The sequence below is a fragment of the Mustelus asterias genome, chromosome 13, assembly GCF_964213995.1.
Source record: "Mustelus asterias chromosome 13, sMusAst1.hap1.1, whole genome shotgun sequence".
In the NCBI taxonomy this organism is placed as follows: Eukaryota; Metazoa; Chordata; class Chondrichthyes; order Carcharhiniformes; family Triakidae; genus Mustelus; species Mustelus asterias.
This window is the reverse complement of record NC_135813.1, coordinates 93,042,470-93,330,827: the sequence shown is the minus strand read 5'-3', so window position 1 is coordinate 93,330,827 and position 288,358 is coordinate 93,042,470. Positions and strand designations below refer to the sequence as shown.

At 47.3% G+C, this 288,358-nt stretch overlaps 4 protein-coding genes across 4 annotated transcripts; 1 reads left to right on the top strand and 3 right to left on the bottom strand.

Moving 5' to 3' along the window:
- Nucleotides 1-841: 841 nt before the first annotated feature.
- unga (uracil DNA glycosylase a) lies at nt 842-13,262 on the bottom strand. The gene is made up of 7 exons (XM_078227673.1): nt 13,013-13,262; nt 11,730-11,963; nt 9,560-9,655; nt 6,438-6,535; nt 3,395-3,483; nt 2,502-2,680; nt 842-1,424 (listed from the first exon to the last, which is right to left on the bottom strand). The coding sequence occupies exons 1-7, from the start codon at nt 13,124-13,126 to the stop codon at nt 1,284-1,286; spliced, it is 951 nt and encodes a 316-aa protein (XP_078083799.1). The 5' UTR covers nt 13,127-13,262; the 3' UTR covers nt 842-1,283.
- A 794-nt stretch (nt 13,263-14,056) lies between these two features.
- On the top strand, nt 14,057-26,969 carry alkbh2 (alkB homolog 2, alpha-ketoglutarate dependent dioxygenase). The gene is made up of 4 exons (XM_078227672.1): nt 14,057-14,150; nt 16,304-16,697; nt 19,646-19,844; nt 25,968-26,969. The coding sequence occupies exons 2-4, from the start codon at nt 16,376-16,378 to the stop codon at nt 26,275-26,277; spliced, it is 831 nt and encodes a 276-aa protein (XP_078083798.1). The 5' UTR covers nt 14,057-14,150; nt 16,304-16,375; the 3' UTR covers nt 26,278-26,969.
- Nucleotides 26,970-28,027: 1,058 nt separating this feature from the next.
- On the bottom strand, nt 28,028-66,263 carry usp30 (ubiquitin specific peptidase 30). The gene is made up of 13 exons (XM_078227274.1): nt 66,056-66,263; nt 63,622-63,731; nt 59,592-59,774; nt 56,966-57,069; nt 55,733-55,831; nt 50,054-50,099; nt 48,153-48,247; nt 45,864-45,923; nt 43,499-43,585; nt 39,230-39,304; nt 35,548-35,758; nt 34,168-34,279; nt 28,028-32,822 (listed from the first exon to the last, which is right to left on the bottom strand). The coding sequence occupies exons 1-13, from the start codon at nt 66,133-66,135 to the stop codon at nt 32,558-32,560; spliced, it is 1,527 nt and encodes a 508-aa protein (XP_078083400.1). The 5' UTR covers nt 66,136-66,263; the 3' UTR covers nt 28,028-32,557.
- A 19,744-nt stretch (nt 66,264-86,007) lies between these two features.
- Nucleotides 86,008-216,291, bottom strand: sgsm1a (small G protein signaling modulator 1a). Its single transcript, XM_078226108.1, has 24 exons — nt 216,250-216,291; nt 213,207-213,282; nt 172,479-172,641; nt 169,818-169,970; nt 166,213-166,280; nt 164,116-164,261; nt 159,684-159,815; nt 155,346-155,470; nt 149,924-149,991; nt 147,165-147,328; nt 145,182-145,311; nt 131,565-131,703; nt 128,591-128,655; nt 126,957-127,102; nt 123,615-123,743; nt 120,840-121,022; nt 115,122-115,193; nt 103,280-104,446; nt 101,627-101,751; nt 100,928-101,010; nt 96,623-96,732; nt 90,223-90,319; nt 89,303-89,470; nt 86,008-86,096 (listed from the first exon to the last, which is right to left on the bottom strand). The coding sequence occupies exons 1-24, from the start codon at nt 216,289-216,291 to the stop codon at nt 86,008-86,010; spliced, it is 3,840 nt and encodes a 1,279-aa protein (XP_078082234.1).
- Nucleotides 216,292-288,358: the final 72,067 nt, after the last annotated feature.

Below are 288,358 nucleotides of genomic sequence, written 5' to 3'. Positions count from 1 at the left end.
ATGCCTCTGACAAGAGACCAGGCTTCACTCCTGCTCTTAAAATTCAAAGAAGTCTCAACACCAGGTTAAAGTCCAACAGGTTTATTTGGTAGCACAAGCCACAAGCTTTTGGAGCGCTGTCGTGTGTCTTCCTACAGTGAGCGTGGATATCTGTTTAACCCTTTCCATTCTTCCCTCTCCTGCTGCAGCCCACACTCCCCAAGTTGCCCTCCTACACCAGCCATGTAGTTTTTGTTTTGCTATGGCTTGACTGAAATGATACGAAGATAATGGAAGGACATGTGAAGCAAGTGCTGATTGACAAGGAAGTGCATTTCTGTGTCCAAGGTGAAAACAAAAGAAATATTTACACTATTTTAAATGGACCGTTCCATTAATACATGATTAAGCATTTTCAGTCATTATGAAATATGCAGTGTGCATTAAATATATCGAATCTTATTCATGGGGGACATGGCTAGTGAACAAGCCCGATTTCAATCTTGTAGCCCAGCCAGATGAAGGAGGGCCACTCATACAGCCCACTCACTAGCCTAAGTTGCCCATCACCACTCTTGACTACGTCAGGTTAATTTTAGATGACCTCAGTGCATTCTGTATAGGGATGATAGGGGCAGTGGTAATTCAGTGACACTAAACCCAATCCAGGTACATACAGATCCAGTGTGTTGTCAGTTATACAGCAATCAAGAGCTGTCTTAAATTGACAACCATGTTTGCCTAGACAGGAGTGACTGCCTCTTCAGAAGTAGACTGGAACACAGCCAAGCAGGTGGTGAAGGGAGCTTTTCCAAGTTCTCTTTCTTATTCAAGTCATTTTCCAAAAGATTGATGAACAAACTCAAAAAGAAATAAAAACCTTTATTTAACATATTCACAAGCCAACACTAAAGCATTTTACAGCAAACAGCATTAACAAATGAACGCAACACAGACATATTTACAATGAAGTTGCACTTTAAAAGCTTTTTAGTCATGGACTAAATTCAGCCATTCCCGTGTAAATTCTGTAGTTAAAGGATATTTTACCTTCACTGACACACTCTTGGGCCATTGGACAAAGCATCTTTACCAGCACGATCGAGTGAGTGCCATTTTCCCAGAAGTGTAAAAAAAATTGACCAAATTTCAAAATATATAACTATCTGGTAACAAGGGCCCACCAACTTCAGTTAATCTGAAATCAGTAATCCCACCCAAGTCTGGCTAACGGTAAATTCTTGGTTATCACATCATTGAATCCCAGTGTGATCCCACCAATGCACACTTTCTCCTGACTGGGCTCACAGCAGCTTCCAATTGATGGGAGTCTTCCCCGATTTCTTCAACAACTCGTTGGTTCTGGAGAAGTGCTTGCAGCCAAAGAAGCCTCGGTGTGCGGAGAGGGGGGACGGGTGAACTGTCTGCAGGACATGGTGGCGTTTCTGCAACAAAGTGGCAATCCAGTTAGATACAGGAGGCATTACTACATGCACACAGTCTTGAGAGAGGAACTCCCACACAGCATCAATACATCCCTCGCACAGACCCAGGTTGTGCACACAGTACAGAATCATACAGGACAGATAAGCAAACATCCAGCAGCTCAAATTGCCTAGGCTGATCCAGTGTGATAATAAAAAGGTCCCAGTTTCAATTCCCAGTTGTCACATTAACTGATGCCAATGACCGCCACCATACTCAGACTGGTTGGAGAGTGACAGCACACTAAGAACAGAAAGCAGATTACTGCACGACCAAAGGCATCTCACAATTACTCCCACTTCTCTGCCAAAGCAATCACTTTAGCCCAGCACCTCAGGTGACAGCCTTGGTGAATTTTGCTGTTGTTACTTGTGGAGCAACTATGATATAGTAGAATCTGAGTATTTTTTTGCAAGGGGGGGGGGCATTGCTGAAGTGAAACTGGGGACTATGATTGGCGAAACCTCCCCACACAATGTGCTAAGTTATAACTTTGCCTCCCACATGACATTTATCACTTGCAATGCCCCATTCAAAGTATCATTATCGCTGCACATGTAAACAGAAGCTCTAGAGGGGGAAAGAGTAAGATAGCAACAACCAACCATCCTAAACCATTACAAAAGGCGACCAGAACCAACACTACCACCAGCTCCTGGCACTCTGTTCCTCACGCAATGTAGATAATGTAGTGCCAGGAACCATAGAGAGAAACTGCGTCACTCCACAAACATGTCGTGCACCCCCAACAGGTTCAACCCACCCATTGGGTGAGATATTCAATCAAGGCACCCATTCACAAGTAACAGATTTTGTGGCACATTTCCTCCTCAGCTAATAGATTAAACCAGTCTTTTTGCCGTCACCTTTATCAACAATCACAACAATGGGTGTGAAGCACTTTGGGACATCCTCTGGATGGGGAAGGCACTACACAAATGCGAACACTTAGCTCCCCTTTCAAATGAGATTGTTTCGTATTATGTGTGAATTCCCTAGATTATAGCTGCTTGCAGAGAAAAAAGTTAACAACGTACCCTGTCGATCGCGCTGCCTTTCCGCTGTGCGTACGCCCCCCACAGCATGAAGACCAAGCCGTCCAGCTGGCTATTCAGACAAGACACCACTGCGTCCGTGAAATCTTCCCAACCCCGCTCTTTGTGCGAGTTGGCGTGGTGAGCTCGCACAGTGAGGACTGCATTCAGCAACAACACTCCTGTTTCAAATACAAATATAACCCATTAGGAAAGAGGTTTGCTTTAGTCTGGCACACAGCAGCTCCAGGAGTCTAAAGGGCCAAGACATGAAACACTCATTTGATGGATCTGCCCTTACAGTTTTCCCCATCGACAATCTTGGTCTCTCTTTTGTCCCCTCAAAAACGTCCTTCACTCATAAAAGTATTTTATTCTGTCAAATTCTGTTAAAGAACAATTCAAATTCTCTGTACTGAGGCACCTCAATTATAGGTTATATTTACAATATACATCTCATGCCAAACTATGGAATCCCTACAGTGCAGAAGGCAGGCATTCATCCCATCGACGACAATCCCACTCAGACCCTATCCCCATTAACCCCACATATTTACCCTACTGGTCCCCCTGACATTAAGGGGCAATTTAGCAAGGCCAATCCACCTATCCAGCACACCTTTGGAGTGTGGGAGGAAACCGTAGCACCTGGAGGAAACCCACGCAGGCACGGGGAGAATGTGCAAACTCCAGAAAGCTCGAGAGCTTGGAGTTGGGTACTGGCCCCTCAGTATACTATGATGGGTGAACCTTAGACATTGTTTCTACCTCCAATATTAAACAGGACACAACTTGCAATTTTAACCTTGGGGGGTTGGATTTAAGTCTATGACTACCACCTCATCCCAGTAAACCTCAACACGAACAGAACACCGTTTCCCCCAAACGTGCGTTACCTTGCTTCGCCCAGCCAGTTAGATCACCGTGTCCTGGGGGTTCAAAGCCTTCAATGTCTGATTGGAGCTCCTTGTACATGTTTTCCAGACTGTTGGGAAACAAAGACAATCATTGGTGAGCTGGAGTAGACTGTTCAACCCCCATCACAGGACTGGTCAAAGGATCCAACTCTTCACAAACCATCAGATCCACTCACTCCCTCTGAGAAACGTTGGCCGATTTTAGTAGCCAAGCTGGGATCGACTGCATGCAAACAGATCAAAGCTCAGGCCTTCTCACCTGCTATTGCTTCTTTTTTGAAGTTTATTTATTAGTGTCACAAGTAGGCTTACATTAACACTGCAATGAAGTTACTAAGAAAATCCCGCAGTCGCCACACTCCGGTGCCAGTTCGGGTACAGAGGATGAATTTAGCATGGTCAATGCATCTGACCAGTACATCTTTCAGACTGTGTGAACAAACAGGGACATCTGGAGAAAACCCACGCAGACACGGGGAGAATGTGCAGACTCCGCACAGAGTGACCGAAGCTGGGAACTGAACCCGGGCCCCTGATGCTGTGAGGCAGCAGTGCTAACCACTGTGCTGCCCCATTTCTGATAGGATTGAACCGGAGGGAGATTGGGTTTTTAAAATGCACGTTGTCCAGCTTCATGGGAATTGCCTGGTTTTCATAGAATCCCTACAGTGCAGGAGGCCATTCAGCCCATCGAGTCTGCACTGACCACAATCCTATTCAACCCTTATCCCTGTAACGCCATGTATTTACCCTGTTAGTTCCCCTGACACTAAGTAGTAATTTAGCATGGCCAATCAACCTAACCCGCACATCTTTAGACTGTGGGAGGAAACCAGAGCACCCAGAGGAAACCCACACAGACACAGAGAATGTGCAGACTCCGCACAGACAGTGACCCAAGCTGGGAATTGAAGCCGGGTCCCTGATGCTGTGAGGCAGCAGTGCTAACCACTGTGCTACCGTGTTTTAAATCACAATTGTTCTACCTCCGGTCTGATCTAGTACCTGCTTCAAGTAGACTTCCCCCTCCTACAAGACATTTCTTTTAATAAGCAGGAATAGGACATCACTTCTGTGACCTCGCACACTCAAAATGGTGGGCATAGATCAGGATGGAGCTGTAATAATTAAGTAATAAAATTGAGACCATTTCAGTGAAGCTGGCCCACACGCATTTAAAAGAAGCTCCTCTCACAGGCCCAATCGGATAATGGAACAAAGCTACAGCAAACATGAAAGCCCAAGCTTCAATTCCAGTTTACACTCAGCCTGGCTGCGAAAAATCAGACAAACTCTTCTCATCTGGATGGCTATTTGCTAAAAAAAAACCCAGGTGTGCAAATCTCCAGACAGAAAGAGGACAGGATCGGGCTCAATAACCGCTGCTGCTAACCAAATGACCCAAAGAAACATTTACCAAGACGATTTGGGAAAACTGGGGGCCCTCGGGATAATAATGAATATCTCCAAGCTATTTACTGCAACAGGACATGCTGCTCTTAAGCACTACCCACCCCCATGGATCCCCCCCCACCCTTTAACAATCACACCCAAAGAATAAAGCTTGTTGTAATCAAACACAAAGCATCATCTTTGCAGAGGGAATTTGCACCAATGCTGGGTGTCCTTGCAGGATAATGGTGTGCGGGAGACGTTACCAGATCTTAATCTCTTTGGGACTTAGAGATTAAAAACAGACAAATTACATTATTACCAATTTCCCTCTCGCTATCTTTGGGTGGGTAAAATGTTAAAACCCAATTTCAAAAACAAAGAAAATTTGGCAGGCTCATAGCCAGCTCACGGATTCACACTGCAGTATAGTGGCAAATGCCCTCCAACACCTCACCCTGCGCGTGAAGTAAACCAGGCAGGGTACTGAACATGAGCAGGGCAAGAAAGGGCAGATCATAGAATCTCTACAATGCAGAAAAAGGCCATTTGGCCCATCGAGTCTGCACCAACTCTGCGAAAGAGTATCCCCACCCAGGGCTTGCCTCCATCCTATCCCCGTAACCCCAAGCATTTCCCATGGCTAATCCGCCTAACCTATACACCTTGGGACAATTTCCCATGGCCAATCCACCTAACCTGCACATCTTTGGACTGTGGGAGGAAACCGGAGCGCCCAGAGGTAACACACGCAGACACAGGGAGAATGTGCAAACTCCACACAGACAGTGACCCAAGCCAGGAATCAAACCCAGGGCCCTGGCACAGGTGAGGCAGCAGTGTTAACCACTGTGCTACCCTATGAGCACATTGTAAACCAACATCCACCATGACATTGGCAGCAAGCTGGCATGTCTGCAGCAAATGGTGATGAGGGACTTCCCAAGCTTGCTCCACCCAGGGGCACAAAGGCAAGTTACCTTCCCTAAAATAACCTGGCTTTCTAGAGTATGTTGCTGGCTGGCAGTGGACAGCAACACTCTGACTTCAAATAGGAGCTGGACCAGATCGTGACTGAGACTGCATAATACAAAAAGTAAATGACTTTATTGAACACCCCGTCCATAGGATCTTCTGAACTAGTTAGAGCACGTTTTTGGGAATTGGTCTGCATTAGAGATGATGTATCGGGGAGGGAGAGCTTAGACTCGATGCTCCAGCTGTCGCGAGTGTGGGGCAGGTAGGATGGAGCTCCTGGTCTATCACCAGAAACTGAACTAGTGTTACACCTACTTGGTTCTATGTCCTGAAGGTTGGTGATCGGAGAACATAACGCTCTAGTTAGTTTGCCAAGAGGATTCACTGGGCAAACCATTACCCCCTTTAAAATTTAGAGAACAATTGTGCAAGTTCATAGAATCCCTACAGTGCAGAAGGAGGCCATTCGGCCCACTGAGTCTGCACCCAGGCCTTATCCCTATCACCCCACATATTTACTTCGCTAATCCCTCTAACCTACAGACACCGGAACACCAAGGGACAATTTAGCATGACCAATCAACCTAACCCACATAGATAAAAACTTATCAAGTGTTTGACCTAGAACACAGTAGATGAGATGGCAACATACCTGGGTGGAGGTAGCACTGGGCGCCTTACACTGAAGCAAAGCCCGTGAGCCTGCTTTGGTCCATGGTACGGATCCTGGCCAAGAATAACCACCTTGACCTGAACACAAAAAAAAAACAAAGCTGCCTTTTACTCCATTATCCTTCTTACTGAATAGTCCCCCTCTGAGCTTTACCAGCGTTTTAACATTTCACACCAGACTGGCGGCTGAATTGAGGATTTTAAAATCTAAAAACAATCCCACACTATTACATTTCAAAATGTTGGCCCACACTAAACCATATTACAGGATCGAATTACAGAGCACACCCCCTCAAAAGGCAAGGTGCACGGCCAGAGAGAGAGAGGTTCAGCCATTAACCCTGATGCCTCATCTTTGTTAGAGGCAACTTAAATGGTGAGAAATGCGGAATAATATATTTTAGGAAGAACAAGGAACGGGAATATAAGGTGAATTGGAAAGATGCTATGAGCGCATTCCTGGAAATGCAATTAGAACTGGTTCTGACAGTACAAACACAGGGATGTTTGATCAGTAAAAAGGCCAGCAGTCACCATAGGGAATGACAAATATACTAATGCCACAAAGTGCCTGATTACAGGAAGGTATTAAAAGCAGAGGGGAATACAGTGTGGATTCACTAGTGACAGGAAGCAATAGTTACGAAGAGAGGCTCAAGATCATGGTATTTGCACAGGGGGAAAAGAGAGAAAAGGAGGGGGAATAAACTGGATATGGTGAAGGGATACAGATTACAGCCTCTGGCTGGGTCAAAAAAGGGTCAGTTTTGAGGGATCATCCATTGTAATTTAATCAAGCGTGGAATTGTTTTTGCCACAGGAAAAGCTGAAGCAGGAAACACTATCTTTCTTAAAAAAATGTTCAAATAGGGGAATCTACAGAACTACTGCGAAGTCGAGCAGTGCCATTAGAATTTGGACTTTCAAAGAATCCATCAGCCAGCTGTTTGTTCAGTAAACTTCCACAATAATGGGTACTGCAACATGGACGGCACAGTGGTTAGCACAGCACCAGGCACCCAGGTTCAATTCCAGCCTCAGGTCACTGTCCGCATGGAGTTTGCACCGTTTCATCCCACATTCCAAAGGTGTGCGGGCTAGGTGGATCGCTAAATTGACCCTAGTGTCAGGGGATTAGCAGTGTAAACATGTGGGGGTGCAGGAGTAGAGCCTGGGTGGGATTGTGGTCGGTGCAGACTCAATGGGCCGAATGGCCTCCTTCTGCACTGCAGGGATTCTATGAAATAGATGTAGAAATCAGCAAGTCTCCAGGTTCAAAGCGTCGTGTTTTATCCAAATTACTTGATCTTAACTGGGGTTCACCCAAGTGCGTGCTGTAACTGTTTCCTTCAAAAAGACATGGAGAGAAAAAATTATTTGGTGAGTCCTGCTCATGTGCGTATGTTTTCATGTTAAAACTCATGATAGACCAGCTCCTGGTGGAGGGGCTAAATGCCCATGTTAAAGGGAAGATTTAAGTCTGCAAAAACTCTCCATGGGAAACATAATACCTCGACACATCATGATGCCTCGTCAAAAGTTACGGAAAACAATGTAATTTTAATTTGGAAATTGAAATCCAGCAAACTGATGAGAAAGCAAAGAAAAAAATTAAACATCGAGAAACTAAAATAGGAACAGAGAAACGCTGCAGCTCAATTCAAAACAAACATGATTTTGGGGGTTAGCAGACGATACCAGAGCTCAGAATCATAGAATCCCTACAGTACAGGAGGCCATTCGACTCATCGAGCCTGTACCGAACACAATCCCACCCGGGCCCTATTCCAGTAACCCCACACATTTACCCTGACACTAAGGGGCAATTTAGCATGGCCAATCAACCTAACCCGCACATCTTGTGGGAGGAAACCCACGCAGACACAGGGAGAACGTGCAGACTCCACACAGACAGTGACCCAAGCCAGGAATTGAACCCTACAGTACGAAACTGCCTCAGCTCCGTGTCACAGATGAGAGAAAGCAACTGGAAATATCTCACTTGCACCACAGGGGGGGGGCAGGGCGGAATAACTCCAGTCAAAACTTTTCAATTGGCTGTAACACACCTGAATCAAAAGTGCCCAAGACTGGGTGTCTCAACAAGTTTACAAGCAAGAGCTCATCAGCCACTTCACTGCTCACTCTCCAACACAAAGGCTGTTCCCATAAGCAGAGAGTCCCCAATAAACCAGAACATGAGTCTTTCGAAAAGCTACAAGATAGCACGCTACCAGGTAAACAATTACCCTTTCATTATCAGTAGGACTGCATGTCCTGTGCTTATCTGTATATGGCAGTAAATGCCACAGAGAAACAGGATTAATTCATAAATTACACTAGTAGAGAAATGCAGGGTGCTGATTATTTGCACCAAGATTAAATGAGTATCTTTGGAACAGATTCTTTACACAAACCGCTACATTTGTGACAGTAAAATGTCTTTCAAAAGGCACAGATTAGATGGACCGAATGGGCTCCTCCTTGACATTATGACTGACCACAAGATTTCATGTAATGTTGGCATTTGCTTGAGCCGTTACTTCTGCCTTTTGCTCAAAACCCAAGCGTTGATTCTAGAAACAGGCACAAGGTTAATTGAGCATACAGTATTGATGGCCGAACAGGTAGGAAGGACCCTTCAGTGATTGCATGCTTCAGCTGGTTACGCTCTCGCTAGAGCCTGCAAACAGACTTGGATAAGACCTCAGTCAACACTTCAGCACAACAGGAATTCTGCACTGTTGGAGGTGTGGTGAATCTGTGAAATTCATCACCACAAAGTCATTGAGGCCAAAACCGTGCGATTTCAAGAAGAAATTAGTTATTGCTCTTGGGGCTAAAGGGATTAAGGGACATGGGGGGGGGGGGGGGGGGGTGTCTCCATATGGCACTGGTTTGAACTCCATGGAGTGAAGTTGAAGCCTCAAGCTTTAGCTCGGAGGGGAGCACACATCTAAATTATGCATCCTCCCTACTTCAGACTTAAACTAAATATTTGCTTCAAAAAGTGCAGATTGACAGTTGACATGGATACATCTTGCTGCTGAAGACATCAAATGCAGAGAGTGCGATTCAGATGGACAACAGCACAGTACTCACATTGTGGATATTACACATCTCCGTCCATGTGAAGACTTCATGAGGTGGTGGGTAAACTGTGTAACGTTTCCTCTCCAACGCTACAAACGCCATCAGCTGCAAACAAAGCAGATTGAAACATTTCAGACAGACACCAAGCAGTGCACTCGGACCCCCCCCCCCCACCCCCCGTCACTCGCCAGCCCACACAGACCCTGTGTTCAAATCCCAGCATGGCAGCTAGTGGAATTTAAATTAATAAATCTGGAATATAAAGTTAGCCTCAATAATGGTGACTCAAACTATCGATTATCTAATGTCCTTTGGGGTAGGAAATCTGCTGGCCTTACCCAGTCTGACCTACATGTGACCCCAGATTCACAGCAATGTAGTTGATCCTTAACTATCCTCTGAAATGGCCAAGTCAGACACTGAGTGCTGGTCCGCCCGAAACTTGCCAATCTTCCAGCGCAAAGAAAGTGCCCACAACTGAACATTGCAGACTGGCACATTCCATGGTCCTGAGGGATGCTCTCAAGCTTGGGGCAGCTACCGCAGAGGCACAAGGGGGAAAAGGCCACCGTTTAAAGACAATCAAGGCAGGCCGAGGGGCCAGTAACTGCAAAAACCCTCGGACTGAGTAACTGTGTGCAACTCTGTAAAAGCAGCACACAGCAACATGTGATGAATGTATATAGTTTAACAAAGGACTCAAAACTGTACTGCAACGTATGTAATGTCTTTGAACTGAGCTCTGTAAAATATTGAAGTTAAGGAAACTGCAAATATGGACACACGTCACTGTTTATAATGATTTGAAATTTATTTTCTGTACTATTTCAGATTTATTCATAAAATATATTTGAAATAAAAATAGCGATGGGCAACAAATGCTGGTCCTTCCAGTAATGCCCCCACCCCAAGAAATAAAATCAACCCAAATTTCTAACTGATCTCTAACAAGCTATTAAAACATTACTTAGCAAGGGGCAGCACAGTGGCAAGCACTGCTGCCTCAGAGCACCAGGGACCCAGATTCAATTCCTGGCTTGGGTCACTGTCTGTGTGGAGATGCCGGCATTGGACTGGGGTAAACACAGTAAGAAGTTTAACAACACCAGGTTAAAGTCCAACAGGTTTATTTGGTAACAAAAGCCACAAGCTTTCGGAACCTTAAGCTACTTCTTCAGGCGAGTGGGAATTCTGTTCACAAACAGGGCATATAAAGACACAAACTCAATTTACAGAATAATGGTTGGAATGCAAATACTTACAGCTAATCAAGTCTTAAAGGTACAAACAATGTGTGTGGAGAGAGCATTAAGACAGGTTAAAGAGATGTGTATTGTCTCCAGACAGGACAGCCAATGCTCTCTCCACACACATTGTTTGTACCTTTAAGACTTGATTAGCTGTAAGTATTCACATTCCAACCATTATTCTGTAAATTGAGTTTGTCTTTTTATATGTCCTGTTTGTGAACAGAATTCCCACTCACCTGAAGGAGCTTAAGGCTCCAAAAGCTTGTGGCTTTTGCTACCAAATAAACCTGTTGGACTTTAACCTGGCGTTGTTAAACTTCTTACTGTGCGGAGTCTGTACAGGTTTCCTCTGTGCGCTCCGGTTTCCTCCCACAGTCCAAAAGATGTGCAGGTTAGGTGAATTGGCCATGGTAAATTGCCCCTCAGTGTACCTGAACAGGCACCGGAGTGTGGCAACTCGGGGATTTTCACAGTAACTTCATTGCAGTGTGAATGTAAGCCTACTAGTGACTAATAAATAAACTTTACTTTAACCCCACTCTAGAAAATACACAAGGCCACAGTTCAGATCAGGAACAATATGGGCCAAATGCAGGCAACTATGACTAGCTTAGGGGTTTAAAAAAAAAGGGTGGCCTGGACAAGTTAGGCGGAAGGGCCTTTTTCATGCTGTAAACCTCTGATTCTATGAAATTGCAACGATTCCAGAAGAAATCTAAAGCTCAAAAACTTAAAATATATAGTGAAAATATCAAATTAAAGCAGAAAACGTTGAAAGGGAGAGACAAAGAGCTACTGCTGGGAGTTGGTGAACTGCCATCGTAAGTGGCAAACGTTAGGAATGCAACAGGTTTTAAACGAGTACAGATTCTGGGAAGAGGAGGCAGGGATGAAATATAAATCTCTGTAGATGTAGCAGTCTACCTTACCTTGATGAAATAAGGCTTGCTGAACTCCATCAGCAGCTCCTTCTTCCAGCTCTCCCCGAAACCCGGGGGCACATTGCGGGCCGCAAGTCTCTGCAGGGCGGCTTGCTTGTTCCTCTCGATGCGGGACAGCTGCTCGGGGCTGAGCGGGGAGCTGGGCTTGAGCGGCGGCGCCTCCTCCTCGCCCTCCAGGCCGGCCCTCAGCTTCTTCACGGGGGTCCTCAAGCCATTGTGCTCCTGCCGGCGGAGGGAGAGGCAGCGGGTTGAGAGGCGGCAGAGACAGGGGCGAAGGAGCAGGTACTGAGTGTACAGGTACATCCCGGACATACACTCACCTGGGAGGGCCAAAACCGCGGGAGATATTGACTAACCCCGCCCCCTCTTGTCGCAATGTTCCATCACAGCCCCGCCCCCTCACTCCCATTGGTTGTTCCCCTCCCAAAAAGTAACTTTCCCGCCAACTCTGAATGTAAGAGGGAAAATATTGTCAATTTTGTCATAGATTTTAACAAAAAATTTCCAGCATTGTTAAGCTTAAGAAAAATGGTACAAATTTAACATCTTCAACTTGAAAAACTACATGTTAACTGAGAGAAACAATACTATAACTGATATCACAACATGAATTTAGTCTGTTCCGGGCAAATTGTAATGTAAAATAAGATTTTACTGTAAAATAATCCATGTCATCTGCAAATCGATTGAATTCACGTTGTAATTACAAGTGTTCTTTAAATAACTTGATAAATTTATTTTCCACTATTAAGAGAAATGGCACAAACCCCAACATTATTCAAAAATCGCAAAAGGAGTGACTGCATGTGTTAAATAATTAAAACAATACACTTGTCCATAACGGAGATCAAGTCTCATGTGTTACAAGTGAGTTTGTGGATAAAATGCAGAAATCTTTTATTGATTTGTAAACTGGCGCACAGTGAGCACCACCGCTTCATTTTAAAACAAGTTGCTATTTTATTCCCCCCCCCCTCCCCTCCCCTCCCCCCCTCACTAGGATTAATTGTAACAGTCGGCTGAAATAAAACACCAAAAGGTGACTGGAAAAAAAATCCGGATGGGGAATTTTTTAAAAAACATGATCAAAGTTACTTAAACCACAAACCACTCCCTCAAAGAAAGTTCAACTTCTTCAAGGGGCAAGAATAGTTAAACAGAAACTCACACTATACAGCCACAAAATATTCCATTTGAAATACACTGAACTCATTCAAAAATTGGCCAGATCCACATTAATCCCGCACTTATTATAAGAACGCTTTTTTCACCTCTTCTTGATTACTTTCCTTCCCATTCTCAATTACTTCGTCTGAGAGTTCAGATGAAGTTCTTTTCTTAGTGGTTGCAGTGAAGTAAGATGCGATGGTTTTCTGCCCGATCATTTTGAGGAACGGTTTCCCACGAAATGAATTAATATTTTCAGAGTTTGGAAAGATGTCTAGTGGATTCAGCAAACACAGACTGGTGTAACACTGGCAGCTTTCTTCCCCTCTGACCAGCGTGTTCCCTTTCGCGCCAGATCCCGACTGAGAGGGCGGGACCACAAGTTGTTAAAAGCAAAAAAAAAACTTTCAGCAAACTTTAAAACTTGCCCGCCCCCAGAAACACTGCTAAAATAGAGCAACCGGGGAAACTCCTGTGAAACAACCCCGATAGAAATAGAAAAGCCACTCAGTTGTATTAAAAAAAACCACACAATTACCGATAATTAAACTATCTCACCAGAAGCAAATATTAACTTCCCTCCTGGGAACATTACATGAAGTAAGAAGTTTAACAACACCAGGTTAAAGTCCAACAGGTTTATTTGTTTACCAAATAAACCTGTTGGACTTTAACCTGGTGTTGTTAAACTTCTTACTGTGTTTACCCCAGTCCAACGCCGGCATCTCCACATCAACATTCCATGAACCCAGAATAAAATAGACCCTCAAGTGAAATGTTTCCAACATTGTTCATTTTTAAGCATTTCTTTTCGTAACAGCCTCAGAGAAATAAACATCTATTTCTTACCAATCGATACTTTAATAATGAAAAAAAACAGTCTGGAGGAATAAAAATACTGCATCTTAATTAATGTCTTTTGGCTAATCATTTATATGTGAGTACAAATAGCATTAATCCGCTTTGCTTAATTAGGTACTGAAGGTGTATGTGTGCCACTCTGGGAGTTTATTAGACAAAGTGCTTCCAGATCTCTCCCCGCCAAAACACATTTTCATTCATTGAGCTCCAGCTTTTTGGCGTGGCTCGGCATTTATTAGGTTAATTTGCAGCAAACCTGCACGTTCATTGGTTGATCCTGGGCACATGTTGCGGTCCCGGAAGTAGGAAGTGATCAGTTTCTGTTTGGAGGTTGTTGTGTTTAGTATTCGCTGGAAGGTGCAACTGATGAATTCTGCTGAGGTGGGGGGATTTGTCTTAACGTGCACATTGACAAATTTGCAATGACTGTAGACTAGTTTTTTTTTCAATACTTTAACAATCAATATTAAGAGCAGGGGTTATTTTCATGGAATCCTACAGTGCAGAAAGAGGCCTTACGACCCCTCGAGTCTGCACCTACCACAATCCCACCCAGGTCCGACCCCCATACATTTACCCTAGCTAGCCCCCCAGACACTAAGGAGTAATTTAGCATAGCCAATCCACCTAACCAGCATATCTTTCAGACTTATCGAATCCTACAGTGCAGAAGGAGGCCATTCGGCCATCGAAGTCTACACCGACCAGAATCCCACCCCTATTTCTGTAACCCCATGTGTTTACCCTAGCTCGTCCCCCTGACAGGGGCAATTTAGCATAGCTAATCCGCAAGTCGTTCAGACTGTGGGAGGAAACCCACGCAGACACAGGGAGAACGTGCAGACTCCACACAGATAGTGACCCAAGCTGGGTATCGAACCCAGGTCCCTGGCACTGTAAGGCAGCAGTGCTAACCTCTGTGCCACTGTGCAGTGGTAGTATAAGGCAGTCTCACATCCACCCCTTTTCAGTTGGGGAGTAACTGTGATTGATGTCCACTAATCCCCACTGGATTAATAGTAAAATAAACAACATACTGTGGATGCTGGAATCTTAAACAAGAACAGAGAATGCTGGAAAAGCTCAGTACATCTGACAGTACCTGTATGCCAGACCTGTTGAGTTTTCCAGCAGCCTTTGTTCTTGTATAAAAATTGGTTTGGGCTGAGCTGATGCCTCCCATAGTTGACCAACTTGGTGAGTGTAGATGATGGGCACTATGCCACTTAAGGTATCATGATGGGTGTAGTGGGCAGTAAAACAGCAAATGGATTTTAACATGGAGCAGTGTGAGGTACTGCATTTAGTGAGGTCAAACAGTTGTAGAGAATACACATTAAATGGGAATATACTAAGGGGGGGTAGATGAAGTGAGAGATCTTGGTGTACAAATACAGATCCCTAAAGGCAGCAGCTCTGGTAGACTAGGTTGTAAAGAAGACACATTGGTAGAGGAATAGAATATAAAAGTAGGGATACAATGTTGGAACTGCAAAAAACAAACTGGTGAGGCCACAACTGGAATATTGTATGCAGTTCTGGTCACCACATTACAGGAAGGAGGTAATTGCTTTGGAGAGAGTGCAGAGGAGGTTTACAAGAACGTTGCCAGAGCTGAAGAATTGTAGCTCTGAGGAGAGATTGGATAGGTTGGGGTCATTTTCCTTGGAGCAAAGAAAGCTGAGGGCTGACTTGAGAGAGGTGTCCAAAACTACAAGGGGAAGAGATAGAGTGGACAGGATTAAATTGTTTCCCTTGGTGGAGAATTCTGGAACCAGGGGACATAGATTCAAGGTAAGTGGCGGAATGTAGAGGGGACATGAGGAAGAACCTTTTTATGCAGAGGGTCGCGGGTGTCTGGGATTCGCTGCCTGAGTTGGTGGTGGAGGCAGAGACCCTAAACTCTGTTTAAAAAGTACCTGGATCTGCACCTTAAGTGTTGTAAGCCAATCAGGGCTATGGGCCGGGTGCAGGGAGGTGGGATTTTTTTTATTCATTCGTGGGACATGGGCGTTGCTGGCTGGCCAGCATTTCTTGCCCATCCCTAGTTGCCCGAGGGCAGTTGAGAATCAACCACATTGCTGTGGCTCTGGAGTCACATGTAGGCCAGGCTGGGTAAGGAAGGCAGATTTCCTTCCCTAAAAGACATTAGTGAACCAGATGGATTTTTCCGACAATCGACAGTGGTTCATGGTCATCAACAGATTCTTAATTCCAGATATTTTTTATTGAATTCAAATTCCACCAACTGCCATGGTGAGCTTCGAACCCGGGTCTCCAGAACATTAGTTGAGTTTCTGGATTAATAGTCTGGCAATAATACCACTAGGCCATCGCCTCCCCCTAAAGAAAGAGGACCTGGGTGTCCTTGGGCTGGCATGGACAAGATGGGCTAAATGGCTTCCTTCTGTGCTGTAGCCTTTCTATAGTTCAGGAGGTAGCATTGGATAACAAACAAAGCCAGGCACAGTGTTGACGTGGGATAGACTATAGTCAGGCATGTTTATAATGTGCATATGCTGTCTTCCAAACAGATTGCTGCCGAAGGTAACTTAATCTCCACACCACAATGCAACCCAGTGTATTGTGTGTGACCAGAAGCTGCGATGGACAAGTTTGTGATTAAGCAATCAAAGAACTCTGACAATCGCACATTAGAACAGTGTGAGATAAAACGCCGCGTGGACAACAACGCGGTGGATTTGAACGATGAGAGTCCGAGGAAGAAACTGAAGAGCAGAGCTGGAGGAGGTGAAGAAACAGACCTGCCGCCTCTCTCATCTGAGCCGGAATCAGCGAGAGATGTTAAATATTTCTGGGAGCGGCTGAGAGCTGAGGGACTGAACTGTGATTATACCAAAATATTCAGCAAACCTGAGGCGGATGATATATTCCTGCAGTTGGAGAATGTGCTGGAGTATTTTTCAGGTACAATGTAGTGGGAAAACATCTTTTCCCCAAAAACATACTTGATTTGTAAAAGTACATTTTAAATTGAATATTACAGAAAGTGCACTAAAATTCAACTTGCCACCATACAGCTTGTTCCACTCTTGAGGTGGCTCAATATAATTTAAGCTCTTGATATTTGCAACCTATATTCCAGGTCAGGAATACCACCCATGGGTTATATACAGAGTCCAACCCCTGAGTGTACTACGTCTTAGACAGCGATCTAATGGGAAAAGACAAGGTAGATAAAGACAAACTATTTCCCCGGTTGGAAATTCTAGAACTAGGGGGGCTAGTCTAAAAATTAGGGCAAGACCATTCAGGAGAGATGTTAGGGAATGCTTCTACACAAAGGGTGGTGGAGGTTTGGAACTCTCTTCCGCAAACGGCAGTTGATGCGAAATCAGTAGCTGATTTTAAATCTGAGATAGATAAAGTTTGTTAAGCTAAGGGATATGGGCCAAGGGCAGGCATATGGAGTTAGGCCACAGACCAGCTAGCACAGAGGCTAGCATTGCTGCCTCACAGTGCCAGGGGCCCGGTTCGATTCTCGGCTTGGGTCACTGTCTGTGCGGAGTCTGCACATTCTCTGCGTGGGTTTCCTCCGGGTGCTCCGGTTTCCTCCGACAGTCCAAAGATGTGCAGGTTAGGTGGATTAGCCATGCTAAATTGCCCCTTAGTGTCCAAAGATGTGCAGGTTAGGTGGACTGGCCATGACAAATTGCCTCTTAGTGTCCAAAGATGTGCAGGTTAAGTGGATTGACCATGGTAAAATGCCCCTTAGTGTCCAAAGATGTGTAAGTTAGGGGGTTAGTGGGGTTACAGTGATAGGGTGGGGGGTGGTCCTGGATAAGATGCTCTGTTGGAGGGTCGGTGCAGACGTAATGGGCCGAATGGCCGCCTTCTGCACTGTAGGGATTCTATGATTCTGTGAGCTCTCACTGAATGGCCTACTCTGGTCCCTATGACCTTTCCCCATTGCATCCCTGTGTTCTGCAAGCTTTAACACATCCCTCAGCACGTAGTCCTAGACTTTGAAATGTGCCAGTCTGCAACGCTGAGTCTTGGCCAATTCTTTGCATTGGAAGAGCAGCAGGTTTCGCGCAGATCGAAGAGCGTTGCTCACCGAGTTGGTGATCCTCCAGCAGCAGGTGATGTTTGTGTCAGTGTGCGTCCCTGGGAACAGCCCGTAGAGCGCGGAGTTCAGCACACAACTCCTCGGGATGAACCCCGACAAAAGCCAGTGCGTCTCTCACCAGACATTCTTTGCAAAAGCAGGTTGCAGACGAAGGTGGAAACTGGTCATTCCTCCCCTTCCCCCACCACTTACAGCCACCTCGACAGCAATGTTTGGAGGGATGAGATTCCGAATGTGTAGGACCCGATGGGGAGGGCCTTTCTCACCAGCTACAGCCTGTTTGAAAATTCTGCTGATGAGGCGTTCTGCCAAATGAATGTGACAACCTGCCCAGGGAACCGTCCCAACACGCTGACCATTCTTTTTCCCCCACCGAACCCCTAGGACGTGCGGACCACTGCCTGATATAGAGGGAAGAAGTTGCAAAATAAAACCATTCAAACAAAAATGTAAACTCTGCCGTTGCCTCACTGGCTGGCTCCCTCACTGCTGTCGTTTCAAAGAACAAAGAAAATTACAGCACAGGAACAGCCTCTCCAAGCCTGCACCGACCTTGCTGCCCAACTGAACTAAAACCCACTGGGCAGGGCAGTCAACCACATTGCTGTGGCTCTGCAGTCACATGTAGGTCAGACCAAGTTAGGATGGCAGATTTCCTACCCTAAAGGATATTAGTGAACCAGATGGGTTTTTCCTGACAATCGACAATGGTTTTGTGGTCAGCAGTAGATTCTTAATTCCAGATATTTTTTATTGAATTCAAATTCCACCATCTGCTGTGGTGGGATTCGAACCCGGGTCTCCAGAACATTAGCTGAGTTTCTGGATTAATAGTCTCGCGATAATACCACTAGGCCATCGCCTCCCAATTGTTTCTGACATCACTCCAGGCTTTCCTCCTCCAGTGCTCTTTCTTGTTCTGTCGGACAGCTTCCTGCTTTGAATGCATCGTGTTAAACACCAGAGTGTGCGCACACTCAGTGGTAACAATACAGGATCAGGCCTTTGTTGAGACAACACATTTCACCATTGAAGTCTGAGTAAATGTTATATACATTGGTTCATTCACAGCTCCTTTAGCAATTCTGCTTTTGATTGCAACATTCCATGCATACCACCAATAAATCGTCATTTAACAAAGATACAAACAGGTGACGGCAAAATAACACAAATTCTGTAAATGCACTTACCCCCCTCTCAATCCCCTTTAATCATTCTGTTACCATAGTTGTGTTGCATTCTCAAACTCTTCCCTCATTTAGAAACAACTGATCACATAAATGGATGAGTGAATGTCACACATTTTGGCCTCTTTGAAATAACCTTATCTTATAGGCTTGCTTAAAAGATGCATCCACGGTCAGTAGAAAGCTGGTTTTAACCTCATGGTGTGCCCAGGATGTCTGTAAGAGGCTCTCGTTCACTACGTCCATACAGTGTGAAGAGGAATTTCCAGCTATCAGTCCTTTGATTCCCTTGTCTCACTCTCTCAATTGGGAGTAATATTTCAGATTTGCCATTTCCATTTTTATTAACCTGATGAGGTCATCTTCAAAGCCCTTTGAGGTTTGAAAAGCTTGATCAACTTCTAAGGTGACTGTTTTGTGTATCAGTGACTTGATCTCTTGAGGAAAGGTCAAGGCAGTTGAGTCCCTTTCCTTTGGAAAGGGAAGTTGGAGCTGATTAAATTGCAATTCTCCGCATTAGGAAGCTGGCCAGGTCGGGTAAATACTGTGATCTCTGTCTTTACTCAAACTCCTTTTCTGAATTTTTTTGTTTCTCCAAGGCGAACAGACCAGAGTACAGGTGTTTGGGAAATGGCACGATATTCCACGCAAACAGGTGACCTATGGCGACCTTGGTCTGACCTACACGTATTCGGGGGTGACCCTGGCCCCTAAGCCTTGGCTTCCCGTACTGGAGATGATAAGAGACAGAGTCACACAGGCCACAGGACACACGTTCAACTTTGTGCTGATCAACAGGTGAACAAGCAAAGATGGAGGGGAGGGAGTGGGGGGTGGGCAGGGTGATGAAGGTAATGTTCTGAAATGCTTTGAAAAGACATAGAAAATGGGTGCAGGAGTAGGCCTTTCGGCCCTTCGAGCCTACACCACCATTCAATATTATCATGGCTGATCATGCAGTTTCAGTAACCCCCTCCCGCTTTCTCTCCATACCCCTTGATCTCTTCAGGGCCACGTCCAGATCCTCCTTGAACATATCTAACAAATTGGCCCCAACAGCTTTCAGTGGTAGAGAATTCTACAGGTTCACAACTCTCTGAGTGAAGAAGTTCTTCCTCATCTTAGTCCTGAATGGCTTACCTCTTATTCTTAGACTGTGACCCCTGGTTTTGGACTTCCCCCAACATTGAACATTCTTCCCGCATCGAGCCTGTCCAGTCCCATCAGGATTTTATATGTTTCTGTGCGATCACCTCTCATTCTTCTAAATTCCAGTGGGTACAAGCCCAGTCGATCTAGTTCCTCTTTATAGGTGATTCCTGCCATTCCAGGAATCAGTCTGCTGAACCTTCGCTGGACTCCCTCAGTAACAAGAATGTCCTTCCTTAAGATTGATTGCTTGCAGCAAGTTGAGGCAGAAGGGCGGGTGGCCTTCCCTGCTCAGGTACTGACCATCTCAAGGCTGGGCACTTTTCTATGAGGTGGGGCAGTATTTGATCAGTAGAGTTGTATTTATATAATGCTTCTCGTGACCTCAGGGTGTCTCGAGATGCTTCACAGCCAATGAAATACATTTGAAAATGTTGTCTTTATTGTAATGTAGAAAATGCAGCAGCCAGTTTGTGCACAGCAAGCTCCCACACACAGCAAGGTGACAATGACCAGATAATCTGCTTTCCTGATGTTGATTGAGGATAAATATTGGTCAGAATTTCCCTGGCGTTCTTCTAAATAGTGTTGTGCAATTTATTATGCATCGGAGGCGCTTCAGGGGAGGTTTACTAGATTGATACCTGGAGTGAGGGGGTTGTCTTATGAGAATAGGTTGGAAAGGCTGGGCTTGTTTCCACTAGATTTTAGACGAGTGAAGGGATGATTTGATTGAAGTCTATAAGATCCTGAACGGTATAGACAAGGTGACATTAAGGTACTGAGAGAACCACCAGCATTAAGTTAAATGTCCATTAAAACATACTTATGAGCTAATAAGAAAGCCGCTTACACGCATGAGATGCAGTAAGAGATTTAAACAAATGATTATGATTTTAAACCACATATGCTGATATTTTGAATGTATTAATGTATTTTTTAAGAACCATTGTTCACTTTAAACAAAGGCAGTTTGCTGCAAAGCATCATGGTAAAGGGCGTTGGGGCAAAGCCATATTCTAAGAGAATGTACAAGTTTTATCAATAGAGTTTCAGATGGAAAGAACATTTAGAACACTTAATCATATTTCATGGATAGGGTTTATTCACTGTCCAGATAATATAGATGAATGCCCAGACGTAGAATCATGTGTTAATCTGGTTTGGCAGTGACCTATAAGGGAACTCATGGGAACGTTCATTTGAACTTTGGGCTAGCGTATGAGGTTACTAGGCAACACGGGAAGTGGGGTCAGCCAAGAAAGGAGTTAGCCTCTGGATTCTACAGACTAGGGGCGGCATGGTAGCACAGTGGTTAGCACTGCTGCTTCACAGCTCCAGGGACCTGGGTTCGATTCCCGGCTTGGGTCACTGTCTGTGTGGAGTTTGCACATTCTCCTCGTGTCTGCGTGGGTTTCCTCCGGGTGCTCCGGTTTCCTCCCACAGTCCAAAGATGTGCGGGTTAGGTTGATTGGCCATGTTAAAAAATTGCCCCTTAGTGTCCTGGGATGCATAGATTAGAGGGATTAGTGGGTAAAATATGTAGGGATATGGGGGTAGAGCCTGGGTGGGATTGTGGTCGGTGCAGACTCGATGGGCCGAATGGCCTCTTTCTGTACTGTAGGGTTCCTATGATTCTATGACTAGTAAAATGCTGTTATGCCAGAAGGTAAGGTGCGATTGGCTAAGGTATATGACAGGTATTATTGTTGATGTGTGTGTATTGAAGATGATCGATTTAAAGCTAATGAAGGGCGGGAGTAATTGGTAACCTATAATTGATCTGATTTGAATTGTACACATCAGATTTCATTGGAGAGGTCGAGCTGCCCTGAGCCTTTGGTGATTTCTCCTAGTGGCTGCTGGTTAAATAGAAGTTACGTCTTTAGCTGAGACAGTGGCTTTGTGAGCCTTGTATTGTCTGGAACCCCACCAACAGATGAGTTTTTTTCTGTCTCAGGGTTGTGCAACTTTGGAACTCTCTGCCCCAGAAGGTCAGAGTCTTTTCATTTAGCTACAGTACTGGTGCCTTGCGCTCTAGTTGTCTATGTAACCCAACCCACCATCCTGACTTGGAAATATATCGCTGTTTCTTCACTGTCACTGGGTCAAAATCCTGGAACTCCCTTCCTAACAGCACTATGGGTGTGTCTACATCACACAGATTGCAGCGGTTCAAGAAGGCAACTCACCACCACCTTCCCAAGGTCAGTAATAAATGCTGGACTAGCCAACGATACCCACATCCCATTATTGATTTTTTTAAAAAGTACACAGCACCAGTGGGAAACAAATGCAGAAAATCTCAGTGGGTCTGACAGCATCTGTGGAGAGAGAACGTATGTTTTGAGTCTGGATGACCCTTCGTCAGAGTCTTTGTCACTTCCAGTGGGAAGTGTTGCGCTAAGAGGTAACAGCACCGACAGAGCAGAAAATGGAAGAGCATTCACAAGTTTGACGTCTCTCTCACCCTCAGATATTCAGAGTATGATTCTGTCAGGCTGTTGCTTGACTAATCTGAGACAGTGCCCCCAAATTTGGCACAAGCCCCCAGATATTAGCAGGGTTTCTGTTTGGAGAATTCATAGAATCCTACAGTGCAGAAGGAGGCCATTTGGCCCATCGAGTCTGTACCGACCACAATCCCACCCAGGCTCTATTCCCCATACATTTACCCTAGCTAGTCCCCCTGACATTAAGGGGAAATTTAGCATGGCCAATCCACCTAACCTGCACATCTTTGGAGTGTGGGAGGAAACCGGAGCACCCGGAGGAAACCCATGCAGACACGGGAAGAACCCGCAAACTCCAAACAGACAGTGACCCATGCCGGGAATCGAACCCGGGTCCCTGGCACTGTGAGGCAGCAGTGCAAACCACTGTGCCACTGTGCCGTCACATGGACTTAGTTGGATTTTCCAGGGTTGACAGGGCTGAGTTTGTTTAAGTCAGCGGGTGGTCTGACCAGTTTATAGACTTTCTGGCAGTTTGATAAAACTGAGTGACCCATTTAAGAGCCAGCCACATTGCTGTAGGCCTGGACCAGGTGAAGATGCAGATTTCCTTCCCTTAAAGGGCATTAGTAAACCAGATAAATCTTTGAAATTCAACAATGGTTTCCTGGTCAGTGATCGACTTTCCATTCCAGATTTTTAATTAATTGAATTCAAATTCCACCATCTGCCACACTGGGATTCGAACCAAATTCCCAGAGTATTACCGTGTCTCTGGATTTCTAGCCCAATGACAATACCCACATGACTTCAATTCTGAAATTGTCATGTTGGACTCGAAACTTTACTTCTGTTTCTCCCTCCACAGATGCCACCAAATCTGGATGGAATGGTGGCACAGTGGTTAGCACTGCTGCCTCACAGCGCCAAGGACCCGGGTTCGATTCCCGCCATGGGTCACTGCCTGTGTGGAGTCTGCACGTTCTCCCCGTGTCTGCGTGGGTTTCCTCTGGGTGCTCTGGTTTCCTCCCACAGTCCGAAAGACGTGCTGGTTAGGTGCACTGGCTATGTTAAATTCTCCCTCAGTGTACCCGAACAGGAGCCAGAGTGTGGCAGCTAGGAGATTTTCACATTAACTTCATTGCATTTTTAATGTAAGCCTACTGTGACACCAATAAACAAACTTAAACAGATCTGTTGAGTTTTTCCCGCCCTATTTGTAGAACAGGAGAAACTTGGGTTCCATCTTTTGACTTATATAGTCAGCTGATTTCAGCCATGGGACAGTAGAAAGGCTTACCCAGCTCCTTGAGCTTAGCGGAGGCTTAAACAATCCAGGGTGTTCACTCCTGTGTGATCCCTGAAGGAAGTGCATGTGTGCACCCACTCCCCTCCCCCAAGGATCTTTTCCCCAACTCTCCTATTTTTCATTTCTCGTGCATTCGCAGCAATCATTACTGGATGAGCATAAATTTCCTCCAACTTAATATTGGGATGACTTGAGGCCCTATCCTTCTGTTCCTGAGCCACTGACTCCAATGCCCTCAGCAACTCGAGACTGGGCCAGACTATGGGCAGGATTGTACGGGCCTCGCTTGTCCCAAAACCGTAAAATCAAGCCTGAGGTAAATGGACCTTTCCGTTGTCTGCCCTTCGCCCGCTTCGATTCCCGTGGCGAGTGGGGCAGTAAAATTCCAGCCAATACGTGAGTTTGGTGTTGCATTCGATCTGGAGATGAGCTTCCAACCACAATTCTGCGCACTTCCCTTGTAACATTGCCCAACTCCAGTCCTGCCTCAGCTCATCTGCTGCTGAAACCCTCATCCATGTCTTTGTTCCCTCTAGAGCTGACTACTTAAACACCTCCCTGTCTCCGATATCCCACCCTACCTAAGCATCAGCTCATCTAGAGCTCTGCTGCCCACGTCTTGACTCACATCAAGCCTGCTTACCTGTTGTCCTTGTGCTCACCGATCTAGGTTAGCTACTGATCCGGCAATGCTTCTGTTTTAATATTCCAATCCTGTCCTATAACCGCACTCCTACAATTCTGTCCAATTTCTTTGAATTGTTTCTGGGATTTGAACATTGCCAGCAAGGCGAACATTTATTGCTCGTCCCTAATTGCCCTCATGAGGTGGTGAGCCGCCACCTTGAATCGCTGCAGCCCACGTGTAGATACAACCACAGTGCTATTGGGGAGGGAGTCCTAGATGTTTGGCCTAGCGACAGCGAAGAAATGGCGATATTTCCACATCAGGATGGTGAGTGGCCTGGAGGGGAACATGCAGCTGGTGCTGTTCCTATTCATCTGTTGCTATTGTTCTTCTAGGTGGTAGAGTTTTGGAAGGTACTGTTAAAGGAACCATGATGTTTTCTGTAGATGATACACACTGCTGTCAGTGGTGGAGCGGGTGCCAACCGCAGGCTGCTTTGTTCTGGATATAATCAAGCTTCCTATGTCGATCATTATTCCATCCAGGCAAGTGGAGTGTATTCCCTCACACTACTGACCTGTGCCTTGTCAATGGTGGCCCGGCTTTGGGGAGTCTCTGCACAGATAGTGACCCAAGCCGGGAATCGAACCCGGGTCCCTGGCAGTGAGGCAGCAGCGCTAACTACTGTGCTGCCAAGCTGCCCTGCACTGTATAATATCAAGTTGGTCTGGATTGGGCTCAGCTCCCATGGTTCCATTACCATTTGACCACCATTGTGAAGGATTGCCCTCTGAAAACTTACCAATTGGATGAGATATCAAAGGTATATAATGAGTATCAACAGAAGGTGCTGGATAAACTCAGCAGGTCCGGCAGCATCTGTGGAGAGCGAAACACCGTTAGCTTTGAATCCATTGAAGCTTCCACATAAGAAGCATTTCCAATGGCAGCATGGTAGCACAGTGGTTAGCGCGGCTGCCTCACAGCACCAGGGTTCATTTGCGGCTTGGGTGACTGTGCAGAGTTTGCACATTCTCCCTGTGTCTGTGTGTGTTTCCTTTGAGTGCTCCGCTTTCCTCCCACACTCCAAAGATGTGCGGGTTAGTTGGGTTGGCCAAGTTAAATTGCCCCTTAGCATCGGGGGATTAGCAGAATAAATACATGGGGTTATGGGGGATAGGGCCTGCGTGCGATTGTTGTCATGTCAGTGCAGACTCGATGGGCTGAGTGGTCTCCTTCTGCACTGTAGGAATTCTATGGACTAAAAGGAATATGAAACAGGCGTTGCAATTTTAACCCTGGTTAGTGGTTGTATCGTAATCCAGCCACTGGCAGATGCAAGTACGTAACCCTCAGACTAATCCTCAATCCTTCACCCGCAGGTACAAAGATGGAAGTGATCATATCGGGGAGCACCGTGACGATGAGAAGGAACTGGAGCCTCTCAGCCCTATTGCGTCCGTTTCCTTTGGTGCCTGCAGGGACTTCATTTTCCGCCATCGCGACTCACGGGGGAGAGGTGCGACACGTCACCTGGAACCGGTGAAGCTGCTTCTTGGGCATGGCAGCCTGCTGATGATGAACTACCCGACAAACATCTACTGGTACCACAGCCTGCCGGTCCGCAAGAAAGTGCTCGTCCCCAGGGTCAACCTGACTTTCCGCAAGATTTTGCTTTCACCCAAGAATTGATATCTCCCCCTGCCCCAGTCGTCTTGTGTTCCATTTCCGAATGTTCTCCATTTCTGTTGAAGCTGCTGGATTTGGGTTTACTGCCACCAGTAGCCCTTGGCCCATCACTCTGGTTGATGTCTGCCCCCTCGGGTGGATGTACAAGATCTCATGGTACTATTTTGAAGAGCAACTGTAGGGTGATTTCCCCACCCCTTCCCGTGTTTCCATCCCTATTTAATCCTTCAATCAACATAACCAAACTAGCTTGGTTGGTTTGCCGTCACATTGCTGTCAGTGGGATCTTGCCGTGTGCAAATTGGCTGCAACCTTTCCTGCAGTGGGTAGGCACCTAGTCGCAGTAGTCCCGAAAGGAGCTACATATTTCTGCAAAGCTTTTCAGCCTTGGTAATTAACCACCAGTAATGTCATGATGGAGAGTTTCACAACTCCGTCAGGCCTGTCATCCCCAACATTTCATGTACCTTACGGCAGGAGAGACTGTAAGTGGTATTGAGTGAGGACATTTGCCTGATTTTTATGCCTAGCTCCTTAATCCTAGCCCAGATACACAGAAACTGATGGTCGTATCCCACGTGCTGGCACAGCTGATCCAGTAAAGATCAAGCTGAGGACAGTTTGGATTCAGAAGATCGAATCTACTGGGTGGGGGATCAGTTTTTAAAATCAATAAAAGTTGCATTATGGAATTCAAATATGAATCTGGTCTCTTTACTGATAGATCGTTCTTGAACTGAAATTATGATGGTAATGCAGCCTTGACCTTAGATTTCATAGGATTTCCTCCTGGTTGTAACTGGCCTTTTGCTTGGGTAAGTTTCTTTTTCTAAATTCATTTACAGGATGTAAGCGTTTATTGTGCATCGCTAATTGCCCTGGACAAGGTGGTGGTGAGTTGCCTTCTTAAACCACTGCAGTCCATGTGGTGTGGGCACACCCATAGTGCTGTTAGGGAGGGAGTTCCAGGATCTTGACCCAGTGACAGTGAAGGAATGGTGATATATCACCATTGCACAACTCAGCATTGAGATTGCAGATTCCAGACTGTATGCCTCAGCCGCTCAAACATTAAATCTAAGCCCCTAACGGAACATTCTTGTATTGAGGAAATGAAACTAAAATGGTCTCTGGGTCAGAGGTTGGCTAGCTCAGACAAAGATGAGGAGAAATTTCTTCCCTGTACATTTTTTGGAATTCTCTACCCTGAGAGTCTTTATATGGGAGTAGTGTGACTTTAGTGGTAGTTGTCAGTGCAGACTCAATGGGCCAAAGGGCCTTTTCTGAACTTGTACGTCTTGGAGATGGTTGGTCAGTGAATATATTCAAGGGTCAGATCAGTAAGATTTTCAGGACTATATAGGGAGTAGGTACAGGGCTGAAAGTGGAGTTAAGATAAAAGGTTAGCTATGATTCCATTGAATGACAGAGCAAGCATAATTGGTTTAATCCTGCTCCTAGTTCTTATGTTCTTGAGTATGAGACTACAGCCCACAGTACAGGAGACCATCATGGTTAAACAGTAAAAGGTGAGGTGATTCAAGAGGAGTGACTAAGTAACATTCAGTCTGGAAAATGTAATCCCAGGAAGAGAAAGCTCCATAACTCTGCAGTCCTGGAGAATGAGTTGGAGCAGGACACGGTGTTATAAGTCTTGAGTTTGAACACAGTGAGGAGTTTAGGAGGCACATGAAGGCAAAGTTCAGAAGCATTGGTAATATCAAAACCACAGTGCAGATTTCTTGTTAGCCCAAAGAAAATTTTATTACTTTTCTGTCTGACAAATTAATTAAAACATTTGGAAAATACTTTCTGCTGCAACCATTTCATTCATATATACATATACACACATGTACAATTAGTGAGTTAGTGCAAAAATTGCTTTCGTTTCTTACAGTTTCTTGTTTATACAATCAGGACTTCACATTATTTTCTCACAAAAATATTAAAAATCAAACATTTGAAGTTTCCCACTTTCTCCACCTCGCACATTGGCACAACAGACACACGGCCTTTCAGGGTGATTAACTGGTACAACAACAGTTAAAGCAGGGCTTGACACTGAAGAATGCCTAGTCAGGTTAACTGCTGATTGGACGCACATAGCATTTGAGACACTTGCCTTAAAATGCGGCCATTCTCACCTCTGTGTGTATACCTGCTGCGCCCCGGACTCCTCCGTCACTGCCCTTCGATACCCTCTGTGGGACAGCACTGATCTTACAATGAGTGCTTCAGGGGCAGGGCTGTTGCCCCCAATGAGGAGCCCATACTCAACAAACCCCGGCTCCCCAGGAATCACAACCACAGTTTCTGCTGGCTTCAGCAGGTCAGTCTTACTCCTCCCCCCATCCAGTGGACATGCAATAACAGTACAAAATAAAGCAGATTTTGTCAACATACAAAAAAACTAAGGGCACTTTGAGGAGTCCCCACCCTCCATTCAACACAGAAACAGCTACAGCACATGATCTAGAATCCAAGTCTTTGGGATAAACACAAACTCTGCTCAGGGATAGCAGAACAGGGCTGGGATTTCTGGATACTGTCATGTATTCAACAAATGTGGAAACGGTAACACCTTAGATAAGCCATTAACAAATGAAATCAGGAAGCACCTTTTCCTACCAAAAGAGAAAATGCTGGAAAATCTCAGCAGGTCTGGCAGCATCTGTAAGGAGAGAAAAGAGCTGACGTTTCGAGTCCAAATGACCCTTTGTCAAAGCTTTGGATGAACTGTGTGGAGCTTTGACAAAGGGTCGTCTGGACTCGAAACGTCGGCTCTTTTCTCTCCTTCCAGATGCTGCCAGACCTGCTGAGATTTTCCAGCGTTTTCTCTTTTGGGTTCAGGTTCCAGCATCCGCAGTAATTTGCTTTTACCTAGCACTATCTCCTACTCAGGGTAGCGGAAATCTGGAACTCTCCCTCCCAGGAAGGCTGGTGGGATCATTTGGAGCTTTCAAGACTGACAGTGATAAGATTTTTGTTCATTGAGGTTCGCAAAGATTATCAAAAGAACCAACGTAGATACAGATCAGCCATGTTCTAACCGAATGGCGCGGAACATGCTCAAGGGGCTGAATGGCCTGTTGCTGTTCTTTTGTGACAGGATTAAGGCAGTCAGAAAGCCGTAGCATTGAATTAAAGTACAAATGGACTGGAACCAGCCAGCTGGACTTTAGTCTTTTCCAGCCTAGATCACACCACATTCAGACAATAGGCACCGGTCACCCTCACTACTTACATATCTAATTAAAAGTTTCAATAAATTATAGCAGGAATGAAAATGGTCAAAATATTGACAAGATTGGTACACAGATTGTACATCAACACCATTCAACCATGTGAAGATTTACTCCTCCCCCACCCCAAAATTTCCTCCCCTCTTGTTTCCACTGTGTTTAATTCTGGGACAAGGTTTCAACAGAGGTGCAACCACCAATAAGGAACAAGAGGACATGGGGGACAATCCTAGGATTTTGACAGGATAACAAGAAGGGAACACAGTTATTGCAAAATCACATCGAGTGGCTGCAGGTCTCATGATCAGACTGAATGTCACTGCCAAGCCTGATCCAGTCATCACCCTAATGTCCGCACGCAGGAATCTATTGGCAGAGGGTATGGGGGAGAAGTCACTGGGTAACAATCAGCAGCAGGAATCTTGCCTCATGGACACAGAGGCTAACTTGGTCCAGTCATTGCAGGGCTTTCCTGGTGTTTGTGGTGCAGACACACTGGATCTGTCAACTGAGCCGTGCAGAGAGCACCTTTTGAACTTACTCCAATCCTGTGTGGAGTAAGTGCCCATAGCTTTATCCATTCGCACATCACAAAACACCCCAGGAGTTACTGAGACTGAAATGGAGTGATGGTTTAGGTGAGGGAACCTCATGCGAATACTGAACTTATACTTGCATCATACAGTGATTAAATAATCAAGCTTAAGGTAGTGTAAATATTGTGCGTGGCAAAACAGAGAAAAACTCACCTGAACAAACACCCATTCAACCTGAAGCCTTCCACTGCTACTGCCTGTGACACTGTTGTATTGTACACCATGTCCCAGCACAGCTGCCAGTTTCAGGCCCAGCGTGATTGAACTTCAGCTCACACACCATGAAATGAGAGTGTTTAGGGAGTACAGTACAGGTTCCCTGACACCCTCTTCCCCTGAATGGTAACGGCAGTACTGTTTAACAACACCCCCCCCACCCCACCAATTTTCCAGACTATTCTAAAAAGTGTCAACTCCCACTAATATTGAGTATTTCAGGCAGTGGGGAGCTGTTCAACCAGGAATGGCATCAAGATCAATTTCTGGTTCTTAACAAATGTACACGCAGCCCACTATGTCCACAACCCACTGAACGCGCATACATGTAGTTGTAGGAGTGAACAGGGGCTGAAACTCTGGATAATTTTCTCCCTTCTCGATGGAAACTCAGTCAAACTGTGCTCTTGTGCTGTCAGAAGGCAGCTAATTTAGCACAGAGCAGCAAGGGCATGCGACCTGCTTGGCTCAGCACACCACCATGCAGTCAGTGCCTTTGCCCACCAGCGCTCTGGAAGGAGAAATCACAAAATAAAACAACAGAGCAGTGCATAGCTTCACTCGAGGTTATGAACGGACAATGTGCATGTTGAACAGTCTCCCAGGAGAAAGGATTCAGAGGTGACAATGAAGCGGGTACATGGGAGCACACAGCAAATTCGTACAAAAAAATAAAAATAACAAAATCTGAAACGAAACAAGACGTTCAGCAAAAAGAGCACATTCTCCACAGCTCCTGAACATTACCACAGTGTTGAATAAGACTGGGTACCAATACAAAGCAACCCATGGATGAAGGAAAGTTTAAAAAGGACACTGGCTGGCTGTCGCTCTAACCTACGCAAGCATTCTCACTGCCACCAGGCAGTGAATGATTCATGTGTCTTCTGAGTGAAGAATGGGGTTCAATGCTGGAAGGTTAAAAGAACTGGGTGGATTACTGGTTTAACTCTTCCCCATTCTAACTCAGGGGTAGTGAGGCCAATTGTCGGCTAGTCAAAATCAGACGTCAAACTTGGGTGTCCGGACTCAAGACGCTTAGCAATTTCGGTCTCTCTGAGTCTGACAGGGCTGAGACCCTAATTTAAAAAACCACCAAGGTTAATTTAGTTCTATATTTGATTGTTTCAGGTTGGCAGATCACAGCAACTACAATAAAGGACTTGCTTCTTGTCATTTTGTTCAGGCACTCCACACAATCAGAAAATCAAGTCTGACTCTAAACACTCATCCCCACTAGTGAGGATTCACAGTTACTAGCACGATTCCACTCTCTGGAAATCACTTTCACTGTTATGTTCAGGGATTGTGTCAGCGTTCCTCCAGTTACATTTCATGGCAGTGAAAGTAACACATCGGTTCACACGATCTGTCATGTTCTTCAACCTATTTCCTCTCTCTCTGAAGGTGTCAGCTCTTGCTGAGACAAGGTCCCCTAGGCACTGGTGATCCTATCATACCACACCTGAGCCCAACTCTAAATAGCAAGTCTGATTCGGTCATCTGACTGGGTTAGGGGCACCCACGGTCTAAGTCCTAACCCAACAGCTTCTCAACCCGGCGGCAGTTAATTAGAACTCCAAATGTTGCCCTCCCTGCACAGGGTAAATGTAGCATCCCTACTGCTGTCGTGTGTTGGAATCAGCAGCGACTGGAGAGGGACCCTGGGACCAGCTGTACATGCACTGCATGCACCTGTCGAGTACTTGAGGGAGCTTCTTCCAATCTTCCGGCAAAACCTTCACACTAAGCAGTTATGGCCCTTTTGAGATCTGAGCCATGACTGCAGCAACATTTAACTGGTTCATTGTTCCAACCTGGATTTATATATGTGGTTGATTTGATATCTCACTTTAGGATTTCAACTCAATAATCCAACATGATATTGCTGAGCTGACCCTGATTTTTCTCCGCAATAACATTGCACATATGAAGAAATACATTTCTCAATTGCTTCAAGCACACAGCCAAAGCTCATAAACAGATAGCCATTACTCCCTTTTGTGGAACTGCTTTCTTTTGCTATAGAATTAAGTGGCAAATTAATATATTTTTAAAAATGTACGACAGATCTCAATCTTTTGGTTCACTGCACAAGTATTCAATTGGATATCTGGGTGGATAATAATTGGGCTCCACTTCCTTTCAGCAACTGGTTTCCTCTAAAAACTATGGAAGATTAATTGTCCCTTTACAGCGTCAGTCCAATGCGCAGCCATGCCCACTCGCTCACTCCTCTGGCCCAAACTCTCGGCTCAGTCGCCTCACCAGGGGTCGAACCCGCTCGTAGAAGAGCAAGTAGGCGTTGGAGGCGAGGACTTCCTGCGGATTGGCTCTGCGCACCGTGTCATCTGATATCCACAACCACTGGTTGCTCACTGCCAACGGGTTCTTTGAGGTGGATGGCGAGCGGCGGTAGGTCACAAAGTGGCCCGAGTGTATGTCACCGTGATGGACGACGACAGACATCAGTCGGAACAGATACATCGACGTGCTGCGGGAATAAAGCAGAACAGTGCTCTCACACTGGAGGGAACCATCATAGAAACCCTACTGTGCAGAAAGAGGCCATTTGGCCCATCAAGTCTGCACCGACCACAATCCCACCCAGACCCTACATATTTACCCGTTAATCCCTCTAACCTACGCATCTCAGGACACTAAGGGGCAATTTTAGCATGGCCAATCAACCTAACCTGCACATCTTTGAACTGTGAAAGGAAGCCAGAGCACCCGGAGGAAACCCACCCATGATGTGGAGATGCCAGCATTGGACTGGGGTGGGCACAGTCAAGAAGTCTCACAACACCGGATTAAAGTCCAACAGGTTTATTTGGTATCACGAGCTTTCGGAGCGCTGCTCCTTCATCAGGTGAGTGGATCACTCACCTGATGAAGGAGCAGCGCTCCGAAAGCTCGTGATACCAAATAAACCTGTTGGACTTTAACCTGGTGTTGTGAGACTTCTTACTGGAGGGAAAGGTATTCTTTTCCCTTCCCCCACACCCCCTCAACTCCCCTGCTCTGATACACACTTATTCAATGGGTGTCCTGCAATATCCTGCTGATGAAATGCACAGTGCGTGAACCTAAATATTCAACAGTGGGGAGTGCTGGACGAATAAAATATCTCACTGTCAATACTCGGTTTAATAAAATATCTCACTGTCAATACTCCGTTTAATAAAATATCTCACTGTCAATACTCAGTTTGGTCTCCATTGTCCATCTATAATGAAAACCCAACCTCAGCAGAGGCAAAATATTTTGCTCTGCAAATAGAAATGTTGGGCCGGATTCTGCTGCCACCAGCGAGAATGGAGAATCTGGCACTCAGCTAGATCTCAGTTCGCTGCACCGGGACTGGAGAATCCCAGCCGCGGGCGAGGCCGGCCTGTTGTTCCTTACAGTAAAAGTGACCCAATTTCTGTGGCATTTTACTCCTTGCACAAGAATGGTGTGCACTGACAGGAAATGGAAAGTGATGTACAATGGAATCATAGTATGATACGGCACAGGAGGCTATTCAGCCCATCTTGCTTCAGACAACTCTTTGAAAGAACAAACCAATTAATCCCACTCCCTTGTTCATTCTGCCATGGGCCTGCTAACTATTCCTTTTCAAATATAAACTGAGTGCAATTATCTTTTGTTATTAAAGAGCGGCCTCAGGGCCTTCAGTGGCAGAAACCCAGCACTGCAATCCCAGATTCATCCTGGAAATCCACTTGAGAGATCTTTTGATTCTGAAGTACATTTTGATGTACCATTCAGCCCATATAAAACAAAAACAAAATGAAGCTTTTGGGGGAAACAAAATTAAAATTGGAAAGACTCACGCATAATTTCGAGTTACAGGAGATGGCGAGGTTGCAAAAGAAGTGGATAGCAGAGAGGATGCACATGCTCCGTTTGCAACTTGCATTTTACTCAGGCTGGGCTGCATGAATCCTGAAAGGAGACAAACAGGGAAACAAGATTTAAAACGGCCATTTCTGGAGTAACTCACTAACAACTGCCGGGAGAAAATGACATCAAAGTTTGCTCAAGTATCTAATGTGTGCAATGTATAAAAATTGGCTGATGACACCAAGTTAGGTGGGAAGGTAAGCTGTAGGGAGGACACAAAAAGGCTGAAAAGATACAGGCTGGGATTCTGTGCTCCAATTTGCATTGGGTGTGAATGGAGACACAAGCGCCAAATCTCACAAGAGGCCCAAATCGTGTCATACGTTGGTGGTAAGTCCCGTCACATTGTCCCCTACCCACCCCCGCCAGTGAAGTGACAGGATTCACAATGTTTCCCATTAAAATCTAATTATCAAGCCTCCACGTCTGATAATTCCCACACCACCATTACATTATATATTCACATCGGTGTGAGCGCATGCCAATGTGAATTTCAACTGTTCTCCCACAGTGTGTACCTGCCGGGCAGTCCCGTTGGAGGAGCGCAGATGAGTGTATCGCTCGGGAGGGGGGTGCTGGGTTATGCCTGGGGAGCACCTTGGCACTGCCCTCTGGCACTCTCCACTGCTGGGGGTAGGGGAGGGGGTTCTACTTTTCTTTCACGCCCTTTTCTTTTCTATGCTGTTAACAATATGTGGGCCGGCAGCTTCAACGCTGCTTTTCCCGCCTGCTGCACTCATGTGCTGGGCTCCTCCATCATTGAGGATGGGGATGTTTGTGGAGCCTCCTCCTCCAGTGTGCTGTTTAATTGTCCGCCATTCACAGCTGGATTTGGCAGGACGGCAGAGCTTAGCTCTGATCCGTTGATTGTGGGATTGCTTAAGCTCTGCTATTTGCTGTTTATGCTGCTTGGCACACAAGTAGTCCTGTGTTGTAGCTTCACAGGGTTGACACCTCATTTTTAGATATGATAAATTTAGATGAGGAAAAATAGGTAAAGCCTTGAGTGGGATAGAAACACCAGTTGGGTCTAATGGCCTGTTTGCATGCCCTGTATCGTCTGTAATGAAACCAAAGCACTGAGCAAGGAAGTTTTATTCAAAGTTGTGAAGTATTATTGCTGGGTTTGCTGCTGAGCTGCACAGCATTGATCTTTACTCTGGAACGGATCCATCAACAGAATTATAAATGTTCCAAAAGATTGAACTTCTATCCTGGATTTTTTTTAAAAATAGCTTGAGGTGGAAATAAGCATCGCATCATTGATTTCAGACGCTGTGCGGTGAGCTTCCTGTTAACACAGTGAGTACCTGGCTTGGTCTCCTCCAGCATCCGTGGTAAACTCCCCGTACTGGCGGGCCTGCTCATTCTGCGGTGGCCCTGCCTCTGCGATGGGCTGCGGTACTTGTAGGTATCGAGCGAGAGCAGCTCACTGAACTGCACGTGCTCATTGCGTTTCAGGGGGGTTCCATGGTTGGACCACGAGAGCCTTTGCAGGTGGATACACAGGCACTGGGGGAGCTTAAAAACATCAGGATGCACGGATTAGGAATTACCACACACATGATCTTCATTGTCCCTGCTTTTTCCTGTTAGTCATAGAGGTTTACAGCATGGAACCAAGCCCTTCGGCCCAACTTGTCCATGCCGCTCTTTTTTTTAAACGACTAAGCTACTCCCAATTGCCCGCGCTTGGCCCATATCCCCTGATAACCATCTTACTCATGTAACTTTTTAAAAGACAAAATTGTATCCGCCTCTACTACTACCTCTGGTAACTTGTTCCAGACACACACCACCCTGTGTGTGAAAAAATTGCCCCTTTGGACCCTTTTATATCTCTCCCCTCTCACCTTAAACCTATGCCTTCTAGTTTTAGACTCCCCTACCTTTGGGAAAAGATATTGACTATCTAGCTGATCTATGCCCCTCATTATTTTATAGACCTCTATAAGGTCACCCCTCAGCCTCCTACGTATCAGAGAAAAAGTCCCAGTCTATCCTGCCTCTCCTTAAAACTCAAACCATCAAGTCCCGGTAGCATCCTAGTAAATCTTTTCTGCACTCTTTCTAGTTTAATAATATCCTTTCTATAATAGGGTGACCAGAACTGTGCACAGCATTCCAAGTGTGGCTGTACCAATATCTTGTATAACTTCAACAAGACGTCCCAACTTCTGTATTCAATGTTCCGACTAATGAAACCAAGCATACCAAATGCCTTCTTCACCACTCTGTCCACCTGTGACTCCACTTTCAAGGAGTTATGACCATGTACCCCCAGATCTCTTTGTTCTATAAGTCTCCCCAATGCCCTATCATTAACTGAGTAAGTCCTGGCCTGGTTCGATCTACCAAAATGCATCACCTCGCATTTATCTAAATTAAACTCCATCTGCCATTTGTCAGCCCACTGACCCAATTGATCATCTAAATGCAATGACCCCTAGCTGGGATCTACTTTCTCAAACATTAGGTTCTCAGAGACTAAGAACGTGTGAGTTTATGACAGTTTGCATTTATATCACAACCTTAATGTAGTAAGATGTCCCAAGGTGATTATCAAAATAAAATCTGACACCAAGCCACGTCAGGAGTTACTGGAACAGGTGACCATAAGCTTGGTCAAACATTTCTGGAATATTTTAAAGGAGGCAAGAAATATAGAGAGTGAGACAGAGAGGTTTGGGGAGGGAATTGCAGAGCTTGGGGTCCAGATAGCTGAAGGTACGGCCGCCTGTGATGAAGTGATAAAAATCAGGGATACACAAGAGGCCAGCACTGGGTTAATAATTACACAAGTTTAAAAATCACATAAGCTGCTCTGAGAAAAAAAATCATGTCTTTATAAAAGTCTTCACAGATAAGCACCAAGGCCTTTAGTCTGAGAAAATTCACTAAACCAGATGTCTGGAACTGGGAGGAGGCAGTGATAGTCACAGACACCGACACAAACTGGGACATCAATGATAACTTGTAACAATGATGAATTAGGTCAGCTAACATGATTAAGTCTTCACGCTGATTGGATATTATAATTAAGAAAGCATGAGGTGATTGTGATTGGTTTTGATATCTGTACCTAATGAATGATGACACTAATCGATAACTGTGAGTGGATAGAGATGACTCCTTTACCTTGATTGGTAAGTGCTAATTACTTGTAATCGAATTAAAAAATATAACTGCTTGTGTATTCCTGAATTCTGGACTCTGACTAGTTACTGGCTCTGACCTGTGACTTTCCAGCGTCCTTATATAGCTTATATTAAAACAGCTGTTTAAGAGAACTCGGTGACTTGGTCTGGTTACGTGAAGGATAAAGTGATCAATTAAAAAGGCTAAACATCAAAGCCCACAACAGAAGCACAGTGCCTTGGAGGAGGATTACAAACGGCCCAATCCCTGTGCATTGGTACACTTTACAGCAATCAGTTGTTGCATAGCAATCAATGAGAAATAGCGCCTCATGTTGTCTTTCTCTAACTCAAGTGGGCAGAGGTTTATTTGTTCTTCCTGTGATCACCCTGGATGAAATCAGACAATTCAGTTTCTTTTAAAGAAAGCTATTAACTCAGGAAAAAGGTGTCAACATAGAACTCAACTTGACAGGAAAGCTCTTACTGTGGGGCACAGTGGCACAGTAATTAGCACTGCAGCTTCACAGTGACAAGGACCCGGGTTCAGTTCCAAACTCGGGTGACTGTCTGTGTGGAGTTTGTATGTTCTCCCCATGTCTGCATGGGTTTCCTCTGAGTGCTCTGGTTTCCACCCACTCTGCAAAGATGTGCGGGTTAGGCTGATTGACCATGCTAAATTGTCCCTTACTGTCAGGGAGATTAGCAGGGTTACCAGGATAGGGTCTGGATGGGATTGTTTTCGGTGCAGGCTCGATGGGCCGAATGGCCTCCTTCTGCACTGTAGAGATTCTATGATTCTATTCTATGTGTTAGCAGATCACAATCATAGAATCCCTACAGTGCAGGAGGCCATTCGGCCCATCGAGTCTGCACCGACCACAATCCCACCCAGGCCCTATTCCCGTAAACCCGCACATTTACCCTGCTAATCCCCCTGACACTAGGGTCAATTTAGCATGGCCAATCAACCTAACCCACACATCTTTGAACTGTGGGAGGAAACCGGAGCGCCCGGAGGAAACACACGCAGACACGGGGAGAATGTGCAAACTCCACACAGACAGTGACCCGAGATGGGAATTGAACCTGGGTCCCTGGTGCTGTGAAGCAGCAGTGCTAACCACTGTACCACCGTGCCGCCCTGCACAACTGCAGTGGTAATAGGCACCTACAGTGTGGAATTGGGAGGGGTTGGGGGTGAAATTTCTCTTTTAGCTCCCAAACAGCAGTGACTCCCAATCAATGAGAGTGGTGAGTTGCGAGAGGGATGCGGTTCAGCTGTGACCTTCACTCCACCATGTTGCAGGAAGCTGCTGACACTCACTAACAAGCTCACACATAAAGAATGGCTCCGCACATGACACTGGAGGATGGAAGATAATTGTGAATCATTGGATTGCAAAACCAAACTGAAGGGCAGGAGGGGATGGGCGGTGATTGAGAACTCACCTATCAAATGGAAGGGCCTTTACGCCACATTTCTGATGCCTGGCGGTGGAGAGATTTCACTTGAGTTCTCAGCTGTGCCATTTAGAAACAGACACTACTGCAAACATTCAGCACTGTCTGCTGTAAAGGCATGGCATGGTTAACACCGCAGGTTAGATAACCCTTCATCACATCTGTTCTGACAAAGGATCATAGACCTGAAATGTTGACCCCCATCTTCCTCCCTGCACAGACCCTGCCTGACCTGCTGAGTGCTTCCAGAGTCACAAAGTCTTCTCTCTTCCGAGGGAGATCCGCTTTTTATTTTCAAAATACTCCTTTAAAATAAACCTTTGAAGCCTTTCCCAGGAGTATAACTATCAAGCTCGGTGGAAGCGGATCCTGCCATTGACACAAACCTCACCTTTCCAATTTTCAGCTGTTTGATGAAGGTTGTCCTTTGGTTTTCTGCAGTTTGCCCATTCAGCGTTTCTCCTGCCTGGATTTGCAGAAGAACAGAAAGTGTTGTCAGTGTAATGTCCTAACTACGTTAGAGGTCGTGGGTTTTACACAAAAAGAAAAGGCCTGGTTTGCACACGTAGATTCAAACTAACAACACATTTATTCAAGGATGTCCGGCCTGTACACTGTACAAACTGAAAGTAATACAGCCTAATGACATCACCATCAAATCATGTGATCTTAAAGCAACCATTTAAATATATAACATTCAGAAAGGAGAAAAAACATTTTAACACAATCTCTTCCTAACTTCCACATTGCACACTGAGGTCAGTCATTGTGGACCATCTTCCCATACTCCCATTTCTCCCCTCTCCAGCTAGTGTTTCGTTCTCCTGACACGTCCAGGGTCATCCAAGATTCACAATTAACTTCATCTATTGGAAATTTTGGAGTTGCTGCCAACACAACACTGGACGCCCTCAGACACCAGTATTCTCAGAAACTGCACCCGAAGCAGTGTATTCAATAAACCAGAACGATGCCCGTGTCTCCGTCAGATGAGCTGTCTAATGCTCTAACCTAACTTCTTTTCTTTATACTCCTCATCCTATCTCCCCTGAAAGGTCACATTCATGCTGGATTACCTTTCAGAAGCTCAAATAAGGCACATGATTCATTAAATTTACAAGTTTTTAAAAAAAGTTAAGTTTGGACTTGACTGTTCATCAGCTCAACAGGTGGAGCATTCAGTACTGGCAATAAGGTAACTCAAAGAGTATAGACCATAAGATATAGGAGCAGAATTAGGCCATTTGGCCCATCGAGTCTGCTCCGCCATTCAATCATGGCTGATACGTTTCTCAACCCCATTATCCCCATAACCTTTGATCCCCTTAGCAATCGAGAATCTATTTCTGTGTTAAATACACTCAATGATCTGGCCTCCACAGCAATGAATTCCACAGATTCACCACCTTCTGGCTGAAGAAATTCCTCATCTCGGTTCTAAAGGGACATCCCTTTACTGAGGCTGTGCCCTTGGATCCTAGTCTCGCCTCCTAATGGAAACATCCTCCCCATGTCCACTCTATTCAGGCCTTTCAGTATTCTCTAAGTTTCAATGAGATCTCCCCCTCATCCTTCTGAACCCCATCGAGTACCGACCCCAGAATCCTCAAACACTCCTGATACATCAAGCCTTTCATTCCCAGTGTTAGTGAAATGATTCTCATTATAAACAAGTGCTATAGGTTTCTTTTTGATTCATTCACAGGATGTGGGTGTTGTTTGGAAGTCCAGCTCTTATGAAGCATTCCTAATGACCCTTGAGATGGTGGTGGTGAGCTGCCCTCTTGAATGTTTTTAAGGCAAGGATAGATAAATTTTCGAACAGTAAAGGAATTAAGGGTTATGGAGAGCGGGCAGGTAAGTGGAGCTGAGTTCACAAAAAGATCAGCCAAGATCTTATTGAATGGCAGAGCAGGCTCGAGGGGCCAGATGGCCTACTCCTGCTCCTAGTTCTTATGTAACTTGAGTGGCTTGTTAGGCCTTTTCAGAAGGTAGTGAAGGGATGACCACATTGCTGTGGGTCTGGGGTCCTGTATAGGTCAGACCAGGGTAAGGACATCAGATTTGCTTCTGTAAATGATGTAAGTGAGTAATTAGTGACAAGCCATTAGTTTTGCATGTTCAGAATTACTGATACTGGCTTTTTATTGCAGATTTATTTATTTGAGTTTAAATTTCACAGCTGCCGTGGTGGGATTTGCACTTACATACTCTTGATTAACAAAGGAGTCAAAGGATATCACAGGGCAGGCGGAATGTGGAACTGAAGCCAGTCAGATCAGAATCTTATTGAATGGTGGAACAGGCTAGAGGGACAGAATGGCCTATTCCTGCTCCAAATTTGCATTTTTAAAAACTCATTTACAGGATGTGGGCATTGCTGTCTAGACCAGCATTTATTGTCCATCTCCAGTTGCCCTTCAGAAGGGAATGATGAGCTGCGTTCTTGAACCGTTGCAGTCCAATTGCTGTGGGTACACCCACAATGCTGTTAGGGAGGGAGTTCCAGGATTTTGACCCAGTGACAGTGAAGGAACAACAATATATTTCCAATTCAGGATGGTGAGTGACTTGGAGGGGAACTTCCAGGTGGGTATGTTCCCAGGTATCTAGAATCATAGAATCCCTACAGTGCAGAAAGAGGCCATTCGGCCCATCGAGTCTGCACCGATCACAATCCCACCCAGGCCCTACCCCCATATCGCTACATATTTTACCCACTAATCCCTCTAACCTACACATCTCAGGACACTAAGGGGCAATTTAAGCATGGCCAATCAACCTAACCCGCACATCTTTGGAATGTGGGAGGAAACCCACGTAGACACGAGGAGAATGTGCAAACTCCACACGGCCAGTGACCTAAGCCGGGAATCGAACCCAGGTCCCTGGAGCTGTGAAGCAGCAGTGCTAACCACTGTGCTACCATTCCCAGGTATCTAGAATCGTAGAATCTCTACAGTGCAGAAAGAGGCCATTCGACCCATCGAGTCTGCACCGACCACAATCCCACCCAGGCCCTATCCCCATAACCCCATGCATTTACCCTTTGAGTAGTCCCCCTGACACTAAGGGGCAATTTAGCATGGCCAATCCACCTAATCTCTTGCCCTTCTAGATGGTAGTGATCATGGGTTTGGAAGGTGCAGCCTAAGGAACCTTGATGAGTTCCTGCAGTGCATCTTGTAGATGGTACATATGGCTTCCTCTGCTCATTGGTGGTGGATTGAAATTTTGTGGAACAATCAAGTGGGCTGATTTGCCCTGGATGGTATCGAGCTTCTTGAGTGTTGTTGGAGCTGCAGTTATCTGGGCAAGTGGAGAGTATTCCATTGCACTCCTGATTTGTGCCTTGTAGATGATGGACAGGCTTTGGGGAGTCAGTTACTTGCAGGATTCCTAGTCTTTGACCTGCTCTGGTAGTCACAGTTTTTATATAGCTAATCCAGTTATGTTTCTGGTCAATGGTAACCCCCAGAATGTTGATAGTGGAGGATTCAGCGATGGTAATGCCATTGACTGGCAAAGTGCAATAGTTAGATCCTCTCTTGTTGGAGATTTCTTTTTATTCATTCGTGGGACATGGGCATTGCTGACTGACCAGCATTTATTGCCCATTTCTAGTTGCCCTTGAGAAGGTGGTGGTGAGCTGCCTTCTTAAATCGCTGCAGTCCATGTTCTGTGGGTTGACCCATAATGCTGTTAGGGAGGGAATTCCAGGATTTTGCCTGGTCATTGCCTGCGACTTGTGCGTGCACATGTTTACCTGCCACTTGTCAGCCCAAGCCTGGATATGGTCCAGATCTCACTGCATTTGGACAATGACTGCTTCAGTATCTGAGGAGCTTATACTAGTTCATGCCCCTAGATTATGTATCCAGTAACATAAGTACTATAAGTTCATAAGATATAGGAGCAGAATTAGGCCATTCGGCCCATCGAGTCTGCTCTGCCATTCGATCATGGCTGATGGGCTCCTCATCCCCATTTTCTTGCCTTCTCTCCATAACCCATAAGTTCATAAGATATAGTAGCAGAATTAGGCCATTCGGACCATCACCACATTACTGTTAGATAACAACTTTGCGGCTAATTGTTTGCAGCAATGCATGCACATCATCTTTCAGCTTTACTAATTTTTGCACTTTTCCTTCTAAATCTTTGCATCTGCTGTCATAGTTATTCTTTCAATGACACAGTCTAGACAGTGAGCTGTTCAACCACTGGCAGCATCACAGCCCATGTTCTCACCTGATCTCCACAAACATGTTTCCCCAATAGAGATCAACATCTCAGGAGTGGGAACCCCAAGTAATATCTTTTCCCTCGCCCCTTAGAGGCAGCTACAGTGCAATTCCCACTGTTCTGACTCGAGATTAGCTAACTCAACACAGACCAAGGATTGAACCTCAAACCATCCTACTTTGTGTGGTCCAGCATTCACCAACCCAGCCATCAGGGGAAGGGCCTTATTTCTATTTTTAAATCCATGAAAACATTTCTGACCTTCTTTCACTCATAAACCTCACCGCACAACCAGCTTGGGTGGTCAAAAGTTTACACGTCCAATAAGAATCATGTGCCCATCATGCGCAGAATTCTTCTACTCTGTGCAAAAGGCATCGTCAGGGTTAACGGGAATAAATGGAGTGCTGCTCACCTTGGTACAGTTCTCACACACCACATCTTTGATAGTCTCTGAGGAGATGAAGTGTTGCAGGCAGAGGTCCAATGTCACAGGTCTGCCCTGGAGAGGCATAAAATTACAGGTTATTTAAAACCAACACGCACAGAGCAGATGCACTAGCTCACTGTAACACCCACAATCTTTGCATTTATATAATTTCCTTATCAACGAATCCCTACAATGCAGGAGGATGATATTCGGCCCATTGAGCCTGCATCGAACACAATCCCACCCAGGCTCTGTCCCCGTAGCCCCACGTATTTACGCTGCTAGTCCCTCTGACACCAAGGGGCAATTTATCATGGTCAATCAACCTAACCCACACCATCCCTGGACTGTGGGAGAAAACCCATGCAGACAGAACGTGCAAACTCCGCACAGACAGTGACCCAAGTCAGGATCATCCATGATAGAAAAGTATAGCTATCAATTAGAAAAGTCACTTTCCAGCTTTAGTGAACTGTAAAACGAGTCATTGGGCAGCACGGTAGCACAGTGGTTAGCACTGCTGCTTCACAGCGCCAGGGACCCGGGTTTGATTCCAGACTTGGGTCACTGTCTGTGTGGAGTTTGAAAATTCTCCGTGTCTGCGTGGATTTCCTCCGGATGCCCCCGTTTCCTCCCACATTCTGAAAGACGTGCCGGCTAGGTGCGTTGACCCGAACAGGCGCCGGAGTGTGGCGACTAGGGGAATTTCACAGTAACTTCATTGCAGTGTTAATGTAAGCTTTACTTGTGACTAATAAATAAACTTTAAAATACTTTAATTTAATTTGTTTCCTCTACCTCCACTTCAATCCTTTTTAATCCATGACAATACATCTGATGATGTGTGCTGATGGAGTCATGGAGTCTTTTACATCTGCATGTGCTGCTACAGGTGCAGATATAAACTTGTAACTCTTTTCAAATGATCACTGGCAATATCCATAATTGAAACTGCTGACAAAAGGCTACCATAAACAGTGAAACACCATCGAAGGAAGGCAACACTTTTATCATGGGAAAACTGTATGTAATCCGAAACCTGTAACAATACAATTGCCTACCTACAGCCACTGGACTGCAGTGTCGCACCAACAAAGGGAGACTTGCACACTATCTGTAACCCCCGCTACTTGCCTGGGCTTACAAAATCTCACTAACTGTCCTGTCTGGAGACAATTCACACCTCTTTAACCTGTGCTTAACCCTCTCTCCACTCGCATTGTCTGCACCTGTAAAGACTTGATTACCTGTTAAGACTCGCATTCCAACCATTATCTTGTAATTGAGTTTGTGTCTATATGTGCCCTGTTTGTGAGCCAAATCCTGCACTCACCTGATGAAGGGGCAGCGCTCCGAAAGCTCGTGCTACCAAACAAGCCTGTTGGACTTTAACCTGGTGTTGTGAGACTACTTACTGTGCCTACCCCAGTCCAATGCCGGCAACTCCACATCATGCATTTATGTAGCATCTATCAGGATCTCTGGAATATCCCAAAGGGCTTTACAGATAACTAAATGCTTTTTGAAGTGTAGTCACTTTTGTAATGTAGGAAGAATTGTAATCAGAGTATCCAAAAACTTTCACTTTCTTTCCTACTTTGCTTTCAATTTCCTCTATTTTTTCCAAAAATAAGTTATTTTGATTTAATTCCATTGTTTTGCTCTCACCGTGTCTCCTCTTTCCCCCTTCCTGGAGCCTGTATCACCACCTTCGTTCGTCCCCATTTCCACACCAGTCCTGTCTCTTCTGCCCTGCTGCTCCTGCAGCCTCACTCAACTGAGCTTCTCTGACTTGTCTCAAACTACACGCTGGTCCCATTTCTTCCTCACCCCCCACACCTCAAAATACATTCTTCAGCCAGATTCCAGCTGAATCATCCACAGCCTCAGTTCCCACTCAATTCCCTTCCTCTTCCCCACTTTCTCCCAATATAATTTGCCTAGAAGAGGAGAAATGTGCGTTTATATATGACTTAGAACATCCCGAAGTGCCTTAGCAGCCAATGAAGTACTTTTGAAATGTAGTCACTGCACACAGCAAACTCCCACAGACAGTAATGTAACTATAACCAGATTGCCTGTTTCACTGATGTAGGCTGAGACACAGGGGAAAACTCCCCTGCCCTTCTTTGAACAAATGGCAAGATACCTTTTGTGTCCATTTGAGAGAGTAGACGCTATCTCACCCGAAAAACACCCCTCAGACACCAGTGCACTGCTGCATGAGAGAGTCGGTGCTCAAGTCTCTGAAGTTGCTACACCACACACAAACACAATGAATCTGCCTGTTCTTAATCAGTAGAAATAATACAATGTAGTCAGCACAAAATGAATTGTAGACAGTACATACCCACGTGACTGTTGGAATGCTGAGGGAGAGACTGTCAAATGTGTCGTACCTCACAGGACTCTGACAAGAAAAATGCAAAGCCAGCGATTATGTGGTGAAGTTCTCACTGCAGTCTTTCCTTACACCAGTGCTTTGCATAATGCATGGAGGCCAGAGAGAGGGAGGGCAGTAGCAGCCTATCTCCCTCCTCCACCAACACCAGCCCCCCCCCCGCCGCAACCTCGGTACTTGCAACCATAACAGGGCTGTTCGGCCCCAATTCTGTGTGGGCTTAAGTTCACAGCTCAACATCTACAGAGCCAGGATTAGAAAAAAGAGAAACAGCATGTGAGCAAATAAAACTATGCAAAGCTCAGCATGTAAACCTGAATCACAGGTTCTAGAGTGAGTCACGGCTCAGGACTGTAGCTCTCAACAAACAATTATCCTTGTCTTCCACACAAAATAGGAGATTTGTATGGCACAGGTTTGCAACGCTTCGTACAAATTATGGTGGTGTTTGATAAGGCGGACATAGAGATGTTTCTACTTGTGGGGAAGTCCAAAATTAGGGACCTTGACCCACTGTAGGGACTGCAAAAATGTCACTAACGAGCCAATGAAGGGTTCAGGAGATAGGTCTTCAATCAGTGTGCTCAGAATGTGGAACACCCTACCACAAAAAGTCGTTGAGGGAATATCACAGATCCATTTAAGGGGAAGTTGCATAAACACATGAGGGTAAAAGGAATAGAAGGTTACGTTGATGGGGTTATATGTAGAAGGGGTGGGAGGGAGCATGAACATCATAGCCGAACGGCCTGTTTCTGGGCTAATTCTACATAATTCAATGCTAACACACTTGCAGGGGTGATAGCAAGCAAACTCAATCGTCCACGATTCTCTTATTTCCACTTGTTCTCTTCCATGGGGATTTCTAATGGGAATCAGTCTGGCAAAGTTAATAAACAATGTAGGGATTGGCATGGATTGTTCTCCGGCTCAGGCTCTGCCAGCCAGCATTGTGGAGCTTTCAACACGCCTGTTGGAACTTACAGCGCAGGCACACGGGCACAGCTGCAAGTTAGAATATTAGCATTTACATTCAGAATGTCTGATTTCCAAAGTGAGAACAGAAACATAACTCAGGCTAGGACTTCAGTAGATAACTAAAATATGCCATTTAAAGCTTAAAAGCTTGTGTGTGTTTACACAAAAGCAGAAATAGACCATCTACCCTGACCCGCTGCCTTTCTTTGGGATCATGGCTGATCAGCAACCTAACCCTGACCTCGCTTCACATCCCTCGATTGAATAACAAAATTTAAGATATTAAATCGAGTCCAGATGACCCTTTGTCAAAGCTTTGACTCGAAACGTCAGCTCTTTTCTCTCCTTACAGATGCTGCCAGACCGGCTGTGGTTTTCCAGCAATTTCTCTTTTGGTTTCAGATTCCAGCATCCGCATTAATTTGCTTTTATTTTTAAGATATTAATCTCAGCTTTAACATTTAAAATGGATCTTGGCCTCGTGGTATTATCGATAGACTATTAATCCAGAAGCTCAGCTAATATCCCAGGGACCCGGGTTCAAATCCCGCCACGGCAGATGGTGGAATTTGAATCCAATGAAAAAAATCTGGAATTAAGAATCTACTGATGACCATGAAACCGTTGTCGGAAAAACCCATCTGGTTCACTAATGTTCTTTAGGGAAGGAAATCTGTTGTCCTTACCCAGTCTCATGACCCCAGAGCCACAGCAATGTGGTTGATTCTCAACTGCCTGCCAAGGGCATCGAGGGATGGGCAACAGTTTGCTACCAAATAAACCTGTTGGGCTTTAACCTGGTGTTGTGAGACTTCTTACTGAGTTTACCCCAGTCCAACGCCGGCATCTCCACATCATGACTGCCAGCAGTACCCGTGTCACACAAATGGATTTTTAAAAATTGCAGTTTTGCAGAAGAGAGTTCTAAACTTCTATCACACTTTGACTGTCGATGTATTTCCTAATTTCACTCCTGAAAAGTCTGGCACTAATTTTTAACCGTGCCCTGTAGCTGTAGACCACCTAACCAGCAGAAATAGTTTCTCTGTATCTAACTCTACCTGTTCCCCTTGTGTACCTTTCAATCAAATCACCCTTTAATCTTCTGAATTCCACGCAATACAACCTAGTTTGTGTAATCTCTCCTAGTAATTTAATCCTTGGAGTTCAGGTATTGTTCTGGTAAACCGAGACTGCACTCCCCCCCAAGTGTAAAGCACTATTAGGTGAATTCATCTCTTCCTTTCCACACGAACCCACCTGTTGCTCGCACCGCTTGCACACCATGTTGCTGGTTAGTCGGCCATGGAACGGATGCTGAGACCTCCAAGGGCTTGGTGGTGGCAGCAAAGGCCCTTAAATAGTGAACAGATACAAGGTGAATTGACAACAATAGATTTGGGATAAATCCTGCAAAACATATCAGGCAACTTGGTGTGGAGTTCAATTGTAGTGGCTGCAGTAAAAAGACAGAAAATGACTTGGAGGAGGGGGCTGAAGGGTGGATCAGTAAATTTGCTGATGACACCAAGATTGGTGGAGTAGTGGATGAGGTGGAGGGCTGTTGTAGGCTGCAAAGAGACATAGATAGGATGCAAAGCTGGGCTGAAAAATGGCAAATGGAGTTTAACCCTGATAAATGTGAGGTGATTCATTTTGGTAGGACTAATTTAAATGTGGATTACAGGGTCAAAGGTAGGGTTCTGAAGACTGTGGAGGAACAGAGAGATCTTGGGGTCCATATCCACAGATCTCTAAAGGTTGCCACTCAAGTGGATAGAGCTGTGAAGAAGGCCTATAGTGTGTTAGCTTTTATTAACAGGGGGTTGGAGTTTAAGAGCCGCGGGGTTATGCTGCAACTGTACAGGACCTTGGTGAGACCACATTTGGAATATTGTGTGCAGTTCGGGTCACCTCACTATAAGAAGGATGTGGAAGCGCTGGAAAGAGTGCAGAGGAGATTTACCAGGATGCTGCCTGGTTTGGAGGGTAGGTCTTATGAGGAAAGGTTGAGGGAGTTAGGGCTGTTCTCTTTGGAGCGGAGGAGGCTATGGGGAGACTTAATAGAGGTTTATAAAATGATGAAGGGGATAGATAGAGTGAACGTTCAGAGACTATTTCCTCGGGTGGATGGAGCTATTACAAGGGGGCATAACTATAGGGTTCATGGTGGGAGATAAAGGAAGGATATCAGAGGTAGGTTCTTTACGCAGAGAGTGGTTGGGGTGTGGAATGACTTGCCTGCAGTGATAGTGGAGTCAGACACTTTAGGAACATTTAAGCGGTTATTGGATAGGCACATGGAGCACACCAGGATGATAGGGAGTGGGATAGCTTGATCTTGGTTTCAGATAAAGCTCGGCACAACATCGTGGGCCGAAGGGCCTGTTCTGTGCTGTACTGTTCTATGTTCTAATCTCGGAAAGACAGCTGGAAATCACACTTTGATAAAAGATTGGCAGCAAAAGACTAACAATAAGTAACTATCAGGACTTGCTCGTGTAATCTTTGGATTGAGTTGACCAATTCGATTGGATAACAAAACATTCTTGGAGAGAATTTTCCCTTGGTAACATTTATATTTTGTAACTGTCCCGTTATCAGTTTATGTGGTCCAGTGTCAAATTGTGTTAGATAATGTTCCTGTGAAGCACCTTGGGACATTCCACTATCATAGAATCCCTACAGTGCAGAAAGAGGCCATTCGGTCCATAAAGTCCACACCGACAACAATCCCACTCAAACCCTATCCCTGTAACCCCCTCCTGCTAATCCCCCTGACACTGAGGGGCAATTCAGCATGCCCAATCAACCTAACCCGCACATCTTTGGATTAGATTAAGGGTGACTTTTAAAATAAGCATATACAAGTAGGAGGCTTTAAAAAATCAAACACAGTGCTATCTTTTTCAGCTCAATATTCAAAGTCATGGTTCCGGTAAGCCTTTATCATGATGTAGTCTTTCAAATCAGAACTCAATCTTACAAGTTTCCCATGTATGCTGGTTATAAGCATGATATTGCCTGGAAAACTCATGGCTTCAATTTCTCCAGTCGCACCATTATTGTCGCTCAGTGCCCTGCTGTGCAGAGTTATTCACTAACACAGCTGGAATGAGAATGTACGTCACTAAAGTTCATTTTGAAACAAAGGTTCTTACCTCGGCTTCTGCAGCTCAGCTGTTTGTCCTCCGGTTCTGGCTGAGCCTATAGAACCAGAGACACAGGTTACCAAGGATGACGGAAGGCAAAAATGCACCACAATGGATCTGGTTGCGCAGGTACGGGTGAGCAACCATTTTGTTGAACAGGCAACACATTTTTCATCTTAGCTTAAGTGTATTTGGCACCTGTACCTCTTGCACTGGAACAGCAGTCTAACTGTTGAATAATGGCGTAGGGGGTGTCACAATTGTACCACTTTACAGTCTAAACTGGGTTGCGTCTCTTACACGTGTCCTCGTGTGTCCTTTCCAATGTTTTAGGCAGACAGAACTCAGTTGCCCATATTCTGACTCGCACTAAATCCCATTCATGCCTTGCCAGTGACCTACATTGCGTTCCAGACCACCAACGCATTGAACATAAAATTATCACCCGCATGTTCAAATCACTCCAAGCCCCATCACCTCTTCCACCTCTACAAGTCTCCGAGAACCCCTATTCTGATCTGTAGCCCTTCGCCCCACCATTGGCAGCCATGCCTCCTGTGGAATGAGCCCAACGCTCTGAGATTCCATCCAAAACCGCTTCCCCTTCTCAGCCCTCCTTTCAGGTGTTCCTTATATCATTCTATTTGCTGAGGGGATGTGGGTGTCGCTGGCTGGGCCAGCATTTATTGCCCATCCTTAATCGCCCTCCATTTCAGAGAGCATTTGAGAGTCACCAACATTCTTTGGATCTGGAGTCACATGTAGGCCTGACCAGGTAAGAACAGCAGATTTCCTTCCCTAAAAGAAAATCTGTTCCACAGGAGCAGGCTGAGGGTAAGGGAGCTTGTTTGTGCACTAATTTATTTATTTATTTGTCAGTTAAATTTGTGAAAAAAACAGGAAGTAGGCCCAGCAGCAGCCTGGGAAGGTTTTGGAGGGTTTAAAAGTAGGCCGCACCTTTGAGCGGGCAGCGTCGTTAGCGGGCAGCAGAGTGAGCAGGGGACAGAGTGAGAGCTGAAGGGCTTTGGCTCAAAACGGGCTTCGGCGAGAACAGGCAGAGGCGAGAGTAGTTTTTTTTTTTCTTTTTCAGAAAGTTTATTCCTGTATTTCCCCAGAGTAAAAAAAAATATGCCAGGCAAGATGTTGGAATGCTCCTCTTGCAGGATGTGGGAGATCAGGGAGACCTCCGGTATCCCTGACGACAGCACCTGCAAAAGATGCATTCAGCTGCAGCTGCTAGCAAAGCGTGTTAGGGAACTGGAAAAGGAGCTTGATGACCTCCATCTAATTCGGAAGAATAAGTAGTATATAGACAGTAGCTTTAGGGAGATAGTTACACCTAAGCAGCAGAGCACAGGAAATTGGGTTACTGTAAGGAGAGGAAATGGCAGTGTGAAAGGACAGGTAGAGCAGGGTTCCCCTGTGGCCATACCCCTCCACAACAGGTATACTGAATTGGATACTGTTGTGGGAGATGCTTTACCTGGGACAAGCTGCGACAGCCGGAACTCTGATACTGAGTCTGGTTCTACAGCGCAAAAGGGTGGGATGAAGAAGAGGAGAGCAGTAGTGAGAGGGGACTTGATGGTCAGAGGTACAGACCGGAGGTTCTGTGGTCGGGACAGAGACTCCCGCATGGTTTGTTGCCTCCCAGGTGCCAAGGTCAGCGATGTCTCTGATCGCGTGCACAGCGTTCTAAAGTGGGAAGGTGATCAGCCAGATGTCGTGGTACACGTTGGTACCAATGACGTGGGAAGGAAGAGTGAGGAGGTCCTAAAGAGTGAGTACAAAGAGCTTGGAAGGAAGTTAAAAAGTAGTAATCTCAGGATTGCTACCTGAGCCACATGCCAGTGAGGGCAGGAGTAGGATGCTTGGGCGGATAAACACATGGCTGAGGAACTGGTGCAGGGGGCAGGGTTTCCAATTCTTGGATCATTGGGACCTCTTTTGGGGCAGGTGGGACCTGTACAAGAGAGACGGGTTACACCTAAACTACAAGGGGACCAATATACTTGCAGGGAGATTTGCTAGTGTTATTGGGGAGCGTTTAAACTAGATTTGCAGGGGGATGGGAACCAGAGTGCCAGAGCAGATAGTGGAGCAGGGGTAAAAAGACAGGTTAGTTCAAGCAAAATCACAAATGGAAGGGTAGTGTGGTGGAAATAATTTTTTGAGGTGTGTCTATTTCAATGCCAGGAGTATTGTGGGGAAGGCAGATGAGCTGAAGGCGTGGATAGACACGTGGAAATATGACATTATAGCCATTAGTGAAACTTGGCTACAGGAGGGGCAGGACTGGCAGCTCAATGTTCCAGGGTTCCAATGTTTCAGGCGGGATAGAGGCAGAGGGATAAAAGGTGGGGGGGTGGCATTGTTGGTCAGGGAAAATGTTACAGTGGTACTCAGGCAGGATAGATTAGGGAGCTTGTCTACAGAGGCCCTATGGGTGGAGCTGAGAAACAGGAAAGGTATGACCACATTAATGGGCTTGTATTATAGACCACCCAATAGTCAGCGAGAATTGGAGGAGCAAATCAGCGGAGAGATAGCTGACAACTGCAAGAAACACAAAGTTGTGATAGTAGGGGATTTTAATTTTCCACATATAGATTGGGACTCGCATACTGTTAAAGGTTTAGACGGGGTAGAGTTTGTAAAATGTGTTCAGGAGAATTTTCTACATCAGTATATAGAGGTGCCAACTAGAGAGGATGCAATATTGGATCTCCTATTGGGAAATGAGTTAGGGCAGGTGATGGATGGGAGTGTGAGGGAACACTTTGGATCCAGTGATCATAATGCCATTAGTTTCAACCTGATCATGGATAAGGATAGATCTGGTCCTCGGGTTGAAGTTCTGAACTGGAAAAAGGCCAAATTTGATGAAATGAGAAGGGATCTGGGAAGTGTGGATTGGCACAGGCTGTTCTCTGGTAAGGATGTAAATGGAAAGTGCGAGGCCTTCAAAGGAGAAATTTTGAGAGTGCAGAGTTTGTATGTTCCTGTCAGGATTAAAGGCAAAGTAAATAGGAATAAGGAACCTTGGTTCTCGAGGGAGATTGTAACACTGATTAAGAGGAAGAGAGAGTTGTATGAAATGTACAGGCAGCAAGGAACACATCAGATGCTCGAGGAGTATAAAAAGTGCAAGAAGCTACTTAAGAGGGAAATCAGGAGGGCTAAAAGAAGACATGAGGTTGCTTTGGCAGACAGAGTGAAGGAAAATCCAAAGAGCTTCTAGAGGTATGTTAGGAGCAAAAGGATAGTGAGGGATAAAATTGGTCCTCTTGAAGACCAGAGTGGTAGACTGTGTATGGAACCAAAAGAGATGGGGGAGATACTAAATGGTTTTTTTGCATCTGTATTTACTGAGGAAACGGGCATGGAGTCTACGGAAATAGGGCAAACTGGTAGGGAGGCCATGGAACCTTTACAGATTAAAGGGGAGGAGGTGCTCGCTGTCTTGAGGCAAATCAGAGTGGATAAATCCCCAGGACCGGACAGGGTATTCCCACGGACCTTGAGGGAAGCTAGTGTTGAACTTGCAGGGGCCCTGGCAGACATATTTAAAATGTCAGTATTCACGGGGGAGGTGCCGGATGATTGGAGGGTGGCTCATGTTGTTCCGTTGTTTAAAAAAGGTTCCAAAAGAAATCCGGGAAATTATCGGCCAGTAAGTTTGACGTCGGTGGTGGGCAAGTTATTGGAAGGTGTGATAAGGGATAGGATCTACAAATATTTGGATAGACAGGGACTTATTAGGGAGAGTCAACATGGCTTTGTGCGTGGTAGGTCATGTTTGACCAATCTATTAGAGTTTTTCGAGGAGGTTACCAGGAAAGTGGATGAAGGGAAGGCGGTGGATGTTGTCTACCTGGATTTCAGCAAGGCCTTTGACAAGGTCCCTCATGGGAGGTTAGTTAGGAAGGTTCAGTCGCTAGGTATACATGGGGAGGTAGTAAATTGGATAAGACACTGGCTCAATGGAAGAAGCCAGAGAGTGGTTGTGGAGGATTGCTTCTCTGAGTGGAGGCCTGTGACTAGTGGTGTGCCGCAGGGATCGGTGTTGGGTCCATTGTTGTTTGTCATCTATATCAATGATCTGGATGATAATGTGGTAAATTGGATCAGCAAGTTTGCTGATGATACAAAGATTAGAGGCGTAGTGGACAGTGAGGAAGGTTTTCAAAGCTTGCAGAGGGATTTGGACCAACTAGAAAAATGGGCTGAAAAATGGCAAATGGAATTTAACGCAGACAAGTGTGAGATATTGCACTTTGGAAGAACAAACCAAAGAAGAACATACAGGGTAAATGGTAGGACTCTGAAGAGTGCAGTTGAACAGAGGGATCTGGGAATACAGGTACAGAATTCCCTAAAAGTGACGTCACAGGTGGATAGGGTCGTAAAGAGTGCCTTTGGCACATTGGCCTTTATAAATCGGAGTATCGAGTATAAAAGTTGGAGTGTTATGGTAAGGTTTTATAAGGCATTGGTGAGGCCGAGTTTGGAGTATTGTGTACAGTTTTGGTCACCTAGTTACAGGAAGGATGTAAATAACATTGAAAGAGTGCAGAGAAGGTTCACAAGGATGTTGCCGGGACTTGAGAAGCTGAGTTACAGAGAGAGATTGAATAGGTTGGGACTTTATTCCCTGGAGCGTAGAAGATTGAGGGGAGATTTGATAGAGGTGTATAAGAGTTTGATGGGTATAGATAGAGTGAATGCAAGCAGGCTTTTTCCGCTGAGGCGAGGGGAGAGAAAAACCAGAGGGCATGGGTTAAGGGTGAAAGGAGAAAAGTTTAAAGGGAATATTAGGGGGGGCTTCTTCACGCAGAGAGTGGTGGGAGTGTGGAATGAACTGCCGGATAAAGTGGTAAATGCGGGGTCACTTTTAACATTTAAGAAAAACTTGGACGGGTTCATGGATGAGAGGGGTGTGGAGGGATATGGTCCAAGTGCAGGTCAGTGGGACTAGGCATAAAATGGTTCGGCACAGACAAGAAGGGCCAAAAGGCCTGTTTCTGAGCTGTAATTTTCTATGGTTCTATGGATCATTATCAAGAAAATACCCTCCTCTTTGTCTGGGCAGTGGCAGTGTATGTCCACCTGAACCCAGTTTGATATAAACCATGCTCCTCGAGAGGTAAATTATTTCCAAACTATTTCTGTGGAAAAATGCTGCCACACACAACAATCGCAATCAGACTATTTTCATAGAATCCCTACAGTGCAGAAGGAGGCCATTTGGTCCATCAAGCCTGCACCAATTCTCCGTCAGCGCATCTTACTAGGTCCTATCCCCGTAACCCCATGTCTTTACCCCCTAATCTACACATCTTGGGGCACCAAGGGGCAATTTAGCATGGCCAATCTGCCTAACCTGCACATCTTTGGAGTGCGGGAGGAAACTGGAGCACCCGGAGGAACCCAGAACGGACACGGGGAGAACGTGCAATCTCCACACAGACAGTCATCCAAGCTGGAATGAAACCTGGGGTCCCCGGCGCTGAGAGACAGAAGTGCTGACCACTGGGCCACCGTGTTTGTACACAGTTTCTTTTTAAAAGCCCAGTTCCATTTTGGACACAGCAAAAGGTGGCGTGTTTTCTTAGAACACCTCACACACCAAGTGGTCCTTAGGACAGGAGCCATTAGAACATAATCCCAGTGTAAAAGCCACTTTACCTCCAGAGACCGAACGTCGAACAGATGTGCAACTCGAGGCTGGCGATCTCGCTCATCTTCCAGGGCCGCAGTGAGAATGTGAAATAACTCGTGCGCATCCTGCCGACACAAGATTAAAAGATCTGCTTTAATGAGTGGGAACAGGAAAAGGGGTCAGAAAGAGAGTCCGATGTGACAGAATGAGCACTCTCAGAACTCACTGAATTCACAACCTCAAACTGCACCTCGTGAATAGGTGAAGCAATGACTTAGGGAGGGGGTTTGGCAGGAATTGACACGTTTGCCAGATGTTTAAAAGTAGACGCACGTGAACATAACATGCAGATACCGGTGACAGAAACTCAATGAGCCAACAGCTGTCAGTGAAGGTACAGGAGGTGATATTAAGTAAATGATGTTCGAATACAACTGGTGACAACTTTGTATTGGATGTAACGTGACCAATCTGTAACCTACAAGCTGAAAGAGTCAGCTGACCCAGTAAATCATGGAACCAATTACAGAATGATGTGCGAATCAGCTGACCAGCAGATACTATAAGTAAGAACCTGTTGGAATTGTGGGGAGCTTGCGTTGGGCCCAGGGCGAGGCCTCAAGTTTAGAGTAATGAAATTTCTTTATTAAACCTTTTCTTTGTTTTATAAGTTGGAGTAAGTTTTGTTATATTTTTATTATCCACATTTAAAGAGTTCCTTCTGAAGCAACAAATGACTCTGAGTAACGCTTAGAATGACAGTATAAACGCTTAGAATGACAGTATTCTTTACGCAGAGAGTGGTTGGGGTGTGGAATGGACTGCCTGCAGTGATAGTGGAGTCAGACACTTTAGGAACATTTAAGCGGTTATTGGATAGGCACATGGAGCACACCAGGATGATAGGGAGTGGGATAGCTTGATCTTGGTTTCAGATAAAGCTCGGCACAACATCGTGGGCCGAAGGGCCTGTTCTGTGCTGTACTGTTCTATGTTCTAAAGAATCATAAAATGACGGCACCGAGATGGTCATTTGGCCTGGTACAGCAGCAGTAGTTCTTTAACAGGAAGCGCACTGAGTATCTATCACTGATGGTACAGGGGAAGACTCTGCAGGTTAGTATCTATCACTGAAAGTTACTAAACCAGCAAGATTCCCCTCCCGGCTGCTACTGGTGATTGCGTTCATACTTCAGTCCGACTCCTTCAACTGTGACACCGCCAAATGGACACGGGGTCTTAGATGTCCGAATGCTTACCTGCTCTTCGAACGAAGACATTTGCCATTTGTACATCCTCAAGACTTCTAGGAGATTTCCGGCGTCCACCACATCCTCTGAAGTTTCTTCCCCATTGGACAATACTAGCAGTAGAAAAGCAGAAAATAAAACACGCAATGTGCGACTATCCCCTTGGACCTCAATTCATCCAGACAGGAGAACTCAGGCCTGCATCTGAGCCACAGCTCCACGGAAATGCAATGGACGGAGGGACTTGCATTCATATAACACCGTTTACAACCTCAGGACATCCAAAGCACATCACAGATAATGAAGTAGACTTGTATGTTTACGGTGATCAATATACTGACAAAGAGTAAGGAACTCTCAGGGATTATGTTGTTGAATTTCTAAATCTGCTGGGAAAATCACCACATTTCGAATCGCTGCAAATGAACTAATCCTGTGTGTTGTAGGTAGAGTGGCACAGTGCTTAGCACTGCTGCCTCACAGTGCTTAGCACTGCTGCCTCACAGTGCTTAGCACTGCTGCCTCACAGTGCTTAGCACTGCTGCCTCACAGTGCTAGGGCCCTGGGTTCAATTCCAGCCTCGGGTGACTGTGTGGAGTTTGCACATTCTCCCCGTGTCTGCGTGGGTCTCCTCTGGGTGCTCCGGTTTCCTCCCACAGTCCAAAGATATGCGTGTTAGATGGATTGGCCATGCTAAATTGCCCCTTAGTGGCAGTGGGATTAGCAGGGTAAATGTGGGGGGTTACGGGGTTAGGCCCTGGGTGGGATTGTTGTCGGTGCAGACTCAATGGGCCGAATGGCCTCCTTCTGCACTGTAGAGATTCTATGATTCTATTCTAGGGAAAGGTACGTTTAAAAAGTTGCCCTCTATTCAATCCCTGGTTTGTGCTGACTCAGCTCACCTTAATTAGGATGACAAGGTAACACAGTTTGCCTCAGTGCTGCTGAGCTGGTGAAGGGAGGGACAAACAGTGCAGCTCAATCAGCTTCTGATGTTAACCAAGCCGGCCGGTGAACCAAAACCAAGACACAGCCTTTCTTTACTGAGAGAGTTTATTGACTTTTCAGTCTCACAGCTCACCTTCCACACGACCCAGTGCCCCAGCTATCCCGTTTATATGCTCTTTTTAATAAAAAAACCAATGAAATGAACTCATAAACTGGTAACAGGGATGATAGTCCTGTAATAGGGCTGTAACAAAAAGAAAACTTTCAAAGGAACCGTATATAATTAAATTTAAAATATCGTTTCTGGGGCTGACGATGCACTCTAGCCTCAGGGTTTCCCTTTACAACAGGTCTGGACCCACGGGGGGGTCCTGGCAAATGGCTGGCTTTTGTTGGGTTAAGTACAGCCCCCAGGCAGAGAGGGCCATATCTGGGCAGTACCCTGGCACTTCCACCTGCACCCCTCCCCCCCCCCCCCCAAACCAGAAGTGCCAGGAGGCAGTGGCAGGGTGACATCTGTTAGGGAGGTTCAGGATGGGGGTTTTGTTTCCATGGCGGGGAGGGATGTGGCGTGAAAAGCCAGCGAGGCAGCTGGTGAGCTGCCCTCTGCCTTTCCCCGCCTGAGACAACACCTCGGAAAACAGAATCATTAAATTCTGCACCTTAACTCTGTTTCTCTCCACAGATGCTGCCTGACCTCCCTAGTATTTTTTTTTCCCAGCCTCTTTTGTTCTTATTGCGGATTTGCAACATCCACAGTATTTTCCTGTTGTCTCGTTATCCCTCTCTTCCTTTGAGTCTCTAAACGAAGCTGCTGAGATCCAGCTTCTTACGCCAGGGCCACACCCGAAAAGCACATGAGCTCTGTGCCCATGAGTTCTCCCAATGAGCTTCTGGCTTCAAACACGCCTGTGCAGGGGAGACACGCATGAAGAAAATAAACCACAGAACTAATCGTTTTCAAAACATTTTCTTTTTGGCAAAAAGACGAAATGACGGAAATCTGAAACGAAAGCAGAAAATGCTGGAAATACAACTTCTCATTAAAGATCAAAGCCTGATCGGGGTCAGCTATTTATCTTTGGTGAATGGTTAGTTGACTCTCAGGGAGATACAGGAGGAACTTTGAAAGGCTGGATAGGACAGAGGGTTAAACAAAGCTCAGCCGTGGCTGAGCGGATGGCACCCCAACCACCATCAGCGCACAGTGGCAGCAGTGTGTGTCATTTACAGGGTGCACTGCAGCAACTCACCAAGGCTTCTGTGACAGCACCACACAAACTTGAGACCACCACCACCTAGCCGGGCAAGGGGCAGCAGCCACATGGGAAAACCACAACCTGGAAGCTCCCCTCCAAGTCTCACACCCTCCTGCCTTGGAAATATATCATCATTCTTCTACTGTCACTGGGTAAACCTTCTTCCTGACAGCACAGCAGGTGTACCTGCACCATAGGGACAGCAGCGGTTCAAGAGGGCAACTCGTCACCACCTTCTCAAGGGTAATTAGGTACGGGCAATAAATGGTGGCCTCGCCTGCGACACCCGCATGCTATGAACAAACAATGAAAGAGCACAACGCAATGGCCAACTTTGAACATGTAACTTCCGCCAAAGAAAAGGATCTGTACCTTAGCCTGTCAGAACTTTGATCTTTACCTTGCCCCCTTCCCGCTCAGTATCTCACCTTGGAGCAATCGGAGCAGTGTGACAGAGAGATAGGGACAACGCTCTTCGTGGGGGCTATCCAGGTTGTAACGCCTGGTAAAATCATCAAGCCAGCGGATGAAGGACGGACAAGCAGCCAGACCCTGGACCAGGGAGTTCATAAAGCAGGTGTTGCCCAGGTTCAAGAGGCCTGGAACTAAGCCTGGAAAAGAACAATATCCAAGGTCACCATCAGCTCCCAGCAAATCACTCATTAAATTGTCCCATTAATAAGATCAGTTTTTTTCCGATGCCTCCCAATCGCAATGACTAAGTCACTTCTCCCTTTTATGTTGCATCCATCTCAAAGTTTAACAGGTCAAAATGCTCCGATTTAGCTTAGGTCTGTCGAAGAGGCTGAAGCATTGAGAACTGTCGATTCCAAGCTTCTAGTAAATAAGAGGCATAAAGCACCAGTCGGATTGAGTTGCTTTGGCTCATAAGGGCTGGACTGCCAGGGAATGGGAAGCGACCAGCAACCCCAGTCTGGACATAAGCCAAGTCTATATATTTGACTTGGGAAAAGTCCTGCAGACATGTCACAGTGCATTCAAAACACTTTGTCGCAAATGCAAAAACAATGATTAAAATAAGGTCGTTTTGAATGGAAATTGGAAGGAAATTCGCAAGGAATTCACTGACTTCAAGCTGGCCTCGAAATTACCTTCAATGACTTGGGATTCCCACAGAGGGTACAAAAGTTTATTTATTAGTCACAAGTAGGCTTACATTAACACTGCAATGAAGTTACTGTGAAAAGTACTGTGGTCTTTCAGCAGCAGGTCACATTAACATCTATCTATTACGAACAAGCTGCTGTTTAACCCCAAGCAATATCAAGGGATGTCCGATATTATATAGTATAAAAACAGATCCATATTCTCGGATTGAGAAGCCTTGTAGCCAGTCCTCCTCCCCCCAGCCCCCACCCCCCTGTCGATACAGCGCTGTTGGAGCGAGCATAGAGACAAGCTGGAAAGTTTGCGTTTCGATTCCCCAAATATGAATTTGACTGCTTCACTCTGTCGGAATCACTGATCCCTCCAAGCTACTTTGCCTCAGTGCTGAAGTATTTTAGAGTGCGAGAGAGAAGGAAGGGGGAGGGGGGGGGTAAGAAAAGAGACAGAGAGATAGAGATAGAAAATAAAAAGAGCATCTTACCATCAGGATTACTTTTAAATAATAAACAGTTACAAAAAATCATGATGTAACATCAAAGCATCTTTCTGTCTTGTTCCATCCATGCGGGTTGGTAGTTTTAAAAATGATTTTTTTTTGCTTAAAGGTGAAGTGCTGATGATAACACGTTAGCTTGGCAAGGTTACAGAGCCTGATAATTTGACAGAGCTGAATTAGCATACCCAGTCAATGCTGAATCATCCTTCCCTGATCGATGACTACAATAATTCAGTTCCTTAACAGCCAGCCGACCTCAGTGGCTCCTTGAAGGCAACACATCCCGACAATGCCATCAAGAAATGAGCAGCGGAAAGCTTCTGGTCTGTTTTGTGAATGCTTCTGCTCAAGGCGAGGGATGGGAACACTAGGAGGTGGGAGGCTCCCCTATTGCTCAGTCCCTGCATCAAGCGCTCTGAAGGTCAGGTGCTACATGGTAAGATGCTGGGAGAGGCACATACACCTGGTGTCAAAATTCCAACATCACGCGCCACTGTACCAGCTGAAGCACTTATCCACCCTAAGATTGCCAAGTAATGCTCGAACATGGGAGTCCACAATGACTGGCACTGATGTCGAGGCCACCTAAACCCATTTCAAATAGGATCGGTACAGCCAGCAGACAAAATGAGATGCTCAATTCCCCTCCACCCCCCCATCATGGTACAATATAACAAAGCAGGAAGCCATTTGGCCCACTGTACCTGTGCCAGCCTTGTGAAAGAGCTTTCAATTAGTTGCTCCCCCCTGCCATTTTCATGTAGCCTGCATATTTTCCCTCTTCAAGTATTTATTCAATTTCCTTTAGAAAGTTTCTACAGAATCTATTTCCACCACTCTTTCAAACAGTCCATTCCAGATCATAACAACTCACTGCATAAAAATAAATTCCCATCTCTCCTCTGCTCCTTTTGATAATTAATTTAAATCAGTGACTTCTGATGACCAACCCATCTGCCACTGGAAACAGTTTCTCCTCATTTACTCCGTCGAAACCCTTTATGATTTTGAACATCTCTGTTAAATCTGTTGTCAAAGTCTGGAGGAACCAGTGAGGGAATGGGCTCAGTTAGATCTAGTATTGTGTAATGAGACAAGAGTTAATTAGTAACTTTATACTAAAGGATCCTCTGGGGAAGAGTGATCATAATATGATAGAATTTCACATGGAGTTTGGGAGTGACATGGCCAAGTCCAAAACTAGAATCGTGAATTTTGGAGGTATGACGGGCAAATTGGGTGGGTAGAACGGGAAATTTGATTTAAAAATATAATAGTGGATTCAATTAAAAAGTATGACTGGATAAGCAATGGCAAACGTTTAAACGATTCTGAGAGGTTGTTTCTGCTGGCCAGGGAGTTTAGGACTGGAGCCCAGAACTGGCGTCAACCATTTAGAACTGAAATGAGGAGAAATTTCTTCACTCAGAGGGTTGCGAATCTTCAGAATTTATTAGACCATAAGCTGTAGGAGCAGAAGTGAGTCTGCTCTGCCATTCCATGAGATCATGACTGATCTGATAATCCTCAGCTCCACTTTCCCGCCGTACCCCCATAACCCTTGATTCCCTTACTGACTAAAAATCTGTCTAACCGTCGAAAGCTCGTGCTACCAAATAAACCTGTTGGACTTTAACCTGGTGTTGTGAGACTACTTACTGTAACTCAGAGGGATTTGAATAATCCGGCGTCGAGTATATACAGGACAGAGGCCAATGGATTTTTGGAAAGGGAATCAATGGAGATGGGAATAAAGCAGGAAAGTGGAGCTGATATAGAAATTTAGCCATGATCTTGCTGAATGGTGGAGGAGGCTCAAGGGACCACAGGGTTAACCTTCCCTGCTACTTCTTATGACTTAATTTTTATTCTAAGGAGAACAATCCCAGTTCCGAGAAGCAAAGCCTTAGGCTCTTTCTACTACACCCAATGCCGCTAATATTTAAAATTGGTGAAGCAAAAAGACCGTTAATGTTAGTTCATGATTACTTAATTTCAAAAGATTCTGATGAAAATAAGCAGCTTCTTCAAATACTTGCTATGTGCTAGGGAAACCAGGTTAGGGAAAATAACCTGTCAAACGACATATATCGCAAGGCACAAATCATAACAGCCAAATGCAACCAGCTTCTGTCTGAGCAACAGTATCTGTCAATATTTGTGCAGAGCTTACATTGATTTTTAGAGCTATGCCAGGCAGACAGTGGAGTTGGGTACGGGTTGCGCTCACAGTGGCTTCGTATGCTTTGATTTTACAACAGAAAAGACACATTCCGCCACACCAGATGCCGGAGAAAAACGGGATTGCGACCATTTAAAAGCAGTTATATATCTTACGTGAAGAAAGGAGGCATGATTACTGAGGCACTGGCAGAGGTGGGAGCTGTGCTGGGAGACAGTGGCATGGTGGTAATTACAAGACCTAATGCTAATGCTCCAGGGACACGGGTTAAAATCCCGCGATGGCAGATGGTGAAATTCGAATTCGATAAAAATCTGGGATCAAAAGGTGACGATGAAACCATCGTCGTAAAAACCCCATCTGGTTCACTGATGTTCTTTGGGGAAGGAAATCTGCCATCCTTACCTGGTCTGGCCTACATGTGACTCCAAAGCCACAGCAATGTGTTTGGCTCTTATACGGCCTAGGAAATCACTCAGTTCAAGGGCAATTAGAGATGGGTAACAAATGCTGGCCCAGTCAACGATGCCCACGTCCCGTGAAAGAATAAATGAATAAAAAGGACAGTCAAACAGAACAGAGGTCATAAAATATAAGAAAAGGGCGAATACTTGACGCGATTTCTGACAGTCACATTCCTCATGTACAGTACCTTTCCTGCGTTTCTTTCTCTCAGTAATTGGTCCCCACAATACGTAGATGCTGGCTGCCAAGGCTGCAGCTATTCCTCCAATAACACCCCAGTTCTTCATCATTCTATTCCTGGAAAATAATAAATCGATCTTTTTTTTTTTTAGCCAAATCTCACTCCTTTCTTGACGGCATCCGTCAAACCCACAGGCTCTCTCCACCCACCCAGAGGGTGGTGAATGTGTGGAATTCACTACCACTGAATGCAGCTGAGGCCAAAACGTTGTCAGATTTCAAGAAGAAGTTAGAAATAGCTCTTGGGGCTAAAGGGATCAGACTTTCCCAACCAAATAAACAAAATCAAATTAACTTAGGGACAACTCAAAAGGGGCAGCTCCCTAAAAGGAGGGGAACTGGCTGAAGCAAAAGACAAAGCGGAAAAGAAACTTGAAACATCAAATTAAAATGTGATTAAAGGGGTCAATAATACCGCTCCCTGCGGTGCCCAACTGCCCCAGAAGGCATTAACTGTGTCCTCGGACACCACATGCTCCCTTTCCAGGGACACCCGGCCGTGAATGTAGTGGGAGGAAGGGAGGATCAGGATATTGAATTCGATGATCAAGATGAATGGCGGAGCAGGCTCGAAGGGCCGAACGGCCTATTCCTGCTTCTAGTTTCTATATTTCGATCAGGACAAGGCCAGCAGGTGCATGGGAACGCCACCACCTGCAAGTCGCCTTCCAAGCCCCATGCCATCTTGACTCGGAAACGCACAGGCAAACACATTGAAAATAACAACTGCGTAGCGTTTGCTGCGGGCAAAACACCTTTGGAAGTAAGATAAAGGCAAGATACTGCAAAACTGAAATTAAAACAGTAAATGCTGGAAAATCTCAGCGGGTCTGACAGCATCTGTGGAGAGAGAATAAAGCCAACATTTCAAGTCTGAACGCAGACTCGAAATGTTGGCTCTATTCTCTCTCCACAGACACTGTCAGACCTGCTGAGATTTTCCAACATTTTCTGTTTTTGTACCTTTGGAAATAATTATCAGAAAAGTGGGATTGATGGGGTCGCAGCAGCTGAGGAGGCCAATTCTGCCCATCATAATTCACCCATCCATTGGCATTTTAACATTTACCCCACTCCCAATTATTTCTTAAGCCAGATTTTTACCTCTCTACTCTTTCTGGAAGTTTATTTCACATGCTGGCTCAGGAGACAATATTTATACAGCATCTTTCACAACCTCAGTACATCGCAAAGCACTTTACTACTAATTAAGTATCTTCTGAAGTGCAGCCAAATAGCACGCCGCAAACTCCCACAAACAGCAACGATATAGCGACCACAAGCAGGAATAATGTGACCTGACACTTTTGTTTTTTAAAAAGTCGAGGCATTGGTCAGGACAATTGGTTTCCAAAGACTCTCCACATGCTATAACTTTTACCAAAACACCAGGTTAAAGTCCAACAGGTTTATTTGGAATCACAAGCTTTCGGAGCGCTGCTCCTTCATCAGGTGAGTGGAGAGGTAGGTTTCACAAACACGGCATATACAGGCAAAGACACAATTGCAAGATGATGGTTGGACTGCAAGTCTTTACAGGTAATCAAGTCTCTACAGGTACTGGTACAGGTATTTTGTCTATATATGCCGTGTTTGTGAAACCTACCTCTCCACTCACCTGACGAAGGAGCAGCGTTCCGAAAGCTTGTGATTCCAAATAAACCTGTTGGATTTTAACCTGGTGTTGTGAGATTTCTTCCTGTATCCATCCCAGTCCAACATCGGCATCTCCATATCATAAATTTCATCACCTTCCCTGAAGCGCTGCGCTGGTTGTAAAAGGGGAAGTACTAATGATTGTCACAATGTCAGGGGTGCATTTGGTCAATCGGTCCTGCTGCTGTCTCAAATAGTGACCGTCTCAAAATATCACCTCCAGGTTAACTCTGCCATCCACCAAATCCAGTGTCATGAGTGAATGGGCTCATACAGGAGGATGGGCATTCGGCCCATCTAAATCATTCTGGGCTCGCTGGAAGAATAGCCCCGTTGCCCCCTCTCCCTCAGTCAGTGCTGAGTGAATTGGCTCATAGAGCACAGGAGGGAGGGCATTCGGCCCATCAAGTCCATTCTGAGCTCCCTGGAAGAATGCCCCCATACCCCCCACTGGGTGGAGGGGTGTCAGGGGGAGCTCGGCAGACAGTCTCTGGTATCCTCCCTCAGGCAGTCCAGCCAGAGGACCCCCCCCCCCCCGGGGAAGCAGACCCTGCCTGTGATGCCCCATGCAGTCGAATAGGCTGGCGGCCATTCCCCCCTCTGACAGAGGCTGGGCAGCCAGGGTGTGGATTAAATGGGGTTCTGGGTGCTCTCCCTGTCCGGGATTTCTCTCCCTCTCTCCCCGCCGGGGCCTGGCTGAGTTCCCAGGCCCGGCCTCGCCTCACCTCACGGTGGCTCCGCTCTGCAGGAACTCTCGGACCAGCCTGTCGCCAGCCTCCGAGCGGGCCCCGGCTCCACTCCGCATTCCCCCCGCCCCCCGGCACACGGCAGCCGGCCCCAGCAACAGCTGGCTGGCTGGGGGAGGGAGGGGACACCCCTGCGGCCGGACGCGGAACCAAAAGTCGCAGCCGCCCGGACTCCAAACGGCGGACACCAGCCCCTCGCGCCAACCCCGCTGGAGGAGAGCGTGTGCGCTCCTCCCGGCCGCTGGGTGGCGATGTCAGTGCAGGGTCCCCGCTGGAGGAGTGCGTGTGCGGTCCTCCAAGCTGCTGGGTGGCGCTGTCAGTGCGGGGCCTCGCTGGAGGAGTCCAAGTGCGGTGTGTGCGGTCCTCCAGCCACTTGATGGCGCTGTTAATGCAGGGCGCTGCTGGAGGAGACCGAGTGCAGACACCCACCCCCACAACTCAATATTTACCCCCAACTCGACACCCACCCCCCCAACTCAACACCCACTTCCCAACTCAACACCCACCCCCAACTCAACATCCACCCCCCAAGTCAACACCCACCCCCCAACTCAACATCCACCCCCCAAGTCAACACCCACCCCCAACTCAACACCCACCCCCCAACTCGACACCCACCCCCCCAACTCAACACCCACCCCCCCAACTCAACACCCAACCCCCAACTCAACACCCACTTCCCAACTCAACACCCACCCCCAACTCAACATCCACCCCCCAAGTCAACACCCACCCCCCAACTCAACATCCACCCCCCAAGTCAACACCCACCCCCCAACTCAACACCCACCAACCCAACTCAACATCCACACCCCAACTCAACACCCCCCAACTCAACACCCAACGCAACCCCCAACTCAATGCCCATCCCCCCCAACTCAACACTCAACCTCCAACTCAACACCTATCCCCCCAACTCAACACCTCTCCAACTCAACACCTATCTCCCCAACTCAACACCAACCCCCCAACTCAACACTCACCCCATCCCCCACCTTCCACATTCACCCCATCCCCCATCCACATTCACCCCACCCACACCCGCCCTATCCCCCACCTACCCACTCACCCCACCCACAGTCGCCCCATCCCCTACCTGCACTCACCCCTCCCACACTCATCCCATCCCCCACGTTCCACACTCACCCCATTCCTCACCTTCAAGATTGACTACCTCCACCACCAACGACAATAGCAGCAACATGTACCATCTACAAGATGCAATGCAGCTACTCACCAAGGCTCCTTAGACAGCATCTTCCAAGTTCGTGACCTCTGTTCTCTCGAAGGACAAGGGCAGCAGATACATGGGAACATCACCACCTGCAAGTTCTCATCCAAGGAACATGTCATCCTGACTTAGAAATACATCGCTGTTTCTTCACCGTGGCCGGGTCAAAACCCTGGAACTCTTCCCAAAGAGAACTGTGAGCATAGTGACACCGTATGGATTGCGGCAATTCAAGAACAGCTTTTCAAGAGCAATTTGGGATAGGCACCTTGCCAGTGACACACCCATCCTATGAATGAATAAAAAAATCTAGGCTGATACTCATGTGCAGTCCTGAACTCTCCCCACACCCATTGGGATAAACATAAAAGATCCCACTGTTCCATGAAGAGCAGGGCACTTTACCCCAGTGTCCTAGTCATTATTTATCTCTCAGTCAACAAATAATCTCATATATATGTCTATGTGCCCACGCTGTGTGTAAATTGACTTTTAGAGGATGACATAGGATACACAGCACAAAGAGGTTTCTGGCCCAACCAGGCATGCTGCGCTTATGTTCCATTTGACCATCTAAATTCACCATCATAACTCTACTCCCATCTCCCTCATTTGCTTGTCTAGTTTCCCCTTAACTGCATCCTATACTATTCACTCCAACCACTCTGTGGGAGCGAGCTCTACATTCTCACCACTCTTCTGAATTCCTGCTTAGATTTCTTGGGGGAATATCCCGTATTAGAAACATAGAGACATAGAAGATAGGAGCAGGAGGGGGCATTTGGCCCTTCGCGCCTGTTCCGCCACTCATCACGATCGTGGCTGATCATCTAACTCAATAGCCTAATCTTGCTTTGCCCCCATAACTTTTGATCACCCCAAGTGCTATATCCAGCTGCCTCTTGAATACATACAATGTTTTCAACTACTTCCTGTGGTAATGAATTCCACAGGCTCACCACTCTTTGGGTGAAGAAATGTCTCCTCATCTCTGTCCTAAATGGTCTACCCAGAATCCTCAGACTGTGACCCCTGGTTCTGGACACTCCCACCATCGGGAACATCCTCCCTGCATCTACTCTGTCTAGTCTTGTTAGAATTTTATAAGTCTCTATGAGATCCCCCCTCATTCGTCTGAACTCCAGCGAAAACAATCCTAACCTAGTCAATCTCTCCTCATACATCAGTCCCGTATTAATGTCCTCCAGTTATGATCTTCCCCACAAGGGGAAATGTTCTCTCTGTATCTACTCATTTCAAACTCTTTCAGAATTTTAAACACATCTATTCGATCTCCCTTCAGCCATCTTTTTTCAAGAAGAGAGACCCATTCGGTCAATCTTTCCCGATACGTATACCCACACATTTCTGGTATTATCCTTGTAAACCTTCTTTAGACCCTCTCCAGTATCTCTATCTTGCCTTTATAATATGGTGACCAGAACTGCACAATACTTTGAGTGTGGACTAACTAAGATTCAATACACATTTAGCATGACTTACCAAATTTCCAATGCCATCCCTCTAGAAATAAAACCATGTGCTTGGTTTGCTTTCTTTATGACCTAGCTAAGCTGTGGCATAACTTTTAATATATTAGTATACTTTGGTATATTTGTACTCGAAGATCCCTTTGTTCCTCTACCCAACCTAGAATTGCACCTTCCTGGTAATATGTGACCAAGTCTTCATCCAAAATATACCACTATGTTTATCTGTGTGCCCTGTGTTATTTGCCAATTATTTGGTAAAGTTTAAAGTTTATTTATTAGTGTCACAAGTAGGCTTACATTAACACTGCATTGAAGTTACTGTGAAAATCCCCTAGTCACCACACTCTGGCCTCTGTACACTAAGGGAGAATTTAGCATGGCCAATGCACCTAACCAGCATGTCTTTCGGATTCTGGGAGGAAACCGGAGCACTCAGAGGAAACACACCTAGACACGGGGAGAATGTGTAAACTCCACACAGACAGTCTCCCAAACCGAATCAAACCCGGGTCCCTGGCGCTGTGAGGCAGCAGCGCTAACCACTGTACGTTCTGTAGTTTTTTGAAGTCTTCTTTAGTATTGACGATGGTTCGATGTCATCTGCAAATTTGAGAATTGTGTTTTTGATTCCAAATTCAATGAATGGATATTGTGAACAGAGGTGAACCCAGCCTGGTCCTTGTGGACCATCAGCTCCCATCTTCTGTCAATCCGACTACCCTTTACTCCCACTCTACTTTCTGCCATCAAGCCAGCCAGTAATCCATTCTGTCATTTGCCTCCTGACTCCACATTCTCTGAACTTAGTCTATCATGGGGCACCTTATCCAAGGTCTTTTGAAAATACAGATAAATTACATCTACCATAGTACCATTGTCTACTCTCTCCCTGTTTCCTCCACTGTGTTTCCGACAATAACAATTACACGTCAAAGAGTAAATAATTGGCTGTAAAGCACTTTGGGACATCCAAAGTTTGTGAAGGGTGTTACATGATTGAAAGTCTTTCTTTCATCTGCCCTCTCCATACTCCCCATAAGCGTTTTATTACCCCCACCCTCTAAAATTGCCTGACCTGGAAAATTCAATTGAATCCAGGCTATTCCGTAGCATTAATGTATTGTCATAGAGTCATAGAGGTTTACAGCATGGAAACAGGCCCTTCGGCCCAACTTGTCCATGCCGCCCTTTTTTTTTAACCAATAAGCTAGTCCGAATTGCCCGCATTTGGCCCATATCCCTCTATACCCATCTTACCCATGTAACTGTTTAAATGCTTTTTAAAAGACAAAATTGTACCCGCCTCTACTACTACCTCTGGCAGCTTGTTCCAGACACTCACCAAAATTGCCCCTCTGGACCCTTTTGTATCTCTCCTCTCTCACCTTAAACCTATGCCCTCTAGTTTTAGACTCCCCTACCTTTGGGAAAAGATATTGACTATCTCGCTGATCTATGCCCTTCATTATTTTATAGACCTCTATAAGATCACCCCTCAGCCTCCTACACTCCAGGGAAAAAAGTCCCATCTATCCAGCCTCTCCTTATAACTCAAATTTCCTTATTGGAAATGGGAAAGTTTGAAGGGAACTGTTTTGATCAGAGAACACAAGATGGAGCACTCCATGAGCAGAGGCTAAGTTGCTGCATGTAATACTTTTAACTCCTTATGGAAATGATTCCTTTTTATTCAATATTTGATGAAAAGAACCCTGGAACCAGGTAAACAAAAGAATGTCATTCAGACATTTAATCAGTTTTGCTCCTTCAGATATCTTTAGTGTTTTCCAACATTATCTGTTTTCTCTCTTGATGAGCCCCAGTTTCTATGGATCCTTTACTAATTTAGCTCAAAATTGCTGAGACATTGATGACACGTACCTACTGTCCCTTCTGTCAACCAATAGTGGGAAATTTGATTTTAACAGGTAGAGATTATTCTAGGTGAAACCATTTCTAGACTTGGAATGAGAGAGGTTCCATGAAAGTGGAATGGATATGGAGACTGGAGAGAGGAATGGGAGCCTGGGAGGCGGAGACAGAAGAATGTGAGACTGGGACCTGGAGAGAAGAAGTGAGGCAGACTGGGAAACGGAGAGAGAGGAATGGGAAACAGGGCTGGGAAAAAGGAATGGAAGACCGGGAGACGGAGAGAGGACTGGGAGCTGGAGATGGATGGGAGACAGACAGAGGAATGAATGGTGCCCAGAATGAAGAATAGGCCGGGAAATGGGTCTGAATTTGAAATAAGACCATAAGATACGGGAGCAGAATTAGGCCTTGAGTCTGCTCTGCCATTCAATCATGGCTGCTAAGTTTTTCAACCCCATTCTCCCGCCTTTTCCCCATAACCTTTCATTCGTTTACCAATCAAGAACCTATTTATCTCTGTCTTAATTACACTAAAATAACCTGGCCTCCACAACCTTCTGTGGTAATGAATTCCATAGATCACCCACCCTCTGGCTGAAGAAATTCCTCCTCATCTCAGTTCTGATGGGCCGTCCCTTTACTCTGAAGCTGTGCCCTTGGATACTAGTCTCTCCGACTAATGGAAACATCTTCCCCACGTCCATTGTATCCAGGCCTTTCAGTATTCTGTAAGTTTCAATGAGATCCCCCCCTCATCCTTCTAAACTTCATTGAGTACGGACCCAGAGTCCTCAGACACTCCCCATACATCAAGCTTTTCACTCCTGGGATCATTCCCGTGAACCTCCTCAGGACTCTCTCCAGGGCCAGCACATTCTTCTTTAGATCCCAAAATTGCTTGCAATATTCCAAATGTGGTCTAACTAGAGCCTTATAAACCCTCAGCAGTACATCCCTGCTTTTGGATTCTAGTCCTCTCGAAATGAATAAGTCTGCATTCCCCAGGATGGGTTTTAATTGCCAGTTCAGGTGGGCTTTTCCCACCTCATATTTGGGTCTGTTGTTGAAGGGTTGAAAGAGACCGAATGTCATCATTGGAAACATCTCCGATAGCGTACTACGCAACTACCAGGAGAGTGAACGAAAGTGACCTGGGTGTTTATGCATTCTGCTATTCCTGATGACCTAATATATTAGTCAGAGGCTTGAGTATGAACACAAATAAGAAATGTAATTCGTAAACGTGGAGCGTGTATTTGTGTAGATGATGTCAAGGGGCTAACAACGCAAACAGTTCACTTTAAGATCATCAGCGGCTCTTACACGCCATGTGTGTGGCCAGAAAACTCTCACGCTACCAACACATCACTATGAACACGTGCACAGGAAATGATGTGTTGGTAGGGTGAGAGTTTTCTGGCTACACACATGTCATGTCAGAGCCGCTGATGATCTTATAGTGAACTGTTTACGTTGTTAGTCCCTTGACATCATTCCTACACAGCCCATAAACTATACAGCAAACATTCTCTTTAATGACTAATCGATTAGCGTTCTGTGAAAGCACCAAGGCTCAGGTGGGCAGCTGCTTTGCTACTGTTGAAATAAATGTGTTTGGGAGTGGAACAACACTTGGGAACGACCTGACGCATGGTCACCATGGTTACGCAGGTGACATGGCATTGATCGGGCTCTCCACTGCCCAGATCGCAGAGGCGCCATAGCAACTGGTAGACTGGCACTGCTGGTTGCAACCTAATCCGTAGTGTGCCCGTGGAAGGGACAGATTGGACAATTAGCAGGAGACAACTTGCTGACAAAGACACCTATCATTGGTCATCTGGTCACTCACGATGCTGATGGTATTGGAGAGGGAGAGGGTGAAGCGATAGGATCCTTGCTGGGCCAGGCCAGATGCTGACTGGGGAAGAGGAATACATCAGTGACAGACAACTCAACAGGGATTCTTCAACTGCACCTTGCAAAATCCACGACCGCTACCCTCTAGAAGTACAAGGGCAGCAGGCACATGGGAACACCCTCAACTGGAAATCCCCCTCCAAACTTAGAGCCATTTCTACAGTTTCAGCTGGTCAACCCGCTGGGTGTAATTTTAACCGAATTTGCTGTGTGGGTGGGCAGTTAAAATGTCCCAGGTTACATTTCTGTCACAAAGCTGTCTGCAGCATAGCGTGTCCAGATTAAATTGTTCTTATTCGCTCACCAGATGTCGGTGTCACTGGTTAGGCCAGCATTTATTGCCCATTCCTAATTGCCCTTGAGAAGGTGGTGGTTTCCTTGAACTGCCACAGTCCATGTGGTGTAGATCTACCCACAGTGCTGATCGGGAAAGAATTCCGGGATTTTGACCCAGTGACAGTGAAGGAATGGCGACATATTTCCAAGTCAGGATGGTGAGTGACTTGCAGGGGAACTCCCACATAGTGGGTCCACGTAGTGGGTCGGATCCCAAAACATGACGAGACAGAGTACAGGAATGAGATAGAGAATCTGGTGAAGTGGTGCGGCAACAATAATCTCTCCCTCAATGTCAATCAAATGAAGGGGATTGTCATCGACTTCAGGAAGTGTAAAGGAGAACATGCCCCTGTCTACATCAACGGGGACGAAGTAGAAAGGGTCGAGAGCTTAATTTTTTAGGTGTCCAGATCACCAACAACTTGTCCTGGTCCCCCCATGCCGACACTTAGTAGTTAAGAAAGCCCACCAACGCCTCTACTTTCTCGGAAGACTTAAGGAAATTTGGCATCTCAGCTACGATTCTCACCAACTTTTACAGATACACCATAGAAAGCACTCTTTCTGGTTGTATCACAGCTTGGTATGACTCCTGCTCTGTCCAAGACCGCAAGGATCTACAGAAGGTCATGAATGTAGCCCAATCCATCACACAAACCAGCCTCCCATCCATTGACTCTGTCTACACTTCCCGCTGCCTCGCCAAAGCAGCCAACAATAATTAAGGACCCCATGCACCGGACATTCTCTTTTCCACTTTCTTCTTTCGGGAAAAAAATACAAAAGTCTGAGGTCACGTACCAACCGACTCTTCCCTGATGCTATTAGACTTTTGAATGGACTTACCTCGCATTAAGTTGATCTTTCTCTACACCCTAGCTATGACTGTAACAGTACATTCTGCACACTCTCATTTCCTTCTCTATGAACGGTATGTTTTGTCTGTATAGCGTGCAAGAAACAATACTTTTCACTGTATGATAATACACGTGACAATAATAAATCAAATAATAAATCAATCAAATCAACGTTATGGTGTTCCCGTGTGAGTATGCTGCCCTTGTCCTTCTAGACGGTAGCAGTTGTGGGTTTTGAACGGTGCTGTCGAAGGAGCCCTGGTGAGTTGCTGCAGGGCACCTATGTGTGGTTCACACTGCTCTCACTGGGTGCTGGTGATGAAGGGAGTCCATGTGGTGCAGGAGGGAACTCCAGGATTTTGACCCAGCAACAGTGAAGACAATTCCAAGTCAGGATGGTGTGTGGCTTGGAGGGGAACCTGCATTTCCATGCTATTCCCATGCAGTGGTTACCCTTGGCCTTCTAGGTGCCGGGGGCCGCTGGTTTTGAGTTCGCTGTCAAAGCAACCTTGGCGAACTGCTGCGGTGCTTCTTGTAGATGGTATACACTGCTCCTACTGTGCCTGGGTGGTGGAGGGAGTGAGTGTTCAATGTCAAGCGGGCTGGAATGTGCTGAGCTTCTTGAGTGTTGTTGGAGTTGTATTTGTCCAGGCAAGTGGACAGCATTCCATCACACTCCTGGCTTGTGCCTTGTAAGTTGGTGGACAGGCTTTGGGGAGTTCAGTGTGGAGGTAGGTAGATCCTTGATAAAGCAGGGGTGAAAGGTTACTGGGGGTAGGCGGGAGGTTACAGTCAGATCAGCCATGATCTAATCGAATGGTGGAACAGGCTCGAAGGGCTGAATGGCCTACTCCTGCTCTTACTTCATATGAGTCAGGAAGTGAATTATTCAGCTCAGAACTCCAAGCCCCTGACGTGCTCTTGCAGCCACTGGTCCATATGGCAGGTCCAGTTCACTTTGTGGTCAATGGTTGCCCCAAGGATGTCCCCACATGCCACCCCTCCCACCGGACTAGATGTCCTCCCAGCCACTAAAGACACCAAGGGACTAAATTAAAAGGCATCAAATTCTGTCCTTTAATGAATGGCCACCAGAAATGGTCCAAAGGTAAAGTGGGAACAGAGAAGGATGACCCTGCGAGAAGAGGAATGCACATGGAGAAGCTCCAAGAGCAACATAAAGATTCACAATGTCAGGAACCATCGGATAATGTCCTGATTGCTGATAATGTTCTGCTGAGCTCCAGAACAGATTTAGCTGAAGTGGTCTGAAGTGCCAGTGAGCATTGACTCGGTAAGGTTTTCAATTTACCGGTAACTGTGCATATAAAACAGTAAAAGTAAAGTTTATTTATTAGTCACAAGTAGAGTTACATTAATACTGCAATGAAGTTACTGCAAAAATCCACTAGTCACCTGTTTAGATACACTGAGGGAGAATTTAGCAAGGCCAATCCACCTAACCAGCACATTTTTCAGATTCTGGGAGGAAACCAAAGCACCCGGAGGAAACCCACGCAGACACGGGGAGAAAGTGCAAACTCCACAGAGACAGTGACCCGGGCTGGGAATCAAACCCGGGTCCCTGGCACTGTGAGGCAGCAGCGCTAGCCACTGAGGCAGCAGTGCTAACCACTGTGTCTATTTGCCTATCAAATATTTTCATTGAATTGACATTTATGCTGCAATGAACTATTGATTAAGAATTCTTTCATCTCTCTCCATAACACAAACAATATGGGGAGAAATCTGTATATCTGAGACCGGTAACTAAATACCACATACCTAAAAGCTTTATTAAAATAAAATAGTATGTTTAAACACGGCACTCACGGTGGTGCAGTGGTTAGCACTGCTGCCTCACAACGCCAGGGAGCTGGGTTTGATTCCTGGCTTGGGTCACTGTCTGTGGGAGTCTGCACGTTCTCCCCGTGTCTGCGTGGGTTCCTCCGGATGCTCCGGTTTCCTCCCACAGTCCGAAAGACGTGCTGGTTAGGTGCATTGGCCGTGCTAAATTCCCCCTCAGTGTACCCGAACAGGCGCCGGAGTGTGGCAATTAGGGGATTTTCATAGTAACTTCATTGCAGTGTTAAGGTAAGCCTACTTGTGACACTAATAAATAAACTTTTTATTAATATTGCAGAGTATTTAATGGAGCTCCACAATCACTAATCCATTTAAAAAAAGATTCTTTAACCAGAAGTGTTGGACAATCATTGGGCCAGCAAAAGGAAAATATATAACACCAAAAGCATGTGAATAAAAATGCATCCCGAATCATAGAATCCCTACAATGCAGAAGGGGGCCATTTGGTCCATCGAGCCTGCACCGACAACAATCCAACCCAGGCCTTAACCCGTAATCCCCCTGACTCGAAGGGGCAATTTAGCATGGTCAATCAACCTAACCCACATGTCTTTCTGGGGTGAATCTTTCACACACAATTAGGCCGCCAATATAAGATAGTCGCCAAGAAATCGAATGGGAGATTCAGAAGCAACTTCTTTAACCAGAGAGTGGTGAGGATGCGGAACTCGCTACCAAAGATAGTACTTGTCATGAGTCCAATTGGTGCATTTAATGGGGAGGTGTGATAACCCCCAGAACCTGCATGGGCAATCACTGATTGACCTCCCATTGAATACGAGCTCCCTGGGGATTGGTAATTAGCTAACCAGGTGGGGCTTGTATACTGAGCCCTGTATAAAGCAGGCCCCTGAGTGGGTCCATTATTGCATTGTCCTGGTTGGGACCTGTTGTGTTCACCACAGGCCTATGGCTTGTGCTTCATTTTATTTTGTGCAATAAAGCACTGTTGCTTTACAGCCGGCTCCTGGAGTTGTCATAGGAGGTACACAAGAATATGAGAGAGATGGGAATAGGGTGTTCAGATAATAGGTTTTTATTGAGGAAAGCTGGGGAGAGGCTCAACTGGATGACATCGACTGGCTGGGCTGAATGGCCTGTTCCTGTGCTGTATACCCTGTCATTAAGACCTCGCAGGTCTTTGGTGATTTTTATGTGGCCATGGTATGATGTTGTCAGAATTTTACTAGAAAAATATCCTCCAACTTTGATCCAAATTTGGAATTGAGCTCATCAAAGAATAGAGAAAGGTTAATGTGGTCTGGCAAATGTTCAACAAAGAAGGGACTTCTAACTGTTTAGTATTTAGTACACAATTCTTTTTTGTGTATGCAGGGCTCAAAGAACTCAACATGGTGGCACAGTGGTTAGCACTGCTGCCTCACAGTGCCAGGAACCCAGGTTCAATTCCGGCCTTGGGTGACTGTGTGGAGTTTGCACGTTCTCCCCGTGTCTGCGTGAGCTTCCTCCAGGTGCTCTGATTTCCTCCCACTCCATAGATGTGTGGGTTAGGTGGATTGCTCATGTTAAATTGTCCTTCAGTGTCTGTCCCAAGAGGTGTAGATTACTCGGGTATATGTGTGGGGTTACAGGGATAGTGCCTGGGTGGGATGCTCTGTTGGAGAGTCATTGAAGACTTGATGGGCCGATTGGCTTCTTTCTGCACTGTAGGGATTGTATGAACCCACCAAAACCCGTCAGATAGTCAACCCAAATATGCTCCCACTCCTGAATGAAACGCACACACACACCCCGAAATATTTGGAACATTTATATTATATTTATTTATAGATATATCTCATATTTAAAATACACTCACGATAGAATTTGTATATATATATATATAATTCTTAAATTATTTCATTTTTCCTTTTTGACTGCCAATTCTTAGAAAAGAAATTCAATGATAAAATATATATTTTACTACATTATAAAGTTACCACATGTTGATACAGTGCTTCAGCAAGAGGCTCAAGATGGAGAGACACAATTTCAGGAGATGTACGCCACAGGATGGCACAGATGCTCAAAGACTGCATTTCACTGCTTTAGGAAACTCTACAAATTGGCACAGCCCAACCCCAATAAATCCACAAAGACATTTTTCTTCCAAAATCAATGTGTGTGTGTGTTTTTTTGAAAAGATTAAACATAAGTGAGATTGGGACACAGTGTCAACACAAGCTAATTTAATATGGTGTTGGATAGGGATGTGGGGTTATATGCGTTTAGATAGCTGAGGCCATTAGGTCACAGTGTGCCATCTGTAAAGGCACCAAACAAGACCTTGGTCATATAGCCACAGAATGAAGGCCGGGATTTTACCGCCCCGCCCGCCATGGGAATCAGAGCGGGCGAGGGGCAGACAACAGAAAGGTCTGTTGACCAGTGGCAGGATTTTACAGTTTCGGGACGAGCGAAGCCGTAAAGTCCCTCCCCCTACCCCCCAAGTCTCGGGATGTGATTGCGCTTGTCCAGTGTGCTGGTCCTACCCTAGCCTGGTATATGGTGCTTGGAAAAACAAGATGTGGCAAACTGCAATTAATCTGATAGTGGCCATGAGGTGGCACCCAAGTTCTGAAGAGAGGCTGTAAAAGCTGGTCATACATAACCGTCAGAAAGAAGCCCCATGGGTGATCCTATTGAAACATTCAAGATTCTAAAGACTATGGACAATGTGTTCAACACCGTTACTGATCTTACAGCAAGAAAGTTTGCCTTTTGGAAGGGAGAGGGTGAAGAGGTTGTTTAGATTTAACCACTTTATGCAGCGAGTGGTATGGCATAAAAGCAAAATACTGCAGATGCTGGAAATCTGAAATAAAAACAGAAAATGCTGGAAAATCTCAGCAGGTCTGGCAGCATCTGTGGAGAGAGACAGAGTAAACATCTCAAGTGTAAATAACTGTCTCTCACTCTCTCTCCAGATGTTGCCAGACCTGCTGAGTTTATCCAACATTTTGTTTTTATTTTAAGTGCATAGTATAGACTGCCAATGAAGGGAATAGGGTCAGTAGAGAGATGGTTAAGTGTTCAGTTCATAGAATTATCATAGAAACTCTACAGTGCAGAAGGAGGCCATTCGGCCCATCGAGTCTACACTGACAACAATCCCACCCCAGGCCCTATTCTCACGACCCCACACATGTACCCTGCTAATCCCTTTAACCTACATATCGAGGGGCCCTAAGGGGCAATTTAGCATGGCTAATCAACCTAACCTTCAAATCTTTGGACTGTGAGAGGAAACCGGAGCACCCGGAGGAAATCCATGCAGACACGGGAGAATGTGCAAACTCCACACAGACAGCGACCCAAGTCGGGAATCGAACCCAGGTCCTTGGAGCTGTGAGGCAGCAGTGCTAACCACTGTGCTACCGTGCTGCCCTGGAGTGTCTGGAGAATAAAGAATTTGATGGAGGTGTATGACAGATATTTCCCAGACATTGAACTGGCTGTAGGAACCTGAAAGGGTTCGTCTGGCCATTATATATCCCCATGTGCCGTAAGTGAAAGGTCAAGGAAAAAGGCACAGAATATTAAGATAGAAAAGGAACTAAGAGGGAGAGGACCAGGGAAGTCAGGCAGTGGTGATTAGATGGTGCCAGGCATGGGTGTTAAACGTCTGCAGTGGGTTAGAAGATGATCACTGATAGAGGGAAGATGCTTTAGGATTTTGAGGTCCTGGGGAATAATAATATTAGATGGTGAAATGCAGGGAGGGGAAAGCATGGGTTATTGAGCTTAGGGAGAAATTAGAAATTTCCCAGGAACACTGACTGTGACAAAAGAGAGAGACAGGTAGAAGAGAATTCAGTGGGAAGAGAGAGGTGGAAAAAGTACATCACAGGAAGGGAAAGGGTAACATTTGAAATTACTTTTAAAAATATTTATGTTGTTGACTCTACTTTCTCAGGGAGTGAGCTATGATGATCCAACTGTGTTTCAGCCAAGGAGAAGGGAATTTAACATCGTTCTCAACTGGCATTGGTGGTCATCCTTGGGGAGATGTTTCAAGAGTCCAGCTTGGTCCTTTCCTCACTCTCTCTGTTGCACACAGTGCACAGATAAGGAGAGGAAATAGTGAGAAAATAAACAGAGGGTAAGTAACATTGGAAGGAGGCAAAAGCTACTAAACAATTGAAAAACATCGAAATAAAAGCAAATGACTACGGATGCTGGAATCTGAAACCAAAAGAGAAAATGCTGGAAAATCTCAGCAGGTCTGGCAGCATCTGTAAGGAGAGATAAGAGCTGATGTTTCAAGTCCAGATGACCCTTTGTCAAAGCTTTGACAAAGGGTCGTCTGGACTCGAAACGTCAGCTCTTTTCTCTTCTTACAGATGCTGCCAGACCTGCTGAGATTTTCCAGCAAATTCTCTTTTGGTGAAAAACGTCCAACTTGCACAATGGAATCTTGGGACCACAGCAGAAGGAAGAGGGAGAAATGTGAGTGTGTACTGGGACAGATTTAAAGAACGTCCGAGGGTGGTTTTGGAACAGGAACGAATTTCAAGTTTTGGACCTATGCGTGGTTGGAAGTCCAGGGACCATAACGGCAATCACATACTAGTCTAGAAGCAAAAAAGCCTGGGTGTCCCACTGAGTGTAAAAGCTGTGTAGAAGAAAGCGCTTGTTGTCAAATTACAGTACACTCAATACAAGTTACACTCACTGAGCAGTGAAATGCAGTCTAAGTCTTTACAAGTATCAGAACTGCAAATACTGAAGTATGGAGCAGTGTTAGCAAACCACAGCACAGTGCAGACACTGCAAAGGATCAAACCGACAAAGGAATCCCTGTCTTGCTTACAAAAAGAGGCAAATCATTTATTTTGCCTTTTGCTTTGAAACTGACCAACCTTATATATTATTCTATAATTTCATAGACGTTCCCTAAAGATTCCTTCTTGCTTTCTTTAAGAACCGATGGCGTTACACTCATGAATTATTTGGCAGTTTTTTTCGATGTTAACACTATACTTGAAACGGTCTAGCTAAATGATGGGCTAATCTGCGGTAAGAATGGAGCGGGTTTGGAAAACAGGCACAGGAGATCACAGAACTCTTCAAAATCAACTCCTTGTCGTTTTGCCTTCGATTCCTCCTGACATCAGCCATGGGCTCCTGTTGAGATCCTACATCTCTCAAAACTTAATTCACTTTCCAAATAACTGCAAGATCGACGCTCACCAGAGCACCTGTGATTCGACTTGCAGGGCGGGATTTTACGGCTTCGCTCGTCCCGAAATCATAAAATCCCGCCCAAGGTCCACCCCTCGCCCGCTCCGATTCCCGTGGCGGATAAGGTGGTAAAATTACAGCCACAAAGTTAAATCAAAGGGAGCTGTGAATAGTGATCCTGGCTCACCGTGGAACGGTGCGCGAGATGGTCGGGAAGTTGTTAATTAAAAAGCAAATTATTGCGGGTGCCGGGATCTGAAACAAAAACAGTGAAACGCTGGAAAATCTCAGCAGGTCTGACGGCATCTGTGGAGGGAGAATAGAGCCAATGTTTTGAGTCTGGATGACCCTTCGTTTTAGTGCCAGGGTGGAGGGCAGGCACAAAGGCAAATCACTTGGATCAGATATCCCCCCCTAGCAAAGGAAGTTATATCCCTTTGTAGATTGACTAACATTACAGGATTGCACCATCCTCTGTGACAGAAAGGTGAGCGAGTTATAGGGACTTCTCTTAAAAAATAAGGAGAATGTGGAGCCCATTGCTGACGTGAGATGACCCATTTAAATATAAACCAACATCAGAACACAATAGCGAGGATGGGAACTTGGCACACAGAACATAATTGTGGCCCACATTATAAAGCACTCAGTGGCTTCTTTCTGTCTTTTCAGAGAATGCACTTCTACAATATATATATATATTTTATATATATATATATTCATCCGCATAGATACCTTTTCTGTTTAAACATTTACAATATAGTGTTTACAACATTTAAAAGCAAATAATCTCAATTTACAGAACAACATTTTACACCAGGCAGTGACACAGAGACACGTTCAAAATTTACAACCGGGCTGGATATGGCAAATCAGATACACGGGCACTTGGGCGAGAGGAGGTCACCACTTCTATCTGGCCCCGGCCACACATCTGGCTGTGTCTGTGCGCGAGGGTGGTGCTGCTTTGTTTCCCTTGTTGTTACAAGTTGTAGTTCCTTCAAACCCCGCCAAGGAGGAGATCAAGGGTTTTATCTCTCGCGAATTAGGGAGTTCCTTCCTGGTAATCTTAGGAATGCAAATCCCGAGCTGCGAGAGGAGTGGACAATTCCCAAGCACATTTTTCAGAAAAATGCCACTACCCCGTTCAATCTGTGCCAGAGGTGCCATTCGAAGTTACTTTAATTCGGGTGGTTCCCGTCCGTCTTTCTCCATTTTATGTATTGTGCTAAAGGAGAGGCGGACTTTGACTTGTTCTCTGGCTTGCAACAGCGAGAAACTGATGAAGAGAGGAAGGGGTTTGACACGCCAGAGGCTTGTGCTCGTACTCACTGTCTGCAGAACGTACACGCCCTGCTGTCGGGAACCTGAACTCTCAGTTTTCAAGGAATTTCGACACCAAGAAGAGATGAGATTCCTCAGAATGACAAGACTGGGGCAGAGAGAAGCACCAGGAAAATCACAAAAATAACAAAATGTCATCAACCCGTCAAGTTAATTGTTTACATCTCCGCTGATGCTGCGGACCTGCTGAGCATTCCCGGGATTCTCGACTTTTAATTCAGATTTCCAGCATCTGCTGCATTTTGCTTTGGAAAATCCAGAGTGCCTGGTTCACACTGTCAAGACAGGGTTGAGGTTGGAGACAGTACAGCTCCTTAAAAGGGAAACTTACACAGCTAGTTAAGAGGGGACATGTCGCTAGTTAGCTGAGACCATGGATGCCCTAGATTTTGCTCCATCACATGAGGGAATTACGGAATTTCCCAGAGATTTTGTTTTGCCTCTCCCAGGAGATGGTGGCAGGGGTTTCGGGTGGGGGTGGGTTGGTGGACAGATGTGGTGACATAGCTGAATGCATGGGAGGCAGGTTTCATCATCTCTTCTTGTATGACCACACTGGATGGATAAACGTATAAGCACAGTCCTGGGATCAATCCCTGACCTCCTCTGGCCCAGCTAGTCACAGGATAACCTGGCTAAGCCCTGCTTCGTAAGCAGCAGAATTAACAGGGAATCACAGCGATCACGTACAGACTGGCCTCCATTTCCAAGAAGTGGATCATTTGACCGAGAGATTGACGTTACATCTTGGTTCCAGCCATTGATTCTTGTGACTAACTTTGCACAGACGGTGGGTCTTTCACAGAAATATTAACTGTTTCCCGGTCTCTCTGCGTATGAGGAAGTTAATGTCACAGAAACGTGGAAAAGTCAAAGCAATGTCTACAGGGACTATTTCCTTCAGGGCCGCAGTAATATCAATCCAAAACTAATCAAAGCCAAGATTCTATGAGCACAGTAAGAAGCCTCACAACATCAGGTTAAAGTCCAACAGGTTTATTTGGAATCACGAGCTTTCGGAGCACTGCTCCTTCATCAGGTGACCCACCTCACCTGATGACGGAGCAGTGCTCCGAAAGCTTGTGATTCCAATTTAACCTGGTGTTGTGAGACTTCTTACTGTGCCCACCCCAGTCCAACGGCAGCAACTCCACATCAAGATTCTATGAAGAAGAAGTGCTTTATATTGGAATACTTTTTGTCAGAGTTGAGTTTAAACTGGTATCTTCTAGTTGTGATTGGGTATAGTGCTGTTGTGGGGAAATTAAAGAAATGGTTACCTGACACACAAAATGGTTACCTGGGAAGGGACATTAAACAGGCACTGGCTTTTAGCACAGACAAGTTACTTAAAGTTAAAACATGCAGTAACTGCAATGATGCATGAAGCTAGTCAGAGCTTGAGGCACTTTAAGATAAGGGCAGACCCAGAACAATAAGGTCTGATAATAAGATTAGCCCTAGATGGGAACATAAATACATAAATGCAACAAAACCAATCACTGAATGTACCGATCGAAACCAGTCATTGATAGAGGAAATGTATCCATTCTATGAACAATGCAATGTTAAATGTCCTTGAATAGAGGCTGCAAGCAAAGTAGTCTCTCGCATTTGTATAGCACCTTCCCAGTCACAGTTTGCAGATAAGGGATAAACCTTTTAGGACTGAGGTGAGGAGAAATTTCTTCACCCAGAGGGTGGTGAATGTGTGGAATTCACTACCACAGAAAGTAGTTGAGGTCAAAACGTTGTCTGATTTCAAGAAGAAATTAGATATAGCCCTTGGGGCTAAAGGAATCAAGGAAGGAAGGCGGGATCAGGGTATTGAATTTGATGATCAGCCATGATCAAAATGAATGGAGGAACAGGCTTGAGGGGCCGAATGGCCTATTCCTGCTTCTAGTTTCTTTAAAGTTTATTTCTTTATTAGTGTCAAATTAACACTGTGATGAAGTTACTGTGAAAATCCCCTAATCGCCACACTCCGGCGCCTGTTCGCCGACTTTCTGTGTAGAAACATTCTATTCTTGATGTTTCTTTCACCGCCCCGGGACATTGCATTGACGTGCTTCTGAAGTGTGTTTTTACTGTTGTAATGTAGGAAATGCAGCAGTCAAATTAGCAAGGTGCCACAAACAGCAATAAGATACCTGACCTGCTTTAGTCATGTGGACTCAGGGGTAAATATGGGAGAAGGCGCCTGCTCTTATCTCAAAATAATGCACGGGCTCAGAGCTTCATCGAAACATCTCATCTGAATGACGGTACCTCCAACAGCGCAGCACTCTGTACCGCACTGGAGCGTCAACTCGCATCACTGGACTGGAATAAACAACCATCGAACCAAGAGGCGACAGTGCTTCCCCTGCACAGCCTCCGTCAGAAGTCTAATACAGATCCACTGGAACCTGGGAGAGAAGCAAGTGGGATTGAGCAAGATGTCCACAGAACTGGACTGCTGCAAAGCTCAAAAGAATAGAGTAAGGCGTCTCGCAACACCAGGTTAAAGTCCAAAAGGTTTATTTGGAATCACAAGCTTTCGGAGCGCTGCTCCTTCATCAGGTGAGTCAAGGAAGCAGCGGTCTGAAAGCTCGTGATTCCAAATAAACCTGTTGGACTTTAACCTGGTGTTGTGAGACTTCTTACTGAGCCCACCCCAGTCCAACGCCGGCATCTTCACCTCAAAAGATATGGGGCAGATGGTAAAAGCGAGAATCTAGGATGCTGTAGGAAGCTGGACTGGGGCGAGGGGGGCAGTAGCTAACAGTGCATGGCAGGGGTGGGAGAGGCACCTGGGAACTGGGATCTTCATTGTGAGGCTTCTGGGTGGCTACTGATTATCACATCTGATCTTTATTCACTGACCAAACTGGGAGGCAGGAATTGGATCTTCCACCAAAAAAAATTCCTGAAAACATAATTGGCAGATAGAGGGGAATGGTAACTTGCACCCAAACTATTGGAATGGGGAAAAGGGTCATTCATAGAATCCTCTAGTGCAAAAGGAGGCCATTCAGCTCATCGAGTCTGCACCAACCACAATCCACCTCGACCCTATCCTCATAACCCCATGCATTTACCCTAGCTAGTCCCCCTGACACCAAGGGGCAATTTAGCATGGCCAATCCACCTAACACGCACATCTTTCGACTGTGGGAGGAAACCGGAGCACCCGGAAGAAACCCACACAGACGCGTGGAGAATGTGCAGACTCCACACAGACGGCGACCCGAGCCGGGAATCGAACCCGGGTCCCCAGTACTGTGAGGCAGCAGTGCTAACCACTGTGCCATTCAAACAACATACTCAGTCCATTTTTGACAGATCTCAGCCCCATCTCCCGACTGTCTCACCAAATCCCCTCATTCTCAAGTATTTCCCATTTAAACTGTCTGTGAAGACGGTACGTCCAATCTTCCCCTGACATTGCTTCTTACCAGCCAAACTCCTCCCTTGCAAATGGGTGCCCCCCCCAACCTCCCGCCGGTAGCTTTGACACTTTGATACACCGCATGACCAAAACACAGAGAGAGACCATACATGGGGAAAGGCGTCAGCGGCTGTGATCCTTCGCAGACACAGCATTGGCGGAGAAGCTCAGGGGGGGTTGTTTTTTTAAATCTTGCGAGAAAAGAGAACGACCATTCTTTCTCAACACCTCCCAGTGCAACAGAAACACACAGTAGCGAAACCAGCGGCTCCCAGCCCAAAGGTAACACTAGAAATAATAAGGTGTGGATTGGACAGCTGTAGTGTCCAAGGCTTCACCCACAACCCTTGGCTGATGTGCTGCCTGGGCGCTGTCATCTTCCTCCTCCTCCTCATTTATTTTCGATCAGCTTCTGCACTTTGTAAACGAGGTCTCGCGCCAGCTTCAGCACCTGCTGCGCGTCGTGGTGCTCGGCCATCTCTAGAGGGTAGAACAGGAAGTGATGGTTAGCGGTGTTCAGAGGTCAAAGGGGCCCTCGAGGGATCAACCTTGCAATCCGGGGCGGTAAAACCCAGATTGCCTGTCCAGTTGGAGGCGAGTGACCGCATCCTTTCAGGGGAGGCGATGGTCTAGTGGTATTATCACTCGTCTATTAATCCAGAAACTCAGCTCATGTCCTGTTCCAAATCCCATATTTTTAATGATCCAGACTGTGAGCCTGTAACAACCATCCGCTCAGAATCATTGAACTGAATACACTCGACTGGTGTGTTGTGGCCTGTAAGACTCAGAATAAGTTAGGTTTGATGACTGACCGCAAGTTGACTTGACAGTCCCCTCCACCACTGGCCAATAGTCTGCCTGAATTCTTCCCCAGCACCAGACAGGTTACATTGCCAGCGCGAGCAACAAACTCCTGCGGTTTCCAGGGTTCGAATCCCGCCACAGCAGATGGTGGAATTTGACTTCAATAAGAAATATCTGGAATTAACAATCTACTGATGACCATGATACCATTGTCGATTATTGGAAAAACCCATCTGGTTCTCTCATGTACCTTTAGGGAAGGAAATCTGCCGTCCTTACCCCGGTCTGGCCTACATGTGACTCCAGAGCCCCAGCAATGTGGTTGACTCTCAACTGCCCTCGGGCAACTAGGGATGGGCAATAAATGCTGGCCCAGCCAGCGATGCACATGTCGCATGAATGACTAAAAAATAATGGGGGGGGGGGGGGGAATAAGGCACTGGGTCTTTTAATGAGTTATAACCAGTCCCTTTACAAACATATTAATTAGGAGCAGGAGTGGGTCCCTTGCGCCTGCTCCACCATTCAATAAGATCACAACTGATTCAACCCCACATTCCTACCTACCCCTGATACATTTTTCACCCCCCTGTTAATCAAGGATCTATCTAGCTCTCCCTTAAAAAATATTCGATAGCTCTGCTTCCACTGCCTTTTGAGGAAGACAGTTCCACAATGCCTTGAGAGAAAACATTTCTCCTCATCTCTGCCTCAAATGAGCGACCCCTTCTTTTTAAACAGGGACCCCAAGTCCTAGATTGTCCCACAAGAAGAAACATCCTCTGCACATCCACCCCGTCACTTCAGGAAACTGGAGTGTGAGTCCCGCCTGGATAAAGGGATGGGATTACTCCTCTAATGGCACAGATCTTTCACCAGCCTCCCTCCCAGTCACGCCGACTAACACGGATGGGCTATTAGGAATTGGCTGCATGGAGTTGGGAAAAGGGGAATAAGGAAGGTCGAACCAAGATGGGGAAATGGAGGGAAGATACAGAAGAACCCTGATGTATCCGACTCGAGGGACTGAATGGCCTTCTCCTTTCCCTCAAACCGCACTCCCTCCAATCCCCAAAGGGGTGGGTCAGAGTGAACAAAGAACATTACATAGAACATAGAACATAGAACATTACAGCGCAGAACAGGCCCTTCGGCCCACGATGTTGCACCGACCAGTTAAAAAAAAAACTGTGACCCTCCAACCTAAACCAATTTCTTTTCGTCCATGAACCTATCTACGGATCTCTTAAACGCCCCCAAACTAGGCGCATTTACTACTGATGCTGGCAGGGCATTCCAATCCCTCACCACCCTCTGGGTAAAGAACCTACCCCTGACATCGGTTCTATAACTACCCCCCCTCAATTTAAAGCCATGCCCCCTCGTGCTGGATTTCTCCATCAGAGGAAAAAGGCTATCACTATCCACCCTATCTAAACCTCTAATCATCTTATATGTTTCAATAAGATCCCCTCTTAGCCGCCGCCTTTCCAGCGAAAACAATCCCAAATCCCTCAGCCTCTCCTCATAGGATCTCCCCTCCATACCAGGCAACATCCTGGTAAACCTCCTCTGCACCCTCTCCAAAGCCTCCACATCCTTCCTGTAATGTGGGGACCAGAACTGCACACAGTACTCCAAGTGCGGCCGCACCAGAGTTGTGTACAGTTGCAACATAACGCTACGACTCCTAAATTCAATCCCCCTACCAATAAACGCCAAGACACCATATGCCTTCTTAACAACCTTATCTACTTGATTCCCAACTTTCAGGGATCTATGCACACATACACCTAGATCCCTCTGCTCCTCCACACTATTCAAAGTCCTCCCGTTAGCCCTATACTCAACACATCTGTTATTCCTACCAAAGTGAATTACCTCACACTTCTCCGCATTAAACTCCATCCGCCACCTCTCGGCCCAACTTTGCAACCTGTCTAAGTCTTCCTGCAAACTACGACACCCTTCCTCACTGTCTACCACACCACCGACTTTGGTGTCATCAGCAAATTTGCTAATCCACCCAACTATACCCTCATCCAGATCATTAATAAATATTACAAACAGCAGTGGCCCCAAAACAGATCCCTGAGGTACACCACTTGTAACCGCACTCCATGATGAATATTTACTATCAACCACCACCCTCTGTTTCCTATCCGCTAGCCAATTCCTGATCCAATTTCCTAGATCACCCCCAATCCCATACATCTGCATTTTCTGCAGAAGCCTACCATGGTGAACCTTATCAAACGCCTTACTAAAATCCATATATACCACGTCCACTGCCTTGCCCCCATCCACCTCCTTGGTCACTTTCTCAAAAAACTCAATAAGGTTAGTAAGGCACGACCTACCTGCCACAAAACCATGCTGACTATCACCTATCAATTCATTACTCTCCAAATAACTATAAATCCTATCCCTTATAATTTTTTCCAACATCTTGCCGACAACAGAAGTGAGACTCACCGGTCTATAATTCCCGGGGAAGTCTCTGTTCCCCTTCTTAAACAATGGGACAACATTCGCTAACCTCCAGCACAGGAACAGGCCCTAACCTCCAGCACAGGAACATTCGCTAACCTCCAGCACAGGAACATTCGCTAACCTTACAGCACAGGAACAGGCCCTGCGGCCCTCCAAGCCTGCACCCACCATGCTGCCCGACTGAACTAAAACCCCCTACCCTTCAAAGGATAAAGAAAAAGTGGGTTGTTACTCCTTTTCATCCTCCACCTCCTGTGGTGGGGACTGAAGGCGGCTCACTAATAGCTTGCACTCACAGCGCCAGCCATGGAGGAGCTGACCGGAAGAGCACCCCCATGTGTTACCCAGTCCATTGGTGTTCTAGACCCCGCCCTGCTCCCACTCACCGTTAAAGAACTTGATGATGTCAGTGAAGTCCATGTTGTTCTCCAGGATGATGTCTCGATAGAGCTCCACCAGCGACAGTGCGATGAAGAGCACAAAGTGAGTGGACGAGGTGTACTTAGCTGCCCAGATAGTCTCCCAGACCGAAAACACATCACCATAGACTAACTCTGCGGAGGAGAAAGAGGGAACAGGCTGCAGGAACTCAAAGCGGCAAAGACACGGGCGGGATTGGGGGGAATAGAGGCGAAAAATGCAACAATGTGCTTTCTGGCGCTGCTTCATCCCCTAAAAATGGCAGGCCTTAGCTCCAGGAGCTGCGGTGTCCCCCATTCTTCATGTATGAAGCTAATATATATATATATATGGGGCGGTACGGTGGCACAGTGGTTAGCACAGCTGCCTCACAGCGCCAAGGACCTGGGTTTGATTCCCGGCTTGGGTCACTGTCTGTGTGGAGTCTGCACGTTCTCCCCGTGTCTGCGTGGGTTTCCTCCCAGTGCTCTGGTTTCCTCCCACGGTCTGAAAGACGTGCTGGTTAGGGTGCATTGGCCGTGCTAAATTCTCCCTCAGTGTACCCGCACCGGAGTGTGACGACCAGGGGATTTTCCCAGCAACTTCATTGCAGTGTTAATGCAAGCCTACTTGTGACACTAATAAATAAACTTTAAACTCCCTTCCCTGCAACACCCGCCCTGTGACAGCCGTCCCACCATCACCCACCTGTGGCCTGGGTCTCTCTGCGATGCTGGTGGGTGCATTTCCCGCAGCCATTGCTGCTCTGAGACACAGACCATCCCCACTTTGTACGGGCGAGTGAGTCAAGGTGGTAAGTGGGTCTGAGGAGGGATGTAGTAGGGAACAAAAACAAAACAGAAGAAGATGGGAGGAAGTACGGTCGGTTACAACCACTTACACTTACCCCGCTTGAAATCGAGCAGAAACCAGCGATAGCAGAAGTAGAAGTGGGTATAGTCCCCATTCTGATGCATTAACTCAAACAACTCCGAATCCAGGATCTGGAACAGCAGCACAAACACACATCACCTTCGGAACGTGTCAGCCTTTTCGCTAGAAGCAGTTCGAGCTCTGACAGGAAATTCCCCTCACCCTCCGGGTTCCAGTCTCTCACTCTCTGTCGCTAACCTGCCGATTGCTCTCTCAGCTTTCACCAGTCCAGCTATGGTTGTTATAGAATCCCTCAAGTGCAGAAGGAGGCCATCCGGCCCATCAAACCTGCACCGACAACAATCCCACCCAGGCCTTATTCCCCCATAACCCTATGGCCTGTCCTCTTGACACTAAGGGGCAATTTAGCGTGGCCAATCCACCTAACCAGCACGTCTTTGGACTGTGGGAGGAAACCGGAGCACCCGGAGGAAACAGACATGGGGAGCATGTACAAACTCTGCACAAACAGTGACCCAAGCCGGGAATTGAACCTGGATTCCTGGCGCTGTGAGGCAGCAGTGCTAACCACTGTGCTACCGTGCCGCCCTATTATTGACCCTATAAACTTTCTCCTATTCCTCCTAAGCTTCAACTACACCAAAGTTCATTCTGCAGGGACTCACTCTGTTAAATACTCTGATCTCTCTCTGCTTCTCTAACTCATTCTTTGCCAACTACACAAACCTTCCTCAGCCTCTCTTCCTCAAAACCAAACTCTGCACCAGAAAATCATTCCTTCTTGAGCTATTGTGACCTCTCTCGCAGTCTTACGGGGCTGTAATTTGTGTGTAAGAATTGATTTGTTTTTTGTGTGATGTTAGTTTAGGGATGAATGTTCTCCACAACACTGGGATTATCTTCTCTTTCTTTAAAATAGTACCAAGAAACCTCAACACCTCCCCATTTATATAGAAACACAGAAGGGAGGAGCAGGAGGAGGCCATTTGGCCCATCGAGCCTGCTCCATCATTCATTATGAGCATGGCTGATCGTCCAACTCAATAGCCTAATCCTGCTTTTTCTCCCATAACCTTTGATCCCATTCACCTCAGATGCTATATCACGCCGCCTCTTGAATACATTAATATTGAATACATTTAACCTCCCAGCTTGAGTATGATACCCAAAATAATGTGACACCCTCTCAGTTTTGCACTAAAGTATCACTCTAGATTATGTTCTCAGTTCCTGGAACATATGAATTTTGGAAATAGGAGGAGTAGGCCATTCGGCCCCTCAAGCCTACTCCGCCATTCAACTAGATCATGACTGATCTCCTCCTTCAATGCCATTTTTCCTCACTATCCACGTATCCCTTGATTTCTTTCATACCTAGAAATCTACCTACTTCTGTCCTGATTTTACCTCAATGGATCTCCTTTTCCCGCCACTGTCAATGGGATTTCCCACTGAATCTACCCCACTCCGCCAGGAAACCCACAACATGGGTGGTCTGTCGGCAGGAGCCAAAGATCCGGAAAAATCCCACTCACTGACTGAGCCCTCTGAGGTAGATAATTCCACACATTCACCACCCTGTCCATTGAAGAAATTCCTTCTCATCTCAGTCCTAAGATGCCTACCTTTCATTCTGTGTCCCCTGGTTCTAGATGCCACAGCCAGGAATGTTTCTGCATCTACCCTGTTGAGTTCTGTAAGAATTTTGCATCCTTCAGGGCATTCTTCATTCTAACAGGGTGTTTGAGTTTAAGAGCCGTGGGGTTATGCTGCAACTGTACAGGACCTTGGTGAGACCACATTTGGAATATTGTGTGCAGATCTGGTCACCTCACTATAAGAAGGATGTGGAAGCGCTGGAAAGAGTGCAGAGGAGATTTACCAGGATGCTGCCTGGTTTGGAGGGTAGGTCTTATGAGGAAAGGTTGAGGGAGCTGGGGCTGTTCTCTCTGGAGCGGAGGAGGCTGAGGGGAGACTTAATAGAGGTTTATAAAATGATGAAGGGGATAGATAGAGTGAACGTTCAAAGACTATTTCCTCGGGTGGATGGAGCTATTACAAGGGGGCATAACTATAGGGTTCATGGTGGGAGATATAGGAAGGATATCAGAGGTAGGTTCTTTACGCAGAGAGTGGTTGGGGTGTGGAATAGACTGCCTGCAGTGATAGTGGACACTTTAGGAACATTTAAGCGGTTATTGGATAGGCACATGGAGCACACCAGGATGATAGGGAGTGGGATAGCTTGATCTTGGTTTCAGATAAAGCTCGGCACAACATCGTGGGCTGAAGGGCCTGTTCTGTGCTGTACTGTTCTATGTTCAACGAGATCACCGCTCATTCTCAATCCAGAGAATACATGCCCAATCTCCTCCGCCATCCCAGGAATTAGTCTAGTGAATCTATGTTGCAATCCCTCTATGGCAAGTATATCCTTCCTCAGGTAAGAAGCCCAAACTGCACACAAACTCTAGGTGCGGTCCCACCAAGGCTCTGTATAATTGCAGTAAGACATCTTTACTCCTGTACTCAAATCCTCTTGCATTGAAGACCAACATACCATTTGCCTTAATTGCTTGCTGTACCTGCATGTTAGCTTTCAGTGCCTTATGAAGGACATCAACACTTCCCAAACTCTCATCATTTCAGAAATGTTTTGTATTTCTGTTTTTCTTACCAAGGTGGATAACTCCACGTTATGTTCTATCTGCCATGTCTTGCCCACTCACTCAGCCTGTCTAAATCTCCTTGATGCCTCTTTGCATCTTCCTCACATCCCCCTCATCTACTCTGCCAATTACATCCTCAAAAGACTCTAACAGGTTTATCAAACATGATTTCCCTTTCATAAACTCACGTTGACTCTGTCCAATCGCACCATTATTTTTAAGTGTCTGGTTATCACATCCTTTACAATAGCTTCTCGCATTTTCCCTACTATTGATGTCAGGCTAACCAGTCTGTAATTCCCTGTTTTCTGTCTCCCTCCTTTCTTAACTGGTCAGTTTATATTTGCTACATTCCAATTAGCAGGAACTATTCCAGGATCTATAGAAGTTTGGAAGCTGGTCACCAACACATCCACTATCTCTACAGCCACCCGTTTCAACACTCTGGAATCACCCGGCCCAGGGGATTTATCGACTTTTAGCCTGTGGACAGAGAAAGAACGGCTACCTCAACAATGATTTAACAACAATAATGGCAACGGTGGCTTTAAAATGGCTATTCTGGCTGAGAGCTAAACATGTTGGGATTTTTGGTCAACTTATAGACTAAAACCAGATACAGGTTGTAAAGAGGCTCTGGTCTGGGAGCTGTGATCTGAAGCTTCCCAGATAAGAGAAGTTGTTTAGATTAACCGAGACAGCATGGCTTCGATCTATATGGCTGCACGTACGGGTCATGTCAAATGAACGAAGCGTAATGGCATTGTTCAAAAGTAATTTCACTGGATGTTCGAGCCATGTGATCGGTTTCTGGTTACATCGTTGGCTGGGTGACAGGGAATCTTCCGGAAGTGAGTGAACAAAGAACAATACAGCACAGGAACAGGCCCTTCGGCCATCCAAGCCCGCGCCGCTCCCTGGTCCAAACTAGACCATTCTTTTGTATCTCTCCATTCCCACTCCGTTCATGTGGCTATCTAGATAAGTCTTAAACGTTCCCAGTGTGTCCGCCTCCAAAACCTTGCCCGGCAGCGCATTCCAGGCCCCCACCACCCTCTGTGTAAAATACATCCTTCTGATATCCGTGTTAAACCTCCCCCCCCTCACCTTGAACCTATGACCCCTCGTGAAGGTCACCACCGACCTGGGGAAAAGCTTCCCACCGTTCACCCTATCTATGCCTTTCATCATTTTATACACCTCTATTAGGTCACCCCTCATCCTCCGTCTTTCCAGTGAGAACAACCCCAGTTTACCCAGTCTCTCCACATAACTAAGCCCTTCCATACCAGGCAACATCCTGGTAAACCACCTCTGCACTCTCTCTAAAACCTAAAGTGGAGAATTGTGGATAAAGAGACATGTGAGTCCTTTGTTTGGCAGCGATAACTCGAAAAGACCAATCATCACAACAAGACCTGTGCCCTGAAGGATGCTTCAGAGAAGGAGAAGATAGATTCTACATCAAGGATATTTCTTGGCCAAGGTTTTCCTAAGCTCGGTAGTACCTATTTTCAGTTAATTAGTTAAAGTTGATGTTCAGTTAAAATTAATATGCAGTTTAAGAGTTAAAGTTCAGTTGAAAGTTGATGTTCAGTTCGCGTTTAAGTTCAGTAAAGAGTTAATGAGCTGCGACTGTTTATATTTGAATTGGTACCAGAAGTATTAAATAAAGAAAGAATTGAATTACTGCTCTTGTTTATCTCATTAAACTGGAATGCTTGGAAGGTGTTTAAATTAAAGCTGTATAACAAGCCCCATTAATTTCTACAGTTCAATATTTTTATTCATGCCAATTAGTTTCAGTTCCTCATTCTCGCTAGTCCCTCTTGGACCAAGCATTTGGCCATCTGCTGACAAATTTTGCTTTATGTTGCTCATGTGAAGCGCATTGGGATATTTTATTATGTTAAAGGTACTGTATAAATACACGTTGTGGCTCCTAGGCTGGCCCGCTGGAAGGTTCTGACACATAGACGGAGTCCTTTTCAGCAGCAGAGCTCAGTGGCAGCACACTGAGTCGGACAAACCTTGCTCCGAAATTTGGGTCTCTTAAATCTAAACAGAGGAAACTATTAAAGTCTGAGGGGCAAATTGGCTGTGGCGGATTGGGAAACGACATTGAAAAGTATCATGTTAGATTGGTGAAGATGTGGAGATGCCAGCGTTGGACTGGGGTAAACACAGTAAGAAGTTTAACAACACCAGGTTAAAGTCCAACAGGTTTATTTGGTAGCAAAAGCCACACAAGCTTTCGGAGCTCCAAGCCCCTTCTTCAGGTGAGTGAGAATTCTTAAAGTGTTTCTTAAAGACTTGATTAGTTGTAAGTATTCGCATTCCAACCATTATTCATGTAGATTGAGTTTGTGTCTTTATATGCCCTGTTTGTGAACAGAATTCCCACTCACCTGAAGAAGGGGCTTGGAGCTCCGAAAGCTTGTGTGGCTTTTGCTACCAAATAAACCTGTTGGACTTTAACCTGGTGTTGTTAAACTTCTTACTCAGATTGGTGAAGGCCAGCAGTTCGTAGAATCATAGAATCCCGACAGTGCAGAAGGAGGCCAATCAGCCCATCATTCCTGCACCAACCACAATCCCACCCTATCCCCGTAACCCCACGTAATTACCCTGCTAATCCTCCTGGCACTAAGGGCCAATCCACATCTTTGGACTGTGGGAGGAAACTGGAGCATCCGGAGGAAACCCATGCAGACACGGGGAGAATGTGCAAACTCCACACACACAGTCACCCGAGGCCAGAATTGAACCTGGGTCCCTGGCGCTGTGAGACAGCAGTGCTGGGAGATTAGTGTCAGGGGGATTAGCAGGGTAAATATTTGGGTTTACAGGGATATGGCCTGGATTGGATTGTTGTTGGTGCAGGCTCGATGGGCCGAATGGCCTCCTTCTGCACTGTAGTGATTCTATGAATAATTGAGTTGAGAGTTAACGAAGGCATGGAAGACGCTTTCAGCAGCATATGGGCTGATGCAGGGGTGGAGTCAGTGATAGTGTCGGCAAGATTCCTCAGCCAGTTTTGATCCAGGGTTGACTCAATATCGCAAGACTAACTGGCTTTTACATAGAATATCGGGCGACACGGTGGCACAGTGGTGAGCACTGCTGCCTCACAGCGCCAGAGACCCGGGTTCAATTCCAGCCTTGGGTCACTGTCTGTGTGGAGTTTGCACGTTCTCCCCGTGTCTGCGTGGGTTTCCTCCGGGTGCTCCAGTTTCTTCCCACAGTCCGAAAGACGTACTGGTTAGGTGCATTGGCCATGACAAATTGCCCCTTAGCGTCAGGAGGATTAGGAGGGTAAGTACGTGGAGTTACGGGGGTAAGATCTGTTGTTGGTGCGAGCTCGATGGGCCAAATGGCCTCCTTCTGCACTGTAGATTCTATGAATGAAACAGGCTCGCCAGGTCGAGTGATTTAAGCTCCACACGGCTCTCCTTCCCTCCCTACCCCAGCAAACCTTATCTGCATTAGCATCTATTCCTTTCTCCCTCATGGGCTTATCTGAAACGCATCCATGCTATTCACCTCAGCCAATCCATGTGGCAGTCTTTCCGGTGCCTCTATGTCCTTTTAATATTATGGAGACTAGAACTATTGCACTGTATTCCAGCTGTGGTCAAACCAAGGTTAGATACAAGTTTAACAGTAACCTTTCTGCCTCACATAACTAGTCTGATGAATACTTGCTGTTGAGGCACTGGAGAGGGTGAAATCAGAGACGTGTACCTGGATGAGAGAGCGCATGTTGGCAAAGTGAGTGTCCATGGCCCCTCCGTGTGGAAAGTTCTGGTTCATCCTCTTCATCAGTTGGGTGAAGCAGCTGAACGCCATGGCCTCTGTACAAGGGCAGCAAGACAGAAATGGTGAGGGAGAGACAGGCAGAAGGATTGCAAGTTGCCTGGAGGTGTTCCCGCGGGTAGGGGGGTGGGGTGGGGGGAGCAGGAGGGGGGTTAAAGAAAACACTTCGCAAAGCAGCGACTCCTCATTTTCAGTCCTACGGCCCGCACTGTGCAGTTGCAGGTTGGAAACAAAGCCCAGCGTTACACTTCCCAATCCAGGCTCATATTCCAACAACTAAATTATTCCCAACAGCAGCGACCTGTGAAACATTTGCGATGAAATTGGTATCTATACTGCTTTCAATCCCCATCCTACACTATTCCAGCCTTCCCACTCATGTCCGACCCATTCCATTCCTTTCACATCTCCAATATCATCGGCATCCCCATTCTTTCTTCCTATGCCGTCCTCATCCCCATTTCATCCCTCCCAGCTGTCTCTTCCAGTGCCATTCCCCCATGTTATCCGCTCCCGTGATCTCCCATTTCCTCCCATGGCGCGACTCCCTCCCATGCTGTCCACCCAACCTCCCCTCGCATGCCCTTTCCTCCCTCCCTCAAATGCTGTCCCTCTCCTTACTGCTTTCCCTTCCATGCCCTCCCTCCATTCCTCCTGTGGCACCCCCTTGCCCCATCCTCCCATGCTGTTCCTCTGCCCACCCTCCCATGGTGTCCTGTCCTCCTATGCCATACCCACTCCACCATGCCATCCCTAATACTTGAGCAACTTCCATTACTGTCAGGGTGACCAGAATTTCCAAAGTCAAAACCCAGCCACATTGAAATGCCTTGAGAAGGTGGGGTTATGTGTTGATTGACATCTTGGATGGCCAATGACAGGTGTTTGGGGGAGGGGCAGATGTGATGGCATCACCCAGAATATGTCCAACCAGGTTTGGCAACCGTATTAATTCACCCAATTATCGGAGGCAAAGCTTACGAACCACAGAGTTTTGTTTCAATGGCATTTCTGCCTCATTTTCATAGAATCCCTACGGTGCAGAAGGAGGCCATTCGGCCCATCGAGTCTGCGTCGACCACAATCCCACCCAGGCCCTATCCCCATAACCCTGTGAAACAGCAGTGCTAACCACAGTGCTTGTTTTGGGTCTTGGAATCATAGAATCCCTACCGTGCAGAAGGAGGCCATTCGGCCCATCGAGTCTGCACCGACCCTCTGACAGAGCATCTTACCCAGGCCCTATCCTCGTAGCCCCACATATTTACCCTACTAATCCCCCTAACCCACACATCCCACTCTCGGTGTTATACAAAGTTGAGCTTCGCTGGGGTTATGAGGAAATGCGTGTGTCATGGACTGACTTGAACTTTGATCTTTTCTTCATTAACGGGAAGGCTCTTGTTTGCATGATCCACACAATACTCAGCACTTTCAGAACTTGGAACACGGTTAAAAATGTTGATGGAGGAATCCCTTTCTAAAACTAAGGAGCGACCTTTTGAAATGGACGATTGCCGATCCCTAGACTGACTGCACTGAGTCTGTTGCTGAGATTGCACAGTTGAATCTTTCACAGTCGAAGGTCATTCTAATATCTGCCCACAATAGACCCAGAGGCTCACAGTCAGTCCGGAAGATATCCTTGGCTTCCTCCTGCTAGATTGCAAATCATTCCAGAATAGTCCACGGTCACAACTGACCGTGAGAGGCTCAGGTTGCTTCTGGTATCTTTCTTGTGAGTTGCCAATCACGGCTGGACCAGTCTATCCTCTCCAACACTAATTTGGAGGTCAGCTCAGCAGCAGTCGATTTCCCCAAGCTGCTGTCAACTGTGCAATCTCAGCAGGCAGCAACAGAATCAGTGCAGGATTATATTCGGTTTTACCCCATCAAAGTCTAGAGAAGGACAATTCAAAAGGCTGTTCCTTGGTTTAGAAAGCCACTAAAGAATTAAAATGGGCAACTGGATTCCAATCTTCGTCAACATTTTCAACCTTGCTCTGAGTTGTATCCTTTCCAACTGCTTGATCGGGCACGGTGCCACTGTGGTTAGCACTGCTGCCTCACAGTGCCAGGGACCCAGGGTTCAATTCCTGGTTCGGGTCACATTCTGTGCGGAGTCTGAATGTTCTCCCGTTGTCTGTGTGGGTTTCCTCCGGGTGCTCTGGTTTCCTCCCACAGTCCGAAATGCATGCTGGTTAGGTGCATTGGCCATGCTAAATTCTCGCTCCCGCCGTGGGGGCGGCACGGTGGCACAGTGGTTGGCACTGCTGCTTCAGTGCCAGGGACCCGGGTTCAATTCCCGGCTTGGGTCACTGTCTGTGTGGAGTCTGCACGTTCTCCCCGTGTCTGCATGGGTTTCCTCCGAGTACTCAGGTTTCCACCCACAGTCTAAAAGACATGCTGGTCAGGGTGCATTGATCTGAACAGTCGCCGGACTGTGGCGACTCTGGGATTTTCACTATAAACTTCATTGCAGTGTTAGTATAAACCTACTTGTGACACCAATAAATAAACTTTAAATTTTGTACCCTATTCAACTGCTTGTTGGGTGCAGGGGTTGGGGGGGCGGGGGGGGGGGCGTGGTTCCCCATGCAACTGATCGGGCAGAGGTGGGGGGAGTACCCTATGTGGTTGGGGAGTGGGGATCACCACCCCCCACTCCAGAAACATAACAGCACCATTATCAGCAAATGCAAATTTGCTGTGACATTTTTGTTTTTATTCATTCCTGGGACATGGGCGTCACTGGCTGGCCAGCATTTATTGCCCATCCTGAGTTGGCCTTGGCGGGCAGTTGAGGGTCAACCACATTGCTATGGTTGTCTCATGTGGTGATGTGGAGATGCCGGCATTGGACTGGGGTAAACACAGTAAGAAGTCTTACAACACCAGCTTAAAGTCCAAAATAAACCTGTTGGACTTTAACCTGGTGTTGTTAGACTTCTTACTGTGTCACATGTAGGCCAGACCAGGTAAGGACGGCAGATTTCCTTCCCTAAAGGACATTAGTGAACCAGATGGGTTTTTCCGACAATCGACAATGGTTTCATGGTCATCAGTAGATTCTTAATTCCAGATTTTTTAATTGAATTCAAATTCCACCATCTGCCGTGGTGGGATTTGAACCTGGATCCCCAGAACTTTAGTTTCTGGATTAATTGTCTGGTGATAATACCACTGGGCCATCACCTCTCTCAAAGCCTTGTTCATTTTTATGGGGCATTTACACAGAGCGGGTTCTCGGATTTCTAACAGTAAAATCTGGACGTTTTCAGCCAGCCAGACACTGGAAATGAGAGATCAAGTACAAAGAAACAGAGCCGTAAGATGTTGGAGACGCCGAAGATTCTGTAGAACGCGAGCTGATCTTCAATTCACTGTGTGTACACAGTGCACTGGGAGATCATGGCACCTGTGCAATGGCGCCCCTGGAGCTCAGCAGCCGGCTTCCTAGCAAGAATAGTCTCTGCCCATTCCCCCATCTGGTGAGAATCACATTTGGGCTCTTTCTTTTTTACTAAGTGCCGTACAATTGGGACCGGGAGCTCTCCCAAAGATTCGGCACGTTTCTCTTCCATTTTCACACTCGTTCAGCACTTGGAATCTTTTTGGTAAGATCCCCCTCCCCATGTCAAATCAGCTTAGCCTTAAAACATTGGGGCCGATAGTTCAGTTAGTGGGAGAAATCCAGGATAAAGAGGCCACAATCTTCAAATTAGAGCAAAATCATTCTAGGGTGACATCAGGATACAGCTTTCCACACAAAAAAAGGGTGGAGGAAATCTCAAATTCCTTCCCACAAAAAGAAAGCTGTCAACGGCTGTGGGGACTGGGTGGAACTCACTCAAAATTTTCAGAACTTAAGAGATTTTGTTTTGACAGGTAAGGATTTTCAGGGAGAGAGAACAAAGGTGAGTGAATGGAGTTAAGATCGGAATCCGCCATGATCAAAGCGATTAGCTAAAACAGGCTTGAGAGGCTTTAAGGCCTCCTGTTGTTGCTATGGGCAACAGAACAAAGCTGTCTCACTCACTGCCAGATTGCAGGCCTAATCTACAAAACGTAAATGAGTTACACTGGAGTCGCACAATGACCAGAAAGACATCAAAATCCTTGCTTTAGAAATCCAATTTAGAGTTATTACTGACAATTAATATTGACTTTACAGAAAAAAAACCTTTGTTAGCTGCTCGACCGCCAGTAAACGTAATTAAATCATAAACTTGCCATCGTCCAGGACAACTAGGAGTGGAGCCAGGAGGTCACACATTCCCTGCACATAACCAATCTCTAAATGCTGCCAGATATAACTGCAAAAAGAGCAAACAATGTTCAAATAATTAATAAGGTGAACTTTCATCCCATCGTCCGTTTCGTTTGCGCCTAGTCTGTCGAAGAAGTTGTATTCGCTCCCTCGCTAAACTTTAGAACTTTTCTTCGTTATCCCTTCTCAGCCAGCATTTCTTCAAAAGTGTGGAATCCTGTCTCTTCACGCTACCCTCCCATCTCTAAACTCTTTTTAAGCTTTGTGTGATAATCCCCATGATGTCCGTGGGGAATCACTGATTGATCTGCCAGTGGGGCTTGTTGAGTACGAGTTTCCCCGGTAACAGGCAAGGGGGCCTGCCCAGGCTGGAACTTGTTACCTGAGCCTTTCATACGGCAAGCTCAGGACTGGGCCTGCTGAACTGTAGGCACACCACCACGGCAGTGGTTTTACTTTGCATTCTGTACTAAACTGTGTTCCTTCCCAGTTGGGCTTCCCGAGCCATTATAATTTGATAGAATTCCGGTCACACTCCTCACAATTCAAGTTGAACATTGAACACCAATTCCCACAGGATGTAACCCGACAGCTCAGCATTCCATGAGGCACCGTATCAAAGTTTATTTTTCATACAGAAATTCACATAGGACAAGATTTACCTGCACATGACGTTACGCAGCTTCTCCAGGTTAGCCGGTGTGAAGTACCAGTAGTTACGGTCACAGCGTTGAACATCCTTTTCTATCCTGTGCAGATTAACTGTATACATGTCCAGTAATTCTTGCTGCAAGATTTTTAAAAAGACAAACTGTAGCTCGACTAACGGAAACACAAGTAAAAAACATGCCAACTTCTTGACAGAAATGCTGCCAAGTGCCATTATAACAGTGCGAGCCAATAAGGAATTAATCAAATTATACCATTCCAGAGGGCGGCACAGTCGTTAGCACTGCGGCCTCACAGCACCCATGGACCCGGGTTCGATTCCCGGCTTGGGTCACTGTCTGTGCGGAGTCTGCATGTTCTCCCCGTGTCTGCATGGGTTTCCTCCCACAATCCGAAAGAAGTGTTGGTTAGGGTGCATTGGCCTTGGTAAGTTCTCCCTCGGTGTAACCCGAACAGGTACCGGAGTGTGGCGACTAGGGGATTTTCACAGTAACTTCATTGCGGTGTTAATGTAAGCCTACTTGTGGCATTAATAAATAAATGACCTTTAACTTTAAAAACATCGACGAAACATGGCTCCAAGATCCGCAGATCATTGCAAAAGTCCTCTAGATCAGGGGGAATCGTCCTGATTTGATTTGATTTATTGTCACATGTATTGACACACATACAGTGAAAAGTATTGTTTCTTGCGCACTATACAGACAACACATACCCTTCATAGAGAAGGAAACGAGAGAGTGCAGAATGTAGTGTTACAGTCATAGCTAGGGCGTAGGGAAAGATCAACTTAATGCGAGGTAGGTCCATTCAAAAGTCTGATGGCAGCAGGGAAGAAGCTGTTCTTGAGTCGGTTGGTACGTGACCTCAGACTTTTGTATCTTCCTCCCGACGGAAGAAGGTGGAAAAGAGAATGTCCGGGGTGCGTGGGGTCCTTAATTATGCTGGCTGCTTTGCCGAGGCAGCGGGAAGTGTAGACAGAGTCAATGGATGGGAGGCTGGTCAACCGGTCAAGTGGGAACAGGAGAAATTGAGTGGAAGTTTAGGAACTTGGAAATGTTCTGAGTGCTTTATAAATAACCTGGGGAACTGTCAGAGAGATTTAGGTTTGATTTTGAATCTGATGGTCCAATTTTGCCCTTTGTGAAACATTCAAATGTCTAGTTTAGAAGCTTCGACCATCACGAGTGTGAGGCTACCTCGACAGACCAGTTGGCCTTTGTCTGTCCATCAGTTTTGAACACTCAGGGCGGGATTTTGTGGCCGCACTCGCCCCAAGGTCGGAAAACATCGCCCGAGGTCAACAGGCCTCTGCACAGTCCGTGTCCCATTCGCTACGATTCCCATGGCGGGCGGGACGGGAAAATTCCACTCTCAGTGTGGAGGCTGAGCGTTTGGGATAAAAAATATTTTCCCTTTCCCACTCTCAGCAACCCTCACCTTTGATAAACATAAGAAGCTTTGCTTTTTTAAAAAACGAAATGGAAAAAGCGGGAAATTAGCGCATGGCCAAGATAAAAGTAACAGCATATCGATCCACTGGCTCTGGACCAAACTTCAGGGATGGAATTTCAGAAGGAAAATGATACAAGAACTCTCATTGGCTCTCCCATAGCAACACCAATGGTTTGACTCAGAGTACTCACTGCGTACGTCACTCCAGTGGAGGAGGCTGGGGAAGCTGCATGGGCATTGCTCTCAGACATACTCAGCTGCTGACAAAAGCCTTCCACCTCTGCCCCGACTGGCAAGGCTTCTTCTCGTTCAACCAGCTCTTGCTCAGTCATATTCTCTGCCGCTTTATACATAGGTAGGTCGCCGCGTGACTCCTCATGGTCAGGATCTGATCCTTTCACCACAGGAACTACTTCTTCTGATCCTTCCACCATAGGAACCACTCCTGACCCTTCTGCCATAGGAACTACTTCTTCAGATCCATCCGATACAGGAACTACTTCCTCAAATTTAGCCACTACAGGCAATACTTCTTCAGATCTATCTGCCACAGGAACTACTTCCTCAGATCCATCCACCATAGGAACTACTTCTTCAGATCCAACCACTACAGGAACTACTTCTTCCGATCTATCTGCCACAGGAACTACTTCATCAGATCCATCCACCACAGGAACTACTTCCTCAGATCTCTCTGCCATTGGAACTACTTCAGATCCATCTGCTATAAGAATTACTTTTTCAGATCCTTCCACCACAGCAACTACTTCTTCAGATCCATCCACCATAGGAACTACTTCTTCAGATCCATCTGCCACAGAAACTACTTTTTCAGATCCATCTGCCACAGAAACTACTTTTTCAGATTCATCCACCACAGGAACTACTTTTTCAGATTCATCCGCCACAGGAACTACTTTTTCAGATTCATCTGCCACAGGGACTACTTCTTCAGATCCATCCGCCACAGGAACTACTTCTTCAGATCCATCCGTCACAGGAATTGCTTCCTTGGATCCTTGTGCTGTAGGAATTACTTCCAGTAGCCGCTCCAGGGAAGGTTGCTTTTCCTGTGATGCCTCTTGAGGAGGAAATCCTTCCTCTGCTTTGTTTAGCCCGCTTCCCCGTCTCTGTGCCACTGTTTGCTGGCTGCACTGTATCACCTCCTCCGTGCTGAAGCTGCGCTCTGAGTAGCCAGATGTTGTGGAGAAGTTGCGAGAGGATGGGTGCCCAGAGTCTGGCGAGCAGGCGCCATTTGGCACGGTGCCATTTGGAATGGGCGCTGCCGGTTTGTCGCTGTCAGTTCCCACTTCCTTCTCCAGTTGTTCACCCTCTGCCTCTTCCACAGACTCAAACACCTGAGAGCAAAAAACAGAGTCAACAAACGGTCACACTGCAAACTGTAACATTCTGGGGGTTGTGGTTCGGCCTAGCAGAACTAGCGAGCCCCTTTCAACGAGCGAGACTCATCCATTCGAGAATCAACCCAACCAACCATTGAATCTCATGTATTCTTGTTTTAAGATGTGCCCAGTTTTCATGCATCTCCAGCTAATAAATTAATGCAGCTCCTTGTGTCTAAATGGGTTTGTGAATTGTCTTGGCGTTTTCAACCCTAAGTCACATTCACAATGAACGGGATTTTCCAGCCCCTCCCTCCCACCACCGTGATTTCCGGTGGCGGAGGCAGCTCGTCATTGGCCGTAGCTTGAATTTTGCGGTCCTGCCTATCTCTACGCCGTTTCGCGTGGCTCGCCACTCCCGCCGCCGGGGAACCCGCCACGGGGGGAGGGTTGCCTTCGGCGGGGCTGGAAGATCCTGCTGGCAGGAAGGACTGGAAAATCCGGCTCAATGTCTCCTCCACTTTGCTCCCTCTCATATGTGGCTATTTCTGCTGACAATTCTTGTTTTTCACAGTATCCCGTTTATTTTCTGATGTTTAAAATCTTACTAGCTTAAGAAACCTTTGTGAGGAGAGTGTTACAGATATATTTATGTTTAAGGCGACTGTTTACAGATTCAGCTCTATTCTGCAGATAGTCTGGAAAACGTGCAGCTCAGATGCTGGAAGAGCAGGATAATTACTCCTTTTAGCCATGTAGTATTCACTTAGATAGAGCTAATGGACTTTTATTTACAAAAAGAAAAGATCCCCTGGGGTTTCTGAGTAAAGGAATGGAAGGTGGGTTTTGATATGCAGGGCCTTGTGATGATGTAGTTAATGGGAGGAGCTAGGTATGTAGAGAGGAAAAGCTTTCAGTTCTGCCTGGGGCATGTTTAAAGACAGAGGTCTGCAAGCTGCTCTGAAACTCTCTGAAACCATCAAGCCTGTGTACAACCTTATAGCAAGTATATTTGTGGTTGCTAACTATATTTAAAGTGGTTTATGATTCTGAAACAGTGATATGTTCGAAATTAGAGAGTAGTTTCTTTTCATTTTTAACTGTTGTTCAACTGTTATGAGTTAAGCTGCTCCGTTTGTTACAGTTATCATATAATCCCTACAGTGCAGAAGGAGGCCATTTGGCCCATCAAATCTGCACCGACCAAAATCCCACCCAGGCCCTATCCCCAGAACCCCATGCATTTACCCTAGCTAATACCCCTGACACTAAGGGGCAATTTAGCAAGGCTAATCCACCTAATCTGCACATCTTTAGACTGTGGGAGGAAACCAGAGCACCCGAAGGAAACCTATGGGAGAACATGCAGACTCCACACAGACAGTGGCCCAAGCCGGGAATTGAACCCGGGTCCCTGGCGCTATGAGGCAGCAGTGCTAACCACTGTGGCATTGTGCTGCCCCATAGTTAAACTATGTTATTAGATCAAATTTATTTCACGATAAAAGACCACTAATTTGTCAGTGGAATTACTCTTGGAGTGAAGCATCTATCCTCAAATGTATGCCAAAATAGAAAAAAAATGTTGTGGTCTAGTGTGGCTTCCTAATGTAATTTGGGATTCTGGTCCAGGACCCTAACACTTTTCTCAGATATATTTTGCGCTAAGCAGGGAAGGCAGGCGGGAATGGGATAAAGGGTGTTAAAAATCCATTACATTTTTCAATTCTCACTGTCAGTGCTTTGGCTTTATCCACTCCATACCCATTCCCACTGGCAGGAGCTGGTTTCCAGTACCTCACACGGAGCGAGTTGAGACACTTTGGGGGGGGGGGGGGATTTATTTTAACAGGACAAGGCCAGGAGGAAACTGTCCGATTTTACCCCTGACACCTTTCGATTTTACTTTCCATTAAATAATTTGCACTTATTTGCAGTAATGCCTGGCATGACTATGGGACGTCCCAAAACACTTCACTGTCAGTGAGCTATGTTTGAAGCCTAGTCACTGCTGCAAACGTGGCAGCCAATTTGCACACAGCAAGCTCCCGTAATCTGGCCCTGAAACAAATGGCCAGATTGTCCATTTTCGATGCTGGTTAGGGTAGGAAAATCCGGGCCTGTGAGGGCATTCAAGAACAGAAAGCTTGGCAAATGTATTCATTCCTCGTCCGTGGGCCTTAAAGCTAATCCTTGTCTGAGATCAGAGTACTCAACACAAGCCCAAAGCTTCTCCTTATATTGCTGTGTTCTCCCCCTTGAACTATTTTCCTCCATTCACAATATTCTCATTTTGTCCCCATGTTAAAATCACCTCCGGGTGCTTTGGTTTCCTCCCACAGTACTAAAGACGTGCTGGTTAGGTGCATTGGCCGTGCTAAATTCTCCCTCAGTGTACCCGAACAGGCGCCGGAGTGTGGCGACTGGGGGATTTTCACAGTAACTTCATTGCAGTGTTAATGTAGGCCTACTTGTGACACTAATAAATAAACTTTAAAACTTCACCGGCTGAAGTGAAATGAATTCCAGACCCTGAAGACACCAATGAGTCTTGGGCCTAGTCAGCATTTGGTCCCATTAAAGCTTTTCACAAGACTTAGCTCCGTGTCCAAGAATTTAAAGTCAATCAGTGCACCGATATCTTTCCCAACACTTGTGGCGCAGTCAAGACAAGGCAACATTTTCCTGACAGGAAACTGAACAAGTATCGAACTAGGAGCAGGATTGGAGACCGTGGAGTATTAGTATTTTCACCGGTCTTGCAATCCAGAGACCCAGGGTAATGCTTTAGGGACCCGGGTTCATAGAATCCCAGTCCATCTATAATCATAGAATCCCTACAGTGCAGAAGGAGGCCGTCCGGCCCATCGAGTCTGCACCGACAACAATCCCACCCTTGCCCTATCCCACAACCCCACATATTTACCTGCCCAATCCCTCTAACCTTCACATCCTGGGACACTAAAGGGCAATTGAGCACGGCCAATCAACCTAACCCACACATCTTTGGACCGTGGGAGGAAACCAGAGCACCCGGAGGAAACCCACGCAGACACGGGAAGAATGTACAAACTCCACACAGACAGTGACCAAGCCGGGAATTGAACGCGGCTCCCTGGCGCTGTGGGGCAGCAGTGTTAACCACTGTGCCGCCGTGTCATGCCATGGCAGATGGTGAAATTTTAATTTGTTAAAAATCAGGAATTGAAAGTCTGATGACGACCGTGAAATTATTGTCGGAAAAAAAACCCCTCTTTTGATTGTGTAATGTTCTTTAAGGAAGGAAATCTGCCATCCTTACCTGGTCTGGCCTACATTTGACTCCAGATCCGCAGCAATGGGACTGACTCTTAAATGTCCTCTGAAATGGGCTGGCAAACAATTTTATTGCCCATTCATGGGGTGTGGGCATCGCTGACTGGGCCAGCATTTATTGCCCACAGTCTGGCTTTGTTTCTGAAGAGACTGTTCAGCTTTCAAGTACAGTATTTTAATGTTTATTTATTAGTCACAAGTAGGCTTACATTAACACTGCAATGAAGTTACTGTGAAAATCTCCTAGTCGTCACACTCCGGCGCCTGTTTGGGTACACTGAGGGTGAATTTAGCCTGCCTGATGCACCTAACCAGCACGTCTTTCGTGTATCTTAACTGTGTGAGCTCCGAGTGTTTAAAATATCCTTTCACGTCTCAGATCCCAGCTTTCCTGCCACACTCGATTTTTCAAGTAAACACGTGGACACCTACAGGCTGCCATGAATCTGGCCCAGTCAACGACGCCTACATCCCACGAATGAATGACAAGAAAAGACATAGATCAAGGTCATTAAAAAGTTCAATGTTCCTCTTGGGTAAGGGTTAAAAATGTCCGCGGTGGGGAAGGGACATACATGAAGTGACCATTCTGAAATTTGCGACTGAGCAGATGAACGACCTTAACTAAGTTTGATGTGGCTGATAGCCAATCCTTATTCCACATTTACAAAGGATAAAAAAACTACAGCACAGGAACAGGCCCTTCGGCCCTCGAACTCTGTGCTGAGCATCATGCTCTAACGAAACTGAAGAAAAGGCCCTCCAAGCCCCTGCCGACCATGATTTTTAAAAAATTTATATCCAATCAAAAACCCAATTGGTCCAATCAAAGTTTCTACAAGAGAGACATTACAGATCCAAGCTGACAAGACAGGCCCCACTTTTCCTGTCTTGGCCTCGATCAACAAGATCCAAGCTGATAGGAGCAGGCACTACACCCCCTCCCGGGTTTGAGCTTCACCTTAGCCAAAAGGCCCAGGTGGCGTTTTTAAAAATTGCTTCAATGAAGCCTCAGTGTGACCTCATTGATGTCTATCAAGTGTAGGGTCAAACTTCGACACTTGATCTTAGCCAAAAGGCCGAGAAGCGATCATGATGCCCTAATTAAACTAAAGAGAAACCTTCTGCTTTATTAGGTTTGTATCCCTCTATTCCCTCCCTATTCATGTACCACATCCTGGTGAACCTTCTTTGCACTCTTGCCAAAGTTTCCATGTCCTTCTGATAGTGTGGTGACCAGAACTGCACGCAATACTCCAAATCCGGCCTAACCAAGATTTTATATAGCTGCAACATGAATTGCCAACTCTTGTATTCAATGCCATACGCCTTCTTAATCATCTTGGCCACCTGTGTTGCCACTTTTAGGGAACTGTGGACCTGCACGCCCAGATCCCTCTGTATCAATCCCTCCTGAGGCATTGATGGAGGGGGAAATAGGGCGACTCAAGGTGACTCTTTCTCAAAGTGGGTGAAAGCGAAAGGATGGAGCCACCAGTCTCAGCCTGAGAGGGCAACAGTGAATCATTTCGTAGGCTTGGATTGCTCCTGCCATGGGGCCTTAATTAACAACCAACAATGTATTTGTCCTTGTGTCAATGTTGTGGTACTTGCAGAATCCTATAAACGATGTGACATATGGTGAGCGACTCCCATTTACACCCATGAGGACCCTGTGCGTCTAATCCTGGACAGTGAAACTGTCAAAATACAATGATGTCTGTTACTGTGACTGGTGACATGGTGTAAATATCTCTTTAAACCCAATATCGTAGTGAATACAAATACTGCTAGCTTTTATTAACCATTCAGCCAATGTAAATAATTACATTTAATTAAGTATTCAGGTAACCTCAATTCACTGCTTTTAAATCACTCTTTGTTGCTACTGGGACAGAACGTTCTGTTCCGCTTGAGATGGTCAATACAATTTGAACGTAAATATGACTTTTGCCCCCTGTACACTTCTGCCTGTCTCCTCTTCCACATCGAGCTTCCCTGCCGGAACCTTCAGCTATCATTTTCCCCATCCTGCTGCCTCCCGTCTCCAGAGAGTTGGTAAAACACAGCTCTGTGAGTCTTTAGTGAGAAGGCCGCACATAAAGAACAAAGATAAGTACAGCACAGGAACAGGCCCTTCGGCCCTCCAAGCCCGTGCCGAACATGATGCCCTAACTAAACTAAAAAAAAACCTGCCCTCACTAGGTCCATATCTCTCTATTCCCTCCCTATTCACGTACCCAGCCAGATGCCCCTTAAATGCAATGTGACTGCTTCCACCACTTCCTCTGTGTTCCAGGCACCCACCACTCTCTGCGTGAAAAACTTCCTCCGCACATCTCCTTTAAACCTTCCCCCTCTCACCTTGAACCTGTGCCCCCTTGTAACTGACACTTCCACCCTGGGAAAAAGCCTCTGACTATTCACCCTGCCTATGCCTCTCATAATTTAATAGACCTCTATCAAGTCTCCCCTCAGCCTCCGTCTTTCCAGTGAAAACTATTCTAGTTTGTTCAACCTCTCCTCATAGTCAATGCCCTCCAGACCAGGCTCTTTCTCAGGAGACTAAGGAAATTTGGCATGTCCGCTACAACTCACACCAACTTCCACAGATATATCATAGAAAGCATTCTTTCTGGTTATATCACAGCTTGGTATGGCTCCTGCTCTGTCCAAGACGGCAATTAACTCCAAAGGGTCATGAATGAAGCCCAGTCCATCACGCAAACCAGCCTCCCACCTATTGACACTGTCTACACTTCCCGCTGCCTCGGAAAAGCAGCCAGCCCAATCAAGGACCCCACGCAGCCTGGATATACTCTTTTCCACCTTCTTCCATTGGGAAAAAGATACAAAAGTCTGAGGATACGTACCAACCAACTCACAAACAGCTTCTTTCCCACTGCCATGAGACTTTTGAATGGATCTACCTCGCATTAAGTTGACTTTTCTCTACACCCTAGCTATGACTGTAACACTACATTCTGCAACTTCTCCTTTCCTTCCCTATGTACGGTATGCTTTGTCTGTATGGTGCGCAAGAAACAATACTGTTCACTATACACTAATACATGTGACAACAATAAAATCAAATCAAATCAACATCCTGGTGAACCTTCTTTGCACTCACTCCAAAGCTTCCACATTCTTCTGGTAGTGTGGTGACCAGAACTGCACCCAATACTCCAAACATCCTTCACCTCTTGAAGTACATTCTCCAGACTATTGCACCGTGTGTTTTCTATATCACCAATGGCTGTAGTTGGTCTCAACAGAACTGGAACTTTAAATACTTAAACTCAACCATAAACAGCTGCAGAAATTTGGTTTAAAAAAATCAATCGCAAGTTAATTGCTATTTGAATACAGTACCAAGCAGCCTCCATTTCCTTTCTTTGATGTTTGCATACTTAACTAAGACACATTTAGACCTCACAATGGCAGCTTATAGGTGTTCATGTGTTTACTTGAAAAATCGAGTGTGGCAGGAAAGATGGGATCTGAGACGGGAAAGGATATTTTAAACACTCAGAGTTCACACAGTTACATGGAAACATAGTGTGGTAAACCACTGTTAGCTTATTACCTGTATATGTGACATGCCTGGACACACCCCTGCCGGCCCTACCCGAGACACCTCCCCGCCCTTGTCCAGGTATAAAGGTGACTGCTCCCCATCCCCCTGCCTCAGTCTGGACCAGTTCATCGGCATGGGTGTGCTCCAAGTCTTTTGCGAATAAAAGCCTATTTGTTCTTGCATACAAACTAGTCTTTGCTCGATTGATGGTGCATCACATAGAAAATAGAAATATGAGTAGGCCGTTCGGCCCCTCAAGCCTGCTCCGCCATTCATTATGATCATGGCTGATCATCAAATTCAACACCCTGATCCCTGGAATCACAGAATCCCTACTGTGCAGAAGAAACCGTTCGGCCCCTCGAGTCTGCACTGACTTTCTGACAGAGTATCTTACCCTCGGTCCTATTCCCGTAACCCCACACATTTCCCATGGCTAATCCATCTAAACTTACATATCTAAGGGGCAATTGAGCATGGTTAATTCTGCCAAACTGCACATCTTTAGACTGTGCTAAATATAAGCTAAATGTTATAGTCAGCAACACAGCCAGACTGTGGGTTTTGTCGCCCCTTTTAAGTCACATAGCAGAGCAGGACAGCACTACCAGCAAGCAGAGAACTTCGTCCTTCCCTGATGCTGTTTTACCCGTCCTCCATTCTACTGAACATGGTGACCTCTTCCAATACCTCAACTCAACATTACCATCCGTGGATGCATGACTTCAAACCCAATGTCTCTCACAACCATCCTCCATGTGCTAGGACTATCCCGCTGGAGATGGGGGAGTGTGGGGGAGGGGTGTGGCTGCAGGGGAGGGGTGTGGTGTGCGGGGGAGGGGTGTGGCGTGCGGGGGAGGGGTGTGGTGTGTGGGGGAGGGGTGTGGTGTGCGGGGGAGGGGTGTGGTGTGCGGGGGTGGGGTGTGGTGTGTGGGGGAGGGGTGTGGTGTGCGGGGGAGGGGTGTGGTGTGCGGGGGAGGGGTGTGGTGTGCGGGGGAGGGGTGTGGTGTGCGGGGGAGGGGTGTGGTGTGCGGGGGAGGGGTGTGGTGTGCGGGGGAGGGGTGTGGCGTGCGGGGGAGGGGTGTGGCGTGCGGGGGAGGGGTGTGGTGAGCGGGGGAGGGGTGTGGTGTGTGGGGGAGGGGTGTGGTGTGTGGGGGAGGGATGCGGTGTGTGGGGGAGGGGTGTGGTGTGCGGGGGAGGGGTGTGGCGTGCGGGGGAGGGGTGTGGCGTGCGGGGGAGGGGTGTGGTGTGCGGGGGAGGGGTGTGGTGTGCGGGGGAGGGGTGTGGTGTGCGGGGGAGGGGTGTGGTGTGCGGGGGAGGGGTGTGGTGTGCGGGGGAGGGGTGTGGCGTGCGGCAGAGTGGTGTGGCGTGCGGGGGAGGGCTTTGTGGGGGAGGGGTGTGGTGTGCGGGGGAGGGGTGTGGTGTGCGGGGGAGGGGTGTGGCGTGTGGGGGAGGGGTGTGGTGTGCGGGGGAGGGGTGTGGTGTGCGGGGGAGGGGTGTGGCGTGTGGGGGAGGGGTGTGGCGTGTGGGGGAGGGGTGCGGTGTGCGGGGGAGGGGTGTGGCGTGTGGGGGAGGGGTGTGGTGTGCGGGGGAGGGGTGTGGTGTGTGGGGGAGGGGTGTGGTGTGTGGGGGAGGGGTGTGGTGAGCGGTGGCAGCCCCATCCCCGAATGACCTGTCGGGAGGAGAAATTATGTCTGACTTTTTAAATTCCACCCTTACCTTCGTGTTGGGGCAGTTTTAACGCTTTGCAGGTGGATGGATTTCAAACCTGTTTGGCCCTGAGGCCAAAACTGTTATTTAAGGGATGTGGGGCATTGCTGGCTGGGCTAGCATTCATTCCCCGTCCCTAACTGCCCTTGAGCCGAGTGGCTTCCAGGACCACTTCAGAGGGCTTTGTAAGAGTCAACCACATTGCTGTGGCTCTGGAATCATGTGTAGGCCAGACCGGGTAAGGATAGAACATAGAACATAGAACATTACAGCACAGAACAGGCCCTTCGGCCCACGATGTTGTGCCGACCTTCATCTGAAACCAAGATCAAGCTATCCCACTCCCTACCATCCTGGTGTGCTCCATGTGCCTATCCAATAACCGCTTAAATGTTCCTAAAGTGTCTGACTCCACTATCACTGCAGGCAGTCCATTCCACACCCCAACCACTCTCTGCGTGAAGAACCTACCTCTGATATCCTTCCTATATCTCCCACCATGAACCCTATAGTTATGCCCCCTTGTAATAGCTCCATCCACCCGAGGAAATAGTCTTTGAACGTTCACTCGATCTATCCCCTTCATCATTTTATAAACCTCTATTAAGTCTCCCCTCAATCTCCTCCGCTCCAGAGAGAACAGCCCCAGCTCCCTCAACCTTTCCTCATAAGACCGACACTCCAAACCAGGCAGCATCCTGGTAAATCTCCTCTGCACTCTTTCCAGCGCTTCCACATCCTTCTTATAGTGAGGTGACCAGAACTGCACGCAATATTCCAAATGCGGTCTCACCAAGGTCCTGTACAGTTGCAGCATAACCCCACGGCTCTTAAACTCCAACCCCCTGTTAATAAAAGCTAACACACTATATGCCTTCTTCACAGCTCTATCCACTTGAGTGGCAACCTTTAGAGATCTGTGGATATGGACCCCAAGATCTCTCTGTTCCTCCACAGTCTTCAGAACCCTACCTTTGACCCTGTAATCCACATTTAAATTAGTCCTACCAAAATGAATCACCTCACATTTATCAGGGTTAAACTCCATTTGCCATTTTTCAGCCCAGCTTTGCATCCTATCTATGTCTCTTTGCAGCCTACAACAGCCCTCCACCTCATCCACTACTCCACCAATCTTGGTGTCATCAGCAAATTTACTGATCCACCCTTCAGCCCCCTCCTCTAAGTCATTAATAAAAATCACAAAGAGCAGAGGACCAAGCACCGATCCCTGCGGCACTCCGCTAGCAACCTGCCTCCAGTCCGAAAATTTTCCATCCACCACCACCCTCTGTCTTCGATCAGATAGCCAGTTACCTATCCAATCGGCCAACTTTCCCTCTATCCCACACCTCCTTACTTTCATCATAAGCCGACCATGGCAGATTTCCTTCCCTGAAGGACATGAGTGAACCAGATGGGCTTTTCTGACAATCGACATTGGTTTCATGATTGATTGCCAGATTCTTCCTTGCATATTCCAAATTTCACCATTTGCCATGGTGGTATTCGAACCCAGGTCTCTGGACTGGGTCACTGGATTCCAAGTCCAGTGACAATACCACGACGCCACTGCCTCACCCAGTGTCTCTGCTGCTGCTCAGCCCCCACTACCCTGCTGACTCAGCAGAGAGTAAAGTTTGTCTGGATGATCCTCTGTTGCAATTAACCACCGAGGCACAGGGAGAAACCCTCGCCTGCTATTGTCGAAAATTGGATCTCGCTGCTGAATGTGACCTTATCACAAGAATGGCTCCCCTGAACTAAACGAGTTGGTCACATTTCTATCTGCTTTCCAGGCAGCTTGAGCCAGTAAGAATTGGAGTTACTACATTCTGGAAAGGTGGGTGGTTTTCATCTCAATCCCTTCAGCACCAAAAGCCTTTCAACATCTTCATGAGGTGCGGGCATTGTTCATGAGACCCACTCTCACAGTGAACGAAGACTATTTGGCCCTTCTCAACTCACCCATTTGGAAAGTCCTACAGCAGGGGGTTCCCAAACTGTGGGCCATGAGCCCCCACCACCCCCCTCCACCCCGTGAGGTCGCGGGACGAGCAATTGGCGCCACAAGGGTGGGTGGCTTACCTGCGTACTTGTGCTGGAGTCACTCTGCAGGCGAAGATGGTTCTGGCTGTCTGATCCGCAACTCTGGGAGGACTGGAATACGAGAGTAGAGTCACTTAGAGAGGTGAAGGGAAGAGAAATTGCACAATTAAACTTCAAAACATCAGCACTTGCAGTCTTCTTGGCACTGGACTGATGCAGAGCGTAAATTATCTACAACTGGTACCGGCAGCCTCTGTCCTTCGTAAGGCCGTTCATGAATTGCCTGCGTCTGTGGGTCTTCTTTCGAAAAGCTTCAGGAGTGATGGTTCAGTGTCTGTTCCTTTGCCACATTTCTGGTCACGCAGTCCAATTAAAGACACCACAATACCCACACTGAACTGACGCCCTATACTATATCAACGTGACATTTCACCATCTCGAACACCTATCCACACAGCGAGACCACCTCTTTGGAATCTCTTTAAGGAACTTGACAGGAACTAACTAAAGACCCTCAAGGGTGCGGACGGTAGAGGGACTGGAGCGACTCCAGCAGGCTAGTCCAAGACGGAGTGATGGTGTGCTGGCTCAGTACCCCAGCTCCCTCCAGTGCCATGCAACTTAAACCCCAATGTATCAGTTTAAATGTTCTCTGCACCTTGGGTTCAGTTTGATCATTGCGAAATGCACAGTAACTTTTCTCTGGGAAGCTGAAAAGCAGTCAGAGCCAATACTGTTTGAAAATTCTTTCATGGGACATGGGCGTCGCTGGCTAGACCAGCATTTGTTGCCCTTCCCTAATTGCCCAGGCGGAGGTGGTAGTGAGCTGTCTCCTTGAACCGCTGAAGTCCCTGAGGTGTAGCTACATTTGGCCTGGGCTTGCAAAATCCTACTAACTGTCCTGGTTTGAGACCATTCACACCTCTTTAACCTGTGATTAACCCTCTGCACTCGCACTGTCTGTATCTGTAAAGACTTGATTACCTGTAAAGACTCGCATTCCAACCATTATCTTGCAATTGTATCTCTGCCTACATATGCCATGTTTGTGAACCCACCTCTCCACTCACCTGATGAAGGAGCAGTGCTCCAAAAGCTCGTGATTCCAAATAAACCTGTTGGACTTTAACCTGGTGTTATGAGACTTCTCACTGTGTAGCTACACCCACAGTGCTGTTAGGGAGCGAGTCCCAGGATTTTGACCCAGCGACTGTGAAGGAACGACGATATATTTCCAAGCCAAGATTGGGAGTGACTTGGAGGAGAATTAGCAGCTGGTGGGGTTCCCGTGCACCCTTGTCCTTCCGGGTGATAGAGGTCACGGGTTTGGAAGGTGTGTCTAAGCAGCCCTGGTGAGTTGCTGCAGTGCTTCTTGTAGGTGGTACACACTGCTGCTACTGTGCGATGGTGGTGGAAGGAGTGAATGTTGAAGGTGGGGGGTGGTGGGCCGGTCAAACGGATTGTTTTGTCTGGGATGGTGTTGAATTTCTCAAGTGTTGTTGGAGCTGCACTCATCCAGGCAAGCGGGGAGTATTCCCGCACACTCCTAACTTGTACCTTGTAGATGGTGGACAGACTTTGGGGAGTGAGGAGGCGCAGAACTAATTGGATAAAATGCTCTTTCAAAGAGTCGGTGCTGACTCAATGGGCCGTATGGCCTTCTTCTGCACTGTAGGGGCTCTACGGAGAGAAGTTAAAACAAAAAGAAACATCAAAAATTAGTACTAGAAGACCCACTGAGAATAATAGGCTGTGTGCAGAGGCTGGAGGCAGTATATCCTCCCCGGGAAATCCATTCTGTTGATGGTGTTGGAAGTGGGGAGTTGGGGAGCGGTGGGGGAGATTTATTTGGGTATAAGCAAAAAGGTCAGGACGGAGAAGGGGGTGCGAGAGTTTCAAGGGGAAATAGTGAAGGGGTGAGAAGGGAATGGGAGAAAGGGATATTCATGGGGAGACAAAGAGAAGCACATAGAAATAAGCTGCCAGCCTAGCAATGAGATTAGGAGCTGTGGTCCTAATCTCATTCGTCCAGCCAGCTTCTGAATTCCTTTATCCCGATTCCCTTCAATCACTTCTCTAACCTATTCTTAACAACTGACATAAATCCCTACATTCTAGAGCTCTGCAACCCTCGGTGTAATAAGCTTTCTCCAGCTCTCTGTTCTAATGCTTTTACATTTAATCTTATATCTATGGCTTCTTGTCATAGACGCTGGCAACAGTTTCTATCTAGTCTGTTCCATCCCTTCGTAATTTAGTAATGTCCATTAAATTATCTTCCATCGCCTCCATTCTAATGAAAGACAAGTTTATCTTCCGATTAGTCTCTCTTCGTGTCTGGCAGCAGAGAGCAGTCATTGCGCTGACAGTGTATAGGCTAAGGGGGAAGGAGCGGGTTGTTCCCTGGTTACTGGGGAGGGCAGTTACTGCTCTGGTTTGGTGACGGGAGCGAGTGGGAGAGGCAACGTCAGATTCAGGAATAAGGGTGAGGCGGAGGCCAACAAGGAGAATGAGCAGCCTCGTGGGAGTCAAGTGGCCATTCTCCCCACGCCGGTCGGACATTAACGTCGAAACCTCCGACCTCGTCCGTGACTGGGATTCTCCGGTGCCGCTGCTGTGAATGGAGTTTTGGCTGAAGGAATTAGACGCAGAGGGAGATCTGGGAGTCCAGGTCCACAGATCCTTAAAAGTGGCAGCACAGGTGGAAAAGGGGGTGAAGAAAGCATATGGCATGCTTACCTTTATCAGACCGGGCACTGAGTATAAAAGTTGGCAAATTATGTTAGTTATATAAAACATTGGTTAGGCCACATTTGGAATTCTGGGCCTGATTTTACCATTTTCATTCTAAGTGCTGAATCTGGGCGCAATTCGGATCCGATTTGGAAATCTGCTTTCAGGCCCCCCATGCGCACTCAGCCTGAAAAAAAAAATCACGGGTCTGAATCGTGCTGTGGGCGGGGCTTATCGCGCCCGAAACGATCGGTGCTCTGAACTGCGCATGCGCAGTTAGAAAAAAATTTGAAAAAGCGCACCTGTGTCAGATCGTTCCTGGGCCGCAGAAAGCGGCCTGGGAACGAAAAGCGGGAGCGATGGTCCCCACAGACATCACTGTCCCCCTTATCCACCCCCCCCGCCCCACCGCTACCCAGACCGATCACGGCCTCCTGCCCCCTTCCCCCCACCGATCACCCGCAGAGTGGCAGCAGACCCCCCTGACACCCCCCCCCCCACCAGAGATCCATCTGGCCTTCCTAACCCCCCCACCCCAAGAAAATGATCTGGCCTCACTCCTCCCCTCCCCCCAGAGAATGATCTGGCCTCACTCCCCGTCCCAACCAGAGAATGATCTGACCTTCTGACCTCACTCCACTCCCCCACCCCTCCACCAAGGAGAATGATCTGGCCTCACTCACTGCCCCCCCCCCCACCCCCCGCCCAACCACCCCCAGAGAATGATCTGGCCTCACTCCCCCCGCTGCAGAGAATGATCTGGCCTCACCCCCCCCCCCCCCCGCCCCCAGAGAATGATCTGGCCTCACTCCACCCCCGCCCCGCACCCCAGAGAATGATCTGGCCTCACTGCCCCCCGCCCCAGAGAATGATCTAGCCTCACTCTCCCCCGCCTCAGAGAATGATCTGGCCTCACTCTCCCCCGCCCCAGAGAATGATCTGGCCTCACTCTCCCCCGCCCCAGAGAATGATCTGGCCTCACTGCCCCCCCCGCTCCAGAGAATGATCTGGCCTCACCCCCGCCGCTCCAGAGAATGATCTGGCCTCACTCCCCCCCGCTCCAGAGAATGATCTGGCCTCACTCCCCCCCCCCCCCGCCACCCCCCCAGAGAATGATCTGGCCTCACTCCCCGCCCCTCCCCCCCCGGAGAACAATCTGGTCTCACTCCCCCCCCCCCCCCAGAGAATGATCTGGCCTCACTCCCCCCCCCGCCACCCCCCCAGAGAATGATCTGGCCTCACTCCCTGCCCCTCCCCCCCCGGAGAACGATCTGGTCTCACTCCCCCCCCCCCCCCCCCCCCCGAGAATGATCTGGCCTCACTCCCCCCCCCCGCCACCCCCCCAGAGAATGATCTGGCCTCACTCCCTGCCCCTCCCCCCCCGGAGAACGTTCTGGTCTCACTCCCCCCCCCCCAGAGAATGATCTGGCCTCACTCCCCCCCCCCCCCCGCCACCCCCCCAGAGAATGATCTGGCCTCACTCCCTGCCCCTCCCCCCCCGGAGAACGATCTGGCCTCACTCCCCCCCTCCCACAGAGGTATATCTGACCCGCCTGCCCCCCCAACCAGACAACGATCGGCCCTCCCTCCTACCTCCACCCCCCCCTCCCCCCGCCACGCCCTCCCCACCAAAGAATGATCTGGCCTGCCTCCCTCTCCCCTCCACCACCAATCTGAGTCAGAGGGCCGTTGGGAGCTCTGAATTCGCCTTTGCAGCAGCTGGCGCGCCCGATTCAGACTTTTGTTCAGCAGGTCCATTTCAGCGTGATTCCAGATCGGCGAACATGGTGGTAAAGGGGGAAATGCTGATGAAGTTGGGCGGGCAGTTCATTAATTCAATTGAAATGCATGCAAATGCATTTAAATTGCCGTTGCACCCGTTTTGGGCACGATTCAGATCGCGGCCATTCCCGGGTTTTGGTAAAGTGGCCATCTGCGCGGATGCGGATCGCGTTAATGGCCTCACACCCGACCTTACCACGTTTTCGCGTCCGAATCGGGTCCACTGTGTCCAATTCTGGTCACCACATTACCAGAAGGATGTAGAGGCTTTGGAGGGAGTACAGAAAAGGTTTACCAGCATGTTGCCTGGTATGGAGGGTATTAGCTACGAGGAGAGATTGAATAAACTGGGATTGTTCTTCCTGGAAAGATGGAGACTGAGGGGCGACCTGATAGACGTTTATAAAATTATGAGGGGCATAGATAAGGTGAACAGTTGGAAGGTTTTTCCCAGAGCAGAAATGTTACAAGTTACAAGGGGGCACAAGTTGAAGGTAAGAGGGGAAAGGTTCAGGGGAGATGTGCGGGGAAAGTTTTTTAAACAGAGGGTGGTGAGGGCCTGGAATGCACTGCCAAGTGAGGTGGTTGAGGTAGGCATGTTAGCGACATTTAAGACTTATCTGGATAGATACATGAACAGATAGGGAATAGAGGGATATAAGCGGTTGGTCCAGATAGGACAACGTGATCGGCGCAGGCCTGGAGGGCTGAAGAGCCTGTTCCTGTGCTGTACTGTTCTTCGAATGCCAAATTCCCCATTCTCTCTGTCAATGGGGTTGGAATGGATGAGTCAGAGAATTCCCCCCCAGCTCTGAGCGGGTGGTAAGGCAGTGAAAGGTGTTACAGCTCAGTTCAAATGTGTTCTCACCTGAACAACCACAGACAAAAAAAATCTCAGTTTCCTGCTACTGCAGAATGATCAGGAATGGGAACTCCCTCTAATTTCTCACCCCGCAGCTGCCTTCGGCCGCCAAGGCCCTCAGGTCTGGAGTTCTCTCCCTAAACCTCTCTGTCCCTCTCTCTTCTCTTTTAAGCTGCTCCTTAAAACCAATTTGACCAAGTCTTTGGTCATCCGTGCTGGGATGTCATGATGTGGTTTGGGGTCAAATCTTGCACTCCTCTGAAGCACCCCAGGGATGGTTTCCAGGGGGGAAAGGTGACATATAAATGCAGGTTGTCGTGGCGATGCCTTGTGCTTCTCCTGCATTCACCCTACGCGGCCTTCTCACCCCCGTCCCTCACCTCATTGCTAACTGTCGAATCGCGGTGCAGCATCCGTTGCATCTGGGCATCCAGGCTGACTGCGGACGAGCACTTGGCCAACGCTGCCGCGTGCGACTCCCTCTCGCGCTGACGGACAACGGCCTCGCAGGCCATCCACTCGCCCATGGTCTGCTCGTAGCTGGTCCGCATCTGACTGTCCACCTGAGAACGGGAGAGGACGGGAATGACACCAATCAAAACTGGCAGCCGCTGAGAATCTCAGTACAAGCATTCCCCTCATCGACCCCCGCCCCCTGCAGGCCCCCACCATCCAGAAGATCCATTACCGCTCTGGCAGCGGTGCTCTCCACATGCCAATGGTGCGAGGGTGTCTGGGGAATGTCTGAGGCCATTCCCATTCTGACTGTACGTTCTTTGCTCTCCCCCAGGGCGATGACGGGATTTAGAGAGGGAAACCCGAGAGTTTAGGCCCCAGGCAGCTGAGGTGACTGTTGCTAATAGCGATGCACAGAAAAGTGGGGATACAAAAGAGTGCGACAGCGAGGCTCCCTGAAAAAGTTCTCAAAGGTTCCTTTCAAGAAAAGCAACGCTGCCTCTATTGACAAGGCTGAATTAGTTGACTTCAAATAGAAGCACCTAAGTGTCACCTGAGTGTTTTGAATGTGAGATGGACAGAGCTGTGAGGAAGAATTTTCTTTACACACCGAGTGGTTGGGAGAAGTGGAGGATGATCAGTTTATTTAAGTTATGAAGAGAGGTTGGGTAGGTTCGGGTTGTTTTTGTTGGAGCAGGGAAGAGTGAGGGGTGACCTGATCGAGATGTACAAGATTCTGAGGGGCATGGACAGGGTGGATAGGGAGCAGCTGTTCCCCTTAGTTTTTAGGGTCAATCACGAGGGGACATAGGTTCAAGGTGAGGGGCAGGAGGTTTGGGGGGGATGTGAGGAAGAACTTTTTACCCAGAGTGGTGACAGTCTGGAATGCGCTGCCTGGGAGGGTGGTAGCGGCGGGTTGCCTCATATCCTTTAAAAAGTATCTGGATGTGCACTTGGCACATCATAACACTCAAGGCTATGAACCCAGTGCTGTTAAATGGGATTAGGTGGGAGTTCAGGTGTTTCTCGTGTGTCGGTGAAGGCTCGATGGGCTGAAGAGCCTCTTTTGCACTGTCTGATTCCACGCATTTCATGGGAAACTGGATGGGCAATTGAGGAAAATAAAATAAATAACTGGGTTGCAGGGTTGGATTGGGGAATAAGACTGACTAGATTGCTTGACAGCCAGCCAGCATGAACTCAATGGGCCGAATGGTTTCCTCCTGAGCCATCATGCTTCTGTAATCAGAGGCAGGAGCCCAGGTTGTCTTTCCAACTCAGCTACACCACAAGATAGAGGCTGGTTATAATGCGCTTGCATCAAATTTAAAATTCTCAACCTCCTGTTCAAATATTTTGATGGTTATGTCCCTCCCCTACCTCGGATTTCCTCCAGCAGTACACCCTCAAAGTGCCCAACCTTGCCCCAAGTCTGGTCTCTGAATCCTTTACGCCCCTTGCTGGCTGTGCCGTCATCTCAACAGGCCCCAAATTCTGGAATTCCCTCCATAAACCTCCCCATATCTTTCTCCTCCAAGGCCATTTCTTAAAACCTCCCCCTTTTGACAGCCAGCCAGCATGAACTCAATGGGCCGAATGGTTTCCTCCTGAGCCACTGGGCCAGTGTGGTGGCCTTTAGCCATCACACTGGCCCAGCACCCACATCTGTCTAGTAACAGTCCTTTCGGTATTTCCTTTAAGGCGCCAGATAAATGCAAACTTTTGTTGTTGCAATCCTGACCCAGACCAGAGATTGAGCCTCTGCTTCAGAGTGGTTCATTCACCTCACCGAGACATCAGAAGGGTATCAAGGTCAAAGGGCAATGCCGCTGTGTGGTGCTGGTGTTCTCTGTTTCGGATTTAAGGGGCACAAAGGGTTTTCTAACCTCTTTGCCAACCCCCGCCCGCCACCCTGAAACCCACAACCTTTGACCCAGAAAGGTCCCGCGATGGGACGTTCCGATCCTGCCAATGACAGGCGTCATCACGGATGGGAAAATTGGGAGAACGGGCAAAAGTCATTGGCCTCTCTCCAAATTTTCCCATCCCGCCCACGATGATGCCCCCTGCGGGTGAGACCGGGAAATCCTGACCTTGATCGCGGGAAGCACTTCACCGGGTGCTCTGGTTTCCTCCCACACTCCAAAGATGCGTGGGTTAGGTTGATTGGCCATGCTAAATTGCCCCTTAGGGCGAGATTTTCCAGTCGCGCTGCCCCAAAACCGGAAAATCCCACCCAAGATCAATGGAACTTTGCATGGTCCGCCCCCACCCACCCACCCCGGGGCAGGTGGGATGGGAAAATTCCCCCCTTAGTGTCAGGGGAACTAGCAGGGTAAATACATGGGGTTACAGGGATAGGGCCCGGGTAGGATTGTTGTCGGTACAGACTCGATGGGTCGGATGGCCTCCTTCTGATTCTATGAGAAAATCAGAGATAACAATCTGGATCTATCTACCGTTTAAGTAGAAACCAAAATTATTCAAGAGTTGCCCTGTATTTGCCGCTAGCAGCAACCGCTTGGTCTGAACCCAAGGGAAATTATATTCGAATTAATCGACAGGATAACTCAGGGCAGTTAATTTATTCTAAAATACACATTGGAAAGATAGGGGAAGGTAGAAACCCGGCTCCTGAAAGTCAACCAATTCCGTTCTTGTGTTGATAAAACTGTCCTGAGTGTCTCCCAGTTACTGACCTCGTTCCTCTCCACCTCAGTCATCTCAAACTGATAGTGTCCCAGGAGAAATGGCCAAACCTCCCTCCGAATCTCCATCTCAATCCCTCCGTAGTAGATGAGCCGCAGGAGTTCCTGTTCGTCGTAGCTCTGCGGTTTTCAAAACATTGCCAAGCAAGAAGAAAACAAGACACATGAATGACATCGCAACTGGGTCTTTCAAACAGATAATGGTTCTTCGCCTGTCCCCTTCCCCAGTTGGGGACGTCTCCTGTTTTAATACCTGCTTGACATATGAGGAGCATCTGAGGACTCTGGGTCTGTACTTGATGGAGTTTAAGAAGATGATGGGAGGATCTCATTGAAACTTACAGAATACTGAAAGGCCTGGATCGAGTGGAGGTGGAGAGGATGTTTCCATTCGTGGTAAAGACTAGGATCTGAAGGCCTCAGAGTAAAGGGACCACCCTTTAGAACCGAGATGAGGAGGAATTTCTTCAGTTAGTGGGGGGTGAATCTGTGGAATTCACTGCCGCAGAAGGCTGTGGAGGCCAGTTCATTGAGTGTCTTTAAGACAGAGATAGATAGGTTTTGATCAATAAGGGGATCAAGGGTCACGGGGAAAAAGTGGGAGAGTGAGTTTGAGAAACTTATCAGCCATGACTGAATGGCGGAGCAGACTCGATGGGCCGAATGGCCTAATTCTGCTCCTATATCTTATTGTCGTATAATGGATTCGCATGGGTGCAAACACCATCTGGTACCTCACACAACGCCCAACAGTACGCGTCCAAATAGTGAGTAGTCCACTGGGCATTTGACCCCATGGGGCTAGATTTTAGCTCCTCACATCGTCCCCCAGTCCCCCTCCACAGCGTGATGGCAACATCCGATCGGCAGTAGCAGGCAGGAATGACGTTTCCTCTGGACGGTGAGTCTGGAATAATTTCAGGATACAGGGACTGAGATAAGGAAAGAATTTAGGACTGCGATAAGGAAGAAATTCTTCACTCAGTGGGCGGTGAATCTTTGGAATTGGTCATCCGGAGTATCTCCCTTATTAAGGAAGATGAGCAGACCCGGAAATTGGCACCTCCCAACCCCTCCCCCACCCCGCCCAAACCACCACCCCCACCCCCCCACCCCCCGACCACCATTTTGAAATTGCTATTGAGCTTTTTACCCCGACCACCATTTTGAAATTGCTATTGAGCTTTTTATGCAGTTGTTTTTGGGAGTCAGTCTTAAAAGTGTATGGGAGTGCTATACTTGACCAGGAGGTGGTACAAAGGCAAAGGGGCTTGCCACTGGGACCATGGCTAAATGTAGCAGCAGAATTCCCTGGGGAAGGTGGCATGTTTTTTTTTGGAGCTTTTCTTTAGCCTTCAATAAAAACTAAAGAGAGATCCTGAGAACAGGAGCCTTTAAACTTGCAGTCGTGACTGACTCCCTGCTCAGATCATGATTGCCCTGCTGCGTGGAGTTCCAGCCTATCGCGCCAACTGGGCATGGCCAGCTCACGCTTGATTGGACACGCCGAGACAGCAGGGGGCAGGAGTGAGCGGGCAACCCCCGCTTTCGTTCCATCTCGCCGAGAACCGTAAAATCCAGTCGTGAAGTGGGAGGTGATGGCCTAGTGGTATTATTGCTAGACTATTAATCCAGATATTTAGCTAGTGTTCTGGGGGACCCGGGTTCGAATCCCGCCACAGCAGATGGTGGAGTTGAATTCAATAAAAAATATCTGGAATTAAGAATCTGCGGGTGACCATGAAACCATTGTCGAAAAAACCCATCTGGTTCACTCATGCCCCTTTAGGGAAGGAAATCTGCTGTCCTTACCTGGTCTGGCCTACATGTGGCTCCTGAAACACAGCAACGTGGTTGGCTCTCAACTGCCCCCTGAAAAGGGCATCTCGAGATGGGCAATAAATGTTGGCACAACCAGTGATGCCTATGTCCCACGAATGAATTAAAAAAAGCAGGCCATTTGGCCCAACGCTTCAATCCTTGTTGTGGGCTTCCTCCCACCCCACCTTATCTCACCCTACCAGTGTAACCTGCCATTCCTTGCGTATTTATCCAGTACATGCACCTTTGCTCATTTTATGGTGTCGCAGCTGAGCTTGAGGTGGTTTTCAACGTATGGTCTTCCCTCCAGGGAGAGAGCAACCAGGAACTGGTTATTCGCCCCCAACTCCATCTCCTCGAGCCCTCAAGCCCCCCAGCTCAGCCTCCTCGAACACTGAGGTACAAGAAGGTCACAGGAACCCGTCCCCGACTGGATGTGTCGCTGTCACACTGCTGGTGACAGCGCCTGTTCCTCAGAGGGATGGGGAACAGGGAAGATTTACCTCACAGACACTGGCCTGGGAGTGGGCTGAAAACAAAAGGTCCCACTTCCTGTCACCTCCACATCACCTATTTAGAGTCATAGAATCCCTACAGTGCAGAAGGAGGCCATTCGGCCCATCGAGTCTGTACCGACCACAATCCCACCCAGGCCCTATTCCCGTAACCCCACAAATTTACCCTGCTAATTCCCCTGACATTAGGGTCAATTTTAGCATGGCCAATCAACCTAACCTGCACATCTTTGGACTGTGGGAGGAAACCAGAGCATCCGAAGGAAACCCACGCAGACACGGGGAGAATGTGCAAACTCTACACAGACAGTGACCCGAGGCCAGAATTGAACCCGGGCCCCTGGCGCTGTGAGGTAGCAGTGCTAACCACTGTGCCACCGTGCTGCCCACAGTAGATTCTTATTTCCAGATTTTTTTTTATTGAATTCAAATTTCATCATCTGCCGGAGTGGGATTCGAACCCAGGACCATTAGCTGAGTTTCTGGATTGATAGTCTAGTGATAATATCACTAGGCCATCGTCTTCTCCTGATAAAAATTTTCATCCCACAGCGCCCAATCTCGGTTTCCTGTTTCAGCTGGTACAGTTCTGTGCTGGGGGTCTTTGTTAATGGATGCTGGGACCACCTTCCAGCTCATGGCATTCTCGCTCTGTGTCCGAATGCCCTGCCTTTAGTTGCTGATTGGGCACACTGCCTACCATCTCCCCGCTGGGCCACCATTGATTAGCTGCTCCATGTACAATGCGCTGTCTTTCCAATGTGATTCTTTGTTTACTCATTTGTGGGACCTGGGCATCACCGGCTGGCCAGCATTTATTGCCCATCCCTAGTTGCCCCTGGGGTTTTGTGGGGTGACAGCTGGATTGAAACTCCTCATTCGCCTGGGACTTTTGTCGGGAGACCATCATCCTCACCCAGAGCAGGGCCCCAGCTCCCAGAGATTGCCGTACAACCCTCTAACCCTGCCCAACAACCGCCGCTCACTTCCCACCCACCATTTTGTCTTGCAGGAAGGTTTGCCAAATCTCTCTGGTGAGGCCACAGCCTGCATTAGATGGTGCAGCTGGACAGATGATGGTGTGATTGACAAGCGCGGAGAGGTGGGTCCTCACGGTGGACAGGTGTCTGCAGTACGCAAGCCCTGGGGAAGCAAAGGAACATCCATGAAAAGTGAATCAATGTCCCATCAGCAACCCGACTGACTGCCTATTCAGCGTGCGGAGAGTGTGGCACTGCCTGAATTCACTGCTCAGCACACTCCCAAGTCCAAACATCTTCAAAGAAATAATTAGAATATTTCTGTTTTTATTTATTAGTGTCGCAAGTAGGCTTGCATTAACACTGCAATGAAGTTACTGTGGAAAATCCCTGAGTCGCCACACTTTGGCATCTGTTCGGGTACACTGAGGGAGAATTTAGCACGGCCAATGCACCTAACCAGCATGTCTTTCAGACTGGGGGGAAACCGGAGAACCCAGAGGAAACCCACGCAGACACGGGGAGAACATGCAGACTCCGCGCAGACAGTGGCCCAAGCTGGAATTGAACCCATGTCGCTGGCGCTGAGGGGCAGCAGTGCTAACCACTGTGCATTTCTCTTTGATGGAGGATTCTGCAAACCCTCACACTCCCATCACTCCCCATAATTGTATCTAAGCAGAAAGTCTATGATCTATGATAAAGGGATCTAGGGATATGGGGGGAAGGGGGGGGGGATCAGGATATTGAACCTGATGATCAGCCATGATCAAAATGAATGGCAGAGCAGGTTCGAAGAGCTGAATGGCCTCCTCCTGCTTCTAGTTTCTATGTTTCTATCTATGACAGGGTTGTTCGGAATGCGGGCCCCCGAAGGCTTCTACCCGGCTTGCCAACCTTGCATAATTTTAAAACTTAGTAAGTGAAAACCCTTTCAACTGCTCCAGGAGGTCGGGTCTTCAGACCACAACCTAGTCTGCTAGCTGTCATGCCAACATTTGCGAGAGGGTTATGGCCAGCGTCTGGCTCCAGTGATTGGCTGCCTGGCCTGTCAGTCACCCGCCTGAGGCTCCTCCTCTTACTGAGTTTGGTTGCGGGGTAGGGGGTGCGGGAGGTGGGGGGAGAGGGGCTGTGTGGACGAAGAGACACTAAAACACCCAGCGTCCGCAGCATCCGCTTCTAGATTATTTCCAGTGACAGTGGGGCAAACAGAATAATACAAACCTTTTTCTAAGTTTGCCAACTGAGTGTCTGGAACAAGCTGCCAGAGGCAGCAGTAGAGGCGGGTACAATTTTGTCTTTTAAAAAGCATCGAGACAGTTACATGGGTAGGTTGGGTATAGAGGGATATGGGCCAAGCGCAGGCAATTGGGACTAGCTTAGTGGTTAAGAAAAAGGGCGGCATGGACAAGTTGGGCCAAAGGGCCTGTTTCCATGCTGTAAACCTCTATGACACGGCATCATTACTGTATGGACTAGGAGCAGTCAGTCTTTTCCTGTGCAGCCATTCGCAAAGATGCTCAAATTCAAATATTTTCCCTATGGGAAATGGCCAGAGAATCCGAAGTGGTGACACTAGCTTGCTTACTAAATCACAGTTGGAAACACATTAGTCAGGTCATTCACCACATCAAGCCTTACTGATACCTACATCCATAGAATGCCCTGGATAGGATCTGGTACTTCATGTTGTCACACAGCATCTTCAGAGGAGCCCTGTAAGAGAAAGATCACAGTGAACGCTGACACGGGAATGGGCGCCGGACATTTTAACCGGGAGGACTGTACTTTGTGGTTTGTATGAGCCATGTGCAAGTTCCCCTCCAAGCCACTCACCATCCTGACTTGGAAATATATCGCCGCTCCTTCACTGTCGCTGGGTCAAAATTGTGGAATTCCCTCCCTAACAGCATTGTGGGTCAACCCACAGAACATGGACTGCAGCGATTCAAGAAGGCAGCTCACCACCATCTTCACAAGGGCAACTAGTGATGGGCAATAAATGCTGGCCAACCAGTGATGCCAATGTCCCATGATTGAATAAACAAAAAAGGCCAATTGCTGAACAGTGATCAGTACGAACGTCAGGAGGGTTCTGACTAACTGAAGCTGCAGAGTCTGACCCTTGCCTCACCCTCAAGCCCCTGCCCATTCCCCAGGGTCAGCAGCATTTCAACATCATTCACTTTGTCACGCACAGACTCCTTTCACCTTATCGGAAGAGCTTTGTAAATTATTTCATAGAATAAGGAAGAAACACTTGCATTTATATACCGCCTCTTACAACTGGCAGAGATTTCAAAGCGCTTTGCCACTAAATGAAGTGCACTTTGAAGTGTAACCACTGTTATAATGTAGGAATAACAGAGCATTTGTGCACAGCAAGATCCCACAAACATAAATGTTGTAACGCCCAGTTAATCTGCTTTTTGTGATCTTGATTGAGGGATAAATACTGGCCAGGAGATTTAAAAAAATTTTTTTTTTTTACTCCTTCATGGGACCTGGGCAGACTTCTTACTGTGTTTACCCCAGTCCAACGCCGGCATCTCCACATCATCACTGGCTGGCCACCATTTATTGTCCAACCCTAGATGCCCTTGTACTGAGTGGCCATTTCGGAGGGTAGTTGAGAGTCAACCATATTGCTGTGGCGCTGGAGTCACATGTAGGCCAGACCGAGTAAGGACGGCAGATTTCCTTCCCTAAAGGACGAGTGAACCAGATGGGTTTTTCCAACAATTGATAATGGTTTTTGGGAAGAATTCTGCTACCCTGCTTCAGAATAGTGCCACGGGATCTTTTACATCCATCTGGTCAGGCAAATGGAGCCTCAGTTTTGTGGCTCAGCTGAAAAACAGCACCTCTGACAATGCAGCACTCCCTCGGTGCCCTGGAGTGTCAGCCTTGACATTTGCATTCAAACTCTGGAGTGAGACTTGACTTCACTAGATTGATTCCAAGATGAGGGGTTTGTCGTGTGAAGAGAGATTGAACAGTTTAGGCCGATAGTCTCTGGAATTTAGAAGAATGAGGGGAGATCAAATTGAGGTATTCAAGATGATAAAAGGTATGGATAAAGTAGACGTGGAGTGGATGCTTCCTCTTATAGGGCATTCTGGGACGAGAGGTCATAGTCTTAGGATTAGGTGTGGCAAATTTAAAACAGAGTTGAGAAAAAACTACTTCTCTCAAAGGGTTGTGAATCTGTGGAATTTGCTACCCGAAGTGCAGTGGATGCTGGGAGAGTGAGTATATTTAAGGAGGAGTTAGACAGATTTTTAATTGGTAATGGGTTGAAAGGCTATGGGGAGAAGGCAGGAAAATGGGGATGAGGAGCATATCAGCCATGATTGAATGGCGGAGCAGACTCGATGGGCCGAATGGCCTAATTCTGCTCCTATATCTTATGAACTTATGAATTAAAAACTAGAAGCCCCTTTGTTCTGGCTCATGAGAAACGTAATTGAATGTGATGTTCAATGTGAAGAACCTGCAATGGCAGAGATTCAACATTATAACATTAGACCTAGGGTGCAATGCCGTAAGAAAACATTGATTCAAGAACCAAATCTAATGCGAGAGTATGCATTTCTACAGACTGAACTTGAAGAAGTTCAAGGCAACTGAAGAAATTCAATCCGTTGGACAGCTGTGAATACAGAAGGACAGAGAGGCAGGGACAAGGGTATTTGACTCTAATTCACGTCTTCTGCAGCCAAGATGCCATTCACCCCCACGTAAGCACAGAACAATTTATTTGAACTCCCAGTGAGTAGGTTTACAAACTTTGACTCATGATCTCCAAAGGTAAAATCCCAGTACATCAACTATTGTCATGTTATTCAACCCAGTAAACACATAAAACCTGAGGTGACCCTGAAACCACTGGATTATTGTAAAAATCCATCTGGTTCACTACTGTCCTCTAGGGAGGGAAATCTGCTGTCTTTACTGGATCAGGCCTACATGTGAATCAAGCCGCAAAGCAATGCGGTTGACTCTTAACTGCCCTCCGAAATGGCCTGGCCACCTACCCGGTTGTGGGTTCCCCCTGTGGCCCAGCGGTACAGGTCACTGAACTGGTAAACCACAAACTTAGAGCAATGCTCTAGGGCTCCAAGCTTGAATCCCACCACGGCGGATGGTTAAATCTGAATTCGAAAATAAAACCTACTCAGTTGTACCGTACCACTACACTGCAGCAGTCCTCAAAGGAGGTTCAAGGGCAATTAGGGATGGGCAATAAACGCTGGCTCACAGCCAGTGGTGCCCAACCGACTCAAGAACAGCTTCTTCCCTGCTGCCATCAGACTTTTGAATGGATCTACCTTGTATTAAGTTCATCTTTCTCTACACTCTAGCTATGAGTGTAACACTACATTTTGCACTCTCCTTTCCTTCTCTATGAATGGTATGCTTTGTCTGTATAGCACGCAGGAAACAATACTTTTCACTTTATACCAATACATGTGACAATAATAAATCAAATCAAATCAAACCCATGTCTCACGAATGACATTTCTCAGGCCCCAGTCGAAAGCTTGAAAGGCAAGTGTGCACTTGCGCACCAGCAGCTGGGTCCGAATGATCTTGGTCCTGCTCTACTCCATTCTGGGTCTTACCTCTCATGGTTGCAGCCGTTGGAAGGCCCTCCGTCAGACGACCCACTCTGCGAGCATGAGGAGCAGGAGGATTTGCGTACGTTTGGCTGCCACATGAGGGGGATTCCGCCCCCCTGTACATCCATCAGATCCTGGGGAACTGCAACGAGATCCAGGAAACCCAAATGTAAAAGATCCGTCATCAACATCCAGGAAAAGGAAAGCACCCAACACCGGGAAGAGCATGCCAGCACCAAGCTGAAAGAGGAGTTGTTAGAACGGTACTGAGATTGAAAATGATGAGACTTGTATGCAGGCGAGGCGGTGGCATAGTGATACTGTCTCTGGACTAGTAATTCAGAGAGTCACGATAAAGCTCTGGAGACCCGTGTTCGAATCCCACCATGGCAGATGGTGAAATTTGAATTCAATAAAAATCTGGAGTTAAAAGTCTGATGGTGACCATAAAGTGGAGATGCCGGCGTTGGACTGGGGTAAGCACAGTAAGAAGTCTCACAACACCAGGTTAAAGTCCAACAGGTTTATTTGGTAGCAAATACCATAAGCTTTCGGAGCGCTGCTCCTTCGTCAGATGGAGAGACCACTCCATCTGACGAAGGAGCATTGCTCCGAAAGCTTATGGTATTTGCTACCAAATAAACCTGTTGGACTTTAACCTGGTGTTGTGAGACTTCTTACGGTGACCATAAAGCCATTGTCGATTATCATTACAAACCCACTCACGTCCTTTAAGGAAGGAAAAATCCTGATCTGCCTTACACATGACTCCGACTTTCTGGAACACATGGATTGGAACCCTCAACCCTCAGATTAAAAGTCTACCGATTGAACTATCTGGGCTCCACCATGTGACTCCAGATTCACAGCAATGGGGATGACTCTTAACTGCTGCCTCAAGGGCAATTAGGGAGGGGCAATAAATGCTGGCCCATCCCATGAATGAGTAAAAACAAAATCCTTTGATCTAACTTGAGGTGGTTTACAAGATGGAAGGATTTGATAGAGAAAAGCTATTTCCCCTGGTGGGAGGGGCTGAGATGGATCAGCCGTGATTGTATTGAATGGCAGAGCAGGCTCAAGGAATCACACGGCCTACGCCTGCTCCTATTTCTTATCTTCTTAAGCAAGAATAAAGGAGCAAAATGTAAAAAGTTAAGCTCGGTCCTTGAAGGGTGTTGTCAGGAAGCTCTTCTTCACATAAAAGAATTCCAGAACTTTCTCAACTGACAACTTCAAAATTTAAGATTGATTGTTTAAAGTTTATTTATTTGTGTCTCAAATAGGCTTACATTAACACTGCAATGAAGTCATTGTGAAAATCCCCTAGTCCCCACACTCCGGCACCTGTTTGTGTACACTGAGGGAGAATTTAGCATGGCCAATGCATTTAATCAGCACGTCTTATGGACTGTGGGAGGAAACCAGGGCACCCAGAGGAAACCCACGCAGACACAGGGAGAATGTGTAGACTCCGCACAGACAGTGACCCAAGCTGGGAATCAAACCCAGCTCCTTGGCGCTGTGAGGCAGCAGTGCCAACCACTGTGCTACCGTGCTGCCTGATTTATGTAAGGCAAGGATATGAAACCAGGACAGCTAAATGCAGATTGGATAGAGACCAGTCATGATCTAATTGAATGGCTTGAGGTGTTGAATGGCATCCTCCTGTTAGAAACATAGAATTTAGGGGCAGGAGGAGGCCATTTGGCCCTTCGAACCTGCTCCGCCATTCATCACGATCATGGCTGATCGTCCAACCCAATAGCCTAATCCTGCTTTCTCTCCATAACCTTTGATCCCATTCGCCCCAAGTGCTATATCCAGCCGCCTCTTGAATACATTCAAAGTTTTGGCATCAACTACTTCCTGTGGTAATGAATTCCACAGGCTCACCACTCTTTGGGTGAAGAAATATCTCATCTCTGTCCTAAATGGTCTGTCCCGAATCCTCAGACTGTGACCCCTGGTTCTGGACTCCCCCACCATTGGGAATATCCTCCCTGCATCTGCTCTGTTTAGTCCTGTTAGAATTTTATAAGTCTCTATGAGATTCCCCCCTCATTCGTCTGAACTCCAGCGAAAACAATCCTAACCTAGTCAATCTCTCCTCATACATCAGTCCCACCATTCCCGGAATCATCCTGGTTAACCTTTGGTGTGCTCCCTCGAGAGCAAGAACATCCTTCCTCAGAAAAGGAGACCAAAACTGCACACAGTATTCTAAGTGTGGCCTCACCAAGACCCTGTATAATTGCAAAAACACATCCCTGCTCCTGTATTCAAAACCTTTTGCAATGAAGGCCAACATACCATTTGCCTTCTTTATCGCCTGCTGCACCTATATGCTTGCCTTCAGCGACTGGTGCACAAGGACACCCAGGTCCTGCTGCACACTCCCCTCTCCCATTCAGGTAGTAACCTGCCTTCTTGCTTCCAAAGTGAATAACCTCACATTTATCCAAATTATACTGCATCTGCCATTGATTTGCCCACTCACCCAACCTGTCCAGATCGTGCTGAAGGATCTCTGCATCCTCGTCGCTGTTCACCCTCCCACCCAACCTGGTATCATCTGCAAACTTGAGATGTTACATTTTGTTCCCTCATCCAAACCACTAATATATATTGTGAATAGCTGGGGTCCCAGCACCGATCCCTGTGGCAACCCACTAGTTACTGCCTGCAAATTTGAAAAGGACCCATTAATTCCTACTGTTTGTTTCCTCTTTGCCAACCAGTTTTCTATCCATCTCAATACACTTCCCCCAGTTCCATGCGCTTTAATCTTGCACAACAATCTCTTATGTGGGACTTTGTCAAACACTTTCTGAAAGTCCAAATATACCACATCGACTGGCTCCCCCTTGTCAACTCTACTAGTTACATCTTCAAAGAACTCCAACAGATTTGTCAAGCATGATTTCCTCTTCATAAATCCATGCTGACTCTGTCTGATCCTGCCACTGCCTTCTAAATGCTCTGTTATAAAGCCCTTGATAATGGATTTGAGAATTTTACCCACTACCGGTGTTAAGCTTACTGGTCTATAGTTCTCTGTTTTCTCTCCACCTCCCTTTTTGAATATTGGAGTCACATTAGCTACCCTCCAATCTGTAGGGACTGTTCCAGAGTCTATACAGCCACTTCCTTAAGTACTCGAGGATGTAGATTATCAGGCCCTGAGGATTTATCAGCCTTCAATCCCATCAATTTTTCCAGCACCATTTCTCTACTAATATTGATCTCCCTCAGTTCTTCCCTCTCACTAAATTTTGCATTCTCCAACATTTCTGGTATCTGATTTGTGTCCTCCTTTGTGAAGACAGAACCAAAGTATGGATTCAGTTGCTCAGCCATTTCTTTGTCGCTTATTCCCCCGTTTCTGTCTAACTCTGTAACTCTCCCCAATCTATCAAGGCCAACTCACGCCTCATACCCTCATAGTTTCCTTTATTAAGATTCAGCATCCTAGTCTCTGAATCAACTCCTTCACCCTCCATCTTGATAAAAAATTCTATCATGTAATGGTCGCTCATCCCCAAGGGATCTCACACAGCTAGATTGACAATGACTCCCTTCTTGTTACACAGTACCAAGTCTAAGATGGCCTGCTCTCTAGTTGGTTCCTCCACATATTGGTCAAGAAAACCATCCTGTATACACTCCAGGAATTCTTCCTCTACGGTATTACAGCTAATTTGATTTGCCCAGTCTATGAGCAGATTAAAATCACCCATGATCACGGATATTCTCTTATCACATGCATCTCTAATTTCGTGTTTAATGCCATTCCCAACATCACCACTGCAGTTTGGGGGTCTATATATAACACCTTGGTATTTCTCAACTCTACCCATACAGACTCTACGTTGTCAGAGCTAATAACCTCTCCCACTATTGTGTTAATTTACTCTTTAACCAGCAGTGCCACTCCACCACCTTTTCCTTTATGCCTGTCCTTCCTAAATACTGAATGCCATGGGACATTCAGTTCCGATCCCTGGTCACCCTGCAGCCATGTCTCCGTAATCCCAATTATATCGTACCTGTTTACATCTATCTGCATGATTAGTTCATCCACTTTATTGCAAATGCTCCGTGCATTAAGGCATAAAGCTTTTAAGCTTGTCTTTTAACATTGTTTGCCTTGCTCCCAATATTTTTCTCTCTAGCCCTGTTTGAACTTTGTCCTTGATTTCTCTGCCTATCACTTTTCTTATTCCCTTTTCTACCTTTTGTTTTTGTCCTTGCTCCTTCCTTCTCTGACTCCTTACATAGGTTCCCATCCCCCTGGCATATTAGTTTAACACAGTAAGAAGTTTAACAACACCAGGTTAAAGTCCAACAGGTTTATTTGGTAGCAAAAGCCACACAAGCTTTCGGAGCTCTAAGCCCCTTCTTCAGGTGAGTGGGAATTCTGTTCACAAACAGTTGTTGTGGTGTTGTTAAACTTCTTACTGTGTTTACCCCAGTCCAACGCCGGCATCTCCACATATTAGTTTAAACCCTCCCCAGCTGCTCTAGCAAACAGTCTCCCGAGGACATCAGTCCCAGTCCTGCCCAGGTGTAACCCATCCAATTTGTACAGGTCCCACGTCCCCCAGAACCAGTCCCAATGTTCCCATGTTCCTGAGTGAAGTGAACTAAGCTCTTTAGTTACCGTAAGGTATGGCACCATTAGTCAACAGTGGCCTCTCCCTCAATGGTTCACATGAGTTGATCGATGATCAACGATCAACATTTAATTTTTGTGACAGGGTCGATAGCAACAAACACAACTGCAACCTTGTACATCAAAGTACAAAAGGTGTACAAGTCTGGAATGTATGAAGATATGCCAGGGATTAGAAATAAAAGGCGGGGGGGAATGAATGTGTAAAATTAGTTCATAAATTAATTGGATTATCAAAGGATTATCAAAATCTACTGGAGCTGTCAAAACTCATTGAAACTAACAAAGTGTGGGCACAGTGGTTAGCACTGCTGCCTCACAGCGCCAGGGACCCGGGTTCGATCCCTGCCTTGGGTCACTGTCTGTGTGGAGTCTGCACATTCTCCCTGTGTCTGTGTGGGTTTCCTCCAGGTGCTCCGGTTTCCTTCCACAGTCTGAAAGATGTGCTGGTTAGGTGCATTGGCCATGCTAAATTCTCCCTCAGTGTACCCGAACAGGCGCCGGAGTATGGCGACTGGGGGATTTTCACAGTAAATTCATTGATGTGTTAATGTAAGCCTACTTGTGAGACTAATAAATAAACTTTAAAAATAAGGCTGTCAATGGATTTAACTCTGCTGGGCTTTAAATTTTAAAAAACAATTGAAAAAAATCAGTGTTTGGTATTTCACTCTGTCTGTTAACTTAAGTCTGAGGGTTACAATTATAGGGTTTATGATTTTACAAGCTAACATTATCACAGTAAGGTGTCTGTTAAGCGAGCAGTCTGAAGTGGCTCCAAGAATAGAAATGTTTGCTTTCATATGAGAATAGTTGAAGGAATTTTATGTATTGAATGTTTCTGTTTATCAGCAAGAGTGTTTTTTATTTAAAATAGTGACGTCATCAATATTTATTCAATAGACATATTATTTTATATCAGCACGGTTCCTGAGGTTTGTCCATGATAGATACTAGATATGTAAGCATGGAGGGGGTAAGGATAAAGGGTGGCAGGTGGGGGCATGGGTTGGCATGAGTTTGTATGAGATGGCACAGAGGATATAAAGGGCCACGGGGATGTGGAGGGTATTGGGTGCAAAGGGGCTGTGGAATTGGGTAGAGGGTCATGTGTTGACATAGGATGCATGAGGGACCATGGGGGCTGGGTAGAGGGGGACGGGTTGACAGAGGGGCTATGAAGAGACATGGTATTAGGTAGAGGGACATGAGTTGGTAGAGGGTGTATGAGGGGCCATGGGTTGGCATGGATGGGGCATGGGAGTGTGAGGTGGGTAAGGGGTGATGGGTGGAGGGCTCTTTTTCTGTTTTAAACCTCTTTTTATTGAATTTAACAGAAGCTGACTTTCCATCCCACCCTGCCCAGGAAACAATTTATGAAAGTTGTTCCATTTACTGTCGGTTTATCATGTGTAGCTGTCCTGATGAGTGGAAGACTAAAAGCTTCAATGGTATGTCCCGGTTTCAGCAATATGAAAGTGTGATCTATACACAGTATTTATGGTGATGATTTTCAATGAATCAAACCACCAGATCAATTCCTCATCCACCACAAAACACTTAATATATAAACAAGTGGTTCCAGCTAGTGTGGAGCTGGAGATGGAATTTATTGATGCATGGAACAGATTCAGGAAAAGGGATATCAGAGTGTAGCAGCTCACTCAACCATAGCAAGTTACACACAACACACAGGAAAACTCTTTCCACAGATGAAGATGATTGAAAGAGAGGCAGAACATAGAGGCTGTTAAAAGGTTCTGTCAACTTGGAATATTCCGGATATCACAAGCTAATGTTAACACGGAATATTCCGGATATCACCAGATAACGTTAAAATTTACAGTTAAAATTTAAAGTTTATTTATTAGTATCACAAGTAGGCTTACATTAACACTGCAATGAAGTTGCTGTGAAAATCCCCTAGTTGCCACACTCTGGCACCTGTTTGGGTCAATGCACCTAACCAGCACGTCTTTCGGATTGTGGGAGGAAACCAGACCACCCGGAGGAAACCCACGCAGACACGGGGAGAACGTGCAAAGTCCACACAGACAGTGACCCAAGCCGGGAATCGAACCCGGTGCTGTGAGGCAGCAGTGCCAGACACTCTGCCACTGTGCTGCCCCAATATTAATACGGAATATTCCGGATATCTGCAGCTAATGTTAACACAGACTATTCCGGATATCACCAGACAATGTTAACGCGGAATATTCCGGATAACACCTGATCGCGACCAACATGCAACATTGAAGTTTGTATCTCCGGTATCTCTTCTATTTGACCAATCACAGCCCGAGGAACGAAATAGCTCAGGCTGCAGGAGTCAAAAGGCAAAGCCAGGTGACCCCGCACTCTAACACTCGGCAATGACCTGCTCAAAGGTGGCGGCGGAACGTGCATTGCAGCAGGGGGTGGCAGCTTGTTGGGATGAGGATGGAGGAGGCAACACAGCAGCTGCAGATGTGATGGATGGAATGTGCGTGTACAGGGAGATGTCACTGAGGAAAGATAAATGCTGCATCACACTGTGAGTCGGGCTAACACCAGCGATGTGTACGTCACGCAGTGTTGTGAACACAAAGCTTTTGAGTGGGAGCTAACATAGAAACTAGAAGCAGGAGTAGGCCATTCAGCCCTTCAAGCCTGTTCCATCATTTGTTTTGATTGAAGCTGATCATCAAATTCAATATCCTGATACCCCCCTTCCCCCATATCGCGTGATCTCTTTAACCCCGAGAGCTATATCTAATTTCTTCTTGAAATCACACAACATTTTGGCCTGAACTACTTTCTGTGGTTGTGAATTCCACATATTCACCATCCTCTGGGCGAATAAATTTCTCCTCACCTCAGTCCTAAAAGATTTACCCCTTATCCTCAAACTATGACCTCTAATTCTGGACTCTCCCACCAGTGGGAACATTCTTTCTGAATCTACCCTGTCTAACCCTGTTAGAATTTTAGAAGTTTCCTTGGGTAGACCCCAGGCATTGTAACCTTAAGGTTCGTGATCTGTGTCATGAGGCTATCGAAGGCACAGAGCATTAAGAGGTGATTAAATACAAAACAGACTATGTTGTTCTTGTACAAGAACTTGGTCAGATCTCATCTAGAATATTGCACTCAGCTCTGGATTTCTCTGGGAAAAGCAGGATCACTAGATTGATATCCAGTTTAAAATCCCTTTGTCATCATCAGTCAAAGGTATCTGGGAAATAAATTGTTCAATTGATAAATTAGTATCCAATCCGAATTCTTAACAAATAAAAACAAAGTGGATAATTAAACTGTTGGAGTGTGAATAAAATAATGACTCTATAAACACGGGCAATTAGGACTAGCTGGGAGGGCAGCATGGTTGGCAAGGTCCGGATGGGCCGAAAGGACTGTTTCCGTGCTGTATTGCTCAATGACTCCATGTAAAAATCCTTGGGTGTGCTTTAAATCATTAACATTAAGGAATGAAGGAGAGCAATTTAAAACAAGGATGACTGTAACCTTCATACATTTCAACTTAAATTTCACTAACAAACCCATTATTGAATAGAAACTGGGCACTGGGCTGAAGCAGTTCTGGTCAACTCCAGTCTGACGTCAATTCAAACCAACCAATGGAAAAGATGGCAGGTCCAGAGAAATGTGCAAGACTGCCAATAGCCTTTTCTTCACTGGATTTGAACGATTCATCCACTTCCAGCATCTAAGAACATAAGAAATAGGAGCAGGAGTCGGCCATCTAGCCCCTCGAGCCTGGCCCGCCATTCAATAAGATCATGGCTGATCTGAAGTGGATCAGTTCCACTTACCCGCCTGATCCCTATAGCCCCTAATTCCCTTACCGATCAGGAATCCATCTATCCGTGATTTAAACATATTCAACGAGGTAGCCTCCACCACTTCAGTGGGCAGAGAATTCCAGAGATTCACCACCCTCTGAGAGAAGAAGTTCCTCCTCAACTCTGTCCGAAACTGACCCCCCTTTATTTTGAGGCTGTGCCCTCTAGTTCTAGCTTCCTTTCTAAGTGGAAAGAATCTCTCCACCTCTACCCTATCCAGCCCCTTCATTATCTTATAGGTCTCTATAAGATCCCCCCTCAGCCTTCTAAATTCCAACGAGTACAAACCCAATCTGCTCAGTCTCTCCTCATAATCAACACCCCTCATCTCTGGTATCAACCTGGTGAACCTTCTCTGCACTCCCTCCAAGGCCAATATATCCTTCCGCAAATAAGGGGACCAATACTGCACACAGTATTCCAACTGCGGCCTCACCAATGACCTGTACAGATGCAGCAAGACATCTCTGCTTTTATATTCTATCCCCCTTGCGATATAGGCCAACATCCCATTTGCCTTCTTGATCACCTGTTGCACCTGCAGACTGGGTTTTTGCGTCTCAAGCACAAGGACCCCCAGGTCCCCCTGCACAGCAGCATGTTGTAATTTTTTTCCATTTAGATAATAATCCAATTTGCTATTATTTCCTCCAAAGTGAACATCTGCCACGCTCAATCCACTGAAGACTCATTCCAGTCGATTGAGGTGGGGACACGGTTTTTGAAGCAAGACATATCCCTGCTTCCGATGTGAACCAATCTAGCTTGAAATTACTTTCTCCTATCCAGTGCTTTGTTGTAGTATTTAACCTGCAGGCTTTCTCCAATGCCTCCGTTTATGCTTTGATTTTTATTGACGGACAGACAGTTTTGCCAAATTGTTAAAAACCACTGAACATAACATTGAACAATTAGTGATGAGGAATCATAAAAACGTGCTGTCCTTTGCCCACATGCCCAGTGTCTATCTGCTCCCTTGGCTTATCAGCTAAATTCTGTTTATTTTTAAAGCGAGACAAGTATTGTAACAAAGCTCACTAATGAGTGACAAGGCCCACCATCGCTTCCACTGTGTGTGATATACATTCCACTTTCATAGAACCCCTACAGTGCAGAAGGAGGCCATTCGTCCCATTGAGCCCACACCGACAACAATCCCATCCAGGCCCTATCCCTGTAAACCTATATATTTACCCTGCTAATCCCCTTGACACTAGGGTCAATTTAGCAATGGCCGATCCACCTAATCCGCACATCCTTGGACTGTGGGAGGAAACCGGAGCACCCAGAGGAAACCTACAGACACAGGGGAGAACGTGCAAACTCCACACAGACAGTGACCCAAGCCGGGAATTGAACCCAGGTCCCTGGGGCTATGAGGCAGCAGTGCTAACCACCATGCCATCAAAACTTCCTGAAGTTTGATGAGCTCCCTCACTCTTCCTATGAATCATAGAATCCCTACAGTGCAGAAGGAGGCCATTTGGCCCATCGAGTCTGCACCAACTCTCTGACAGAGCATCTTACCCATGGCTTCTTCCCGTCCCTATCCCTATAACCCCACACATTTACCCCACTAATCCCTCCTAACCTACACATCTTGAGACAGTAAGGGACAATTTAGCATGGCCAATCCACCCAACCTGCACATCTTTGAACTGTGGGAGGAAACCAGAGCACCTGGAGGAAACACATGCAGACATGGGGAGAATGTGCAAACTGGCTGGAATTGAACCCGGGACCCTGGCACTGTGAGGCAGCAGTGCTAACCACTGTGACACTGTACTGGCCTTTTGGCTTGAATATAAATGGAGGCATGACTTTCAGACTCTTTTGAAGCATAGCCATCAAAAACATTAGGCCGGGAAGTCCCTTCGAGTGATTGTAATCCCGTGGATCAACAGCTTAATAACGCACTGACGTGAAAGGGAAATATTGAAAGGAGGGGCAGAAGATTCAACTTCAATTCAGAAGCACAAGTGCAGTATTATTTCATATTCCAACTCCTCCCTGTAACCTGATGGAGGAGGGGCGGGGGGGGGGGGTGGGTGGGGGGCTGGTGCTGGCTGGCTGCTTGACTAATCCAGAGGCCCAAACTAATGCTTTGAGAATATGGGTTCAAATCCCACCATGGCAGATAGTGGATTTTAAATTCAATTAATAAAGCTTGTTTCAGTAATGCTGACCATGACCCAACTGGTTCACTAATGTCCTTTCGGGAAGGAAATCTGCCATCCTTACCCGGTCTGGCCGACATGTGACTCCAGAGCTACAGCAATGTGGTTGAATCCTAACTGCGCTCTGAAACTACCCATCAAGCCACTCAGTTCAAGGGCACTTTAAGGATGGGTAACAAAAGCTGGCCTTGCCAGTGACGCCCATATCCCATGGAAGAATACATTTTTTAAAAAGTGGATCAAATTGTGGTTGCATTACTGTTGTTCTGTTACTTTGGCTGTGTTACTGTGGTTGCATTCCTGTAGGATGCATTCCCGTAGGATCCGTTACTGTGGTTGCATTACTGTAGGCTGCGTTACTGTAGATTGCATTACCGTGGTTGCATTCCTGTAATTGCATCACTGCAGGGTGCATTACTGTAGGATGCTTTACTGTGGTTGCATTACTGTAGGCTGCATCACTGTAGGTTGTATTACCGTGGTTGCTTTACTATAGGTTGCACTACTGTGGTTGCGTTACTGTGATTGCATCACTGTAGGATGTGTTACTGTGGGTGCGTTACTGTAGGTTGTGTTACTGTAGGTTGCATAACTGTGGCTGCGTTACTGTGGTTGTGTTACTGTGGTTGGGTTAATGTGGTTGCATTACTGTAGGATGTGTTACTGTGTTTGTGTTACTGTAGGTTACATTACTGTGGTTGCATTACCATGGTTGCGTTACTGCAGGTTGCATTACTGTAGGTTGCATTACCGTGGCCAATAGTCCAACTGTCTTGTGCCATGGGGAGAGGCTTCACTCTGAGAAAAATTATTGAAAGGACAGAGTCACAACCCCAGGGTCAGGGTCAGGAAGGGCCCCCTTCCTAACCCAACGGTGTGAAGGTCAAATCAAACATCTCCACTGCCTCTTGGCTGAGATCAGGTAACTCAGCATTGACCCGAGATCAAATCCAGGGCCTCCATGATCAAAACAGCTGGACTATTGGATAAGATTAGGAACCGAGAGCTTCACCATCTGTCATTTGAAAGGAGGAAGCGTAAATGATTTTTCTCTCCATCTGGCCACCCCGGGGCAGGCCGATTCCCTGTCCCCAGACCTCATCCATCCCGTTTCATTGTTGGAGCCTAGCAGATCTACAAGAGTAGCAACAGGTGACTCTCCCTTTCATTAAGAAGCATTCAGTCTCCAATCAACACTCACGACACATCAGAAGTGGCCAACCCTCCCTGTGGCATCTGACAGGCATCAACCCACATCCTGCCATTCCTGGGGCAGATGATATTAACCAAGCAGTGCTTGATAAGATATTGTTCAGGAAACTGTGTGCTTTAACCATATCTTACTGCGTCATGACACCTTAAACATTCACTCTCTCCACCTTCGATGCACAGTGACAGCAGTGTGCACCATCTACAAGATACACTGCAGTAACTCACCAAGGCTCTTTCGACAGCACCTTCCAAACTGCGACCTCTATGCCTCAGAAGGGCAAGAAAGCGCATGAATAGCACCACCTGGAAGTTCCCTCCAAGCTACACACTGTCCTGAGTTGGAAATACATTGGCCTTCACTGTCGCTGGGTCAAAATCCTAGAACTCCCTCCCGAACAGCACAGTACCTGCACCACATGGACTGCAGCGGTTCAAGAAGGCAGCTCACCACCACCTTCTCAAGAGTAATTAGGGATGGGCAAACAAATGCTGCCCTGGTGAATGGCACTCACATCCCACGAACGTATAAACCCTCCGCCTTCCCCCAGCATATCAGTGCCCCGGTGTTCGTCCTGAGTATCTCACACGTTAGTAGGTTGGTTCTTTTGTTCCTTACTGAATTCTACACTGGTCAGTGAAACAATGCAATGCTCTTCTCAACAATTAACAAAATATTATAATTGAACTCTTACCGTTTTAATTAGTCAAAAACACGGAATGTTCCTGCGTATCCAAACAGGAAAAGTTGGACTCACTGTTATGAAGTTGCATATGTTAGGTTAAAAAATGTGGTGTTTGACAAATGTAATATTGAAAAGAAATGCTGAAACCAAAAGAAGAAATCATACAGCATTGTCTCTTTAAAAGTTGATTGCGTCAGTGCCTGAAAACAAAAAACTGCTTTGGGTTCAGTGCTGGACTGTTTAAATTGCAGAAGCAGCTCTTTGCAATATTGCATCAAAACCTAAAAGTCAGTATTCCAACATAGCAAAACAGGCTTTTGAGTTGGACCAATGAGTTTAAAGCAAGTACGCAGAGGCACCAGACCAATGGAATTCAAATGTGAGTGTTGTTGAGAGCCTCAAGCCACTCAGATCGCAGGAATACTGTGAGGTAATTCCGGGTATATAAACCTGGACAAGGGGGAATAAGGGTTAGAGTAAGCTTGCCACCTCTTTGGTGGGAAGGAGGGGAGGTGAGGCTCTCATATCGAATCCTGCAGTGATACATCTTCAGAAAATCACCACCTAAAGAGAAAGATATACCAACTCCAGACAGAAGCATCAGAAGAAAGTTCACACTTCCAACAGACACCTGGTATTATATTATTTGAGAGTGACTATATTCTATAAGGATTTATTTTATTATTCCTGAATGAGTCTTGTAATATTTGAACAGCATTCTATTGGGATTTTATTCGGTTTGTTAATTGTTTAATAAGGTTGTCACCAGTTTTAAAACAAAGACCTGATAATTGTTCATGTTAGAGAATGTCAGTTCCTGCTTTAATTTACCAAGATCAGTAGCACTTTGTTTAAGATTACAAGGTGAGGTATCCCTTTGGGGGTTCCAAAATGCAGAAGGAAAAATCACCTCCGCGTCATAACACTCACGGATAAACAAGCAAACACCATCCATTTGTAACACTCTGCATCCTGGTACCTCACCAGGCAGCACTGACTGGCTTGTGTCAGCAGCTCGATCAGATACATACCAAACTCAGAGTTAGTGCCCGGGAAGATTATTCGGAAAACGTAGTCCGTCGCCTCTTCGTCCTCCTTGTCCGAGCTGGATTCCGCAGATCCCGGGGGGCTTCGTTTTCGCAGCTTCGGGAAAACCTTACCCTAGAGGCAGATGAACAATTTCAGTCTCAACCTCATCAATGACTCGCGAGGGCCGGGAAGTGTATGGGGAATGGGCCGGTAGATACAAGGTGACGGGATATACAAAGGATTACATCGGACCTACAGCACGGAAACAGGCCATTCGGCCCAGATCCTCTGTGCTGGTCTTAATGCTCCACTTCGAGTCTCCTCCTTTTCCATCTCCTTCTATTCTTCTTTCCCCTATGGACCTGGAGTAGATACCTTTCAAAAGAAACTATCTGACTCGACCGCTTCCTGTAGCAAGAGGGGGGCTGGTGACTGTGGCGGAGAGGTAATGTCACTGAGCTAATAACCCAGCGATCCAGCCGAGTGCTATGAGGACACGGGTTCAAATCCCTTTCAAGGGGAAGGGAATGAAGCCACATCCGGTGTCAGACATCCCAGTGTCTGGAGCAAGCACCTCCACTCGCTTTCAGCAGATTTAGCTGCAAATTAAGGGCCATTTCTACAATGCCTCTGCCCCGAGATTCACTAGCTCATCCCTGACAAATCCAGTACCATTTTACCATTTCCCAGAGCAGCAAATCCTCACAACACGATTGTGGATTTACTGCCCATTAGTTCTGCTCAGACTATGACGCAGTCACCCCGGGGGAACAGATTGTGTGAATTATTTCCGTCCCACTTTCTCATGACAGAAATGAGATTGCCAATCAACAATGGCTGTTTCTAAAAGCCTGCTACTGTTATAGAGCACAACATGGGAGCATCATTCGACTGCTGTAGTGTCAGCCTGACATTACAATCAGCAGTGGCGGCAGCACAGTAGAATTATCACTGGAGTTTTTAATTATTCATTTGTGGGACATAGGCGTCGCTGGCTAGGCCAGCATTTATTGCCCATCCCGAGTTGCCCGAGGGCAGTTGAGAGTCAACCACATTGCTGTGGCTCTGGAGTCACATGTAGGCCAGGCCAGACCAGGTAAGGACAGTAGAATTCCTTCCTTAAAGGACATAGAATCATAGAATCCTACAGTGCAGGAGGCCATTTGGCCCATCGAGTCTGCACCGACGACAATACCACTCAGACCCTATTCCCGTAATCCCACATATTTACCCTGCTTATCCCCCCTGTCACTAGGGTCAATTTAGCATGGCCAATCAACCTAACCCACACATCTTTGGATTTCCTTCCCTAAAAGACATGAGTGAACCAGATGGGTTTTTCCAACAATTGACAAGGGTTTCATGGTCATCAGTAGATTCTTAATTCCAGCTTTCAAATTCCACTATCTGCGGTGGCGCGATTCGTACCTGAGTCCCCCAGAACATTAGCTGAGTTTCTGGACTAATAGCCTCGTGAGTATAGCACTAGGCCATCGCCTCCCCCAGAGACGCAGAGACCTCTCTGAGGACCTGGGTTCGAATTCCACCACAGCAGATGGTGAAATTTGCCAATAAAATTCTGGAATTAAGAATCTACTGATGACCATGAAACCATTGCCGATTGTCGGAAAAACCCATCTGGTTCACTAATGTCCTTTAGGGAAGGAAATCTGCCGTCTTTACCTGGTCTGGCCTACATGTGACTGCAGAGCCACAGCAATGTGGTTGACTCTCAAATGCCCTCTGAAATGGAGGGCAGTTAGGGATGGGCAATAATTGCTGGCCCGCTAGTGATGCCCAGATCCCGTAAAAATGGATTTAAAAAAGGCACTGATTGAAAACTAAAGACTGGAATTCTGCAGGGCACAGCGGGGAGTGAGTGGGTCAGATGTGGTTTACATAATTCTGAGAGCATTCTGAAGAAAGGATCAAGTTGCCCTTTAAGGGTATGGTGGTGACCTTATTCATGAGGCATGTTTCTGTACCTTCCCTCGCTGTGACCACAAAGGAGGATCCAGTTGTCCGCGGGGCAGGAGGCCATTCTCCAGACACGACAGGAAAGCCAGCAGGTGTCCCCCCTTTGGAAAGCGGAGCGGGGGCCTCTGGATTCCATCCTGACTCACCAGGACCACTGTTCCGCCACTGTCAACTGTGAGCACACAGGAAGATGAGAACACATCCATTAACGGGAGAACAGGAGCTAGACAGCTGCTTAGATAAAGAAGGGGAGATACGACAGGAAATGCCCAGGGATTATACCCGAGGATTGTGCAGCTCAGTGACAGAAAAGTGTGCAATTTTAGTTCCAATACCAAAAAACAACCCCACAGGAAACCTTAATAAACAAAAACAAACTCTCAACTATTGCAAAGTCTGTTCACTTAATTTTCCCGTCCTGCCCACCATGGGAATGGTAGCAGGCGGGACACGGACCATGCAAAGGTCCATTAACCTCAGGAGAGCTTTTCCGGCCTCAGGACGAGTGCGACTGGAAAATCGCGCCCTGCCTCTTTCTTCTGGTTCTTTTCTTTATAAGGCCAAGACTCCATTTTTTCCCCCAGTGAATTCCTCTTGCTCTCTCTTCAGTCTAGCCATTTCCTTTCCGATAAACCCACCCCTGGTTAAGATAATTGGCAAGGACATTGTAGGCAGATCTCTGGGTTGGCGCTCTCTCCTAAGGTATTCCTGGTGTGGAGATTAACGCGGGGCAGCGTGGGAGAGCAGTAACCTATGCCACGCCATTCTGCATGTTGCAATCCAACAAACTGGTGAGTGGTGATGTAGACGGTGAGGTCGCCAAGGTCCCAGATGACCATAGCCTGCATGGCCCTTTGAGGAGGAGAGCTGACTGTGGCGATTTAACCTAAGGATCACCCTCAGGTGAGGGGCAAGTTTGAGAAGGTGGGCCTTTGATGAATAACGCACTGGCTCAAAGGCTGGTGGAAGCATATTAACACTCAAAAGGGAACTGGATAAATAATCTGAGGAGGCAAAAAAATCTGCCGAGGACTTGGGTGGTTTGCTAGGCACAGGCACGATGGGCCGAGTGGCCTTCTTCTCTGCAGCCTGATTGTACAGTTCTACAGCAGGAAGATTTGATTAGAAATGGCACCTGAGTGTCTTTGGATCAACATGGAGAAGATGGGCTGAATGGTCCACTTCTCTGCTGTACCAGACCTATGGTGCTAAATTCACGTTCAAGAGGTTGGGAAGCCATCCAGCAAAACTGCCATTGTTTCTTTTTCCGATTGGCAGGCAGTGACTATTGGGCTTCTGCAGGGGTCTGTGCTAGGACCCAAACTGTTCACACTATATATTAATGATTTGGACACGGGCACTGAATGTATTATCTCCAAATTTGCAGATGACACAAAGTTGGGTGGGAGGATGAGCTGTGAGGAGGATGCAGAGATGCTTCAGCGTGATTTAGACAGGCTGAGTGTGTGGGTATGTGCATGGCAGATGCAGTATAATGTGGATAAATGTGAAGTAATCCATTTTGGTAACAATAGTAGGAAGGCAGATTATTATTTGAATGGGTGTAAATTGAGAGAGGTGTATACTCAATGAGACCTTGGAGTCCTTGTGTATCAGTCGCTGAAAATAAGTGCGCAGATACAGGAGGCAGTAAAGAAGGCAAATGGTATGCTGGCCTTAGCGAGAGGATTTGAGTATAGGAAAAGGGACGTTTTATTGCAATTGTACAGGCCGTTGGTGTGGCCACACCTGGAGTATTGTGTGCAGGTTTGGTGTCTTTATCTAAGGAAGGATGTCCTTGCTGCAGAGGGAATACAGTGAAGTTTTACCAGGCTGATTCCTGGGATGGCAGGTCCGTCATATGAGGAGAGTCGATTAGGATTATATTCACTGGAGTTTACAGATTGAGAGGGGATCTCATAGAAACCTATAAAATTCTAACAGGGTTAGACAGGGTAGATTCTGAAAGAATGTTCCCAATGGTGGGGGAGTCCAGAACTAGAGGTCATTATTTGAGGATAAGTGGTAAACCTTTTAGAACTGAGGTGAGGAGAAATTTCTTCACCCAGAGAGTAGTGAATGTGTGGAATTCACTACCACAGAAAGTAGTTGAGGCCAAAATGTTGTTGATTTAAGAAGAAATTAGATATAGCTCTTGGGGCTAAAGGGATCAAGGGATATGGGGGGGAAGGGGTATTGAATTCGGTGATCAGCCATGATCAAAGTGAATGGGGGAGCAGGCCTGAAGGGCCGAATAGCCTCCTCCTGCTTGTGGTTTCTATGTATTGTCATACTGAGTGCAATGGTTATGTTACTGGCCTAGTAACACAACGAACGCGTGTTCGAGTCCCATGAGGGCAATTAAAGAATTTGAATTCAGTTTTCAACAATCTGAAAACAAATGAAATTAAATTTAAAAAGTTGTTGGCAGTAAAAGTGATCACGGCAGGATGTCAGAGTGTTGTGTTAACGTCCTTCAGGTAATGAAATCTTGGGCCTTTCTGCTCCTTTTTGTGAATCTGGTTCTGTACAAATGGGGCTGACTCTTCATGGCGCTGCGGCGGGGCTGGAAAATCACAGGGCGATTGAGACAGGCAGTGAATGCCAGCCCCGTCACTCAAAAGTGGATTCGAAAAACACCCTCAGGGTGTAGACCAGGGAGGGGGAGGAGTGCGCAAGGGCAGCACAAATTGTTAAGGCAGCTGTCATCCTACAGAAATACAACCTTAGAATACAAAATGCAGACAGGAAATTCTTTCCTTCTTACTCTGTTGATGGCAGTGCAGGTAAACGATCTCCTCCAAACGGATGGTCATGGCATAGTCCCAATATATACTGGAAAACAAGATCAAATCACATCCAATTACACACTGACATTTTGCTGGTTTCCTGCGGCTGGGACAGATAACATTCCCCATATCCGCAGACAGTCACAGACACCAACGCTCAATGCGCAGATATGCAGCTGGTTGATAAAGGTGTGCCGGAATCAGGCACAGAACTCCCATTCACCAGACCCCTTCCAATGACCTGACATAGAACATTACAGCGCAGTACAGGCCCTTCGGCCCGCGATGTTGCGCCGACCAGTGAAACCAATCTAAAGCCCCTCTAATCTACACTATTGCAATGTCATCCATATGTTTATCCAATAACCATTTGAATGCTCTTAATGTTGACAACATTGGGGCAGCACAGTAGCACAGTGGCTAGCACTGCTGCCTCACAGCGCCAGGGATCCGGGTTCGATTCCCGGCTTGAGTCACTGTCTGTGCGGAGTCTGCACGTTCTCCCCGTGTCTGTGTGGGTTTCCTTTGGGCGCTCCAGTAAAGTAAAATAAAGTTTATTTATTTGTCACAAGTAAGGCTTACATTAACACTGCAATGAAGTTACTGTGAAATTCCCCTATTCACCACACTCCGCACCTGTTCGGGCCAATGCACCTAACCAGCACGTCTTTCAAATTGTGGGAGGAAACCGGAGCGCCCGGAGGAAACCCACGCAGACACGGGGAGAACATGCAAACTCCACACAGACAGTGACCCAAGCCGGGAATCGAACCTGGGTCCCTGGCGCTGTGAAGCAGCAGTGCTAACTGCTGTGTTACCGTGCTGCCCCACAGTTTCCTCCCACAGTTCAAATGACGTGCTGGTTAGGGTGAATTGGCCATGCTAAATTCTCCCTCAGTGTACCCGAACAGGCGCCGGAGTGTGGCGACTCAGGGATTTTTACAATAACTTCATTGCAGTGTGAATGTAAACCTATTTGTGACATTAATAAACAAACTTTACAGCTTTCGTTTCATTGCCTGTCCTTCCTCCATTTTCCATTGGCTTTCCTCTGCTGACATCTGGGGAAACTGAACTTAGACTCCTGGGAAAACAAACTCACTGGGGTGAATTTTCCCATTCCGTCCGCCACGGGAATTGTAGTGGACGAGGGGCGGACCATGAAAAGGTCCGTTGACCTTGGGCGGGTTTTTCCGTTTTCGGGGCGAGTGTGGCTGGAAAATCCTGCCCAGTGAATGAGTTCCCCGTTGTTTACGCGCTGAGAGCTGGTTGGCTCAGTTGGCTGGACAGCCAGCCACTGGTCAGATCAATGCCAACAGCATTGGGTTCAGTACCCGCTTCAGCTGGGGGTAGATTTTGGGCCCAACTCCTCACCCGACCCACAGTAAAATACCGTAGTCCTTTGCCATGGGCAGGCTGATAATCACAAAGGACCTGCCTTCAGATAGAGAACTGAGGAAGCATTTTACCTGCCTGATGTTCCATCCTGAAAGACTGCCTCTCCTATTATTAGTAATAAGTGAGTGACAAACACTAGGGGAATTGCCAGTGTGAGTCATGTCTGGATAAGTTACTCTCTGTAGCTACATTGGACATGGCTGATCTCAAGGATGAGCTCAAAGTCCTTCCGTGCTCCAGGCAGTTTGTAGAGTCTGGTTAATGAGACATGTGACGTTGTTACTGTCATCTCTGGCTGGCTAGACTGTGTTGTGCATCTGTCTCAGGCAATGATGGGGGGCATAGGGCACCATGCAGAAATGTAAAGTTAAGTTTATTTATTCGTCACAAGTAGGCTTACATTAACACTGCATTGAAGTTACTGTGAAAATCCCCCAGCCGTCACACTCTGGTGCCTGTTCGGGTACACTGAGGGAGAATTTAGCATGACCAATGCACCTAACCAGCACGTCTTTCATACTGTGGGAGGAAACCAGAGTGCCCGGAGGAAACCCACGCAGACACAGGGAGAACGTGCAGACTCCGCACAGACAGTGACCCAAGCTGGGAATCGAACGCAGGTCCCTGGCGCTGTGAGGCAGCAGTGCTAACCACTGTGCCACCGTGCCGTCCAAAACAGTCCTGGACATCTTATCATTGGATGAGGTGACTAACTCCAGATTGGCGCTGGTAGACTGTTGGCTGTGGAACTAGAGAAACAAACGACATCGGGACAAGTTGTGAAACTTGATTTGAGAAATCTGTCAATTTGTGGGTAGCGCTGGATAATGTTTGTGGAAACTGCTGGCTTGTTGTGAAAAGCCAACTCATTTTTCAGGGTAGAGAGCTCCAAGTAGCCTGAATAACCTACCTTAAGAATCAATCATGTGGTCCCATAGTAGCGATAGACAATAAATACCGCCTCACCAGGGTGACCCACATCTCAGGAACATTATTTATATAACACATGCAAACTTTACACATGAATGGCGCTCCCAAGTTAAATCCAAGATGACTGTAAAAGATAAGCATTTCTGTGCTAACCCTATCAGAGCTCAGTCTCTGACGCTAACAATGAAATCTCTGCCTCTTCAATCAAATCTCGCCACTCCCCCGCAAACTGTTGATTTTCAAATAGCTGTGTGAACACGTGTTACTAAATCACCAGGAAGTGCTGTATCTCTGCGCTCAGGAGTGTTAATGGGGCAATCCAGGGCCCAATCTCATTGGTGATAATGGAGCCTTCATTGAACCCGGACCCTTTTAATATATTTCTTTTCTTCGCTTCCCTCCCGTACATCTGCTGTGGCCATAAGACATAGGAGCAGAATTAGGTCATTCAGCCCATCGAGTCTGCTCCGCCATTCAATCATGGCTGATATGATTCTCATCCCCATTCCCCCGCCTTCTCCCCATAACCACTCATCCCCTGATTGATCAAGAACCTATCTACCTTGACCCGGCCTCCACAGCGCTCTGTGGCAATGAGTTCCACAGATTCACCACCCTCTGGCTGAAGAAATTCCTCCTGGCTGTTGATTGACATTGGCACATCGTTTGCAGGGATCTTGTAACCCAGGGGGGACCCTGGGTGTCGTGTGGGACCCAGGGGAGCTGCCCAAAGGTTGTCAAATCGGGGTGGCAGTGCAGTCAAGCACATATGTTCCTTCCACCAAAGTTAGTAACTTTGTGATCAGAAGCGTGATCATTGATTGGCTGTCCCTCTTTCAGATAGCCAAGAGGTACAGAAGTCCCCCCCCCCCCCCCCCCCCCCAGCCCACAGTAGATCCTTCACTGAACAACGTTCACAGGAGGAGTGCTGTAGCCCCTTACCGGAGATAGTTAACCATGGATTCTCCACCTCTGCACGGATCAGTGTCAGGGGAAGAAGGGAACAGTTTATTGGCTGTAGTGATGAACACTTGAGTGCGCCTTTTGGTTGGTAGCTCCAGGACAGGAATGACTTTGTCCACTGAACACTGTCCCCGGGGGCGGAGGGGAGGGGGTGAGGGGAGCCAGAACTTACCGGAAAATTCCACTCCTCTTCCCCTGCGGCCGGACGGATTTCTGGGAATCGGAGCTGGGAGTGAACTCGGCAGGGAGAAACCACAGGACGGGGTGATCACATTTGACAGGGGCAAGCAGTGCAGACAGCACAGAAAGAGCCAACAAACAGAGCATCAGAAAGAGTGGGGCAGCCATTGGCACCAGCATTAGCCCCAGGTGATTGGCGGGATTTGAAATGAAGAAAGAAGGAGGCAATAAGTTCACAACGGGAAAGAAAAGAGAAAATCACGTTATAACACATCACAAACGTCGCCATGCCTTCCTGCACACAAAAAGCAACCCTTCAAAAGAAAACGCGCTGTATCAAAGTTGAAGTAAATTTCAATGCTGTGTCCTGTGTTAGAATGCAACCGGTGACAACTTTGTATTGGATGTAATGTGACCAATGGTAACAAGCTGTAAGGGTCAGCTGACCCAGTAAACCATGGAACCAATTACAGAATGATGTGATGATCAGCTGACTCACTATAAATAAGAACCTGTTGTGAATTGTGTGGAGCCTGGATTGGCCCAGGGCGAGACCTCAAGTTTGGAGTAATGAAGTTTCTTTATTAAACCCTTTCTTTGACTTATAAGTTTTGTTATATTTTTATTGTCTGCATTTGAAGAGTTCCTTCTGAAGAAACATCCTGTGCCGATGATCACCACTTCCTCTTGCTTGTTCTCGCTGCCCCTTCTGATTTTTGCTGAGGCGTTCCCTCCAGTTACCCGCTGCTCCCTGTACACTATCTTCACGGCCATTCCCCCCTCCTTGAGAGTCTGAGGCAGGCTCTTTGACCCTAGTAGGCATCACACCGAAGCCCAGTCCTGCCTTTAGCTGACATACCCACTGCCCACACAAGCTGATGGGCAGAGATTTGGCTCCACCCACCCCCCCCCCCCCACCTCCAGGAAGCGTCGTGGAGGACATTCCCCTGTCTAGATCAACGGTGACAAAGTCGAAATGGTCGAGAGCTCCAAATTTTTAGGTGTCCAGATCACCAACAACCTGTCCTGGTCCCCCCCCATGCTGACACTATACTTAAGAAAGCCCACCAACGCCTCTACTTTCTCAGAAGACTAAGGAAATTTGGCATGTCAGCTACGACTCTCACCAACTTTTACAGATGCACTATAGAAAGCATTCTTTCTGGCTGTATCACAGCTTGATGTGGCTCCTGCTCTGTCCAAGACCACAAAAAACTACAAAAGATCATGAATGTAGCCCAGACCATCACTCAAACTAACTTCCCATCCATTGATTCTGTCTATACTTCCCGCTGCCTCGGAAAAGCAGCCAGCATAATCAAGGACCCCGCACCCCGGACATTCTCTCTTCCATGTTCTTCCGTCAGGAAAAAGATACAAAAGTTTGAGGTCACATACCAACCAACTCAAGGACAGTTTCTTCCCTGCTGCTGGTCAGACTTTTGAATGGATCTACCTCGCATTAAGATGACCTTTCTCTACACCTGAGCTATGACTGTGACACTGCATTCTGCACTCACTCCTTTCCTTCTCTATGTAGAGTATGCTTTATCAGTACAGCGCACAAGAAACAATACTTTTCACTGCATACTAACACGTGACAATAATAAATCAAATCAAATCAAAATCCAGTACCAATGAACTCAGCATGAATCAGGACTTTGCTTAATTGCATGGCTCAGTTATCGTACTGGGTGATGCATTTCCCACTGCCAGGAGGTCAGCGTGCCAGGGATACACTTCATGACAGAAGCTTTAGCCAGGCCTGAATGAAAGCACACAGCAGACAATGTCCAGGCCTCGCAGCGATTCTCAGTAAAGGTCAGTTGTGCTTAATTTGGATGAATTCACATTTTTAAGATTCGTGCCTTGTCAAAATTAGTAAAGGCCGCCCCACAGAAGGTTCCAGCACTGATGTAAATGAGTTACCTTTTCTCGTAGTCCAAGTCTCCCACAGAGCCGTTCATCAGCTGGTTGGGCGTCCATTTTAACGTCATGGTGTCTCCTGTCTGATGGAGTGAAAGGTACCCTGGGATGTGTTCCATGTCGTCTTTCTGAGGACAGGACAGAATTTAATAACGTAGTGAATCACTGCGCCGGATTGACGGGGGACTAGAGTGAGTGTTACACATGCTGCATCTCAAGGAACAATGCTCTCTGGAGCTCTGCTATTGCAAACTAGGGAAGATCAGTGCTGCCGAAGAATGCTACAGTCCCTCAGTCCTTGCGCCCAGGAGGTATCATAAGCCATGATAATTCTCAAGCGTTTCCATCAGGTGTTTCTCCAGGGACTTAGCCTGCTCCCCCTTGAATTTGGGGATAGAATAACCCCCCACCGCCTCTCCCTGCGAGTTACTCTGCACATTCACTACACTCAGCTTTAACAATGGCAATCGGAACTATCCTTTCACACGTGCATCCCACTTCCCTCTCCATTAGAACACCACCACCTGTAAATGCCCCTCAGAGCCACGCACCATCCTAACTTGGAACTATATCGTCGTTCCTCCACTGTCACCGGGTCAAAATCCTGGAATCCCCCCCCCCACCCCCGCTCCCTGGGAAAGCCTGGGAACTACAGGCCAGTGAGCCTCACATCTGTAGTGGGTAAGTTGTTGGAAGGTATTTTGAGAGACAGGATCTACAGGCATTTAGAGACGCAAGGACTGATTAGGGACAGTCAGCGTGGCTTTGTGAGTGGAAAATCATGTCTCACAAATTTGATTGAGTTTTTTGAAGTGGTAACCAAGAAGGTAGATGAGGGCAGTGTAGATAATGTTGTCTACATGGACTTTAGCAAGGCCTTTGACAAGGTACCGCATGGTAGTTTGTTGCATAAGATTAAATCTCACGGGATCCAGGGTGAGGTATCGAAATGGATACAAAATTGGCTTCTTGACAGAAACTAGAGGGTGGTTGTAGAGGGTTATTTTTCAAACTGGAGGCCTGTGACCAGCGGTGTGCCTCAGGGATCAGTGCTGGGTCCACTGTTATTTGTCATTTATATTAATGATTTGGATGGGAATATAGGAGGCATGGTTAGTAAGTTTGCAGATGACACCAAGATTGGTGGCACAGTGGACAGTGAAGAAAGTTATCTCCAATTGCAACGGGATCTTGATCAATTGGGCCAGTGGGATTACGAACGGCAGATGAAGTTTAATTTAGACAAATGCGAGGTGATGCATTTTGATAGATTGAACCAGGGCAGGACTTACTCAGTTAATGGTCGGGCATTGGGGAGAGTTACAGAACAAAGAGATCTAGGGATACATGTTCCTTGAAAGTGAAGTCACAGGTGGACAGAGTAGTGAAGAAGGCATTCGGCATGCTTGGTTTCATCGGTCAGAACAGTGAATACAGGAGTTGGGACGTCTTGTTGAAGTTGTACAAGACATTGGTAAGGCCACACTTGGAATAATGTGTGCAGTTCTGATCACCCTATTATAGAAAGAATATTATTAAACTAGAAAGAGTGCAAGAAAAGATTTACTAAGATGCTACCGATGGGCTCGATGGGCCGAGTGGCCTAATTCTGCTCCTATGTCTTATGTCCTATGGTCTACAAACAGAAAGGAAAGAAGAAAAAATCTGTTTGGAGTGATCGAGGGGTCTGGAGCAGAGTTAAAGGATTAAACAGAAGAGGCTGAGGATAAGGAGCAGGAGAAAACCTATTTTACCTGAGGTTGTGCCATGTGAGGTCATGATTGAGACCATATTAATGTTTAATAATTGTTAGATAGACGGTTAAAGGAAAGGGGGATCAGGCTGTGGCCTATGCAGGATGAACCAAACCTGGATTGTGGGTGTGTAACAGCCTGCTTTCCCGAGATTACACCCGCACAATAACCACTGGGTGACTCAGGAGAAATCTGTGCTGACCGTCATCAGATTTTGAGTTCAGAGAAAGTCAACAGCCAGGATTTTACAGCACCACCACCTCCTGTCTCTCCTCTAACCCATATCTCTCTACCACCTCCTGTCTCTCCCCTAACCCATATCTCTCTACCACCTCCTGTCTCTCCCCTAACCCATATCTCTCTACCACCTCCTGTCTCTCCCCTAACCCATATCTCTCTACCACCTCCTGTCTCTCCTCTAACCCATATCTCTCTACCACCTCCTGTCTCTCCCCTAACCCATATCTCTCTACCACCTCCTGTCTCTCCCCTAACCCATATCTCTCTACCACCTCCTGTCTCTCCCCTAACCCATATCTCTCTACCACCTCCTGTCTCTCCTCTAACCCATATCTCTCTACCACCTCCTGTCTCTCCCCTAACCCATATCTCTCTACCACCTCCTGTCTCTCCTCTAACCCATATCTCTCTACCACCTCCTGTCTCTCCTCTAACCCATATCTCTCTACCACCTCCTGTCTCTCCCCTAACCCATATCTCTCTACCACCTCCTGTCTCTCCCCTAACCCATATCTCTCTACCACCTCCTGTCTCTCCCCTAACCCATATCTCTCTACCACCTCCTGTCTCTCCCCTAACCCATATCTCTCTACCACCTCCTGTCTCTGCCCTAACCCATATCTCTCTACCACCTCCTGTCTCTCCTCTAACCCATATCTCTCTACCACCTCCTGTCTCTCCTCTAACCCATATCTCTCTACCACCTCCTGTCTCTCCCCTAACCCATATCTCTCTACCATCTCCTGTCTCTCCCCTAACCCATATCTCTCTACCACCTCATGTCTCTCCCCTAACCCATATCTCTCTACCACCTCATGTCTATCCCCTAACCCATATCTCTCTACCACCTCCTGTCTCTCCTCTAACCCATATCTCTCTACCACCTCCTGTCTCTCCCCTAACCCATATCTCTCTACCACCTCCTGTCTCTCCCCTAACCCATATCTCTCTACCACCTCCTGTCTCTCCCCTAACCCATATCTCTCTACCACCTCCTGTCTCTCCTCTAACCCATATCTCTCTACCACCTCCTGTCTCTCCCCTAACCCATATCTCTCTACCACCTCATGTCTATCCCCTAACCCATATCTCTCTACCACCTCCTGTCTCTCCTCTAAACCATATCTCTCTACCACCTCCTGTCTCTCCCCTAACCCATATCTCTCTACCACCTCATGTCTCTCCCCTAACCCATATCTCTCTACCACCTCCTGTCTCTCCCCACCAAGTGTTTCCCTCCGCCTCGTGTCTCTCCACAACTCTCCTCCCTCCCACCAACAGTGGATGCAGCGGGCCACATTTAAATTGCCGTTTACTTTCGCGGAACTATCCCGCTGGACAGGAGGGGGGCAGCAAAATCCCGGCCAACATCTCCGGAATGAATCATAGCGGAACACATCCGAAAGCGTCAACTAGTCATTTACCCGCATCTGGGAAACACTCATAGAAGGAAAGGGCAAGTTTGTGAGATCCATTCCGAAAACGTGGGTGAGAATTTTCCAAGCCTGGACAAGTTCATTATTAGATTTCAAACAGTTTGAGTTCTGATTCATAGGATGGACAATGGTCTATTGATAGAAAGTTTTAGTGTTTCGTGATCACAAGGCATTGCAAAGCACTTTACAACCAATGATGTACTTTTGAAGTGTGGATAGTCTAGTAACCATAGAATCCCTATAGTGCAGAAAGAGGCCATTCAGCCCATCGAGTCTGTGTCAACTCTCCTAAAGAGCATCCCACACAGGCCCTCCCCTTTGACCCATCCCTGTCACCTTACACATTTAGCATGGCCAATCCACCTAGCCCACACATCTTTCGGACTGTGGGAGGAAACCAGAGCACTTGGAGGAAACCCAGGCAGACATGGGGAGAATGTGCAAACTCCACACAGACGGTGACCCAAGGCCAGAATTGAACCCGGATTGTCTGGCGCTGTGAGGCAGCAGTGCTAACCACTGTGCCACTGTACCGCCCTTCGTAGGAAACTAGCAGCCAATTTGCGGACAGCAAGCTCCCGATAATGACTAGGAATCAGTTTTAATGATGTTCATTGGGAGATAAACATTGGCCACAACTCCAGGGAGGGCTTCCCTGCTTCCTTCCGATGATACAATGGTTCCTTTACATCTAACTGACAGGGCAGACGGGGCTGTGGTTTAACATCGCACCTGAGAGGCAGCAACTCCGACAGTGCAGCGCACTCCCTTTGTACTGCACTGGGGTAGATGCTCAAGTCCCTGGTGTAAGATTTGGACCCCTTCTGACTCAGTCTTACCCACTGAGCCACTTACACAGTCCTCACAGCTCACACATTGAAATACACAAACGCCGCGAGGCAGCTACTCACTGGCTGAACCAGGACATTATTTTTGCCGTATAGTAAAGTTGCTCGGGAATTCTGGTGCAAGGACTCGACGTAATCGCGGGCGGAAAGCGTGAGCCGGTCGTCCATGCTGCCGCTCGAATGGCGCTTCTGTATCTGGAAAGAAAGGGCCGCAGAGAGTGACAGCGGGTGGTGAAAAGAAGCACAAATCACAGCGGAGCAATTAGTACTCGCAGGACCGCACAGAGAGAAGGTCGTAATTAATACTGAGGAGGATGGCCATTGAGCCCATCCTAGCTGATCCAACTATCCCTCCAGTTCTCTGCTGGGCACTTGGCTGTTTTTAACAAATCCTCATTCCAATGTTTTTTTCCTGCTATTATACAAAGCATAATCTGGATTTGGTTCGAACTGGAGCCAGGAAGAAGCATTTCCTGCCTCCCCTTACTGCCCAACTATTTTCTTTTAATTCTGCCAAGTTCTGTGGCAGTGCTTCAGTAGACTGAGAAATATTCTGCTCGATTCCTCTTTTTCAAACTTCATTCCCTTCAAGAATAGTTTACAGACTCCACACCAACTGCGAATTCTAATTCCTAACACCCACTATGTGAAGAGGGCATTCTGGGCTGGATTCTCCAGCGTGAACAGTCAGAGAATTCCGGCCTTTATTTCTTCACAGGCTCTTCCATTTTTATTGTGGTCGACTTACATAGAATCATAGAATCCCTATGTGCAGAGGGAGGCCATTCAGCCCATCGAGCTTGCGCTGACAACAATCCCACCCAGGTCCTATCCCCATAAGCCCATGTATTTACCCTGCTAACCCCCTGACACTAAGAGGCAATTTAACATGACCAATTCACCTAACCCGCACATCTTTGGACTGTGGGAGGAAACCGGAGTACCCGGAGGAAACCCATGCCGACATGGGGAGAACGTGAAAACTCCACACAGTGACCCGAGGCCGGAATTGAACCTGGGTCCCTGGCGCTGTGAGGCAGCAGTGCTAACCACTGTGCCACCGTGGCACATTCCTGTGCCTTAATCCCCGGCACCAGGGGCACTCAATCGCGACTCTCCCCACTGTGGTGCTGGGTTTTAGTTCACTCCAGGAGTCCCAAGTTGCCATGGCAACACACAATTCTACATCCTTGCTGTAGACTGCAGATGTGGTGAGTGATGGCAGAGGTTTCGACTTCCTTTTCCGCAAAGGAACCTCTCCCACGCTTATTGCCTACCGCTGGCGTGCATTCGAAGCTGTACAGGTTGATCAACAACCTGTTTGGGCGCTTTAAGAACCACATCTTACAGTGGCCATCAAGGCCTGGGGTGGCCTCGAACCCAGAATCTGGCTCTGGGCAGAGACACTGGGCCACAAGATCTCCCCCATCACCTCATCGTAACCCTTCATAATCTCAAAAAAACACCATCCCATTAACTCTTGATGTTTTCAATTCCTGCAGGGAAAGAAACGCTTCCAGTTACGGAGAAATGGCTGGTTCTGTACCCTCCCCTCCGTCCTGCCGCACCACTGAAGCGGAGATGGGTGGGAGAGGGAGAGAAAGGATGTTTTTTAAATAAAAGATTAATCACAATGTCCTGCGATCCCTGTTAAATTTCCCTTTCCAGCCGGCAAATCAGCTCATCCCCGGTGTCATAAGGACAGGAAATCACTGGCGTCTCGGGGAACATCTCTTCGGGGAGTGGTGGCGAGCTATTAGTTTGCTGCAATGATGGTGTTAATAAGGAACGGATTCGGCTCTGTTGGATCATTAGCTGCTGAGAAACAGGACATTGCTGACAGGCAACAGTCATCAGGTCAGGGAAATCAGGAGAGGAGTTGGTGATGGAGCTCAATTAACTGGCTGGAACCCACAGCAGACAACTCTCTCCGAATGACAGCAACAAATGATGAAGGCCTCTCACTGATTGAGGGGGCGGGTGTGTCGGTGTGTCTTCACATGAGGAAATTGGTTGGTGATAAGTTTATCAGCATCATGCACCCAGCTGTCCAAAAATAGGACACTCTATTCAGTACTTGCATCGTAGAATCACAGATTCCCTGCAGCACAGCTATTCGGTCCATCGAGTCTGCACTGACTCTCTGACAGAGCATCTTATCCAGGCCCTCACCATAAACCCACCTATTTACCCCACTAATCCATTTAATTTACATATCTTGGGACACAAAAGGGCAATTTAGCATGGCCAATCCACCTAACCTGCGCAATCTTGGGAGGAAACCGGGGCACCCGGAGGAAACCCACGCAGACACGGGGAGAATGTGCAAACTCCACGCAGACAGTCTCCTGAGTCCGGAATCGAACCCGGGTCCCTGGCGCTGAGAGGCAGCAGTGCTAACCACTGTGCCACCGTGCCGCCCCTTTTTTAACTTCCTTCGTACCCTGATGGCACCAGTTCACACTGAGGTATTGCTGCGCATGCAGGAGCCATTCTGAAAATTACAGAGCTAACTTGCATTTATAAAGCAGCCCCCGATGTCAAGACATTTCCAAAATTCTTCACAGCCACTGAATGGCTCTTGAAACGCTGGCCGGAATTTTATCAGCACGCCCGCCCGAGGCTTGTAAGATCACACCTGAGGCCAATGGCGAATGCCATTCCGCGAACCTCACCCGCCCCAAAATCGAGGCAGGAATGCCAGTAAAATCAGAGCCGCTGTCTCCACTGCCCTGGAGACAAGTGCAGCAGTCAACTGAATGCCCGGCCAGAACCGAACTGGGGTGAAGGAACAAGGAAAGAAAAAGATAAAGTGAAACCAAGCCTGGGTTTAAAATGATAAAAACAACAGGAGTTGAATATTGCTGAAGGGCATGTTGCCAAAGCTTTGGCCTTGCACTGAAAGGGACAAACACAAGAATGCCAAATTTCAAACCATCACAACAATTTAAATTGCAGGCTGAAAGGATGCTGGTTGGTTGACAAGAGTCCATCGCAATGCCTCGACCAATCAGAGTTACCTTGACAACCAATCAGCACCCATTTCTCTTGGAGGATTAATTGTGAGGATTGTTTGAAATTCGGCATTCCTGTGTTTTTCCTGATGATAGCAAAACAAAATCCTCGGCAAATGTCTCTCTCTTCAGCAATATTCAAGTTGTGTTCGATCAGGTGACTGTTAATGTAAGAGCTAGGGGCAGGAGTAGGCCAAACGGCCCATCACGCCTGCTCCACCAATCATGGTTACACCTTAACTTCCCCTCCTGCTCCCCATATTCCTTCATTCCCTAAGAGACCAAAAATCTGCACCGCGACCTTAAATATACTCAACGGCGCATTCCATGACCTGAAGCTGCCCCACGTCCACTCTCCCACCATTGGTCAGCTCACACGCCCATCTCCACAGTGCCCCACCTTCCTTTGGCAATTGGAGAGCAAATACACTCACCAGGACGATTGATTCTGGAATCCACGACCCTCCGGAGTACAGAATTCCAAAGATTCACAAACCCTCTGGGTGAAGAAATTTCACTTCATCTTAGAGCTAAATAATCAACCCCTTTATCCTGAAACTGTTCCCCCGCGTTCCAGATTCCCCAGCCAGAGGAAGCAACATCTCAGTGTCTACCCTGTCAAGCCCCCTCAACTATAGTCCAATGATCTCCTTGCTGGAATACCAGTCAGAGGTAGGCATCGCCAGGATTGGGTTGGGTTTTATGTGCTCCACCAACCCCACCCCGACTCCCAACTCCCCCTTCACCCCACCCACCTCCCCGAATAACTTGCTGACATATAATAGCTAAACTCACAAATGAGGAATGACTCCCCCCGGACAAGGTAGACAAGGCTGCTGATGCATCTAGAGCTCTGACGAAGGGTCATCTAGACTCGAAACATTGGCTCTATTCTCTCTCCACAGATGCTGTCAGAACTGCTGAGATTTTCCAACATTTTCTGTTTTTGTTTCAGATTCCAGCATCAGCAGTATTTTGCGTTTATTGGACAGCGCCCCATCTTCCTTTGGCAATTGGAAAGCAAACACACTCACCTGAACGGTCGATTCTGAATCTCAATCAAATAACCTCTCCTGCTTCTTTGAAAAGCATTTGACAAAACATAAATAGAGGTGTTCAACAAAAAAAACCTCTGAATTTATTTACTGTCCCCCTTGACTTTCCCCCTGAATCGCTCACGGCAACGTCCTGGAGATTAAGGTTCACTCAATTCCATGAAGATGTCTGGTCAGTTCCGGAGAGCTGGCAACCGCAAGCTCCAAGATGAAGAAGTGAAAATAATTCGACTTAACTGACCCACTACCTCTGACGTACTCCTCCCCCCCCCCCCCCCCCCCACCCCCCCAAACCCGCTGCTGCCTTCGATCCTTGCCCGCTCCCCACCCGTTTGCATTAAAACCCTTCATGAAAGGCTCGGGGTCAGACAGCCTGGCCCACATGTCCCCAGGGAAAGGGGTGGAGGAAAATGAGAGCAAACTCACACACAGGGCTGGCCGTTTGGTGGGCGAATCTTGGCGACAGTGCGCGCTGTGAATGCGGTGCCTCTGGACCAACTCGTCCGCCGAGGGATCCGTCCAGAAGTGATCGGCCGTCTTCATCTTCGTATACTCGAGGGCACAGGGCCCAACTGGGGAAAGAGCAGAGGTGGATGACTTCGGTCATTGGAAAGATTTTAGAGTCCATTATTAAAGATGAGATCGCAGAGTACTTGGAAGTGCATGATAAAGCAGGACTGAGTCAAAGGGAGGACATGTCTGACAAATCTGTTAAGAGTTCTTTGAGGAGGTAACAAGGAAGTTAGATAAAGGAGAACCAATGGATGTGATTTATTTAGATTTCCAGAGGGCCTTTGAAAAGGTGCTGCATAGGAGACTGTTAAATAACTTAAATGCCCATGGTGTTAAGGGTAAGACCCTGGCATGGATAGAGGATTGGTTGACTGGCAGAAGGCAGAGAGTGGGGATAAATGGGTCTTTTTCAGGATGGCAGCTGGTGACTAGTGGTGTGCCTCAGGGGTCAGTGTATATTTTCAAAATATACATTAACCATTTGGAGGAAGGAACTGAAGGCACTGTTGCTAAGTTTGCAGATGATACAAAGATATGTAGAGGGACAGGTAGTATTGAGGAAGCAGGGGGGCTGCAGAAGGACTTGGACAGGTTAGGAGAGTGGGCAAAGAAGTGGCAGGTGGAACACAATGTGGAAAAGTGTGAGGTTATGCACTTCGGAAGGAGGATTGGAGGTATAGACTATTTTCTAAATGGGAAAATGCTTAGGAAATCAGAAACACAAAATGACTTGGGAGTCATTGTTCAAGATTCTCTTAAGGTTAACGTGCAGGTTCAGTCGGCAGTTAGGAAGGCAAATGCAATGTTAGCATTCATGTTGAGAGGGCTAGAACACAAGAGCAAGGATGTACTTCTGAGGCTGTATAAGGCTCTGGTCAGACCCCCTTTGGAGTACTGTGAGCAGTTTTGGGCCCCATATCTAAGGAAGGATGTGCTGGCCTTGGAAAGGGTCCAGAGGAGGTTCACAAGAACGATCCCTGGAATGAAGAGCTTGTCGTATGAGGAATGGTTGAGGACTCTGGGTCTGTACTCGTTGGAGTTTACAAGGATGAGGGGGGATCTTATTGAAACTTACAGGATACTGCGAGGCCTGGATAGAGTGGACATGGAGAGAATGTTTCCACTAGTAGGAAAAACTAGAACCAGAGGGCACAACCTCAGACTAAAGGGACGATTCTTTAAAGAGATGAGGAGGAATTTCTTCAGCCAGAGAGTGGTGAATCTGTGGAACTCTTTGCCGGAGAAGGCAGTGGAGGCCAGGTCATTGAGTGTCTTTAAGGTAGAGGTAGATAGGTTTTTGATTAATAAGGGGATCAGGGATTATGGGGAAAAGGCAGGAGAATGAGGATGAGAAAAATATCAGCCATGATTGAATGGCGGAGCAGACTCGATGGGCCGAGTGGCCTAATTCTGCTCCTACGTCTTATGGCCTTATGGTTATTACCAGTGTCTCCTGCCATCCAGGTTGTATGTAACTACATGTTCATATGAGACTTTAATTCTCTGCTGCTGTTCTGACTCATGTTCAACCAGGAAAACCACTTCTGTACCACTGGGGAAAGGCGGGGGTCCAGACCTGGACATCCTGATGGGGCAAATGCAAATTCACAGGTACCACAGCATGCAACTCCCACCTGAGATCCGGGGGGAACAGTCCTAGCTAGTTCTGTTTTCCAAAAATCATCCCTCTTCATTCAAGTGCGATATTAAATGCTAAGTTCTTGGGGAGGTGATGGCCTAGTGGTATTATCGCACGACTATTAATCCAAAAGCTCAGCTAATGTTCTGGGGACCCGGGTTCGAATCCCACCGTGACAGGTGGTGGAATTTGAATTCAATAAAAGAAAAATCTGGAATTAAGAATCTACTGATGCCCATGAAACCATTCTGGAAAAACCTATCTGGTTCACGAATGTCCCTTTGGGGAAGGAAATCTGCCATCCTTACCTGGCGATAATATCACTAGGCCATCGCTTTAATGTAGCTAGTGTAACATTCTGCAGTGCTCACCTAACAGAGAACCCAATATCGGCCCATCCACAGGGTCCATGAGGAGAGCTTCCTTTTCGTAGTATTTACTGAGGAGAGAAAAAAGATACAGAAAACATTTGTTCTTTTTCGATTGTCACTATATCTGCAGAGAGCATTTCTGTCTGCACTGTTTGCGTTATTCTTCTCCCCTCTCCTGAAGGTATTAACTTCTTCACGCCAACGTGTCCATCGCTTACCTGCCAGCTGGGATGGGCAGTGCCAGCGGGTTGGCTGACCACGGAGCCAGTCATTGCTCAATCCTGTCCTCAGGATTGGCATAGGTACTGGCGCAGTTCCAATCGGGAATATTGTGAGGTAGGCCTGGGGATCAATGGGGCTAGCTTAGGCCCAAGTCCTTCCCTTCTGTCTTTGAGGTGAAAACCAGTGTGGCCAATACCACCTATGGATCCTCTGTATGGTTTGCCTCAATTAAAAGGCTTCATTTTAAGATATTTCTGCCTAATCTAACTAATTATGCTATGCTTTAAAGCTAACTTAAGCTAACTCGGAATTCTGGGTTTTGAGCAGAAATTGACTACATTTGAAAGGACAAGGCAAGCAAGGTTTTGCCGAAATGGAAGCTTTCAAGGTCACACAGCTGCAAATTGTTTTCGAAAGCTGGAGACTGCTTGTATTTTAGAACAAAAGATAACCGAACTCTTATGTTGTTAATAGCAGCTGTCTGTTTTTCAGTTGTTGTTCAGTCGAATGCTGCAAGGTTCTTGGGTCTGGTTGCGAAGTCAGTCCCCAACTCTTCCTTTCTCTCTCTCAAGTAATCCTCTTCAGTTTCTGTTATGTTAATTTCAAGTTATAATCAATAAATCATTTTTGAAATCGTGCCCATGGTCTATTTGGAGCAATGAATGGATCCTACACCACCATGGACAACTTTGGCCCCAGGTTTGGCTGGGATCTCGGATCGGGCCTGTGCCCTGATCTGCTCCGGTCATGAGCCAATCGGCCTAAATATTCTGGTCCTGCCCACTGCAAGAATCATCACACACGGGACGAACAATTTGACGGACCAACAGAGAAGGTCCATTGACTTCGGGCGTGAGTTTCCGGTCCTGTGGCGGGCAGGGCCAGAGAATCCCGCCCGGCATCTCGATCTCGGAGCTGGCAGAAAGCTGGGATTTTAGTTTCCCTAAAAAAACAAGTGAGAGAATCTTGACAAAAAAACCTGGAGGGAGTCATCTCATCTCCATTTCCAAAAACATTGAGTGACGTTATCGGCCCTCTAAACCCACCGGCTTAAACTGTCCTGTTCCCAATGGGAGCGGTTTTGAACTGAATGGGAGAGGTTGAAGGGATGAGAGGCAGACGTGGAGTTGATGGGAGAGAGATGGAAATTCAGTCAGGTTACTCAGCTCCAAAAGAGCGCTCAGATTAGCAGAGAGAGGGCAAAAGGGAGGAGGGTGTAGCGTCTCATAGGGACTGACACGGCAATAGAGGTGCACGGGTTACTATCCAGCAAGCACTGTGGGCCACACGGTGGCGCAGTGGTTAGCACTGCTCCCTCACAGTGCCAAGGACCCGGGTTCGATTCCCAGCTTGGGTCACTGTCTGTGTGGAGTCTGCACGTTCTCCCCGTGTCTGCGTGGGTTTCCTCCGGGTGCTACGGTTTCCTTCCACAGTCTGAAAGACGTGCTGGTTAGGGTGCGTTGACCGTGCTAAATTCTCCCTCAGTGTACCCGAACAGGGGCCGGAGTGTGGCGACTAGGGGAATTTCACAGTGACTTCATTGCACTGTTAATGTAAGCCTATTTGTGACACTAATAAATAAACTTTAAACTGTAACATGTTCACTGCACTCTATGTGACACTATCACTTGGACCCAAAGAGCAAACATCTGCTGCAAGACAAAATAAAGACGTGATAGCAAAGATTCTACACAATATAATTGCAGCGGGCTCATTATGGCCTGTGGCTATCTCAGAGTGAACTCCATTTCTCCAGACACAACGTGGTCTGGTTGCCACTGCTGCAGATTTTACCTCAGTCAGTGTTGCCTAGCAACGTGAAACATGGCTCTCAAATACTGGCAATTTGTTTTTTTGCTAAAGAATTTCTTCATTGGTGTAACACTAACATGTAGATATACTGGCAGCTGCTACAGTGGCTGGAGTTATACCTAAAGGGGGTAGGTAAAGACATTGAAGACATCCAAATCTTAGAGGAACTGAGGCTATGCCAACCAGGTCACACTGCGAGATCATTCCAGGATAGTTTCTGGGTGCCTCTGGCCATCAGCGGTGACTCAAAAGGAAGCAAGTCTCCCATTCACCCCCAATGTTAACTCTGGGGTTGTAACACACACCCGATTTGGGGTGGATGCCTTTTCTCCCGCATCAGGAAGACACAATGCAGCAAGCCACCATTCCAGGTGGTTCCCAGGTATCCACGTTTTGCAATTACACCAACAGAATCAAAGGTCCGATATTTCAGGAAACCAGCCAATCAGTGAGCACAGCTCAAAGAACCTCATGACTGCACATGTGCAGTATCGCCCCCCCCCCGACCGGCCACCCCATCGTTTTGCACAAATGTCATTGGCTAACCCTGGAGGCAGAATGCCCTTTAAAGGGTCAGAGTTCAGGCATGCAGGGTGGGGGCTTACTTGGGAGCGGCAGCAGGAGCTGGGAAAAGAGGGATACAAAGTAATCTTTCCAGAAAACAGGGGAAGGAGGAACATTGGACCCCGTGGCCCCATTTACTATCCCAGAAAGTAGCTGGAACATGGGAATCATACAATCATACATGCAATCCCTACAATGCAGAAGGAGGCCACTCAGCCCATCAAGTCTGCACTGACTACTATCCCACCCAGGCCCTATTCCCATAACCCCACATATTTACCCTGCTAATCCTCCTGACACTAGGGTCAATTTAGCATGGCCAATCAACCTAACCCACACATCTTTGGAGTGTAGGGGGAAACTGGAGCACCCGGAGGAAACCCACGCAGACATGGGGAGAATGTGCAAATGGGCAGCACAGTGGCACAGTGGTTAGCACTGCTGCCTCACAGCGCCAAGGACCAGGGTTCGATTCCCGGCTTGGGTCACAGTCTGTGTCGAGTTTGCATGTTCTCCCCATATCTGCGTGGGTTTCCTTCAATTTCCTCCCACAGTCTGAAAGACATGCTGGTTAGGTGCATTGGCCCAAACAGGTGCCGGAGTGTGGCGACTAGGGGAATTTTACAGTAACTTCATTGCAGTGTTAATGTAAGCCTACTTGTGACAATAACAAATAAACTTTCACTTTAACTTAACTTTAACAAACTCCACGCAACAGTGATCTGAGGCTGGAATTGAACCCGGATCCCTGACATTGTGAGGCAGCAGCGCTAACCACTGTGCCACCATGCTGCCCATTTGCACATTCTCCCCGTGTCTGCGTGGGTTTCCTCCCACGGTGAGACTGTGGCACAGTGGGAGAAGCCAAGAGAAAGCAGTCAAGATGAAGGCAACCCTTGCACCATTCTATTCTGTTGCCAGCAGGAATAAACCTGCTCGGGAGACAGTTCTCTGGAAAGAAAGGGGTTTATTATGTCAGGCCATGTTTGAACCAGTTCAGTACCAACCTGCTGTTCTCCACCAGGTGCTGCACAATCTTGTCCAGAACCTTCTCAAAGAGGGCAGTGCGGATCCACAGATGTTTGAGAGCCTGAGCAGAAAGATTTGATGCCTTTTGAGGTTTGCGCACGTTCTCCTGGGGGGCTGCACCTTGGGTCTTCCTGAAGAGACAAGGAGATGTTATGAGGAGAGAACTCCTAATGGTCAGGGGCTTCGCAAGCCAAATCCAACTGACAATAACAACTGCATTTCTGCTGAACCTTTGGATAGTCAGATGCTCTTTCCTAGGGTAGAAAAGTCAAGTACTAGGGGAGATAGGTTTAAGGTGCGTGGGGAAAAGTTTAGAGGAGATGTGTGAGGCAAGTTTTTTTACACAGAGGGTGATGAATGTCTGGAACGCGCTGCCTGGGGAGGTGGTGGGAGCAGGTACGATAGCGACACTTAAGGGGCAACTAGACGAATACATGAATAGGATGGGAATGGAAGGATACGGACTCCGTAAGGTCACACGGTTTCAGTTTAGGCAGGCATCATGACCGGCACAGGTTTGGAGGGCTGAAGGGCCTGTTCCTGTTCTGTACTTTTCTTTGTTCTTTGTTCTTCAATGTGCCAAGGGATTTGCCAGGATAAAGAATCACACCAAGTTTACAGTTCTGCTCACCCTATTATAGAAAGGATATTATTAAACTAGAAAGAGTGCAGAAAAGATTTACTAGCATGCTACCGGGACTTGATGGTTTGAGTTATAAGGAGAGGCTGGATAGACTGGGACTTTTTTCTCTGAAGCGTAGGAGGTTTATGGGTGATCTTATAGAGGTCTATAAAATAATGAGGGGCAAAGGTAAGGTAGATAGTCAATATCTTTTCCCAAAGGTCGGAGAGTCTAAAACGAGAGGGCATGGGTTTAAGGTGAGAGGGAAGAGATACAAAAAGGTCCAGACGGGCAATTTTTTCACACAGTGGGTGGTGAGTGTCTGGAACAAGTTGCCAGAGGCAGTAGTAGAGGCGGGTACAATTTTGTCTTTTAAAAAGCATTTTGACAGTTACATGGGTAAGATGGGTATAGAGTGATATGGGCCAAATGTGGGCAATTGGGACTAGCTTAGTGATAAAAACTGGGTGGCATGGACAAGTTGGGCCGAAAGGCCTGTTTCTGTGCTGTAAACCTCTGTGACGCTAAGTCACAGGGAGGAGATATTAGTAGCATTGTGGTATTGTTGCTGGACCAGTAATCCAGAGACCCAGGGTAATGGCCTGGGGCCCCAGATTTGAATCCCACCACAGCAGATTGTGAAATTTGAACTCAATCAAAATCTGGAATTAAAAGTCCCCTCAAGGGCAATTAGGGGCTGGTTCAAACAGCAATGTCCACATCCCCCATGAAGGAATAAAGAAACATTACCACAAACTTGACCAGAGGTGAGTTTTAAAAACAGCTGAAAGGAGGAGAGAGAGAGGCACGGATGTTTCAAAGCTTTGAGCCTCAGCAGCTAAGGTCACTGCTTCAATGGGTCACCATTCACCACACTCACTTTTATGGCCTTTCCCAATGTCTTATTCCACAATCCAGGTCCTCGTTTGAAGGTTTTCAGCCCAGCTTCTTCCTCTCAACCATACCTTCCTCATTTTTAAACTCCGCTCGCAACGCTAACAGCAGCTTTTAATGATTATAGACTGAAGTCTCACCAACAATCCACTTCCTGAAGCAGCCATGTTGGCTCCTGAAGCCACCTCTACACCGCACTGGACTCCAGTGTTCATTCAGCAGATTGTGAAGCAACGATGACAGGGTAAACCCTCTCTGTCTCTCTCAATGTTCCATACAGACGGACTTTTCACTCTCCCAATGGTGGGAACCACAGGAAATCCAGTGGGTGGCCATCCCCACCACCTACCCCAACCCCCCCAAACCTGCCCCCTCCCAACGCCCCCCCCCCCACAACCACTCCCACCTCCCCCCACCCCCAACCCCCCACTCCCCCTACCACCCCCCCACCCCTCCCTACACTCCCCACCCTCCCCCCACCCACCCCCCCGATTCCCCCCCCCCCACCCCGATTTCCGCCTCCCCCCCCTCCCACCCCCGTCTGTGTGGAGATTGCACATTCACCCTGTTTCTGCGTGGGTTTCCTCCGGGCGCTCCGGTTTCCCCCCACAGTCCAAAGAGGTTAGGTGGATTGGCCATGCTAAGTTGCCCCTTAGTGTCCAAAGCTGTGTAGGTGAGGCGGATTAACCATGGTAAATGGGGATCGGGTGGGGGAGAGGGCCTGGCAAGATACTCTGTCAGAGAGTCAGTGCAGCCTTGATGGGCCGAATGGCCTCTTCTGCACGATAGGGATTCAGTGATTCTGTGACCACTCAGCAACATTGAAGTTCCACTGCAGGTCGTACCTCTAAATGACTGGGCAGAATTCTCCGGCCACACCTGCCTGAAAACCGGAGATTCCCACCTGACTTCAATGGACCTTTACATGGTCCGCCCCCCCTTGCCCGCTAGAATTCCAGTGGCGGATGGGTTGGGAGAATTCCGGACACTGAGTATGCGTGACCAAAATTTAAAGTGGCCACGCAGTTAAAGAAATTGCGCAGGCATCTGAAATTTTCGAAGAAGGCACACGGAATACACCCTGTCCAATCCTTGTGGATATATTTTCCGTACACCGCCTTACCTGCACTCGATGAGCTGCTCCAGCTCCTGCACCTTCCTGCACAGTTCCTCGGCCAAGGGGAAGGTCTTCGCCACCTTCATGAACAAGGCGGCTATTTTATTGCTGCGGAGGAAGCCGGCCGCCCGGCGCTTGAGTCCATGAAGCACACAAGCTTCGACAGCAGCTGTAACAGCAAATGGACAGCCGCGTTAAAACTACCAACATTCCAGCTTTCCTCTGTATCCTTCATAGAATCATAGAATCCCTACAGTGCAGAAGGAGGTCATTCGGCCCATCGAGTCTGCACCAACCACAATCCCACTCAGGCCCTATCCCCATAACTCCACATATTTACCCTGCTAATCCCCCTAAGACTAGGGATGATTTAGCTCGGCCAGTCCACCTAACCCGCACATGTTTGGACTGTGGGAGGAAACCGGAGCACCCGGAAGAAACCCACGCAGACACGGGGAGAACATGCAGACTACGCACAGACAGTGACCCGAAGCGAAAATTGAACCCGGGTCCCTGGTGCTGTGAGGCAGCAGTGCTAACCACTGTGCCAACCTTGTTTAAAAGTCAGTCCAATGCCTCAGAGCGACCACACCACCAACTAGTCACTGTTAGTTGGGCCTAATTCTGGAAGTTTCACATCATCTCCCCCCCCTCACCAAAGGGCTTTTGTCCCCCACCATCGCTAATATTTATATATCTTTTAATTAATTTGTGGGACATGGGCGTCGCTGGCTGGCCAGCATTTATTGCCCATCCCTCGCTGCCCTTATTCAGAGGGCAGTTGAGAGTCAGCCACGTTGCTGTGGCTCTGGAGTCACATGTAGGCCAGACCAGGGAAGGATGGCAGATTTCCTTCCCTAAAGGACATTAGTGAAGCAGATGGGTTTTTTCCGACAATTGACAACGGTTTCACGATCATCAGTAGATTCTTAATTCCAGGTTTCTTTTATTGAATTCAAATTCCACCATCTGCCTTGGCGGGATTCGAATCCCGGTCCCCAGAGTGTTAGCTGTGTTTCTGGATTAATAATCTAACGATAATATCACTGGGCCATCGCCTCCCCCTGTATATGACTAATAAACAAAAGTGCTTGATGATATAAAAGATAATACAATTTGATTTTAATGGTCCCGATGATTTCTTTACCACCTGGAGACTCCGGGGGAGCCATATGCACCGATCCCGGTTTTGGCCCATTGAATTCTTCAGCTTTCCGAGCGGTGGCTCTTTTTAAAAAGTAATTTTCAGGATGTGGGCAGCGCTGGCAAGGCAGGCATTTATTACCTGTGTCTGGATGCCCATTTGAGGGGCTTGCTTCACGAGGGGTGTTAAAAGTTTACACCATTGGTGTGGGACTGGGGTCAAACGCAGGCCAAACTGGGTAATAACAAAGGACCTCCTTCCCAAAGGTCATTAGATCTGAAATGTCTGGTCATAAAAGCATAGAAACATAGACACTAGGGGCAGGAGTAGGCCATTCCGCCCCTTGAGCCAGCTCCACCATTCATTCTGATCATGGCTGATCATCAAATTCAGTAACCGAATCCCCACCTCCCCCCATATTTTATACAATTCCTACTGACGCCAAAAAAATAAGATCCCATCGTCAAAATGGGGATCAGTATTCACAACCTTATATCATCCCTCCCAGAGCCTCCAAATTCTGATGTATTGTAAACTAGTATTACCCGGCAGGCATTTTAAAACTAACCAGGTTCAACTGGCCAGCCTGGTGCATTTGGTATCATATAACAAGAGCTCTAATTTTATTTATTAGTGTCACAACTAGGCTTACATTAAAGCTGCAATGAATTTACTGTGAAAATCCCCCTCGTCGCCAGACTCCGGCGCCTGTTCGGGTAACACTGAGGGAGAATTTACCATGGCCAATGCACCCTAACCAGCACGTCTTTCGGACTGTGGGAGGAAACCGGAGCACCCAGAGGAAACCCATGCAGACACGGGGAGAACGTGCAGACTCTGCACAGACAGTGACCCAAGCCGGGAATCAAACCCAGTCCCTGGCGCAGTGAGGGAGCAGTGCTAACCACTGTGCAGCTTCTGAGTAAAATACAGGAAGAGGTGTCGAGGGTTCAAGTCTGAATGACTCCTTTTCTTGTGCTTTCATTTATATGTGACGATCAGGAGGTCACATTTCCAGAGAGTTTACAAAGCCTTTCTTCCAGTCCCCAGATTCAGGAATAGTAAAATCTCACCTTGTAGCCCGGTTCAAATTAAAGGCTGGGCTTTGAGGATCATAATCACTTCCTGCACAAAATGAAAATCACTCTCCATCAAGTGTATATTCTAGAAATTTCCAGTAGGGGGGAGATTGGAAACTATCCACACCTCAAGCAACGCACATTTCCTGATCTCTCTCCTGATTTAAAGCAGGACAAGGGTTGGATCACCAGGTATCACTAACAAGTACATAGTGTTTAGAGACTAAAACAGGCCACTTAACCCCACAGCTCCCTATCTTTGTTCATTCTTCACAGTGTGTTCCCCCGCCCAGTCCCTCACCCCACCCCCATCAACAGGTTATCAGCTGTGGTTCAGCCGGTAGCACTCGCTCCTTTGAGACAGAAGGGTTGAGTGTTCTTGTTCCCTTCCAGAGACCTGAGCACAATAATCAAAGCTGACCCTCCAGTGCAGTGCTGAGGGAGTGCTGCACTGTCAGAGGGTCAGTGCTGAGGGAGTGCTGCACTGTCAGAGGGTCAGTGCTGAGGGAGTGCTGCACTGTCAGAGGGTCAGTGCTGAGGGAGTGCTGCACTGTCAGAGGGTCAGTGCTGAGGGAGTGCTGCACTGTCAGAGGGTCAGTGCTGAGGGAGTGCTGCATTGTCAGAGGGTCAGTGCTGATGGAGTGCTGCACTGTCAGAGGGTCAGTGCTGAGGGAGTGAAGCACTGTCAGAGGGTCAGTGCTGAGGGAGTGCCGCACTGTCAGAGGGTCAGTGCTGATGGAGTGCCGCACTGTCAGAGGGTCAGTGCTGATGGAGTGCCGCACTGTCAGAGGGTCAGTGCTGATGGAGTGCTGCACTGTCAGAGGGTCAGTGCTGATGGAGTGCCGCACTGTCAGAGGGTCAGTGCTGATGGAGTGCTGCACTGTCAGAGGGTCAGTGCTGAGGGAGTGCTGCACTGTCAGAGGGTCAGTGCTGATGGAGTGCTGCACTGTCAGAGGGTCAGTGCTGAGTGAGTGCTGCACTGTCAGAGGGTCAGTGCTGATGGAGTGCTGCACTGTCAGAGGGTCAGTGCTGATGGAGTGCTGCACTGTCAGAGGGTCAGTGCTGAGGGAGTGCTGCACTGTCAGAGGGTCAGTGCTGATGGAGTGCCGCACTGTCAGAGGGTCAGTGCTGAGTGAGTGCTGCACTGTCAGAGGGTCAGTGCTGATGGAGTGCTGCACTGTCAGAGGGTCAGTGCTGATGGAGTGCTGCACTGTCAGAGGGTCAGTGCTGAGGGAGTGCTGCACTGTCAGAGGGTCAGTGCTGATGGAGTGCCGCACTGTCAGAGGGTCAGTGCTGATGGAGTGCTGCACTGTCAGGGCTGCTGTCTTTCTGATGAGATGTTAAACCACAGCTGTCTGTTCTGTCTAAAGTTTAAAATTTATTTATTAGTCACAAGTTGGCTGACATTAACACTGCAATGAAGTTACTGTGAAAATCCCCCAGTCGCCACACTCCAGCGCCTGTTCGGGTGCACTGAGGGAGAATTTAGCACGGCCGATGTACCCTAACCAGCACGTCTTTCAGACTGTGGGAGGAAACCGGAAGAAACCCACGCAGACTTGGGGAGAACATGCAGACTCCACACACACAGTGACCCAAGCCGGGAATCGAACCCGGGTCCCTGGTGCTGTGAGGCAGCAGTGCTAACCACTGTGCCACCATACCGCCCATCCTAAGTGGGCACAAAGGAACTTGTGGCTCTATTTTGAGTGGGGAGAGATCAATTAATTTAATAGGAAAACCGCATTAAAAAAAAACCATCTGGTTCTCCAACTAGAGCAACATGGTGGCACAGTGGTTAGCATTGCTGGCTCACAACGCCAGGGTCCTGGATTCAATTCAGACCTCGGGTCACTGTCTGTGCGGAGTTTGCACGTGCTCCACGTGTCTACGTGGGTTTTCTCCAGTTTCCTCACAAAGATGTGCAGGTTGGGTGGATTGGCCATGCTAAATTGCCCCTTAGTGTCCCAAATGCACGTGATTACAGGCATAGGGATAGGGTGGGCATAGGGCCTGGGTAAGATACTCTGTTAGAGAGTCAGTGCAGACTCGATGGGCTGAATGGCCTCTTCTGTACTGTAGGGATTCTATGATTATCACTGGTGTTGTGGTCAATACTCATCCCCAATCAACAGATTATCTCATCATTTGTCACGCTGCTACTTGGGTGCAAATTGGCTTCTCTTTCATTCATTCTTATGGTCCATCCCTAACTGCCCTTGACAGAGTTGCTTGCTGGGAAATTTCAGAGGGCATTAAGATTCGACCACCTTGTTGTGGGTTTTAGAGTCACAGGTGGTAAGGATAGCAGAGGTTCCTCTCTGAAGGAAACCAGCCGGGTTTTTATAACAATGATATTGGGGTCACCATTAGACTTCGTAATTATAGATTATTATGAAATTCAAATTTCACCGTCTGTCGTGGTGGGATTCGAACCCTGGGGCCGGAATTCTCCAGCTGTTCACGTCCCTCCACCACCGCAAGCAAGGATGGAGAACTTGGTGCTCAGCCAAATCTCCATTCACTGAATCAGGATCAGAGAATTCCGCTGATGTGAACGGTTGGAGAATACCAGCCTGGGTCTCCGGATTACTCATCCAGTCTCAATACCAATGCTCCAACGCTTCTCCGGATGCCACGTTTCCTACATTTCAGCAGTGACTACTTATCAAGAGTAAATCATTATTGACTGCAAAACACTTTGGGATGTCTGGAAGTTGTGAAAGGCGATATATAAATGCAAGCCTTTCTTTCTATTCCTTTCTCCCGCGAATATTTATCCAGCTTCCCCTTGAATGAACCGATGCTATTGGCTTCAACTACTCCCTCAAGAATTGAGTTCCACATTCTACTCACTCTCAGTGAGGACGTTTCTCCTGATGTCCCTGGTGGATGTATTCGTGATTACCGTATAGACTGCACGGTGGCACAGTGGTTAGCACTGCTGCCTCAAAGCGCCAGGGACCCGGGTTCAATTCCTGGCTTGGGTCACTGTCTTTGTGGAGTCTGCACGCTCTCCCCGTGTCTGCGTGGGTTTCCTCCGGGTGCTCCGGTTTCCTCCCGCAATCCGAAAGATGTGCTGGTTAGGTGCACTGGCCATGCTAAATTCTCCCTCAGTGTACCTGAACAGGCGCCGGAGTGTGGCGACTAGGGGATTTTCACAGTAACATCATTGCAGTGTCAATGCCAGTCCACTTGTGACACTAATAAATAAACAAAACTATTAAACTTGAGTCATAATCCAGCTTGTATAAAAATTGACACCTGACTTTCAGGCCCGAAAGCTTTAATTTGTCATCACCTCATGCCAGCTTTGGGGGCGGGGTTGGCAGGAACAGACTCCTGAGTCTTTCTCATAATTGTTCTTTTCTCATTTAAACAGTCAGAAATAGATGGATTGGGACAGCAATGACCTGCTGATTTCAGCACCATGGACAGCAGCCACCCACACTGCTCCCAAGAACTGACATGGATTTCAACCCTTGACAATATTACTTGTCTACAAGTTGATCCTTTACTTTTTGCTTCAGGGCTTCAACAACCCAGCTTTAACATGAGTATACATACATGGTATTTTTTTTATAGGAGGTTTACAGCATGGAAACAGGCCCTTTGGCCCAACTTGTCCATGTCGCCCTGTTTTTTGAACCACTAAGTTAGTCCCAATTGCCCGTGTTTGGCCCATATCCCTCTATACCCATCTTACCCATGTAACTGTCTAAACGCTTTTTAAAAGACAAAATTGTACCCGCCTCTACTACTACCTCTGGCAGCTTATTCCAGACACTCACCACCCTCTGTGTGAAATATTGCCCCTCTGGACACTTTTGTATCTCTCCCCTCTCACCTTAAACCTATACCCTCTAGTTTTAGACTCGCCTACATTTGGCAAAAGATATTGACTATCTAGCTGATCTGTGCCCCTCATTATTTTATAGACCTCTATAAGATCACCCCTCAGCCTCCTACACTCCAGAGAAAAAAGTCCCAGTCTATCCAACCTCTCCTTATAACTCAAACCATCAAATCCCGGTAGCATCCTAATAAATCTTTTCTGCACTCTTTCCAGTTTAATGGTATCCTTTCTATAATAGGGTGACCAGAACTGTACACAGTATTCCAAGGGTGGCCTTACATTGATGGCATGTAGTTCTCATCTTGCCCGCCAAGTTGTAACATCACCTCTGCGTTTACCCGACAAACCCCTTTCATAACCTTGAGGCCTGTGTCAGGTCAGCCCCTCAACAAAAAGAAGCCCCAGCCCGTTCGGTTTTCCCTATTGGTCAGTACCACATAGCTCTCAGACCATTCTTGTAAATCGTCTTTCCTCAGCTTCTCCCGTGTCTCAAAATCATTTTCGCAACGTGGGCAGAATTGCAGAGAGCCTTAGTGGGTGTGGGCCCAACGCGAAGGCACATGGAATCACGTGGTAGGGCGCCAGGCAGACGTCTCAATGCCATGATGCCCTCTCATGTGATATGTCAGGTGGCAGATGCCTGGGAGGATTGGAAGCCTGCCCACCGAAAACTAAAAGGGCAACTAAGCGTTCAACTGACACTAAATTTAAGTGGCCTGTGCGTTTTTATGCTTGGTGCACGCGGCGTTCACACCTGTTGACTATATCCAATTCCGAGGATGGGATAAATTGTCTGGGATTAAATAAAACAAAAGAAAGTGCTGGAGGGTTGAGGTGTTGTGTTATTTCTGCCAGTCGCTTGATTCTGATTGGTAGAGTTTGCAGCAGTTGTTTTGGCACAAATGTCATTTGGACAATACTGCAGCTCCCCCCGAGGCGGCTGCCAGCCTTCAGAGAGCTCATTGTAAATGCCCACCTGCACCCTCCCTTCTCCCGATGCCAGCCCTTTTACCTTCCCTCCCCAGCTGTGCCCAGCTTTCCAGAGCGTGACTTTCACGCTGGCTGCCTCTTATTTGTCCAGCCAGAGTGAAAGCGCGCTTTGTGCCAGCTTCCAGGCCCGCCTGGCGGGCAAGCGGCCAAAAGGTGAAGAATTCAGACCATGGAGGCCACACAAGTCATCAGCACAGTGTGCCGTGGTCAGGACTGCGTTCCTCTCCACCTCGTTTCACACAGATCACTGCGACACTGCGCTAACCGCTCATCTGGAGAGTGTGACTATTTGGAGGCCCCAAAATGGTTGACATGGCAACATCATGGGAAGGACAGGCAAAATATAGCCTGTTGAAGCAATATCTGAAGATCAGCTTATTAATGCTTCACTGATTTATTAAAACATAAGAAATAGGAGCAGGATTAGGCATTTTGATCTGGCAAGCCTGCTTCACCAGTCAGGCCTGCTCCAGGGGAGGCGATGGTCTACTGGCATTATCACTGGTCTATTAATCCAGAAACTCAGCTAATGCTCTGGGGACCCGGGTTCGAATCCCGCCGTGGCAGATAGTGGAACTTGAATTCAATAAAAAATATCTGAAATTAAGAATCTACTGATGACCGTGACACCATTGTCGATTGTCAGAAAAAATCCATCTGGTTCACCAATGTGCTTTAGGGAAGGAAATCTGCCGTCCTTACCTGGTCTGGCCTACATGTGACTCCAGAGCCACAGCAATATGGTTGACTCTCAACTGTCCTCAGGCAACTTGGAATGGGCAATAAATGCCTGTCAGCCAGTGACGCCCATGTCCCATGAATGAATTTTAAAAAGTATATAGATATTGGCGATAGTGGGGTCAGAAGTTGTTTGGTGAGCTTCTGTGCAAAAGATTTCAGCACCTGGCCCAAAAAACTCTGTGATTCTTGAGAAGAAAGTGACTGGTCTCCAAAATACAAAAAAAACGCAGGGTGTAGATGGGAGGTGTCTCTGGGTTAGTGAGTCCAGAACCAGAGGGCACAGTGTCAGAATAAGGAGGACTCAGATGAGAAGGAATTTCTTCACTCAGAGGGTTGGGGTGAATCTTTGGAATTCTCTACCCCAGCGGGCTTTGGAGGCTCATTCACCTGAGCAGGTTCAAGACAAAAATCAACAGCTTTCTCGACACTGAGGGATACGGGGACAGTGCAGGAAAGCGGCGCTGAAGTAGATAATCAACAATGAACGAATTGAAGAGGCTCGAAGAGGCTGAATGGCCTACTCCTGTTCCTCTGTTAGACCATAAGACATAAGAGCACAATTAGGCCACTCGGCCCATCGAGTCTACTCCACCATTCAATATACTTTTATATATTTTTCTCATCCCCATTCTCCTGCCTTTTCCCCATAACCCCTGATCCCCTTATTCAACAAGAACCTATCTATCTCTGTCTTAAGGACACTCAATGACCTGGCCTCCACAGCCTTCTCATCTGTTCTCATATGTCACTGCTCACATAGGGCAGCACCGTGTCACAGTGTTTGCACTGCTGCCTCATAATGGCAGGGACCCGGTTCAATTCCAGCCTTGGGTCACTGTCTGTGTGGAGTCTGCACGTTCTCCCCGTGTCTGCGTGGGTTTCCTCCGAGTGCTCCAGTTTCCTCCCACACTCCAAAGATGTGCGGGTTAGGTGGATTAGCCATGGCAAGTTGCCCCTTAGCGTCCAAAGGTATGGGGGGGAGGCAGCGGGCCGGGAGATTTCAGCGGCGGCCGATGCACGGGATCGCGCTGGGCATCCCGGCACGCTAGCGTGTCCCAGCACTGGATTTCCGGCGGTGTCACATCCACACCAGAAATTGGCGGGAAGGTGCATAAATTATGGTAATGCTCATTCACATGTATCTTAAATGTGATTAGCGGGTCCAGGACTGAAATCACTGGGCCTGCTGCACTCCCACCTCCCCCCTTGCCAGAGTGGTTCACTGCTGCGGGGTCTACTATGGCCCCCCACTTGCAGGGGGCTGGCAGCCCGACCCCGCTGGAATGAAGAGGGGGCAATCTGGGCCCCCCAGAGGGTTGGGCGGCACGGGGGTGGTGCCCCAGGCATTGGCACCTTGACAGTGCCAGCCTGTGCCCCCTGGCACTGCCCAAGGGGCACCTTAGCACTGCCTATCGGATGGTGCCAAGGGGGTGGAGCTATGGGGGTCGGGGGGGCATGGCCTGATGTGGGCTAGGCCTGGTGGGGCAATCGGTGAGGGTGCAGGTCCAGCTGCCACTCTGCAGAGGGATCGATGGGGGAGGGAGGGAAGCCAGCGATCGCGGCTGGCCATCGGGGTTGGGAAGGAGTGCGTCAGCCTGCTGGGGTGGACGGGACTGCAGGGGGAGTTGGGACTTTAGGGGTGGGTGGAGTTCGGGGCTTTGGGGGGCAGTGGAAGCTGGGCCGGACATGGTCGGGGGGGCTAGCAATCAGGCCGTGGGGTAGGGTGGTGTTGAGGGCCAGCTTTGTGGGGCCACTGCGCATGTGCCGATCTTGGCGCTGACAGATCGGCACAGTGGTCCGCTCAGCGCTATGCTGCCAGCCTCTCGGGCGGGAACAGGCCCCACGCCCTGATTTCTGGAGTGAATCATGCTGGGGCACTCTGCAGTGCACAGAGTGTGGGAGATTCATTTTGAAACTTCCACTGAAAAACTAGCATGATTTACTCCAGTTTTCATGCGAATTTGACACTTAGAATTTTTGGGGAGAATTCCAGCCCTTTATGCCGGCGGGATTCTCTGGTCCCACTACAGCGAACGGAGATTTGATTGAGCGCCAGGTTCCCCATCCTCGCTTTCAGCGGCAGCGGGACGTGAACGGCTGGAAAATTCTAGCCATGGAGTTGATGTGGATTAGCTATGGTAAATGTGCAGGGTTACAGGGATAGAGCTGAGGGGAGGGCCTGGGTGGGATGCTCTTTCGGACAGTTGGTGCAGGTGCAATGGGCCAGATGGCCTCTTTCTGCGCTGTAGGGATTCTACGATTGTATGGGTACTTGGCTGAGTACAGACATTAGATGAACACCATGCCTGACAGATCATCCTGTACATGTAGTCGATGCATTGGCATCAGCTGCGGCTCAGCTGGTAGTATTCCTGTCTCTGAGTCAGACGGTTTGCATTCAGCTCCCACTCCAGAGATGTGAGCATAATAATTTGGGCTGGCAATGGAGTGCGGTACTGAGGGAGAGCTCAGCGTCAGAATGTACTGCCCTTTAGATGAGGTATTAAACCGAGGGCTCGACTGCCCTCTCAATGAATGCAAAGGTACCCACGGCACTATTGCAAACAGAAACAAATAAGTTATCTCTGGCGTCATGGTCAATAGTTATTTTCCACTCCATATCACTAAAACAGGTAATCTTGACAAAATCACAATGCTAATGGGATCTTGCTGTGCGTAGATTGGTTGCTGAATTACAACCATATCTGCACATCAAAAGTACTTCATTGGTTATGTAGCACTGGAGTTGTGAAAGACACTATATGGTGGGGGTGTCCAGAACCAGGGGTCACAGTCTGAGAATTCAGGATAGACCATTTAGGATGAAGGTGAGGAGACATTTCTTCACCCAAAGAATGGTGAGCCTGTGGAATTCATTACCACAGGAAGTAGTTGATGCCAAAACATTGAATGTATTCAAGAGGCGGCTGGATATAGCACTTGGGACAAATGGGATCAAAGGTTATAGGGAGAAAGCAGGATTAGGCTATTGAGTTGAACGATCAGCCATGATCGTAATGAATGGCGGAGCAGGCTCGAAGGGCCAAATGGCCCCCTCCTGCTCCTATCTTCTATGTTTCTGTGTTTCTATATAGATACTAAAAAACCATGCAAACTGTGCCCCTCTCAACCCTTGGTTAAAACTGTCCCCCTCAAAACTGTACCCCTTTCACCCCTCCGTTAAAACTGTCCAGACAATTGTGCAGTGAGTCTGTCTAAGCACGTCTAGGCAGAACCCCCTTCCTGGCTGCGAGCACTGAATTTATACTCTGTAACATTAACTTAGCTTCAGCTCAGTCGATATTTTGCCTACCAGCCACTAGGGATCAATAACAGAAAAAACACGGCCTTGAAATAAGAGCTGGAGAGATGGAGGATAACATAATAAACTTATTTAAAAAAAGCTGCTGGAAAGAACAGGCAAGGAGTAGCAATCAGAGCTGGACAGAATATGTTACATTATCAATTTGTGAGGAGGACTTGGAAGCAGAAACTAGATGAGCAATCTCCATGTCTCCATCTGAAGCTCCTTCGGTTATGTCTCCATAGCAACAGCCAGCCCGCGAGCCTGCTCTTGATAAACAATCCTCGCTGCCCTGAGCTCTCACAGATAACTACACAGCTCCCCACCTCTTGTCGCGTCCAACCATCTCACTTCATTAATCTTCAACCTCGAGCCAACAGCCAATTCCACCTTAACCCCTTCCTGACCAACGCTGCTTCTCTGCTGGGCCTCAGGTTTGACAGACTGGCTGAAAGAACTGGTCAGGGACAATGATCTGTCACCACCTACAGTGCTGAGCGGTTATTAGAACAAATAACAATACAGCGCAGGAACAGGCCCTTCGGCCCTCCAAACCTGTGCTGATCATGATGCCCTAACTAAACTAAAAAAAAATCCTTCTGCTCTTTCTCAGTCCATATCCCTCTATTCCCTCCCTATTCATGTACCCATCCAGATGCCTCTTAAATGTTGCTAATGTGCCTGCTTCCACCACCTCCTCTGGCAGCTCGTTCCAGGCACTCACCACTCTCTGTGTGGAAAAATTTCACCCGCACATCTCCCTTAAACTTTCCCCCTCTCACCTTGAGCCTGTGCTTCCTTGTAATTGACACTTCCACCCTGGGAAAAAGCCTCTGACTATCCATCTTGTCTGTGCCTCTCATCATTTTGTAGACCTCTATCAGGTCTCCCCTCAGCCTCCGCCTTTCCACTGTAAACAATCCGAGCTTATTCAACACCAGAAAAATGCTGGAAAATCTCAGCAGGTCTGACAGCATCTGTGGAGAGGGAATAGAGCCAACGTTTCGAGTCCAGATGAACCCTTCGTCAGAGCATCCGCAGTATTGTGCGTTTAACCTAGTTTATTCAACCTCTCCTCATAGTCCAATTAACCTCCAGAAAATGGGTAGGGAAGGTTCATGGGTTAATGAATTAAGTATAGGGGATGCATGACCCCCACCTCCTGTTTTACAGCGGTGGATAGCAGAGAACCTGAGGGGCTCCAGCCTCAACTCTACCCCTGCCCAGTCACCCAACTCTCTCTTCCTCCTCCGCCTCTCAGTGGCGGGGTCTCCTCCGCCACTCCTCCTGACTGCCATCTCGCTCAATTTTCACTGAGGTAAATGTCTTCCTCTGTTAGGTCAACAAGGATGCTGTGAGGAGAGAGAGGGTCCAGGGACATCAACAACTGCATCAATCCCGAATTGTACAAACCCCTCAGATCCTGGATTCAAACCTGACTCAGACTGGGAACAATTTCCTTCCCTGGTGTTCACTGGAATTTGGTCAAATGAATCTCAAATTCAATTCCAGACTCACTCTGTCACCCTCAGTGGTAAAAGCCAGAGCGAAGGATGGGGTAGCGTTCTTCGGAGACTGAGCAAAGGCATATCATTGGGTAAAATGGAGGTGACCTCTTTTCATGCTCAGTTACACTGACCCCAATCTGGGAACGCGTGATCCTATATCTGCTGGTGACATCACCCCATGACAATCTGGATTTGTCAACATGAACGAGAAACCTGGCGTGTCCGTCTGCCTAATTACCTCTTTCCCAGGACCTCAAAAGGGTGGAACCCATCCTCTCCCTTCCCCCAAGACATTCCCTCTTGTTAAAACCTCCTCAAGCCGAATCCAGCTGTCAGCTAACCACAGCCACCGCATCGATTTGTGCCCCCATCTCTTTTTAACTTTAGCCCTTAACCAGGACCTCCCCACGGAAGAATGGATGAAAGGTTTATATTTATCTAGCACCTTTCATCACTTCAGGATGTGGTTTTGGTCTCCTCACTTGAGGAAGGTGGTGGTGGCACTGGGGACAGTTTAAAGAAGGTTCGCCAGATTGATTCCAGGGATGAAAGGGCTGCTGTACGAGGAGCGGCTGGATGGCTTGGGTTTGTACTCGCTGGAGTTCAGAAGAATGAGGGGAGGATCTGATTGACGTACATAAGATGCTAAAGGGGATTGATAAGGTGGACTTTGAACAGATGTTCCCCCTTTGTGGGACAGTCTAGAACAGAGGTCATAGATATAGAGAGAGAGAGGAGGTAGGTTCAAAACTGAAATAAGGAGAAAACACTTCTCTGAGGGTTATGTATCTGTGGAACTCACTTCTCCAGAATGCAGCGGAGGCAGAATTCATCGACAGATTTCTGATGAAAAGCAGGATAAAGGGCTATGGAGAACAGGCAGGAAAGTGGAGTTGAGACCAGGAGAGGCACGGTGTCATACTGGTTAGCATTGCTGGCTCACAGCGCCAGGGACCCGGGTTCAATTCCAGCCTCGGGTCACTGTCTGTGTGAAGTTTGCACATTCTCTCTGTGTCTGCGTGGGTTTCCTCCGGGTGCTCCGCTTTCCTCCCACAGTCCAAAGATGTGCGGGTTAGGTTGATTGGCTATGCTAAATTGCCCCTTAGTGTCAGTGGATTAGCAGGTAAATATGTGGGGTTGTGGGAATAGGGCCTAGGTGGGATTGTGGTCCGTGCAGACTCGATGGGCCAAATGGCCTAATTCTGCTCTGTAGGGATTCTATGATTCTATGATAAGATCAGCCATGACCATGTTAAATGGTGAAAAGGGCTTGAAGGGCTGAATTGCCTACTCCAGCTCTTAATACCTATGTTCCAAAAGCCCTTTACAGCCAGTGAGGTGCTTTAGAAGGGTAGTCGCTGTTGAGATGTCGGAAACAAAGCAATGATTTGTGCACAGCAAGCTCCCACAAGCTGCAGTGTGGGAATGGTCAAACAATTTGTGATGTTGACTGAGGGATAAATACTGGTCAGGACAACAGGAAGAAATCTCCCGATCCCCTTCAAGATAGTGCCAGGGGATGGTTTACATCCAGGCTCGAGAGCAGACTGGGCCTAATGTGAACATCTCAGCCAAAAGGTGGCACCTGGGGCCAGTGCAGGGCTCTCTCAGGCCTGATCGGCCTACATGCTGTGCCCGAGCCTCTGGAGGTGGGACTTCACCCCCACAACTTTCTGACTCAGGAGGTGAATGGGCTACTCACAGAGACACAACTGACAAAAGCAGATTCGTGTCGGGCGCAGCAGACAATGATTTCCTTAAATAAACTGCTCAGTGCGCACGCAGGCCTCCACATCATCCAGCCTGTACCACGCAAACCCAACAAGTCAAGACAGCTGCCTAATTATAGCTCTTGCAATAAGTGAGGCCGCAGTGGCAATTTTGCCCACGAGGAGGTTCCACTCGATTGTGATGTTCTCAGCTTGAAATCCGGTGCCAAAAAAAAGTCTGCCTCAGGACTGATTATGGATTGAAGAGAGAAAATCGCTGCTCAGAATCTAGGAGCAATCGATTTTCCATCAGATATACCTCAGCAGGGTCTCTGACCGCGGCAATTATTTTCCGAAGTTTTATGCCATGGGATCAGGAGAATAAGGCACAACACTCCCGTTCAAATCTAGCAAAACTGGATCTTAACTTCTTTTTTCCTCATTAATACCTTCTTGGTCCAGAATAGTCCATCGATAGCAGCGTGTATGTACAGCAGATACACCGTGGAGTGATTTAATCATCAAACAATTGCGTGTGAAATCGAGCCAAACATTTACATTCTACCCTGTGTATTGCTTATTCGAAACATAAATGATCCGGACCATTCGATTCCAGCCTGTGACACTCTCCCAGCTATTCCTCATAAAAACAAACCATCTGAGTGTCTGCAATGACTTCAATCAGGCCATTGAGGTTGGCCTATTGGAGTATGAACTCCCTGATTAAGGGTCGGATTGACAGGCCAATCAGGGAGTCTTTGCCTTGTATTTAACTGGGAGTGTCAGTTCCTCTGGCACTCCCGAAGGTAGACCGCTGACTGGTAGCACTCTGGGTACTGCTATTGGAATTGTAAATAAAGCAATTCTGGTGAAGGAACTTCTACCTCTGAAGACTTACTACAGTGTCTTCATTTGATTGCGGCTTTCTACAGATTATCCGTTAATCGCTCAGTCGACTTCAAAGCCTGTTGATGAAAGCAGCATAATAACAGATATCTGTTTCCCCCCACCCCCCACTCTCTCAGTCTAACAGTCTTCACTTAACCACTTAACAACTCAAAGGTTCAGGATTTAAGCAGAAGACACGCACACTATTTTTTATTGATTAACATCATAAACAAAGACATGCCAACTGCAATTCCGCTGCCAACAAATCCAATGCCTGTCACCTCACTGAAGTGTTAAGGTGCAGAAGGAGGCCATTCGGCCTATAATGCCTGCACTGACTCGCCGAATGAGCAATTTATTTAGCGCCATTCTCCCGCCTTCCCCTGGTATCCCTGCACACTCAAATCGCAATCTAATTCCCTTGATTGAGCCTCCCTCCATCACACCGCAGGTGCATCTGTCCATGTATCGATCGGTAAGACCGACCACCGCACAGTCCTTGTGGAGACAAAGTTCCGTCTTCACATTGAGGACACCCTCCATCGGGTTGTGTGGCCTACCACCATGCTAAATTGTTAGACTTCAAGTCTGACTTGAACTAGAACTAGGGGGCATAGCCTCAAAATAAGAGGGAACAGATTTAGGACTGAGTTGAGGAGGAACTTCTTCACACAAAGGGTTGTGAATCTGTGGAATTCCCTGCCCAGTGAAGCAGTTGAGGCTACCTCATTGAATGTTTTTAAGGCAAGGATAGATAAATTTTTGAACAGTAAAGGAATTAAGGGTTATGGTGAGCGGGCAGGTAAGTGGAGTTGAGTCCACGAAAAGATCAGACAGTGAGTATTGGAGTGTCAGTGTGGGAGGGTGATGGTGAGTATTGGAGTGTCAGTGTGGGAGGGTGATGGTGAGTATTGGAGTGTCAGTCTGGGAGGGTGATGGTGAGTATTGGAGTGTCAGTTTGGGAGGGTGATGGTGAGTATTGGAGTGTCAGTGTGGGAGGGTGATGGTGAGTATTGGAGTGTCAGTGTGGGAGGGTGATGGTGAGTATTGGAGTGTCAGTGTGGGAGGGTGATGGTGAGTATTGGAGTGTCAGTCTGGGAGGGCGAGGGTGAGTATTGGAGTGTCAGTGTGGGAGGGTGATGGTGATATTGGAGTGTCAGTGTGGAAGGGTGATGGTGAGTATTGGAGTGTCAGTGTGGGAGGGCGATGGTGAGTATTGGAGTCTCAGTGTGGAAGGGTGATGGTGAGTATTGGAGTGTCAGTGTGGGAGGGTGATGGTGAGTATTGGAGTGTCAGTGTGGGAGGGTGATGGTGAGTATTGGAGTCTCAGTGTGGGAGGGTGATGGTGAGTATTGGAGTCTCAGTGTGGGAGGGTGATGGTGAGTATTGGAGTCTCAGTGTGGAAGGGTGATGGTGAGTATTGGAGTCTCAGTGTGGGAGGGTGATGGTGAGTATTGGAGTGTCAGTGTGGGAGGGTGATGGTGAGTATTGGAGTGTCAGTGTGGGAGGGTGATGGTGAATATTGGAGTGTCAGTGTGGGAGGGTGATGGTGAGTTGAGATATTGGAATTTCAGTGTGGGCGAGTGCCCCTGGGAGGGAAATATGGCAGAGGGACAGGAAGAGAGAGAATAAAGTCATCAACATCTGAAAATACTCCAGAGTTGAACAACAATAAGTGTCAATATACCATCATCATCGGGCATCTCAGCAACAAATTCATTTCAGCCTCGTTAATGAAGCTGCCACCATTCTACCCAATTTCTGACTTATGTTCATCTCACTTTTCTATTGATGCAAATTTAAAGAATTTTATTGAGCAATAGATCCAACGGGACTGGATTTTAGGCATTTTGAAGATAAACAGGCCTGCTCCATACAGTAATGGAATGTTTGATACTTAGGAACATAGGACTTCAGAGTAGGATAGGCCATTCAGCCCTTCGGGTCTGCTGCACCATTCAGTAAGATCATGGCAGATCTGCGTGTGTGCGCGTGTGGGTTGGGGGAGGGGGTGGGGTGTCTGCAATCATAGAATCCCTATGGTGTGGAAGAAAGCCATTCGGCCCATCGAGTCTGCCCCAACTTTCTGATAGAGCATCCCACCCAGACCCTATCCCCGTAACCCCACATATTTAATCCCTCTAACTGACACATGTTGAGATACTAAGGGACAACTTAGCATGGCCAATCCACGTAACCTGCACATCCCGAGCGGGAAAGCATCAGAGTCCACTCATGGCAAAAGCTTCATAAAAGACGGTGGTAAATGGAAGATAATTGGAGGGAGATGTGCGGGGAGGGAGAGCGATAGCTAGCTAACTCAATTCACAGCACTGCTGTTTGAAAATACAACCTGAACTCCTTGGAAATGGATTTCCTCTCTGATGCTGAAGCCAGTCTTTGCACTCTGCATCCTGTTATAATAAATTTGCTTTGAACTGATCCCAGGGGACCTTGTGGTTGAGAACTGTCTTGTGCTAATTCTCCATCAAGGCAAACTGTCTATTGAAGTCGACAGCAGAATAGCAAAGTGGGCCAAGTTATTTTTCTTCCCCCGTGTTCCTCTTCCATCAGGCAGAGGAGTCTGCAGTAGATCGGAATCAACTGCTCTGAAAAGGATATATGTAAGAAATGTGAAAGATCAGGCAGCACGGCTCTGTTGTATAACAATCTCCCCAGCCCCACCATCATACACAACATTGTGAACTCATGTGTCTACTCTCATTTGGTTGTAGTTTCACATCCATTTACAAAGTATGAATATATGGCAATGCGTTGTGTATCAATCCGTGCCTTAGATGTTATAAAGGGAGAAGTTGTACTGGTATTTCTCAAAACGCCTATGTTTTATTTTTCTGCCTTATTCTTTCAAAGGATGTGGGTGTCGCTGGCTGGAGGGGGAAAGCATCAGAGTCCACTCATGGGCCAGCATTTGTTGCCCACCCCTAATTGCCCTTGAACCAAGTGGCCATTTCAGGGGCCAGTTGAGAGTCCACCACATTGCTGTGGATCTGCAGTCACATGTAGACCAGACTGGGTAAGGACGGCAGATTTCCTTCCCTAAAGAGCGCCATCATAGAATCCCTACAGTGCAGAAAGAGGCCATTGGGCCCATCGAGCCTGCACCGACCACAGTCCCACCCAGGCCCTACCCCCATATCCCTACACATTTTACCCACTAATCCCTCCAACCTATGCATGTCAGGACACAAAAGGGCAATTTTTAGCATGGCCAATCAACCTAACCCGCACATCTTTGGACTGTGGGAGGAAACCGCAGCAGCCGGAGGAAACCCACGCAGACACGAGGAGAATGTGCAAACTCCACACAGACAGTGACCCGAGCCGGGAATCGAACCCGGGACCCTGGAGCTGTGAAGCAGCAGTGTTAACCACTGTGCTACCGTGCCGCCCGGCGGTCATTCAGTCCATTGAGCCTGCACAACAATCCCATCCAGGCCCTATCCCTGCAACCCCACATATTCGCCCTGCTAATCCCCATGACACTAAGGGCCAATTCGGCCGGGCCAATGCACCTAACGCGTAAATCTTTGGAGTGAAGCAGATGGGTTTTTACAGCAATCGATGATGATTCCATGGTCTCCATGACTGAGATTAGTTTTAAATTCCAGATTCATGAACTGAATTTAAATTCTGTAATAAGTCTGCGGAGGCAGAAGTCCCTTTACCCGTCCCTGTACTTACACTTCCAACAGCAGCACGCAGAGCGCTATCAGTCAGCAGTCTACCTCCAGAGGTGTCAGAGGAACTGACACTCCCGGTTCTGTACAAAGCAATTGGATCTTTAATCAGGGAGTTCAGACTCCAATAGGCCAACCTCAATGGCCTGATTGAAGTCATTACAAATTCCACCAACTGCCGTGGTGAGATTTGAACCCCTGTTTCCAGGGCATTAGCCTGGGTCCCTGGATTACTAGTCCAGTGACCTTACCACCGTGCCATCATCTCCTCTCCTACATTATAAATTGGATGGCCATATAGAGTCTGGAGGCGGATATGACTTTTAAAAAAAAGTTTATTTTATTCATGTCACAAGTAGGCTTACATTAACACTGCAATGAAGTTACTGTGAAAATCCCCTAGTCGCCACACTCCAGCGCCTGCTTGGGTACACTGAGGGAGAATTTAGCATGGTCAATGCATCTAACCAGCACGTCTTTCGGACTGTGGGAGGAAACCAGAGCACCCGGAGGAATCCCACGCAGGCACGGGGAGAACGTGCAAACTCCACACAGTGACCCAAGCCTGGTATCGAACCTGACGCTGTGAAGCAGCAGTACCAACCACTGCGCCACACTGCCCATCAAGGCATCACAAGGCAGGATCGAGAGGCCAGGGTAGTGAAGGAGGGATTTGACATGGCCTCAAAACAATATGAGCTTCCCCGTCCCTCCCCGGGAATACAATAGGGCAATGGAATAAAGAGGTACAGATCCCGTAACGATTTGATTCCACACGGGTAAAACAGCACACTGGTGCAAATGAGCTCATCTGGTTTCTGTTCATATACACTGCATATCTTTTACTAAGTAATAGCGGAAGTTTAAACCTGATCTTTTCCACTCTGTTCTGAGATGGGTGGTCACGACCCCTCCACCCACCCCTGCACCACCTCACTCCAATAAATGGTAGGGTGCTGTGGAGAATTATAAAATAAAGAGATCTAGGAATACAGGTTCATAGCTCCTTGAAAGTGGAGTCACAGGTGGACAGAGTGGTGAAGAAGGCATTCGGCATGCTTGGTTTCATTGGTCAGAACATTGAATACAGGAGTTGGGACTTCTTGTTGAAGTTGTACAAGACATTGGTAAGGCCACACTTGGAATACGGTGTACAGTTCTAGTCACCCTATTGTAGAAAGGATATTACTAAACTAGAAAGGGTGCAGAAAAGATTTATTAGGATGCTACCAGGACTTGATGGTTTGGGTTATAACGAGAGGCTGGATAGACTGGGACTTTTTTCCCTGGAGCATAGAAGGCTGAGGGTTGATCTTATATAGGTCTATAAAATGAGGGGCATAGATCAGCTAGATAGTCAACATCTTTTCCCAAAGGTCGGAGAGTCTAAAACTAGAGGGCATAGGTTTAAGGTGAGAGGGGAGAGATACAAAAGGGTCCAGAGGGGCAATCTTTTCACACACAGGGTGGTGAGTGTCTGGAACGAGCTGCCTGACGTAGTAATAGAGGCGGCTACAATTTTGTCTTTTAAGAAGCATTTAAGCAGTTACATGGGTAAGATGGGTATAGAGGGATATGGGCCAAACGCGTGCAGTTGGGAATAGCTTAGTGGTAAAAACTGGGTGGCATGGACAAGTTGGGCCGAAGGGCCTGCTTCCATGCTGTAAATCTCTATGGCTCTTTCCAATAGCAGATTGGGTGAAAAGGTGACACAAGGGTGTGAAATACGGCACTTCCCATAACAGTCAGCCTGCTGCATTATTTAACTCCAGATTATACCGTCTAACAGCCAGCTGAGTGTGTCTACTTCCTCAGTAAATGTGTCATGTATTTATTAATCATTTCAGCTAATTATACAAGACATGTTACACAAGCTCATCAAAAACAACATTCTAAAATTCGGAAACACTGGGCTGATCACGCCCCGCCATCGTTGCCAATGAGGACGGAGAATTTAGCGCTCAGCCAAATCTCCATTCACCTCAGCGGGACTGGAAAATCCCCCTGGCACGAGTGGCTGGAAAATTCTGCCCCAAATTTCCAACTTTACTCCGATAAAAGTTAACAAACCTGTCAACGTTCATTCACTCTGTTCACAGATGCTGCCAGAACCTGCCCAGTCTTTCCAGCATTTTCTATCTTCAATTCAGAAAACTTGGCATGGCAGGCAGTAACTATAGCCACAGGCAAAGGTGTGGGGGCTGGGGGGTGGTAAACATTCTCAGGGATGAGAGGGGAAGACAGGGTGACTGCAAGAAACTACAAAAGGTCGTGTATGTAGCCCAATCCATCAAGCAAACCAGCCTCCCATCCATTGACTCTGTCTACACTTCCCGCTGCCTCGGCAAAGCAGTCAGCATAATTAAGGACCCCACGCTTCCCAGACATTCTCTCTTCCACCTTCTTCCGTCGGGAAAAAGATACAAAAGTCTGAGGTCACGTACCAACCGACTCAAGAACAGCTTCTTCCGTGCTGCCGTCAGACTTTTGAATGGACCTACCTTGCAGTAAGTTGATCTTTCTCTACACCCTAGCTATGACTGTAATTCTATATTCTGCACTCTCTCGTTTCCTTCTCTATGTAGGGTATGCTTTGTCTATATAGCGTGCAAGAAACAATACTTTTCACTGTATGCTAATACATATGACAATAATAAATCAAATCAAATCAGATCAAGAGGTAGTGTCACTGGACGAGTAACCTGGAGGCCCAGGCTAATGTTCTGGGGATATGGGTTCAAATCCCAGCCAAAGCAGCTGATGGAGTTTACAATCCAGTTCATCAATAAAGTCTGTAATTGAAAAACAATCATAGATAAGAGGCAAGACTGGGCGGAGAAGTGGCAGATGGACTTCAACCCAGATAAGTGTGGGGTGGTTCATTTTGGCAGTGTGGAAGATCAGAAGGATCTTGGGGTCCGGGTTCATAGGACGCTCAAAGCAGTGTCGCAGGTAGAGGCTGTGGTTAAGAAGGCGTATGGAATACTGGCCTTCATCAATAGAGGAATTGAGTTTAGAAATCGGGAGATAATGCTGCAACTGTATAGGACCCTGGTCAGACCCCACCTGGAGAATGTGCCCAGTTCTGGTTGCCTCATTACAGAAAGGATGTGGAAGCCATAGAAAGGGTGCAGAGGAGATTTACAAGGATGTTGCCTGGATTAGGTGGCATGCCTTATGAGGATAAGTTGAGAGAGCTCGGTCTTTTCTCCTTGGAGAAGCGAAGGATGAGAGGTGACCTGATAGAGGTGTATAAGGTGTTGAGAGGTATTGATAGTGTGGATTCTCAGAGGCTTCTACCCAGGGCTGAAATGGTTGCCACGAGAGGTCACAGGTTTAGGGTGCTGGGGAGTAGGTACAGAGGAGATGTTTGGGGTAAGTTTTTCACTCAGAGGGTGGTGAGTGCGTGGAATCGGCTGCCGGTAGTCGTGGTGGAGGCGGATTCGATAGGGTCTTTTAACAGACTTTTGGATAAGTTCATGGAGGTTAGTAAGATAGAGGGTTATAGGTAAGCCTAGTAGGTAGGGACATGTTCGGCGCAACTTGTGGGCCGAAGGGCCTGTTTGTGCTGTAGCTTTTCTATGTTCTATCTGTAATAATGAACTATCATCAATTGCTGGATAAAACCCCATCTGGTTGACAAATGATGCCCTTTAGGGAAGGAAATCTGCTGTCCTTAACTGCTCTGGCCCTGGGAAGGGAACCAGCAGATGATGGCTTGCATTAGGTCAGTAAACAGTCACAAGATTGGTCTTCCGTTCACTAATCGCACAAAGTTGGGAGTGATTGAGCACACAGAGTGGGACTTTCTGGCTGTGCTTGCCCTGAAACCGGAAAATCCTGCCCGACATCAACAAGGTCCACCCCTTGCCCACTACGATTCCCATGGCCGGCGGAACGGGAAAATTCCCCCCACTGTCTGATTTTGCACGTGCTGGGAACAGAGCTACAATGGCTGTTGCTGGGCCGCTACCACGGCTCATACGCTCTCTCTTTCTCTCTTGAGTCACAGCATTGAAGAGAGGTGTTGTGACGTTATTGTCTGATTATGATGTGTGCAAAGAAGGTGCCTCACTGACCCCTGGACAAGAACGTCTGCTGAAACTGCTTGGGTATTGAGATGGCCGCCTTCAAGGTGGTGATAAACTGTACGTGGAAGTCCAAGACTGGTGAATTTGAGCAAGTGACAGCAGCTATTGGAAGATGCAACAAAGAGATGGAGCAGGTGGACGATGAACAAGAGTGGCTGGAGGTTCAAGGGCTGCACTGCGGATGCCATTACTATTAACCTTCAGTGACTAATCCGCAATGCCGTGAATATTTGGGGATGTCAGTTGTAGCAATAATGGACACATGTGGATTTTTAATAACAGTTTGGATCTTTAGAAAAAATCTGGTCTGGCCTTTAGAAATCTCGATTTAAGAGAGCAATCTATTGCAATAGCCGAGCAAACTGTGGGGCCAGTGGCTGACAAATGACAGATGGAGTTTAATTTAGACAAACGCGAGGTGATGCATTTTGGTAGATTGAACCAGGGCAGGACTTACTCAGTTAATGGTAGGACGTTGGGGAGAGTTACAGAACAAAGAGATCTAGGGGTACATGTTCATAGCTCCTTGAAAGTGGAGTCACAGGTGGACAGAGTGGTGAAGAAGGCATTCAGCATGCTTGGTTTCATTGGTCATAACATTGAATACAGTAGTTGGGACGTCTTGTTGAAGTTGTACAAGACATTGGTAAGGCCACACTTGGAATACTGTGTGCAATTCTGGTCACCCTATTATAGAAAGGATATTATTAAACTAGAAAGAGTGCAGAAGAGACTTACTAGGATGCTACGGGGACTTGATAGTTTGAGTTATAAGGAAAGGCTCGATAGACTGGGACTATTTTTTCTGGAGCGTAGGAGGCTGAGGGGTGATCTTATAGAGGTCTATAAAATAATGAGGAGCACAGATAAGCTAGATAGTCAATAACTTTTCCCAAAGGTAGGGGAGTCTAAAACTAGAGGGGATAGGTTTAAGGTGAGAGGGGCGAGATACAAAAATGTCCAGAGGGACAATTATTTCACACAGAGAGTAGTGAGTGACTGGAACAAGCTGCCAGAGGTAGTAGTCGAGGCGGGTACAATTTTTTTTTTAAAAAGCATTTAGTTAGTTACATGGATAAGATGGGTAGAGAGGGATATGGGCCAAATGCGGGCAATTGGGACTAGCTTAGGGGTTTAAAAAAAGGGCAGCATGGACAAGTTGGGCCGAAGCGCCTGTTTCCATGCTGTAAACCTCTATGACTCTATACAGTTCGAGGGCAATTAGGGATGGGCAGTAACTGCTGGCTGGAATGATGCACCTTCAGACTTTTCAGAAGCTCGAGAAGTATTTATTAATAAGAAACACTGTACAGAGGCTAGCAGCCTCCTGGCTGCTGTGATGATACGGTGCCTTTAAGATATGTCTTCATATCATTTTTCTTGTGAGGGGTATGTTTAAAATTCAGCTCTGTTTTATACAGTGCCGATTGGTCTGGTCACTTTCACTGGGTCAAAATCCTGGAACTCCCTCCCTAACAGCACTGGGGGTGTATCAACACCTCAGGGACTGGAGCTGTTCAAGATGGCAGCTCACCACCACCTTCTCAAGGGCAATTAGAGTTGGGCTATGAATGCTGACCTTGCTAACAACAGCCACATCCCCTGAATGAATAAAACATTACACTGACTTCTGCTACCTGGGCTCCGAAATGTGGGATTCACTCCCTAACCATCTTTACCTCACCTCCTTTAAGAGGCCCTCTAAAAGTTGCCTTTACGACCAGGTTGGTGTCCTAATAGCTCCTTATGCAGCTCAATGTGTGTCCTGATGAAAGTGTTCTTGTGAAGCACCATGGCAACATTTTGCTGTGTTAAAGGCTCTATACAAATGCAATTTACTTGTTGTTAGTGATTTCCCTCCAACACTAAGCAATGAGGAGAAAAAGGGAGGGAAAGTGGAGGAGATGGAGAGCAGGTTGATGGAATGGGTTTTAAAACTTCCTGTCATCACAGAGGGCACCAGCACTTCATAATTGTCCACATCTTTGTTCAACCTCAGGAGAGACAGGGAGGCCAGGTCAGAACTATTCATCTCAGAGGGAAGTCTGGAGGAAGCAAGATCCTGCCCAAGCCTCGGTAGCATTGAGTACTGAGATAGGAGTCATGGGGGGAGTTTTCATAGGGGGAGATTCCATGGGAATCATAGCGGGCAGGGGGTGGGGCGGACCATGCAAAGGTCCATTGATCTCGGGCGCGATTTTCCAGTTTTGGGACGAGAAAAGTCAGAAAAACCTGCCCATAGAGTGGTTTACTGCACAGAAGGAGGCCACTCAGCCCACTGAGTCGATTCAGTCTCTCGGTACAGCAATTGATCTATCCACCTAACTGTGCAAGCGTTGCTCGTCTGTATGTAACTGGGAGCCTTGCTAATTAAATGAAGGAAGAATTAGATAGAATGCACCATCTTACACGCTAACCATCCAGGTTTTCAAGATGGGTGAATATTCCAGACATCCCAGAACGGCCTCCTTCCTCAGGGTGGGAAATGGAGAATCCACAGAGCGTCTCAGGCAGGGAACCCCGAAATCTCTCCAGTTGGCCCTCAGTATCATTGTAATTCTGAGCAGCAATGGGAGGTTCTTTGCTTCCCCAGCCTAGCTCCCCCACTACCAACGATATCGCAACAGAGACTCGGGATTAAACCTGGAATGTTTGTCTTTCCGACACCTCATTTTCACACTGGGCGAGTGCATTCCCCCACCAAGCCACAAGAGCCACTGGGCAAAACAAAGCCTCACCTTAGAAACAGCACTCTGACCTAGGGCTCAAAGTTTGCAGATTCCAAACTCACTTGGGCACATAACTGAGGGAGGGTTGGAGTGTCCATCCTGCCCATCTTGAAGCAGTGGAGCTGTTAACAAAATCAAACTTGCACTAAGATTTACTCGGATAATTGAACCAAGATTTACCAGGATGCTACCGGGACTTGATGGTTTGAGTTATAAGGAGAGGCTGGATAGACTGGGACTTTTTTCTCTGGAACGTAGGAGGCTGAGGGGTGATCTTATAAAGGTCTATAAAATAATGAGGGGCATAGATCAGCTAGATAGTCAATATCTTTTCCCAAAGGTCGGAGAGTCTAAAACTAGAGGGCATAGGTTTAAGGTGAGAGGGGAGAGATACAAAAGGGTCCAGAGAGGCAATTTTTTCACTCAGAGGGTGGTGAGTGCCTGGAATGAGCTGCCAGAGGTAGTAATAGAGACGGGTACAATTTTGTCTTTTAAAAAGCGTTTAGACAGTTACATGGGTAAAATTAGTACAGAGGGAAATGGCCCAAAGCCTTCCACAAGTAGGCTTCCATTAACACTGCAATGAAGTTACTGTGAAATTCCCCTAGTCGTCACAGTCCAATGCCTGTTCAGGTCAATGCGCCGAACCAGCACGTCTTTCGGACTGTGGGAGGAAACCGGAGCACCCGGAGGAAACCCACACAGACACGGGGAGAACGTGCAAACTCCACACAGACAGTCACCCAAGCCGGGAATCGAACCTGGTACCCTGGTGCTGTGAGGCAGCAGTGCTAACCACTGTGCCACCATGCCGTCCTACACTAATACACGTGACAATAAGTCAAATCAAATCAAATCAAAAGCATTGGTTGAGGGGCACCCCTCAGCAACCCCGGGGTCCTGAGACTAAATGCTGATCTATCTGAAGACAGCTTATAGCAGCGAGTGAACTTGGGATTTTCCGTATTCACATTGTTCAGTATCCCACTCAGCCGTGTATTTATTCATGGGAAGCAGAGGTCAACACCCGCCCCCACTTCACTCAGAACATTTCCTTCACCTCTCGCTCCTCACATATACAATGAGTTTCTAAATCCTCTGGCACACTCCACCCTTTATTGAATGATTCAATCAGGGCTTAACACACAAGCACAAATTAGATTTTTCCCCTGAGCGCCAGACTTCACTATGTTGGACTTGATGTCTTTAATATATCAGCCAGTCACCAGGTGAAGCCCCGAGGTCCCCAAAATCCTGATGATGCACAAGCCATTGCTGCTGGCGGAACTGCCCCGTCTGGAGTGTACAAAGTGAACGTAACCTTTCTCTAGCTGGTAAGATGAACAGTACCAGCGTACCCCTGACTGGACCCACTGCCGGCAGGAAGCTCTCACAGTCATCACACATTAGATTCAGTTTCAAGCTCTTTTTGCAATCACTATGGTAACTGCCGCTGAACAGGAACAGTTGCACATTCCCACTCGGCAACTAATCTGCCTGCCACGCCCGCTGACGCATCCACTGCTCACCCACTGCCCCCTCCCCCACTGTCCCACCCACTGCCATACCCACTGCCTCATCCCTCACAGCCTCACCACCCACTGTCCCACCCTGCACTGCCTTACCCACTGCGCCTCTCCCACTGCCCCAGCCACTGCCGCATCCCCATTGCCTCACCCACTGCCGCACCCCCACTGCCTCACCCACTGCCGCACCCCCACTGCCTCACCCACTGCGCCTCTCCCACTGCCCCAGCCACTGCCGCATCCCCATTGCCTCACCCACTGCCGCACCCCCACTGCCTCACCTACTGCCACACCCCCACTGCCTCACCCACTGCCCCATCCACTGTGCCTCTCCCACTGCTTACACCATTGTGCACCTACTATTCGCTTTCACTCACCCTCCACTGAGGGAGAATTTAGCATGGCCAATGCGCCTAACCTGCTCATAGAAATCATAGAAACCCTACAGTGCAGAAGGAGGCCATTCGGCCCATCGAGTCTGCACCAACCACAATCCCACCCAGGCCCTACCCCCACATATTTACCCGCCAATCCCTCTGACCTACGCATCTCAGGACTCTAAGTGGCAATTTTTAACCTGGCCAATCAACCTAACCCGCTCATCTTTTGGACTGTGGGTAGCACAGTGGTTAGCACTGCTGCTTCACAGCTCCAGGGTCCCAGGTTCGATTCCCGGCTCGGGTCACTGTGTGTGGAGTTTGCACATTCTCCTCGTGTCTGCGTGGGTTTTCTCCGGGTGCTCCGGTTTCCTCCCACAGTCCAAAGATGTGCGGGTTAGGTTGATTGGCCAGGTTAAAAATTGCCCCTTAGAGTCCTGGGATGCGTAGGTTAAAGGGATTAGCGGGTAAAATATGTGGGGGTAGGGCCTGGGTGGGATTGTGGTCGGTGCAGACTCGATGGGCCGAATGGCCTCCTTCTGCACTGTAGGGTTTCTATGATTCTATGATTTCTATGAAACTGGAGCACCCGGAGGAAACCCACGCAGATATGGGGGGAGAACGTGCAGACTCCACACGGACAATAACCAAAGCCGGGCATCAAACCCGGGACCCTGGCGCTGTGAGGCAGCAGTGCTAACCACTGTGCCACCCTGATCGATCATCTCCATTTCCCAAGTGACTCTTACAGCACAGTCCCGTCTATTGTTGGATTATGGCTCCCAACCCACTCAGCGACAGAGAGTTAGCAGTACACAACCACGTAAAGACAATGATGTACGCCCACTCGCCTGGCCATTCTGCCCATTACACAACGATATCAGTGAAGTGAAAATGGCCGACCATAAAAGCATTAAAACAGCAGAATAGATTTTTTGATATGCAAATCCGAGGAGCAGCCACTTCGGGCAAGTGTGAATCTACAACAAACCCCTGGCTTCCTACAGCAGAGACTGAATCATGGGAGCCATTGACACACCTGGAAACATTGGGCTGCACCATTGAACCTGGTTACAAAAGGAAGCAGAGTTTCTACATCCTCAAGCAGCAAGGTTACAGGTTCAAACACCACACCCACCCCTTCCCTTCCACAAAGGTTCCCCCACAGTGAAGCTGTGAGAATCCTTGGTGCGCTCTCCTGGAGCTGCGGTCAGCTTTAATCCCAGCTCAACAACTCCTGGCTTTTACAAACCTCCTTTAACGCAGGGAAACGGCACTTCACAGCGACATTAGTGGGAAAAGTATCGACGCTGGGCCATGCAGGTGGGTATCAGGAGAGACAACTGAACACTGCTCAAAGACATGGTTTTTAACGAGTGTCTTAAAGGAGCAGGGAGCGGCTGAGAGATATTGGGAGGACTTCCGGAGCCTAGGCCGCTGATAGGGGCAAGGCAAACGATGGATGCTCAAGAAGATAAATATCGCGGGGTGGGGATGCAGAGATTCTGGTGGGCGGCAGCACTGAGGGACATCGCAGGGGGAGGGAAAGGTGAGGCCTTGGAGGGATTTTAAATAAAAGGCTGAGCAATAGGCTGACGACAAGGGCAGCGCGGTGGCGCAGTGGTTAGCACTGCTGCCTCACAGCGTCTGGGAACCTGGTACGATTCCGGCCTCGGGTCACTGTGTGGAGTCTGCACGTTCTCCCCCTGTCTGTGTGGGTTTCCTCCGGGTGCTCCGGTTTCCTCTCACAGTCCAAAGATGTGCAGGTTAGGTGGATTGGCCACGGTAAATTGCCCTTTAGTGTCCCAATGTGTGTAGGTTAGACCGACTGGCCTTGGTAAATTGCCCTTAAGTGTCCAAAGGTGTGTAGGTTAGATGGGATTAGCCGTGTGAGATGTGTGGGGTTACGGGGATAGGATGCGGTAGAGGGCCTGGGTAAGATGTTCTCTCAGAGAGTCTGTGCAGACTCGATGGGCCGAATGACTTCTTCTGCACAGTAGGGATTCTATGATTGTAATACCTTTAAAGATGGGTGGGCGTGTGGTTGGGTTTGTCTCTGTTACCCCTGCCCAGCGAATAACTTTGGTGTCAGTCACACAAACAATCCTTGGACAGGCAACGCACAGATAGGTGTCATTACTGAGAGGGGGCTTCACTCCACGATGGAGAAGCGAGAGCCAGAGGAAAAGGCAGACCAACCTTAAGTCCTTAGAAAGACCAAGTTGTTTATGGGTTGACAGCCGGTGTGGAAGAGGCTTGCCTTCTCACCCGCTGTCACCCAAAGACATTTCAAACACAAAATGTAATCACATCAGGCATCGCAAGAGAAGACAATTTTCACTGTTCAGACATCTCTGAGTCATGAACAACAATGTACAGCGTGAGGGCAGCTGGAGGAGGTGCCGTGTGCAGCTGCATTGTTCCCTCTGAATACAACATTAATTTGAAAAAAAAAAATTGAGCATAGCAGTTTAGATTCTGGCCTCCCTTCAAAAACCAGACCTGCTGCTGTTAAACTGAGCTCCGAAAGAAATTAATGGACACAGGGCCTGGAGGCGGTGAGCAAAGAGCCTGAATCAATATGCCCGCAGTCTCTCCTTAGCCACAGTTACAGAGGAGCCCCAAGCAGCCTCGGTAAGCCGTCTGGTAAATTGGGCCGAACCAAAACAAAATACTCTTATCACATTCCCAGGACGACGCCCGGAGCAAGCTTCCAGAAACATCCGTTTCACAAGCATTCGGAAACACTGCTCCCCGGCTGACCGACAGACTGACTTCTCATTTCCACAGAAAAGGCAACAACTCACTGTGGCTGCTGCAAATCAGAGAGTCACAGAATGGACACAGTACTGAGGGAGGCCATTCAGCCCATCAGGCCTGGGCTTTGAGTTGCTGGGTGGCTGTGAAAGGTCCAATATAAATACAAGACTTTATTATAAAAATCATTCCTCCTGGATTGACATGACGGACCTTAAACCCCGGTGGAAAGGAAAATAAATAAGCAAGGCATGAACATATTTTGCATCAGAGGAGAGGCCATTCAGCCCAGTAAATCTATGCCAGTGTTAGCTCCATATCAGAGCGAACCATGCTCAATCCAGAGGCTGTATCTCCAAATCAGAGAGTCTGTATCTCTAGATCAGTGAGTCGGTAGCTCAAGATCAGTGAGTCTGTATCTCCAGATCAGTGAGTCTGTATCTCCAGATCAGTGAGTCTGTATCTCTAGATCAGTGAGTCTGTATCTCTAGATCAGTGAGTCTGTATCTCTAGATCAGTGAGTCCGTACCTCCAAATCAGTGAGTCTGTATCTCCAGATCAGTCTGTCTGTATCTCTAGATCAGTGAGTTTGTATCCCTAGATCAGTGAGTCTGTATCTTGAGATCAGTGAGTCTGTATCTCCAGACCAGTCTGTCTGTATCCCTAGATCAGTGAGTCTGTATCTATGGATCAGTGAGTCTGTATCTCTGGATCAGTGAGTCTGTATCTCCAGATCAGTCTGTCTGTATCCCTAGATCAGTGAGTCTGTATCTCCAAATTAGTGAGCCTGAATCTCCAGATCAGTCTGTCGGTATCACGAGATCAGTGAGTCTGTATCTCTAGATCAGTGAGTCTGTATCTCTGGATCAGTGAGTCTGTATCTCTGGATCGGTGAGTCTGTATCTCTGGATCAGTGAGTCTGTATCTCTAGATCAGTGAGTCTGTATCTCTAGATCAGTGAGTCTGTATCTCTAGATCAGTGAGTGTGTATCTCTAGATCAGTGAGACTGCATCTCTAGATCAGTGAGTCTGTATCTCTAGATCAGTGAGACTGCATCTCTAGATCAGTGAGTCTGTATCTCTAGATCAGTGAGTCTGTATCTCTAGATCAGTGAGACTGCATCTCTAGATCAGTGAGTCTGTCTCTCTAGATCAGTGAGTCTGTATCTCTAGATCAGTGAGTCTGTATCTCTAGATCAGTGAGTCTGTATCTCTAGATCAGTGAGTCTGTATCTCTAGATCAGTGAGTGTGTATCTCTAGATCAGTGAGACTGCATCTCTAGATCAGTGAGTCTGTATCTCTAGATCAGTGAGTCTGTATCTCTAGATCAGTGAGACTGCATCTCTAGATCAGTGAGTTTGTACCTCTAGACCAGTGAGTCTGTATCTCAAGATCAGTGAGTCTGTATCTCGTGATCAGAGAGTCAGTATCTCTTGATCAGTGAGTCTGTATCCCTGGATCAGTGAGTCTGTATCTCTAGATCAGTGAGTCTGTATCTCGTGATCAGTGAGTCTGTATCTCAAGATCAGTGAGTCTGTATCTCGTGATCAGAGAGTCAGTATCTCGAGATCAGTGAGTCTGTATCTCGAGATCAGTGAGTCTGTATCTCTGGATCAGTGAGTCTGTATCTCTGGATCAGTGAGTCTGTATCTCTGGATCAGTGAGTCTGTATCCCTGGATCAGTGAGTCTGTATCCCTGGATCAGTGAGTCTGTGTCTCTAGATCAGTGAGTCTGTACTTCTAGACCAGTGAGTCTGTATCTCTAGATCAGTGAGTCTGTATCTCAAGATCAGTGAGTCTGTATCTCGTGATCAGAGAGTCAGTATCTCTTGATCAGTGAGTCTGTATCTCTAGATCAGTGAGTCTGTATCTCTGGATCAGTAAGTCTGTATCTCTGGATGAGTGAGTCTGTATCCCTGGATCAGTGAGTCTGTACCTCTAGATCAGTGAGTCTGAATCTCTAGATCAGTCTGTCTGTATCTCTAGAGCAGTGAGTCTGTATCTCGAGATCAGTGAGTCTGTATCTCGAGATCAGTGAGTCTGTATCTCTAGATCAGTGAGTCTGTGTCTCTAGATCAGTGAGTCTGTACCTTAGGATCCGTCTGTCTGTATCGCTAGAGCAGTGAGTTTGCATTTCTAGATCTGTGAGTCTGTATTGCTAGATCAGTGAGTCTGTATCCCTAGATCAGTCTGACTGTATCTCTCGACCAGTGTGTCTGTACCTCTGGATCAGTGAGTCTGTATCTCGAGATCAGTGAGTCTGTATCTCGAGATCAGTGAGTCTGTATCTCGAGATCAGTGAGTCTGTATCTCTAGATCAGTGAGTCTGTACCTTAGGATCCGTCTGTCTGTATCGCTAGAGCAGTGAGTTTGCATTTCTAGATCTGTGAGTCTGTATTGCTAGATCAGTGAGTCTGTATCCCTAGATCAGTCTGACTGTATCTCTCGACCAGTGTGTCTGTATCTCTGGGTCAGTGAGTCTGTATCTCGAGATCAGTGAGTCTGTATCTCGAGATCAGTGAGTCTGTATCTCTAGATCAGTGAGACTGTATCTCGAGATCAGTGAGTCTGTATCTCTAGAACAGTGAGTCTGTATCTTAGGATCAGTCTGTCTGTATCTCTAGATCAGTGAGTCTGTATCTCTAGATCAGTGAGTCTGTATCACTAGAGCAGTGAGTTTGTATCACTAGAGCAGTGAGTTTGCAGTTCTAGATCTGTGAGTCTGTATTGCTAGATCAGTGAGTCTGTATCTCTAGATCAGTCTGACTGTATCTCTCGACCAGTGTGTCTGTATCTCTGGATCAGTGAGTCTGTATCTCTGGATCTGTGAGTTTGCATTTCTAGATCAGTGAGTCTGTATTTCCAAATCAGTCAATGTGTACCCCTAGATCAGTATGTCTGCATCCCTAGATCAGTGAGTCTGTATCTCTAGATCAGTGGGTCTGTATCTCCAGATCAGTCTGTCTGTATCTCGAGATCAGTGAGTCTGTATCTCTAGATCAGTGAGTCTGTGTCTCCAGATCAGTCTGTCTGTATCTCGAGATCAGTGTGTTTGTATCGCTTGATCAGTGAGTCTGTATCTCTAGATCAGTGAGACTGCATCTCTAGATCAGTGAGTTTGTACCTCTAGACCAGTGAGTCTGTATCTCTAGATCAGTGAGTCTGTATCTCGTGATCAGTGAGTCTGTATCCCTGGATCAGTGAGTCTGTATCTCAAGATCAGTGAGTCTGTATCTCGTGATCAGAGAGTCAGTATCTCGAGATCAGTGAGTCTGTATCTCGAGATCAGTGAGTCTGTATCTCTGGATCAGTGAGTCTGTATCTCTGGATCAGTGAGTCTGTATCCCTGGATCAGTGAGTCTGTATCCCTGGATCAGTGAGTCTGTGTCTCTAGATCAGTGAGTCTGTACTTCTAGACCAGTGAGTCTGTATCTCTAGATCAGTGAGTCTGTAGCTCAAGATCAGTGAGTCTGTATCTCGTGATCAGAGAGTCAGTATCTCTTGATCAGTGAGTCTGTATCTCTAGATAAGTGAGTCTGTATCTCTGGATCAGTAAGTCTGTATCTCTGGATGAGTGAGTCTGTATCCCTGGATCAGTGAGTCTGTATCTCTAGATCAGTGAGTCTGAATCTCTAGATCAGTCTGTCTGTATCTCTAGAGCAGTGAGTCTGTATCTCGAGATCAGTGAGTCTGTATCTCGAGATCAGTGAGTCTGTATCTCTAGATCAGTGAGTCTGTGTCTCTAGATCAGTGAGTCTGTACCTTAGGATCCGTCTGTCTGTATCGCTAGAGCAGTGAGTTTGCATTTCTAGATCTGTGAGTCTGTATTGCTAGATCAGTGAGTCTGTATCCCTAGATCAGTCTGACTGTATCTCTCGACCAGTGTGTCTGTATCTCTGGATCAGTGAGTCTGTATCTCGAGATCAGTGAGTCTGTATCTCGAGATCAGTGAGTCTGTATCTCTAGATCAGTGAGTCTGTATCTCTGGATCAGTGAGTCTGTATCTCGAGATCAGTGAGTCTGTATCTCGAGATCAGTGAGTCTGTATCTCGAGATCAGCGAGTCTGTATCTCTGGATCAGTGAGTCTGTATCTCTAGATCAGTGAGTCTGTATTTCTAGATCAGTGAGTGTGTACCTTAGGATCCATCTGTCTGTATCTCTAGATCAGTGAGTCTGTATCCCTGGATCAGTGCATCTGTATCCCTGGATCAGTGAGTCGGTATCTCTAGATCAGTGAGTCTGAATCGCTAGATCAGTCTGTCTGTATCTCTCGATTAGTAAGTCTGAATCTCTAGATCAGTCTGTCTGTAGCTCCAGATCAGTGAGTCTGTATCTCTAGATCAGTGAGTCTGTATTTCTAGATTAGTGAGTCTGTATCTCTCGATCAGCGAGTCTGTATCTCTGGATCAGTGAGTCTGTATCTCTAGAGCAGTGAGTCTGTGTCTCTAGATCAGTGAGTGTGTACCTTAGGATCCATCTGTCTGTATCTCTAGATCAGTGAGTCTGTATCCCTGGATCAGTGCATCTGTATCCCTGGATCAGTGAGTCGGTATCTCTAGATCAGTGAGTCTGAATCTCTAGATCAGTCTGTCTGTATCTCTCGATCAGTAAGTCTGAATCTCTAGATCAGTCTGTCTGTAGCTCCAGATCAGTGAATCTGTATCTCTAGATCAGTGAGTCTGAGTCTCTAGATCAGTGAGTCTGTACCATAGGATCCGTCTGTCTGTATCGCTAGAGCAGTGAGTTTGCATTTCTAGATCAATGAGTCTGTATCTCTAGATCAATCTGAATGTATCTCTCGACCAGTGTGTCTGTATCTCTGGATCAGTGAGTCTGTATCTCTGGACCAGTGAGTCTGTATCTAAGAGATCAGTGAGTCTGTATCTCTAGAACAGTGAGTCTGTATCTTAGGATCAGTCTGTCTGTATCTTAGGATCAGTGAGTCTGTATCTCTAGATCAGTGAGTCTGTATCTCGAGATCAGTGAGTCTGTATCACTAGAGCAGTGAGTTTGCAGTTCTAGATCTGTGAGTCTGTATTGCTAGATCAGTGAGTCTGTATCTCTAGATCAGTCTGACTGTATCTCTCGACCAGTGTGTCTGTATCTCTGGATCAGTGAGTCTGTATCTCTGGATCTGTGAGTTTGCATTTCTAGATCAGTGAGTCTGTATTTCCAAATCAGTCAATGTGTACCCCTAGATCAGTATGTCTGCATCCCTAGATCAGTGAGTCTGTATCTCCAGATCAGTCTGTCTGTATCTCCAGATCAGTGAGTCTGTATCTCTAGATCAGTGAGTCTGTGTCTCCAGATCAGTCTGTCTGTATCTCGAGATCAGTGAGTCTGTACCTTAGGATCCGTCTGTCTGTATCGCTCGATCAGTGTGTTTGTATCGCTTGATCAGTGAGTCTGTATCTCTAGATCAGTGAGACTGCATCTCTAGATCAGTGAGTTTGTACCTCTAGACCAGTGAGTCTGTATCTCTAGATCAGTGAGTCTGTATCTCTAGACCAGTGAGTCTGTATCTCTGGATCAGTGAGTCTGTATCTCTAGACCAGTGAGTCTGTATCTCTAGATCAGTGAGTCTGTATCTCAAGATCAGTGAGTCTGTATCTCGTGATCAGAGAGTCAGTATCTCTTGATCAGTGAGTCTGTATCCCTGGATCAGTGAGTCTGTATCTCTAGATCAGTGAGTCTGTATCTCGTGATCAGTGAGTCTGTATCTCGTGATCAGAGAGTCAGTATCTCTAGATCAGTGAGTCTGTATCTCTAGATCAGTGAGTCTGTATCTCTAGATCAGTTAGTCTGTATCTCGAGATCAGTGAGTCTGTATCTCTGGATCAGTGAGTCTGTATCTCTGGATCAGTGAGTCTGTATCTCTGGATCAGTGAGTCTGTATCCCTGGATCAGTGAGTCTGTGTCTCTAGATCAGTGAGTCTGTATCTCGTGATCAGAGAGTCAGTATCTCTAGATCAGTGAGTCTGTATCTCTAGATCAGTCTGTCTGTATCTCTAGAGCAGTGAGTCTGTATCTCTGGATCAGTAAGTCTGTATCTCTGGATGAGTGAGTCTGTATCTCGAGATCAGCGAGTCTGTGTCTCTAGATCAGTGAGTCTGTACCTTAGGATCCGTCTGTCTGTATCGCTAGAGCAGTGAGTTTGCATTTCTAGATCTGTGAGTCTGTATTGCTAGATCAGTGAGTCTGTATCCCTAGATCAGTCTGACTGTATCTCTCGACCAGTGTGTCTGTATCTCTGGGTCAGTGAGTCTGTATCTCGAGATCAGTGAGTCTGTATCTCGAGATCAGTGAGTCTGTATCTCGAGATCAGTGAGTCTGTATCTCGAGATCAGTGAGTCTGTATCTCTGGATCAGTGAGTCTGTATCTCGAGATCAGTGAGTCTGTATCTCTGGATCAGTGAGTCTGTATCTCTAGATCAGTGAGTCTGTATCTCTAGATCAGTGAGTCTGTATTTCTAGATCAGTGAGTGTGTACCTTAGGGTCCATCTGTCTGTATCTCTGGATCAGTGAGTCTGTATCCCTGGATCAGTGCATCTGTATCCCTGGATCAGTGAGTCGGTATCTCTAGATCAGAGAGTCTGAATCTCTAGATCAGTCTGTCTGTATCTCTCGATCAGTAAGTCTGAATCTCTAGATCAGTCTGTCTGTAGCTCCAGATCAGTGAGTCTGTATCTCTAGATCAGTGACTCTGTATTTCTAGATCAGTGAGTCTGTATCTCTGGATCAGTGAGTCTGTATCTCTAGATCAGTTAGTCTGTGTCTCTAGATCAGTGAGTGTGTACCTTAGGATCCATCTGTCTGTATCTCTGGATCAGTGAGTCTGAATCTCTAGATCAGTCTGTCTGTATCTCTCGATCAGTAAGTCTGAATCTCTAGATCAGTCCGTCTGTAGCTCCAGATCAGTGAGTCTGTATCTCTAGATCAGTGAGTCTGTGTCTCTAGATCAGTGAGTCTGTACCTTAGGATCCGTCTGTCTGTATCGCTAGAGCAGTGAGTTTGCATTTCTAGATCAATGAGTCTGTATCTCTAGATCAATCTGAATGTATCTCTCGACCAGTGTGTCTGTATCTCTGGATCAGTGAGTCTGTATCTCAAGGTCAGTGAGTCTGTATCTCGAGATCAGTGAGTCTGTATCTCTAGAACAGTGAGTCTGTATCTTAGGATCAGTCTGTCTGTATCTTAGGATCAGTCTGTCTGTATCTCTAGATCAGTGAGTCTGTATCTCTAGATCAGTGAGTCTGAATCTCTAGACCAGTGAGTCTGTATCACTAGAGCAGTGAGTTTGCAGTTCTAGATCTGTGAGTCTGTATTGCTAGATCAGTGAGTCTGTATCTCTAGATCAGTCTGGCTGTATCTCTCGACCAGTGTGTCTGTATCTCTGGATCAGTGAGTCTGTATCTCTGGATCTGTGAGTTTGCATTTCTAGATCAGTGAGTCTGTATTTCCAAATCAGTCAATGTGTACCCCTAGATCAGTATGTCTGCATCCCTGGATCAGTGAGTCTGTATCTCGAGATCAGTGGGTCTGTATCTCCAGATCAGTCTGTCTGTATCTCGAGATCAGTGAGTCTGTATCTCTAGATCAGTGAGTCTGTGTCTCCAGATCAGTCTGTCTGTATCTCGAGATCAGTGAGTCTGTACCTTAGGATCCGTCTGTCTGTATCGCTCGATCAGTGTGTTTGTATCGCTTGATCAGTGAGTCTGTATCTCTAGATCAGTGAGACTGCATCTCTAGATCAGTGAGTTTGTACCTCTAGACCAGTGAGTCTGTATCTCTAGATCAGTGAGTCTGTATCTCTAGATCAGTGAGTCTGTATCTCTGGATCAGTGAGTCTGTATCTCTAGACCAGTGAGTCTGTATCTCTAGACCAGTGAGTCTGTATCTCTAGATCAGTGAGTCTGTATCTCTAGACCAGTGAGTCTGTATCTCTGGATCAGTGAGTCTGTATCTCTAGACCAGTGAGTCTGTATCTCTAGATCAGTGAGTCTGTATCTCGAGATCAGTGAGTCTGTATCTCTGGATCAGTGAGTCTGTATCTCTAGACCAGTGAGTCTGTATCTCTGGATCAGTGAGTCTGTACCTCTAGACCAGTGAGTCTGTATCTCTAGATCAGTGAGTCTGTATCTCGAGATCAGTGAGTCTGTATCTCTGGATCAGTGAGTCTGTATCTCTAGACCAGTGAGTCTGTATCTCTAGACCAGTGAGTCTGTATCTCTAGATCAGTGAGTCTGTATCTCTAGACCAGTGAGTCTGTATCTCTGGATCAGTGAGTCTGTATCTCTAGACCAGTGAGTCTGTATCTCTAGATCAGTGAGTCTGTATCGCTCGATCAGTGTGTTTGTATCGCTTGATCTGTGAGTCTGTATCTTTAGATCAGTGAATCTGCATCTCTGGATCAGTGAGTCTGTATCCCTGGATCAGTGGGTCTCTATCCCTGGATCAGTCTGACAGTGTCCCTGGATCCATCCACTTCACCATCCACTCAATATTTGATCATTGTGTTATAGTTAAATTAGGTTTCTCTAATTTGTACTTTCTCACATTAATCTCTAATCTGTTTCTGTAAATGCTTCTGTATGTTGTGTCCATTCTCAGATTTCCATGCCCCCTATTTTTTAGATGTCAAAAGTGTGTATTATTTCCGCTCTGCCTGGGTGCAAATCACTGATATCTCTGGAGAAGGAACAGCTCCCTGGAACATGCTTCACAGCCAGCTGCATCTGAGCTGAGAATTATTCAGTTTCTCTCCGCTCTCTGTCTTTCAGCCTTCCATCTGTCCTCAGGCATTAACTTCACAAAGTCTTTTTCACTCGGCACCATCAAACACTCCTTGAAATTCCAAACGCTAAAAATCCCCGGCATTCTCCTCGGCAATACACTGGATAGTCAAATCAAAGAAGTGCTCAATGATGCCCGGTTTGGGCTCTGCCAGAGTCCCTCATCTCCTGACCTCGTTACAGCCTTGGTTCAAACATGGACAAAAGAGCTGAACTCCAGAGGTGAGGTGGGAGTGACTGCCCTTGACAACAAGGCAGCATTCGACTGAGTGTGAGCCAAACTGGAGTCCATGAGAATCGGTGGGAAAACCCTCCGCTGGTTGGAGTTATTTCTGGCACAAAGGAAGATGGTTGTGGTGATTGGAGGTCAACCATCTCAGCTGCAGGACATCACTGCAGATGTTCCTCAGGGTTAGTGTCCTCGGCCCAACCATCGTAATGACCTTCCTTCCATCCTAAGGTTAGAACTGGAGATGTTTGCCAATGACTGAACAATGTTCAGCACCATTCGTGACTCCTCAGACACTGAAGCACTGTCCATGTCCAAATGCAGCAAGACTTGGACAATATCCAGGCTTGGGCTGACAAGTGGAAAGTAACATTCGTGCTACACAAGTGCCAGGTAATGGCCATCTCCAACAAGAGAGGATCTAACCATCACCCCTTGATATTAAATCATAGAATCATAGAAATCATAGAAACCCTACAGTGCAGAAGGAGGCCATTCGGCCCATCGAGTCTGCACCGACCACAATCCCACCCAGCCCTACCCCCACATATTTACCCGCTAATCCCTCTAACCTACGCATTTTAGGATTCTAAGGGGCAATTTTTAACCTGGCCAATCAACCTAACCCGCACATCTTTGGACTGTGGGAGGAAACCGGAGCACCCGGAGGAAACCCACGCAGACACGAGGAGAATGTGCAAACTCCACACAGACAGTGACCCGAGCCGGGAATCGAACCCGGGACCCTGGAGCTGTGAAGCAGCAGTGCTAACCACTGTGCTACCGATGACATTACCATCACTGAATCCCCCACTATAAACATCCTGGGGGGTTATCATTGACCAGAAACTGAACTGGACTAGCCGTATATATACACCGTGGCTATCAGAGCAGGTCAAAACCTACGAATCCTGCAACGAGTAACTCACCTCCTGACACCCCAAAATCTGTCCATCATCTACAGGGCACAAGTTAAGAGCAGGAACACTGCCACTTGCACCCGCAGTTTCTCTCTGAGCCACCCACCACCCTGACTTGGGACTATGTCACCGTTCCTTCACTGTTGCCAGGTGAAAATCCTGGAACTCCCTTCCAAAAAGCGCTGTGGGTGTGCCTACACCACATGGACTGCAGCAGTTCAAGAAGGCAGCTCTCCGCCACCTTCTCTGGGGCAGTTAGGAATGGGCAACAAATGCTGGCCTAGCCAGCGACACCCACAACTCAAAATTAAAGGTTGCCCTTTTCCCAGTTCCTTCACAAACATGTACAACTATGTATGTACACATTGTGCGCACATCAGCAGGACTTACCACAGAAGGAGATGATATGGCTGCTGTCCTCATGTACAAACTTCCTGGTAACCGCTTCCTCCATGATCTGCTTCACCTGAGGACACAAACATTGAAGAAAATGATGATAATTCTGAATACCAGCAAAAGAGGAATTTGATTCAGAGAGTTATCATAGAATTCCTACAGTGTAGAAAGAGGCCATTTGGCCCATCGAGTCACAATCCCTTCCTGGCCCTATCCCCATAACCCAACTTATTTACCCTGCTAACCCTCTGACACCAAGAGGCAATTTGATCCAGAGAGTTATCACAGAATCCCTACAGTGCAGAAGGAGGCCATTCAGCCCATCGAGCCTGCACCAATACAAACAATCCCACCCAAGACCTATCCCCATAACCCCACTTATTTACCCTGCTAATTCCCCTGACACTAAGGGGCAATTTCGCACGGCCAATCAACATAACCCGCACATCTTTGGACTGCGGGAGGAAACAGAAGTACCCGGAGGAAATCCACGCAGACACGGGGAGAACGTGCAAACTCCACACAGACAGTGACCCGAGGCCGGAATTGAACCCGGGTCCCTGGCGCTGTGAGGCCGCAGCGCTAACCACTGTGCCGCCCGTGTTGGAATGGTAAAGTCAGGGGGAAGAGAAAGGCAGGGTGGGCAGCCCATTTCATCTGAACCAATATTTATAGAAGAATTTAGCGATGCTGTTGCAACGTGTATTATGAAGCAGAACATTGGGTACAACCATACTCCCACATTGCGTTAAGAACCTTTATGTTGAGACACCATTCTGTAACGGATCAGCAATACAGAAAGCTCAGATCCTTAACAAAGGACAACAGTTTTTCAATAAAAGCCACACAGTCTGATCCCACTCTCTCCCCGTTACAACATCGACACTGCAAAACACCGCTTCTCCTTTCACATCACACTGAGTGACCTTGCAAGAGTGGAGGTAGCAAGCCAGCTGAATTCTAACAGTCCATCGCCAAAACGAAAGCCTCTGTAACTTGGAAATGCCGAACAGCAAGTGCAGCCTCCTCACTGTCACTGAGCTAGGATCAGGCGACTTGGTCTGGATCACTGACCAAAAGAACAGCTCTGATCCACAATGGGCACTCTCATTTACGGGGAGTCCCGGTAAAACTGGAGCGTTTAAATATTTTTAGTGTTCCAGCAACGGAGGGCAATGGGCAGCATTTTGGGGCCACTGCCCCATCCCCCCCGTAAATACCACCCCCCCCTCCCCCAACACCCCCTCCCCCAACCCCCCCCCCCCCCCCCCCCAGAGCCGGGATTGGAGATGGACCATTTCCTTCGAGGTAAGATTGCCGCTCAACTCTTGGAGGCCGAATGGGATTTTCCAGTCAGTCTCCAGGGAGTTGCTGGGAGCAGTGGCAGGGAATGGCCAGCAGGTGGCCTGAGTGCAGAGGCCATTTCTCCATAGAAATGTAGGCGGCACGGTGGCACAGTGGTTAGCACCGCTGCCTCACCGTGCCACGGACCCGGGTTCAATTCCTGGCTTGGGTCACTCCCTGTGTGGAGTTTGCACATTCTCCCCATGTCTGCGTGGGTTTCCTCCGGGTGCTCCGGTTTCCTCCCACACTCCAAAGATGTGCGGGTTAGGTGGATTGGCAATGGCAAATTGCCCCTTAGTGCCAGGGGGACTAGCAAGGGTAAATGCATTGGTTGATGGGGATAGGGCCTGGATGGGATTGTGGTCGGCGCAGACTTGATGGGGCGAATGGCCTCCTTCTGCACTGTCGGGATTCTATGAAACAATCTATGAAACTCTGGAAAAGTTGGAGAGGGGACACTCCATCTTGAAACGCTTGCTCCACCCACACTATCCTGTTACTGCTGCCTAGCTGGAAGACATCTGATTGGCTCTCAAGCTTTGAGTGCCCACCCACTTTCTTTAATTGGATGGCGGATTAACTCTCTGGCCATTGGTTGGAGCCCCAGGAAGAGTCACAGTGAGTGGCTGTTTTCCACACAGCGCTCTCTCCTGATCCCTATTTGAACCTGACGACAGGGTTCAGAAGCCCACAGGGAAAATCCTGTCCCAACAGCAGTGCGTGGCCTCCAGAAACCTTGGCCGGAATTCTCCGGCCGTTCACGCCCCGGCGCTGCTGTCAGCCAGGACGGAGAACCTGGCGCTCAGCCAGAGAACCCCGCTGGAGTGAAAGGCTGGAAAATCCGGGCCCACGTATTTCCTCTTTCGGCACATTGCTCGGGACGGAGTCAGTCTTTGCTGTTTACTCCGGGATGTCCTGCCCAAAACTATAATTGCACAGTTTTGACGAGCTCATGTGCTTTTTGTGTCACTTGAAACACGAGTAGATCAACTCTGATCGAGGGGTCGAATGGCCTACTTCTGCTCCCGTTCGGCAGCACAGTGGTTAGCACTGCTGCCTCAGCGCCAGGGATCCGGGTTTGATTCCCGGCTTGGGTCACTGTCTGTGGGGAGTTTGCACATTCTCCCCGTGTCTGCGTGGGTTTCCTCCGGGTGCTCCGGTTTCCTCCCACAGTCTGAAAGACGTGCTGGTTAGGGTGCATTGGCCGTGTTAAACTCTCCCTCAGTGTACCCCGAACAGGCGCCGGATTGTGGCGACGAGGGGATTTTCACAGTAACTTCATTGCAGTGTTAATGTAAGCCTACTTGTGGCCCTGGTAAATAAACGAACCATGATCAAGGGGCCGAATGGCCTACTTCTGCACCTATTTCATCTGTTTGTATGTCTGTACATATGGATGTATGTTTGTCAAACACCATCTGGAACACCCTCCCATTCACTCCCCGTCTCCCCGTCTCACTCTCCTCCTCTAAGATGCTCCTTAACACTCACCTCTTTGACCAAACCTCTACCGTTATGAGGACTGGAGTGAAATTAGCTTTGATAATGTCCCTGTGAGGCTCCGGAGGACCATTTGCTGCATTAAAAGCATGCGATAAATGCCAGTGATTGTTGTTGAGAGTGATCTGTGCAGAATAACCCTGCACCATTCAGGAAAGCCAAACTGCTCCGGAAACACGGCCAGTGATCGCACCTGTCCTTTCACCAAGTCTGGGAACGTTTCTTCCACATCCATTCACAAATGAGAAAAAAATTGCCGAGCGCAAAACATCTGAATTCAATGAAATGTCAGCAATAATGTCCATTATTTAGCAAAACATCATCCGCTGATGGGGTGGATAAGGCTGATGATAGGCAGCTCAGCCATCCATCAAGGAGCCTCCAGCACTCCAAACGTGACTTCAATTTCTCACTGTAGTTGCATCTGAGACAACAGCGGGACGACTGTGCACAGTATTGGTCTCCTTACCCAAGGAAGGATACACTTGCCGGAGAGGGAATGTAACGGAGGTTTACCAGATCAATTCCTGGAATGGCCGGAGTGTCTTATGAGGAGGGATTGAGGAAGTTGAGTGTGTATTCTCTGGGGTTTACCAAAATGAAAGGCGATCTCATAAAAACTTACAAAATTCCACACTGCGCGCCCACACTGCGCGCCCACACTGCGCGCCCAAACTGTGTACCCACACTGTGTATCCACACTGCACGCTCACACTGTGCACCCACACTGCGTGCCCACACTGCGCGCCCACACTGCGCACCCACACTGCGCACCCACACTGTGCACCCACTGCACGCTCACACTGTGCATCCACACTGCGTGCCCACACTGCGCGCCCACACTGTGCACCCACACTGCACGCTCACACTGTGCACCCACTGCACGCTCACACTGTGCACCCACACTGCGCGCCCACACTGAACCCCCACACTGCGCACCCACACTGCGCGCCCACACTGAACCCCCACACTGCGCGCCCACACTGCGCGCCCACACTGCGCGCCCACACTGCGCGCTCACACTGCGCGCTCACACTGCGCGCTCACACTGCACGCTCACACTGCACGCTCACACTGCGCGCTCACACTGCGCGCTCACACTGCGCGCTCACACTGCGCGCTCACACTGCGCGCTCACACTGCGTGCCCACACTGCCCACTCACACTGCACGCCCACACTGCGTGCCCACACTGCGCGCCCACACTGCGCGCCCACACTGCGCGCCCACACTGAGCGCTCACACTGCGCACCCACACTGAGCGCTCACACTGCGCGCTCACACTGCGCGCTCACACTGCGCGCTCACACTGCGCGCTCACACTGCGCGCTCACACTGCGCGCCCACACTGCGCACTCACACTGCGCACTCACACTGCGCACTCACACTGCGCACTCACACTGCGCACTCACACTGCGCACTCACACTGCGCACCCACACTGCGCACTCACACTCCGTGCCCACACTGCGCGCCCACACTGTGTACCCACACTGCGTACCCACACTGTGTACCCACACTGTGTACCCACTCTGCGTACCCACACTGTGTACCCACACTGTGTACCCACACTGCGCACCCACACTGCGCACCCACACTGTGTACCCACACTGCGCACCCACACTGCGCACCCACACTGCGCACCCACACTGCGCACCCACACTGTGTACCCACACTGTGTACCCACACTGCGTACCCACACTGTGTACCCACACTGCGTACCCACACTGTGTACCCACACTGCGTACTCACATTGCGTACCCACACTGCGTACCCACACTGTGTACCCACACTGCGTACTCACATTGCGTACCCACACTGTGTACCCACACTGCGCACCCACACTGTGTACCCACACTGCGTACCCACACTGTGTACCCACACTGCGTACTCACATTGCGTACCCACACTGTGTACCCACACTGCGTACTCACATTGCGTACCCACACTGTGTACCCACACTGTGTACCCACACTGCGTACTCACATTGCGTACCCATACTGTGTACCCACACTGTGTACCCACACTGCGTACCCACACTGCGCACCCACACTGCGCACCCACACTGCGTACCCACACTGTGTACCCACACTGCGCACCCACACTGTGTACCCACACTGCGTACTCACATTGCGTACCCACACTGTGTACCCACACTGTGTACCCACACTGCGTACCCACACTGCGCACCCACACTGCGCACCCACACTGCGTACCCACACTGTGTACCCACACTGCGCACCCACACTGCGCACCCACTGTGTACCCACTGTGTACCCACACTGCGCGCCCACACTGTGTACCCACACTGTGTACCCACACTGCGTACCCACATTGCGTACCCACATTGCGTACCCACACTGTGTACCCACACTGTGTACCCACACTGCGTACCCACACTGTGTACCCACTGCGCACCCACACTGCGTACCCACACTGCGTACCCACACTGTGTACCCACACTGCGCACCCACACTGTGTACCCACTGTGTACCCACACTGCGCGCCCACACTGCGTACCCACACTGCGTACCCACACTGCGCGCCCACACTGCGCGCCCACACTGCGCGCCCACACTGCGCGCCCACACTGCGCACCCACACTGCGCACCCACACTGCGCACCCACACTGCATGCCCACACTGTGTACCCACACTGTGTACCCACACTGTGTACCCACACTGCGCACCCACATTGCGAACCCACCCAACGCACTAGACTCAAGATAGAATCTTCACGTTCTATGCCATTCAGTAAAGATTCCTTTGCCTCAATCTCGATAGCAACACGAACAGTTGAATCGCACCAACAATTTTGTGAACTGTTCCAACCTCCACATTATAAAAAGGATCTGGAAGAGGAGACACAAGAAAGGATTTGATTTGATTTGATTTATTGTCACACGGGGTGGCACGGTAGCACAATGGTTGGCACTGCTACCTCACAGCGCCAAGGACCCGGGTTCGATTCCCGGCTTGGGTCACTGTCTGTGTGGAGTTTGCACATTCTCCCCGTGTCTGCGTGGGTTTCCTCCGGGTGCTCTGGTTTCCTCCCACAGTCCAAAAATGTGCGGGTTAGGTTGATTGGCCATGATAAATTGCCACTTAGTGTTAGGAAGGGTAAATACATGGGTTGTGGGGATAGGACCTGGGTGGGATAGTGGTCAGTGCAGACTCGATAGGCTGAATGGCCTCCTTCTGCACTGTTGGGATTCTATTCTATTCTATGTATTAACATACAATGAAAAGTATTGTTTCTTGCGCGCTATACAGACAAAGCATACCGTTCATAGAGAAGGAAAGGAGTGCAGAATGTAGTGTTACAGTCATAGCTAGGGTGTACAGAAAGATCAACTTAATGCAAGGTAAGTCCATTCGAAAGTCTGACAGCAGCAGGGAAGAAGCTGTTGTTGAGTCGGTTGGTACGTGACCTCAGACTTTTGTATCTTTTTCCCGACGGAAGAAGGTGGAAGAGAGAATGTCCGGGGTGCGTGGGGTCCTTAATTATGCTGGCTGAGGCAGCGTGAAGTACAGATAGAATCAACGGATGTGAGCTGGTTCGCATGACGGATTGGGCTACATTCACGACCTTTTGTAGTTCCTTGCAGTCTTGGACAGAGCAGGGGCCATACCAAGCTGCGATACAACCAGAAAGAATGCTTTCTATGGTGCATCTGTAAAAGTTGGTGAGAGTCATAGCGGACATGCCAAATTTCCTAGGAATTACTAGGATGATGTCAGATCTGAGAGATTGATGAGATTGGGACTCTTATCTCGATACCCGAATTAAAACGTTCAATTTTATAAAAGGCTTTGATCGCGTAGAGTTGGAGAAGATATTTACACTTTCGGGGGAGACCTTAACTGGAGGCCGTGGATATAAGATATTAATAAATCCAGTTCGGAATTCAGGAGAAATATCTTGATCCAGAGAGTGGAATAGCAAGGAGGAGTGAGATAAACACGAGGGAGATAGGATCAGAAGGCTAAGTTGACGTGGGCAAATGAACGAGGACATGGGGAGGCTCGTGCTGAGGATGCACCAGCATGGACCAGATAGAAACATAGAAGATAGGAGCAGGAGGAGGCCATTTGGCCCTTCGAGCCTGCTCCCCCATTCATTACGATCATGGCTGATCGTCCAACCCAATAGCCTAATCCTGCTTTCTCCCCAGAACCCTTGATCCCATTCGCCCCAAGTGCTATATCCAGCCGCCTCTTGAATACATTCAATATTTTGGCATCAACTACTTCCTGTGGTAATGAATTCCACAGGCTCACCACTCTTTGGGTGAAGAAATGTCTCCTCATCTCCGTCCTAAATGGTCTACCCTGTATCCTCAGACTGTGACCCCTGGTTCTGGACTCCCCCACCATCAGGAAATTCCTCCCGGCATCTACCCTGTCTAGACCTGTTAGAATTTTATAAGTCTCTATGAGATCCCCCCTCATTCGTCTGAACTCCAGTGAAAACAATCCTAACCTAGTCAATCTCTCCTCATACATCAGTCCCGCCAAGCCCGGAATCAGCCTGGTAAACCTTCACTGCGCTCCCTCGAGAGCAAGAACATCCTTCCTCAGAAAAGGAGACCAAAACTGCACACAATACTCTAGGTGTGGCCTCACCAAGGCCCTGTATAATTGCGACAACACATCCCCGTTCCTGTACTCGAAACCTCTCTCAATGAAGGCCAACATACCATTTGCCTTCTTTACCGCCTGCTGCACCTGCATGCTTACCTTCAGTGACTGGTGCACAAGGACACCCAGGTCCCACTGCAGACTCCCCTCTCCCAATTTACAGCCATTCAGGTAGTAATCTGCCTTCTTGTTTTTGCTTCCAGATGGGCCAAATGGCCTGTTTCTGTAGCATGGATAGCATGTAAGAATTCATGTGCAGTGGAAGAGACAGAATGTAGGAGTCAGCCAGGGGGACAGTCATTGATTAATATCTCCACGGGTAAGGCTGCAAGAATAAATTGCCATGTCTAAAGTCAGAAGACAAATTCGATCGGCTCACGAGTGGACAACTCTATCAGGCTGTCGGAGACAGAATTCTATTTGAGAACTCCGAGAATAGGTTTCCTGTAATAGGAAATAGTGATTTAAAGTGGATGTTTTTGTAGATCATGATGGCTTATGAAGTGGTTCCTCACTGAAAAATGACATTTTCTGTACGCATTGGCATTTCAGAGTATGATAAACCATATGGTTAGAGAGAGGGGGAGTAGGACTAATTGGACAGCTCTGTCAAAGAGACGGCATTGACACAGTAGGCTGAATGTCCTCTATCTGTGCTCCAAAAATCCATTCCAAACAGGGCTCTGTGGATTCACAGGTCAAGGGTGCCAGTGAGTCTGGCCCAGTGTCTCTCTACCTCTGGGCCAGAAGCTGCCAGTTTGAATCCAACTCCAGGACTTGTTGCTCATGGAAGGGTGGTTGGTTCATAACACGTTTCAACGGGCTGACAATCAGCTCAGGAACCCTTCCACAACCTCCCCAATATTCCCCATCGGGAAAAAAGTGTGTGTGTACGAAGATACTGTGCAACATGGTGGCACAGTGGTTAGCACGGTTGCCTCAGAGCGCCAGGGACCCTGTTTCGATTCCAATTTCGGGTGACTGTGTGGAGTTTGCACGCTCTCCCCATGTCTGTGTGGGTTTCCTTTGGTGCTCTGGTTTCCTCCCACAGTCGAAAGATGTACGGGTTAGGTGGATTGGCCACGCTAAATTGCCCCTTAGTGACAGGGAGATTGTGATGTGGAGTTGCCGGCGTTGGACTGGGGTAGGCACGGTAAGAAAAGATTTACCGGGATGTTGCCTGGTATGGAGGGCATTAGCTAAGAGCAGAGGTTGGAGAAACTTGGCTTGTTCTCCCTGGAACGACAGAGGTTGAGAGGAGACCTGATAGAAGTCTACAAGATTATGAGACGTATGGACAGAGTGGATAGTCAGAAGCTTTTTCCCAGGGTGGAAGAGTCAATTACCAGGGGGGCACAGGTTTAAGGTGCGAGGGGCAAGGTTTAAAGGAGATGTACAAGGCAGATGTTTTACACAGAGGGTGGTGGGTGCCTGGAACCCGTTGCCAGGGGAGGTAGTGGAAGCCGATACGGTAGTGGCTTTTAAGGGGCGTCTTGACAAATACATGAATAGGATGGGAATATTGTGATTTGGTCCCAGGAAGGGTAGGGGGTTTTAGTTCAGTCGGGCAGCATGGTCGGTGCAGGCTTGGAGGGCCGAAGGGCCTGTTCCTGTACTGTAATTTTCTTTGTTCTTTGTTCTGAGTAGTCTCACAACACCAGGTTAAAGTCCAACAGGTTTATTTGGTAGCACGAGCATTCGGAGCACTGCTTCTTCATCAGGTGAGTGCAGAATTTGGTTCAGAAACAGGGCATATATAGACACAAACTCAATTACAAGATAATGGTTGGAATGCGAGTCTTAACAGGTAATCAAGTCTTTACAATGCGAGTGGAGAGAGGGTTAAGCGCAGGTTAAAGAGATGTGTATTGTCTCCAGCCGGGACAGTTGGTGAGATTTTGCAAGCCCAGGCAACTCGTGGGGGTTACAGATAGTGTGACATGAACCCAAGATTCCGGTTGAGGCCGTTCTCATGTGTGCGCAACTTGGCTATCGGTCTCTGCTCAGCGACTCTGCACTGTCGTGAGTCATGAAGGCCGCCTTGGAGAACACTTACCCAAAGATTAGAGGCTGAATGCCCGTGACCGCTGAAGTGTTCCCCAACAGGAAGAGAACACTCTTGCATGGTGATTGTCGAGCGGTGTTCATTCATCCGTTGTTGTAGCGTCTGCATGGTTTCCCCAATGTACCATGCCTCGGGACATCCTTTCCTGCAGCGTATCAGGTAGACAACGTTGGCCAAGTCGCAAGAGTATGTACCGTGTACCTGGTGGATGGTGTTCTCACATGAGATGATGGCATCCGTGTCGATGATCCAGCACATCTTGCAGAGGTTGCTGTGGCAGGGTTGTGTGGTGTCGTGGTCACTGTTCTCCTGAAGGCTGGGTAGTTTGCTGCGGACAATGGTCTGTTTGAGGTTGTGCGGTTGTTTGAAGGCATGTAGTGGGGGTGCGGAGATGGCCTTGGCGTGATGTTCCTCTTCAACAATGACATGTTGAAGGCTCTGGAGAAGATATTGTAACTTCTCCGCTCCGGGGAAGTATTGGACAACGAAGGGTACTTTGTCCGTCGTGTCCCGTGTTTGTCTTCTGAGGAGGTCGTTGTGGTTTTTCGCTGAGGCGTGTCGGAACTGTCGATCGATGAGTCGAGCGCCATATCCTGTTCTTATGAGGGCATCTTTCAGCATCTGTAGGTGTCCGTTGCGCTCCTCCTCATCTGAGCAGATCCTGTGTATACGGAGGGCTTGTCCGTAGGGGATGGCTTCTTTAATGTGTTTAGGGTGGAAGCTGGAGAAGTGGAGCATCATGAGGTTACCCGTGGGCTTGCGGTACAGTGAGGTGCTGAGGTGACCGTCCTTGATGGAGATGCATGTGTCCAAGAATGCAACCGATTCTGGAGAGTAGTCCATGGTGAGTCTGATGGTGGGATGGAACTTGTTGATGCCATCATGTAGTTGTTTCAGTGATTGTTCACCATCAGTCCAAAGGAAGAAAATATCATCAATGTATCTAGTGTGTAGCATCGGTTGAAGGTCCTGTGCAGTGAAGAAATCTTGTTCGAACCTGTGCATGAAGATGTTGGCATATTGAGGTGCAAATTTGGTCCCCATGGCTGTTCCATGTGTCTGGATGAAGAACTGGTTGTTGCAGGTGAAGACGTTGTGGTCCAGGATGAAGCGGATGAGTTGTAGAATTGCGTCTTCAGATTGGCAGTTGTCGGCGTTGAGTACTGAGGCAATTGCAGCAATGCCGTCGTTGTGGGGGATGCTGGTGTAGAGTGCCGAGACATCCATTGTGACGAGGAGTGTTCCTGGTTCAACTGCTCCATGGGTCCTGAGTTTCTGTAAGAAGTCCGTAGTGTCGCGACAGAAGCTGGGAGTTCTTGGTACGATGGGTTTCAGGATGCCCTCGACGTAGGCAGAGAGGTTCTCACACAGGGTCCCATTGCCTGATATGATGGGACGGCCGGGTGTGTTGGCCTTGTGTATCTTCAAGAGGCAGTAGAGATCTCCAACGCGTGGAGTACGTGGGATGAGAGCACGGAGGGTGCTCTGAAGGTCCGGATCAAAGGTCTGATCAGTCTGTTGAGTTGACGGGTGTGTTCTTTGGTCGGATCTGTAACTGTCTGTAGTGTTCCTCGTTGTTCAGTTGTCGGTACTCTTACCCGAAACATACTGTGACAGGGAGATTACGTGGGTTACGGGGATGGGGCCTGAGTGGGATTGTTGTCGGTGCAGACTCGATGGGCCGAATGGCCTCCTTCTGCACTGTAGGGTTCTACGATAAGCTCAAAAAAAGGGGTGACAATGCTCAATGCTGGCAAAGGGACATTTTAAGAAGTCTCACAACACCAGGTTAAAGTCCAACAGGTTTACTTGGTAGCAAATACCATAAGCTTTCGAAGCGCTGCTCCTTCGTCAGATGGAGTGGAAATGTGCTCTCAAACAGTGCACAGAGACACAAAATCAAGTTACAGAATACTGATTAGAATGCGAATCCCTACAGCCAACCAGGTCTTAAAGGTACAGACAATGTGGGTGGAGGGAGCATTCAACACAGGTTAAAGAGATGTGTATTGTCTCCGGACAGGACAGCTAGTGAGATTCTGCAAGTCCAGGGGGCAAGCTGTGAGGGTTACTGATAATGTGACATAAATTCTAATCAGTATTCTGTAACTTGATTTCTGTGTCTGTGCACTGTTTGAGGGCACATTTCCACTCCATCTGACGAAGGAGCAGCAAGCTCCGAAAGCTTATGGTATTTGCTACCAAATAAACCTGTTGGACTTTAACCTGGTGTTGTGAGACTTCTTACTGTGTTCACCCCAGTCCAACGCCGGCATCTCCACATCAAGGGACATTTACACAGCCTCACCTCCCCCCAACCATCCATCTTTCATACAGAGTCAGCGTTTAACTGCACATCTCAGTTTTTATTTACAAATCTAGAGTTTCCACCTGCTGGAAGACCCCCCCCCCCCTGCTCTAACGAGCCGATTCCTGCAGCTCAGTTTTAATGTACATCGAGAAACCATCCAATGCTTCGCCCTCAGACGCTGCTTCTGAATTACTGCCCCTCCACTCCTTCAGGAATTATCTGCTGAGATCTGCAGCGGGATATTAAAGGAGGACACTGTCAGTCCTGAGGAGGGTTTGTGTGATGTTGGATCTGGCATCCGCACGGTCATGAATCATGACCTACTTCCTATTTACAACACCTTTGCAAGGAACGTATGTTTAAGAGAACGGTCCACCAACTGAAAATGCAACAACACCTTGTATCAACAGAGTGCCTTTGATGTGGGAAAGTCTCCTAATGCACTTCACAAATGCATAAAGCCAGACAGAAAATTGGCAAGGAGCCAACGAAGGAGAGGCTGGGAAGGGTGACTGCAAACTGAGACATTAAAGAAGGTCTGAAAGGGGCAAAGAGGTAGGAGAGGTTTAGGGAGGGACAGTCACAGAGGGTATCAGTTCATAGAATCATAGAAACCCTACAGTGCAGAAGGAGGCCATTCAGCCCACCCAGTCTGCACTGACAATAATCCCACCTAGGACCTATCCCCGGAATCCCACATATTTAACCCGCTAATCCCTCTAACCTGTTCTGTTGCTGAGTGTTTGTTTCCCCTTGTGGGAGAGTCCCAGGCCACCAAGGGGCACTTTAGCATGGCCAGTGCACCTAACACGCACATCTTTGGACTGTGGGAAGAACCCGGAGGAAACCCACGCAGACACGGGGAGAACGTGTAAACTCCGCAAAGACAGTGACCCGAGCTGGGAATCGAACCTGGGTCCCTGGCGCTGTGAGGCAGCAGGGCTAACCACTGTGCCGCCGTGCCAGATGTGACATTGATTATTGTCAGTGGTTGGGCAGCTGTGACAGGAGCAGAATGCTGATTGGAGAGGTTCGAACATGAAGTCCTGAGAGAAACGGTAACGAATCTTGAAGGTGACAACACTTTCAGGAGCTTTACTTTATTATTCATTCGTGGGACATGGGCGTCGCTGGCTGGCCAGCATTTATTGCCCATCTCTAATTGCCCTTGAGAAGGTGGTGGTGAGCTGCCTTCTTGAATCGCTGCAGTGCTGTGGGTTGACCCACAATGCCGTTAGGGAGGGAATTCCAGGATTGTGGACCCAGTGACTGTGATGGAACGGCGATATATTTCCAAGTAGGATGGTGAGTGGCTTGGAGGGGAACTTGCAGGTGGTGGTGTTCCCATGTGTCTGCTGCCCTTGTCCTTCTAGATGGAAATGTTTGTGGGTTTGGAAGGTGCTGTCTAAGCATCTTTGGTGAACTGCTGCAGTGCATCTTGTAGATAGTACACACTGCTGCTACTGAGCGTCGGTGGTGGAGGGAGTGGACATTTTGGAAAGGGAGGTTGGAGTAAGGAGCGGTAATGTGCAAGGACAGTGGAGGAGTCAAGAGTGAGATTTGTTTCCTCTTTAGAGTTTAGAATCTGGCATTCAAATAAATTACAAAGTTTAAAGTTTATTTATTAGTGTCACAAGTAGACTTACATTAACACTGCAATGATGTTACTGTGAAAATCCCCTAGTTGCCACACTCCGGCATCTGTTCAGGTACACTGAGGGAGAATTTAGCCAATGCATCTAACCAACGCGCCTTTCGGACTGTGGGAGGAAACCGGAGCACCCGGAGGAAATCCACGCAGACACGGGGAGAACGTGCAGACTCTGCCAGGAATCGAACCCGGGTCCCTGGTGCTGTGAGGCAGCAGTGCTAACCACTGTGCCACCATGCCGTCCAATTTACTAAAGTGAGTGAATTTTACTGTGAATTGCCTGGGGTTTTGCTTTGAACAGTTCTACTTAACACTTGTAAATGCTTCTCTGGTTCTGCACCACAGCCGTTTCCATTTTGACGGCCTATCATTATTTGCTTTTATTTAATTCCAATCTGCCACTCATTTAAATAACTTGCATGAAAGAATTAACGGAGGCTTCAAAACACTGGAAAAAGCATCAAATGGAGTTATCAAAGGTCAGCACATTCACAGGCTGTTTATGTGTCTCAATCTCTCAGTAAAGCCCTCAGCACCTGCTCTCCCCTCAAGAAATGTTTAGATCCCACCAACTTGAAAATATAAAAGCCTATTTTTGCAGAACGCAATTGTTTATTTTTAAAACGAGTTTGCGGCCTACATTTAGGCTGCTTCTGAGCGTCAGCTTTCCCGAGGTTGCATCAGCTTCTGCTAGTTTTCAGTTGCCATGGATACATCCACTGGATTCAAGCACGACTCATGGAATGGGTAGATTATGTGCAGGTTAACAGAGCGGTTTCTGCACTATGTCACCTTCCTTCCCCAACGGGTGGATTGAACAGTTTGGATTGCAGCACCCCGCCCCCCCCCCCCCCCCCCCCCCCGCCTCGCCGAGGGTCAGAGGAAGATCCAGGCTACTCTCACCCTCACTCCAGTCACCAGGTTGATATCACCACAAAAGGAAACAGGAGCAGGAGTCTGCCTTCCGGCTCTCGAGCTTTCGCTCTTCAAACTCAAACTCAAATCCGCATTCCCGCCTGATCCCCCATATCCCTTAGCTCCTTAAGAATCCCAAAAAATCGGCCCATCCCAGCTTTGAATATGCTGAAAACCTAAGCATCCACAACTTCCCCAAGGTAGAGAATTATAAAGATTCACAACCATTAGACGTAGGAGCAGAAGTGGGCCATTCAGCCCATCGAATCTGCTCCACCATTCAATGAGATCATGACCTTTTTATTATTCATTCGTGGGACATGGGTGTCGCTAGCTGACCAGCATTTATTGCCCATCCCTAGTTGCCCTTGAACTGAGTGGCTTGCTAGGCCATTTCAGGGAGCAGTTGAGAGTCAACCACATTGCTGTGGCTCTGGAGTCACATGTAGGCCAGACCGGGTAAGGACGGCAGATTTCCTTCCCTAAAGGACATTAGTGAACCAGATGGTTTTTCTGACAATCGACAATGGTTCATGCTCATCAGCAAATTCTTAATTCTGGATTTTTTTATTGAATTCAAATTTCACCATCTGCCGTGCTGGGATTCGAACCCAGGTCCTCAAAACATGAGCTGAGCTTCTGGAATAATAGTCTGGTAACAGTACCAGTAGGCCATCGCCTTCCCTTGATCTGACATAATCCTCAACTTCTTTCCCACTTTATCCTCATAATCTTTGATTCCCTTACTGATTAAAAATTCTATCTCAGCCTTGAACATACTTAATGATCCAGCCTCTACAGCTCTCTGCAATAAAGAATTCCACAGATTCACTATCCTCCAAGACAAGAAACTCCTCCTTATCTCTGTCTTAAATGGATGACCCCTGACACTGTGATTATGCCGTTAGGTCCTGGATCCCCATAAGGGGAAACAACCTCTCAGCATCTCCCCTGTCAAGCCCCCTGAGAATCTTGCACATCTCAATAAGGTCACCTCTCATTCTTCTAAATGCCAATGAATGGAAGTCCAACCAACTCAACCTCTCCTCATAAGAAAATCCCTCCATACCTGAGATCACCCGAGTGAACCTTCTTTGGACTGCCTCCAATACTGGTATATCTTTCCATAGATAAGGGGACCAAAACTGTTCACAGTATTCCAGGTGTGGTCGAACTAATGCCTTGCATAGTCCTAACAAGACTTCCCGATTTTGATACTCCGTTCCCTTTGAAATAAAGGCCAACATTCCATTTGCCTTCCCAATTACCTGCTGGTTACAACGCGCTGAGCGAAGACATTTCCCCTTATTTCAGTCATTACTCCTTTGCCCTGAGACTAGTGGTGGGATTTTCCAGCCTTTCTTGTGGTGAGATCTTCCAGTCAACGGCAGACACTTGCCACGGGTTCTCCGGCAGCCAAGGGCGCAAACAAGGGGAAAACCCGTCGACAGCGGCGGGACTGGAAGATCAGCCAATGGTGGGCAGCCGATGCAAAACACGCCACAGGTGAGGAGGGAGGTGGAACATCCACCTGGACAGCTCTGGTTGTAGACTTTCCAACCAGGGAAAACCTTTCTCAGATTTTACCCTCTCACGGTCACTCATCATCACATCTGTCCAGGCCATTCACCATCAGATTACAATTAAAATTCACCCGTCATGGTTGAGCCTGTTGGAAGATTTTTCTATTGCGCTGTTGTAACTCTTGTGGAAATGGTCAAGAGCTTCAAGTTTCTAGGTGTCCAGGTCACCACAACCTGTCCTGGTTCCCCCATGCCAACACTATAGTTAAGAAAGCCCACCAACGCCTCAACTTTCTCAGGAGGCTGAGGAAATTTGGCATGTCAGCTACAACTCTCACCAATTTTTACAGATGCACCATAGAATGCATCCTTTCCGGTTGTATCACAGCTTGGTATGGCTCCTGCTCTGACCAAGACCGGAAGAAACTACAAAAGGTTGTGAACAAAGAACCCAGTCCATCACTCAAACCAGCCCCCCCATCCATTGACTCTGTCTACACTTCCCGCTGCCTCGGAAAAGCAGCCAGCATAATCTAGGACCCCACATACCCCGGACATTCTCTCTTCCACCTTCTTCCGTTGGGAAAAAGATACAAAAGTCTGAGATCACGTACCAACCGACTCAAGAACAGCTTCTTCCCTGCTGCCATTAGACTTTTGAATGGACCTATCTTATATTAAGTTGATCTTTCTCTACACCCTAGCTGTAACACCACATTCAACACCTTCTCCTTTCCTTCTCCCCTACGTACTCCATGAACGGTATGCTTTCTCTGTATAGCATGCTAGAAACAATACTTTTAACTGTGTACTAATACATGTGACAATAATAAATCAATTCAATTAATCAATTCAATCTTTAGTAGCAACAGTGACATTAAAAGGGGCATTTTTGACGGCCAACTCAAAATGGCCTCCTGGTTACAGGTTTAAGGGAAAATCGTCTCCCAGGAGCTGTGGGATCCATTGAAAGTAAAGGAAATATATTTAAACACAAAAACAAAGGTTAAAAAAAAGACTTAAATCCAAACCCTAATCTCCTTGTTCACTACCTTGGAATAGAATGACATTCAGCCAACTGTAGTGACGCAACTTGACTGCGCAGAGAAACAGGCCTGTATTTATATTACGTTATTCCAGGTCTCAGGAAGACCTTCTCAGTCAGTGAAGTATGTTTTTTGAAGTGTCGTGGCTGTGGTAATTTCGGAAACGCGACAGTCAATGTGCGCACAGCAAGATCCCACAAATAGCAATGTTTAAAGTTAAAAGTTAAAGTTTTATTTATCAGACTTACATTAACACTGCAATGAAGTTACTGTGAAATTCCCCTAGTCGCCACAGTCCGGCGCCTGTTCGGGTCAATGCACCCTAACCAGCACGTCTGTCAGAATGTGGGAGGAAACCGGAGCACCCGGAGGAAACCCACACAGACAGTGACCCAAGCCGGGAATCGAACCCGGGTCCCTGGCGCTGTGAAGCAGCAGTGCTAACCACTGTGCCACCGTGCCGCCATGTGATAACAAGCAGCTCATCTATCAAGCTCTGAGTTTGTTTGGTGCATGTTGCGTTAGGTACTGTACTGAACGAGTGGAATGTAACAAAGTTCCTCCGGGTACCTTCAGCTTCCTTCTGCTTGGTCACGAAGACTCGGCCATTCCCACCATCCAGGTCCCTTTCCCAGAAGGATTCGGAACATCCAGGATGCCCCTTGATTGGCTGACCCTGCAGTCAAAGGACATGGATATACTCTGGGCCACACAGGGAGCTACTCCCTAATGGACATCTGGATCTGAAGTCAGATTTGACCACTCGGGAACTCAAAATGGTGGACTTGTAGCTGTCCCATCTTTAAGGCTGGTCACGCAATTAAAAGAAAGTGCTGGCAAGGAATTGCCAGGAAGACCTGACCTCGGAGATGCCACAAAATGAAATGGCTGCCAAGATCAGCGACACAAAGATGGGGGGATTCTTGCGATTTGGAGCATGTTGTCGTTCATTTTAACATCACACATTGAGGCAACCTATTTCAATCTCTGACAAAGGGTGAAGTCTGAAGCAGAGACCCTCTAATGAATGAAACTCACATAAATTATTTACCTCCTACTGGGCAGTGACACAACTGTGATGACAATTATCCGAAAATACAAACATGGAGGTAACACTTGTCTTTCAACATGCTGGCAAAACAGCCGGCATATCACATCATCATAAACCCTTCGCCATTCCGAGTCTCCCAACACAAAAGAAACCCTCAAAATCTGAATCTCGGGCAGAATTTGACAATTGTCATAGGAATTGCCTTCACTCGAAAGCTTCAAAGCGGCCAGCATGCTCCTTCTTAATTCAATGAAGTCTGTGCGGAGTTTGCACGTTCTCCCCGTGTCTGCGTGGGTTTCCTCCGGGTGCTCCAGTTTCCTCCCACACTCCAAGGATGTGCAGGTTAGGTGGATTGGCTAAATTGACCCTCAGTGTCTCAAGATGTGCAGGTTAGATGGATTAGTCATGGGAAATGTGTGGGGATAGGATGGGATAGAGGGCCTTTTTTATTTATTCGTATCACAAGTAGGCTTACATTAACACTGCAATGAAGTTACCTCGTCACCACGCTCCGGCGCCTGTTCGGCGACACTGAGGGAGAATTTAGCATGGCCGATGCACCTAACCAGCACGTCTTTCAGACCGTGGGAGGAAATTGGAGCACCCGGAGGAAACCCATGCAGACACGGGGAGAACATGCAGACTCCGCACAGGCAGTGACCCAAGCCAGGAATTGAACCCGGGTCCCTGGCGCCGAGAGGCAGCAGGGCTAACCACTGTGCCACTGCGCCGCCCTGGTTTTTAAGCTGTACCTGCACCTCCTCCCATCCTCATCCTATCACCACCATATCCTATTTGTGGTTTCCCCTCAAGTCTCTCACTGGGTAGCTGAGACGTACAAACCTGAGGGGGGGGAAGAAGGGGTGGTCTCTGGCTCAAGCCCTGGTAGTGGGGGGGATTAGAGGCACTATAACAGGCCTTGGAGCCTCAAGACTGGGGGAGCAAAAGTAAACCCACTGAAGCTTGGTATACGAAGCTTGTCCATTGACATTCACTACTGAGGTTCACCCAGAGCAAGAACCAGTTCAATGTGGTGCTGAAGTATCAAATAGAATCTCTACAGTGCAGAAAGAGACCATTCGGCCCATCGAGTCTGCACCAACTCGCCGACAGAGCACCTTACCCAGGCCCTATCCCCGTTACTCCACACATTTACCCCACTAACGCAGTAACAGTGACCCGAGGCCGGGATTCGAACCAGCTGTGAGGCAGCAGTGCTAACCACCGGCCCAGAATGGCCCAGACCCATGATGTGAAGGAATTAATCCTGCAGATCCTCAATCAAGAGAGGTCTACAGCAGGAAACCGGAATTCAGAAATTCTGCCTTTTACACCACCCACACTCAGATGTTCTTTGTGTTGTTACCAAGTCCATCTCATAATCCAATCAAGCCAGTTCCAAAACACCAGCAGCAACAGGCCTTGCTCAATCCAACTAGGGCCGATTTCTATTGAGAGATCACCACTGACAACAAATCTATGAATCTCCCATCAACAGCAGCACATTCCACAGTAAATTCAGCCCTCAATAGAACACAATGTGAGTGCATCCTCCATCTTCTCCCTTTCCAATGCCAGGTCCAATCTATTTCTCTGAAACCAATGCCCTCAGCATTCCAGAAGGTTATGAAGCAATGTAGAACTCTCCTTCTCAAGAGTCAAAGCACACAATGGGGCCATTTGGCCCATCATGTCCACATCTGGCTCTCTGCAGGAGCCTCTCTGTCAGTCCCACAAGCCGGCCTTTTCCCCTTAGCCCTGCAAGTTCCCCTCTCCAGATAATTATAAAGTGCTCTTGAACTGCCTCGATTGATTCTGCCTCCCCCATACTCTCAGGCTGGCCATTCCAGAAGCTAATCATTCGTTGTGTGAAGAAACTTCTCCTCATGCTGCAGTTGCAAGTTTTCCCAGGAACAGTTTTGCCCGATCCACTCTACCCGGACCCCTCATGGTTTCGAACATCTGCATCTAATGGTGTTTTCTTCAAGAACTTTCCAACCTGCTCTGTAAGATTTCACCTCTTTGCCTGCTCGTACCAGGCACCTGCAGCACAGAATGAGGCCATTCAGGCCTTGGCACCTGTGCCAGCTCTTCGAAAGAGCTATTCGATGAGGGCTAACCTCCCCTGCTCTTAATCCCGTGAGCCTGCCACGTTCTCCACTGAGACAGGACAGGACTGAGTAGAATCGGTGCTGGTGAGTTGATTCCCTTCCCCATCCTGAACAGTGGATGATGTGTCTTCATGGTGGCATCCTACTCCCAGCATGCACCAAGGCCTACCTCCCGCTCTTAAGCTAATCGGAGAGTCACAAGGGCTGTTATCCACGATGCCACCTGCCAGGTAAACACATCGTGGAGTTGTGGCCCCTGTACATCATAGAATCATAGAATCCCTACAGTGCAGAAGGAGGCCATTCGGCCCATCCAGTCTGCACCGACAACAATCCCACTCAGGCCCTATCCCCATAACCCCATGCATTTACCCTAGCTAGGGCTAAGCTAATCGGAGAGTCACGAGGGCTGTTATCCACGATGCCACCTGCCAGGTAAACACATCGTGGAGTTGTGGCCCCTGCACATCATAGAATCATAGAATCCCTACAGTGCAGAAGGAGGCCATTCGGCCCATCGAGTCTGCGCCAACAACAATCCCACTCAGGCCCTATCCCCATAACCCCCTGCATTTACCCTAGCTAGTCCCCTTGACACTAAGGGGCAATTTAGCACGGCCAATCCACCTGACCCGCACATCTTTGGAGTGTGGGAGGAAACCGGAGCACCCGGAGGAAACCCACGCAGACACGGGGAGAACGTGCAAACTCCACGGGGATGGTGCCAGAGGACTGGAGAGTGGCAAATGTTGTTCCTCTGTTTAAGAAAGGGAATAGAAATGACCCTGGTAATTATAGACCGGTTAGTCTGACTTCGGTGGTTGGTAAATTGATGGAAAAGGTCCTTAGGGATGGGATTTACGACCATTTAGAAAGATGCGGATTAATCCGGGATAGTCAGCACGGATTTGTGAAGGGCAAATCGTGCCTCACAAATTTGATAGAATTTTTTGAGGAGGTAACTAGGTGTGTTGATGAAGGTAGGGCGGTTGATGTCATATACATGGATTTTAGTAAGGCGTTTGATAAGGTCCCCCATGGTCGGCTTATGATGAAAGTGAGGAGGTGTGGGATAGAGGGAAAGTTGGCCGATTGGATAGGTAACTGGCTATCTGATCGAAGACAGAGGGTGGTGGTGGATGGAAAATTTTCGGACTGGAGGCAGGTTGCTAGCGGAGTGCCGCAGGGATCGGTGCTTGGTCCTCTGCTCTTTGTGATTTTTATTAATGACTTGGAGGAGGGGGCTGAAGGGTGGATCAGTAAATTTGCTGATGACACCAAGATTGGTGGAGTAGTGGATGAGGTGGAGGGCTGTTGTAGGCTGCAAAGAGACATAGATAGGATGCAAAGCTGGGCTGAAAAATGGCAAATGGAGTTTAACCCTGATAAATGTGAGGTGATTCATTTTGGTAGGACTAATTTAAATGTGGATTACAGGGTCAAAGGTAGGGTTCTGAAGACTGTGGAGGAACAGAGAGATCTTGGGGTCCATATCCACAGATCTCTAAAGGTTGCCACTCAAGTGGATAGAGCTGTGAAGAAGGCATATAGTGTGTTCGCGTTTATTAACAGGGGGTTGGAGTTTAAGAGCCGTGGGGTTATGCTGCAACTGTACAGGACCTTGGTGAGACCGCATTTGGAATATTGCGTGCAGTTCTGGTCACCTCACTATAAGAAGGATGTGGAAGTGCTGGAAAGAGTGCAGAGGAGATTTACCAGGATGCTGCCTGGTTTGGAGTGTCGGTCTTATGAGGAAAGGTTGAGGGAGCTGGGGCTGTTCTCTCTGGAGCGGAGGAGATTGAGGGGAGACTTAATAGAGGTTTATAAAATGATGAAGGGGATAGATCGAGTGAACGTTCAAAGACTATTTCCTCGGGTGGATGGAGCTATTACAAGGGGGCATAACTATAGGGTTCATGGTGGGAGATATAGGAAGGATATCAGAGGTAGGTTCTTCACGCAGAGAGTGGTTGGGGTGTGGAATGGACTGCCTGCAGTGATAGTGGAGTCAGACACTTTAGGAACATTTAAGCGGTTATTGGATAGGCACATGGAGCACACCAGGATGGTAGGGAGTGGGATAGCTTGATCTTGGTTTCAGATGAAGGTCGGCACAACATCGTGGGCCGAAGGGCCTGTTCTGTGCTGTACTGTTCTATGTTCTATGTCCACACGGACAGTGACCCGAGGCCGGAATTGAACCCGGGTCCCTGGCGGTGTGAGGCACATTCTGTAACACGGTGCCCATTAGCCACCAACAGCAGTAAGAAGAGCGGGGTCTGTAATCAGAAGCGCAAGGAGAGAGCCTTCCAACATTGTTATCTCAGGAGTCAGCCAATAACATGAACATTCCTTTAGACTGTAATGTAATTTTAAGCATCTGATGGAAGTTCATAAAACACTCAACCTTCACTGCAGCAGATTAAAGGGTAAATTAAACCTCTCTTCATTAGATAACAGCTTCCCAACTCAATCTGAGGAACCCATTACTGAACTTCAAGCTTTATTATAGTTGTTATCGGGTTCATGGTTTCTTCGCCCCATTCTCACATTTACAGACGGATTATCTGCTAATTATCCTTTTTTTTGCGAGTGAGCTATTAAAATGGTCTTAAGGATTTAGCAGAATTGAGTTTGTGTAAACATCACATGCCATGTTTTGAACAGTTCAGGCAAGCTGCCAGAAAGAGTGAGATGGGCTTTTCCGACATCAAATGTGGGGATTTTATTTTGATGCTCACAGCAGAGCTGCCTAGACTGTCATCATAGAATCAGACAGTGCAGGAAGCCATTCGGCCCATCGAGCCTGCACAGACAACAATCCCACCCAGGACCTACCCCCATAACCCTGCGTACTTACCTTGCTAACCCCCTGACTCTAAGGGGCAATTGAGCACGGCCAATCAACCTGACCCGCACATCTTTGAACTGTGGGAGAAAACCGGAGCACCCGGAGGAAACCCATGCTGCCTCACAACGCCAGGGACCTGGGTTCAATTCCGGCCTTGGGTGATTGTGTGGAGTTTGCACATTTTCCTTGTGTCTGCCTAAGTTGCCTCTGGGTGCTCCGGTTTCTTCCCACACTCCAAAGATGTGCGGGTTAGATGGATTGGCCGTGCTAACTTGCTTGTTGGGGGATTAGCAGGGTAAATACATGGGGTTACAGGGATGGGGCCTGGGTGGGATTGTTGTCAGTGCAGACTCGATGGGCCGAATGGCCTCCTTCTGCACTGTATGGATTCTAGGATTCCAACACAGGAAGGTAGGTTCCTGTAAAGCCCCTGTCCAGCACATCCACAGCATTTACCTCGCGCGCTACAAGTGTCACCTCCTCCAAAGTGCTGGATCAAGGTTTGGCAATCATAATCTTCCTTTCTGAAATCTACGCTGAGTGATGCTAATGACTTCCCCCTCCTCTAGAGCTTTGCCAATCTCATTTTTAATTGAAGATTCTAATGCACTTCCAACCTCAAGCGCCAAAAAGGGTGAAAATTAACCACTAATGTGCCGAAAGTTCCATCCTCCAACTGGAAGACTGTAAAAAGTATTTCTCCCAAGCTCCTATCCCAATCAGACCACCCACAGTTCAGCCTCAGGTGTCACAGTCCACTCTCAGACTTGGAGCTGAATTAGACTGATGGTTACAACACAAGAAGCAGGCCATTCAGCCCAACAGGTCTATGCCAGCATCAATGCTCCTCCCTCAGCTCATCCTGTCAACATGTCCTTCCATTCCTTTTTCACTCATTGGCTTCAAGAGACATCTCTACCTTTTACCTCAACCACTCCATGTGGTAGTGAGTTCCACAGTCTCACCAGTTTCTGAGTGACAATGTTTCCCATTAATTCCTCACTGGATTTATTCATGACTATCTTATATTTATGGTCCCTGGTTATGGACGCCTTGCAAGTAGAAACGTCTTCTCCACGTCTATCGTAATTCTAATGACCCTGATCAGGGCACATCTCAGTCATCACTTCCCTATAGAAAGCAACCTCAGCAGATGGTGGAATTTGAATTTAATATATATATAAAAAACTGGAATTAAGAATCTACTGATGACCATGAAACCATTGTCGATTGTTGGAAAAACCCATCTGGTTCACTAATGTCCTTTGGGGAAGGAAATCTGTCATCTTTACCTGGTCTGACCTACATGTGCTTCCAGAGCCAAAGCAATGTGGTTGACTCTCAACTGCCCTCTGAACAAGGGCAACTAGGGATGGGCAATAAAAGCTGGCCAACCAGCGACTCCCATGTCCCTCGAATGAATGACCCTACAACAGAGCATCCCCGTAGCTCCACATATTTATCCTACTAATCCCCCTAACCTACACATCTTGAGACACTAAAGGGCAATTTAACATGGCCAATGCACCTAACCTGCACATCTTTGGAGTGTGGGAGGAAACCAGAGCATCCGGAGGAAACCCACACAGACACGGGGAGAACGTGCAGACTCCATGCAGTGACCCGAGGCTGGAATTGAACCCGAGACCCTGGCACCGTGAGGCAGCAGTGCTAACCACTGTGTCGCCCAGTTCCAGTAACATTTCGGAAAATTGTTTTTGCATTTTGACCAGTGCTTCAATCTATTTTAGAATCTAGAGACCAGAATGTGCTTCTATTCTGCTCTAGACTCCTGTGTGTTGAGTCGTGTTCTGTGATGATGGGAGAGCAGGACTGTAACCTTCTTTGGGACAGTTAAAAGGGCATTGCCAGTGGAAATTGGGCACCCCTGGTCTCTCAGTGGACAGGGAGAATCTAATGTAATTAACTTACCGGGTTTGAGTGCTGAACAATGAAATATAACTGGCACAAACTGCCTCCACTTAAAAGAAAAGCTGACTGCAGCCAAGTTAGCATCAGCTCCCCTGGATATGGGCAGTGGGAGAGAAGAGCAGAGAGGGTATCTGTTTCTGAAGGTTAATTGGCAGGCCCTGCATCAAGTGTCTTTACGCATCAAGTGGCGACATGATCAGACATGCGGTGGCACAGTGGTTAGCACTGCTGCCTCGCAGTGCCAGGGACCGGGTTCAATTCCGGCCTCGGGTCACTGTCTGTGTGGAGTTTGCACATTCTCCCCGTGTCTGCGTGGGTTTCCTCCGGGTGCCTCGGTTTCCTTCCACAGCCCAAAGATGCGCAGGTGAGGCGGATTGGCCATGCTAAATTTCCCCTCAGTGTTCCAAGTAGGTTGGATGGATTAGCTATGGTAAATGTGTGGTGTTATGGGGATAGGGCGGGGGAAGGCATCTGGATAAGATCATCTATCAGAGCATCGGTGCAGACTCAATGGGCCGAATGGCCTCCTTCTGGGATTCTATGCAGGAAGCCTCCCTGCCATCAGCACAGAGGGTTAGCCTGTTGACCCTCCTGGCCTCAACTCCCACATGGACAATGACCCCGGAGGTCAAGTACAGGAGGACATGTTGCGTCCAAGAGTCACACCCGGGAATGGATGAACAATACTTTCGGGGAAAGTGGGAAAAGGCAGCACTGGGGGGAAGAAAAGGACAGATCCAATTAATTCTACAGCACATTGCCATTGGCAGTCTGTTTTCAGACATGTTGTTATTCTATAGCAAACGACACACAGACAAAGCCGCAAGCAAGAGATAGAATGAATCTGTGCAGCTAACAGATAAAAATAGTTGAACTTTGTTGCGTTACATTTAGAGTAGACATGGCTAAAATGACTTTGGGGTACGGCAAAATACGTTTGCGTTCTACTCTTCGAAGTCACCATGGTAACAGAGTAAGGCTACTCCCAGGCCTTAATTGCTTGAGTTGGCCAGTTAGAGAATTTCGGCTTGGGATGAGCGATTCTCGCCCCTCACTCACCCTCACAAGTTTCAACCCTCTCCACAGTCACATGTTCAATCCCGGTCTGCTCCTCATACCCAGTGGCACAGTGGTTAGCACAGCTGCCTCACAGTGCCAGGGACCTGGGTTCAATTCCGGCCTCGGATCACTGCCCGTTTGGAGTTTGTTTGCGTGGAGTTTGCACGTTCTCCGGTGTTTGCGTGGGTTTCCTCCCGGTGCTCCTGTTTCCTCCCACAGTCCGAAAGGCACGCAGGTTAAGTTGATTGACCATACTAGATTGCCCATTAGTGTCAGGGGGACTAGTAGGGTAAATACGTGGGGTTACGGGGATAGGACCTGGGTGGGATTATTGTCGGTGCAGACTCGATGGGCCGAATGGCCTCCTTCTGTGCTGTAAGAATTCTATGATGCTATGAATCAGGAATCTCTAATGTAAATCAGAAAGCAGCCCCTCACTCCAATAAACAATCCCAAACCGCTATCTCCATGGCACAGTTTCCATCGTAAGACACCCAATGAAAATGCTATCTCAATAGCAGGAGACAGTGTTACATTTTTGAATCTTCCTCACTTTAGTCTACACTGAGTCTCTCGAGAAAACCTGGGCTAATGTTGATTTCTGCACCAAATGGCTTTGTGATGTGCAAAGTCCTCTTTTTCCCTCCTTGCCTTATTTCAGGTGAGTTTCTGATTTAGCGCAGACTAATAGGAAGTCCATCTCCCATCACCCTTTGATCCAAAGGAAAACTCCATCCTCCAGTTCAGTCGAATTAATTTTTAGGGAGATGATTCAGTCAGTCAGACCTGATTTTTAATCTTAGCGAGATGGTTCATTCAATTATATTAAATGGGGGATTGGGGGTAGGGAGGTGGGGAATGAGTCATGAGGAAGAAAAAAAGAACCTTGCAACTAATCCTTAAAGCAAAGGTTGATAAAGTGGTTAAGAAGACACATGACATGCTTTCCTATACTAGCTGAAGCATTGAATATTAGAGCAGGGAGTTAATCCTAGAACTGTATACAACACCAATTAGCTGGAGGACTGCATACACTTCTGGTCACCACATTACAGGAAAGATGGGATTGATTGGAGAGGGAGCAGAGGAGATTTACGAGATGTTGCCAGGACAGGAAAATGTTAGCTATGAGGAAAGATGCGATAGGTCAGGTTTGTTTTCCTTGGAATAGAGGAGGTTGAGGGGAGACTTAATTGAGGTGTATAAATTTATAAGGGGCCAACGTAGACTTAGCAGAGGGGTCAAAAACCAGGAGGCATAGATTTAATGTAATTGGGCAGCATGGTGGCACCAGGGACCCGGGTTCGATTCCCGGCTTGGGTGACTGTGTGGAGTTTGCACGTTCTCCGCGTGTCTGCGTGGGTTTCTTCCAGGTGCTCCTGTTTCCTCCCACAGTCCAAAGATGTGCAGGTTAGGTGGATTGGCCATGTTAAATTGCCCCTTAGTGTCCCAAGATGTGCAGGTTACGTGGATTGGCCATGTTAAATTGCCCCTTAGTGTCCCAAGATGTGCAGGTTACGTGGATTGGCCATGCTAAATGTTCGGGGTTATGGGGAAAGGGCGGGGCCTGAGTATGATGCTCAGTCAGAGAGTTGGTGCAGACTCAATGGGCTGAATGGCCACCATCTGCACTGCAGGAGTTCTATGATTCCTGTTTTTAATCTGACAGAAACGACAGGTAGAAAACCAGAGAAACATAAAGAGGCCCCAATGAAATAGAGAAAGAATTCTCACCAAGACTGTCACTGGCATAAAGGAATAATAAATTAAAATCCGTCTCTTGAAGAGCCTCATTAATAACCTGCCGGCTCATTTAGATGGAACATTGCCCGACCCGCGCTTAAACTGCAATTGAAAAACCCATAAATATTTAATTCCTTTGCTTGGCTCACTCTTCAATGAAAGCCTACGAACCTATTTCTGTCAATTATTCCCATGCTATTTCAACTACCTGCTTCTGTAGCCAACAGCAGGAGACGTGGGCTGGGAAAGTGAAGCATCTGTTCATAGTCTGTAGGCTGGTGGCTCGGAATTACATCGTCAATCCCCAACCCTGTACCTCACCCACCCGTCCGCTAATTCTCACTTCCCCAATGCTGTACCTCACCCACCTGTCCACTAATCCTCACTTCCCCAATGCTGTACCTCATCCAACCGCGACCAATTCCCACTGCATCAACCTCACCCAGCATGGTAGCATGCAGTGGTTAGCGCTGCTGCTTCACAGTGCCAGGGACCCGGGTTCGATTCCCGGTTTGGGTCACTGTCTGTGTGAAGTTTGCACGTTCTCCCCGTGTCTGCGTGGGTTTCCTCCGGGTGCTCCGGTTTCCTCCCACAAGCTGGTTAGGTGCATTGACCCAAACAGGCGCTGGACTGTGGCAACTGGGGGATTTTCACAGTAGCTTCATTGCAGTGTTAATGTAAGACTTACTTCTAACTAATGAACTTTACTTTTACTTTACTTTTATCCCCTCCCCCAATCCCCACTTCTCATTGCACCAACCCTGACTCCCCCCCCACCCCCCAACCCCCCATCGCTCCACTCCCATGCTCACCCACCTCTCCTGGTCTGGCCTGCATGTGACTCAGACCCACAGCAATGTGGTTGACTCATGCGGGTGGCACAGTGACACAGTGGTTAGCACTGCTGCCTCACAGGGCCAGGGACCCGATTTCGATTCCAGACTTGAGTGACCGTGTGGAGTTTGCATGTTCTCCACGTGTCTGCGTGGGTTTCCTCCGAGAGCTCTGGTTTCATTCCACAGTCCAAAAGATGTGTGGGTTAGGTTGATTGGCCATGCTAAATTGTCCATCAACGTCAGGGGGATTAGCAGGGTAAATATGTGGGGTTACAGGGATGGGGCCTGGGTCGGATTGTGGTCGGTGCAGACTCGATGGGCTGAATGGCCTCCTTCTGCACTGTAGGGATTCGATGATATTCACTGCCCTCTGAAATGGCTCAGCAAGCCACTCAGTTCAAGGGCAATTAGGCATGGGGAACAAATGTTGGACTTGCCAGCAACACACATGTCCCATGAAAGAACATATATAAATGGGGGCGGCACGGTAGCACAGTCGGGGCAGCACGGTAGCACAGTGGTTAGCACTGCTGCTTCACAGCTCCAGGGTCCCGGGTTCGATTCCCGGCTCGGGCCACTGTCTGTGTGGAGTTTGCACATTCTCCTCGTGTCTGCGTGGGTTTCCTCCAGGTGCTCCGGTTTCCTCCCACAATCCAAAGATGTGCGGGTTAGGTTGATTGGCCAGGTTAAAAATTGCCCCTTCGAGTCCTGAGATGCGTGGGTTAGAAGGATTAGCAAGTAAATATGTGGGGGTAGGGCCTGGGTGGGATTGTGGTCGGTGCAGACTCGATGGGCCGAATGGCCTCCTTCCGCACTGTAGGGTTTCTATGATTTCTAAATCCAGCTCTGGCACAGGACGGTGTGGCGTGAGATGGGGAGGGGGTGATTGAGGAGTAAACCAGGGAAAACGTGGCCCTCTTCAGAATGCTGAAAGGGGAGGGGAGAAGTTGCGTTTGGAATCATCACGCGAGAGATGGCAGAGGCTGATGCACTGAATAAGGAGGTTGCTGGGGTGGGATGGAGGACAAGGGGAACGCTATTGTGGTTCTCGGAGGGTCGGGAAGGGATGGGAGCAGATGTAGGAGTAACGGGACAGACACGACTGAGGACCCTGATGGCAAATCCTCAGTTCTCGAGAAAGAAGGACATACAGGAAGCAGAGTATGGACAGGAGCAGAGACAAAACAGACACCACGCAGTCAGAGAAACTGGCAGAACTGAGTGGAATTCTTACAGGAATGGGTTACGAGCAATTGTAATCACGGTAACTGTGATTCATTGAGTTTAAAGTGGATATTGGATACCCTATCCCCAGAAAGAGGAGTTGAGGAAGGGAAGGGAAGAGTCGGAAATGGAGCAGGTGAAGATGAGGGTTGGAAATTGGAAGTTCGGGAGAAGGGGAGGAAAGAACTGATTACAATCATCAATCATAGAATCCCCACAGTGCAGAATGAGGCCATTCAGCCCATCGAGTCTGCACCAACAACAATCCCACACAGGCCCTATCTCCATAACCCCACATATTTATTCCACTAATCCCTCTAATTTACGTATCCCAGGACACTTAGGGACAATTTAGCATGGCCAATACAGCCAACCCGCACATCTTTGGATTGTGGGAGGAAACCGGAGCACCCGGAGGAAATCTACGCAGACACGGGAAGAACGTGCAAGCTCCACACAGACAGTGACCCAAGCGGCGAGTCAAACCCAGGTCCCTGGTGCTGTGAGGCAACAGTGCTAACCACCGTGCCACCGTGCCACCCAATGTCCCAGAGAAAGAGGTGAGGAAAGGGGTCCAGGTATGACTGGACAAAGAATGTTCCACACAATCCACAGAAAGGCAGGTAGAGATTGGACCCATTGGTACCCAGAGCTGCACCTATTATTTGGAGGAAGTGGATGGAGTTAAAGGAGAAATTGCTCAATGTGAGAACAGGTTCAGGCAAATGGAGAAGGGTGGAGATGGTGGATAGAGATGGGTTCGGCCACTAGTCTAGGAAGAAGCTCTCAAGAGTGTTCTGGTGGGAGATGCAGGCTATAGTAGGATTGGACATCCATGGTGAAAAGGAGATGGTTTGGGGCCTACAGACTGTTAAAATGACGGAGGGTAACGGAAGAGTCTGGACAAGGAGAGAGAAAAAGAAGAGTTCAGAAAGAAAGAAATCAGTTCCGTGGGATAATAAGAGATGATGGGTCTATCAGCACAGTTATGTATGTGGATATTTTGGATGGGAGTTGAAACCGGCTGGTCAGTTTGAGGAACTGTGAAGTTGGGAAGGTCTCTAGAGGTGTAACAATTTGGGAACCAATGGCTGGATGCTTGGTGTAATGGTCCAGGGGAAGGTAAGAGGTATTAATGTCTTGTCAATTACATAGTTACGGTTGTTAATGTCAATTACATAATTGAGAATAAGAGACACAGGCGATGAGCATTAATTGCCTTTGAGCACATATAAAGAGGGAATTTCCTTTCACATTTTGTTTTTGTTGCAGTGCCCTACCAAGGGTTGTCAGCAGTCCTCTCTCACTTCCCTTTAATTTATTGTTTTTTGTTTTATTCAAAAGAGTGTAAAACATAGAATCCCTACAGTTCAGAAGGAGGCTATTCGTCCCATCGAGTCTGCACCAACCACAATCCCACCTAGGCCCTATCCCCATAACCCCATGCATTTACCCTAGCCAGTCCCCCGATACTAAGTGGCAATTTAGCGTGGCTAATCCACTTAACCTGCACATCTTTGAAGCGTGGGAGGAAACCGGAGCACCCAGAGGAAACCCACGCAAACACAGGGAGAAAGTGCAAACTCCACACAGACAGCGACCCAAGCCGGGAATTGAACCCAAGGTTCCTGCCGCTGTGAGGCAGCAGGGCTAACCACTGTGGTCACATTTTGTTTTCATTACCATGTCTCACTCGGGGCTGTCACCCGCTCTCATCTTTTTCTAATGCATTGATTATTGGTTTTCTTCAAAATGGTATAAACAGGGGATAGCTGGGACGCTGGGTCGTGTGAGAGGAGAGCTGGGAACAAGTCAATGAACTTTCTCCATGAAGAAAAGTTTCTGTGTCTTGGGTTAAAGTTTAACCAACCAACTTGGATCCAGTTAACAAGAGGAAATGTCCGCGAGCTGGTGTTCATGCTCCTTAACTGTAACTGTTGGCTCACCAAACAACAATGATGCCAGGTTTAATAATAATGCGAGGGCTGGACTGAGAGTGCTGTAATTTCAGAGGGAGATGGGGGTTACTCCACGTTACGTCAAACAGCTGTTGCTCCCGATTCCTGCTCAAGTGAGTCTGAAATGGAAATCAGTCAGTGAAAAGTTCCGTCCCTGTCATAAGCCACTATCTCTTTCAAAAAGAACTACGCACTAGCAAGAGGCGACAGCTTAAGGGAGGAAAAATGGAATTGACCTTTGCAAATGCGAAGTGAAGATACCATACAACGGAGGTGGTGGAAGTAGATTCTGGATATAGCACTTGGAGAGAATGGGATCAAAGGGAGAAAGCAGGATTAGGCTATTGAGTTGGATGATCAGCCATGATTGTAATGAATGGCGGAGCAGGCTCGAAGGGCCAAATGGCCTCTTCCTGCTCCTATCTTCTATGTTTCGATAACAACAATTCAAGAGGCATCTGGATAGATACATGAATAGGCAGGGAATAGAGGAATATAGAATCATAGAAACCCTACAGTGCAGAAGGAGGCCATTCGGCCCATCGAGTCTGCTCCGACCACAATCCCACCCAGGCCCTACCCCCACATATTTTACCCGCTATTCCCTCTAACCTACGCATCCCAGGACTCTAAGGGGCAATTTTTAACCTGGCCAATCAACCTAACCCGCACATCTTTGGACTGTGGGAGGAAACCGGAGTACCCGGAGGAAACCCACGCAGACACGAGGAGAATGTGCAAACTCCACACAAACAGTGACCCGAGCCGGGAATCGAACCCGGGACCCTGGAGCTGTGAAGCAGCAGTGCTAACCACTGTGCTACCGTGCCGCCCTGCTGTGCTACCGTGCCGCCCTGGATTACGTAGAGGCAAGACAGTATTAGAGAGGCATCTGTGTTGGCACAGATTTGGTGGGCCGAAAGGCCTGTTCCTGTGCTGTACTATTCTTTGTTCTTTGAGTGTGGAAGTGGGTGTAGGGCAGCACGGTGGCACAGTGGTTAGCACTGCTGCCTCACAGCGCCAGGGACCCAGATTCAATTCCGGCCTCGGGTCACTGTCTGTGTGGAGTTTGCATCTTCTCATGTCTGCGTGGGTTTCCTCCGGGTGCTCCGGTTTCCTCCCACACTCCAAAGATGTGCAGATTAGGTTGATTGGCCGTGCTAAATTGACCCTAGTGTCAGGGGAACTATCAGGGTAAATAAGTGGGGTTACGGGGATAGGGCCTGGGTGGGATTCTGGTTGGTGCAGACTCGATGGGCTAAATGGCCTCCTTCTGTACTGTACAGTTTCTATTAAAAAAATGATAAATTATTTCAAACTGGTGGCTCCCATCAGCAAAATAAAGGATAAACGGTTCCTCCTGTATTTTGACTCTTCCAATATTAGGGCCTCCATTACACTGTCACATGGATCCTACGAACATCATTTTCCACCAGTTGGCATGACAACTTCCAGCGGCCGCTCAACTGCACAGTCCACCCACCCAGGCTTGATGATGGCCCCTGCTCATAAACAGGAGTAAAAATGGAAAGCACTTATAACCCTATCAAATAACCACACCATGGACAGTTTCTAAAACCTTTTAACGCCTCTATAATGTACAGTTGTGACTAGACCACTCTACGCCTCTGTAACTCCCCCCTGACCATCTATTACTCACTTAATGCTGCCGGCGTTTGTTTTTTGCAAGCGTTTCAAACCACTTCCATTCCAACCGAGAGCATCAAGAGCGGCCCTGAGATCCCGATGAAAGGCTGGGGGAGGGGATCTTTCCTTCTAACTCTCCCTTGTAAAGAAACGCCTCAGCAAGGCCCGTAGCAACTCACCACACGACAAAGTCTTCCATCTGTAGCACAGAACGCTGGCATCATTCTGGACACCTTTACTCTGGCAACAATGCTATATTAGGGTGGCATGGTGCCGCAGTGGTTAGCACTGCTGCCTCACAGTGGCAGGGAGCTGGGTTCAATACCCGGCTTGGGTCACTGCCTGTGCAGAGCCTGCACGCTCCCGCCGTGTCTGCATGGGTTTCCTCCGGGTGCTCCGGTTTCCTCCCACAGTCCAAAAGACGTGCTGGTTAGATGCATTGGCCATACTAAATTCGCCCTCAGTGTACCCGAACAAGCACCGGAGTGTGGCGATCAGGGGATTTTCACAGTGACTTCATTGCAGTGTTAATGTAAGCCTACCTGTGATTAATTAACAAATAAATAATCTAGTGAACGGACTTTAAGATCAATCAGAGGCAGACCATTCAAGGGAGAAGAAACACTTTCTCACATTAACGCCGGAATTCTACCGCCTGCCCGCCACGGAATCGGAGTGGGGGAGGGGCAAACAACGGAAATGTCCGTTGGCCTCAGGCGGGAATTTCCAGTCTCGCTCAAGCGAGGCCTTAAAATCCCACCCGAAGTGTGGAATTCTCTCCCACAAAAAGTAAACCATTGCTCATGAATAATTTAAAATCTGAGGCTGAGAGAATCATAGAATCCCTACAGTGCAGAAAGAAGCCATTTGGCCCTTCGACGCTTTCCCAGAAAGCATCTTACCCTGGCCCTCCCCTCTGCCCTATCTTCTACCTTGGCCAATCCACCTAACCCGCACATCTTTGGACTGTGGGAGGAAACCGGAGCACCCGGGGGAAACCCACGCAGACACGGGGAGAACGTGCAGACTCCGCACTGACAGACAGTCACCCGAGGCCAGAATTGAACCCCCGTCCCTGGCGCTTGCTCTCAACCTGCCCGGCCACCTTCAATGATTTGTGCACATGTACCCCCACATCCCTCTGCTCCTGCAGCCCCTTTAGGATTGTACCCATCACATTATACTGTCCCTTCTCTTTCTGCCCACCTACATGAATCACTTCACACTTCTCTATTCAATTTCATCTGCCAACTGGAACATTTGCAACTCTGGATTAGACAATTATGACCTACACCTTCACAATTTCCAATCTTCCCTGGCTCGGCATCCTTGGATGTATCTCATCCAGTCCTGGTGACTTGTCCACTTTAAGTTGAGCCAGCTATCTAATACCTCCTTTTTCTCAATTCTTCATCCAATGTTTCAACTACCTCCTCTTTTACTGTGACTTGGGCAGCACCTTCTTTCTTGATAAAGGCAGATGCAAAGTACTCATTTACCAGACCATAAGACATAGGAGCAGAAGTAGGCCATTCAACCCATCGAGTATGCCCCAGCGTTCCATGGGATCATGATTGATCAGAAGATAATCCTCAACCCCTGCCTTATCCCCCTAACTCTTGCTTCCCTTACTGATTAAAAATCTGTCGCAGCTTTGAACATACTTAACAACCCAGCCTCGACAACCCTCTGCAGTCAAGAATTCCACAGATTCCCTCAGCTATGCCCCTTGCTTCGAGGCATAAATACCCTTTTTTTTATTCATTCGTGGGACATGATCGTCGCTGGCTGGCCAGCATTTATTGTCCATCCCTAGTTGCCCGAGGGCAGCTGAGAGTCACCAACATTGCGGTGGCTCTGGAGACACATGTAGGCCAGCCCAGGTAAGGACGGCAGATTTCCTTCCCTAAAGGACATCAGTGAACCAGATGGGTTTTTCCGACAAGCGACACTAGTTTCATGGTCATCAGTAGATTCTTAATTCCAAGTACTTTTTATTGAATTCAAACTCCACTATCTGCCAGGGCGGGATTCGAACCCGGGTCCCCAGAACATTAGCTAAGTTTCTGGATTAATAGTCTAGCGACAATACCACTAGGCCATCACCTCCTTTTGGTCCCTAATCAACCTTACTGCTCCTTTCACCACCCTTTTACTGTCCATAAGCCTATCGAAGACTTTTAGATTCCCTCAGTTGGCTGCCAGTCTCTTCTCAAACTCTCACTTTGCTTCTCGTATTTCTTTTTTCACTCCCCCACTAGTGGACAGTGAAGAAGGTTATCTAGCATTGCAACGGGATCTTGATCAATTGGGCCAGTGGGCTGATGAACGGCAGATGGAGTTTAATTTAGATAAATGCGAGATGAAGCATTTTGGTAGATCGAACCAGGGCAGGACTTACTCAGTTAATGGTAGGGCATTGGGGAGAGTTATAGAACAAAGAGGTCCAGGGGTACAGGTTCATAGCTCCTTGGAAGTGGAGTCACGGGTGGACAGAGCGGTGAAGAAGGCATTCGGCATGCTTGGTTTCATCGGCCAGAACACTGAATATAGGAGTTTGGACGTCTTGTTGAAGTTGTACAAGACATTTGTAAGGCCACACTTGGAATACTGTGTGCAATTCTGGTCACCCTATTATAGGAAAGATATTATTAAACTAGAAAGAGTGCAGAAAAGATTTACTTGGATGCTACCAGGACGTGATGGTTTAAGTTATAAGGAGAGGTTGGATAGAATCATGGAATCCTACAGTGCAGAAGGAGGCCATTCGGCTCATTGAGTCTGCACCAACCACAATCCTGGAGGTAGGAGGTTTAGGGATGATCTATAAAGGTCTATAAAATAATGAGGGGCATAGATAAGGTAGATAGTCAACATCTTTTCCCAAAGTAGGGAGTCTAAAACTAGAGGGCATAGGTTTAAGGTGAGAGGGGAGAGATACAAAAGGATCCAGAGGGGTAATTGTTTCAAACAATTGGGTGGTGAGTGTCTGGAATGAGCTGCCAATTTTGTCTTTTAAAAAGCATTTAGACAGTTACATGGGTAAAATGGGTATAGAGGGATATGGGCCAAACACGGGCAATTGGGATTAGCTTAATGGTAAAAACTGGGTGGCATGGGCAAGTTGGCCAAAGGGCCTGTTTCCATGCTGTAAACTTCTATGACTGTGACTCTATCACCCCTCAACCTTCAGAATTCAGGAGATAGAGGCATAATTTGTCTAATCTCTCCTCATAACTTAACCCCTGAAGTCCAGGTATCATTCTTGTCAACCTGCGCTGAACTCCCTCGAGGGCCAAAACATCCTTCCTAAGGCGTGATTCCCATACCTGCTCACTGAAGTTGGTCCTCCCATAATTAATTATTTGTTTTTAGTCTGGATTGCTCCTTGTTCTTTTCCCTGACTAATCTAAAGTTTATGACATTGTGATCAATGTGCCCCAAATATTCCCCAGAACCAGGTCCAAAAATGTCTCCTTCCTCGTTGGCTGAAAAAGATATTCTCTTGAACATGTTTCATAGAATCAGGGAATTCCTACAGTGTGGAAAGAGGCCATTTGGCCCATCAAGTTTGCGCCGACTCTCTGGCAGAGCATCCCTATCCCCATATTTATCCTAAGTATTTACCTCGCTAATCCCCCTAACCTACACATCCTTGGATACTGAGGGGCAATTTAATATGGCCAATCCTCTTAACCCGCACATCTTTGGAGTGTGAGAGGAAATCAGAGCACCCGGAAGAAGACATGGGGAGAACATGCAGACTCCACGCAGACAGTGACCCGAGGCCGGAATTGAACCTGGGTTCCTGGCGCTTTAAGGCAGCAGTGCTAACTACTGTGCTACCATGGCATTTCATAAAATCTCCCCCTTCTCTGCCCTTTACAGAATTACTATCTCAGTTACTATTCGGGTATTGAAGCCCCCATTATACCGTTATTATTATAGAGTCCCCGATATATAGCACTCTATATCTTTTGCATGTCTCTGTCACTTCCCTGCAAGTTTAATACTCTTATCTTTCACGCCCTTTCATGGCAGGTACAACACATCCAGTCGGGGAACAAAACCTCGGCTGTTTCTTAGCTCTAACCAAACTGATTTGATTTTTTATAATATGATGAGCCAAGGACATGCCGTCAGAGAGGAAAGTGACAATATATTTCATCTGGGCGAGTGATCACAAGAATAGTAATGGGGTCCATCAGCGCTCTTGATTATACTCCCCTCTGAGCTATCCCTCTCACCACCCAGATCCTTATGCTGAAGCCCTTTTATCCCAGTCTGTACCATTACACCAGCAGGCCGGCAAAACTGCACCCTTCCCTGATGAGCTCAATGCATTCTATGCCCCTTTTGAGCATTCAGATCCTGCGCGCACCAGCTGGCAGGGATTTTCATAGACATCTTCAACCTCTCTTTACAACAATCCCTATCTGCTTCAAGAAGACGACCATCATGTCTGTATAGCGCGCAAGAAACAATACTTTTCACTGTTTACTAATACATGTGACAATAATAAGTCAAAATCAAATCAAATCATTGCTCTAGTCTAGACCCGTAGTTGCACAAAGTATACAACTCAACCAACACACAGACCAACGCAAAATAAATGGAAAGACACCAGCACTCCCACCATTTGAAACTGCGCGGGTATCAGCACTGCCTCAGTCGGTAGTGGGCCTACCTTTGAGTCAGGAGGTTGTGGGTTCAAGTCCCACTCCGGAGAGCGCGGTAAGATCTGGACTGATCCAGTGCAGCGCCGAAGGAGTGCTGCACTGTCAGTGGTGCTGTTTCATCAGACGAGATGTTAAACCAGCTGCACGTACAAGATGCCCTGGCACTACCCGATGAACAGCAGGGGAGTTCTCACCTGGGTTCTGGCCAAAATGGTTGGCTTATTTATTTCTCTGCTGTTTTTGGAATCTTGCTGTGTGTACATAGGCTGCAGGACATTTTCAGCATCACAGCAGTGCCGACACTGCTTCAAAAAGTATTTAATCAGCTGCAAAGTACTTTTGTGGACATTGTCAAAGGCGTTATGTAAATGCAAGTCATTGGTTTTCTTTGTATATTATATCTCCAACAATACTGAAGGATTATTTTGGTCATATATTTACAGCTACTCATAGTGCTACAACTGCAGTTCACCCTTGATCAAACATTCCGAGTTTCAAAATTTCTTTGACCGTGAAGATTGTAATCAGGTCATAGAATCATAAAATCCCTACAGTGCAGAAGGAGGCCATTCAACCCATCGAGTCTGCACCGACCACAATCCCACCCAGGCCCTATTCCCATAACCCCACATGTTTACCCTGCTAATCCCCTGACACTAATGGGCAATTTAGCATGGCCAATCAACCTAGCCGCACATCTTTGGACTGTGGGAGGAAACCAGGGCACCTGGAGGAAACCCACGCAGACACGGGGAGAACGTGCAAACTCCACACAGACAGTGACCCAAGGTCGGAATTGAACCTGGGTCCCTGGCGCTGTGAGGCAGCAGTGCTAACCACTGTGCCACCGTGCCGCCCTAGGTCGTGTGTGGTTCCCCACCCAGGAGAAAGTGAGACAGTCTATTTTTAGGACACCCCATCTCTCTGCATGGGGTGAGGAGAGGGTCTTCTGAAGGGGACTGCTTAGCCAGATACTGCTGCTCAAAGACGCCTCGATCCCAACACAGGCGTCCAACGACACTCAATACATCTGTGGCCTGTGTGCAGAATCCTGACCAGAGATTCCCAGGTTCACAGCCCTGTCCCAGTCCCCAATTCTCCATCACCACAGGACATGACCAACGGACCCAACAGAAGCCTCCGTGTGACATTGTTTAAAATGGGGACCTTGGGGGCGCCGTCATTATTCACACAATCTTGACAGGCCAGGATTCAATAACGACTGGAACCGCAGTGACAGAGACGAGCTTGCTGCTACAGCCACCCTCCACCTTCACGGCCAGTGAGACACACAGAGGAAGTTTGGGCTGCGCGCGCCCTGAGGCCAGAAATTTCCACTCAAGGTCAACAGTCCTTTGCATGGTCTACCCCCCCCCCCTCCACCTCCACCCCCGCCCACTACGATTCCCATGGTGGGCGGGACCGGAAAATTCCACCAAGATCTTCCTTCCCTTGTTCTGTCATTGAGGAGTGTTGCCAGGTAAATAGGTGAATAACAATCAGGAACTCTTCATTGCATTCAAGGGCCTGATCAGACCGGAGTCCAAAAATGTGCAGGTTAGATGGATTGGCCATGCTAAATTGCCCCTTAGGTGTCCAAAGATGGATTCGCTGTGGTAAATGCGTGGGGTTACGGAGATAGGGCCTGGGCAAGCTACACTGTCAGAGAGTCGGTGCAGGCTTGATGGGGATTCTACGATTTGACTCAGGAAGTCACGAGGCTTTGTGGATCGTGGGCTCCAAAGAATTGGATGTCCAAAAATCTTCATCACCAGCCTGCAATCGCTTTATGATGCAACTGGCTTGAGTGGGAGATCTGAAACAGTCCCCTTTCAAATCCAGACCGGGTTCAAGGCAGGCTGTATGATCGCCCCCATTCCATTTACAATTTACCTGACTGTGCCTATTCACCTCATCAAAGATCAACTGCCCTCAGTGTCGGAAATAAATACCGTCCAGGGGGAAAACTCTTTAATCTCAGTCATCTCCATGCCAAAACTAAACTGGCCTCGGAAACAGCAGCAATGCCCCTACGGTTGACCTTCATCATTCAGTTTGGTCTATAATATTTTTTGATTTTTTAAATTTGATTTATTATTGTCACGTATTAGTATACAGTGAAAATTATTGATTCTTGCACGCTATATAGACAAAGCATACTGTTAATAGAGAAGGAAATGAGAGAGTGCAGAATGTAATCTTACAGTCATAGCTAGGGTGTAGAGAAAGATCAACTTAATACGAGGTAGGTCCATTCAAAAGTCTGATGGCAGCAGGGAAGAAGCTGTTCTTGAGTCGGTTGGTGTGTGTCCTCAGACTTTTGTATCTTTTTCTCAATGGAAGAAGACGGAAGAGAGAATGTCCAGGGTGCGTGGGGTCCTTAATTATGCTGGCTGCTTTTCCGAGGCAGTGGGAAGTGTGGACTGAGTCAATGGATGGAAGGCTGGTTTGACGAATGGACTGGGCTTCGTTCATGACCCTTTGTATTTCTTGCAGTCTTGGGCAGAGCAGGAACCATACCAAGCTGTGATACAACCAGAAAGAATGTTTCTATGGTGCATCTGTAAAAATTGGTGAGTCATAGCTGACATGCCAAATTTCCTTAGTGTTCTGAGATCTAGTTTTTTGGATAACTGACATGTTGTTGCCCACTCTGCTCCATGTTTGTCAGCCACTCTCGATCTCTGCAACTCTTGTCTACAAAAAACTAGGCCTGTCCTTGAATGTTGTCAAACAAAACTTGCATCAACCCACACCTGGTCAGCCAAATACTCCATCTCTTACATATGTTGAACTAGACGCTCTGGATTATGATGAGCACGGTCCCATCCCTTAGTAGTCAACTCTCCGAAAAGGCCACTCAATGACCAGGAGATCCAATGGTGGATCAGCTGAGCAGGTCAGCCTTCTACAAAATACAGTACTGAATGTAAGTCAACAAGGACCTCCACAAGTCAACAGAAAGTTTGAGTGTGTAGAGTAGTTATCATCACCAACTCCTGTACTGGAGTGAGACCTGGACTGTGTATCAGCAAGAAACATTCCATCAGCAATGCCCCTGTCGCATGCTCCGGGTTCAATGGAAGGATCATCAAACAGATACTCATGTCCTTCTTAAAGCCAGTTCCACAAATATTCAGGCAAAACTCCGGCAACATCAACTTCGATGGATTGGACAGTGTGTCCGGATAGCCGAAATGCGCCTCCCCATCGTGTTTTCGTCCAATGAAAGTTTGGACAAATTTGCTCCTGTTTTCCCAATTCTCGGATGGACAATATTCCAGAGGAGGATGAAGAAAATGCTTCAGAGGCCCTCTGAACCTCTCCTTGGCGTGGGGTTGGGAGGGGTTTGCTGCCAATCATTTAGAATGGCGGCAACATGTCCACCAAGTTGCACTGTTCTGTCGAGTCACAACATATTGCTGAGGCAGAGCAGCGGCAGAGGGGTAAGGGAAAGGAAGCCAATCCTGCACTCGGGGTCCCACTCCCTATGAGACCCCCTGTCCTATGAGCCCAATGATCTGCAGGTCGAGGGAGGGTGGAAAAGGTATCTGCTTCGTGGGTGGTGTGGGGGGCGAGAAGTATAACTCCCTATAGAGACTAGGACAAGGAAGAATTACAACATGCATCTCTTGGGTGATGGGGCAGAGGAGTTTCTGCCCACTAAAACCCTTCTGAATGGTTTCAACCAACAGGGTGTCGGATATGGTATGCTTTTGGTCAAATTCATATCCTGTGACGTTCAAACAAAATCCTGCAACCAGCAGGGAGCAGAATTCAAGAAATGCTCCATCAGTCACGGTACAGTCTCACCGTGGGTGGCATGGTGGCACAGTGGTTAGCACTGCTGCCTCACAGCACCAGGGACCCAGGTTCAATTCCGGCCTTGGGTCACCGTCTGTGTGGAGTTTGCACGTTCTCCTCATGTCTGCATGGGTTTCCTCTGGGTGCTCTGGTTTCCTCCCACAATCCAAAGGTGTGCGGGTTAGGTTGATTGGCCATGCTAAATTGCCCCTAGTGTCAGGGGGATTAGCAGGGTAAATATCTGGGGTTATGGGAATAGGGCCTGGGTGGGATTGTGGTCGCTGCAGACTCGATGGGCCGAATGGCCTCCTTCTGTACTGTAGGGATTCAATGAAACGCTGCAGCATTTTTACAATCCGAGCCGTCATACAAAACAGTCACCAGGCAGTGGAGGGGATTGGGTGGGGTGATCTGAAGGTCAATCGTAGGGGCTTTGCTGCTGTTTCCAAGGCCAGTTCAAGATTCCACTGCTGTTTTGAGGGATCGGGATCACTTTCATTCATCCAATTAGGCATCTACAAACTCATCCAGGCCAACGCTGATCCTGATGTTCAAGAACAAATTTCCCTACGATTCCTGATTTTCCCACTGCGCTCTCCACAGGGACTGACTCGTGCTGGGGTGAGGGTCTGGCACCAACTACCTTCCAGTAACTGAGGCAAGTGGCTGTTCTTCATGCTGAGTGTCTGGTGCACACATATTGGTGGCTCAAGCCACTCAAACAAGCGGACAAAGTGAGCAACTTCATTCATCAATAAGATTGACAAAGACCACCTGCCTCAATGTGGTGTTAGAGGACACCAGCAATCCATCCACGCAGGGAGAGCGCCAAAGCTGGCCCTACCCTCATCCAACCTCCACCCCCCAATGCATCTGCAGTTTCCAGCCGGAATCACTGGGCATGTTTCTAACCAAGGGACATTGGCACTGATCATAAACCCTTGGCTATGAGCAGTCCACATAACACAGAGCAGGGGGGGTTCATGCTAGTTTTTAGGACTCAGTGTCACAAGGGTTGAGTGTGTCATACCGACTGTATAAACAGGGGAGTGAACAGATATATATGAGTCTGACTGACTAAGCAGTCCTCACAAATAAGCCTTGGGGCATCATTTCACATTGCTTGCCTCAATACAGAATCAGCACCTGCATTCCAAATGTGCGGAGTTTGCACGTTCTCCCCGTGTTGGCGTGGGTTTCCTCCGGGTGCTCCGGTTTCCTTGCACAGCCCAAAGGTGCGTAGGTTAGGCAGACTGGCCATGCTGAATTGTCCCTTGGTGTAGGTTAGGGGGATTAGCGGGCTAATTACATGGGGTTACGGGACAGATTCGATGGGCTGAATGGCCGCCTTCTGCACTGCAGAGACTCTATATATCTAAATAAGTATCATAACTGTCAGAATATAAGGTATATTTTTTTTATCTGACTGTGGGATGTGGACATTACTGGTGAGTTATTGTCCATCCCTAACTACCCTCGAGATGGTGAGCAGCCTTCTTGAATACAACTGAACGCCTTTCTAAACCATTTCTTGGGGCAGACAGAAGTCAAGCACATTGCTGTGGATCTGGAGCTACATGTAGGCCAGACCAGGTGAAGCTGGCAGATTTCCTTCCTTAAAGGACATTTGTGAAGCAGATGGGGTTTTTTTTTTACAACATTTCAGCAGTTTTGTGGTCCCGATTCCTGAGACTAGCTTTTTATTTCAGATTCCTATAATTAGTTGAATTTAAATTCCCAGCGAGGATGGTGGGATTTGAACTCATGCACTCATGGATCATTAGAGCTCAGGATTACTAGACCAGCAATATAACCATTAAGCTACTGCACCCACAATGTTCTTAATGTGGCCAATGAGTATCAACCTGTAAATTCTTCCAACACACACCAATGGCAAGTGGTTTGATTGGGAGATTTTACTGGTCAGCCATTTGATGAAACTAAAGTTGGGAACATTTAGCCTCACTATCCATAGCTCCAGCTGACGACATGCATGTAAACATGCACGTTGCCACAGCAACTCGGACTCCCTGACTGTACATCACCACCACCCCTTATGTTGCTCACTAAGCAGCCCCTGCAATGAAATGAGACATGACTGGAAAGGTGAACCAGTATTCAATGCGCCACTCATACCAGTAACTGTGAATCCAGGTGGTTTGAACAACATTTTAAGGATGGTACACTGGCAGCATTTGTCCTTCAGCCTCCAGGTCTTCATATTGTGGGGATAAACAATTATAACCTCCCGCCAACCTACAATCATGGCTGATCATGTCAATCCACCCCAATGTGAAGCTGCAGTCATTTCTAGATCACCATTTTGATGTCAGCTCTGGAGATTCCTGGGTGGCACAGTGGTTAGCATTGCTGCCTCACACCGCCAGAGACCCAGATTCAACTCCAATCTTGGGTGACTGTCTGCGTGGAGTTTGCACGTTCTCCCCGTGTCTACATGGGTTTCCTCCCACAGTCCAAAGATGTGCAGTTTAAATGGATTTGCCATGCTAAATTGTCCCTTAGTGTCCAAAGGTGCGTAGGTTAGGTGGATTGGCCACGCTAAATTGCCCCCTAGTGTCCAAAGGTGTGCAGGTTAGGTGGATTAGCCATGCCAAATGCTTTCCCTTAGTGTCCAAAGATGTGCAGCTTAGATGGATTGGCCATGCTAAATTGCCTCTTTGTGTCCAAAGGTGTGTAGGTTAAGTGGATTAGCAATGCTATAAATTGCCTCTTAGTGTCCAAGGGTGCGTAGGTTAGGTGGATTAGCAGTGCTAATTTACCTCTTAGTGTCCAAAGATACGTAGGTTAGGTGGATTAGCCATACTAAGTTGCCTCTTAGTGTCCCAAGATGTGCGGGTTAGATGGATTAGCCATGCTAAGTTGCCTCTTAGTGTCCGAAGGTGTGCAGGTTAGGTGGATTTGCAATGCTGAATTGCCCCTTAGTGTCCCAAGGTGTGTGGGTTAGGTGGATTAGCCATGGTAAATGCATGGGGTTACAGGGATAGGGGGAGTGGGAGTGGGCCTGGGTAAGAGGCTCTTTTGGAGAGTTGGTGCAGACTCGATGGGCCAAATGGCCTCGGTCTGCACTGTAGGGATTCTGTTCTATGATTCAACACTGTCACTGAATATGATGATGATCCTGCCAGCAATCAGGGTAAATTACATTCACTGTATTAATCCTACCCGGCCACTGCCTCAAAATGGATGACATTGCAGGAGTTATTTGATTGGCAACAAGGAACAATCACCTAAAATCTCCGTCAATGGGTAATGTTTCGAGCCCCTCTAACCTGGTTTCTAATGAACAGTCGTGTTTCGTAATTACAAGTGGATGGGTGGGTGGAGTGGGCAAACAGCAGAGTTCTCACCCGCGTAACACATTCCGTGCCCATTGTCTATGATGCTTCCCATGTTAGAGAGAGGCAGTCCTCACACATTCTATCAAACACACGAGCTGCACCCAAACCCCCAACAACACAGCAGCGACAAGAGATTTAAACCTCCCCCCCCCCCCACTGCAATTCATCTTCAAACATAGAGAGCATAGGGACAGGAGGAGGCCATTCAGCCCTTCAAACCTGTTCCAACATTCAGTGGGGTCAATGGCTAATCTGTCTCTTAATACCCTTGGTTAACAAAAACCTATACATTGCAATGTAAAATGATCAATTGAGAAGCATTTTTGTTGGGGGATGGGGACGGGGGGTAGACTTCCATTCTTGTACCCACTGTGTGTGAAAAACTGTGTTTTAAATTCCCTCCGGAATGGTCTGCCTCTGATTTTAAGGTTAGGTCCCCGGTTCTTGGACAGTTCCCAACTGCACTAAATATTGCTCCCTCTCTCTCTCTCTCTTTCTCTGTACCCTGCCTTCCAGAATCCTAAAAATCTCAATCAAGCCACCACTTAGCCTCCTCAATTCCAGGGGAATGCAAGTTAAATTCTTGTAATCTCGCATCATTATTTACCCCCTGGAAGCCTGCTCCCAACCCAAGAATCGCACCAATACCAAATGCTACTTTGACTAAAGGCTGGCACTGAATGATAAGATTCCATTTCAGACATTCCCCCAAATCACACTGTTCCTCCTAGTGTTCCGCTATCAGCATTACTAATGACACTCGATAACATCGCACAATTATAATTCACAATGCTACATTTTTCACGATTATTTTCATAGTCCATGCTGATGAGGTCACAGATTATTCTAATGACTTGTCTCCTGAAAACGTGTTTATTTCTTCCAAATCTAGTTCACGATATCTCCTGCTGCACGGCAACGGATACACACAGGAATATAGCCCGTCCCATTATTTAATTAATTTATCCAGATGGTACAAACAGGCTACATCCTGGAGGGACTTGGAATATGATTTATATCAGGGGGTGTTTAAACATGGGCAGGGGGAAGGGAACGAGATGGAGGTGGTGAGTTCTCTACATTTGTCTGGCACTGGTTATTCCCCACTCCACATCCAGGAACTGTGTCCCTCGTGTCCCCACACCGGGGACACAGCGGTTAGCGCTGCTGGTCTCACAGCGCCAGGGACCTGGGTTCGATTCCCTGCTTAAATCACTGTCCGTGCGGAGTCTGTACGTTCTCCCTGTGTCTGCGTGGGTTTCCTCCGGGTGCTCCAGTTTCCTCCCACAGTCCAAAAGACATGCTGGTTGGGTACATTGGCCGTGCTAAATTCTCCCTCAGTGTACCCGAACAGGCACCGGAGTGTGTCGACTTGGGGATTTTCACAGTAACTTCATTGCGCTGTTAATGTTAAATAAACTTAAACCTTTGAAAGTGATTTAACATGAGACCCAGTGAAGGGTTACAACATCCCAAGATCACAGGAATGCACAGAGAAGCTCAGTCTCAGTGAAAAGAATCCCGGATCAAGCGTATTAAAGGCAAAATTTAATTTTTGGTCAAATCAAACCACTTAAATCCATAGGTTTTGGGGGCTGAATATCCCTTTAAATATCACGTCAAGTACAAACTATTCCATTTTAAAATTAAAGTCATAAATCTTGGGCTCAAGAGGAACTTCCCTCTCCCAAATCCTCCGAATCCTCACTTTCCACATCCAGTACTACAGCACCATTCATACCCAGAACTGTTAACCAGTGATGCTGCATGAGGGTCCCACACTGCAACATTCTGAACTGGCCATTCTCTCCACTGATCCCTGTCCTTCTCACCTTTATGTTGCAAACACCTTGCCAACAAGAATGCTACGAGGCAGCTGCACCCCTCTCCAAATGAACGGGAGGATATATCTGTGTATAAATATTAAACCGGTGTACTTAAAATGCAAACCTCCAAACCGATCAGAATACTGATCCCCTCCCCACAAATGTACTCCTCAAATCAATGCAAAATCATTCAGCTTCAAAAATGCGAGGCAGTGCTCCCAGTCTACTTTTAAGACATGAAGGGACATGGATTTGAAAAAGCCTGACATCTGTGTACCAGTGACAATCCAAAACCCTCCCCCTTGTCTGTCATGTCAAAGGCTGCCACAGTGCAGCAGCCCCAGAAACAGCAGTGGGATCTTTTAATAAAAGCACAGCGCTGCTGCTGCTGGCTCCAATTCACTGGCTGGTGATTGCAAATGTACACAACCCTCACTCACCTCCTTCTTGACTGTACGCAGCAACCTCTGTCGCATCTCTGCCTCTGTGGCAAAAGAAGTGGGGGGGGGGGGGGGTGGAGAAGAGATGTTACTTGTTTTTTTTGTAAATGAAACACAGAAAGCACAAAGAGCAAATGTTAATTTTTTTTGTTTTTTTAACAATCTCGACTGCTGCATGATCTTTTGCATCTGCTCTCCTGATCCTACCTGCTGTAGCTGTCGCCATGTTCCACCAGGTATGTCTATGTGTGCTGTGAGTGTACAGACTGCTCGATTCCTTTGCTCTCCAGTAGCGACTGCAGCCCAGGCTCCGGGTGATTGACAGCTGGTCCCCGTGACGTCAGCGCCTCTCTGATACATACCCCCGGGCGCCTGTGATTGACAGCTCAGGTTATCACAGGCCGGAGAGCCCAGATTTAAAGGCACACTCCCTGCCTTTTTTTTGCCCCAAATTTCATTTTTAATTTCGATTCCCCCCCCCCTTCTGTCCCAATAAATAACAAATGTTAATAATAACAATAAACATAATAATAAGCATAAACAACTGTTTCTGCAACCTTGTACTTTTATCTTAATTAACACTGTCTGTGTGGAGTTTGCACATTCTCCTCGTGTCTGCGTGGGTTTCCTCCGGGTGCTCCGGTTTCCTCCCATAGTCCAAAGATGCGCGGGTTAGGTTGATTGGCCATGCTAAAATTGCCCCTTAGTGTCCTGGGATGCGTAGATTAGAGGGATTAGTGGGTAAAATATTTAGGGATATGGGGGTAGGGCCTGGGTGGGATTGTGGTCGGTGCAGACTCGATGGGCCGAATGGCCTCTTTCTGTACTGTAGGGTTTCTATGATTTCTATGAAACAGTGGATCACAGCTCGTGTGTTTATTTTTAAATTGTTCACCGCTGGGAGTTTATTTAATTTATTTTTGTTCGTGTCACAAGTAGGCTGACATTAACACTGCAATGAAGTTACTGTGAAAACCGCCTCGTCGCCACACTCTGGCGCCTGTTTGCGTACACTGAAGGGGCATTTGGCATGGCCAATGCACCTGACCAGCACATCTTTGGACACTAAGGGTGAGATTTTACGGCCTTGCTCATTCCTAAACCGCAAAATCCCACTCGAGGTCAAACGGATCTTTCCATTGTCCGCCCATCGCCCGCTCCGATTCCCATGGTGGGCGGGACAGTAAAATTCTGGCATAGATGTTTCTAGGTTTCCTCCCAAGGTCCAAAGATGTGCGGGTTAGGTTAAATTAGGTTGAAGGGGCTAAATTGCCCCTTAGTGTCAGGGGGACTAGCAGGTAAATGCATGGGGTGAAGGGGATAAGGCCTGGGTGAGATTGTTGTCAGTACAATGGGTCAAGTGGCCTCCTTCTTCACTGTAGGAATTCTATGATTCTATGACTAAGGGGCAATTTAGCATGGCCAATGCACCTAACCTGCACATCTTTGGACACTAATGGGAAATTTAGCATGGCCAATCCACCTACCCTGCACATCTTTGGAGTGTGGGAGGAATCCGGAGCACCTGGAAGAAACCCACGCAGACACGGGAAGAAAGTGCAGACTCCGCAAAGACAGTAACCCAAGCTGGGAATTGAACCCAGGTCCCCTGTGCTGTGAGGCAGCAGTGCTAACCCCTGGGCCACTGTGCCACCCTGTGGAAATCGCCTCTGGCCTGGCCAGTGTTTGTTGCCCATCCTTTAATTGCCCTTGAGAAGGTGGATGGATGAGCCACCTCTTGAACCGCTGCAGTGTAAGTACACCCACACTGCTGATGGGGAGGGAGTTCCAGGATTTGACCCAGTGAAGGTGAAGGAACAGCGATATAGTTCTAAGTCAGGATGGTGGGTGACTTGCAGATGGGAATGTAGCACCTTTCAATGTAAGAACACCTGCCTCCTCTCATATCTCAATTTATCCACCAATGCAGCATCCATCTCAAAGATTCCAATACCCTCCTGGCTGGCATATTAACCTACAACTTCTGGAACCTCATCTCATTGAAAACCCTGCCACTGTATCCCATCCAGGTGTAAGTTCTTGTCATTGATGGAGGATGCAGGGGAGAGATTGGGAAGACTATACCTGTATTCTCTAGAGTTTAGAAGAATCAGAGTTGATTTCATTGAAATTTACAAAATTCGTACAGCGCCTGTCAGGGTGGATGTGGAAGGATGTTTCCCCTGGCTGGGAGGAGGGTGGGGTGGGGCAGGTTGGCTGGTTAGCATAGTGGCCTAGAAATCAGGGGACACGGTCTCAGAATAAGGGGTAGGCTATCTAGGACTCAGATGAGGCAATGACATAGTGATATTGTCACTGGACTAGTAATCCAGTGACCCGAGGTAATGCTTTGAGGGACAAGATTTGAGTCCAATAAAATCTGGAATTAAAAGTCTACTGATGACCATGAAACCATTGTTGATTGTCATAAAAACCCATTCACTAATGTCCTTTAGGGATGGAAATCTGCCTTCCTTACCTGGTCTGGCCTACATGTGACTCCAAACCCACAGCAATGTGTTTGATTCTTAAATTCCCCTCAGAAATAGCCTAGCCAGCCACTCAGTTCACGGGCAATCAGGGATGGGCAATAAATGCTGGCCCAGCCAGCAATGCCCACATCCAATGAATGAATAAAAATAAACTCAGAGGGTGGCAAACCTTTGGAATTCTCTACCCCAGAGAGCTGTGGAGGCTCTGTGACTGGGTATGCTCATGAAAGAGATCGATAGATTTCTAGATATCATGGGATATGGGGGTATTGCTGGAAAATGGCATTTAGGTAGAAGATCAGCCTTGATCTAGTTGAATGGCCAAGCAGGTTTGAGGGGCCGAATGGCCTATTCCTGCTCCTAATGTTCCTGTTAGGGAGTTGTAAACGGGTGGAGGGGCAAGTTTTCAATTGGAGGCATTGGGGTCCCTGAAGTCAACATCGGTCATTGAAAGCTGGGAGTGGTGAGTGAGCAGGTCTTGGTATGGGAGGCAGGCAGCCTCTTGGTATGGGAGGCAGGCAGCCTCTTGGTATGGGAGGCAGGCAGCCTCTTGGTATGGGAGGCAGGCAGCAGACATTTAGCTGAGCTGAAAGTTAAGGAGGATAGAGAATGAGAGATCGGCAAGAGGCCATCAGGCTAGCCGAGTATGGGGGTGAGAAAGGCACAGCTGAGAGTTTCTGCAGCAGATGGACTAAAGCAAGGATGAAGAAGGCTGATGTTGCGGAAGTAATCTTTGTAAAATGGCGAAGATATGAATCAAGGAATCATAGAATCCCTACAATGCGTAAGAAGCCATTCGGCCCATCGGGTCTGCACCAACTCTCTGACAGAGTATCTTACCCAGACACTCTCCCCTGCCCTATCCCACACATTTACCATGGCTAATCCATCTAACCTGCACATCTTTGGATACTAAGGGGCAATTTAGCACAACCAATCCATTTAACCTGCATTCCTTTGGACTATGGGTTGGGAAACCCAACTCGGGGATGGAAGGACAGAGTTTGAGAATCTGGCAAGGAGACAGTTGGAAAAGCCAAACCTGGAGATTCTGAAGGTATGGTTAAAGGTTGTAGTGGGAGTGGAGGAGCAATGTTGTAGAGGGAGAATAGGTAGTTTTGGATAAGGTGTTGGACTTGAAGCTCAGATCAGATTTAAACAAATATAACATATATACCATCAAATTCAGCTTGAGCACATATCCAGACTCATAAAGGATTTAAGACCATAAGATAAAGGAGCGGAATTAGGCCATTCAGCCCATTGAGCCTGCTCCGCCATTCAATCATGGCTGATATGATTCTCATCCCCATTCTCCTGCCCTCTCCCTGTAACCCTTGATCCCTTTATTGATCAAGAACCTATCTGTCTCTGTCTTAAAGACACTCAATGACCCAGCTTCCACAGCCCTCTGTGGCAATGAGTTCCACAGATTTACCACCCTCTGGTTGAAGAAATTCCTCCTCATCTCAATTTTAAAGGAGCGTCCCTTCACTCTGAGGTTGTGCCCTGAGATTTGGGGCCGAGGTGTGGAGTTTTTATCAGGAGATAATTCAGATGGGCTTATTGTTAGGTTGGAGCAAGTCTTTGTTCATCTGTAACTTGATGATGGGCAATCGGTTGGATAGGGAGTTGTAGGTCATACTATCCCAAACATGTGTCCAGGAGCTGACCCTGTGCTTCCAGATATTGTCGACCACAGACAGCATTTAAACATGGAATAGATAGGAACCAAACTTGGAATGTGGGACATTCTTAAAGTGACTGTGCAGGAGTAGGATTAGAGGCCATTGTGTATGCTGGGAATGGTTCAAGTGACACCAAGCACTGGCAGACAATGAAGGGTGAAGGAGTGCTCAGCTATGGCAAGAGTAGCTTAGAGATCAAGTAGGACAAGGAAGGATTGCAAACAATGATTGTAGTCACAAAGGATTTTGTTGGTGAACTGACTTGTGAATCTTTGTTCTGTGAAGACTTTACACTGGGCAGGGGGAGTTCCAACATTGAGAGCGATAGGGGAGCTGTGTTCAGAATATATGAGATAAAGAGTTGGTTTGGGAGAGAATTGCAGCATAATAGATGGGCTTGATGAAACCAGGGCTAGATAAGGATAAAGAAACAGAATAATATCAGCACTGGGCGGGGATATGGGCTCTGATGGAGAATAAGGAAAAGGAAACAATTGAATCAAGAACAGAAAAATCTCAGCAGGTCTGACAGCATCTGTGGGGAGAGATCAGAGCCAACGTTTCGAGTCTGGATGACCCTTCGTCAGAGCAATTCAAAGCAATTGAATGGATGCTTTCAATCTTAGAGACAGTAAAAAATGACTAAGCACCTTGCACTTTTTTGATTTGGTTTGATTTGATTTGATTTATTATTGTCACATGTATTAACATACAGTGAAAAGTATTGTTTCTTGTTGGCTATACAGACAAAACATACTGTTCATAGAGAAGGAAACAAGAGAGTGCAGAATGTAGTGTCACAGTCATAGCTAGGGTGTAGAGAAAGATCAATTTAATGCGAGGTAAGTCCATTCAAAAGTCTGACAGCGGCAGGGAAGAAGCTGTTCTTGAGTCAGTTGGTACGTGACCTCAGGCTTCTTTATCTTTTTCCCGACGGTAGTAGGTGGAAAAGAGAATGTCCGGGGTGTGTGGGGTCCTTAATTTTGCTGGCTGCTTTGCCGTGACAGCGGGAAGTATAGACAGAGTCAATGGATGAGAGGCTGGTCTTGACACTACAGGTGAGGATGGTGGAGCAGGGAAAGAGGAGTTTTTTAGTCATCCAGGGGATGTGGGCATCGCTGACTAGACCAGCATTTGTTATTCATCCTTAATGGCTTTGGGAAAGTGGTGGTGAGCTGCCTTCTTTAACCGTTGCAGTCCATGTGATGTAGGTACATCCACAGTGCTGTTAGGGAGGGAGTTCCAGCATTTTACCCAGCGACAGTGAAGGAACGGTGATATGCTTCCAAATCAGGATGTTTTGTAATTTGGAGGGGAACGCGGAGGTGGTGATGTTCCCAAACACCTGTTGCCCTTCTCCTTCTAAATGGTTGAGTGAATTTAAAAAGTGTTGTGAAAGGAGCCTTGGCGAGTGGCTGAGGAAGAGGAGAATTTGAAGCAAGAAGGTTATCCTTCAGGGAATTCCCGGCATCGTAGAAAGAACTGGCTATGGAGAAAGAAATATGATATTTCATGAAGTGATCTAACCAATCCAACAGTGACTGGCAAGGCCCATTGTGTCTGAGGTGCATTGAAGCTTATGGTTGTTGGATTTAAGGTGGGAATTGTACCAGGGAGAATGTAAGGATGGGAAATTGTGAGAAATTTAGAGAGCAAGTCACATTATTAATACTGATAGACATAAGGAAATTGTTGAGGAGGTCAGGAATATGATGGGGAGAGATGCAGATAAAGGAAAGTTGGGGTTCGAAAAGAGGAGCAAAAGATGATGGGCTGTGCGACATGGCTATTTATACAATCACAGAATTGTTACAGTGAAGAAGGAGGCCATTTGGCCCATTGTGTCTGCACCAACTCTCCAAATGAGCAACTTGACTTGGTGACATTCCCCTGCCTTTACCCTGTACCTCTCTTTCTATTCATATAATCACCTAATGTCCTCTTGAATGCCTAGATTCAACCTGCCTCCAGCACACTTCCAGATCCCAACCACTCGCTGTGTGAAAAAGTTTTTTCCCACATTCTATTTGCTTCTTTTGCATATTGCTTGATATCTGTGTCTTCTCGTTCTCGATTCTTTTGTGAGCGGGAACAATTTCTCCCTATCTACTCTGTCCAGCCCCCTCATGATTTTCAACATCTCTATCAAATCTCCTTTTAGCCTTCATCTTTCCAAAGAGAACAGTCCCAACCTCTTCAATCTATCCTTCTAACTGAAGTTTCTCATCCCTGGAACCATTCTTGTAAACCTCCTCTGCATTCTCTCCAATACGTTCACATCCTTCCTATAGTGTGACACCCAGAACTGTCCACAATATTCCAGCTGAGGTCAAACTAGTGTTTTATATAAGTTCAGCATAACCCCCTTGTTCTTGTACTCTGTGCCTCTATTAAAAAAGCCCAGAATGCTATATGCTTCATTAACTGCACTCTCCACCTGTCCTCCCACCTTCAATGAACTATGCACATATATACCAGGTCCCTCTGCTCCTGCACCCACTTAAGAATTTTATCCCTTATTTTATATTGTCTCCATGTTCTTCCTACCGAACTGCATCACCTCACACTCCTCTGCATCGAATGTCATCTGCCATCAATCCGCAAACTCGTCTATGTCCTTTTGAAGTTCTACACTGTTCTTTTCACAGTTTACAATGCTTCCAAGTTTTGCATCATCCGCAAATTTTGAAATTGTCATCCAAGATCTAGGTATTCATATATATCAGGAAACAAGAAAATGATCAGAAACTTTCAAGGTGATAAGATCTCTTAAGGAATGGCAATTAAGTAGTTGTGTCCAGGGGTGTATTGATGGAAATGGAATGCAAGATGAAATTGAGGGAAGACATTTACAAACTTTTAAGAAATTTAGTAACATAGGAATGGGAGTTCGCTAGAAACAACTTATGGCGGCACAGTGGTTAGCGCTCCTGCCTCAGGGACCCGGATTCAATTCCGGCCTTGGGTCACTGTCTGTGTGGAGTTTGCACATTCTCCCTGTGTCTGCGTGGGTTTCCTTCGGGTGCTCCAGCTTCCTCCCACAGTCCAATGATGTGCTGGTTAGGTGGATTGGCTGTGCTAAATCGCCTCTTACTGTCAGTGGGATTAGCAGGGTAAATATGGGGATAAGGCCTGGGTGGGATTGTTGTCGCTGTAGCCTTGATTGATCAAATGGCCCCCTTCTGCACTGTAGAGAGTCTATGATTCATACACAGGGATCTGTTCTCTGAAAACAAAAGATGTATGTTTGAACCTTGCGCCTTTTTGCATTACCCGAGAGCTGGGTGGGGGGGGCTATAGTTGGCTGTTACTTTCTCCATGGCAACGTTCGGCCAATCAGTGTCGAGTTGCCAACTAATCAACCCCCTTTTCTCGTGTAGTATAAATTGTTGTGGCCATTTAAAATTTGGCATTCTTGCATTTGTCCTGATGAGTGCAAGATTAAAAGCTTCGGCGACATGTCTCTCTTCTCAGCAAGATGAACAAGAGCCCCTTCAGCCTGTTCCACCTTTAAATTAGATCACGGCCGATCTATATCTCAACTTCATTTCCTTGCCTGCTTCATATCCTTTTTTCTTATCTTGCCTCATAAAAATCTGTCAATTTCAGTCTTGAAGATTCCAATCATCTCAACATTTCTACTCTTCCAGCAGTCATTGTGTGGAAAAGTCCTTTCAGATTTCCTTCCTAACAGACCTCAGCCTAATTTTAAGCCTGTGGTCCGTTGCCCTGGACTCCTAAGGAACTAGGTTCTCTGTATCTACTCCATGGAGTCATTTTATCATTCACCCATCGGTTAGATTACCCCTCAGCCATCTGTATACAGGAGAATCCAGCAGTGTTTTGGAATAATATAACCCTCTCAGCCCAGGTGTCGTTCTATGAATCTCTGCTATAACTTTTCTGAGGCTAAATCTGAGGAGGCGTTGTGGTGCACTGGGTAGCATTCCTGCCTCAGAGACTGTACCTCTGGGTACAAGTTCCACGGCAGGACGTTATGGCTGGTACCAACCAACTCAAGAACAGCTTCTTCCCTGCTCCCAACAGATTTTTGAATGGATAAAAAGCAAATTACTGCGGATGCTGGAATCTTGAAACCAAAAGAGCAAAGAGGCTTTTGAATGGACCAACCTCGCATTAAGTTGATCTTTCTCTGCACCCGAGCTATGACTGTAACACTAGTTCAAGTTTAAGTTTATTTATTAGTGTCACAAGTAAGCTTACAATAACACTGCAATGAAGTTACTGTGAAAATCCCCTAGTCGCCACACTCCGGCGCCTGTTCAGATACACTGAGGGAGAATTTGGCCAATGCACCTAACCAGCACGTCTTTCAGACTGTGGGAGGAAACCAGAGCACCCGGAGGAAACCCACGCAGACACGGGGAGAACATGCAGACTCCACACAGATACCGACCCAAGCTGGGAATTGAACCCAGGTCCCTGGCACCATGAGACAGCAATGCTAACCACTGTGCCATCGTGCAGCCCTATCCACCGTGCTGCCCTATACATTCTGCACTCTCTCGTTTCCTTCTCTATGAATGGTATGCTTTGCCTGTATAACGCGCAAGAAACAATACTTTTCAATGTATACCAATACATGTGACAATAACAAATCAAATCAAATCAAAATTATGTTTAGAATGTTTTAGATATCATCGAATCCCTATAGTGCAAAGGGAGGCCATTCGGCCCATCAAGCCTGCACCAACAACAATCCCACCCCGTAACCCCCTGTACTTACCCTGTTAATCCCTCTGACACTAAGGGGCAATTTAATATGACCAACCAACCTAACCTGCACATCTTTGGAGTGTGGGAGGAAATCAGAGCATCCAGAGGAAACCCACACAGACACAGGGAGAACGTGCAAACTCCACATAGTCACCCAACACCGGAACTGAACCTGGGTCCCTGGCACTGTGAGGCAGCAGTGCTAACCACTGTGCCACTGTGTCGCCCTACGTTGAGTGTCAAACTTCAAACACACACCAGTGACAGATGGGAAGAGTGGGAGAGATTCCTGATCAATGATATAATGGAAAGCACATTGAAACCATAACCATCACAGTCCGAGGATCGGGAGAGGGTACAGAGAAAGATAAGAGTCTTCAGGAAGTTTTTGAAAAGCAAGCTGGGTCACAATGGGCCAAAGGGCCTCATTGTGTGCTGTAAAACTCTGTGGCTGAAATGTTACGGACATTCACGCAGGTGGGATTTTCCCTGCACGCTGATGTTACAGTTAAGAAAGCCCAACAAGCCTCTACTTTCTCAGGAGGCTAAAGATATTCGGCATGTCCGCTACGATTCTCACCAACCTTTACAGATGCATCGTAGAAAACATCCTTTCTGGTTGTATCACAGCTTAGTATGGCTCCTGCTCTGCCCAAGACCGCAATAAATTATAAATGGTTGTGAACGTAGCCCAGTCCATCACACAAACCAGCCTCCCATCCATTGACCCTGTCTACACTTCCCGCTGCCTCGGCAAAGCAGCCAGCTTAATTAAGGACCCCGCGCACCCCGGACATTCTCTCTTCCACCTTCTTCCATCGGGAAAAAGGTACAAAAGTCTGAGATCATGTACCAACCAACTCAAGAACAGCTTCTTCCCTGCTGTCATCAGACTTTTGAATGGACCTACCTTATATTAAGTTGATCTTTCTCTACACCCTCGCTATGACTGTAACACTACATTCGGCACCCTCTCCTTTCCTTCTATCCTATGTACTCTCTGAACAGTATGCTTTGTATGTATAGCGCATAAGAAACAATACTTTTCACTGTATACCAATACATGTGACAATAATAAATGATGATGTGGAGATGCTGGCGTTGGACTGGGGTGGGCACAATAAGAAGTCTCACAACACCGGGTTAAAGTCCAACAGGTTTATTTGGAATCACGAGCTTTCGGAGCGATTCCTTCATCAGGTGAGTGGAGAGGTGGGTTCACAAACATGTCATATATAGACAGAGACACGATTGCAATAAATAATAAATCAAATCAAATCAAAGCAAGTGGAGCTAGGCAGAGGTCAGACAGATGGGAATGGGGGACCTCATGCAGGTACCAGGTGTGGTTTCACAGATGTCTTGAAGCTTAGAAATAGCTATAAAAAGAAAAGATGAGTAGAGTTCAGCGGTAAACCAGTTAAAGGTTAAAAATAAACTATTTAATGGTCGGGGGACATGGTGATGCTCAAGCTAGGCCAGGATAAACAATTGGAATTCAGGGCATTAAACAGGATGTGAGGAAGAACTCTATATGCAAAGAGGGTAAATATTGAATTGTTCTGACCAGCAGGATAATTTATGGAGAAACAATTGTTCAAAATGTAGGTTAGTACTGTAATGAGGCAGCTAATTCACCACGGGAACAGGCCACAGTGGGCGGAGTGGTGCTCTCTCAACCTATCAACTTATCTTTTCTAGTTGTGTGGGTGAAGGTTGAGGAAAGAGTGTCTCCTGTCAGGGTTGGGACAGTGCAGTCGTGGGAGTGGACGGACGTTTCAGAATTCCACCGGATAAGCTGTGGGAGACGGGAGATGTTTCCCTTCGGAGGTGAGGAGAGTTAGCCTACTGACTCCTGACAATCCTGAACCCAGGCTGCAGACACTGTGGCAGCACAGAAAATGTGAGATGGCCTAATGGCACAAGGTGCGACAGGACTGTACAGAACCTTAGTTTGGCCTCATTTAGAATATTGTGTATAATTCTGGTCGCCACACTATCAGAAGGATGTGGATGCTTTGGAGAGGACACAGAAGAGGTTTACCAGGAGGTTTGCCTGGTCTCGAGGGTATTAGCTACGAGGAGAGGTTGGATAAACTCGGTTTGTGCTCACTGGAACGACAGAGGTTGAGGGATGATCTGTCAGAGATTTACAAGATTATGAGTGTCATGGACAGAGTGGATAGTCAGATGTTCTTTCCTAGGGTAGAAAAGTCAAGTACTAGGGGGACATAGGTTTAAGGTGCGTGGGGAAAAGTTTAGAGGAGATGTGCGAGGCAAGTTTTTTACACAGAGGGTGGTGAATGTCTGGAACGCGTTGCCCGGGGAAGTGGTGGGAGCAGGTACGATAGCGGCATTTAAGGGGCAACTAGACGAATACATGAATAGGATGGGAATGGAAGGATACGGACTCTGTAAGTGCATACGGTTTTAGTTTAGGCAGGCATCATGACCGGCACAGGTTTGGAGGGCCGAAGGGCCTGTTCCTGTTCTGCACTTTTCTTTGTTCTTTGTTCTTAGGACAATCCCACCACAAGTGGAATTGTATCTCACTGTGAGCATTGGGGTTAAGAGGAAGCCAATTAACCTGGGCAGTGGAGTGAAAGTTGGCTGTCATCAGTTGCAATGACAGCGCAGTTTGACTTGACTTCCAGGTGATCCCACTGCCAATGCAATCTCTATAACTTAGCATCAGGCTGCCATTCCTAGGGGTTAGCTGAAGGTCTCTCAAAGCGCTGGTGTTGTTCATTCAAGTAGAAAGCCATAAAATGTCACAATTAGTTGGTTCAGAGATTCGGAAAGTAATTAGGAACATTTTGAACATGACCAGCAGTCAAACAAGGGGCATTGCACTGTGAAATAAACTGTAAGGAAGTACCTCCTTTATAAATGCTATGGATTTTACTATGGATTTTAATCACTGCATTATTGGCAGCCGTGGCCTCAGCTGCCAATACCCTAAGGGGAGGCAATAGCCTAGTGGTATCATCGCTAGACTATTAATCCAGAAACTCAGTTAACATTCTGGGGACATGGGGTTGAATCCCGCCATAGAAGCTGGTGGAATTTGAACTCAATAAAAAATAGCTGGAAGTAAGAATCTACTGATGACTATGAAACCATTGTCAATCGTCGGAAAAATCCACCTGGTTCACTAATGTCCATTAGGGAAGGAAATCTGCCGTCCTTACCTGGTTTGGCCTACATGTGACTCCAGAACCACAGCAATGTGGTTGACACTCAACAGCCCTCGGGCAACTAGAGATGGGCAATAAGTGCAGGCTTGCCAGCGACGCCCATGTCCCATGAACGAAATTTTAAAAAAGCTCTGGAATCCATAGAATCATAGATTCTCTCCTTAATTCTCTCCTTAAAACTCTCTGTTGCTCCATCGCTCTCCTCTAAGATATTCCTTAAGACCTTGTCCTCTGATCAAGTTGTTGGTCTTCTGTCCTAATACCTCCTTATGAGGCTCAAGGTCAAATGTTGTTTGAGAACTCCCCTCAGTGTGGCCTTGGGAAGTTTTGCTCCCTTAGAGGCACTCTGTATGCAAGCAGGTTGTTGCCAGTTGCAAACTCTTTTCCAATCACCTACTTGCAGACTATGGGCCAATTTCTCCCAATCCAGAAGTTTACTCCTGTGCCTTTGGGTCAATTCATCCCTGAATCCCTCAATTATTTCAAACCTATTCCCAGAGGAAGAACAGTGATTAGGGCAATAGGCTTTGAGTGTGAGAAAGAGCTACGTCCTTCTGCCTGCTTCCAAGCTATTCATTATAAAATATCACATACAATTATTTAGCGATTTATCACTCCTTAACGAATTACTTTAACTGCGTTATGTAGACAAGCACAATAACCATAATGTACCAACAGTGCACTGCATACAGCAGTGATATAAACTGTAGATAGAGAAAGAATGACTACAACAATGATTTAACAACAATAATGGCAATATTGGCTTTAAAATGGCTTTTCTGGCTGACAGTTAAGCATGCTGGGATTTTTGATCAACTTATAATTAAAACCAGTTGCAGGTCGTAAAGTTATTCTGAGTCAGGGATCTTGATCTGAGAACTGTGATCTGAAGCTTCCTGTGTTTACCAAATATGGGAAGTTGTTTACTTCCGAGTCGACACAAAGGCATCAAATTTTATTGCCCATATGTGAGAGACATGCCGTTTGAACCAAGCATAATGGCGTCGTTTACAAGTAATTTGATTGGCTGTTCGAGCCATGTGATCGGTTTCTGCTTACACAATTGGCTGGATGACAGAGAATCTTCTGGAAGCAAGTGAAGAATTTGTAGATAAAAGACATGTGCAGTCCTTTGTTTGCCAAAGATAACTCTATAGTGTTTCACCATTGTAAGAAATGTGCCCTGAAGGGTCCTTCAGAGAGAGAGCGAGACGATGAAGATAGATTCTACATCGGGGATATTCTTGGCCAAGGGTTTTCTTTAACTCGGTAGCATCTATTTTCAGTTAAATAATTAAAGTTAATGTTCAGTAAAGAGTTAAAGTTCAGTAAAAGAGTTGAAAAGTTGCAACTGTTAAAGTTTGAGTTGGTACCAAAAGTATTAAATAAAGAGAGATTATTGGATTAGTTAAGAGTCGATTCCTATTCTTGTTTATCTCATTAAACTGGAATGCTTGGAAGGTGTTTAAATTAATAGCTGAACAATAAAGCTAGCGGTTATTCTTTTTATACGGCATGTGGTGAGGGATGATTGTTGATCAAGACATCTTGAGCATAGCCCTTTGCTGTTCTCCAAGTAGAGAATTGAAGGAATATGCTGATGCAATAGGAAGTGATTGGAGACTAAAGTGCTTCATTGGTGCAGCATAGAAGCAGATAACCTCCAGTTAACTGAAGCCCGATACTGACAGAAGACACAAAAAAAAGTGTTAAATGTTTAATCGTTCCGTGTCGAAGAGGACAAGCATTTCACCCAGAAATAAAACAAACTGCAATTGTCATGACAGCACTCGGAAAGATTTCTGTAAGGAAACATCCCGCCTTACATCTCTGAGCAAGGTGTAGTTTTTGGGTGAGGGTATTGCTATTTCCTCTAGTTTCTTTTCCTCACTTTCACTGCTTGTCTTTCCTCACACACTGAAACATTGAGGGTTGCGCAAGCCACCTTCACAGGCAGTGGAGACAACTTTCGATCCTCTGACAGATGACAGGCCCAAAGTTGGGAAAGATCACCTCCTAGAGGCGGTGCTCTATATTTTTTCTGTTCTGCAGCCAATTTAGAGGAATGAGCACAGAGAGATTCACAGCAGGATTCGTGCTGTGATTCTAACGTAATCTTCCTGAAAGCAGCAAGTGGGGAGTCATACGTATTATTGTGCTGAAATTGCGGGTGGAAATATGTGGAGGATGTACTGTTACAATACTGTTAGAGTTTAGAAACATAGAAGCTAGAAGCAGGAGTAGGCCATTCTGCCCTTCGAGCCCGCTCCACCATTTTGATCATGGCTGATCATTGAATTCAATATCCTGATCCCCATTTCCCCCCATATCCCGTGATCCCTTTAGCCCCAAAAGTTATATCTAATTTCTTCTGGAAATCAGATAACGTTCTGGCCTCAACTACATTCTGTGGGAGTGAATTCTACACATTCACCACCCTCTGGGTGAAGAAATTTCTCCTCACCTCAGTTCTAAAGGATTTACCCCTTATCCTCAAACTATGAGCCCTAATTCTGGACTCCCCCACCATTGGGAACATTCTTTCTGAATCTACCCTGTCTAACCCTGTTAGAATTTTATAAGTTTTTATGAGATCCCCTCTCACTCTTCTAAACTCTAGTGAATATAATCCTAACCGATTTAATCTCTCCTCATATGACAGACCATAGATGGAAGGACTGATTAGGGACAATCAGCACGGCTTTGTGAGTGGGGAATCATGTCTCACAAATTTGATTGAGATTTTTGAAGGGGTAACCAAGAAGGTAGATGAGGGCAGTGCAGTTGATGTTGTCGACATGGACTTTAGCAAGGCCTTTGACAAGGTACCACATGGTAGGTTGTTGCATAACGTTAAATCTCACGGGATCCAGGGTGAGGTAGCCAAATGGCTTGATGACAGAAGACAGAGGGTGGTTGTAGAGGGTTGATTTTCAAACTGGAGGCCTGTGACCAGTGGTGTGCCTCAGGGATCAGTGCTGGGTCCACTGTTATTTGTCATTTATACGAATGATTTGGATGAGAATTTAGTAGGCATGGTTAATAAGTTTGCAGATGACACCAAGATTGGTGGCATGGTTAGTAAGTTTGCAGATGATACCAAGATCGGTGGCATAGTGGACAGTGAAGAAGCTTATCTAGGATTGCAACGGGATCTTGATCAATTAGGCCAGTGGGCTGATGAATGGCAGATGGAGTTTAATTTAGATAAATGCGAAGTGATGCATTTTGGTCAATCAAACCAGGGCAGGACTTACTCAGTTAATGGAAGGGCGTTGGGGAGAGTTATAGAACAAAGAGATCTAGGGGTACATGTTCATAGCTCCTTGAAAGTGGAGTCACAGGTGGACAGAGTGGTGAAGAAGGCATTCAGCATGCTTGGTTTCATTGGTCAGAACATTGAACACAGGAGTTGGGACGTCTTGTTGAAGTTGTACAAGACATTGGTAAGGCCACGCTTGGAATACTGTGTACAGTTCTGGTCACCCTATTATAGAAAGGATATTATTAAACTAGAAAGAGTGCAGAAAAGATTTACGAGGATGCTACCGGGACTTGATGGTTTGAGTTATAAGGAGAGGTTGGATAGACTGGGACTTTTTCCCCTGGAGTGTAGAAGGCTGAGGGGTGATCTTATAGAGGTGTGTAAAATAATGAGGGGCATAGATCAGCTAGATCGTCAATATCTTTTCCCAAAGGTAGGGGAGTCTAAAACTAGAGGACATAGGTTTAAGGTGAGAGGGGAGAGATACAAAAGGATCCAGAGAGGCAATTTTTTCACACAGAGGCTGGTGAATGTCTGGAACAAGCTGCCAGAGATAGTGGTAGAGGCGGGTACAATTTTGTCTTTTAAAAAGCGTTTAGACCGTTATATGGATAAGATGGGTATAGAGGGATATGGGCCAAATGCAGGCAATTGGGACTAGCTTAGGGATTAAAAAAAGGGGCGGCATGGACAAGTTGGGCCGAAGGGCCTGTTTCCATGCTGTAAACCTCTATGACTCTATGATTCTATGACCTGCCATCCCAGGAATCAGCCTGGTAAACCTTCACTGTATTCCCTTTATAGCAAGGACATCCTTCCTCAGATAAGGACACCAAAACTGCACACAGTACTCCAGATGTTGCCTCAACAATGCCCAAGAATCTGGAAGATCCAAGAGCTGTACCTTTTGGGATGTGGGTCGTCCAGGAAACAAACATACGGACAAATGAATATACAAACGTATGAATTAGGAGCAAGAGTAGGCCAATCCACCCCTCGGCCTGCTTCGCCATTCACGGGCGGCACGGTGGCACAGTGGTTAGCACCGCCTCCTCACAGCTTCAGGGGCCCGGATTTGATTTCCGGCTCGGGTCACTGTCTGTATGGAGTTTGCACATTCTCCCCGTGTCTGCGTGGGTTTCCTTTGGGAGCTCCGGTTTCCTCCCACACTCCAAAGATGTGCGGGTTAGGTGAATTGGCTAAATTGCCCCTTAGTGTCAGGGGGACTGGCTACGGTAAATGCATGGGGTTATGGGGATAGGGTGGAATTTTTGTCGGTATGGGCCGAATGACCTCCTTCTGCTCTGTGGGGATTCTGTGATTCTATGTCTCCACAGTGGGATTTGAACTCACAACCCCTGGGGTATGTAGTCCGGTAATCTAGAGAAGAGGAGAATGCCAGGGGGAGTGAACACCTAATGCAGTAAGTGTGATATTTATTGCAATATTCGAACTGCCCTGGCACATTTTCTTTTTTTGCCTGGAAAGTGTAATATCTGTTTTCAATTTAATTAAAAATATTCCCAGGAAAACAATTGCAAATATAAAAGTTAGATGTGTATGAGTCAGAAGCAAATAATGATCGGCTAGCGATTAAACTCTAGGATTTAGATACAGTGGTTCAAATAAAAAGCTGATTGTGACACTTCTCTGTTTAAAGCATATTCTTCTATGACTATGACCTTACTCATCCTGTTACTCATTCCGATAATTGACTTTAAAAGCCACTAATGCTCTGGGAGCCTGCAGGAAATGTTCTCCCTCACCACATGCCCCCGCCCCATCCCCTTTCTCTGTTTAATCTGCTGTGGTTTTGCCACTCCAGTGTTCTGCTGGATAATAAGATAATGGATTCTCATCCTGGAACTCATTAATGACCTGTTTGCTGTCCTGCAATCGTTCACACTTGACACTTGCAGACGTTTGAATGATAGCATCGATAATTTAATGCAATTTCGCAAATATGGAATAATTGTCCAGCTCGCTCACCGCTGCTTTCCTTAGGTAATGTAATTAGTCGTGGCAGACAGGGTGAAGGTATACTCTCCGCCTCTCTGTTTTTATTACTTTAGCGAACAAGAAAATGACAAACGTGAGAATTTAGAATCATAGAATCCCTGCAGTGCAGAAAGAGGCCATTCGCTCATCAAGTCTGCACCGTCAACAATCCTACCCAGGCCCTATCCCTGTAACCCCACATATTTACCCCGCTAACCTCTCTAACCTACGCATCCCGGGATACTAAGGGGCAATTTAACATGGCCAATGCGCCTAATCCGCACATCTTTTGGACTGTGGGAGGAAACCGGAGCACCCGGAGGAAACCCCACGGGCAGAACATGCAGATTCCACACAGTCACCCAAGCCGGGAATTGAACCCAGGTCCCAGGCGCTGTGAGGCAACGGTGCTAACCACTGTGCCACCTTGATCTTCGGCCAAACAAGCCATTCACTCATGCTGTCAGCTTTCCTCTACTCCATGAACTAGCGATTTGTTGCTGGCTTTGGCCTGGATTGTCGGCCATTTTCTGGTACTTTACCCAAGTTGCAAATTTGGACAGAGGCTTTCAGCAGATTTGCTGAGGCAAAGTATCACACTGGGTCCAATCCTGTTTGTTTTTGCAAAACTAATTTATTCTTAAAATATCTGAAAGAACATTACAAACATTTCAAAATGGCCACCACACAAAGTGCAAATAATATTCGGGTTCTCTACAAACCATCCAGTTGCACTCTGAGCTGCTTCAATATAGTCAAAGAAACATTACAGATATTTCAAAGTGGTCATTATAAATGGTGCAAAGGTATTTAAATTGTCTACAGAGATCAAGTTACACTCTGAGGTGCTTCAATACAATTGTGATACATGTAATATTCACTGTGTACATTCAATGTGAGTCATTCAGCCCGAGGGGGTTCTATACAATTCCCCTCCCCTCAGTTCACTGTGGCTGAAAGGTCTTAGACAGCGACCTTCCTCCATTGCGCTTTTGCGGACGCTGCCCCAAGCTTTAGTGCGTCCCTCAGCACATAGACCTGGCTTTGGAATGTGCCAGTCTGCAACACTCAGTCAGGGGCAATTCTTTGAGCTGGAAGATCAACAAGATTCGGGCAGACCAAAGAGCATCTTTCTCAGAGTTGATGATCCTCCAGCAGTTGATGTTTGTCTCGGTGTGCGTCCCTGGGAGCAGCCCGGACAGCACAGAGTCCTGCATCACAGAGCTGGCAGGGATAAACCTCGACAAATACCACCTCATCTCTCTCCAGCCCATCTTTGCAAAGACACATTCCACAAGGAGGTGGACAATGGTCTCTTCCCCACCACAGTCACCTTGAGGGCAATGTACAGATGGGATGATACTTTGAGCGTGTAGGCAGGATCTGACAGGGAGGGCTTTTCTAACTGCCAGCCACGCTAGATCTTGGTGCTTGTTTGAAAGTTTTGCTGACGAGACATTCTGCCAAATGACTCTTACATTTGCTCAGGGAACCATCTGACAGAATCCACCATCTCCTTTTCCTGCAGGGCCTCCAGGACATTACGTGCAGACCCACTGCCTGATGGACTTGTGGTCAAAGGTGCTTTTCCACATAAATCTTTCCACGAGGGACAGGTGGTGCGGCACGGTCCAACTACTTGGAATGTGCCGCGGCAGAGTGGCCAGACCCACCCTTCACAACACTGGGGACAGGTAGAACCTCAGCACATAGTTATGCTTGGTGTTTGCGTAACGAGGATCTTCACAGCTTGATGGAGCCACACACAAAGATGGCCATCAGGATTAGAGCAATGTTAGACACATTTTCCCCTCCTTTATCCGGAGGTTTGTACATCAGATTCCTACAAACGCAGTCCACTTTTGAGCCCCACATGAAGCGGAAAATCATAGAATCCTTACAGCACAGAAGGAGGCCATTCAGCCCATTGAGTCTGTACCCACAATGCCACCCAGGCCCTATCCCCAAAACAGCATGCATTTACCCGAGCTGGTCCCCCTGATATTAAGGGGCAACTTAGCATGACCAATCCACCTAACCCGCACATCTTTGGACTGTGGGAGGAAACCGGAGCACCCGGAGGAGACACAGGGAGAATGTGCAGACTCCGCACAGACAGTGACCCAAGCTGGGAATCAAACCCGGGTCCCTGGTGCTGTGAGGCAGCAGTGCTAACTACTGTGCCACCCCAAGTGTCTCAGGTGATTAGCATAGGCGCAGGAGTGAGGAATGGGCCAGACCTGCGCCATGTTCAGCAACATCGAGAGTGCCTCACACCTAATGACCAGGTTCTTACCTGCAATGGAGAGGGACTGTTGCCCCCACATGCCCAGTTTTTGGTTCATTGTATCTACTCACTCCTTCCAGTTTCTAACGCATGCCCTGGTCCCTCTGAACCACATCCCCAGCACCCTCAGGCCGTCTGACCTGATGCTGATGGGGACAAGGGGTCAGTCAGTCCAGTTCCCAAAGAACGTGGCCTCACTCTCGGCATGATTTACCAGGGGCCAGTTTGAACTGGTCACAGACATTGATCAGTCTGTGCATCCACAGCAGAGCCAAGCAGATGACGTCATCCATGTAGAAGATTTTGGAGGGTTTAAAAGTAGGCCGCACCTTTGAGCGGGCAGCGTCGTTAGCGGGCAGCGGAGTGAGCAGGGGACAGAGTGAGAGCTAAAAGGGCTTTGGCTCACAGGGCTTCGGCGAGGAAGGTTGTTTGTTTGTTTTTCTTTGGTTACACCCCCTTTTTGTTTTATCCCCAAAACTAAAAAGGACATGGCTGGTATGAGTGGGAGGCCAGTATACTGCATTCGGTGTGGGATGTGGGAGTTCCTGGAGACAACTTGCCTCCCGGAAGTCCATATCTGTGCCAGATGTGTGGAACTGCATCTCCTGAAGGATCGTGTAAGGGAGCTGGAGCTGAGGCTCGATGAACTCAGTTTAGTTAGGGAAAATGAGAGAGTCATAGATAAAAGTTATAGTCAGGTAGTGACACCAGGGTCTCGGAAGGAAGACACGTGGGTCACGGTTAGGAGGGGTAATAGTCAGAAGGGTGATGTGCCAGAAAGCACCCCAGTGGCAGTCTCCCATAAGAGAAAGGGATGGGCAACAGATGGGAGAAGGGAAGGGAGTGAGCAGTCTGTGGAGGGATCCCCTGTGGTTGTCCCCCTCCACAATAGGTATATTGTTTTGGATTCTGTGGAGGGGGATGACCCTCCAGGGGTAAGCCACGAGGACCAGATCGCCTCCACGGAGACAGGCTCAGGGGTCCGGAAGGGAAAGAAGGGGTTTAGGAGAGCGATAGTTGTGGGGGACGCAATAGTTAGAGGCACGGACAGGCGCTTCTGTGGGACTGAACGAGAATCCAGGATGGTAGTCTGCCTCCCTGGTGCCGGGGTACTGGATGTCTCCGAGAGGGTAGGAAGCATATTTAAAAAGGAAGGTAGTCAAACGGATGTGATTGTACACATTGGGGGAAATGATGTAGGTAGGAAGAGCAGGGGGGTCATACGAGAGAAATTCAGGGAGTTGGGTGCTAGGCTAAAAAGTAAGACCTCCAGTGTAGCAATCTCTGGACTGCTCCCGGTGCCTAGTGCAAGTGAGGCTCGGAACAGGGAGATTCTACAGTTGAACGTGTGGCTAAAGGACTGGTGCAAGAGGGAGGGTTTTAAATTCATAGATAACTGGGAAATCTTCAAGTCAGGATGGCAACTGTACAGAAAGGATGGGTTACACCTGAACTGGAAGGGAGCAAATATCCTGGCTGGGAGTTTTGCTCGAGTGTTTCGGCAGGATTTAAACTAGTGTGGCAGGGGGGTGGGGAACAAAACAGGAGGTCAGTAAATACTGAGGCTGGGGTCGAGCTGGGGGCCAGGGCAAGGCTAGCTAAGAAGAGGAGCACTCTGGAGGAGGAGGACCTGACTGGGCCTGGAGGTCTGGAGTGCATCTGCTTCAATGCGAGGAGTGTAACGGGTAAAACAGACGAACTTAGGGCCTTAATGCTTGTGCGGAATTTGGATGTGGTTGCGGTGACGGAAACTTGGTTAAAAGAAGGACAGGACTGGCAGCTGAATATTCCGGGGTATCAGTGTTTTAGGCGAGACAGAGGAGGGGCTAAAAAAGGTGGGGGAGTAGCGATATTAGTTAAGGAGCATATTACCGCGGTGCAGAGGGTAGACAACTTAGAGGGGTCATGTACTGAGTCGCTGTGGGTGGAACTCAGAAACAGGAAGGGTGCAGTCACTATGCTGGGGGTGTACTACAGACCACCCAACAGCCCACGGGAAGTGGAGGAAAGGATATGTCAGGAGATTCTGGATAGGTGCAGAAAAAATAGGGTTGTTGTAGTGGGGGACTTTAATTTCCCTGGCACAGACTGGAAAGTGCTTAGAGCTGGGGGACCGGACGGGGAGGAATTTGTAAAATGCGTACTGGAAGGTTCTTTGGAACAGTATGTAGATAGCCTGACTAGAGAGGGGGCTATACTGGACCTAGTTCTGGGAAATGAGCCCGGTCAGGTCGTCAAAGTTTCGGTAGGGGAACATGTGGCAAATAGTGACCACAACTCTGTTAACTTTAGGATAGTAATGGACAAGGATGAGTGCTGTCCTACGGGCAGGGTGCTAAATTGGGGGAAGGCTGACTATAGCCGGATTAGGCAGGAATTGGTGGATGTTGATTGGGAGAGGATGTTCGAGGGTAAGTCCGCGTCTGGCATGTGGGAGTCTTTTAAGGAACTATTGATAAGGCTGCAGGATAGGCATGTGCCTGTAAAAAGGAAAGATAGGAAAGGTAGGATTCGAGAGCCGTGGATAACCAGGGAAATTGAGGATCTGATTAAAATGAAAAGGGAGGCGTACGTTAAGTCCAGGCAACTGAAAACAGATGGAGCTCTGGAGGAATACAGAGAGAGTAGGAAAGATCTCAAACGGGGAGTTAGAAGGGCAAAAAGAGGGCACGAGATGTTCTTGGCAGGCAGGATTAAGGAGAATCCTAAGGCATTCTATTCATACGTTAGGAACAAAAGAGTTGTCAGGGAGAAAATCAGACCTCTCAGGGACAAAGGAGGGGAATTATGCTTAGAACCCAAGGGAATAGGGGAGATCCTAAATGAATACTTTGCATCGGTATTCACGAAGGAGAGGGGCGTGTTAACCGGGAGTGTCTCGGAGGGAGGTGTTGACCCGTTAGAGAAAATCTCCATTACGAGAGAGGAAGTGTTAGGTTTTTTAGGGAACATTAAAACTGACAAAGCCCCAGGGCCTGATGGCATCTATCCTCGACTGCTCAGGGAGACGAGAGAGGAAATTGCTGGGCCTCTGACGGAAATCTTTGTCGCTTCTTTGGACACGGGTGAGGTCCCTGAGGATTGGAGGATAGCGAATGTGGTCCCGTTGTTTAAGAAGGGTAGCAGGGATAACCCAGGAAATTATAGGCCGGTGAGCTTGACGTCCGTGGTAGGGAAGTTGTTGGAGAGGATTCTTAGAGACAGGATGTATGTGCATTTAGAACGGAACAATCTCATTAGTGACAGACAGCATGGTTTTGTAAGAGGGAGGTCGTGCCTTACAAATTTGGTGGAGTTTTTTGAGGAAGTGACAAAAACGGTTGATGAAGGAAGGGCCGTGGATGTCGTCTATATGGATTTCAGTAAGGCATTTGACAAAGTCCCACATGGCAGGTTGGTTAAGAAGGTTAAGGCTCATGGGATACAAGGAGAAGTGGCTCGATGGGTGGAGAACTGGCTTGGCCATAGGAGACAGAGGGTAGTGGTCGAAGGGTCTTTTTCCGGCTGGAGGTCTGTGACCAGTGGTGTTCCGCAGGGCTCTGTACTGGGACCTCTGCTATTTGTGATATATATAAATGATTTGGAAGAAGGTGTAACTGGTGTAATCAGCAAGTTTGCGGATGACACAAAGATGGCTGGAATTGCGGATAGCGAAGAGCATTGTCGGGCAATACAGCAGGATATAGATAGGCTGGAAAATTGGGCGGAGAGGTGGCAGATGGAATTTAATCCGGATAAATGCGAAGTGATGCATTTTGGAAGAAATAATGTAGGGAGGAGTTATGCAATAAATGGCAGTCATCAGGAGTATAGAAACACAGAGGGACCTAGGTGTGCAAGTCCACAAATCCTTGAAGGTGGCAACACAGGTGGAGAAGGTGGTGAAGAAGGCATATGGCATGCTTGCCTTTATAGGACGGGGTATAGAGTATAAAAGCTGGAGTCTGATGATGCAGCTGTATAGAACGCTGGTTAGGCCACATTTGGAGTACTGCGTCCAGTTCTGGTCGCCGCACTACCAGAAGGACGTGGAGGCATTGGAGAGAGTGCAGAGAAGGTTTACCAGGATGTTGCCTGGTATGGAGGGTCTTAGCTATGAGGAGAGATTGGGTAGACTGGGGTTGTTCACCTTGGAAAGACGGAGAATGAGGGGAGATCTAATAGAGGTATACAAGATTATGAAGGGTATAGATAGGGTGAACAGTGGGAAGCTTTTTCCCAGGTCGGAGGTGACGATCACGAGGGGTCACGGGCTCAAGCTGAGAGGGGCGAAGTATAACTCAGACATCAGAGGGACGTTTTTTACACAGAGGGTGGTGGGGGCCTGGAATGCGCTGCCAAGTAGGGTGGTGGAGGCAGGCACGCTGACATCGTTTAAGACTTACCTGGATAGTCACATGAGCAGCCTGGGAATGGAGGGATACAAACGATTGGTCTAGTTGGACCAAGGAGCGGCACAGGCTTGGAGGGCCGAAGGGCCTGTTTCCTGTGCTGTACTGTTCTTTGTTCTTTGTTCTAGAGGGAGGCTTTGACCCGAGTGCCTCCGCTGCCTGGGATCATCATTCCTTTTATGCCGAATTCTTCCTCATGGACCCAGCAAAGGTTTCTATCCGACAGGACGGTGGAGAGAGGACAGCCCTGCCTGACTCCAGATTTAATAGGAAAACTTTCTGATACCCACACATTTATCGAAACTGTGCTTCTGATGTTTGTGTAGAGCAGTCATCAGGTCCAATCCTGAATCTTCCTTCACATGATGGCCAAATGGACACTTCCAGCGGGAATTGTCAGAGTGAGAAACATGGGCTGAATTATCTCCTCCTCCTAATAAAGCTGACTGTAAGTTCGAGGAACGGCACCTCATCTGTGTGTTAGGCAATTTACAGCCTTCCAAACTCAATGTCCAGTTCAACAATTGCAGACCTTAACCTCTGCCCTTTCTCTTTGCAGGTTTCCATTTTACTCCCTTTTTTTGTTGTGCTTTCGAACAGCAACTGTTCATCATTCTGCCATTTACACAGAACATAGAAAAACTACAGCACAAACAGGCCCTTCGGCTCACAAGTTGCGCCGGTCATGTCCCTACCTACCTAGGCCTATATATAGGCTTACCTATAACCCTCAATCCTATTAAGTCCCATGTACTCATCCAGAAGTCTCTTAAAATACCCTATCGAGTTTGCCTCCACCACCATTGACGGCAGCCGATTCCACTCACCCACCACTCTCTGAGTGAAAAACTTACCCCTGACATCTCCTCTGTACCTACTCCCCAGCATCTTAAACCTGTGTCCTCTCGTAGCAGCCATTTCAGCCCTGGGAAAAAGCCTCCGAGAATCCACCCGATCTATGCCTCTCAACATCTTGTGCACCTCTATCAGGTCACCTCTCATCCTTCGTCTCTCCAAGGAGAAAAGACCGAGCTCCCTCAACCTATCCTCATAAGGCATGCCACCCAATCCAGGCAACATCCTTGTAAATCTTCTCTGCACCCTTTCAATAATTTCTACATCCTTCCTGTAATGAGGACCTCCTTTTATACCTCCTCTAGACACAAGCATCTGTTTCTTCACTTGTCCCATGCCCACTCCCTTTAGCTCTGCACCACCAATTATTTTACAATTTAATCTCTCCTGTTTTGCATCTCCATTCAGACCTTCTCTCATGTTCTTTATCCCTCCCTCCCACCCCTTCTAACTTTCCCCAGCTCTCAGGAAAGGCTATTAACCTGAAACATTTGCACCGCTTCTCTCTCCGCAGATGCTGTTCGACCTGCCAAGTATTTCCAGCATTTTGCACATTTATTTCAGATTGTTGCCCTCCATATTATTTTGCTTTGAATTATACCCATCTTGGCCACGGCCACGATGCATTGATTGTGTCAGTGGCAGTGCCAAGGTGGGCACTTTCCTATTGTGTGTGAAAGGGGAGAGAGTGCGAAAGCCTGCGGAGGATTTGATTTGTCTCACATATTGGGAGACAGTGAAAAGTATCGTTTCTTATAGACAAAATATACCATTTATAGAGTACAAAGGAGATGCAGAATGTAGTGTTACAGTCATAGCTAGGGTGTAGGGAAAGATCAAATTAACATAAGGTTTGTCCATTCAAAGGTCTGATGGCAGCAGGGAAGAAGCTGTTCTTGAGTCGATTGGTACGTGACCTCAGACTTTTTTTATCTGTTCCTGACGGAAGGTGGTGGAAGAGAGTATGTCCGAGGTGCATGGGGTGCTTGATTATGCCGGCTGCTTTTCTGAGGCAGTGGGAAGTGTAGAGAGTCAATGGATGGGAGGCTGGTTTGCGTGATGGACTGGGCTTCATTCACAACCCTTTGTAGTTTCCAGGGGTCTTGGTCAGAGCAGGAGCTATGCCAAGCTGGGGCCAGGGACTGTACATTGAGAGGTGGCGGGAGCGTAAGCGATGCTGTGCAGTGGTTGTTAGCTATGAAGGGGATAAGAAGGTAGATCATATTGTGCCACATTAAGCCATCTTGATGATGGCTTTGGCATGGGGTTAGAGGTTGCTGTCAGGGTTAAAATGGATAGTGTCTTTGCACCCATTTTCAGCAGGGGTCACTGGAGAGCAATCAGGATCAGGAATGTTGGCTGCTTCCCCTCCTAAGCCTAGGTACAATGAAGCCCAAATACATTGTTTCCACCATTGAAAAAATACAGAATTGATATGCAAGGAGAAGTAATGTCAAACCAGAAAGCCAGGGTAAAGCCATGGACGAAGTAGAAATGGTCGAGAGCTTCAGGTTTCCAAATCACCAACAACCTGTCCTGGTTCCTCCACTCCGACCCTATAGTTAAGGAAGTCCACTGATGCCCCCACATTCGCAGAAGGCTAAGGAAATTCAGCATGTGCACTACGACTCTCACCAATTTTTACAGATGCACCATAGAAAGCATTCTTTCTGATTGTATCACAGCTTGGTATGGTTCCTGCTCTGAGCAAGACCACAAGAAACTACAAAAGGTTGTGATCAAAGCCCAGTCCATCACACAAACCAGCCTCCCATCCATTGACACAGTCTACACTTCCCACTTGGAAAAGCAGCCAGCATAATTAAGGACCCCACGCATCTCGGACATTCTGTCTTCCACCTTCTTCCATCGGGAAAAAGATACAAAAGTCTGAGGTCACGTACCAACCGACTCGAGAACAGCTTCTTCCCTGCTGCTGTCAGACTTTTGAATACCTTATGTTAAGTTCACTACACCCTAGCTATGACTGTAACACTACATTCTGCACCCCCTCCTTTCCTTCTCTATGTGCTTTGTCTGTATAGCGTGCAAGAAACAATACTTTTCATTGTATCCCAATACGTGACAATAATAAATCAAATAGAAAATGCACATATCCTCATATGTAGACAAGCAAGTTTAGATTTTTATAAATATAGTTCAAGCTTTATTTATCTTTTATTTAGCTAAATAAAGTGGCAGAGTTTCACAACTGTACAAAATACAGACTATTTTCAACAATGTACTAGGATTATAAAAATAAAAATGGAATACAGCACAGTATGTGCTTCCATGACATTCAATCAAAGGCAGTTCAAATACTTGAACACAGATCAAATTAAACCAGTACGCCAATCATTTTTAATTTAAAAAAATCAAGGATAGTTAGTTGAACATACAATCGAAAATTGTTCCTAAGTTGTTTACAGGTAGCGATGCTGGTGAGACTGAGCACAGAGTTTAATTCTGTGAAGAGATTGCTGTAGTACTGGCTTGAAATCACTTGTGCGCAAGTATTACTGATTTTCCAAACACATTTTTCAGAGATAAGGTGAAGGGCATTATTGCTTGGGAATGAACACATTCCAATTCGGGCAACCATCAAGCCACCTCAGATTAGGGGCGAGACCCAGCACAGAGCTCCATCCAGCTCAACTTGCATTGTGACTCAATGTTCAGAGGAGCCACCCGATACTGCAGCAGGGTGGCATAAAGTAAATCTCT

Excerpts from the sequence above, each read along its gene's own strand:
- sgsm1a (XM_078226108.1), bottom strand. The coding sequence starts at position 216,291 with ATGGATGTGGAAGAAACGTTCCCAGACTTGGTGAAAGGACAG. Across the intron at positions 172,642-213,206 it reads CCATATCATCTCCTTCTGTG|CTGCTGTCGAAGCTTGTGTG; the intron begins GTAAGTCCTGCT and ends TTGCTGTTACAG. Across the intron at positions 101,752-103,279 it reads CCACTGGAGTGACGTACGCA|CAAGAATTACTGGACATGTA; the intron begins GTGAGTACTCTG and ends AAAATCTTGCAG.
- alkbh2 (XM_078227672.1), top strand. The coding sequence starts at position 16,376 with ATGGACAAGTTTGTGATTAAGCAATCAAAGAACTCTGACAATCGCACA. Across the intron at positions 16,698-19,645 it reads TGTGCTGGAGTATTTTTCAG|GCGAACAGACCAGAGTACAG; the intron begins GTACAATGTAGT and ends TGTTTCTCCAAG. Across the intron at positions 19,845-25,967 it reads AACTTTGTGCTGATCAACAG|GTACAAAGATGGAAGTGATC; the intron begins GTGAACAAGCAA and ends CTTCACCCGCAG.
- unga (XM_078227673.1), bottom strand. The coding sequence starts at position 13,126 with ATGATCGGGCAGAAAACCATCGCATCTTACTTCACTGCAACCACTAAG. Across the intron at positions 6,536-9,559 it reads AGATGTGTAATATCCACAAT|GTCAAGGTGGTTATTCTTGG; the intron begins GTGAGTACTGTG and ends TTTTGTGTTCAG. Across the intron at positions 1,425-2,501 it reads AAGGCAGCGCGATCGACAGG|AAACGCCACCATGTCCTGCA; the intron begins GTACGTTGTTAA and ends ACTTTGTTGCAG.
- usp30 (XM_078227274.1), bottom strand. The coding sequence starts at position 66,135 with ATGCGGAGTGGAGCCGGGGCCCGCTCGGAGGCTGGCGACAGGCTGGTC. Across the intron at positions 48,248-50,053 it reads GCTGAGCTGCAGAAGCCGAG|GGCCTTTGCTGCCACCACCA; the intron begins GTAAGAACCTTT and ends TCACTATTTAAG. Across the intron at positions 34,280-35,547 it reads GCTGGAGGAGACCAAGCCAG|GATTCATGCAGCCCAGCCTG; the intron begins GTACTCACTGTG and ends GTCTCCTTTCAG.